We start from the raw sequence: 288358 nt of genomic DNA, 5'->3' as shown, positions 1-288358 counted from the left end.
GAAAAAACAAGAGAGTTAAAGACGAGATAAGAGGAATAAAGAAGGAAAACATGTCTGAAAAGGAAAGAATGAAAGAAGAATGCAACAATAAAAATAAACATACAAAAACTGTTGATGAGGATGGGGGAAGACCAGAGAAGAAGACGTGATGGCAAAACCCCAAAGGAAAGGGAGGCACATGAAGGGCTATGTTACACATGACGGGAGACAGGACCAAGAAGCAAGACAAAATCACTCCTGTAAGGAGAAAAGTGTCATAATTAGTAAAAAGCAGTAAAATAATAACCAAAGAACGCATTCAACCCTGTAACAAAATTCAAACTAGAAGTTAACTATGAGAACACATCTTCTCTGACAAATCTGAATAAATAAAGGGAAATATCAATGCATAGAAAGCATAATTTGTAGTTCTGGAAAGCAGCAACTAGCGCTCCTGATTAGTTTTCAATGAAGATATAAATATATATAATCTGTGATAAAATGTTGATGTTTTAGCAGATATAAAAGTAAATGTATGATCCTGCATTAGTTCATGGAGAAGATTTTCAATATCATGGAAAGCCAATGAATGCACAGTCTATCATAATGTGCCGCATTGTAATTACCTGCATATATCCTTTTGATTTTATGGAAAATTTCACATTAATGATTACGTTTTTGTCATGTCAAGATACGATCTTTGTGATTAGAAGAAATTCTAGGTTCCACAGATGCAAACAAGAGTGGAATTGATTTCACAATAGTCAGAATAGAAGTGAACACCATTCCCATAAGTTGCAAATATATACTGAACTTTCACATAATAGGTTTATGGGACATGGGTGCTTATGTTACAAAATGCATCTAGGCAGAGGGCACTAATGTCTGAAGAGTAAAATAGAAAATGAGCTCTGCTATGTCAAGACGCCGGGCAAATAGGGAGGGATCAATGATGTAACAAACATAACTAATAATTCGAAACTGATCTCACAAATGGCAAAAAGGAAGTAGGCACTGATGTCACAAGAAGCATATAGAAAATGGTCACTAAAGTTCACAAGAGGCAAGCTGGAAGGAGTCAATGATGTCACATGGGGTTATAGGGAAGTACACTTTAATGTCACAAGTGTCAAATTGGACATGAACTCTGATGTCACAAGACCAAAATCTGAAATGTGCACTGAGGTCACAATAGACAAACTGGAAATAGACAATAAAACGATGGAGACAAATAGGTGGTGGGAACAAATGTCAAAGAAGCAAATGGTAAGTGTGCAGTGATGTTGCAAGTGGCAAATGGGAAGTAAGGAAATGTTATGAGGTGTATAGATAGCAGGTCAGATGTCACTAAAGTCCTAAGTAACTATGCACAGATGCAAATGGAAAGTAGGTATTTATGTTCCAAACTGCACATCAGACACTAAGCTTGCAGGTCAGCCAGATTGCCAGTTAGCCACAATGAGAGATACTGCATTGATCTAGTGCAAGGCCTCTGCATATTTGGCTTTACACCTGTTGCTGTTGGTTAGTCCTCCATCTGCCCATCTCATAATCCAGGTTGGTTGCCCCTTATTGGGGACCAACTTATTCGGGGCTTTGAGGGTCCCCAGGTCAAGTGATATTCTCATTTGCTGGGACCAACAACATTTAACCCTAAATCAAAAGTTAGTTCTTTATTTCAGGCTAAAATTAGTCACTTTCATGAAGTCAACAACACAGTCTCTTTTTTTGTAGGTTTGATTCATTGTACTGTTGGTTGCTACTGTGATTTCTTTGTTTCAACTTTGTTTCAGGGGGTGTGAACATTAGGGGCACGAAACCCATAGGCTTTGGAACCTGTTACAAAGTATCCCAGCTTTGGCGGGGCATGGCGATCCGCCGAAGATGGCGGATGCGTGAGCACTGAGCTCCGTATCGGCACAGCAATAATCCTCTACAAACGGCTGATGCAGCCTGGCCCGACTTGCCAGACAGAGTAACCCCGACATGAGAAACTGGGGTGAAGCACCTGAAGCAAAATCAAGCGTCCCGGCCCACCGCTGGCAAGAGGTGGACAGGTGTGGTGGCGCGGCCGGGAGCCCCGACCTTGAGTGCCTGGACGTGACAGAGCCTGCTTGGGCCTCCCAGTTACAGGTGCGGCTGGCCTGTGGAGCTCAGGCCGGTAGTGCCAGGCCCGCAGTGAAGAGGAGCACCTGAGCATCACGGCCCGGCCGACAGAGTGGAGCGGCTGCGCCTGGGAGTTGGCCCTGAGGACTGCGGTGCAGCAGAACCCACTAGAGCTGCCTGGTGGAGGCTGGGAGGCAAAGCGGTTGAGCCCCCAGTGGACATGGACCGTGGGGCCGAGACGGGGGAGCTCCTGAAGACAAGATAGAGGAGAAGGTTGACTGACCCTGGTGAGGTGGAGGTGCGGCGTCATTCCCTGGGGTGGTGATGCAGCAACGCGGCGGAGAGCCGGCGCTGCCCCTGGGCTGCGGCGATCCAAGGGGACATAGAAACATGCCGTGAGGCCCGCAGAGACTGTGGCTCCCATCTGAGCGGTTGAATACAGACTCAGCTGTTATTGAGGGACCCATCGGAGTGCTGCAGCAGCCTGTTGGCCTGCCCCCGATGGACCCCGGACGATTGGGGTGTCTTTTCCTGAGAGGAGTGAGGTGAGCGAGACCTGCGGGGGGGCCTGCACACCGGCGGGTCAGACGCGGAGTCGTGGCATGGGCTGCCGGCCACCCTCAAGAGCACTGACATATTGAGGCGGGCCTGATGGTGGGATTTACCTGCAGTGGCTCGGCTGGAAGGGGTGAGTGCCCAGCAGTGGCAGGATTGTGAGGCCTAAGGCCCGGGAGCAACCCATGTCCTGAGGAGTGGAGTGATCTTTGGGAGGTGGCAGCTTTCCCCTTTTGAACAACGCGGTTAGCGGCCAGCACGGATAGGTGGATTCTACATTTGGCTGGGACTGGGCCCTAAAGAGCTACTGCACACCACACAAGAGATACCTCGGAGCCTGGAGAGCAATCTGCTGTAGACAACTGGTGGGCTGAGGATTGGGCCCCCTCCTTGCCCCAGCCTGGGATGATGGGAAAACCATGGAGAAAACACACCAGGACCACCCCTGACCATGAGGGGGACCAGACTGATCACGCTAAGGGTAGCCCTGAGCATCAGGCGAAGCCAGACCCCATCCAACTGCAGCTCTCCCAGATACTAGAAGCTACCACGGTGTCGGTGGGCCTTGGCCTCCTTCGAGCCAAACACCAAAAGCTTAATGAGAGGGTGAAAGCGGTGGAATCCGGTTATGAGGAGCAAGCACCTGGCCACAAAGCCCTCTCTCAACAGGTGGCGGAATTGACGGCTAGGGTCTGGATCCTGGAATGGAGGGCTGAAGATGGGGAAGGTCATAACCGCCGCAACAATCTGCATATTCTGGGCCTAGCGGAAGAGATTGAAAAAGAAGATATGGTGGCTTACCTGGAGCCGTGGCTCTGGTAGGTGGTAGTCCCAGGAGAGCTGACACAGTTCTTTATGCTGTAAAGAGTGTGCCTGCCCGTCCGGTAGCACCTGGCTGCCCCCGAGACCAGGGGTAGCAGTCTGCTGCATTACAGGGACAGGGATATCATCCTACAGAGATCCCACACAAAAGGGATCTTGGTGGTCCATAACGCCACGGTCTCCATGCTCCCGGACTACACGCTGGAGGTCCGGCAGAAACAGACCTCATACTACGAGGTCAAAAAGGCACTCCAAGAAGAAGGGATCCAGTATTCGCTTATGTTTCCGGCCAAACTGCGCATTGTGGTGGGCGACAAGACCCACTTCTGCGATACCCCCCAGATGGCTTGGGACTGGCTTGAGGTCTATCACACCGGGCAGCCAGGTCCGACGCCAAAACCACAGCAGATGACGAGGGACCGCAGATCAGGCAAAATATCCCGGAGACGGTCGGAACGTATTGGGGCGAGGAAACCCACCTCTTCACAGACACAGCTGGAGCAAGCGGCGGCACTGCAGGCAGTGTCGAAATAGCCCGTAAAGGGGACTCCCCGTCGGACCATGGTTCAAGGTCTACAAAGGGAACGGGGGCTCCGAGTCGGACTCTTCGGGCAAGGGTAGCCTGGAGCTCCCGGTGGTGATCTGCACGCAGCAGATGACATCTAGTACGGGAGGCCAGAATGAGTGGTTTTGAGATTTGGCTGGTGCAGGAGGTATTGCTTCACTGGTCATGGTGACTTATTGGTTGCAGTTTGCAATGGACTTGTCAAGGCGGTGGTGCTGTGACCTCCCTGGAGGTCTTCGCCACGTTTGGTTTGGACCTTCATTGCTTGATTTTCGTATAGTTGGTGTTTGGACAGATGGCTGTTGCCAGAATGGCCTGGGGCCGAGGAGTTGTTTTATGTTTGGGGTTGTTACAGTCCTTCAGTCATGTCTCTCATGCGGGTGGGGGTGCACTGTTTGTGGTCCCGTTACCCTGGGGTGGGGAAGGACCTATGGGGGATGTTGGAATGCAGTGACCAACAATGGCACAACAGGAGGTGAAGATACTTACTTGGAACATGAGAGGTATGGGCTTTATGACTAGGTGCTATAACATTTATAATTACTTGAAGCGCTGGGGAGTGCAGATTGCCCTATTGCAGGAAACTCATTTGACGCAAGAAGAGGTGGGTCGGTTGAGGAGACGGTGGAGGGGGCAGGTGTATACCATTGGATACTCTACGTTCTCCTGGGGGGTGTTGGTGGGTGTGCCCAGGGGTTCCCTTTGAAATGACCAGTACCTTGACGGACGCTGAAGGTCGGTATGTGCTAGTGGCAGGACGACTACTAGGTAAGGAATTATCTATATGCTGCTGCTATGCCCCCAATCATGACCAAGTGGCCTACTTGACATCCCTTTCAGCGCACATTGCGGATATAGCAGTGGGGTAGATGGTGGTGGGGGGTGATTTTAACTGTGTAGGGGATGCACATTTGGACCGCTCTCATCCCCCACGGGCGGGAACGCAGATGCACAGGACGGCAGTGGGGTTGCGGGAATGGATGACACACTGGGACTTTCACAATATGGTGCCTACTACATGGTGGGGACAGGGAATGTTCTTACTATTCGCACTTACACCACCTCCATACCCGGATTGATGCATTTTGGTGTTCACAAACAATTGGTGCCCTCACCCACTCCACTGAATACCTGGGCCGCACATACTCTAATCACAGTCCTTTGTTGTTGACTCTCCTCCCCCGGCATCGCAGGCCTCCAATACTTTTGTGGCGACTTAGCCCTGAGGCTCTGGATGATGTGCCATTTACAGATTCACTGCGTGCGACAATAGACGCATACTTTTCCGAGAATGCGGGTACAGCATCTATGGCCCTGATTGAATGGGAGGCTTTTAAGGTGGTGGTGTGGGGACACTGTATGAGGCAGACCGTTGGGATACAGAGGGAACTCCATAAAGAGTTTACAGAGATTGAGGGGGATTGGCGAACCCTCGACAAAATGCTGGGGCCAGGTCCCAGATACTATGAGCAATTGCTGGCCAAGCGCAAGCAGTATGATGAGGCTTTGGACAGGCTCAGAGCACACGATTACAGAGCATATATGGACAGTGTGTAGAGGAAGGGAAGGTGTGGGGTGGCTATTTGCGTGGCTTATTAGACCAGAGTCTCGGGGATCCCCTAATACCTGGATCAACGTGGCAGAGGATAGGACTGAGTATGACCTGGATAAGATTAACAGTGCCTTCCAGACATATTATGAGACACTGTATCTGGCACTGCTGGGCCCTTTGCGGGATGAGATTGCTCCCTTCCTGGCCTCTTTGACCCTGACTGAGGTTGAGGGCGATGCTGAGGATGAACTGGGAGGCCATATCACCCCTCAGGAGGTCAGGGGAGCCCTGGCTCTGCTGGCGGGTGGTAAAACACCTGGCCCAGATGGCCTGCCTGACTAGTTTTATAAGAAATACGGTACTGAGTTGGCCCCTCGTTTGGTAATAATGTACAATGAAGCCCTACAGCTGGGCTATTTGCCACAATCAACGCGCTCCGCTACTGTGATACCACTCCCAAAGACTGAACGATTGGAGGCCGGAGTGCAGGGTTTTAGACCATTATCCATGCTGAACACTGACTTTAAGCTGCTTAGTAAGATACTAGTGCTCAGACTGCTTCCTCACATGACTCATTTGATTCACCCGGACCAGAACGGGTTTGTCCTCTCCCCCATACGTTGTTTAATTTGCGCCGGCTGTACCACTCTGAAGCAACAGATATGCCTCGAGCTGTGCTTCTCTCAGTAGACCTGGAGAAAGCGTTTGATACGGTCAACTGGGATTTTCTGTTGGAGGTAATGCGGAAGATGGGGCTAGGTTTGGGCTGGCTGAAGTGGGCTCAGCTGTTGTACACGTCCCCGATGGTGTGGGTCAAGACGGGCGGGACCATCGCCCCGGAATACGCAATAACCTGTGGGACCCGTCAGGGATGCCCCTTGTCCCCGCTGCTATTCGTCCTGGATGTGGAACCACTGGCGGCACTTTTTCATGCAGGTGGTGAGGGACTGGGTATACTGCTGAACGAGGAAACATACATAATCTCCCTATATGCTGATGATCTACTGATTTATCTCGATGACGGTGCCGGGGGACGGAATCTGCTTTTGCCCTGCTGGAGGGGTTTGGCAGCCTGTCCGGCTTAGGGGTGAATCACACATTTGTTCCTGGTGGCAAGTCCCTCCCCTAGACCTGAGGATCTCCCCGATGAATATAATTGGACATCGGATTCCTTTCAGTATCTGGGCATGCAGATCTTCCACTCCCTGGAGGATATGAGGGAGGGCAATTTGGGGAAAGCACTGCGCACACTGCACTCCAGTGTGGCCTTTTGGAGCTCGCTGCGGTTACCTTTCATGGCCAAGACAAAGATGGTCATTTGCCCCGCTTATTGTATTTCTTTGCCAACCTACCAGTTTTGATGCCCGCGGGTTGGTTTAAGTCACTGGACGCGCTAGTACGTGACCTTATCTGGGCTGATGAAAGACGCAGGGTCGCACTGCAGACACTGCAGCATCCTATGGTGGAGGAAGGACTGGGGGTGTCAGATTTTGAATTATACCAGCTGGCTGCACAATTGCAGTGGCAGGCGCAGTGGTTAGAAGGGGTAAACCAGGAGGGCACATACCTAGCAGAACCAGGACAACACCCTCGCTTAGTGTTGACCAAATTACTGAACCCGGCCACGAAGGTGCCCTTTGCATCAACTTTGCAAACCACTGCATTACGGTGCTGGAAGAGGTGTATGGTCTGACTTTGACGGGAGTGAGATATATACCATTGTTGGCATTGATAGGGCTCCCCCATAGAGAGCCCCAGATGATCTTGGGAGCAGAGCATTTGTCAGCCTGGACCGAAGCAGGGATAGACACGACCCGGATTGTTTCCAAGACGGAGGCCTACTTCCCTGTGCGGAGCTAGTGGAGGGTTACGGATTGCCTCCTGGACAGTTCCTCTTGTATGAGATGCTGGTGAGGATGTTAAAATGACTGTGGGGTACAGGACGGGAGGAGCCGGCGACACATGGGGTTCTCCACTCCGTGGTCACACTGGGAACGGCAGGGCACCAAATTAAGTGATTTTATGCATTGCTTTTGGAGACATCCCTGTCCCCACTGTCGGATCTACGGGGGAAGTGGGAGAGATGGCTTGACAGGACACTCACTGATGCTGAGTGGGGGCATGTTTTAAGATCTCCCAAGAAGGCCTCCCGTAATTCCTGCCTTAAATATTTACAGTTTAATTATGTCCACATGACATAAATAACCCTGCATCGTATACAGGCTGCATTTGGGGGTGAGCCCAGGAAGTGGCCAAGATGTTGACAATTGGATGCGGACTTGCCTCACATGACATGGAGCTGCACGGTTTTGGGAAGCAGTGGTGAATAAACTTAATGACACACTGGGCCATGCGCTGTCCCAATCGAAGGAGGTCTGCCTCCTGGGTCTATGTACCAGACCGCCTAAGTGTAAGGTTGGAAGTCGATTTATCGATCTGCCCCTGGCCTTGGCAAGGAGGAGAATCGCGATCTCCTAGAAATCAGCGGTTGGGCTGCAGTTTGGGGCCTGAATCTCAGAGGTTCTGCGCTGGGCGGCGGCGGAGGGCAGGGCACAGTACAGTGAAGAACTGAAGGGTTTGGGTAGGCACCCTATCCCGAAGTTCGGAGAGAGGTATTATTTAACTGGGAATATCCAAGCTGCCCCCATAGCGAGGAGGAGAAGAATGGGATGACCCCGGCATAAAGGACCTAGGTGTGGGGGGCTTGCGGGGGAGGGACTGCTGGAGAAGTGACATCATGATTCCTGACCTAGACCTTTGTTGGCCCAGGCCGTCTGACCTGTCTGGGTGGTCCCATCCTCTTGTGGGGCCCTCCCTACCCTCCCCTCCCCCCTCTCCCTGTTGTGGCTGTAGTTTCTCAACAATACCTGAAAAGTGGGCCTGACCCCGGTGACGGCTGGGCGATCCCACTCTGCCGAGCCAGTGGTGGATGGCGACCCCCCCTCATGGAGAGTGGTTGCATTAGAGGCAGTGCATATGAGGACTGGTTTTGTTTTTAGAAGTTTTAGTTCAATGGTTCTTTTTATGTAATGGCATACAAACACTGACACTCACCGTGACGGATCACAGGTGGCCCATCTTTTGTTGATAACTAACAGGCCCCAGGGACTGCAGAAAGCTGTGGCATGGGCATGACCAAAACGAAGGCTTGGGTGGGCTTGTCCTACCCACACACTGCGATACATATACGGGCTAACATATGTACCAACTGATTGCATTGATTGATTCACTGCCTTTCCCTGTATTGCATGGAATATAACCAACTTAAGGCCACTGCCCGAACAGATAGATACAATATATACGGTGCTTGTTAGATACTATATCATGCTAATAAAAATATATTTTTTTTAAAGTATCCCCGCTTTGATAAAATTATTGTGAGCCTCCATTTTAAATTCTGGTGATTGCAGCTGGTTACCAAGGGCAATGTTCTCAAACATTATTGATTCTGTCTATGGTTACAGTAACTGCATTGCTATTGTGTTGTGTTTTCACTTTCAGAATTGTGCCAATGTTCATCATCGTTCCATGAATATGAACGGTTTATAGTGTGTATAGCCAGAGGCCCGTGTTAACCACTTCACAGTGTTGCATGATTTTATCATGTATTGGTTTATGTTCTTTCTACAATTCTATTCACACTTTTCCAATAAATATATGTATACATATTTTGAGATATTGTCAAAGTACTCCACAAATGGAGAGGAGTTCACCACCCAGGCTTAGTTGTGTTCTCTTATCCACATTTTCATCGCAGCTATGATCATTGTGCTCTATTGTGCTTTGGCTCGCCCTCTTTAACCTCCCTTGAGTTAGACTTTAAACGCATTGAAGCCCATTTACAGACTCCATTTTAAGTTGTCTGCAACATCATTTTCTGTATTTCTGCAGAATCATCAACATGTCTGCCTTTGACACGGGTGTCGCCTGTCCTTATCTTTCAAAGAACCAGTGAAAGTGTCAAGTCACTCAGACATAGACATCAACAAGACAGCTGATGCAACAGCAGTCTGGAACAAATGACTTGTTATCTCAATTTCAATGTCAAAACAGTTTAGTCTGCATTGTCATATTTTTACCTTATCTGTTTAAAAGACTAGCATCTAAATGCTCATTGGTTATACTAGACATTCTTAAGGTGATGTTGGAAATTCCATCTTAGATAAGATATAACATAAAATGACTGCCAATAGACCAGGACAGGTCCTTTGCCTCAGATTATTGCACAAGATACTGCCAGAGAAGATCTTAAATATCAGAAAGGCTGCCGTATGGCACTTTCTACTGAAAGAAAATATTTAATCCGAGTCCAGGAGGTACTGATGCTGATGTGAGGTGTGTTTGCCTTTCACAGGAAACAAAGCCTCCCTGACTACTGATAATTTCAGCATATGGCTCTAAACAAGTAGACAGTTTGCTGTCTCTACCTAAGAAAATCTAAATGCAATTTATACCCCTCCATGCTCTTCTACCATACCACATAAAAGTATGTTTTTGGGTACTAGGTTTTTATCAGAAGACCTGTTGGCCATGGTAGAAATGTTCATTTTATTCTCAATTTTTCACAACATTTATTTGTGTTGTTTTAATCATAGTCTGTGTGGTTGTTTTAGATTTGATGAGTGGCAGGGTACACCTGTTAAAAGCAACATGCTTTTTTATTAAAACATATCTTTTCTTGGCACAGTTTTTGTGTGTGGTACAGAGATGAACACAATATATTTTGTTCCCAATCATCCAAGGTGTCCCTGGATTCCTGTTTGGGGACTGTTAGTAACTGAAAAGCATTGACACCACTTCAATTATGTATTGGGTGGGGTTTTGCTGGGCTTCAAAAACAAACGTGTTTTACACATTCAAGTGTTGGTGCATTGAACTAAGTTTAATCGTGTCACCCATGGGTGTGTAAACAAACCTTGTATAGTTGAACCAGAGACTCAGTTTACACAACATTATGTTGTGGAACATGATACTACTAAATTATATGTAACCATTTTTAGACCCAGTGGTATGTTTTGTGGTAACATTTATTACAAGAATACATCTGGTACATATAACAGAGTGAGGGAGAGGCACTTCACTTACTGAATACAGTGATGGTGAGATTACCACACATCCTAATTATGGAGTCAGACAGCCTGAAAAAAGTCAACAAAACTCAGTCAGAAAAAGGGGAGTTAGGAAATTAGGTAAAACACAGGTGAAATTGGATACAAAAACAGAAGAAGGAGAACTCGGAAGAAGAAAGGAGGGAAAGACTAAATAAGGAAAAAAGACTACTTTACCTGCTCTATCAAGACAAGGAAGACAACAAAGATAGTTAGTTATGTTGAACTCTACTCAGCTGCACAGAGAAATTCGCTGGAGGTGAGATTATTATGAGCCCTCCTCACTGAGCAGTCCAGCGTGAAAAAGTAAACAAAACTCAGTTACAAAAGGGTAAGGAAATAAATGAGGTAAAGTTCAGATGGAATCGGGTGCAAAAATAAAGAGAAGAAGGACTATCAGGAAGAAGAAAGGAGAGGGAGAATAAATAAGGAAGAAAGACTCTGTTCCGTTCCCTATCAGGACCAGGAAGATGCAAAGGATACTGAGTCTGGAGAAGTTCTACCCAGACAGAGGACACAATTCACTGCCTGAAAAGGAGGACACTCCAATGGCTCACCTGGAGGGAGCTGCCCCTCGACTCTTCAGAGAAGGAGTACTCTTCCTGCCACAACCAAGGAGGATCACGGCCTAATCAAGTGAGTAATTAGATGAGGGTTTAAGGACATTTTAGGAAAGGACAGGGACCCTAACTGATACTTTAGTTATGCAATAGCATTACCTGAATGTATGCAGTTGGAGATTTGAAGGGGCTTTGGAAGTGCTAAAATGTGTCATGCAAACTATAGTCACTTACGAGAAGAGATAAAACCTGTGAATTTGATATTTTGTGTACGGTAAGACAATAAAGAGACATTGTTATTTCCCTCAGGCTCCTCTACCGCTTACCAGGACTCCAGAGTAATACAGGAACTGAAGGGGGAAATTGAAAGAAGCAGAGGATGTGAACAGGGAAGGGTGAAAACACACTTATCTTTCTTGTGTCCTCTCTTTCTGAGGGACTGTTCACCTAGGCAAACCAAAGGTGGCAAGGCCAGGGGCAGCGATCTAAGAAAAGTGCAGAAATGGCAAATACCGCACAGAAAGACCCCTGATCCACAGGCATTTGCTTATCTAACTCAATTTATGTACACATAGAGAGAAAAAAAATGAACCCTGTTAGAAAGAATTCAATTCTTTAGTCGAGTCGTTTTGTACCCATCTGAACCCATAACACAAAGTACTACATCTTGGAAAGGCAATTATAAAACATGTTATTTGTGTACAGGAAAATGCACTGATCAGACTTGCCAATCATAGTGCTTATTAGCTGTGTCTTAATAAATTCCCTTTATAGAGAAATCTTGCTTTGTCTACATTGAAACTGCTCTCTGTGTATGATTATCATATCCCCTCAAATTGGAAAAAATGAAACTTTGTATTTATTATTGCTCTAATTTCTTTACTTCTGTAATACATGATGATTTCCTTTTATCTTTTCTGTCTGTATTGACCTCTCGTCTCACATGTTACTGAGCCTCCATCTTCCCTGTTCTCAAGCTATGTCTGATATGTACACCAAGGGCATAACCTGTTAAGGATGTAAAAAACCCCAAGGATGTAGAAAAGCATGATATGAAAAAAACACAAGGATATAAAAATCAATGTTATAAAAGACTTAGATGTAGAAAACAAGATTGCAAAAGCATGGATTTAAAAGCATGTGATTACAGCTAGAGAGAAGCATTAGCTGCACACTGAGATTTACAGTGTGCTATACTTAGAGTCAGTGTATTAAAAAGACAGAATAATCATCTTAGGGAATTGAAGACAGCATAATAAAATGTAATCATGAAACACTTTTCTCAAAAATATGCTCCTTCAGTGGTGCATTACAGAGATGAACATAATGACCCAGCGAACCTAGGTGATAGGGAGGGAGGAACGTTAATGACAATACAACCTGCAAGTGGGCACTATTGTTACAATAGTGAAACAGGAACTGAGCTTTGGTATCATGAGAAGCAATCTCGAAGTCTACACTGGTATCAAAAAAGGAAAATGTGATGCAGGTTCACGGGCATATCATAATATCATATGAGGCAAATGGGAAATGAGCACTGCTGTCACCACAAGAAAATGGGAAGGAGTGATGTCATAGGGGGTTAGTTGGACGGGGTCACTCATATCACGAGTAGTAAAAATTAAGATTAAACACTAATGTAACAAAAGAGAAATGGCTCCTGGCCAGTGATGTCACAATTAGAAAATATGGATTGGTCATAATAAGGTATACACTCAGATGTGAACTAATGCTCATAAGGAAGGGCATCAATTGTGTTGTGGTCTTCAACATTTTTTCCTTCCTGTTTTTGATCGCTTTAGGCTCTATGTGCTGATTAAAGAATGTCAAAGCATATGAGCTTTCTCCCTAAAACATGTACTGCACATTGGTTTCATCCTGTTGGCCTATTTAATTTTCCAGTAAGGCCATAGTATATGGTGCAGAAAATGCACAAGTGACATGGCGGTTAAATGTCACATATGCGGCTGCGGTGTGAATTCACACCACCCACATATGCCACACATGTATGCAATTGCGGCTCGCATGACTCGCGGGTGGGGGGTCGCACGGGGGTTCGCACGTGGGTGCGCTCGGGGGGGATTTAAAAAATTAAAAAAAACTTACCTTACCAGGTCCCGCTCTGCCTCCGCTCCTGGCTGGGGCCCGCACCCACATTTTCCTGCTGCTTTCCTGCTTCCCGGCAGGAACAGGAAGCAGGTATCCTCCCTCCCCTCTACTAAGCCAATCACAACGCTGCAATGGCAGCGTTGTGATTGGGGTGAACGGTGCTCGCAGCATTGGGCAAGCCACTCCTCCCCGACCAGCCCACCCGCCCGCCCCCAACCAGGTATACCATTCTGCTTTCTCGTAGTGTGAGAAGCAGAAACATTAAATGGCATCTAAAATAGCATTTTATGTTTCTGCTTCTCGCACTGCGAGAAATCAGTGGTGCGATGCTCCTCCGCCCTAATGGAGGAGCCACGCCTGCATGTATGGCTCGAGAAAAGATCAATGTTTTGTGACAGAAGCACAGTTTAAACATGCTGCATGTGTTGTATTTCAAAAGGGGGTGGTGATTGACGGATTCAAGCAAGCCTGGCTGAAGACGGCTGAAATGCCAGAAACCGGTCCTAGGAAGCTTGTTTCCGGTCCAGGGAAGGCATGGCTTGGCAGTTCGGGCTGGACTGTTCCCATGAGGCACAGGATCAGACTGATTTGCATATGGCCCTGTCTGAACTGGGGTGGCAGAGTGGGCTAAAGAACGGTGATGGATCAAACCCAGATCTGTTGACTGGGTGTGAGTGTTTGATTGGTTCTGATGCTCCATCCATCACCACCCCCTTTTGTACCGCATGTGTTGTATGGTTAGTAAAAGTGACTTTTCCATATAAAAACCCTACCTTTAAATATGAGCTAAGCTACTTCTAAAGTTTGACATGTAGACACACATGACTGGGTACTTCATACAAAAGTAGGGCATTCGTGATATTTGAAAAACGACGCCCTTACAATGAAAACTAACTAACAAAAAGCTGTTTGCCACCATATCAATAAAATGACATTTTCAATGAATTAGCATAGTTATGAGCAAGAACCATTTTCCTTCCTTCCTACAGATGCCAATTAAAGTTATTTTCGCTATAATTTAATTCAGTGATAAAAGTAGGTGTTTGATTCTTTCAGTGGAATGGTAACTTTATAAAAATATATTTTGTGCTGCCTGAGGATAAACTCGTTTAAAATTGGTGTGCCTCATAGCTTTGCTCTAAAGACTTCATACACATTCCTGGCTGATTTCTAAAGATCCACATCCAGGAAGACAATGGCTTGGCCTTGTTGGCAGGAATGCAGGAGTAGTGTTAACAGTGACCACTTAACAGGGATTAGCTATTGGGAAGTGGACAGGTGGAAACTGAAAAGGAGCTTTCACAGATCTTCCTTTATAGTGGAGATGCAAAACCAGTCTGTCAGGAACTGCAGCTAATAATTCCTAGAGTCATTCAAGACTTTCAACCTGTTCTAGCACTGAAAGAAGGGAGGACACCTCATCTCCATAGGGAACAGGCTGAAAAAGGGACTAAGCTACTGCAGCTGGAAGACGCTAAGGGTCACTATGATTTAGGTATTCAGGGGAGGTTTGAAGTAAAATAAGGGAGAACATGCTGAAAAGATCACAGGATTTCGGTATGAAGATAGCCAGAACTGAGTGCAGTGAACCATCCTATCACTGCCTAGTGCACAGAATAAGAATGGCACTAAATCCTCACCTCCTCAGATCATTCCTAGACCTTGGAAGCAAAATCAGGAAGAAAGAAGACTCGCAATTGGAAGAGAGAAGATCCATACACTGCTGACTCCTGCTGCTTCCCAAGGATTGGAAACACTCGCCAAGGGGGAAGTGGTAGGCATCCAGTTTCTTGCTACAGGGGCACAAAGTAGGACACCTGATTCTGCTCATTGTATATTGGACCGTGAATGAGAGGTTTGGTGCCTAGAAACCTACCATGAGGACTGGACGGCTGTTAGGAGGCAGGTCCATCCCATCAGGTTAAGAAATTTGGGACTTAGTAATTTTTGCTCCTGCTGGAGTACTGAGAGAAAGTGCTGTGGTGTCCCCAGGGAAGGATCACACTTGGCAGTTGAGATATCCAGGCTCATTTTGCTCCAATATTTTTGCGTCACGGAAAATGCCTCAGCAAGCCATCACAGGAAAGGTATCTGGCCTTGTGGAGCCCTCCATTCATCCCCATAGCCTACAGTCTTGCCCTGCTAGAGAATTTAGAAAAAGTGACTGAGTCCAAAGGTAAAATCTCAGACTTGGACAAGGTGGCAAATCTACCCCAGTTGCAACTGAATATCTGCCATGGGCTCCCAAGTGTAAAAGGAGGAGTGCTGTAAGGATAATAAAAAGAAAATCTTTAATAGGCACCAAAAGACTAATATGGGTAGGGTGTCTTACATGACATCTGGGTAGAAGGGGAGGAATAAAAGAGGAAGAAGTCATTGAACCCAACTATGAAAGGTTGGGGCGTCATTGTTTACAGACAGGGCACAAGTGTGACGAATTAGCCTGTTCCAAGTATCCCCCATCAGTGTGCGGTCAATGGGAATTGCTAGTTGGAGATGGGAGTAGAAGTAGACCCACTGGGGACAGATGGAAGGTAAGAGGTTACTCTAGTTTCCATGGGTAAGGGATAAGTTGAATACACAGATTATGTGCCTACAAACACTAACAAGTTTAGGTAGTGGTTATCCATCAAGGTTGTCCATCAAGACCTTCGGGGCTGGAGGGGTATACTGCAAAAATATCCAGGTAGGTGATACTAAAGTCTTCTTGTCCAGACAGGTCCTGATTTTGCAACCTTGGAATGTGGAAGGTGCATACTCCACGCAAAGTGTCCCTCTCGAGTAGAGAATGCAGACATTTCCTCTGCACATTCAGTGTTTTGCCAGTACCCTGATATCAAATTAAATATACTTTACAAACTGAGCAGCCCCTACCTTATAAATAAGCTAATCAGCTCTAGTTATGGGGTAGACATCATTATTCATGACTGTGTTGAGGCCCCTATAAGTCTTACAAAACCTTAACTTTGGAGTCCCTCTTGAAGGGTGTTCTGTGGACAAGAACCAGTGGACTTAATTGCAGACTATTGGAGAACTCAGTCACCTTGATGTTCAGCATCTTATAGATGCGGCCCCTCACCTTGTCAGACAGCCAGTATATATTGTTTTTAGCAAGCACACTGTCACCTGTACCCATGTCATGGGTACACCAAGTGATGAACCCATATTTCAGTGAGAGCAGAGTGGAGAGCTGACCCAACAATTGGTGATAGTCACTCTGCTACTCCTCTAACTTGGTGAGAGAGGGTATCACTTCTTCATTTCATTTAAATACTTTTTTTCAGCCAAAGGCCATAAACGTTTTGTAGTAATACAATCGTTCATAAAATAAACTAAAATACATCCAACCGTATATTGTATAGTTTCGATGAAAGGGTTAGAAGTTTCGGATAAAATAATTTAAAACAATGTAAGACAATGTAAACTGGTCATAACATTCCATTGTTGCCACCCCAGTAAGTTCTCTTTTAAAATTCATTAAACTTCTTATAATACAATAAGAGGGGGAAGTGTCTGGTTATTTATACAATTCAAATTTCTTTACAGTCATAAGTATATTGGTCCTTGGCTCATCACACCTTTAACCCCGCTTTTTTCCTTGTTAATCCCACTAGATACAGATATCTACATAGGGCAAATATAATGTGTGGTACGGTGCTAGTTGTCAGTACCCCCAGTGCCTCTTGGTGCTTTCTGAAATCCATTGAATTGCATGGTGGTCGGTTTCCATTTCCTCCTTGCCCAATCATACGCCGGACGATAAACAAAATATGTGCTGTGTTTTCTGTAGACCCTAAATTGTGTGTAGTGCATACAGTGAAGGACCGATCTTCCTTCTCCCCCACCCCCCAGTTTGCAGTATGGCTCTTAATCTGTAAGATATTATACCTTAACTTTAGGTATAAAATTCTTGCTAGGTATGGCTGTACATTGTCAAAAAACTCCTTGCGACTCGGACTTGGCTTGATAGTGAGAAATTGAGATGTTAGCCTTCTTAAATCGGGTCACAATGGAGTGCATTCAGTATGTGTTGCCAATAAGTTCCCTTCAGTGTGTCTTTACAGCTTGATGTTAAACTGTGCGGGTCGGTCCAATATGATTCAAAGCCTAGCTCTATAAGCCATTTCTGTACAAATCTAAGCCATGGGAAGGTAAGGCATTTGTCAATAACCAACAATTCTCATACACCTTCTCTATACACTACTAGTTCTGGCGTTATCCACAATCTTATTCAATAGAGCAATGGTTGCAAAGTTGCGAGATGCCATATGCGATTCATGTCTAAGTCATTAAACATTGGGACAATCGGTGTTGATGGGGGTAGCCCCAGTAGTCTCCTCGCAAATTTATTTTCCCCAATTATCAGTTGTTTTGTGTTGCTAGTGCCCCATAGCTCTGATTCATACAATGCTGCTGCCTGGACCTTGCATTTGTATAGCTCGAGCGCTGGTGTCACAGATTTGCTTGAGGACAAACTGTACTTCTTAAGGATTGCCCCTGTCCCTTGGGCTAACAGTAATACTGCGTTGTTGACTTGCTGTTTCCAAGCTAATGTGTAGTCTAATAATATGCCCATATACGTAAAATTAGTGGCATGTTCTATTCTCTGATTACCCAGTGCAAAGTTGTTTTTAAAGCCCTCATGTGGGTTTATGGCTATGTACTTGGTTTTACTGGCGTTTATTTCTAGGATTTTTTCAATACAATATCCGTTAAAACCATTCATCGTATTTTGGAGTCCCTTTAGAGTCTGTGAGATCAGGATGGCATCGTCTGCAAAGAGCAGAGCCGGTACCAAGTTCCCATTCAATTTGGGGGGGTCATTTACTTGATCATGTAGGTAATTTACCACATCATTGATATAGAGTGAGAACAGGGTGGGAGCAAGTACGCAACCCTGTCTCACTCCTCTCTCTATTGGGATTGTTTTTGTGAGTTCCCCATTGATACCCCAATGGACTCTAGCATACTTTCCATTATGTAGCCTTTTTATCTGTTACTAGGCTGGTGGGAGCCTTTTTGTTTTTCTAATGAATCCTATAATAGACATCTGGGTACGAGGTTGAAAGCTGCCCTCAAGTCAACAAATGCTACATAGATGTGGCCCTTCCTGATCTTGACGTATTTCCAGATGATGAACAAGAGTCTAAAGACTTGCAGGTACATGCATCAATGTAGGCTTTTGCGATTTCTTAATTGCGATTATTAAGGAATCGCAATTAAGGAATTGCAAAAGCCTATGCATGTAGCAATCACTATAAAATTAGCGATTCCCAAACATTCCTTATTTGCGACTCGCAAATTGCGGGTCGCAATTAAGGAATGCCTTCCCAATCATTCCTATGGGCTTATAGGCACATAGGAATGAATGGGAGATTGCATGCACAATTTGCGAGTACCAATAGGTACTCGCAAATTGCGCATGCAATTTCAAGAGTGCAAGGGTGTCAAAAGGACACCCTGTTGCACCCCTGAAATTGATCTGTGCACACATGTTGCGCACACACATGCCCCAAGGGCATGTGTGTGTGTAACCTACAACTTTGAAATCTGCACTTTAGTGCATTTTTAAAAGTTTTTGCAAATTACCGTCAAGTACAAATTGATGGTAATTTGCGCCCCCTATTAGCAAAATCGCAGTTTGCGATTCCATCATGAATTGCATTTAAGGAATCGCAATTAAGGAATACCTTTTTATCATGTTTAAATAGATCACCGGGGCGTCTATCTAATCCTGGTGCTTTCCCTGGCTTGATAGTATCTATGACATATTTGATCACTTCACTATCTACCTCGATATTAGCAGATCCTCTGTCTCCGCTCGGAGTTACAATGGGCTGAAAGCTGGAGTACAAGAAAGGGAAGTGCTCAGTCCAAACTGCCGAATCCAAATAATGCTCCATCCTCACTGCTTGGTCCTTGCCGCCGCATGCTATAATTTTCCAGAACTCAGCTGATTTATTAGTTTTTGCTGCCTGCACGAGATTGAGCCAGCTATTTTCCTCCCAATTCCTCTTGGCAGTAGCCAATATTCTCCTATGAACGTCCCTGGCCCTCCTTACTGAGTCTCCGTTTCCCTGCTGTATTATTTCAAGTAAAGTTTTCTTAGATCTCCTATATTCTGATGTGTACCATGGATTTACCTTTAATCCCAGTTTAGAGTTGGGTTTCGGTTTCTACCTGATTTTTTTAGTGAGAAGGGGCTCTAGCTTTGCGGCCAAGGCAGTGTGCATAGATGTTGCAGGCAAATTGCTTGTCTCCAGGTGTGCGCCCACTAACTTAGCAAAAGTATTGTAGATGCTTGTCATAAGCTCTGTGTTGCCTGTGACCTTAGGCCACTTGATAGATCTTCGATTATTTCCTACTAGGGGATGTTAATTTTGCATGCAAATTAGGGGTGGGCGGAATTTGCGTAATTGCGTTACGCAAATCTCCGCGAAACGGTAAAAAATCTCCGCGAACACGCAGAAATTCCGCGAACACGCGGAATTGCTTGTTCGCGATGCTTTTTTCCTGTTCGCAATTGCTGTTTGCGTGCTCGAGGAGAATTATCTCGCGAACATGCAATTTGAGAACGCGAACAAGCAAAAATTTCGCGAAATCGTGGAAAGCAGACTTTTGAGCAATTTCGCGTTCTCCGCGGAACGCGAAATTACGCAAATTACGCAAATTCCGCGGAACGGAACGGAATTTGCCGCCCAGGCCTAATGCAAATGTCAAATTGGTCCTCCCTTGCTAATTGGCCTATTACTTCCAAACATAGTGGTCGATGGTCACTGTCGTCCCTCGTCTCTATTCTGAAGCTCACTATTCTGCTCCAGCTGTGGATGCTGTGCATTATCTAATCAATTCTCGACTTTGAGCTGTCACGTTTAAAAGTATTAAGAGATGCTTTTTCGTCCCCATTGCTAAATACCCATTCATTGCATGCCCTTAGACGGTGTTCTATAGTAAGCTGCACTATCTGCAATGCAGTGTTAGTGCAAGGTTTACGTCGCCCTGCCACTAGTTGAGGCAACCCTATGGCCGTATCTTCTTCTTCTGTTACATTTTCTGGTCCATTTAGTGTCTCGTAGGCACAATTAAAATCCCCACATACAATCACGGTGTCGCTAGGATCTACAAGATCCAGAGAGCTACCTAGTGTGTTGATGGTCTCAGAATTTGGAGTCTGCCTGATTGGTCTATTATAGATGTTAAACAAATACAGTTTTTCGTTGTTATCATCTAGATACACTGCCACCAGGTCTGGAGAGTCTATGGTAAGATTCATGGATCGCATCCCCAGTGTTATTTTGACCCATATCACATGGTCTTCCTCTCTGCGTGGGAATTGCATTCTTATAGTATGTTTTGTAACCTAGCTTGTAAGGGGGGTGAGTAACCATGTCTCTTTGAAAAAGCAGATGTCAAATTTATCAATGTAACTATGCCAATCCGGGTCATCGAGCGTTTGTTTTAGACCAGCAATATTCCAGGATACTATAGCTGTGTGTGTTTGCCCTTTCGCAGATATTTTATGTGTTGAAGTGTTAAGCTCTAAAGTCGAGTGCGCTCCCTCATGACGTGGTGCACCCTCCAGCTCATTTAAACCACTAACCACGCTACTTGTGCCTGCGACAGTGTCATCCTCATGTGATTTAGACAGCTTTCCTAGAATATCTCTGCTTAGGCTAGTATCACCCTAGTATGAAGGGGAGGGCTGTAATCTGGCGGGCCGATGAGTTTCCTCCAGAAGTCAGTCATTGTGTTCTAGACTAGAGCTGCTAAGTCTTCTGCCCAGCAATTGAAGTGGAGCTGACTATTGGGGGATGAGACGCTTGAATTGAATAGAAGAGGAGTCAGGGGAACAAGTAGGGAATTCTAGGGTGAGTAGGATTTCGACCAAGTCTGGTTCTTTTAATATCAACTCTATACAATCTACGTGCGCTGATAATGTCCTCTCGGATTACCGAGCGACAACACCTGACAGCGGATCCAGTGGATTGCTTTGTTAATCAAGGAATCCTCTCCCTCTGACCCCTGCCTTGTGCCAAGTTTCGGAACATTGACCATTAGGATTTTGTTTTCAAGCGACAAGCAAGGAGGGGCTGTGTAACCTGGATGGTTCCTACTGTAATGGGATGATAACTGGGTTTGAGACGGATTACAAATCCTCTGATAGTTAAGGGTATCATGCGCACTTGCTCGTATGAATGGGCTGTTTGCGGAATTTACATTAAAGTCAGAGAATGTTTGAGTGTGATGAGCAAGGTGCCCGTGGTGCAAATTGTCCCCTGGCTAGTGTTTACTTGATAGGGCTGAGAATGGCTACTCAAACCTTGTCGTATTGGCTGTACTCGCTCTAAATTAGTGCATGACTCCCGTGTAGCTGAAGATGCAGGTGGAAGACTAGATTGTAGAATCGATTTAACTAGTGTAGTGAGTCCCTCAATCATCACTCTCAAGGACCCTACTTCAGCCCTCAGGTCCTTATTGAGCTGATGGGTACTTGGGTTTTGCATTAGGAGCAACAGTTGTCAACTCTATAGATTTGGGACAATGTTGGGATTGATCTTCCGTGGCTTTGTCAGATAAGGCCATTAGGGGGGTAAACCTATTGATGCAAGGAACACTGGGTTCTAGCTGTGGTGATATGCTGTAAGAAGTGTTAAGAGAACTGGGATTGGTATTAGTGTTGCATGCGGCAGGGGGGCAGTGAATCCCAGCTATATGTGTTGAGTCCTCCTCATTTTGTACACAAACTCCCCTAATACGTGTCTTTTTAAACATAGCTGGGATTACAGGGGTGCGATTGTAACTGGTAGTGATTGGTGGGGAGTGTCAGTTATTAGTTGAAGTTGGAGAAGGAGAAGGTGGAATTAGGGTAGGAGGTCCTTCATCAAGTATGTCTACACACTCACTTATCAAGTTGTCAATGCGATCTATTACACAATTACTAGCTAGGTGTTTAATAGCTTTCCTAACCTTCTTCCCTTTCCCAGACTGTGCACCACCCGTGCCCTCCATACATTTTCTCTTCCCCATATCCCCCTGTTCAAGGGCCTCTAGGAACGTTAGCCCAAATGGAAGAGAGGGAATTTATAATGTTAGTCCTACTCCGCCTAGTGTGACAGTGTGGTGGTAGGGGTTGGACCAATACAATACAATACTTGCCTTTCCAAACTAGAACAGAGATAGGGCACTGGAAAAGATAAAATAAATGGAGCCTGAATATATAAGAAGGCGTGGCTACACTGGCTGGGAGCTATCTTCAATTGACCCATCCTTCTCATTATTAGTAGATCAAAGAGATATTAAAACTCATCCTCTTCTACACTATCAGTCATCATGAGCATGGTCATTTGTGTCATATCGTAAGGGGGTTTCACGCAGTTGCCATGAAGACCTTCAAAGGATTCTGAGGTGTGTCACTTCAATTTTCTTTTCTCATGTTGTGTCCAGTCCATCAATCCTGTAGTGTCTAGGTCTCTACTTGTTCCATCACACACACTTTCTGGCCAGGCTATTATTCCATGAGAGTCAACTCTTGATCATTCCACTGCTGAATCAGCTCTTGACTCGTCTTCGATTCTTGTAGACCTTCTTCATGTGCTTTTTATCTCATTGTGTTTATTGACCTTTTCAACCATACCTAATAAATCAATTCAGTACAGCACATTCATTATCACAACATGAATACATGGCCATCTAGTTTGCAACTACAAGTATATATAATCAACTTATATGTAGCGGTGTTACACAGCCTGGTCGAACAGTGTTTCATACAAAGAAAAATGAACAATTAACATCCCCCAATAGACACTTTCAAGGGAGAGTTAGACAGATATTGTCATAGTCTTCTGAGCAACAGAGTACGCAGCAGGCGTAAGCCCATGTTTGACCTCCGGTGAGAGGATAGAGTCATCTTCTAGTGGGGTCAACCCAGGACATTTGAGTCTACAGTGTTAGAATGGTATGTATTATCAGCAGGTAGATCAGAACTCAGCGATGGGTAAGGTAATGATACAGGCGCAATTCAGAGTAGCGACAAGGCGTATCCAGGGGCATCTGGTTGGTAGCAGGGGAGTTGATAGAGTTATATTCCAGTGTGTGAGGTTGGGGTACTGGAACAGGGGGAAATCTACTCACCCTCTAGGGTGGCATGGCATGGTATCATCTTTTTCTGTGTCTGTCAGAGTGTGCAACAGTGTGTCCCATCCCTTATAGATGTGTCTTTTACACCAACCTCTGTATTATTCTCTTCTCAGTGCTAAGTTAGCTCAATATGCCACTTCTTTTTGCCATGTTTCCATGGCCAGAGGTGTGGCTGACTTCCACCACATACTAATTGCCCTCCAGGTTAAACGTAGTGACAGATTTATGAATCTAGAGCTTAGTGTGATCTTTGTGGCTTTTGGAAGGATACCCAACAAACAGCCCTCTATGGAATGAAAATCCTTGTTTCCCGTGACTCGCATCATCTCCCCAAGTAGACCTGCCTGGTATGTCTGCAGTTTGGGCAATGCCCACATCATGTGTAGAAAGTCAGTGTGTGGATCCTGGCATCGAGGGCAGAATGCATTGGCACTAGGGAAGATTCGGTTTCTGGCATGTTGAATGAGATAAGCCCTGTGCAGGAAGCTGAACTGTATGAATTTGAAATGGGCATTGCACAAGACCTTGTGGGGGTATCCCATGGCAGTTTGCCATTCTTTATCGTGGAGGCTGTAGCCAAGTGTGGTGTCCCATTTGTCTCTGAGGGACTGCAGATTTGCAGAGCCTTATATAGACAAGTGATCATGCAACGACCAGACCCGATTGCATACACATCATGTACAGGAGTGTGGGTGGGGTTCAGTGATTCCCGCTCACAAGTGAAGTTGCAGTGCAGTCGTATACTACCATATATTAAGAATTGGCCCTTTGGGAGTCCCAGTTGTCAACTACTGTGGAGGGGAAAAGGCGTTAATGTGGATTCTGCGTATGGGCCACTCATTGTATCAATGCCAACCACCTCCCATTTTTGCAGCTCCTTGTGGGTCAGTGCTGAGGGACATGCCTGGATACCCTGAAGTGGAAACATGAGGTAATAGGTGGTTACATCCCATAGATGATTGACAGAGCACTGAACCTTTTCAGACACTCACCCCCAGTCACAGATCGGGGTGGAATCCATCATCGTTCTTTAGCTCACTTCTCTACTCCAGTTCAGGCCCAGTCATATGCAAATCAGTCTTGACCCTGTTCCTCATGGGAACACTCCAGCCTGAACTTCCAAGCCAGGTCTTTCCTGGACCAGAAACAAGCATCCAGGGAATCACGAGGGAATAGGTGGTTACATCCCATGTACATGACAGAGTCTGCTTCCAACAACTCAGAGCGGTAGTTGCAAACAAGTATAAAAATGAAAGCAGCTGCCATCCCAGATTAGGGGGGTATCTTTCACCTCTCTCCAGGCAGACAGGCTTGTTTATTCTAAGTGCTTTTACGCAAGCCAGCAGACCGGCCACTGCAACTGTGCTGCCAGGTGGCAATTTAAAAAATCTGGTGCTCCCATCTGACCTCTGTCCGGTGGGATTCTCAATTTACTCAACACCACTCTGCATCTACCGTAGGCCAATATCAACTGACCCAGCAAGGCATCTAAATCACAGAATATACGTGCCGGTAACACAAAAGTGAGATTAGCAAAGTAGTACAGGACAGGGGCAGCTCCTCCATTAGGGTGGAGGAGCGTCGCCCCACTGCTTTCTCGCAGTGCGAGAAGCAGAAACTTAAAATGGTAAAACTGCCATTTTATGATTCTGCTTCTCGCACTGCGAGAAAGCAGAAGAGTATGCCTGGTTGGGGGCAGGCGGGCTGATGGGTCGGGGAGGAGTGTTTTGCCCAATGTTGCAGGCCCTGACTGTTTGGTCGGCCCTCTGTGGCTGACCAAACCAGTCATGCACACTCTCCCTTTTCTCCATGCATTCAGCCTACATGGAGAAAATGGTCTCCCTATAGGCGCCCGACTGGGTGCCGTCCCCACCAGTCACAATGCTGCAAAGCCAGCGTTGTGATTGGCTTATGGAAGGGAGACTACCTGCTTCCTGTTCAGCAGTATAGCAGGAAAACGGGACCGGCCAGGAGACCCAACGTCGCGGGACCCGGGAAGGTAAGTTCATTTTTTTGTATTATTTAACCCCACCCACACGCGAACCCCCACCTGCCACCCCACCCACGAGTTATGCTGGCCGTGGATGGTACAGGAGGCAAGGAAGCGTTACCATTTTGGATAAGGCTATACATCCCTCCACCGATATCGGAAGCCTGGTCCAAAAGGATACCTGAGAGTGCATTGATCGTATCACATGCTGCAGTTTGCCCTACAGGGTGTCTAGTTCAACATGATATACGTGGAATCCTAAATATTTAAAGGTGTGGGATACCCATATGACTGTCTTACAACCTAGTGTCATTGGGAGCTGGGGTTGGAATTGGCGGAGAGGGAAAACTCAGGTTTTTATATAATTAACTGTTAAGCTTGAGACGTTTTTGAAGTGTTTAAGTATCTATTTGTGTCAGGGGGTAGCAGGCGTCCCATATATAGAGTAAAATATCTTCAGCATATGAATTCCTCACCCAGCGCCCTCATTTGGACAGTGATGGAAAAAATAAGAGTACAGAGGGGTTGAGGGAGCGAAATCGAGATGAGAGGGAGGGAGATAGAGACAGTGAGAAAGATAAAGAAAGTGAACGGGGCAGAAAGCGAGGAAGAGAGGCAGTGAGAAAAAAAGAGATGCGGAGACGGAGTGAAAGAGAAACCAAGAGAGGAAGAATGAGAGCGTAATAGAATCTGACAGGGTGAGGCTGTGAGAGAGAAAGGAGAGAGTAAGAAAGAGAATGAGGAGTAGAAAGCGAACGAGAGACTGAGGAAGAGGGTAGGGAAGCATGGAATTCAGAGTCATAGAGAGTGGAGGAAGAAAGGGAAAGAGTGTGTGTGTGTAAGAGAGAGTGAGAGAGCAATAAGAGAGCAGCAGACTGTGCACCGGCGCACTGTTATCATTGTTTACTTTTATTGCAAAGCTACGTCCCTGCCCACGCCTAGTTTCACGGAAGATTGATGTGCACATCACATTTTTGCAGCGGTTTGTGCGGTCCATTTCCAGCGTCAATGATTGTCCGAACGATTGCTGTTGCGCACTCTGAAAGGTCTGCGGCTGAAATTGCTGGTGAAGAGGGCCATCTTTCAAAATGACTGCGGTATGTAGGTCACGGCAGCTGGGGATTCTCTGGCACATGTAGAATTCTGTGCATTTATTAGGAGATGAGGTTCTATTAATTTACAACTGAGTCTCGGATGAAATTGAGTGCCAAAACTGTAATGTTGCTCACAGTCCCCAATAAAGTATAGGAGCCAATGCTGTATTTTTTCTGTGCGTAATTGTATAATTGGCTTTCTCTGTGTTTATTTGTTTATTTTGTACTGGTATTTGTTTTCATTGCTGTTTCCCCCGCTGTATTGCCTGTCTCTCCCTGCCTGTCGCCGCCCTCCGTCTTCCCTCCCCGCTCCCCGCTTCCCGCCACCACCGCCGACCCCGCCCCTTTTTTCCTTCTGTTCCCTCCCCGCTCCCGCCTCCCAGCTGCTCCGCCCACCCGCGCACTTGGCCATATATGGCGACCGTGCGACGCAGGTGAGTGTGTCCTAGCTCTGGGACACTCCCGCATCGCACGGCCACCAGCTGCTGCGTGTGCCTCCCCTTCCTCTGTGCCTCGCTGCCTGACTGCCGCCTCATGACCACGCCCCCTCCTTCGAGCGGCGTGGTCCGTGATCGGCGCTCCTCTCCCTGTGCCCCTGGTCTTTTTTCTGTGCGTAATTGTATAATTGGCTTTCTCTGTGTTTAATTGTTTATTTTGTACTGGTATTTGTTTTCATTGCTGTTTCCCCCGCTGTATTGCCTGTCTCTCCCTGCCTGTCGCCGCCCTCCGTCTTCCCTCCCCGCTCCCCGCTTCCCGCCACCACCGCCGCCCCCGCCCCTTTTTTCCTTCTGTTCCCTCCCCGCTCCCGCCTCCCAGCTGCTCCGCCCACCCGCGCACTTGGCCATATATGGCGACCGTGCGACGCAGGTGAGTGTGTCCTAGCTCTGGGACACTCCCGCGCCGCACGGCCACCAGCTGCTGCGTGTGCCTCCCCTTCCTCTGTGCCTCGCTGCCCGACTGCCGCCTCGTGACCACGCCCCCTCCTTCAAGCGGCGTGGTCCGTGATCGGCGCTCCTCTCCCTGTGCCCCTGGTCTTTTTTCTGTGCGTAATTGTATAATTGGCTTTCTCTGTGTTTAATTGTTTATTTTGTACTGGTATTTGTTTTCATTGCTGTTTCCCCCGCTGTATTGCCTGTCTCTCCCTGCCTGTCGCCGCCCTCCGTCTTCCCTCCCCGCTCCCCGCTTCCCGCCACCACCGCCGACCCCGCCCCTTTTTTCCTTCTGTTCCCTCCCCGCTCCCGCCTCCCAGCTGCTCCGCCCACCCGCGCACTTCGCCATATATAGCGACCGTGCGAACGCGCAGCGGTCACGCGCAGCGGTCACGCGCAGCGGGCGCGCCGATTGTGCGCCGAAGGCGCGCCAAAGGCAAGCCCGTCTACGCCCGTCCGCGCCTGGACCGCGCCCAGTGCCAGGACCCCTGGCCCACGAGGACCCCGGCCAACCCGCCTGACGTACACCGCCGCCACCCTCAGCGCACTCAACACCGGTCGACTCCCAGGATGCCACCAAGCCACCCCACGACGCACCCACGGACCCTTCAGCTGCCACGCCTGCAAGTTCTCCTGCATCCAGACCTGCCTCGCCAAGCCGAAGCCGAACACCAGCAGCAACCACCTCAAGTGCATCCTGCTCAACACCCGCTCCGTCCACAGACACGCCATCGAACTCTGGAACGTCCTAGACGCCACAGCCCCTGACGTTGCCTTCATCACGGAGACCTGGATGAACGCCTCCTCAGCGCCCGACATCGCCATCGCCATCCCAGAAGGCTACAAGATCACCCGGAGGGACCGCAACGCCAACCAGGTGGGAGGAGGCATCGCCATCATCCACAAGAACACCATCCGCATCACGACTAGCACCAACAACACCCCACCCTCCGCCGAACACCTGCATTTCCAGATTCACACCGACCCGAAGACCACCCTCAGAGGCACCCTGATCTACCGACCTCCGGGACCACGCACTCAATTCAGCGAGGACATCGCCGACTTCGTCAGCCCGCACGCCCTCCCCTCCGCTGACTACATCCTCCTGGGGGACTTCAACTTCCACCTGGAGAACAACAACGACTGCAACACCAGCACCCTGCTCGACAACCTCGCCAACCTTGGACTCAAGCAGCTGGTGTCCACCCCCACCCACCTCGCCGGACACACACTCGACGCCATCTTCTCATCCAGCAAAGACATCGCCTTCAGCCACGCCACAGAACTCCACTGGACGGACCACAGATGCATCCACTTCACCTTCAGAAGAACGACAATCCACCACCACCAGCAACAGGTTGCCCGAAGAAGCTGGAACAAGATCACAGCCGACCAGCTCGCCGCTTCCCTGAGCCAGCACCCTCCGGCCAGCTCAGCGAACCCCAGCCAGGCCGCCGACAACCTCTCGAAGTGGATCAGCAAATGCGCAGACGAACCCGCCCAGCAGACCCGGCAATAAGAGAGCCCCATGGTTCACCGATGAACTCAAGAGCTCCAAGAAGAACTGCCGAGCCCTCGAGAAAGCCTGGAGAAAGGAACCCACGCCGGACAACAGGACCACCCTCAAGCTCGACACCCGGAAACACCACCAATTGATCCGCACCGCCAAGAAAACTGCATTCAAGAACCGACTGGACAACAACGCACACAACTGCAAGGAACTCTTCACCATCGTGAAAGAGCTCTCCAACCCCAACGCCGGAAACAACGACATCACCCCATCGCAAGACCTCTGCAACTCCCTCACCTCCTACTTCCACAACAAGATCGCGGACATACACAACAGCTTCAGCACTCAACCGACGCACGCCACGACCGCAGCAACGCCACCCACCACCACCCTCCGCGCCTGGACCCCGGTCAACACCGAAGACACCGTCCACATGATGAACTCCGTCCACTCCGGATCTCCGACCGACCCCTGCCCTCACCACGTCTTCAACAAAGCCGACGCTGTCATCGCACCCCACCTGCGGGACATCATCAACACCTCATTCGACACCGCCACCTTCCCCGAGAGCTGGAAGCACGCCGAACTCAGCGCTCTACTCAAGAAACCTACAGCAGACCCCACCGAACTCAAGAATTACCGCCCCATCTCTCTACTCCCGTTTCCAGCCAAAGTCATCGAAAAGACCGTCAACAAACAGCTGGCCGCCTTCCTCGAGACGAACGGATCCCTCGACCCATCGCAGTCCGGATTCCGTGCCAACCACAGCACCGAGACCGCCCTCATCGCCGCCACTGACGACATCCGAGCCCTGATGGACAACGGAGAAACAGTGGCCCTCATCCTCCTAGACCTCTCCGCGGCTTTCGACACGGTCTGCCACCGCACCCTAGTGCAGCGCCTCAGCAACGTCGGAATCCAGGAGAAGGCACTGGAATGGATTGTCTCCTTCCTCGACGGAAGAACACAAAGAGTCCGCCTACCACCGTACAAGTCAGAGGCCACCGAAGTCATCTGCGGCGTCCCTCAAGGATCCTCGCTGAGCCCTACTCTCTTCAACGTCTACATGAGCCCCCTCGCGGCCATCGCATGCCAACACAACCTCAACATAATCTCCTACGCCGACGACACCCAGCTGATCCTCTCCCTGACCAACGACCCCGCCGCCGCCAGAGCCAACCTGCACGAAGTGATGAAAGAGGTAGCCGAGTGGATGACGACGAGCCGCCTGAAACTGAACTCAGATAAGACGGAGGTCCTCATCCTGGGCTCCTCGCCCTCCGCCTGGGACGACTCCTGGTGGCCCCCCGCCCTGGGCACCGCACCCAAACCGACGGACCACGCACGACCTGGGTTTCATCCTGGACTCCTCCCTCTCCATGACCAGGCAAGTCAACGCCGTCTCCTCGTCGTGCTTCAACATCCTGCGCATGCTTCGGAAGATCTTCTGGTGGATCCCCACAGAGACCAGGAAGACCGTCACCCAGGCCCTCGTCACCAGCCGACTGGACTACGGCAACGCACTCTACGCCGGAACCACCGCCAAGATCCAGAAGAGACTCCAGCGCATCCAGAACGCCTCAGCCAGACTCATCCTCGACATCCCACGGCACAGCCACATCTCCGGACACCTAAGAGACCTGCACTGGCTCCCGGTCAACAAGAGAATCACCTTCCGCCTCCTTACCCACGCACACAAAGCTCTCCACGATCAAGGCCCGAGCTACCTCAACAACCGCATCAACTTCTACGCTCCCAAACGCCACCTCCGATCTGCCAGCCACGCCCTCGCCGCCGTCCCACGCATCCGCAGAGCCACTACAGGAGGAAGGTCCTTCTCCTACCTGGCCGCCAAGACCTGGAACTCCCTCCCGGCCGACCTGCGCCTGACCCAAGACCACCCCTCCTTCAGGAAGAAGCTCAAGACCTGGCTGTTCGAGCAGTAGCGGCACCCCCCCCCCCAGCGCCTTGAGACCCTACGGGTAGGTAGTGCGCTCTATAAATGTCTTTATTGATTGATTGATTGATTGATTGTATGTAAGTATCTTTATTAGAGTACTCTTGCTGTAATCACAGAGAGAGCGCCGGGCAACAGGCTCCGATCGCTTCTCTCGCCGGGCGATAATCCGCGCATGCGCAGTAGCGTCCAATATGGCCGCTACGCGCATTGCCGTTGTTACGTAGTGCGCGTCAACTAGACCGCAACACTACATATCTCCCCCTTTTTATACCACACAAAACAATGTACATGACTGGGGTGGTTAGTCCATTTCATAGTCTCTAAACTTGGATGGTCTCACCACCGCTCGCCCAACTCGGGTGTGTCTTACCGGTGTAGGGTGTCCTTCTCGACCCCCTTCTGTGACAGGGCTTCCCCTTCTTCCTTCAGGAGTACCCTGTCCTTCTCTCACTCCATTCTCACTACCTTCCCGGGTCTTTTCCTCCATAGCCGGTCCTTCTTGTACTTGTCTCTTCCTGTCTTGATCTTCCGGAATGTTCTCTCCACACTCTCCCTTCGAAGCACCTGCTTCTCTTGTCCTCTCTTCTGGTGGTGTCACCTCTTCCGTGGCCTCCCGGGGCCATTGTAGAATTTTGTTGTATTTGGCCATACGGTCTTGGGACCACACATTTCCATCGCTGAGCAACGCTGCTCGGTCATACACTTCTTCCACTCTTAGGGGTGGGGAGTATTTGCTTTCTCCCTTTTGCTTTAGAACAGCCAGCTTCACTCTGACCCACTCCCCTTTTTCCAAAGCTGTCCCTTTCACCTTCTTGTTGCGATTGTAGTATTCGGTGTATATATTCTGTGCCTTCTCCAGGTTGTGTTGTACCACCGCTGGAGACCATTTGCTTGTGATAGTTTTCTCTTTCCAAGCCACATTGTCTCTGGTGAAGGGTTGTCTTCCCCTTAGGATTTGGAATGGGCTGTACCCCGTGCTGGTGGGGGTGATGTAGTATGCCCATACCGTGCTTTGTACTTCCTTTTCCCAGTCTTTACCTCTGGAGATGGCAGCCTGTATGGAGCCCATTATCACCCTGTTGAACCTTTCCACCTGTCCGTTACTGGCTGGGTGATATACCGACGTATGGCTGAGTATAATGCCATTCCTTTCCGCAAATCTGGACCATTTTTCCGAGGTGAATTGGGGACCGTTGTCACTAATTATGGTTCTGGGGATGCCCTCCCTGAGGAATACCGTCTTGAGAAATCGCAGTATTGTGTCCGTGCCCATTTCCTCTTGAATGTGTACCTCTGGCCACTTCGAATATTTGCCCACTATCATGCATATGTACTTGGGTATCCCCTGATTGTCAAGTACAGGCCCCAAGATGTCCACTGCCACCTCTTCCCAGGGGTTACTGTGGTTCATGAACTTTCCGAGAGCAGGCCTCAGTGGTTTTAGGAATTTGTCTGCTCCTTGGCACTGCACACAGTCTCTCACATGCCTCTCCACCTGCAGATCCATCCCTGGCCACTAATACGTTTGCTTGGTTCTGGCTTTCGTCTTCACGATTCCCAGGTGTCCTTCGTGTATTATAGACAACAGATCCGGTATTATGTTCGCCGGTGGGACCACCCTGTTTCCTCTGTATACAAACACCCCATCGTTTCCCACCGACAGCTCCTCCTGAACCTCGTAGAACTGTCGAACCTTGGGCGTCTGTTGTCTCCTTTCCGGCCACCCTCGCACAATGCATTTCTTGATTTCTTCCAAGTCTCTATCCGCTTCATACGCGTTCTTCCAATCCTGTCTACTTATTGCCCTTTACGGATCATCTGATAGGGCTACCATCTCATCGTCTTCTTCGTTGCCGCTGGTGGCACTTTCCATTGCTGACGCCCTGCTGAGATAATCGCTATCTTGTTTCTTGAGCCTGGTATGTATTCCACATCATACCGATATTCCAAGAGTTTTAGCGTCATCTTCGCTATCCGAGGTGTTGCGCTGGCATGGCCACTTGACGTCAAAACCTTCACTAGGGGTTTGTGGTCCGTTTTCAACTAGAATCGCGTGCCCCACAGGAACTGGCGATACTTCCCCATGGCCCATACTACAGCCAACATCTCTTTCTCGATCACGCTGAACTTTTGTTCCGAGTCCGTTAGCGTCCTGGACGCGAAGCTGATCGTCTCCTTCACGCCTCCTTGTCTCTCTTGCATGAGTACTGCTCCTAACCCTTTTTCGCTGGCATCTGTCATCAATATCGATCTTCCCTGGGGATCGTACCCATGCAGCGGGATAGCCTGGCTGATTTCCCGTTTGACCGTGTCAAACTCTTCTTGCGCCTCTTCCGTCCACGCAAACGCTGTCTTCTCCCTCGTGAGTTGTCTCATGTTGTGTGTTTTCGTGGCGAAGTGGTGGACAAACTTACTATAATATTCCGCCATCCCTAGAAAGGACCTTACTTCTTCTTTGGTGGCGGGCGGAGGCGCGTCGCAGATGGCCTTCACGTTCCCTTTCTTTGGTGTTATCCCCTTCTCTCCAATTTCATGCCCCAGGTATGTGACTGATGGCATTCCGAAGTGACACTTCTCCCACTCTGCCGTCAGTCCGTTTTCCTCCAAGATCTTCAGTACTACTTCTAGCTTCTCATTGTGGTCTTCTTGCGCCTTCCCCATCACTAGGATATCATCCTGGAAGTATTGTACTCCCTCAATACCTTTAAACAGGCGGGCCATTAGCTTTTGGAAGACTGCCGCTGCTGATGCTAGCCCAAAAGGCATGCGGCAGAACTGATAGCATCCGAACGGAGTTATGAATGACGTCAGTTTCTTGCTCGTGGGGTGCAGAACTACCTGGTGGTGCGCCGATTTTAGGTCGATGGTGGAGAACCATTTCACGCCTTTCGTACGTGCCAGCATTTCCTAAATGCGTGGTAGCGGGAACTTTTCTACCACAATGCATTTGTTGAGTTCTCGGAGGTCCACACATAAGCGCACCTTGCCTGACGGTTTCAGGGCCACCACCAGTGGCGCCAACCATTCTGCGCTGTCGATCGGTTCAATGATACCTTCTTCCTTCAGTCTGTGTAGCTCCTGTTGCACAGCTTCTCTCACCGCGATCGGTATGTTTCTCACTTTGTGTGTAACAGGGCTGACATTCTCCTTGAGAACGATTCTGTGGGTAAATTTCTCTAGTTTACCGATCTTGCCGCCAAATATTTTCGGGTGTTCGCTTCGCCATTTCGCTGCCGTAGACCATTCTCCATCCAACGTCACTAACACTTGGGTGTCTCCTCCCAGGTCCAATTTTATTCCCAACTCTCCTTGGTCCATCCACCCAAGGACTGAGGGTCCTTTCTCCGCGACATACAGTTTGTACTGGGCGCTGCGTTCTTTGAACTGGAAAGGCAGTCTCCTAAATCCTACCATTGGAATGGGTTCCTCCGTGTAGGTGACCGGTCGTATGTCGGGTGGTTCCAGATGTGAGCCTAGTGTGGGTTCAAATCTCGCGTTCCACACAGATCTTTGGATGATCGTGTAGGGAGACCCCGAATCCGCTACTATGGTGATTTCTACCCCTCCAATGTGCATGTCGCACTGGGGTTTGCGTGCTCTTTTCCCATCGATGCCTAGTACTCGGTCTTCCACACATAGGACTTCGTCGTCTTCCTCCGGACCCTCGTCTTCCTCTCCTAGGTCTTGTGCCACGAACTTCACAACGCGTTGTTTCCCTTTCCTTCGACACACCTTCTCGTAGTGGCCGACCAGGCCGCAGAACGCGCACTTTGCTCTGAAGGCGGGGCACCGTTTGTCATGCGCCGCATGGTTCGGACTCCCGCACCTGTAGCACCTCAACGTACCTTCCTTGTCCTGCTTCCACGTTTGTCCCGGTTTTCCTTTCCCTCTGTTTGTCCCTTTGTACTCTCCTGGCGCCGTTTTTCCTCTTCCATACTGGTCCGCGTCCTCCACTTTGTTTATCGTGAGTTTCGGGACTTAGTCTCTCTTCGGTGCTTCTGCGCATCGCTTGGTTAGTTCGGCCCTTTTTACGATAGCTATCACGGCTTTTAGTGACGCATCTCCACTCGCCCACAATTTGTCCTGAACTGTCTTACTTGTCGTATGCATTACTATTTGGTCCTTTATGAATTTGTCGTGCAATGCTCCGAATTTACACGTTATCGCTAGCTTCCTTAGTGCTGCTACGTAGTCGTCTATCGTCTCCCCCGCTTCTTGCTTCCTCTGCTGGAATTTGTAGCGGTCAATAGACGTGCAAACTGCGGGTCAGTAGTGGTTGTCTAAATCTTCAATGGCGTGTTTGAACACATCGTTGTCCGCTGCTGGTCGGGTGACCGGCGGTAAGTTTTGGAACACACGTATGCCTTCTGGTCCCAGATTATGTAAGAGTATCTTCTTCCTCCTGCTACTGGAGAATGCCTCCTCATTCTCGTCTTCCAGCGCTTTGAGGTAATTTTAGAAGTACTCCCTCCAGTCTTCCCATTGCATTTGGGGCTCCCCTGGCCTTGGTAGTAACGGGACTGGCGTCGTTAATGCTGATGCCTGCGCACTCATCTTGGCATCCACCTGTTTCCTCGGGCTGCCTGGCGCTTCCGTCCTCTCCTCCCTTCTTCGGGTCGTCTGGTTCTCTTCAGTGCTGCCTGCGCTGTCTCCACCCGCTTCCGCCAGGGTCTCTTCTGCACCTCGCTAGGGTAAGCCTGCTTACGCTTCCTTGCCTCTGGTTGGCACACTTACTTCTCTCGTGCCTCCCTCTGGCGTCCTTCTGCCACTGCCGCGCTCTCTCAGTGTGCTGGTGAACGTCCTGTGCCTCCCTGGTCTGATTCCTCTGGTTCTCCTGCAGGTCGGGGGCTTTTCTCTCACTGGGGTCCGACAGGGTCCACTCTGTCCCAGTCTCGTCGCCACTGTAATGTTGCTCACAGTCCCCAATAAAGTATAGGAGCCAATGCTGTATGTAAGTACCTTTATTAGAGTACTTTTGCTGTAATCACCGAGAGAGCGCCGGGCAACAGGCTCCGATCGCTTCTCTCGCCACGCGATAATCCGCTCATGCGCAGTAACGTCCAATATGGCCGCTACGCGCATTGCCGTCGTTACGTAGTGCGCGTCAACTAGACCGTGACACTACAAAAACCAAAGTCTATTGAGCAGGCAGCATCAATGAAGCAAACCTCGCGGCCTTGTTTACAAAACATTTTGCACACCTATCACTCAGGAGCTCAAAAACACACTGTGCATTAATACTGTGATATTTATTTATTTGCAAAATCAGTAGTGGTGGCAAATTACTTCTGTAAAGTACACCTAAAAGTATGGAAATCTCATCGCTACGGCGGAATTGCCTCGTTAAATGTCTATAGTATGTGCATTGTTTTGAGAGTTTCTCGGTATTAATGCCTTGGTTTGCTGAGGAAAATCTTCTAGGACAAACCTAGTGGAATTTGTCCCAAGAAAAAGGCCTGGGATTAAGGAATGCCATGGGGAAACTGTTCCACATGTTATTCCACTTTCTATAGGGAGCAATAGGGGATACTTTATAATCCCCCATATTTAAAACCACATCCTGGAGTTACCCAGTAACAGTAACAATGGGTATGATATAACTGCACTACAGCTACTGTGGGAGATAAACTAGGTTAATTAGAAAAGCCTTGATATTGCGGTTATAACTCTGATACAATGTCAATTACTTTGTTTGTAACATAACATGCATATTTGTAAACTGCAAACTCACCCTTGGGTCTCTTGGCTCTGAAATACCAGATGTTTATTGTCACCCAAATCAACAGTAGTCAAAATGAAAGGCTTATTCATGTCTATATGTATGTGGATGATGATTCATTTAAACAGCATCTTCAAGCACACTGAAAATGACATTGCTTCGGGGTCACTCAGACAGGGCAGGGTAATGTTGGTTGTAGAGGGCGGTCGGGGTGGTGGAGCTACTACCCCCTATTGCATTCTACCTTTAGTTCCAGTTTGGGCGACAGGCACTCTGCATAGTTGTAACATAGGCAGTTCTAGGCATAGAGTGCAGGGGAGCAGGGTGGGGGGGAGTTCGGCTGGAGATGGGTTGTTTTTTGATTTATTTGTAAGAGCGACATTGCATATCACTAAAAGAGAGATTCGCTATGTAAGCTGTATTTATCCATGGGGTTGCACTGGGAAAAGACCTTTAAGCTCCTAAGCTGGAATATGAATGGGCTCGGGGACAGAGTAAAAGCGTAGTATTGTATTGCAGTATGTCAAGCGTTGTGCCCCTGAAGTTGTGCTTCTCCAGGAGACGAAACTGGTTGGCAACTCCTGCAAGGCCTTGAACAGATGGGGCTATCGGCTGGTGGCCCACTCTGGCTTTACCATGGGGTCACGAGGGGCAGGCATCCTACTAAAAACTTTGTCCAAATTCTGTGACCATTTCTTCCAACCATTGGTCCACACCAACTTTTCTACAGGACACCAGAGATGTCTTAAGACTAATTGAGGCAACCAACCAAGAGGGCCCACAACCCGATGTACTGCTTACACTCGACGTGGAGGCCCCCTACACTAACATTCCCCAATTGAACACACTTGAGGTTGTGGAAGAGATACTCCGCAACAACCCTTGGTCCTCACCTACCCCAATCAGCTTCGTCATGGAATGTGCGCACATCGCATTGACTGAGAACTTTTTCCAGTTTGAGGATCTCCTCTTCCACCAGACCCACGGGACGTCCATAGGAGGTACCTTTGCCCCAAGTCTGGCGTGTCTTTACATGTCAGACTTTGAGGCTAGGTATGTGCACACATACTCTAAACCCTATTTGGACAATGTCCAATTATGATGACGCTATACGGCTTACATCTTGGGTTTTTGGAAAGGTAACATAAATGAGATTCCCGTCTTCCTCACGTGGATCAATAGCCTCAACCCCTACCTAAAATTCACTGCTAATAGTTCTGAACAAGAACTCCCTTTTCTTGATCTAATGATCATCAAAAAACAAGACAGACTTGATACCATCACCTACAAGAAACCTACTGACAGCAATTGTCCTCTACTTTACCAAAGTTTCCATCCTAAGGCCCTCAGAGAAAACCTACCCTATGGCCAGTTTTTACGTATACGTAGAAACTGCAGCAATGTAGAGGACTATAAAAGACAAGCGTCAGAATTGAGTACACATCTAGCCAGGAGACAATACCCACCACGCACCATAACTAATGCCCAGAAACGAGCCCCCAATACCCATAGGCTGACCGTCTTGGAAACACATGTAAAACCTGAAACTGGCCTCATTACATGTGTTACCACTTACACTTCTGAATCAAATATGTTAAAAAGGGTCATTAACAAACATTAGTAAATACTTCAGATACAAATGTTAGAGGTGCGTTCAAATGCACCTCTAACATTAAAGACCTACTTATTAATACCAGACCAAAAAGGATTATACCTTCAGCTCCTAACACACTATGGAGTCTTTGACCAGTGACAGGCCACTACCCCTGTGGACAGTGTGTAGTCTGCCCTCTTACACGAGCAACGGAGACAATTCCCTTAATCAACAATTGGACATGGACCCAAAACAAGCACACCAACTGCAATACACGTAACTGTATCTATCTCATCACGTGCCCCTATCACTTGCAGTATATAGGGATGACTACCCGCCCTGTGAAAACAAGAATCACTGAACACAGGAGCAACTTTTGTTGCAAAAAGACCAACACGGAGATGTGTGCACACTATGTCGAACACAATCATACACCGAACGACTTACAATGGACCATCCTAGAAGCTTTCCCTAACATCACTAAATAAGCTTTATTCAGGAAGGAACAATATTGGGTATTCAAACTAGGAGGGCACATCAGGGGACTCAATGATGACATCCCATGGGCTGAACTGAACCGTTAGGGACCGTTACACCTACCATCTCATCTCAACTGACATTTCCTTGTTCCTCACCCTTCCTGGCAACCAGATACACAACCATGAAGGGTCCATGTTATCCTCATTGGAGCACTTAACTAGCGCCACCCACACCTTGGCATAACAGACAAATTGCATCCGTGCTCACACCACTGCACATATGTAACGTGCCTACTCCAAACACACTATAATACCCCAATAAGGTATTTTGAATTGACTACTGCTAGCCACCAGTGGCCCCCAACATAGTGCCATAGCAACCATCATTGACACACTCGATTGTCTTATTGATACTTTTGCCAGCTTAATGTTGTATCCTGTCACATTAATTTACCCAACCCAAAGCGCACATTCATTTGCATCACCACTTATAGCGTGACATGGAATTCCTTACTGTCCCAACTTGTTCGCTTTAAATAAAGTTCAGTTGAACACACCCAAGATGGCCGCTAGGGTTATCACACCAGCGTACGCATGTCACAGACGCTGCTATAAATAGCCGGTACCCGGAAACAACTGTTACGGGGCTCGGAGCTCAGGGTAGCATGAACGCAAGTCAGCTGCCTACAGTTGTGAGTATCCTTCACGATTCCCGCATTGCCGGTAAGCAAGATATCTTCCACATGTTTGTGATTCTATTACGCATTGTGTCCCACAGCTCTAAGAGCAACGTCAGCCCTAGGCTTCGGTACTAGGGGTGAGTGTCTTACTTTTATATGCATGTTTCAGGCACAAAAGACTGTGTTTTACTTCCCACAATGCGCATATAGCTTCTGGCATTTAGTGGAGCCTACCTTTGCCCTCCTCAACTACCGGCATTATCCTAGCTGTATTAGGCAACTTGCTAGTGACAAGTTACACACTTAGCCGCCTCACACCGGCATTCCTTAATCCGGTTTCCTCATGCATAGTTGACTCGAGTGCTTTCACCATGTTCTTTTTAATGTCGCTACCGATGCACTAGCATATTCAATCCCTGTAGTCTAGGGCACGTTTTCAACTGTAAACACGACCGCCCAACACTTTCTCTGAAACAGGTGCGCGCCCATCCTCACCTATCTCCCCACGTGAGTCACCACCATGGGACTATACAGTTATCACCACTGGGTTAAGCTTTTATTGCTCCTTGGCTTTTGAACCTACGGCACCTTGCCGGGTATAGCACATTTATACACCCAATCTCCGTTCTGATAATGAAAGAGCTTCTCAACCACAGCAAAGTTCTTCTCACTTCCGCATATGATTATCAGAGAGCCTTTTGTAATCAATCGACATACTAGCATATGCGATTGCATGTGCCACCTCAGTATAAGTCAAACTGTTTTAACTGGTGCTTGAGCGCAATGTTACACTCCTTGTTTTTAATGATTACTTGGTTGTCCCTTTTCCTTTCTCCCCTTTCTCCCCTTCTCAATCAGGTCTACAGTACACCCCAGTACAAGCCTACTAGGGTATTCACTGCTGAGTCTGGCAATAGGCTAAATAATCATAATACCAGATGGTAGTGCACCATGTTGACCCACTTCACCTTGACAGCACTTTAGAAACATTATATCCACGTAAGGGCACCCACACCGTTTTTAATCAAGCTTGAGCTACCTAAACTAATAAACTAGACCTAAGTAGGATTGCTCCAGACCTATTTTATCTCACTTACCTGTACACTACCCAGCCCTCACACCCGCACGCACCCAACTCTTCAAAAAGATCTCCGATAAAGAGCCCCGTTTACGCGAGCCCATCAGGCATTGCAGTGCTGGCCTGACGAGGAGCAAAAGCCCAATGATGAAGCATGACATCCTCCGGGGTGTGTGAGGGCATCACGTAGAAAGACCTCCCTTTCCCCTCACACCCAGTTAGGAACTGCACACCCCTCTGATACATAGTCCCTTTCTGGAGCTAGTGTGCAGGACCTCAAAACTTAGCTCCCTGTCCCTCTATTTTTGAATATCCTACTAAAAACCTCATTCCCACTATCAATACAACACACGTGGACTGATGTGATGGGTAGATACGCAGCAGTTTCTGGGCAGTGGGAGGGTAAGACACTCATGTTGGTATCAGTGTATATCCCACCAGGGTTGCGGGGTCAGTCGTTTGGGGACCTAGGTAAAAAAGTGTTGTCATTTCCCAAAGGGTATTTAGTGATGGGAGGAAATTTTAACTCAGTGGTTTCAGGTGCTTTGGACCGCTGCCCTCCCCGGACCCTTAGCCCCTCAAAGAGTTGGCTTCCAGACTTTCTTGAGGTCATGGGCTTCATGGACGCATGGAGGGTGTTTCACCCAGAGCTCATTCAACACACCTTTCAATCTGGGGCTCATAATAGCTTATCCTGAATCGATTATATCCTCACTCCAGCTCACTAAGTCGAGAACATTAGAGAAATTAGGCACCTTGCCCGGGGTATATCTGACCACTCCCCGCTATGGGCGGAGTTGGTGATTGACAAAAGGAGAGTTGGGCGGGTGGCACCCATCAATCAGTGGTACCTTAAAAACCCTGTAGTGAGGGACAAGATAGTGGCGGCTATGGAAATCTATTTTCCTGAAAATAGGGAATCATTGAGTTCATCCCAAACCCTCTGGGAGGCCTTCAAAGCAGTGGTGCTGGGTCAGGCGCTTTCACTAATAGCTGGGGTGAGGAAGGAAAAGACAAAAGACTTGACACGCCTGGAGGAAGATATTCTCCAATTTGAAGACGTTAGTGGGGAGCCAATGACACAAGACAAGCTTCAAGCCCTGAAGCTTAAACAAGCTGTATTCAAGTCTTTGGCGACTGACATGGACAAATCATTGGGCAGAGACAGAGAGGGTAGGATCTACGACCTGGGGGACAAGGCCGGGAAACTGTTGGCGTGGCTAGACAAAAAAGAGTTGGCGAGCAGGCTGGTTCCAGAGCTGGTGTTGCCATCCAGGGGAGCTATAACAGACCCACTAGAGATCGTCACTGAGTTTTCCGATTATTACCTTTCCATATACTGTGCGGGCTCTCCCTTCACGGAAGAGGAATCGCAGGCAGTGATTAGAGATATAACGCTGCCCTCCCTGATGAGCGAAGATAATGACTTGCTAGAAAGTGACTTGACCAATGACGAAGTCGCCCAGGCGTTTAGAAGTCTCCAGCCCAGTAAGGCATCGGGGCAAAACGGCCTGCCAATTGAGCTTTAAAAGCTACAACCGGATTTACTCACCCCGTACATGCGTGAAATGTTTGAAGAAAGTCGTGAGACAGGGCTGCTCCCACCGGACCAATGGGTCACCACTTTGGTCACTATACACAAAACCGGTAAGCCTAGAACAACATGCTTGTCTTACAGGCCCATCTCGCTTCTAAATGCGGAACCTTTTTAACCTTGCCAAACTCCTGGCCAGGCGCCTGGTCCAGGTCATATACAAATTGGTACATCTGGACCAATCGGGGTTCATGCCCCACCGGAATACCGCCTTGAATTTGAGAACACTACACGGTGTGCTGGGGCGTAGGGACACGATTCAAGAAGATGCGGCTGTGGTCTCGCTGGACGCAGCGATGACCTCGACACAATAGAGTGGCTGAATCTCTTTGCTGTCCTGACCAAAATGGGTTTTGGGACAAATTTCATCGGATGGGTGCGCCTTTTGTATGCAAAGCCCTTGGCGCAAGTGGTCGTTAAAATAAGAAATCAGAGGTCTTTGAGCTGAGTAGAGGGACGTGACAGGGGTGTCCGCTGTCTCCCCTCCTCTTCTTCCTTACACTAGAGCCACTGGCAGCCTGGATCCGTAGAGATCCAGTAATCCGGGGATTACGGTAGGCTGATGCATGGGAGGACCGCATGTCCTTGTATGTGGATGATATCCTTCTATACCTCGCATCCCCAGGTCGTCGCTACACAGAGTTCTGGATATCTTCACAAACTGTGGTAGGTACTCCGGATACATGATTAACTGGAGCAAATCTTTGATGTTTGTTCTAAGTGGTGTGGCGCCTCCATTGACTAGAGGCTGTCCCATGCAGGAAGCAAAAGATGGCTTTCAGTACTTGGGAATTTTTACCACACTGGATCCCAAGGCTAGATACGATCAGAATCTATCCCCCCCTGCTGCAGAGGCTTAAAAACGATGTGGCCAATTGACTTGCCGCCTTCATTATTAGGGAGGGCGGCATTGTTTAAAATGATGTCCCTTCCGCGGTTCTTATAAGCGCTCCAGAATTTCCCGGATCTAGTCTGCCCGGGTGTTCTGCTTGGGTCTTCAGATCAGATAGAACCCGCTCAGCAGAGCCTCTCTAACCCAAACCAGAACGTTACCCCCTCCCTAGGGCCTATTTACACCTAAATAACCACATATATGTACCACCTAAGGACAGGGAATTCCTACTATATAAACCAAGACCTACAAGTCACAGCCTCGCGGTCCCAAACGGACCCAGGACTTCCTGCCCAGACGGCAGCCACAGACTTCCTGCCCAGACGGCAGTCACAGCCTCGCGGTCCCAAATGGACCCAGGACTTCCTGCCCAGACGGCAGCCACAGCCTCGCGGTCCCAAACGGACCCAGGACTTCCTGCCCAGACGGCAGCCACAGCCTCGCGGTCCCAAACGGACCCAGGACTTCCTGCCCAGACGGCAGCCACAGCCTCGCGGTCCCAAACGGACCCAGGACTTCCTGCCCAGACGGCAGCCTTAGCACAGCCTCGCGGTCCCAAACGGACCCAGGACTTCCTGCCCAGACGGCAGCCACAGACTTCCTGCCCAGACGGCAGTCACAGCCTCGCGGTCCCAAACGGACCCAGGACTTCCTGCCCAGACGGCAGCCTTAGCACGAGTTCATCCTATAATTACCACGACATCAACAAGGGAATCAGTGTTACTATATATCAGATCACACAAAGACAGCTAGTTGAGCACAACTTGTTCCCCAGTTCGAAGGGCTCCTTTCCCCCTTATTCAGTTACCACTTACCTGATCAGGATTAACATCTGTTCATGTCAAGTCACAGCTGACTAGAAGAATAGGTTACCCTCTTACACAAGAACACGTAGCGCATATTGCTTTACTACAAACTGAATACTTTATTTAGTTATTACATGCACACTCACAGAACATAATACATATCACATAACCTGCAAAGAAAAGTGAAAGATTAAGTTGTACACTCTAATAGTAAGGGGTTGACATCACCTTGGTCGTATGTAGCCTGCACTCAATGGTCATCTAGGTTCCCTTCTCGTCTGCGCCTCGGCTTCGCCTGGCTCCGCAATCACGGGTTTACTCCCATCTCCCTCTCCGAGTCACTGGGACCTCTTCCTCATCGGCTACTCTCTTCTCTTTGGAATATCTATTTCTCGGTTTTTATCCACCTCCAAGTTTGTCATCTGTCTTCCCTGGAATAAGTAGCAGCTTTACTACTAACGGCCAGGTGCCGCCTATGGACTAGAAGCAAGTGCCAGTATCTGCCTCAAACTTTTACTAATATAGACGTGCATTTCCTCATGGAAAATTCCAGCCCGTAACCTGCCGCCCACCAAATTCTTGTACCTCCCCGTGCCAAGGACACGTTCCCAGCCGGCCGGACTGATGTAGTGTCTTCGGCACGAAGAAAAATACAATCCTTCGATAAGGGCCGGCCTGAACCGGTTCTCTCCAAGCGAATAACACCTCCTAACTAAAACACTGCCTCTGACCTAGAAACATCCAAGCTGCCAGAGCAGGAGGAAAGATGGAGTCTCTCCCGTTTAAGGCCTACCAGGCCTGCATTCAGCACGGCTCCATGAAATACCCTCACTACAGGACAGGTTATCCCTAATACTAACGAATCTATCCCCTAGGCTATATGTGCAAGCCCTGATCTATGGGGAAGAGCACAGAATCATGTCGAAGTGCCTAGTAAATAGGCTCCATTCACTACTCTAACCCTTAGACTTGAATGGAAAGAGACTGAAGTCACCTAAATCACCCTTCAACACAATAAGACCGGAAAAATCGAGCAGTACATTTCACCCTTGACTTCAGTCTATTATACATTCATTAAATGGAGCTAACATCTGTGGAAGAGTAATATGAAACAAAGCTAACTGATCTATGTCTAGTACCAAGTGTGCAGAATCGAAATAATGAAGGCATACACTGAATAAAGCAACAGATAGAAATCAAAACAGCAACAGCAATCAAAATACCACCTAATATTTGGCGTAGCAAGTGTATATCAGGTAACCAATTAAAGAGCCAGTCAAACCAGCCCTGGTCAATGTGTTTTCTAACTTCTTCTGTTAAGTCACGCAACTTGTCGATGTGAGCCCGAATGGATTGTGTATGGTCAGACAAGTTAAAACAACAGAGACCTTCAAAGTCCGAGCAATCATGTCCATGTTTAAGCAAAAGATAATCAATGGCTGCTCTATTTTGCAAAATGGCCCTACGTTCACCCTGGGCGTCTAATAGCATGTCAGACAAAATTGTAGAAGTATGATTAATAGATTTCACCATCCAGCAGGCCATTTTCCCAATAGATTTGGCATTATAAACCGCCAAAGCAGGAACACCAATAATTGAAACAGCTAAGCTAAGGTATTCAGACTTGGAATATAAATGCAAAGATGGGTCACAATCCTCCTGTAACATTACAGTATCTCGAAGCACACGAGAGTTGGCATTCGGATGCTATGCGAACATCAACAAACTGAGTCTCGTAATGGCACAAGGGCCTCCGGAAATGTTTGCAGGGACAAATGACCAGGAAGTATTACCACATGAGAAAAGCCATCCGGCAGGTAGTAACATCGTGCGATAGTGACTGGGGGTAACTACCAAACTATTACAAGTCATATTGTTCTGAACTGAAACACATGTGGCCGGTGTCCTTTGAAAGCACAAAGTCCGTTCGTGGGTTGTAAACGAAGTGGCGCCTTTTAGTTTTAGGCGCAGACATTCAGAGATCGCACTAGGATTACACGTAAGAAAGAAGCACAAATCACCTTGTGTGATATTATAAGTAAGTATTTGGGACTGGATGGGGGTTTGCTCGTTCGGCAATTCAATACATAGGGGGCAATATACATGGGTAGCAAAATCACCCAGGAGAATATTGGGACGGGCCTTCGAGACATTAAAAATATGAGTTAAAGTTTCCAATGAGGCGGGGACAGCAACCAGGCAGGTCGCCAGAATGTCATGAACAGATCTCATCGGTGTCAAACAGAAGTGAGGGGCGTCAGTCACCCTCTTAGCGAGTGCGGTCCAAAAGTTCGATGATGAATCCCATGCAGTGAAGGAACGCAACACTCGGGTTCCCAGTTCATCCCGGGTTGATAGGATCCCTCCTTTCTCGTCGTACCAGTCCGAAAACAGTCCGGCTCCGACACATCCTGCAGCAACAATCCAAAGAATGATCTGAAAGAGAACCAAATACAGGCATTAATTATTCTCGTAAATAACATTTATCAGCTGGGACCGCTTCCCAGCTATCTTTCCCTGGTCTCATAACCAAAATGGTATTATCCTGACCGGTGGCAATGACCTCTGCTTGTTCAGGGGGATTCTTAGGCGACTGCACCCAAACTCTGGCCCCAGGATTATCCGTGGAGCCAAAACCTTTCTGGCCACGTACAGTTAGCAACGTTGGAGCAGTGCCTTTCATTAATACGCCACTGAAAACAGGCATTATGAGTAATTGAGCCACTCGGTCAGTGCGATGTATCAGTAAGTCAACCTCACTGCTATTTAGCAGGAGCACCTTAATCTCTCCCTGATAATCACTGTCGATAATTCCTCCAAGCACCTGAATGCCTTTTACAGCCAGCCCCGATCTAGGGGCGATCAATCCGAAATTTCCAGGTGGTATCTGAACACCAACACCTGTCTCTATGATGACTCGATCTCTACTTTTTATAACAATGTCATCCATAGCATGCAAGTCTAAACCTGCCGACCCTGGGGTCGCTCTACATGGGGCCAAAGCTCCGGGAGTAATTTCCCAATACATCACAGTTTCTCTGATTTCATTAGGCATAGCCTCAGCATTCGGGGGAAACAAACGCATAAGTGGAGATTCAGCATTTAAAAAAGGACGATTATTCAAAATCAATAGTGCTTGGGGCAAAAAATCTCGCCAATTTTTATACTTGTCATCCGTTAGCTTACGCAGCTGGTCCTTTAGCAGGCCATTCAATCTCTCCACCAGGCCCGAGGCCTGTGGGTAGTAGGGGATATGGAATATCCATTCAATATTGTTTTCCGCACAGAATTCCTGTACCAATCTTCCACGAAAATGGGATGCATTGTCAGATTGAATTTGGAATGGCACACCATAGTACATCATAATTAATTCTAATGTTTTAATGGTATTCAATTGGGTAGCTTGCTTACAGGGAAGGGCTACCAGCAGGCCACTGTATGTATCAACAATAGTACAAACATATTGACAATTCCTACTCATGGGAAGTGGACCAATGTAATCGATCTGCCAAATTTGAGCGGGCAGTTTGCCGCGATGTAAATGACCTATAACAATTTGGGGCACCTTACGCCGTCTGATATGCTGACAAACGGGGCAGTGTAAAATAACATTTTTGATCAAATCTAAGGGAATATAAATTCCTCGATCAGCAGCCCACCTGCTAGTGGCCTTCTCTCCAAAATGTCCTGCCTTCTGGTGTGCCCATTTCGCCAATCCCGCAATATCAGAATCTTGCCTGTCCACCACTGCCTCAGCAATTTTAGACTTCTCATCTGCAATGTTATGAAAAAATTTGTCAAGAGAATCTATCGGGGTGTGAGCGTCCACATGGAAGATTGTAACAGTACTCTGTGGGAGCATCTCCCAAATTTCTTGCCATAACTCTTTTCCCCATAATTCTTTGGAATGTAACTTCCAATTATGGGAATGCCAAGTTGGCAACCAAACAGCCAGTCCATTGGCAGTAGACCAAGAATCAGTGAAAATATGACATGTACCAGGTAACTCTTGTTTCAAAACTTGGTAAACAGCGTAAAGCTCGGCAAATTGGCTGCTTTTACCTTCACCAGTTGTGCTCAACAATTTTTGTGTGATCGGATTATAGGACACCGCCTTCCAGTGCCGTGTCATCCCTATAAACCTCGCTGAACCATCAGTGAACCAAACATGGTTTCTTTCCGCTGCGGACAAGTCATCAAAAGGCTTACCCCACTTGACAGGAGACTCCTGTGCTAAAGGTACGGAACATTCACTCTCAGTCTCAGTCGATGGCGCTCGCGCCACCTGCTCATGTAAAGAAGCAACTCCTTTTGGGCCCACACGTGCCCTGTCTTGTATGTACCATTTCCATTTAATCACACTCGCCTCTTGAGCGTGTCCAATTCGGTGAGATTTCGGCGAACTCAGAACCCACTGCATGATAGGAATCTCAGGTCGCAAAACTATATCATGTCCCAAAGTCAATTGCTCGGTATCCACCAGAGCCCAATAACAAGCAAGTAACTGTTTCTCAAAGGGTGTGTAACGCTCACCAGCATCAGGTAACTTTTTGGTCCAAAAACCTAACGGTACTTTACTCCTGCCTTGTTTCTGCCACAAACTCCAATTTGCATAAAGGCCCTGTACAGACACATTCAAATCTACGTCACCATCACGTACAGGCCATAAATCCAGAGCATGTTGAATTGCCTCTTTTGCCAGACTAAACGCATCTTGCTGTGGTTTATCCCATTCAAATGCATTCTGTATACCAGGATAAATCAGGATAAAGACTCTCACGCTTCTTAGGTATCGGTACCTCCTGTTCATATCCATTCCCAGTACGGAACGGATTCGTATCTTCTGCATTGTACTGCGGGTTACGATCGACCAAACTGTGACGATCCTCTCTCCTCCTCAACTCAGGGGATTGATCCCTATCATCTCTACGTCTGCTGTGAACATAGTCAGTTCTCCCCCTTTCTCTTTCCCCCTCTCTCTCCCTGTCTCTCTCTCGACGGGGGGACACATCACGTGCAGAACGTCGATCATCACGATGAACAGAGCACCCACGGCGGTCGTCATCACCGCTACCGTCAGAACCACCACGATCACACTCAGTGGTCCGAACACGCCGGGCACCCTCCTTCCGATCCAAGCCACGTTTGCGAAACAACTCCCACAAACGAGCGGTAGTCTCACCATCAATGTCCTCCCTCCGCACACCATCAGCCAGAAGACCAGAAAAAATATCACGTCTAGTAAGTTTATTTTCACCAGGAGTACGAGTGTCAGGCCGGGACTGACGTTCAGGTTTAAACCACTCACCCAACTCACCGAGTTGGCGCACCGATTCCAAAACCGTAGATAACACGTTACCAGTCTGATTAATCAATAAAGTCATCATGACCTGCTTATAGGCAACAGGGGAAGATCGAATGATACGGTTCCGCACAGAAGATGTCAACGAACCATCAAGCAACCTGTCAGCAGTACCCAGAAAAATTGCCGTTTTCATCACCTCCTCTTTGAGACGTTGAGCAGCATCACGCAAAGTATACCACGGTTTGTCAGTCACAGGCCAATCAGACTCAGTGGGATATTTTATATTACAACCCTCAGTCGCCAATTGAAGTAAAGAAATTTGACCACCACCATTATAGTTACGAAAATGATCCTGTACAGTAGAATCCGAACTCAAGGAACAAAACTTCAAACAATCGCCATTATCTAACATAATGCCAGCAGCGCCCAGTTCATAAAGGCGCACCATCCATGTGAGCAAGGTCTCACCAGCTCGCTGCCGAAATCGCTGCAAAATATCACTAATTTCTTGTTGAGTAAAGTCCTCTAAAGAGTCTAAAGAAACACCCTGCGGAGCAGCGGGAGACTGCTGCAACTTCCGACGAAAAACTGGATGCACCGAGACCGCGGGATGAGCATCACAAGGAGCTCGACCAGTACTCGTAGAGGGACAATCAGTGTAAGAAGCATTGATCCCACTCGAAGAACGAGAGTAATCACGGGGTGCACCATCAAAGGTGCGAGGAGCAGACTTACAATCATGGCGGGAGCGAGAAGACTCGCGCTTGGCAGACTCCTCACCCGAGGAACAAGAATCAGTCGAGTTCCAGATATTACCATCCCATTCATCAGGATTCCAATCCAGCCCGGCTGTCGCCACGACCAGACGCACCTTTCGCGTCGAAACCCGACCGCGCCTGTTCTTGTATTTATAACGAGCAATTCGCACAGCCGCCCGTTCGGCAATAGTTTGGTAAGTCTCAAGTTTATCAGCAAGCAACTTATTTTGACACCGCAACAAAGTATGAGAATTCTGAATCTCAACAAAATGCGCTTCCACATCTTTAAGAGATATCTGTAACTTCAACAATCTCTCATGCAGAATCCTGTATGCAGACAAAAGAATCCAACCTCTGCGCCCCAAAATGGGAATCTCCTCACCCTTCGATACGGGTGCCTTCTGCAAACAAGCAATCACATTAGCCGGCTCTGCCAGCTCCAAAGAAGAATTCCAATTCTCACTCAAACCAGTAGAATCAGCCCACTCACGGGCCAAGGCTTCATAAGGCGTTGAATCCCATCCGGGAATATCAACGGGCAACTTAAAAGTAGATTTAGACTTTTTAGAAAACATCGTGAAAAAGGAAAAAGAAGAAAAGAAGAAAAAGAAAAGAAGGAAGAAAAATAAAAACTATACACAGAAATATACAAAAATAAAATGCAAACAAAACCACGCACGCGCCGAAAGCAAACACAAGACAACCACAACGCACACAGGTTTCGTAAACGGTTCGTGACGCCAAATGTTCTGCTTGGGTCTTCAGATCAGATAGAACCCGCTCAGCAGAGCCTCTCTAACCCAAACCAGAACGTTACCCCCTCCCTAGGGCCTATTTACACCTAAATAACCACATATATGTACCACCTAAGGACAGGGAATTCCTACTATATAAACCAAGACCTACAAGTCACAGCCTCGCGGTCCCAAACGGACCCAGGACTTCCTGCCCAGACGGCAGCCACAGACTTCCTGCCCAGACGGCAGTCACAGCCTCGCGGTCCCAAATGGACCCAGGACTTCCTGCCCAGACGGCAGCCACAGCCTCGCGGTCCCAAACGGACCCAGGACTTCCTGCCCAGACGGCAGCCACAGCCTCGCGGTCCCAAACGGACCCAGGACTTCCTGCCCAGACGGCAGCCACAGCCTCGCGGTCCCAAACGGACCCAGGACTTCCTGCCCAGACGGCAGCCTTAGCACAGCCTCGCGGTCCCCAACGGACCCAGGACTTCCTGCCCAGACGGCAGCCACAGACTTCCTGCCCAGACGGCAGTCACAGCCTCGCGGTCCCAAACGGACCCAGGACTTCCTGCCCAGACGGCAGCCTTAGCACGAGTTCATCCTATAATTACCACGACATCAACAAGGGAATCAGTGTTACTATATATCAGATCACACAAAGACAGCTAGTTGAGCACAACTTGTTCCCCAGTTCGAAGGGCTCCTTTCCCCCTTATTCAGTTACCACTTACCTGATCAGGATTAACATCTGTTCATGTCAAGTCACAGCTGACTAGAAGAATAGGTTACCCTCTTACACAAGAACACGTAGCGCATATTGCTTTACTACAAACTGAATACTTTATTTAGTTATTACATGCACACTCACAGAACATAATACATATCACATAACCTGCAAAGAAAAGTGAAAGATTAAGTTGTACACTCTAATAGTAAGGGGTTGACATCACCTTGGTCGTATGTAGCCTGCACTCAATGGTCATCTAGGTTCCCTTCTCGTCTGCGCCTCGGCTTCGCCTGGCTCCGCAATCACGGGTTTACTCCCGTCTCCCTCTCCGAGTCACTGGGACCTCTTCCTCATCGGCTACTCTCTTCTCTTTGGAATATCTATTTCTCGGTTTTTATCCACCTCCAAGTTTGTCATCTGTCTTCCCTGGAATAAGTAGCAGCTTTACTACTAACGGCCAGGTGCCGCCTATGGACTAAAAGCAAGTGCCAGTATCTGCCTCAAACTTTTACTAATATAGACGTGCATTTCCTCATGGAAAATTCCAGCCCGTAACCTGCCGCCCACCAAATTCTTGTACCTCCCCGTGCCAAGGACACGTTCCCAGCCGGCCGGACTGATGTAGTGTCTTCGGCACGAAGAAAAATACAATCCTTCGATAAGGGCCGGCCTGAACCGGTTCTCTCCAAGCGAATAACACCTCCTAACTAAAACACTGCCTCTGACCTAGAAACATCCAAGCTGCCAGAGCAGGAGGAAAGATGGAGTCTCTCCCGTTTAAGGCCTACCAGGCCTGCATTCAGCACGGCTCCATGAAATACCCTCACTACAGGACAGGTTATCCCTAATACTAACGAATCTATCCCCTAGGCTATATGTGCAAGCCCTGATCTATGGGGAAGAGCACAGAATCATGTCGAAGTGCCTAGTAAATAGGCTCCATTCACTACTCTAACCCTTAGACTTGAATGGAAAGAGACTGAAGTCACCTAAATCACCCTTCAACACAATAAGACCGGAAAAATCGAGCAGTACACCGGGATACTTTAAGGAGGTGGAAAGTCCCCAGAGGGTATTGCTCTGGGATGGCCGCCCCGCCCCTAAGCTAGTATTGAGTTGGTATGATGGAGGGATCGGGATACCCGATATCAGGAAGTACTATTGGGCTGCCCATTTGGCTGCCATAAATCAATACACCTATCGAAGGGGAGACGACCCTGGCTACAGTATGGACAGGTGGTTACTGCCTGGGGGCAACTACAACACGTCCCTTTATTCCAAACCCAAGAGCATTTACCTTACAGGACCAACCAGGCATTCAGTGCAGGTGTGGCAGGCGGGTAAATAGGACAGTCTGGGGTGGGATCAAAAGCTAACAATGGCAACTCCTTTGTGGGACTCGGAACAACTGGGCACCTTGAGCCGCTCAAAGGGATTCGATAAATGGGATGTAATTGGGATCACCAAAATAGGAGACCTATGGAAAAAAGGAGATGTGCTCTCCTTCACCACTTTGCAACAAGAATACGAATTAGCCATTCAGAATACTTTCGGTATTTACAGGTGAGACATGCATTAACGATTAGCCTGAAACGGCGAACATCCCTCCCGGATGCTTCACCTTTGGAGGACAGTTTGCTAGACGGGTACTTACCGACTAAGGCGGTGTCCTTGACATACGAGAAACTGGTCAACAACAAACTAGACCCCTTCCAGGTGCTTCGTGACCACTGGGGAAATGATGGGTTGGAACTTGATGATGAGGAGTGGCAAGAGGCAGTGGCCTTTCCAAGGGAAGTGGCAATTTCATCCAGGCTACATCTGGCCCAACTTAAGATCCTACATAGAATATATGTTACGGGACTCAGCTTGTCTGCATGGGTGGAGCGGGTGGGGGCCTGTGCATGAGACAGTGTGGACGGGAGGGCACGTTCCTCCATATCCTGTAGGAGTGTGAGCAGATCCAGGGGTATTGGAGGGGGCTGCACACCTGTCTGAGGAAGGTCCTTGGGCTCGCGTTGGGATTGAGATCAAGAGGTGTTTTTTGAATGTCTGGAAGCCTACAGACTTAGGTAGGAAAGATCGTACTTGGGTGACATTGGGGCTAATGGTCGCAAAAAAAACCTGGCACGGGTGTGGGGGGACGCAGCTCCTGCCACGGTCGAAGGCTGGAAAGCAGACATCGACTGGTGCATGCTGTGTGCGAAGTTTGTGTAAGTTTCTTGAGGGTGCCCCCAAAAATGGGTTGACATTTGGAGCAAATGGAATAATTACCGTGGATATATATGTGAAACCCCCCCACCCCCCATTGTTCTCTCTTTGGAAGATCCTGCAGCACCATAGAAATTGTTTTACTATGGCGATAGAAACAGACTGTTGAATGGTGACTATTGAGATCTTGATTATGTACTGTGAATTATTTTAGCAAAATTGTGAATGGAAATGTCGTGTTGTTGTTTAATAAAAAGCTTTATAAAAAAAAGAAAATGACATTGCTTCATTTTTTTTGCTCTGAAGGACCTTGGGAGTTTCACCAGACGGGTTCACTCCTGGTTCATATGTCCTATTAGGATTGGGAGGCCCTGTCATGCTGGCATTGTCTGTATCATGTTACCAGAGTGTAATAAAGTAAGTTCACTGGATGGGGTTGATAGAAAGCTTTTTCTTTGATAGAAGCAGGCATCTACAGATGAAATTTCCTACCCACACAGCGCCAGCAGCAACTGACCTCTCGGTGTTCTAGAGCAACTCACACTAAGTGAAGGCTCTACAATGAGGAACACAAGTCTGAATGTGATGCATGGAAAAAGATGACACTCGGGTCATTACACACCTTCCCCCTTTACATACGAGAAGGAGAAAGAAGATACGCAGGGAGCAAAGAGTAATACAAGAATAAATCAAGAGGAAAGAAAACATTAACGAAGAACAAAATCAAGCAATCTTGCCGGAACCTTTCCAGCGCGAGAACTCTTTCGTAGTGCAGGCAAGTCTTTGGGAAGTTTATTTGGAACAACCAATTCAGATTGAACCTTAGCACTCATGGGGCAATCCTATTTAAATTCCAGATGTGACCATCATTCAACTTCACTGCATTCTGAAAGAGCTTTTTCACAACAAAAGGCGAGGAGAACTTTGAGACACCAGCAGACCTCTGAGGAAGACATACCTTCACTCTATCACCCACTCACACTCGAGTGAGAGTGACAGCATGCCTGGCATCGAAATACTCTTTTCTTTTGACTATCTTTAAATTCTCACCTTCTTGCTAGGACATTTGCTTTTAAAACGATCACTTGTACTGTTTTTAAAATAGCGCTCAGCCTTTCGCGCACTCACCCCACAGCCGATTTAGAAGCTGACCGGGGGGCACTTGGCTACACTGAAGACTGTCGGTTGACGGTGCCGTCATTTTGGGGGTAATCAACAGGCAGCGGGCTAGTTGTTCTGCCCGAATCAGGATAAATGACCGCTTTAGCGTGCACGTGCAACGGCTGTGTGCAGCGGGCACGCCGCTGGCGTGCCGCAGGCAAGCCCGTCTGCGCCCATCCGCGCGCGAACGAGCCCAAAGGCAGGAAATGCAGCTCAAACCATGGTAAGCGCCTTAACCACCAACCGCTTGACCTACTCTGCTAAAACTCTGCTCGATATTAGAACGAGGGAACAAATTAATCATTCTGTCAACACTTGTTGTCTTAGAAAGTTTCCTACTATCCTAGAAGGGTCGGTAGCATGCAGAACCTGCCGCTTCCAAAGAAACCTGACTATGACTAGCCTACCATATTAAACAAGCATTTACAATGCAATGGTCTCGGCATTGGTAAAGTTAGAGCTATTGGCATTGCTCATGACATTATTTTTGTTTATGTTTTTTGTTTTTAAAACATTTAAAGAAACGGCATTGTCATGAGCAATGGCAATAGCTCTAACTTTAACAATGCCGAGACCGTTGCATTGTAAATGCTTGTTGCCTTCTGCTACTGAAACCATGTTATGTTGCCCAAAGGACTCTGTGCACTTTACCCCTGCTAACCAGGGTTAAGATTTTTGAATGCCTATTCTCACCAGTTACCAAAGAGGCACTTTCATTTAAAAGCCACACCTACTAGCATGGATGATGCTTATTTTTCATTAACATCCTAAAATGTGAGTCCACGCAACCAACTGCATATGTTTCTAATCAATGCAAAGTGTGGAATAGGGACAGGGTTAGTGAATGGGTATGGAGGGCAGGGCTCTTTAGCCACGCGGCACCCTGCCTCCATGCATTCAAAGTTTCGGTACTGCGATGTATCTGATCTCATCTGTGATGTCATAATGTTACTCGAAATGTCATCGATTATGTTATTTGATATGACATAAATCCTAACATATGGGAGATCCCAGCAGTACATGGTAGAGGCAGGAGTTACCATTGTCAGCTTAATATTATCAGTTTGAAAGCATTCTGGTGCTTGTAGTTGTAAATTGTGTTTATTTAGCGCTTGCTCCTATAATTCCATTTTAAATTCAAACCTACATGTCCCCGAATTTAAATGATAAACAAGACTCAGCCTCTGCACCACGGTTTTGCTTGGACAAACTGTCACTAAGAGTCACACGTGAGTATCAGGCGTCACATGCAGGCAGACTGCACACTGAGACCTGTCACACACATGCCAACAGCAGACTTGGCCGCTCTGCTGGTGACGTTCAGGGGGCCCCCACCCTCGGTACTGCCCTCACTCTCAGCGGCACGGCCTCCCCCAGCCCCCTGCCCCGTACCTGAAGTCCTTGTCGCTGGAGCCCATCTTCTCCAGGAGCCCACAGAGCTGATAGGACGTGCCGCTCATGTTGAGGCCGGAACGGGGAACCGAGGCGCGGGCCTGGGGGCTGGGACGTAGCGGCCGCTTCAATCGGAGCCTCGCACCGCCGGGTTACATGTAGGGCAGGCGCCCGTCACCAGCGACCCTGTCCTGCAGGAAGATGCGCATGCGCGCCACAGACACCGGCGCCACCACGCGGCGGCCCCGACCGCGCGCACCCAGGAGGCCTGCCAAGCGCCGTTAATTAACATTTTTAGATGATTCGTTAGTGAGAGTTTATGTCCTTGTATAGGGCAAGCTAGCTGCAGCTGTCACTAGCGCACATCTGGTTCTCTCATGCATGATGTGCGTTACAATACGATACTTCTTCGTTGGCATGACTAATAAGGTAGTGTTCCGCTATGTTATTTAGTTAATACATAGCGAGGCATTCACCTGAGCAAAACGACGTTATACGTGTGTGCGCGGGAGCAACGCCGGGGCACCACCGCCTTTCTCCGAGGCACAGCAAAAATGCCTCGGAGAAAGGGAGCCTCATTTTCGGATTTGGGGGCGTGTTTTGCTGTTGTCTCCTCCCTGAGACTTCTCGCAAAAAACACGCCCCCCGATCCGAAAAGGACGGGGCTTCAACGGAGTGACTGGACCTCTTCTCCAGTGGCTGGCCAGCATTTAAGAGGCCAGCCAATGGAGAACAGGAGAGAAGAGGGGCGGGTGCAAGCCCCTCTTCTCAAAGTCACTCCAACTCATTAAATCTCGGAGCGAGACTGCGCAAGCGCAGCCTTTCGCAGCCGAGACCTAAAAAACGAACCTGACCGAGATAAAAATAGTCCTAAGTATATTCTATGTAACGTCAGATCCTTAGCCAAACATCCCATTGAAATATGGGATATGATCACTTCTCATTCCCCAGAGCAATGTTTCTTTACTGAAACCTGGCTAAGGCCCACAAATTATCCATCAATTAATTTAGCCATCCCGGATGGATATAAATTCATTCACCTAGACAGGGAAGGTAAGACGGGGGTGGCATTGCCATTGGCTTCAAAAATCACCTTGAGGTACAATGGATTTCTACTCTGTGTAATGATAGCTTGGAACAGGGTATTCTTAAAATAACCATGTCTCCTTTGGATAGCTGGAAAGGAGAGCTAATCTATAGGCCTCCTGGACCAAGAGCTAACTTTCCCAATTACCTGATTGAGCAAATAGCCATGCAGGTCTTAGCCTCCAGCAATTTCATTCTGCTGGGGGATTTTAACTTTCACGGCGAAGATCTTGCCAATCTAGAAGTGAACAAGCTGATAACTAGTCTCAATTTAATTTGACTTTCCCAAAGGGTTATTGGTTCTACACACCAGGCTGGCCATATTGACCATCTCACCTGCTGGGGAAAGCCTCAACCATCTGGACTGAGGATTGGTGGCCGCACCAGCTAGGAGTTGCCCCTACTCCCACTCAATCCGTGAAAAATCTTGGTCTAAAATTGGACCAGACACTGTCTATGAAAGAGCACATCTCTGCCACCACCAGCTCCTGTTTCTACAGCCTACGTCTTCTACGTAAGTTCCTGCCCTATCTGCCTGTTAAACATCGCAGAACCCTGGTCCAGGCGATGGTGATCAGCCGCTTGGACTATGGGAATGCATTGTTAGCTGAAGTTGATGAGACGTTGCTTGCTAAACTGCAGGTGATTCAAAACACTGCAGCAAGAATGATTTTTAAACGTCCTCCAGGCACTCCCTCAGGCCCCTTGTTGAGAGAGCTACACTAGTTACCAGTGAAGAAGCGATCCAACTTTAAAATCTGCTGCCTTACATTTAAAGCACTAAACGGCAAAGGTCCCCTTTACCTTCAAAAGAAACTTACTAAACAGGTATCTGGTCGAAACCTCAGATCTAATTCCTTAGCTCTCTTAAAAGTCCCTCGAATACGTCTCAGTCGTACGGGAGTTAAGGCCTTCTCGTACCTTGCCCCACGGTGCTGGAACCAACTGCCCATTGCACTGCGCAAATGTTCCTCATATACTGCTTTTAGGAAACAATTAAAAACTTTTCTGTTTTGAATTTTTACATCTTTCTGTTTTGACCCCTCTCTTTTACTAGGTAAGCGCCGAGATGCCCCCGGGGGAGTCATTGAGCTATAAAAGTGGAACATAACATAACATAACAACACCACACCAGGATCCGCACAAGGGAGCATCACACTGAGATCTGCACTAGGGGTTACCACACCAGAACCAGCATCCAGACCCACAAATGCACTTTTGTCTCTCATCTATACACTTGTTGTCTTAGAAAGTTTCCTACTATCCTAGAAGGGTCGGTAGCATGCAGAACCTGCCGCTTCCAAAGAAACCTGACTATGACTAGCCTACCATATTAAAAAAACGAACCTGACCAAGATAAAAATAGTCCTAAGTATATTCTATGTAACGTCAGATCCTTAGCCAAACATCCCATTGAAATATGGGATATGATCACTTCTCATTCCCCAGAGCAATGTTTCTTTACTGAAACCTGCCTAAGGCCCACAAATTATCCATCAATTAATTTAGCCATCCCGGATGGATATAAATTCATTCACCTAGACAGGGAAGGTAAGACGGGGGTGGCATTGCCATTGGCTTCAAAAATCACCTTAAGGTACAATGGATTTCTACTCTGTGTAATGATAGCTTGGAACAGGGTATTTTTAAAATAACCATGTCTCCTTTGGATAGCTGGAAAGGAGAGCTAATCTATAGGCCTCCTGGACCAAGAGCTAACTTTCCCAATTACCTGATTGAGCAAATAGCCATGCAGGTCTTAGCCTCCAGCAATTTCATTCTGCTGGGGGATTTTAACTTTCACGGCGAAGATCTTGCCAATCTAGAAGTGAACAAGCTGATAACTAGTCTCAATTTAATTTGACTTTCCCAAAGGGTTATTGGTTCTACACACCAGGCTGGCCATATTGACCATCTCACCTGCTGGGGAAAGCCTCAACCATCTGGACTGAGGATTGGTGGCCGCACCATCTAGGAGTTGCCCCTACTCCCACTCAATCCGTGAAAAATCTTGGTCTAAAATTGGACCAGACACTGTCTATGAAAGAGCACATCTCTGCCACCACCAGCTCCTGTTACTACAGCCTACGTCTTCTACGTAAGTTCCTGCCCTATCTGCCTGTTAAACATCGCAGAACCCTGGTCCAGGCGATGGTGATCAGCCGCTTGGACTATGGGAATGCATTGTTAGCTGAAGTTGATGAGACGTTGCTTGCTAAACTGCAGGTGATTCAAAACACTGCAGCAAGAATGATTTTTAAACGTCCTCCAGGCACTCCCTCAGGCCCCTTGTTGAGAGAGCTACACTAGTTACCAGTGAAGAAGCGATCCAACTTTAAAATCTGCTGCCTTACATTTAATGCACTAAACGGCAAAGGTCCCCTTTACCTTCAAAAGAAACTTACTAAACAGGTATCTGGTCGAAACCTCAGATCTAATTCCTTAGCTCTCTTAAAAGTCCCTCGAATACGTCTCAGTCGTACGGGAGTTAAGGCCTTCTCGTACCTTGCCCCACGGTACTGGAACCAACTGCCCATTGCACTGCGCAAATGTTCCTCATATACTGCTTTTAGGAAACAATTAAAAACTTTTCTGTTTTGAATTTTTACATCTTTCTGTTTTGACCCCTCTCTTTCACTAGGTAAGCGCCGAGATGCCCCCGGGGGAGTCATTGAGCTATAAAAGTGGAACATAACATAACATAACAACACCACACCAGGATCCGCACAAGGGAGCATCACACTGAGATCTGCACTAGGGGTTACCACACCAGAACCAGCATCCAGACCCACAAATGCACTTTTGTCTCTCATCCATGCTTGGAACATGTGGGTATTGGTACTTTGTCCCCGAAACAGCTCAAAGGGAACTTTACTCATGGTTGAGTGAGGGGTGGGACGGTAAATAGTCACACGTTCCACTATCTCCGACTTCCAGTCTTTGTTTTGGGCTTTGGCCAGTTGAATGGATTCTTTTAAGACACAGTTAAACCTCTCCACCATTCTGCTGGTTTCGGGATGGTAGAGAGCACAACGCTTGTGTCTGATCCTCCTTTCTGCCAAATATTCCTCCATCTCTCTCGAGACTAGTTGAACCCCATTGTCGTTAGGAGACAGTCTGGGAGTCCTCTCTTGAGAAGACTTCATCGAGGAACTTAGTAACGTCTTTGGTCTCAGTGTTGTGAGTGATCTTGATCTCCGGCCACCTGGAGAACATGTCTATTAGTACTAGGACATAGGACAGGCCGGAGCTGCTCATAATGGGACCCAGAAGATCTAAAGCCACTTCCTGCCAACAACGATCAAGGGTCTCCCGCACAACCATGGGTTGGGCCCTAGTATTGTAGACCTTGTCACAGGCATTACATTCAGAGAAATCTCTCACCATGCGCTCGACGAGGAGATCGATGTCGGGCCGCCAAAAGTGCAATTGAATCCTTTCTTTGGTCTTGGAGATGCCCTGGTGTCCTTGATGGGCATGTTGGACAATTCTTTACCTGACAGAGAGGGGAGGAACGAGTTTAGTAACCCTCCAAAGCAAGTCAGAAAAGGCAGACAACTCGTGACGTACATTTCAAAACTTTCGTGTCTCCTTATTGAGACTGTTTATACCCCCAACCTTCAGTAACCAACTTGCAGCCCTTCGACAATCGTGGGGTCACTTTCCATGGATGACTTCCACTCTACGTCACTCAAGACGCCTGTCATGACCTCACACACTTTATAATTGTCATCCTCCCACGAGTCTCCTGAGGTGTCAAGGGCGTGATTGGGGTTGTTCAGTACAAGGTGGGAAAGGCAATCCAAAACCTTTTTCTGAGCACCAGGTATGTGGTTTACAATAAAGTCATAGTCTTGGAGTGCGACTATCCACCTGGCGATCCTTGAGGATACAGCATCTAAACTTTCTTTTGTGAACAAGTCTTTCAAAGGTTTGTGGTCGGACTGTACTACAAAAGAACTTCCCCAAAGAAACTTTTTAGCTTCTTATTTGTCCAAAAGATGCATAGGGTTTCCTTCTCTATGACAGAGTACTGTATTTCTGGCCCTACCAGTGCCCGTGAAAGGAACATAATAGTTATCTCCTTTCCATTCTTCACCTGTTTAAGAACAGCGCCGAGATCCTTGGAGCTAGCATCGGTGATGAGGATGGAATGGGCAGTAGTGTCAAAACTCTAGAGAGAGAGCGCCCCACTCAAAGTCCCTTTTCTATCATCGAATTCTATCTGGCACTGCGGTGACCAGGTAAATCTCACACCTTTCTTGAGAAGTGCCCTTAGAGTGAAAGTGCGAGAAGCAAACTGTGGGATGAACTTATTGTAATATTCGGCCATGCCGAGAAAGGTAACCAACTCGTCTCGGGATCGGGGCAAGGGAATGTTCTCGATGGTCTTCACTAAATGGTCCCTTGGTTTTACGCCCTCCTTAGACAGCTTATGCCCCAAATAGTCAATTTTGGTGAGGTTAAATCTACACTTGTTATCACGTCAGGTTAGACCACGTGATTTAAACCATTCCAGAACGTCCCTGAGCCTCTCATCATGCAGTTTCTGAGAAGAGCCATGTACCAGAACGTCGTCTTGGTAAATCTTGATGCCAGGTAACCCATGCAGAACATCTTCCATAGCTCTCTGGAAGACAGAGGCTGCAGAATTCAGGCCGAAAGGGAGCCTTGTGAACTTATATGTACCAAATGGTGTTATAAACGCAGTAAGGTTCATGGAATCGGGATCAATTCTGATTTGGTGGTATGCGGCCCTAAGATCTAGTGTGGAGAAGACCACAGCCCCGTCCAGCTGCATCAGCATCTCAGCAATATTGGGTAGCGGGTACTTGTCGGCTTTGACAGCACGGTTGAGAGCACGCAAGTCCACACATAGTCTCACCTCGCCAGTGGCTTTGAGGGCGAGTACCACAGGTGCCAGCAAATCACTTGCCTCAGTTTCGACTATAATCTCTTCTTTCTGTAACTTTTGTAGTTCTTTCTGCATGGACTCCCTCAGCGCTAATGGTACACAATGCACCTTGCACGTGACAGGGGTGGCACCAGGCCTCAGAGTGATCCTATGTGTATAGTCTGACAAACAACCCAGTTTCTCGCTGAAGACCTGCTTGGCTTTGCACTCATGGGTTTGAATCCCATCCTTTTCGCCAGTGTAATAAAGTAAGTACACTGGATGGGGTTGATAGAAGGCTCTTTATATGAGAGCAGCAGGCATCTACAGATGAAACTTCCTACCCACACAGCGCCAGCAGCAAATGACCACTCGGTGTTCTAGAGCAACTCAAACTAAGTGAAGGCTCTAGAATGAGGAACACAAGTCTGAATGTGATGCATGTCACGCAGGTCATTACACAGAGCAATTGGCTGTGCACCACCAGAAATGATAAGGATCATGTAAGATCCAGAGGATATGACATCAGATTACTCTCAGTTGACCTTCAGCCAGTTGACCTTCAGCAATTGGTGGTAGTTGTCATCAGTTTTCCAGTGTTCTCTTCCTCAGATTTAGGTCAGGCCTTGCTAATCCACGATGATCTCCCGATTTTTAAACTCTGCTTGAACTACTAGATAGATCCGCGGATCAGGTTGTGGGCTGAGGCTCGAATCCTTCAATTGTCAGAAATTTACTATTCAGGTCTAATGAACATGTTTTTAAGGTGGGTGTCAGCATCATCATGTGATGTATATTTGTGGATTTTGCTAAATGGATCTCCATTTCTACCAATGTTGGTCAGACAGATTATTATTAGAAGAAAATAAACTCTTTCTACATGTTTGCTTGTTAAATCTATTGATAGCAGCTTGTGAGGGAGCAAACATGTCTGACAGATGCTGTTCCTCTCATCCACTTGATTCCTCATCCTCAGTGCACATTTTTTGTAAGGATTTGGCAGATATTATATTGCTGGTGCTCTGGTGAGCAAGAATGACTTGGTTTCTGCTTCTGGTGCAATTGTTTCCAAAACTTCATCTGGAATTTCCCATTTTTAAGATCCCCCAAGATCTTTCTCTGGCTAGACAGAATATTATTAGCATTAGACTGAGAGGTGGGTCTTTCAGTGAAGAAGATGGTGATGTGGCATCTTGTTTTCGTTTTTGGGGAGTTTTTCCACCTGGAGTGAGCCCACTGTAGCTCACCTGCAAGTTTTAGATTTCCTCTACATTAGTGTTTTGGTTCGTCTTTCAGTTTTGAGATTGCTTTTGCAGTGGGTACCAATTTGGGAGTTCAACTACTTCTGGCATTCAGTATTGACATGCAATGTTTTGTGATACATTGTTGTGCTGTGTTATTGCACTAATGTATTTGCAGTAGTCTGATTTTGTTGGTGTAGGAGTTGGGTTGTTATATGGTGAGGCTGCTTTGTTTTGCTGTGTTTATTGAGTTTTGGTTTGACTAGTATTTCTTAGATAGCTTTGGGGGTGAGTGGTTGTGTTGCTTTTCTCTTGAATTAGTGTACCATGATTGTGCGTTGTCATGTTAGTTAGTATTTTGTTTTTGTGTTATTGTTTTGCATTTTTGTTGGGATTGTGTTGTCTTGCTTTAACCCCTTCTGTGCTCACGACGGCCGGGATCCGTCATGAGTCACAGTGGGGCTGTGCTCATGACGGTTCCCAGCCTTCGTGATACTCACCCACGGGGAAAGCACTGGCGCTCCCCCTGTGGGACACCAATCTCGCTGCCTGCACTGGGGAAGGCAGGGAAAGCCCTTACCCTGCCTCCCCCACCCCCCTACCATGTCATCAATGACATCAGCGCGCGAGGTGGACTGACGTCATTGAGGGTTTCCCTTTGTTTACCCGACACACTGGAAGCCATTTGCTCCCAGCGCGTCGGGAAAGAAAGGTGAGTTTGTTGCCATGGAGGGTGGGGGGATATTTTTAAAAAGGCATCGGAAGAAAGGAAAGGGTTTTCCTTTCCTCCGATGTCTTTTTAAAAAGTATTCCTGCTGCACGATCGCGCCTGGGGCGCGATCGTGCAGTAGGAATGCTTTTTTATTTTATTTCAAAGCCCAAATTGTATTGGGGAGCGGCCCCTTGGGCAAGGGTCGCTCCCCTTGGGGGTGACATTTATGTTGTTGTGCCTGCCCCCGATTAATAATTTATATATTTAAAAGGTGTGTGTGCCTCCACCAGGCCACCAGGGATTTATTTTTTTTAAAAGCCTAAATTGTGTCGTGGAGCGGCCCCTTGGGCAAGGGTCGCTCCCCTTGGGGGAGAAATATATGTAGTTGGGTCTGCCCCCCTTGGGGGGCAGATCATTATTAATTTCATTTAAAAAAAGGTGTGTGTGCCCCCACTGGGCCACCAGGGATTTTTTTTTTTTAAAAGCCTAAATTGTGTCGGGGAGCGGCCCCTTGGGCAAGGGTCGCTCCCCTTGGGGAGAAATATATGTAGTTGGGTCTGCCCCCCTTGGGGGGGGCAGATCATTATTAATTTCATTTAAAAAAAGGTGTGTGTGCCCCCACTGGGCCACCAGGGACTTTTTTTTATTTAAATGCCCAAATTGTGTCGGGGAGCGGCCCCTTGGGCAAGGGTCGCTCCCCTTGGGGGAGAAATATATGTAGTTGGGTCTGCCCCCCTTGGGGGGCAGATCATTATTAATTTCATTTCAAAAAGGTGTGTGTGCCCCCACTGGGCCACCAGGGATTATTTTTTTTTAAAAGCCTAAATTGTGTCGGGGAGCGGCCCCTTGGGCAAGGGTCGCTCCCCTTGGGGGAGAAATATATGTAGTTGGGTCTGCCCCCCTTGGGGGGGGCAGATCATTATTAATTTCATTTAAAAAAAGGTGTGTGTGCCCCCACTGGGCCACCAGGGACTTTTTTTTATTTAAATGCCCAAATTGTGTCGGGGAGCTGCCCCTTGGGCAAGGGTCGCTCCCCTTGGGGAAGAAATATATGTAGTTGGGCCTGCCCCCCTTTGGAGGGCAGATCGTTATTATTTTATATTAAAAAAATGTGTGTGTGCCCCCACTGGGCCACCAGGGATTTTTTTGTTTTTAAATGCCCTTTGTGTGTTGGGGAGCGGCCCCTTGGGTGAGGGGTGCTCCCCTTGGGGGAGCAATTTGTTTAGTTGGGTCTGGCCCCCTTGGGGGGGGGGGGCAGATCTGATTTAAAAAAAATAAATAAGTAGGTGTGTGCCCACTAGGCCACCAGGGATTTTTGTTGTGTGTAAATAGCCTTTTGTGTCGGGGAACGGCCCCTTGGGCAAGGGTCACTCCCCTTGGGGAAGCAATTTGTTTAGGGGGGTCTGCCCCCTGTGTACACTAGGCCACCAGGGATTTTTTTTTGATTAGATTATGTTTTTGGGGAGCGGCCCCCTAGGCAATGGATTCTCCCCTTTGGGGATCATTTATTTTGGCCGTTTCTGCCCCCTTTGGGGGCAGATCGGCCTTGTGAGTCTAGGTCCATCTGCTCCTATGGGAGGCAGAAGCCATTAGACACCAGGGATTGTTTTAATGTTGTTGGGGAGCGGCCCCTTGGGCAAGGGTCGCTCACCTTGGGGGAGCAATATGTTTTTGGGGTGCGGCCCCTTCGGCAACGGCTGTTTTCCTTTTGGGGAGCATTTGTTTGGGCCGTTTCTGACCCCTTGGAAGGGCAGATCGACCCAAATAATCAATTAATTTTATGGTATGCCCACTAGGCCACCAGGAATTGTTTTTGTGTTGTTGGGAGCGGCCCCTTGGGCAAGGGTCGCTCCCCTTTATCGAGTATTTATTGTGGTCGTTTCTGCCCCTTTGGGGGCAGATCGGCCATATGTTTTCAGGCCCCTCTGTCCCCTAGGGGGGCAGAGGCCAGTAGACACCAGTGCTTTTTAAATGTTGGTGTTGGGGAGTGACTCCTTAGGCAAGGTTCGCTCCCCCTTTATGAGGGTGAACTTTTGGCCTGTTTCTGCTCCCTGTGGGGGCTGATCGGCCTTATTCTTTTAGGCCCACCTACCACCTTTGCTTGGCTGGTGGATAGTATGTGGACTAGTGCATTATTTGCATATGTGATTGTAATGTTTTATTTCTCCTTTTTATTCTAGTGTAAAGCTTTTGATTCCTGTTTGCGGTTTTGGCAGTGGTTGTTCTGCAGTTTTGCATAGTTGCATTTTTTTGGTAAGAAAAACTTTTTTGTTGTATTTACTCCAAATGAGTATTATTGTCATGCATGATTGAATTTTTTTGCAAGTGGTGTCATAATGGCAGCATATGTAGTTAGTGTTTTGAGCATGAAATTCTTTGCGATTTGTTTTGCATTCTCTTATGTTTAATTTTCTTTTCTTTTTCTTTTTTAGTGGGATATTGTTGATCCTTACTGTGTCTGTGCAGAGTAGGTGGTGGTGAGTCTAGCTGCTTCTGGCAAGTGAGTGGTATCGTTTTGGAGTATATAGGTCTTTCTGATAGACACATTTTGTCTATTACTTATTTTACAAAGTGTTTGTTGTTGTTGACTTGTTGGACAACTTACCTTTATTAGTAAGGATTATGGCTGGCCGTAGAATGACTGCTCAGCAGGTTGTTGGTATGCTGTTTGAATCTTCCTCTGAGCAGGATTATGAGACTGATAATGCGTCTGAGGGAGGGGAGGGAGGGGAAGATTCAGGCAGTGAGTTTTCTCTCCACATGGAATCATCGGATGATGAAGATACTCTCAGTGCGGATGAAGGTACTCTCAGTGCGGATGAAGTGCCTGTTTTAGAGGGGGACACTGATGTGCCAATGGTGCAGCAAGAGACATCTGTATTGCAGCCTGAGGCTGCAAGGCTTCCTACTGGAAGTGCTGGACTCTGGGTTGATCCTAACATGGTGCAGCTGGTGTTGCCTGCATTTAGTGTGGATGCAGGGTGTAGAGTGGATTGTAATGTTTTTTACCTATACAGTTCTTTCAGTTGTTTATGTATGATGTATTTTTGGCTGAGATTGTTGAGCAGACTAATCTGTATGCTGAACAGTTTTTGAGGGACCACAGTGCCACACTTAGGATGTGTTTTTTTTAAATTTCCGTGTGTACACTGGTAGGGATTCCACTATTGACCCCCCTGGTTGTCCGTCCACTTTTGAAGTTTCAGAGAAAATTGTGTGGGATCTTGCTAGAGGACTGTTTAACAGGGGCCACCATTTGTACCTTGATAACTTCTACACTGCTGTGCAATTGTTTAAGGAATTGTTCAAAGTGGACACTTTTGCTTGTGGCACAATCCGCTCTAACCGTAAAGGTTATCCAAAAGAGCTTGTTTCCAAAAATCTTCAGAGGGGGCAGTGCAGTTCCTTGCGTAGTGATGAACTACTTGCTGTGAAATTTGTGGACCGGAGGGATGTGTACATGCTGACTACCATCCATGATGAGAGTACTTCACCTGTGGCTGTTTGGGGTCAGTTTGCTGAGGTACACAAACTGGTGTGCATTTTAGACTACAATAAGCACATGGGTGGTTTTGATAGAGTAGATCAGAGGTTGGAACCTTACACTGCTATTCATAAGGCGTACATTTGGTAAAAAAAGTTGGCAATTCATCTCTTCAATTTAGCAACTTTCAATGCTTTTGTTGTGTACAAGGAGTGTTCTCCTGAGTCAAAGTTGACTTTTGTTCAGTTTCAGCAGTCTGTGATAGGAAGCCTTGTTGTTGTGGAACAGGCAAGTGTTCCTTGAGTTGGAGTGGTGGAGGATGTGGCTAGATAGAAAGATCGCCACTTTCCTGATTTAATTCTTCCCACGTCCAAAAAAAACAATCCCTGTAAGAGATGTAGAGTCTGCTTGCGAAGAGGTGTGTGGAAGGAGAGTCGTATGCACTGTGCCGATTGTCCTTCTAATCCTGGGCTGTGTGTGCCCTCATGTTTCAGATTGTATCACACTAAAAAGAGTTTTTGGGAGCAACCGTGAGTCTAATAGTGTACTGCCTGGTCTGTATGGTTTGATATAGTTGTTCAGTTTCACGTTTGGCAATAGAATGATGTCTTTACTTTCTGCTGTTGTTTTTGTAATTTTAGTTTGGTATCTAGTTGCAATTGGTTTGTGTTTTCTTTCTTGTTTAAAACAAATTTATGACGGTGTGCGTGGACTGGCGGTTGGCTGGCGGTGTGCGTGGACTGGCGCTTGGCTGGCGGTGTGTGTGGACTGGCGCTTGGCTGGCGGTGAGTGGACTGGTGCTTGGTTGGCAGTGTGCGTGGACTGATGCTTGGCTGGCGGTGTGCGTGGACTGTCGCTTGGCTGGCGGTGAGTGGACTGGCGCTTGGCTTGCAGTGGGCGTGGATGTGCGCTTGGCTGGCGGTGTACATGGACTGGCGATTGGCTGGCAGTGTGCGTGGACTGGTGCTTGGCTGGCGGTGAGTGGGCTGGCGCTTGGGTGGCGGTGTGCGTGGATTGACGCTTGGCTGGTGATGTGTTTGGACTGCTGCTTGGCTGGAGGTGAGTGGACTGACCCTTGGCTGGCAGTGTGCGTGGACTGGTGCTTGGCTGGCGGTGTGCGTGGATTGGCGCTTGGCTGGTGGTGTGTTTGGACTGGCACTTGGCTGGCGGTGAGTGGACTGGCGCTTGGCTTGCAGTTTGCATGGATGGGAGCTTGGCTGGCGGTGTACATGGACTGGTGCTTGTCTGGCAGTGTGCGTGGACTGGTGCTTGGCTGGCAGTGAGTGGGCTGGCGCTTGGCTGGCGGTGTGCGTGGATTGGCGCTTGGCTGGTGGTGTGTTTGGACTGGTGCTTGGCTGGTGGTGTTTGGACTGGCGCTTGGCTGGTGGTGAGTGGACTGGCGCTTGGCTGGCGGTGTGGGAGTAGTTACTAGCTGCTGGTCACTACAAACACTGCTAGCCAAACGCCACTCCACGTAATCCATGAGCTGGTGTGGTTGCTGTGTCAGGAATGTGAGCATGTGAAAGTGATGGGCCCTTGAATGGCACTGTCTGCTGGTGTGAGTGTTGTAATGTGCTGGGCCCGCAGCTGGCGGTGTGAATGGTTTTGTATGTGTCACACGTATGAAAGGTGTATGAATGGTCTGTAAAGAGGTTGGTGCCTTGTCGTGGCTTTACAGCTCACAAAATGTGAGTCAATGGTTCCGTTTCTCGTACTTTCAGTTCTTAACAGAGTATTTCTTTTTTGTGAAATCTCTGGTTAATACAACTATATATACTGAACCATCGCTCACCCTCGTGCCAAATTCAACCAGTATGTATGTGTGCTTTAGGGATAGATGGTTGTGTAGGAAAAAAATTCTATTCTGTTTTTGTCAAGCAGGGTGTACCTTGTCCCTTTTTGTGAATGTTGTAATGTGTTGGTTTTGTGCCTGGTGGTGTGAACGGTCGTGTGTGTATCATGTATGAAAGGTGTGTGAATGGCCTGTAAAGCGGTTGTTGTCTTGACGTGGCATAACAGCTCACGAGCTGCGAGTCATTGGTTCAGTTTTTTATCCTTTCAATTATTTACAGTGCGTTTCATTTTTGTGAAATCTCTTGTTAATAAAATGTTATATACTGAACCATCACTCGCCCTCATGCCAAATCCAACCAGTGTGTGCTTGAGGAATAGATGGCTGTGCAGTAATCTTTGTCTGTTTTGTCTCTCTGCCAAGCTGTACATTTCATTTAAGAATAACCTAATAATTGTAGTTTTTGTCGTAAACTAAACACCCTTGGGAGTGCATGGTGATGTCTCTCTTGTGGATCCCAACAAATTATCTTACCCACAATGTCCCGCAAACCTCAAAATGTGGCTGTGACATTTTCCTTGCATTATTGTGCCCAATTTTTCACATGGCGGAAAGTAACTACAAAGTTCCAACCCCCCTGCATTTCTCCAAGTAACCCAATAGAAATGGTACCTCACTTGTATGGGTGGGCCAAGTACCCGCGGCAGGGAAGGGCCCAAAACATATTGATGTGACATCAAAATTACCTATCACAAACCAACCTGGTTTTGCAAGAGTTTTTGGTCAGGGGTTCGGCGGCCATCTAGGGAAACCTACCTAACCCACATATTTCTGAAAACTAGACACCCGGGGGCTTCCAGGGATTTATGGCTTGCGTGGATCCCCCAACGTTTCCTTACCCAGAATCCCCTGCAAACCTCAATTTTAGCTTAAAAAATTACTTTTTTCACACATTTTTGTGTGGGAAGTTGTGGCATCACCGGGCTCACACAAACTTCCCACCACCCAGCGTTCCCCCAGGTCTCCCAATAAAAATGGTGCCTCACTTGTGTGGGAGACCCAAGTACCCACGACAGGCAAGGACACAAAACTTTTTGAGGCAACATTAACATTGCCTATCTCAAAACCAGCTGGTTTTGCAAGGGGGGGTCACCTGGATTTTTGGCCCCGTGCTCGGTGGCCATCTAGGGAAACCTCCCAAACCCACCCATTTTTGAAAACTAGACACCTGGGGGCTTCCAGGGAGGTATGGCTTGTGTGGATCCCCCAACGTTTCCTTACCCAGAATCCCCTGCAAACCTCAATTGTAGCTGAAAAAAATCACTTTTTTTCACACATTTTTGTGAGGGAAAGTTGTGGCATCACTGGGCTCCCACAAATTTCCCACCACCCAGTGTTCCCCCAGGTCTCCCGATAGAAATGGTGCCTTGTGTGGGAGGCCAAAGTACCCGCGACAGGCAAGTGCCCGAAAAATAGTGAGGCAACCTCAAAATTGCCTATCTCAAAACCACCTCGTTTTGCAAAGGCGGGTCACTTGGGTTTTTGGTCCCGTGCTCAGCACCATTTTTATTGGGACACCTGGGGAAACGCTGAGTGGTGGTAAACTTGTGTGAGCCCGGTGATGCCACACTTTCCCACACAAAAATGTGTGAAAAAAGTGTTTTTTTCAGCTACAATTGAGGTTTGCAGGGGATTGTGGGTAAGGAAACGATGGGGGATCCACGCAAGCCATACCTCCCTGGAAGCCCCCGGGTGTCTAGTTTTCAAAAGTGTGTGGCTTTGGTAGGTTTCCCTAGGTGCCGGTAGAGCTAGGGTTCACAAACTATAGCTAGGCACTTTGCCAAAAAAGGGTAATTTTTCACTGCGAAATTGAGGTGTGACTACGATGCGTTTTGCGCCGTTTCCTGTCGCGGGCACTAGGCCGACCCACACAAGTGAGGTACCATTTTTCTTGTAAGACTTTTGGGAACGGGAGGTGGGTGGAAATTTGTGGATCCACGCAGATTCCAGAACTTTCCACCACAGAAATGTGGGGAAAATGTGTTTTTTTGGACAATTTTTTAGGTTTGCAAGGGATTCTGGGTAACAGAACCTGGTGGGAGGCAGTCAAGTCACCCCATCCTGGATTCATCTGGGTATCTAGTTTTCAATAATGTATAGGTTTGCTAGGATTCCCTAGGTGACGGCAGAGCTAGTGTTCAAAAACTACAACCAGACACCGCAAAAAAAGGGTACATTTTCATTGTGAAAATGTGGTGTGTTCACGTTGGGTTTTGAGCCATTTCCTATCGTGGGCACTATGCCTACCCACACAAGTGAGGTACCATTTTTATCGGGAGACTTAGGGTAATTCAGATTTGTAAAGCAATTGTTATTACCTATTGATTTCTGATGCATTTCTGCCTTCCAAATGAAAGACATTGTGTAAAAAAGAAGTCATTCTGAAAAATGACCGATAATTCTCATGATAGTATGAGTATTCCCAATTTCGAAAATGTGCAAATATGTACTGTTTCTAAACTCTATAATTTGTTTCCATTTCAAAAATACATAGGTGTCTTTCATACCGATTTTTCCATGTATACATTTTTCCACAACAATTGCTATATACCCGGAACATAATAAAAAACCATTGCAAATTTCTGCTGAGTTTTTGACTCTGGGTTCGTCGGGTTCTTGGTGAACCTACAAGACCTATATATCCCCACAACCGGGAAAGTCCAGCGGATGTAATGGTATATTGCTTTCAAAGAGTTGTCATAATTAGAAGAAGTTACAGGTGAAAACGTTGACACAAAAGGCTGTTTTTTCAACTAACTTTCAATTTTTCCTTTATTTAACTGTTAGTTTCTATAAAGAAACCTTGATGGATCTACACAAATGACCCCTTGCTGAATTCAGAATTTTATATACTTTTCCAAAATGTTTAGCTTTCCAGGATCCATTATTACTTTAATACCCATTTCTATTCCTTGTTGCTCCCTGTGACTTTTGGATGCTACGCTGTTGTTGGGGGCTGGCCGCTGATCTTCACACCCACGGGACTGCGAGGACCACGGAGCATTGCGCCACACTAACAGTGCTCACCTGTTTCTCTTCCCGTTGATTCTCCCTCAAACGCCGCGCCTCACGGCCCCCGCTGCGCGGGAGCCGCTCGCTGGCTCCAGCTGTATAAAATCCTGGCTGAGGCACTCTTGTGTGGGATTCCTTGTTGCTCCCTGTGACTTTTGGACGCTACGCTGTTGTTGGGGGCTGGCCGCTGATCTTCACACCCACGGGACTGCGAGGACCACGGAGCATTGCGCCACACTAACAGTGCTCACCTGTTCTTCCTCCTAACGCCCCGCCCCCTCTTCACCTTCTTAATTCCGCCCACGTATTTTCGCAGCGCGGATCGCAGCGCGGGCGAAGCCTGGGCCAAGGGCGGGCCCGTTTGTGCCCGTTCGTGTCCGAGAGAGTCCGGTCCGGCCACACCATTTGATTGTTTCAACACAGGGAACACTTCTACAGCTGATCGAAATTCAGGGCAACTATGGTAAGCAAACGGGGCCTAAAGCCAAGCTCTATTGATCATGTTGCTGGTTCGCTGGACAAATTCATTGTTAGAGCATCTTCCATACTTGAGCATGAAATTGCTATTACAGAGCGCAGGTTGTCTATGGAACCTCTATCTTCAAAACGCTCCTCATTGGGTCCAATTGCCTCCTGTCGCTCCCCTGTTGCCTCCACTGAAAATACGGCGTCCATGCTCACTGATAAAGGCCAACCTCGCCCATCAATTTGCAACAACGCCCCTCTTGACTCAGTAATGGATACGGCCACCATTGTTTCCGCCCCTGTCTCGGGCCCCTTTAACAAGCCTGAAACTCTAGTTCGGGAAGTTGGCACCATCCCTAAAATGAAACGAACTGGGATATCACCAAAATGTAGGAGGAATAAAATACAGAAACGAAACCTTGACATTTCTGATTCCTCCGTGACTGTATCGACAAATACTAACAGTCTATTTCGCTCTGATTGTTCCCCTCCTGATGTAGCAACACCTCCATTTGATCTGGATTTGTTGCTAGGAAAAATGTCTTCTGTATTAGAGTTAGCTATTCGACCCATTGAGCATAGACTGATTGCCATAGAAAATAGGCTGACTGCATTTGAGTCTGCGCTAGTTAAACTTGACGAAAATATTAAATGCTCTATACTTCGTCCACACTCATGCCAAAGTCAGCCCAATATTTTTGAGACCCCTTTAACTTTGCTAGACCCTCCTAATACTCAGTCGACCCAACAACAGGGAGTGGCATGTAACCATCGTCCGAGATCTAGTCAGGGGCCTATTACAACTATTCCCCCTGCTAACAACATCCCTGTTATTATTTCTCCTACAACCAACCATTGTCCTGAAACCCCTGCTAAGGTATCCCACTCGCTGGAATTACCATGTATTGACACCCCTCCCGAAAGTGCATCTTATGTGGTCATTTTAACAAAAGTCCCTAAACTCTCCACTAAGAGCACAGAATCCTTTCAGGAACTCAAAAACAAAGTAATGCTCTGGCTGAATACTTATAGACCCCTGCCAACAAATATACGGTCCCCTATCCTATTTGTTAGAAGAGTTGGTGGGGTGGGACATACACGAAAAAACGAAGGAGGTGATTGCGTTATAGTCAATTTTCAAAACCCTGAGGTGGTTGACTACATCTGTAGCTCCACCTTTGATAATGTTTTTTCCAACATTAAAACGTTTCCTTTAGGCTATTTTTATCCTCCACTCTCTAAACCGCCTCTTTTATGTCCTAGACCTCTCTTTCCGTCCAAATACACTGCCGTCTGGGAGTATCCCAAAAATGGTGTGCGGGGTAGGCGTCCTATCGACGATGCCCCAGCCATTCCAACTTCTAACAGGTATAGCCTGCTGGATGATGTGGAATGACTAGAGTCACAAGCCATCTGCACGCCTCCCTATACTCCCATCATTGATAATATTGATGTTAAGAGAGACCATGGTGAACTGCCGGTGATGCCTATTGAGGGTCTAGCATCCTCGGCAGCAGAAGCCAACCCTGTCAATTCCAACGGTTCTATGCGGGATGCCTGCACTGAACTCTTGGTTTCGAGGGGTGTTTCTGACACTCAACCACTTTCTATAGCCCCCCCACCTGTCTATCCTAATCATGTAGAAACTCTTCCAAATTTTGAAAGCCAGCTCAAAGTTCTTAGCTGGAACATTGCGGGTCTTGCTACTAACACTGGTAATCCAGAGTGGTGCTCTTTCATTGACCCTTTTGGAATCTGTCTTTTCCAGGAAACCTGGTCAACTGAACCCATCCATCGATCGGGTTATATCACATATATGCTTCCTGCTGTAAAGGGACATCGAGGGAGGCCCTCGGGGGGTTTGTGCGTCTGGGTAGGCACCCATCTTGGCTTTAATATCAAGAGGGTTGATACGACAAGCACCGATATATTATGCATTCTTTTGTCACATAAAAAGACCCCAAAGATTGCACTTATTAATATCTATTCGCGATGTACTCAAGGAGGTGGTCGTTCCTCCACTCTAGACTCCCTGTCACTACTTCTGGAATCACTCCGAGACGAGGTAGTGTTGATGATAGGTGGGGATTTTAATTGTCACTTTGAGCCTTTGTCTGGAGTGATCCCACTCACACTAGAAGAAGACGAGGCTAGACTTATACCTCCTATTAATATGTATCCAGTTAAAAACTGGACCCCGAAGGCCCTCCAGCTAACTTCCCTTACTTATGCCTTCTCTATGAGAGCATGTAATGGTCGACTTAGCGGAGATACTCCCGGACAGCCAACCTATAGAGGAATGGGACATGAATCTGTGATTGACTATGTTTTGGTGAGCCTAGACTTATGGCCCAATGTCCTGGATTTTAAAATTACTAGACGTACTGAAAGTGATCATGACCCCCTGACAGTTGCTTTAAACTTTTATCTATTGAACACAGGGCTAGATACAGCTACTCCTCCAGTGGGTAATTTAAGAATTATACAAGGGGGGAAGAGGATTCGCTGGCAAACTATAAAACAGTCTGAAACAGCAATTGCCAGCTTGTACTCTGATATTCTCCCCCTACTTGACAAGGTGTTTAAGGGAGAGGCTAATAACAGTGCAGTTGATGAAATCTTAGATATGGCCAAAATTCACAAAGATCTAGTAGCTATATTGGGCGGTTCCTTTTACATCTCAGGCCCGCTCAATATAAAGAAGCCAGGCAAGTCAAATTCCTGGTTTACCAAGAATTGTAGGTTAGCCAAACAGGAACTACTTCGGGCCATTAGAGGAGGCAATCCCCTACTTATTAGGGAAGCTAGGCGAGCTTACAAAAAGTTAATCCTTATAGCTAAGTCTGAGTGGGAAGAGGAAAGATGGGTCGCCTTGAGACAAGCTCTCGTGGCAAAAGATCCAAGAACATTCTGGAATCTTGTCCACTCTGGGAACTCTGAGGGCAATACCATGATCGACCCAAATGTTTCCGAAGACGCTTGGGCTTCTCATTTTGAAAAACTGTATTCGATTAACACAAGTAGGTGCATCGATCCCCCAGCTATCATAATGTCCAAGGATCCTTCCTGGCTGGCTTCCCCCTGGACCCTATCAGAAGTGGACTTGGCATTGGACCAGCTCCAAGCCAATAAAGCTCCGGGGTTAGATCGCATTCCAGGGGACCTTTACAAAGATGAACCAAAGGTTTGGGCCCCTTATTTCCAAATTCTCTTCAATACTATCCTACAAGGCTCACCGGTTCCTTCTACCTGGATGGGTGCGGAAATTATTCCCATTTTTAAAAAGGGATCCCCCCTTGATCCAGGTAATTATAGGCCTATAAGCCTAATAGATGTGAGCCAAAAAAAAAAAAAAATCTATTCTAGGCTTCTTCTCCAACGCCTACAGAGTTGAATAGAAGAGAATAATATACTAACCCCACTTCAAGCTGGATTCAGGGCCAAAACGACTACTATGGACCAACTATTCAGGCTCCAGCTGCTCCATTGGAAACATGTCATATTGGATGGGGGTAGCCTATATATGACCTTTGTGGATTTGAAATCCGCTTTTGATATGGTGGATCGCAACCAGCTATGGCACCTACTGCTGGACATGGGTGTCCCGCCTTATTTATGTCATCAATTGAAGATTCTCCATGACGGGACCTATGCTAGAGTCCGTTATGGAAAACATGGAAATCTGACCGGTCCTTTCCCTGTTGCTAAGGGAGTTCGGCAGGGCTGTGTTCTTGCCCCAACCTTGTTTTCCCTCTTCCTTATGGCCTTATTACCGATCTTTTTGATGCCATTGACATAGATGCGCCGAAATTGGCCTCCAGAAAATTCCCTGCCCTTATGTTTGCTGACGACACCCTGCTGCTGTCCAAATCCCCAATGGGCATGCAGCGGGTGTTGGACCAGTTTACAACCTTTTGTAAAAAAAGGAATCTGGTGGTCAACATAGGCAAAACCAAGTACATGGCTTTTAATGTAAAATCCTCTAATTATCCACATCCTAAAATGGAAGGAGTCGCCTTGGATCGGGTTTCTATTTTCGAGTATCTAGGCTTGACCCTAAACGACAAGATGGGTTGGTCCCCACAAATTTCTAAAGCCAATTTAAAACTCAACCAGGCGGTGGGGGGCATTCTTAAAGTCCATAAGAACTGTTGCTCAAAAATTATAAGTGCCCCTTTAGAAATCTACTGTGTTCAATCTAGATCCTCTACACTGTATGGGGCTGAGCTATGGGGTTTTACTAGCGCAAACGACTTGACCATTACCGAAAATAATTTCTTGCGGAAACTCCTATCACTTCCAATAAATACTCCGCTTATGCCACTGAGGATGGATCTTAATATCCGTCCTATTTCTGAGGTTATTGCCACACGTCCGGTGATGTACTGGAAAAGGCTTTGGAGTACACCAGAGTTGGCATGCTACAGAGACGAATTGAAAGTAATCTTGGGCTTACTTGGGGCTGATAAGATTCCCTGGCTCCAGTATATTAGGCAGACACTAACCAACATTGGCCTTGCCCATCTATGGACTAACCCAGAGAATTCTACCTTAGGCATCTCCAAACAAACTCTTGCCCTTACCCTTAAAGATTACTTTCTAACAAAAGCTTATCGTTTAGTCAGGCCTTCTAGCCTGACCGATCTGTTTTTGGATGTTAAGTGTTACTACGCCTTTGTACCCGACCTCGACGTTATCCAGCCCACTTTAGCAAAGAAGCTGTTTCTACAGTTCAGATATGGGACACTCCCCCTCTATTCTTTTACTGACAAATGGGTGGGTGCCCTTGAGCACAATTGCCCGGGGTGCTCATCTGAACAGGAAACTATGATACATGTTGTGCTTTTTTGCCCAGCATATGTCGATATTCGGAAGAAATGGATTATTCAGCTATGCTTGAATCTAGGTATCAGGAGCTACCTCGATTTTTTCAGGATTCTGCGAAGTGATTTAAATCCACTTGTTGTGGTAGCAGTTTCCAAGTTTTTACTTGCGATGTGGTTAATTCGTAGGAAATTAATACGCAATAATACAGATTGATTGATTGTTTTAAACAAAATGGGGGGCCCTGCTTGTTGATAAAACAGTATGTTATTTCATTCTTATCTTATTTATTGTATTAACCGAATATATCACAATGAATTGTTTTACTTATGTACTTTTATGATTTTAAACAATCGAAATAAAGGATTTGATGATGATGATGACTTTAATACCCATTTCTACCATTAACTGGAAGGAGGTTGAAAGCACAAAAAATTGCAAAAATAGGCTATGTCCCAGAAAAATGCCAAAACTGTGTAAAAAATGTTGGTTTTCTGACAAAAGTCTGTCATTCCCTAAAAGCTGGGAAAATGGTGATTTCAGCCCCACATACCCTTTTTTGATAACATTTGCAGGGAAATACCCAGACGTTTTCATTTGCAGCCTGTTTTTCCCATTTTTCCCCACAAAAAACAAAAGTTTGCTGCATTTTGGCTAATTTCTGGGACCCCACCAGGGGAATCCACAAACACTGGGTACCTTTAGAATCCCCATGATGTTGGAAGAAAAGGATGCAAATTTGGCGTGGATACCTTATGTGGTCAAAAATTTACAGGGGCCTAAGGGCGCACTACCCCAAATAGCCAAAAAAAGGCTTATTATGGGGGGGGGGAAGGCCTAGCAGCAAAGGGGTTAAATACTATTGTGCTGCTTTTCATAGCCTTATGTTTTGCTGTTGTTTGTTGTGTTTTATTATGGTTCTGTTATCATTGTGTTGAGGTTATATTGTCTTCTTTAGTGCTTGTTTCCTCTTATGTTTAGTTGTTTTGATGTGTTGTTATATTGTATTTTGTTCTTGTAATGTTATCTTGTTTAGATTTGTGATGAGCAGGTTTATTTACAAACTCCAACAAATGCTTATACATTTTCAGGCAAGAATACAGATTAAAAGTAACCACTGCCAAAGGTGCAAAACAATGACAACTACACCTCTACCACTTTAAATGGGACAAATAATTATAAAAGAATATGTAGCCTTCCTTTGTGCTTTTGATTGTTCTATTTTTTACCTTTATTCAATAATGGAAGGTGAACTTTGAAAGTGATGGAACATAAATACTCATTGGATGTCACTAAGCGGGAGATGCAAGCAAGCTACAGTTCTTCCCTGTAATCATGCATTTCATTTTTTAAATTGGCTGAAAGTTGGCTGAAGTTCAGAAAGGACACTCATGAAGTAAGTTGTTACTTTCACAGTATGCCAAGCAAGCACAAACCTCACAGCATTGCATGAAGAACTTGGCAAAGGTTAGACAATTGGTCAAATAGCCATGGGTTTAACAGCCAGCAATTTGACATGGTAACCTTTCATTAGGCCTAGCTAGAAACAGGGGCTTTGGGTCAACCTCCTCTTAGTCAGAATTTGCTTTTGATTGTCTCCTTCAAACGTTGCCTGTTGGAAATTACAGTCTTGCTGGATAGAGTATATCCTTCTATAGGCATGAGGCTATTTTTGGTGCATTAGTGATACATGTTCAGGGAAAGATGTCCAACGGTTTGATTGCATTTGGTTGGTGTAATCTTGAAATATAAGAATACCAACCTCACCTGATTCTTAGCAGTAAGACACATCTCATGGAGCAGTACTTAGAGAGGCATAGCAGCCACTAAGGTGATCGGCAACAGCTTTGAAGCCATCTCTGAAAGCAGACTTTTCTATCCAAATGCAACACAAGTTGTACGAGAAACAACTGTTTAAAATAAGTAAATCCACTATCATAGTTGCCATGTCTTGTTGTTCAAGAAAACATTTTGAGGAAATTGTCTAAACAAAACAAATGATTCTCTTGAGATATATATGCTGCAATAATTACATAGCCTTCGGTTGTGCACAGTGTGGGGTTGGGTACCCTACCACCCACTGACGCCCAACCTCCACTATGTACAGCTGAGGACACTGCGGCTAAGCCCTGCACCCAACCCCCTTTGGGCACTCACGGCCGATTATGTGATGTAACAATGTAAAGGGTGTCATTTTAAGTTAGGCAGACCAAATGGCTTTGTCAAAGGGTCAGAACATCAAAATATAAAAAGCAGACCTATTTATAAATGAGTCTTTACATCAACATACATAAAGCAGATCTATTGTCTTTGTCAAAAAGTTAGCAATAACTATGATCAAATGTTTATTGTATAAATTCACACATGTTGCATAAAAAGTATTGCCATAACATATTTTCAGTAAAAAAAAACAAAGGTTACAGGGACGTTATAGTTAGGAAATAGAATTTAAAAAAATAGAAATTCTCTGAAAAACCAAAGGTTACAGGTACATTATTGTTAGGCTTAGATTTCACTCGTACAAAACCAGTGAATTTCAGCAGTTATACTTAAACTATAACTTACACACCGCACTGCTTATGACCTCAAATGACATAACTCATGACATCACTAATGACATCTCAAATGACATCACTGATGATCATCCACTGAACCACTCACACATCTACTCACACACCCACACAACCACTCATTCACACATCCATACAGCTAATCACATACCCGCTCATTGATCCATAGAGTGACTCACATGCCTATTCACTCACCCATACAGCCACCGGGGGTGTCTGGTGCGGCGTCGGAGGAGGCAAGGTCCTTCTTCACAAGGGGTGGGTATTGCGGTTATGTGGGGGCAGTGGAGGTCGGCGGGAAGAGCGTCCCGAGGTGACGGAGAACTTCCTTACTTCACGGGATTCCGGGTGAATTGGGGTCCAATGTATCAGTTAATGGAGGAGTGTGGCGCGAGTCCTAGCACGTCCTCTATGATCCGGGTTGTTGGATAAGTTAAGGCACAAGACTTATCTAACTTGCGCCAGACACCCCCGGACGTGCCGCTATTCTTCTTGCTCACATTCTTGTTGTCCTGATGATGATCTCTAACCAATGAGATCGAAACGCCGTCGACTTCTTTCTACAACCAAAACACCTGCATTACAGTGAATTGATTGGAGTTTTGTTTAATGTTGTCAATGTGATGCAATTTTAATTGTCACCATTCCCTCACTTCACGCACTTTCACTTATTTTTGTGTGAACACCAGAACTACACCTTTTAATCAAAACACTCTCCATTTATGCCGTTAATAAATGTGAGATCATTTCAACCTTGTGTCCCGTCATATATTGTGCAGCAAGTACTTATTTACTAAATTTTGCTGCTCCCTTGACCTATGCACATTTAAATATTTGTAGCCTAGGCTACCTGAGGACCCAGTTGGCCTCTCCAGTACCATTGTTAGAAGTCAGGGTGGGCTCGACCATATTCCAGTGAGCTCTTAGTGAGATTTGTCCAGGGGGAGTATGAAGATTAAAAACCCTCAGACAGATCCTGGTGTCCCTTTATTAGTGGATCTGTCAGGGATATTAAAAATAGAATAAAAAGGGTCAGTGGGAGTATTCTGGTCCTATGACCCTAATGCCAACATGTTTCAGTCCAGTGTAGGCCAGAAAGGTCCCGGACTTTCTTCAGGGCACAGAAACGAGTCCTCCCTGGAAACAGAAGTATCCTCCATGCCACCCCAGTCTTGACCCTGTTCCTCATGGGAACAGTCCAGCCCGAACTGCCAGGCCAGGTGCTCCCTGGACTGGAAACAAGCATCCTGGGACCAGTTTTGGGGTTGCACCACCAGCCGCACTGGGGCGGCTGGGTGCAGAGTGCAGGGGCCCAATGTTAGCCAATTGGTCTAAAACGGCCTTCGGTCAGGGACTATTTACGAGCAGGTGACTTGACTGTGGGAGCAAAGCTCCTGGGATAGAGATCAGCACTGCAAGGGCCAACAATCAGCACAGGAACTGCACCACCAGCAGCACAGGTGCGGCCAGGTGCAGAGTGCCAAGATGATGTCAGGGACCCTGTAGATTTCAAAGGAGATCTCAGGTTTGGAAAAGATGCTACAGGCTTGAGCAGGGAGACTTCCTGAAGGTGACCACCGACTGGAGTGGTAATTTTGAGATGCCTGGACCCTGTCAGTTGGGCCACCCAAAGCTGTGCGGCGTCAGGCCAGCGGTGTCTTTTGGCATCGGGTTCTTCTTAACAGCTCCGGTTGTGGTTGTGGGAACCCTTCAGGTTGAGGCTGCAGGTGTCGGCTTGAAGCTTGAGGGAGGTCAGGGATCGCCAGATCCCAGGTCGCTGGGGAGACCTCCTTGTGGTGTTTGGCCACGCAAACTCAGGCCGTGGGCGCCGGATGTAGAGTGGTGTAAAATTGCTGAACCGCATGGACCTGGATTCTGTGGGTGAGTCTTTGTTGAGCAAATCCGGTGCTCACAGGCGACAGAGTCTTAAAGTAAATACTGTATTAATTAGTAAAGAATGTGCTGAAAAGTTCGATTTATTTGAGTGTAGAGAAGTACACATCATGTAACCCGTGCACATGTTAACTTAGCCTAACTTGTGGCCTGAGATGTATTCGAATCCAAGCTCACATTTCAGTTACCATTTGAGTCCATATTTTTTCTTTGCAGTAGAAATGTTGCATGTATTTTGTATTCCCATTGCAGGTGAACAAGACTTCGTTAGTGAGAGAAAAGGGTCTTTGTTCTTCTTAGATAGTGAGGTATGTGAAGTGGCAACTGGTACGAAGGAAGCCTGATAGCAAGATGGGAGAAGAGTTCTCATGGGAGAAAGAGATGAGACCAAGGACGGCTGGAGTAACAATTTATGAGAATAGCAAGGTGGTGTAATGAAACCAGCGTGTGCTGATAGTATGGAAATTTACTGAGTGCTGTTTGTGGGACATCCTGTTGTGTGTAGATTTAGATTCTGTATATAGGTTTCCTGATTTATGCCCTTATATAGGTACAATTCATATTGCCCTTATTTAGGCATAGATAATCCAGCCCTTATTTAGGCATTGTCCATGCTAACCAAATACAGGCATGGTCTCCTACATCCGTCAATCCACGTCACAACGAGTTCTTGGAAAACCAGACTCTTAAGCCTTTAGGAATTTCCCTTGCTTGGATATTGATTTCTCCAAGAGCTCATTTAGTATGCATGAACATCTATTCCTTAGGGGTTCATTCATGACGTTCCGATGCCTGACTTTTACGTCAATACAGGCATTCCTAAACACCTTCAAGGTTATACTTGAACTTGCCTTGGCAAACCACGGTTCCGGTACGGTCCAGTTCGACTGCCTACTTGCGGTTCGCCACAGCAAGTTCGGAAGGAGATCGAGTTCCCGCCTGATGCACTGACCAGACGCTGTCATCCTCATTGCAGAGAATCCAGCTCCAGTGTTTCTGACTCCCCTTGTGGTGTGTTAGATATCGAGTCCCAGAAAGAGATTCCAACTTGACATATTCTAAGTTATGGAGCAGACTAGAACTTAGAGAAACTTTTGGCAACACTTGGCAAAACTAAAACCATAGCTAGCTATACTTTAGAAAACAGCACCTACTTCTTACCACGTACTACACTTAGGTTACGTACACTGGGGTAGAACTATTTACATTTTAGCCTGTGTTATTTATGAATGTATTTTATGAATATATGTCATAGCTACGAACCATGCTATTGCAGTATTATTTTATCTTACTGCTAACTCTGTACGTATTGTACTTTGCATCCTGTCTTACGATTGTAGCAGTTCATATCTCTTGCATGAGAAATAAGACTGTTCAATAAACCCCTTTTTATTGAAACGCCTGTCTCTCTATTTCTGTGCAACCCTGTAGAAACGAAGCATGCACAATTGACTGAGTGAAACTGTTATCTATTGTTTCCACGGTTCTGAGATTGTTCCGACTCTAAGGGAAACAAAGTTGTCATGTTTATGCGGTTGTCAGAAACTAATCCCTTCTTGTATAGTCGAGAAGTTTCTAGTGACCTCTGAGTTAGCTGGCACACACAAGTAATTAAGTTTAATTTACTCGATAGAGACATACTGACCTCAGTCCTATGTCAAAACTATAGTGTATATTATTCTAATGCGCAGAGCCTATCGGGGATATAGGAACTACACTACATGGCGCCCAACGGTTTGGTAAGGCACTAATTTAACCCTATATACTGAAGTAACTCAGTCGTTCTTTTCTTAGGGACCCCTACTCATAATACTCCATAAGACATCTGGAGTGGGTAGGGATAATATCCGCCATAGCTGAGTAGGATAAAAATCCTATGTATTAGCTGTTTGGTTTGTTCAACGTTGAAGGATACAGTGTTCCAAAATATTGTGCACCTTATCTATGTTTCCTTGAAACTTGTTCTACATTTTTCATTAAACAAAAATGTCTGATACAGAGGCTCCAGCTGACCAAGTCGTAGCAGCTTTTAATACTACAGGTTTAAATGAAACCGATGAGGGTGTTATAAACATCAATCCAAATTTAAGGAGAGTCATCACTCTAAAACTTATAAAACATGGCCTAACACCAAGAGGTGGTAGGGCAGGTTTTGTGATAGAGGCACATGAATCTCACCAGACAGAGGTATTCTATTCATGGATAGTATTCCCAGAATCAAATCCAGCAACTAAAATGTTTCACTTCTACAAAGAAGATGAACCACCTGAGGAATATATTCCTTTCGAGGATATTGAAATTCCACTCACATACCTGGAGCATGATCTCTGGTTTAAAGGTGCCCTATAACATTACAATCAAATTACTAGGCTCGGTCCAATAGGTAGACCAAGAGCAACATGGCCGATTTTAGCCAGTTACACACCTCATCCTGACATTGAAGAAATGACAGATGTAGAATTACTTGCTCAACTCAAAGAGTTGATCAAAATTTATAGACAATTAGTTCAATATGTCATGAGGACTTTCACAGTCCAACCAACAATAGCAATTCCAAGACTCACCTCTCACCAGGGGAATGCGCTAAAAATCAGTCCACAGACTTTACACGCAGTCATGGGTAAAATGCCTACAAAAAGTAAACAAATTCCATTCTGGATAGCTCAAACAAAAGATTACTCAAATCAAAGCAGTATTTCCTAATACTAGCCCTTATGAGAAACACAGAATTCTAACAATCTGTTTACCAATGGGGATCACACCACATCTGGAATACTGCACCACTTGGGGCACAGTCTTTGCTGCAATCTACACAAAAACACATGGTGTACCGTCCATGGCGGTAATACCTGATGTCCTGAAACAAATTCAAAACGAATCCGGGACAGAGCCTGCTCTGAATTTAGGTATGAAGTTACTGAAAAAGTTTGACCAGGTCTCAACAATAATATTATCTAATATTAAAGGAGAAGCAGCATCAGTGGCAATCCGCCATAAATTAAGGGAATTTGATATAACAGAACAACCACAAGAATAAGCACACCGGGAAGGGAAGTTGGCGGATTGTTTCCGCTGCTGAGATGTCCCCTCCCACTTCTCCCTGAGAGCCCGTACCGGCCGCTCCCGTTGTCCGCCTGAACTTGGACAGCCGAATGCCGCGGGAATGGAGTTGAAGTCTACGGATTCAAATGAGATGGAGTAGTGGAGAGAAACTACAGCACGTAAACGAGAGGGGGGAAAGAAATCCAAAGAGGAGGTAAAGCGAGGTACGGCCGGACGTGCTCACTTGCGCTTCGTTTCTGCTTTTGGTTACCTGGCTGATGTGCCGTGTTGCCGAGGTCAGCTGCGCGGTGTTTGGAGCCCGCGCAGCGAGCTGGTCCGGAGTCTACTCTGTGGTCCCACCGGTATTGTCCCCTCGACACTCTTTTAGTGTGCTCAGGACCCGTGTAAGCAGCCACGCAGAAGACAGCTGCCAACCCAGGTATCTGCCCGTTTTCCTTGGGGGAGAGTATTTATATTCTAAAGCAGTGGCGCCGCCAAGAACGACCCGCCGAGGAAGGGCGGGGGCTCTAGTAAGGACTGAAGCTGCTGCTGACGCTTTACATTCAGCAGCCGGATTAAGCTCATCCAGGTTAGATGAGCCTTCTACCTGTCTGGGGGCTGGTTGTGGGGTTATTCTCGAGGTGAACTATCCAAGGAAACGAGTTATTGTGCCCTCTAGTCCCCAGGTGGGCAAGCCTATGCTTAAGCTCTTACGATCTGGAAGGTTAACCGCTTTACTTCGCTCTCACAGCACAGACATGGAAGTACCCACTGACCAAATGGTCGATGTTCTAAATATTGCAGTTACAGAGCCGTTAACAAGCTGTACTCTCTCCCCTGGGGAATCTACTGTCGGTACTGGCTGCGGTAACTCTCTGGCTAATCTGGAAAACTCTATATCGGCAGATTTGGGTATGCAAAGCTCAGCCAGCCCTCAAGAGTGTACAGCATTATCTATGGAAGCTAGTGGAAACTTAACAACGCCACCTGCGCAACCTAGTACTGAACCAGCTCATTCACCGCTGCAGCCATTGATGGACTCTGAGTGTGAGAAATTTGTGTTATCACGTAACGGAGGTCGGCAAGAGAACGTCTCAAGCTGCCTAATTTCATTGAGTGATAATCCCATCCATGGAAAGGGGGGGACAACTGGGAGTTACATTAAAGAACTGGAACCCGACCCGCACAGCGCTGCTAAAAACCCAGCGTCCTTGAACTCTCCCCAATACTTAGATAAACAGGAGATACCTAACTATAATAAAGTTACCTTGGAGAAATGGGAATTTCAGAAAGGTGGTTGTTCTGTTATATCAAATTCCCTCCATTTGGACAACCCCCTCCCTTTGGACAACCCTGTCCCTATCCCCCTCCTCAACAGATGTATACCAACCAGCCTTTTTTAGGGTTTGGCCGAGGAAGGTCAAGGGGAAGGAGACGGAACCAGGTCCATTGGTCAGACCAACAACAAGGAACTCCATCATCGAGCTCGAGGGACACTCCAGCCGTCCCGAGCACGAGCACGAGCACAACCTAGTCATCAATTTATCCAGCAGAGTTCTCACACAGGATGAAAAGTCCCTCCTGAATAAAGGATTAGGATTTGTTCCTTCCTTTAAAGGAGATATGTTCTCCATAAATCATGAACTCGCTCATTTTTTCAGAAAGATTCGCTTGAATTTCTTTTTTCGTGCAGAACCCAGTACCTCTTTGAATGACCATGACTTGAACACGGGCCTACGTGTTAAATCCACCTTTAATCCCTTGCCTAGTCAAGTCCCTCCACAGGTACTCACGTTTGAAAAAGCAGTGACCTCACAGATATCTTCCTCCTGTGTCTCAGAAAACCGCCAATACCAGAACCTTACCAAATTAGAGCGCCTAGCTTTGCGCTCCCTTACCTCTGATGATTCCATAATGATCAAGCCAGCTGACAAGGGTGGTGCCACTGTCATCATGGACACCACTGCTTATCGCTCGGAATGCTTGAGACAGTTGGGCAACACCAACTTCTATCAACCCCTTGCTCAAGATCCCACCACACGCTTACTTAAGAACATTCAGATCTTAGTGAATGAAGCCAGCACCAATGGTTGGATCACTTCTAATGAAGCACAATATTTGGTCAACTCCACTTCCACTGTACCTTATTTCTATATCCTACCCAAGGTACATAAGAATGTGAATCCTCCCCCTGGCCGCCCCATAATTTCAGGACTAGGGTCCCTATTGGAACCACTGTCGGCATTTGCTGACCACTTCTTTCGCCCTTTTGTGGCCAAGATGCCAACGTACCTTAAGGACACTAAGGATATTCTGATCCTACTTGAAGACTTGTCTTTTGATTGTGCAACAGAATTCCTAGTCTCATTTGATGTAGAGTCATTGTACACATGCATCCCGCAGGATGAGACTTTAGCTGTCATCGAATCTCTCCTGCTGGCTAATCCACCAGACTCCATCACTCCTGTTTCATTTATCATGTCGTGTGCAAAGCTCGCCATGAAAGAGAACTTCTTTCAATTTGAGGAACAGTTGTTTTTGCAAGTGTCAGGCACTTCAATGGGGAGCATTTTTGCTCCCAGCCTGGCAAATTTGTACGTTCATGTTTTTGAGGAACAACATGTGCTTAATACCAACAATCCATATAGAAATCACATTAAGATATGGAAGAGGTATATAGACGACGTGTTCGCACTTTGGCAGGGACCTCTTTCCTCACTTTTGGCTTTCAAGAACTGGCTCAACAACTGTGACCCCTTTTTGAACTTTACCTGTGAGTACTCTAAGACTCATCTACCATTCCTTGACATTTTGATAACCCCGTCGGATGGCCGCTTGAGTACTGAGCTATACAAAAAACCCATGGCGGTGAATGCCCTTTTGAAATATGATAGCTTTCACCCATGAGCTCTGCGTGATAATCTGCCCTTTGGCCAGTTTCTGCGCCTCAAACGGAACTGTTCCTCAACTGACAAGTACAAGGAACATGCCAGCAATCTATCTAGACAATTACTGGCCAGAGACTATCCTAAACATTTGATCCGCAGAGCGTCCAAACGAGCCGCGAATAACAATCGGGAGGCTCTTTTGGCACCTAAGATCCCCAGGACATCTGAGAACAGACTCACTTGTGTGCACACCTATTGTCAATTTTCCAACCAACTCAAGAAAATCATTCTATCTAATTGGAAAATTCTGAACATAGGGGAGGTAAGGCTGCCCAGACCCCTCTTTGCGTTCAAACGCAGCAGCAACATCAGAGACCAGTTGGTACACACCCGCCCACGCACCAACCAAAGATGCACCCAACAAACTCTGTGGGGTCTCCCTCCAGTTGTGGGCCATTATCCATGTGGTTCTTGTGCGGCATGCAGCCACGCCTCCGTGACCAAAGAAATTGACATTGGCACTGGCAGACCGTGGACTCTTAGAAGCCACAGTAATTGCAACAGCTCTCATTTGATCTATCTGATAACCTGCCCCTGCGGGCTGAGATATATTGGAATGACCACCCGCCGTATTAAAACTCGCATTTTGGAACATAAGAGCACGATACGGTGTGGTCGTTCCTCTACCAAACTCACCAACCACTTTCTAGAGGTCAATCATGCTCCCAATGACCTACACTGGACAGTCCTTGATAAACCCTACATACCACCACATCTTACAGATAGCTCTTCTTTCCTATTCAAACGTGAGCAGAGGTGGGTGTATAAATTAAAGACACACGTTCAGGGTCTGAACGATGATATTCCTTGGCTATCTTTGTAACACACATGGCTCGATCCTACCTTCTCACCTTCTGACCCTCACCGTTTTCATGGGCATCTTCCATCAAGCATTTATATCAATCTACCGTTACGATACACATTCTTTGCATTTGCTCTGCACGTATACCGGCACATACATCTCCTGCTGATGTATAACTACCTGCAGCTTTATATTTCACTCGCCATTTACTTCCCGGTGAACATAGTGCAGCTTTAACTAACCGCGCTGCTAGAGCCGATCTCTCACATCAGTTCGTACCCTCCTCAGCGTTTTGTGCACCACGGAGCGACACGCGCTTTGAGAGTTAGCTTTGTTTTAACCAGTGCGTCTTCGCATTTTTTGTCAAAGAGCGCCACCACCTTATCTCCCTAATTGATTGTGGCGCTCATACCTTTGAATTTCTGACAGCGTCACTCTCAACCTGTCAGCTGCATTCCAGTTTCCAAGGTTACTGCCACACGGGTGGCTCAGCGCTTCGCATTGGTTCTCCCTCATGACAGCATGAACAACCTGTCCCGTGATTGGTCCATTTTTGCTGACACATCTTTTCTTAATCCGCCTCCGTCTAACCCCGCGGGACCTCCGGCTGCAGGCTCATTCCAGCCCGGTTCCCCGACGGAGAGGTAGGATTTTTGCTCGCCGGGCCTAAACTGCCCCTCTTCCATTTTCTTTCACATTTCTATGAAGGTGACCAATCCTCCACCTTCGAGCGATGTTTTTGGGAATACTTCTTGACTTTGATTTACTTTTGAACAGACTTGTTCTATTTCATACTGCTCTGACCCATTAAACAGTACAGGTCACGTTTCCTACTCCGCTCCTCTTTGTTGACAAACGATGATCTTTTCTTATATTAGCTATTTGTGCACATACTGCTTTTGTCAGTCTCCCTCGTTTTTAGATGATCCACTCACATTTTTCACACTCGCTCATGACATGTAAGCTACCCTCCCTTCAGCAGTCTTACATCTTTTTTTCAGAGCGGTGTTCCTTCCTGAGCGGTTGCCAGGTGGAGGTCCATTTTCCACCCAGTTTATACGGGTGAGTGGAGCTTGCTTTAAGTTTACACATTCACACTTGTTATTACTGAGCAACCATGTCCCACATTCTTACACTGAGTCTCTTTTTTTGTCTAGGTGATGTATGTATCATTGAGGAGACGCGCACCCTACAAGCAACTTGAGGGTGTCTTCTATATCCTTTGTCACGTTTTTTCATTCTTGCAGTAGCTTACCAGGTCCTGATGAAAGCCGAGCCTAGTTAGGCACAACGGCTGAAACATGTTGACCACTATCTTATACATTGCTCCACTGATTACATCGGATTAGTGGGGCCTTCACTCCTTTTAATCTAGCATCGGTACGGCGGTGTCCAACAGAGTCCTCCTGGCCGTCCCGTCACTAGTTTTAACACACTCCTATTTGCACTACTATTTCACCAGCACTGCAACCCCCACTCACACCCAGTTCATATGTGGATTTATTCCACTTTTCAGTGCATAATATAAACAGCATTAAGCTCTTACCTCTCGTTGAGGGGCCTGTCGCCCCCTGAGAGTTTGAGATTTTCTTTGGGATGAAAATCCCATGTGATGGGGTTCGTTACCCAGGGTGAGTGAATGACCACGTCTTTGAGGGTTTGCCCTTTCACCACGTACATTAGGCTTCTGTTCCTCATTTTACACACCACCTTTTCTCTTTGCCATTTTAGACCTCAGGATTTTTCTGTGTTATAAGTACTTTGATTATTGACCTAAATAAGGGCAATCAAAGCAGGGAATTTTCGTATCCGAAACATCTTCTTAGTAACGCAGATTATATTTCATATATGCGAGAAGTTCTTATGGAATTTCTGGCTAATAACTTAAATTCCACATCGCTCGCAATAGTCTGGGACTGTCTAAAGGCATATGTAAGAGTGGCTACCCTTCAATTCATTGTTAAACAAAACCGGGTTTATTTCAGTCAGCTGGAAAAGGACCATGCGAAATACATGGAGTTAGAACAGCAACATGCTCAATCTATTGTTTTAAAAGACACTGAGGAACATCTAATATACTTACAGATCGTTGACATTAGAGCAAAGTTAGGTAGAAGGCTCAAAAACAAAGTAGCTAGTAATTTTTCAAAATATAATATCCGGCAATATGAATACGGGGAGCAGATAGGGCGCATACTAGCACATCAGATTGCTGAACAAAGGGCCGGCGTTTATATTAAAAAAATTACGGGGGTAAATGGCGATGTCTTTTCACAACCGCAAGATATTTTGGAGCAGTTTAGGCTTTTCTATATGGACCTGTATAATGAAGCAAGTAATGGTAACACCCAACAAGCTAATGAGTATATACAAGAGAGCGGGCTCCCTTCATTAAATTCGTTTCAGACCTTGAGTTTGGAAAGGGAGGCCGACTTAGTAGAGCTGGACCTTGCAATGGGAGCCCTCCCTGTGGGCAAGGCAGTGGGGGAAGATACCATACCACTCAAATTTTATAAAACATTCAGGGACTTATTAACTCCAAATTTTCTCGAGCTGATCAATGAGATACTTAGGGGGGGTGACTCCCCTCCCTCCTGGAATAAAACAAATATCATCGTTTTCCCAAAAAAAGATAAGCCACCGGATAATCTCGGTTCTTATAGACCGATATCTCTAATCAACTCAGATGCCAACATTTTTTCTAAACTTCTGGCATCGCGCTTAGCTCCTTTAATGCATCTGATGGTATCTGAGGAACAACATGGTTTTATCCCTGGTAGAGACACCACTGCACATATTAACACCGCTATTGTAGCATTTGATATTGCTAAACATATGGAGCAGCACATAGGAATGATCATGTTAGATGCTGAGAAGGCCTTCGACCGGGTGGCCTGGGACTCCTTGTGGTGCACAATGGGTTCTTTTGGCCTCGGTCGAGGGTTTATTTCGGCTGTCCAGAAACTTTACTGTACACCCACTGCCAAAGTTAAGTATAACAGTTTTGCTTCATCCGCTTTTAGCATTTCTCGTGGTACGCGGCAGGGATGTCCACTTTCCCCCTTATTATTTGCATTATATATGGAGCCTTTTATCAAACATTTGCTTCATAACCCGTCTATTACACCGTTTTTTTTAATGATACCTTTCTGAAAGTCACTGCATATGCAGATGACATCGCTGTCTTTTCTATAAACCCAGTGTTAGCCTTTACAGCGATAACACAAGAGGCGCAGCTTTTCGGGTCCTTCTCTGGATACAAACTTAATTTGAATAAGACTCAATCCATACTTAATTTTACACCGAGTGCAGCTCCATCCTTGCTAGGTATTACAGAATCGGCTATGTATCTGGGGGTGTGCTTGAGTGCCAATATTAACGATATATTTGATCTAAACTACACACCGCTGTTGAAAAAGGTCACCAACGACCTTCGTAGGTGGCATAGGCTCCCTTTGACCATCATCGGTAGATGTAATATAGTGAAAATGAGCATACTTCCTAAATTTTTATATCTTTTTCGAGCCATCCCTCTAAGAATTCCAATGACTTTTTTTAAACGCTTGGATGGAGTTGTTGGAAGTTTCATTTGGAGTTACCGGAGAGCGAGAAGGGCGATTAGATATATTAAGCTGTCTTTTAGGCAAGGCGGCTTTAAACTTCCAGATTTTGGATTCTACTTCTGGGCTGCTTTTGTCAGTCGGATTCAATCCTTAAATATGGGACCTGTTGCCAGGAGACCCTGGCTTTCGTTTCAGCTAGCATATGGCTCTAGCACTGGATTCTTATTACAACATATGTCTGATCCGAATTACTACAAAAGAGTCCGATTTAAGACCATTCGGCATATTTATTACATTTGGCAAGATATATGTAAAAAGTTTAATTTTCCAAAGTGGCATGAATTTATTTACCTTTGGGGCAACCCGAGGATCCCTGAGATTTTCTCGGATACAGTTGCGCGATCATGGCAACAACGGGGAATTACACTTTTGGGGCATTTATATGATAAACACGGCTTTAAACCATTTCAATCATTGATAGTAGAGTTTGAGGTTACATATAATTCATTTTTTAAGTACTTACAAATTAGGGCTTTTTTTATGCGGGGAGAAGGTTTACTGGCCCTCTCCCCTACAACTGAGGCTCTTCGGGCGATCTTTAAGAATAGCAATTGCGGTCTCATAGGGAGAGTATATCGATGTTTTATCGAAACGGTTGTTGGGGATATTACACAGGTCACAGCCAAATTAAACACTACATTTGCTATTGAGGTAACTCCCGAAGAGGTCTCAGACTCATTGGTCAGAACTAATTCCTCTGTAACCACTATCAATTTAAAATTGCAACACCATCGTATCTTATTCATGTTATATTATACCCCTGAAGTTATTTCTAAATGGGCTGTGTCACATAACTCAATTAAGACTTTTTGTCCTAAGTGCAATGACTTTGCCGTAGGCCTACGACATATGTTCGTTACCTGTCCCAAGTTAGCCGATTTTTGGCATAAGCTTGCACATGAGTTAAGTAAATTAATTGGTACGGTAACGGTGCTATCAGAGAAAGAAATCGTATTAGGGTCAGTATCTGATACAGGTAGCATCCCAAACTCTCTAGTGTCAGTCTTCATTGCATGTGCGCGTCTGACTATTGCCAGGGCATGGATAGAAAAAACTAGTCCTACTATTATGGAATTCTGGTTACTATTAAGGGGGGTCTATGAGATGGAATTGGCACTGGCAAAAGCTAGGGGATTGAGATCTTTAGTTAAATTCGGAAGGCAATGGTCTAGCCTCGAGTGGGACTAATAATATGTATACTGAAACTCTGTATTATTTGTTATGTTATGATATTGTTTTTTTAATTTTATTTTATATGTGCTTATATCCATCTGTAGTCACTGTTATTGTTCTTCTAGTGTTGTAGTCTAATTAATTGAATGTATGAAATTTTTCCTTATTTCCATCTGTGTTTGTGAACATTAAAGTAAAATATGAAATAAAAAAAAATAAAAAACAGAACAACCACAAGAACTAGCCAGAATAATTGAAAAATCCTATGAAGAATTAGGCAGAGGCAGTTTGGGAGGGAAACCACTTAAACCAGTTGTGGTTTAAGTGGTTTCCTTTACTAAAAACAATCCTACCTCTTCTAAAAAGAAGTGGGAAAATAACAAACAACATTCAGAAAAAGATTCTCATTCCCAAGGAAGGTCTCCTTAAAAGGAGCCTCTGAAAGGAGGTATAACCTCAGGAATATGGATAATTTGAGAAAACCTGACGGGTATCAAGATGCTGATACATGTTCCTCTCATACCTTTCAGATATCATCACAGACATCCGAAAGAAGAGGACGGTCAGAGAACAAAGAAGAACGCGTGAAGTCCAAAGATGATCAACACGTTCAGAAAAACAAACCAAAACCTCAATTCTCCAAGAAGAAAGTAGCAGGTCTGAAGATCAGACATGCCGAGAATTCTGAGAACACAACTAAAGAACGGAGAATGGGCTCAGACAATGTTGGACAGCGCAGCTGAAGTTACAGTAGCTCGCCAGAACCTGAAGGATCTTCTGGAGACAGTGGACTTGAATGAGGACATTCAAGTTGAAACTGCAGATACCAGGGTTAGTTCTCCGCATAGGTTATATGAAATAACACTCCAGATGGAGGGAGACATACCAAGAAAAGTGAAAGCACTCTTTTTGGAGTGACTTTCAAAGGGTTATGATATACTTCTAGCAGAACAAGACTGGCCACCAGAATTTGTCAGGGAGTGCTCACATGGCGAAGACATCATTATGCCAGCATTCTCCAACGATGTTCCGGTACACTTAAAATATACTTATGCCAGGAAATGGGCAGTGGCCCAGGCCTCAGCATTATATAAGAATCATGTAGGATGGGATGAGGACTCACCTCACCCCAAAATCCAGTTAAAAAATCAACCAACTGCACAAAGGCAGTACCCGGTTAAGCAAGAAGCTAAAAAACAAGTCAGGGAGATCTTAGATCAACTTGAAAACCAGGGGGTGATTGAAACATGCATCTCATCAATGAACAATCCTTTGTTTCCTGTTTCCAAACCAGACAATACATATCGTCTAGTTTTGGATTACAGACACCTAAACTCATGTTGTAAAACATTCAGGTGCAATTAAGTTTTCTTAGATTTTGGAATCGTTTGAGTCTTGGGGAGGTCATAAAGGTGTCCCAATGGTGTATGAAAGAAATCCAGTCCAGTGAGTTAAAGTGGGCTAAGGCCACAAGAAGGAAACTCTTGACCATGTGTGATCACTTGAATGTGAAAATTGACCCCCTGACCCTACAAATAAATGTAATAAAGAGTGTACTTAAAATGCAGGGTAAAGAATTTTCTAGAGTAACAGATCGCGAGTATTTGATTAGGAAAGATTCTGTAAAATTCATGCGTTCTAGCTGGGAGAAAGATATCAGCTTTCTCTATCTCGATTTACTACCGAACCGTTGGTTAAGAATGGAAGTACTTAGGATAAGAATTGGCATTAACCCAGCCATAATAAAATCAGTTTTAATGCAACCTGATGGCAAGTGTATGTGCAAGATAGGATTGAAATGCAACATTTTACACATTTTATTAGATTGTCGAAGATTTTTAAATTTACGTAAATTACTCCTCCGTCCGATATTTTTAAAATATGGTGTAAGGACGCGCTTACAAGCATGGGAGCTTCTTGCTGATATGGAAAATTTAGATATAGCAATAGCCATTGGGAAATATATGCAAGGTATATATAAGCTCCCCGCCCCATTAGAGGCGTAAGAGTAGCTAGTGCCTTCCAATTGTAAATGAAATTATCTGTTATAAAACTGTTTTAAAATTGTTAAGAATGAATTTTTAAGGATTTTATGACTCTTAATGTTTAAGAACATAATTTAGCAATGTGGACATTTTTAAATGGTATTGTAAATGCTGTGGTTTAAAGACCAATTGGTCTAAATAAACATTATTTTTGAACTGAACTGAACTGAACAGTGCAAAATGCACACAGTGCAGCATTAATGAATAACATTGTGCATAAAAAGTACAAAACCACATTAGACATTTCAAATGGTTTCTTTTGTCAAAATATTGCACCTGAATGTAGATATTTGACCGCTTTCTCAATAATGGGGACTTAGCAACAATTTTGTCGACTCCCACAGGGGTTCAAGAACAGCCCGGGGTTATTCTCAGCAAGAGTAACCGAGTTACTACAAATTTATGATGACAAGGCATTGTCATATGTTGATGATATATATCTGACAGACGATGACCTAGACAGACACTTGAACAGGGTGAACACCATTATATTGGGCTTCGCCTCTGAGTGTTGCAAATTCAGAATTGCCCATCTCAACGTCCTTTTCCTTGGATATGAACTATCAAGTGAAGGGAAAAGCCTGGCAACCAACTTTTTAGAAAAGTGTGTGCTGCTGCAACCTCCAAAAACGCTGAAGAACTTACAGTAGATTCTAGGTTTCCTGAATTTTGGGAGAAAATACATTCTAAACTACACAGAGAGTGTAAAACCTCTCTACAAATTAATCAAACCTGATTTCAAAGCCACAACTTGGACACAAGAACACACAGAAATTATGTGTGCACTTCAAACAGACATGTTAGCAACAAAACAATTGCAAACACGCGTAAATGTATGCGACTTAGTGATCCGAATCATTCCGGGTCAGTAAGGATTCACCTACTTTACTTTTAACGAAGGTGAAAAAGTACCAATTGCATACAAATCACACTTGTATACACAAGCAGAAATGAAATTCACTTCTATAGGCAAGATTCTGACAGCAGTTCAAATTGCTGTAGCAAAAGAAAGAGCCCTAGCACAGTGGAAACGCATTATGGTTGTGACTCCTGTACCAGCCTTAGAGGCAGTAACTAAAGCTAGCATTCCAAATGCAAAGGCTTTACATCAAAGATGGATACAAGGGGTAATTCTCTTGCTGCAACTGATGTTGAATATGTTTTTGATCCTTATTTGAAAACACAAGCATTCCTGCAATACGAACACTAATGTCATCTGCCTACTGAAATTCTCCCTCTTGATCAGTACTCATTTATAATTTATACTGACGAATCTGCACAACCCGCTACGGGGAGTAAACAACATTACAGTGCAGCATGCGCGAACGTTAAAGGTCGTATGCGCGATGGCAAATTCAGACAAATGGTCACAAAAATGCAATCTCTAGGAGATTGTACAGCTCAGCGAGCTGAACTACAAGCATTCAAGATGGCACTTAAAAACATGGATCGCGAATTCCCCACACTCATAGTGTGCAATTCTTTTTATTGTGTTCAATCTTACAATGAATATTTACAGAATTGGCTTCAAAATGGTTTCAAAGATGCAAAAGGTGGTACAATCAAGCATAAAATTCTTTGGGAACAAGTAGTTCAGTTGCAAAATGGACTACGAAACACTCACGTGATACGCACTCTGAGTCATCAACGTGATGGCGTTCACGTTGAAGGGAATTCATTGGCTGGTGAAACCGTGAAAGGGGCTGTGCAAACGGCTTCCGTAGCTGCAGTCTCTCCTTCAAAAACGAAATAAGACAGTGAAATAATGCTGGCTGTCAATGCTTCAAGCAAAGGCAGCGGTGCAGCGTTACCTAAAAGATTTCCACTCAAATACTCATATATAATTGATGCGAACAATGTTCCGTTTGCTCGAATCCCTGGAGTGGGGATAGGTAATACCAAACATGGAACATAGATTAGGACTAATCCTAGCAGCACATGAAGGGATCGCCTCTGTCCATGCAGGTGTTTCCATCACAGTATTGTTATTAAAACAGAGATACTGGTGGCCAGGCATTAGGAAACAGATCAGGAATTATGTTTTGGACTGCGAAATATGCCAGAAGATGAAAGTCTCTACTGTGAATCATCCTGCGCAGACGCCCCTGTTAATTTCAGATAAACCATTAGCATGTGTTTACCTGGACCACTGCGGTCCCTTACAAAGGGATGGTAAATATAAATATATCATGGTTGCTGTGTATTATTGTTCTAGGTTCCTATGGATGTGGCCTCAGCGCTCGGCTGACGCTCGAACTGTTATAAAAGATTTGCGAGTCTTTATCGGCACATACGCAATTGGCGCACTACATTCTGACCAAGGTCCTGTGTTTAGCTCTCGAGCTTACAAAGAAGCCATGGCCAGTTTGGGCGTAGCATTGCGGTATTCTTCTCCATTCCATCCTGAGGGAAATTCTGTTGTGGAAAGAAAAAAACCGGGACATGAAGCAGTCTATAACAGCTAGGGTATTAGGTTCGGGTGATGGGTGGGTCAAACACCTTTATGGGGTCCAGCGCACACTTAACAACTTGCCAAGAAGTTCTCTAGGTGGTGTCACTCCATATGAAGTTCTATTTGGAACTAGAATGTTGGTTCCAGACTGGTTTTATGATGCAACGTAGTAAGGGATAGTTAGCATACTGACTTGGGATACCTTAAGGTATAGACCTCTCCTTTGGTTAGTGTGACTTTATGCTACTTGACCCATATTGGAGTTTCTTCTGCGGAGGACTCTGAGATCTGACAACTTTCTAATTTCACCTTACTTTAAATTGCTTTAGTTTCGGGTTGTCACTTAAGGATAGTGTAGGGAAAAAAAGGGGAGCTTACTTACATAGCAATAATTGAGTTAATCATTTTCTTTTTATTGTATAGGATGAATTGCAGCAGGAGATTTGGCTTCCTGTTGATTGTATTACATGTGTATACTATAATGCTCAGACTAATATGTATTAACCTGTTTCTGAGTCTGAATTTGGAATAAACCTACAAGCTTAAGACTTGGTGTTGAACTGAGTTATTGTGTAACCAAATTGGCTACACTGTATTTGGAGATTGAAAAGAAAGTGTTTCCCTTACCTCTCATGTCACACAAAAAGATTGTCAACTAAGTGTTACTGTGTAGGTGGGCCCAGGCTCCATCAATGGTCTGTTATATTGCCACAGCTTCTCTTGCTTGTCCTACATGGTTGGTTTGTTGCCCCTGCCCGCTTTTCCTCAGCCCTCCATGGTCCATTATGCTGCCACTGACCCTCCCACCTGACCAGCATGGTCAACTTGTATTCTCTGCACCCTTTTCCCACCCTCTGCCTCCTAACAGTATTCTAATGAACAACTAGATTGCTAACATTCTATATTTATTACAAAAGTGTGGCACGCTTGACATCATCTTGATGTAATCAAAACTGTAATACATAAAGCATTTCCTTTTGAAATTAAAAAATGAGATGGTCTTATTCCCATAGAAATTATGGTTACTGCTATCAAAAACTTAAATGAGGACTTATTTTCTGAGTTTTCAAATAGCGGCAAAGCACTTTTAAATTATTTGCTATCTTTATGTCTTTTTATCCAGTTGATCACTTGATTATATGTTACATTCAGGGGAAAGGATGTAGCATTACAACCAGAGATGCAGACTTTACAACCGGGGAACCAGGTTTGAGCATCAGTGTCAGCTCGACACCCTGTGATGCTGGGCAGATCACTTAATCTCCCCATGCCTAAAATCAAAATAAATGTGTCTTTGTGTAATGTAACTGATGTAAAGCACTCCACTTCCTTGGGTCAAGTCTGTGCTATGTAAAACTGCAACCAAAAAAAATAAACAAATTAACTGTTTTGCACACTTCTGTCATTGGGCTATACTTGGGCTACTTTTGTGTGTTATTCGTGCTACGTTTGGGCTCTTATTTCTCTGCTGGCCATCTTAAGAGACTTATTTGCTATGAAGCCCCCTAATTTCCTCTTCTATTAGAAGAAAATGCTTTCCATTTTCTACTTTGATTTCATCAAGATGGCGTTCAGATGTACCACACTTTTGACATAAATTTAGAATGTTAGCACTCTAGTTGCTCATTAGAACACTGTAGTAAAGCTGCTGATCACCAGGGAGTTAATTGGCAGTCTGCTGCTGGTGTTGAAAGTGCATGTTTCAGTCTGCATGTCAAAATGTTTTAATGAAATAGAAGAGGAAGATATTTGAGAACTCACTTAAAATGTGTCCTAATTTTTCTTTCTACAGCACTAACCATAATTTCTATGACAAAATAAACCCCCTAATTTTGTTTTAAGGTTTAGCAGTTTGATTCAATCAAGATGACTTCAGGTGTGCGATACTTTTGTCATAAGTAAGACTGCTAACGCTCTAGTTGTTCTTTAGAACACTCTGGGAGGCTACAGTAGAACACAAGGCTATCAACTGATAGGCTGCTCCTGTTGGAAGTTCGTGTTATATTGAGAATGTCAGAGTTTATTCTCGTATGGCTGAAAAAGTGTGAATTTACAGAAATTATGCTCTCATTTTAGTTTCTGGAGCAATTTCCATAGCTTCAATGGGAAATTAATTTCTCTCAAACATGATTCAAGAAATCCCAGCAGAAGGATTCTTCACAGAGAAAAATCACCTTAGAACACACCACAGCTCCTAAAATGAATATGGTACCATGAACAACTGATTTACATTGTAGCTAAAATCTATTATCACCCTTTATACGTTCACCTTTTTGTGACCCTCAATATCTGCCTTTCACTATAATGCATTACAATGGGTTTCCATCGCATGTATTGGTCCCAAGATGGCTGCCAGAACTTCCTGGTTGAAGTACTGACAGGCAATCAGATCTCACCATAAGATCTGTGCTTAGGCTCTGCCCAGATATACAAATGTAGTTTTCCTTTAATATCTCAAAACCTACTGAACAGATTTACAACAAAATGACAAAAATATCACTTTCTGGGCCAAGACCTACCTTTCTGTTAACTGTGGTGTAATTCTGTTTAGCAGTTCGGGCTGTAGTCGTGTCTAAAACCTCTATGGGAATTAACATCGGAAACACACTTTTTTTGATCCCTCCTTTTTCTTGTCCCCCATTTGACAGATCACCCCAAAACTTTCCATGCACAACTAGAATCAGTAGGGCACTTTTCTGGATAAATTCGTGAAGATTTGTCAAATAGCTCCAAAGTTATAAGGAAGTCAAAAAACGCTTTTCCTATCAAAACTAGGTCATAACTATAACTACCTACTGGTGACTATATCATGAGTGATGTAATATGTGAGGTCATAAGCAGTGTATTGCAGGGGCGTAAGTTAGAGTTAGCTCAGGTAACTATAACTGCAGAATTTCTATGGTTTTGTGCGAGTGAAATCTGAGCCTAACTATAACGTCCCTGTAACCTTTGGTTTTTGCAATTAATTTCTAAGGTTTTTTAAATTATATTTCCTAACTATAACATCCATGTAACCTTTGTTTTTTTCAGTGAATGTCAAAGGTTTTTTTAAATTCTATTTCCTAACTATAACGTCCCGGGTACTGTTTTTTCTGTGAATTTCAACTTTTTTTTACATTTTATGTCCTAACCCCAAAGGAAGATCCCAGCCTATTGTGGCCTAGATTTTCTGGTGGGGGAGGTGCTGGGGTCAAGATGCACCATGAGGATCCTGGCAGCAATGCTATAGATTCTCAAGAGAAGGTCCCAGACCAGGGTGGCCTAGATGCTCAGGTGAGGGAGGGGCTGGGGCAGGCTACACCATAAGGAACCATGAGGCAGTGCGGTAGATTCTCCAGGGAAGGACCCCGCCCAAGGTGACCTAGATGCTCTGGTGGGAGAGGGTCTGGGGGTCTGGTGGGAGAGGGGTTGGGGGTCCAGCTGCACCACAAGGAACCAGATCCCAGGTGCAGTTCTGTAGATTCTCCAGGGAAGGACACAGCCCAGGGTGTTCTAGAAGGGTCTGGCTGTATCACAGGGATCCTGGCAGTGCTGTAGATTCTCAAGGGAAGGTCCCAGCCTGGGGTGGCCTAGATGCTTTGGTGGGGGAGGGGCTGTAGGGCTGACTGCACCATAAGGATCCCAGCTGCAGTGCTGTAGATTATCTAGGGAAGGTCCCAGCCCAGGGTGAACTAGATACTCTGGTGGAAGAAGGACTGGTGGTCTGGTGGGGAAGGGGCTGGGGGTCCGGCTGCACTACTAGGATCCCAGCAGCCATGCTGTAGATTATCCAAGGAAGATCCCAACCCAGGGTGACCTAGATGCTTTGGTGGCAGAGGGGCTGGGGTTATGGCTGCACCAGTGCTGTAGATTCTCCAGGGACCATCCCACTGCAGGTGTTGACGATGGTCATGGGACAGCCACTTTGGATGAGTTAGCACCTGGCCAGCATGAGCCACCTGATGCCCACCCAAGTCAGGATTTGGTTCCAGAACCACTACTACAAGATGTAGCGTCAGGCCAAGGACAAGGTGATGCAACAGCAGATGAAGCAGCAGGAGGAGGGTGCCTCCTGCTAGCAGCAGCAGTAGCAGCAGTCCCCGCGGAGGTTGGATGTGTCTGTGCTGGTCAAGGATGGCAAGCCCTGCCATGTGGGCTCCAACACTCCACTGTCCCACCAGGGCCACCCGCAGCTGGTGCAGCACCAGAACCACCCGCAGGCCGACAGTGCGGCCCTGCTGCAGACCTGTACCCCATGCTGCCTGCCCCTCCAGCCTGCAGGCCCAGGTATCCAGCCTGAACACCTCCAGCTCAGACTACAGCCTTAGCACGGGCTGCTCCCCCTGCTCTATGGCCAGACCTGGTGAGATGAGCCCCGGAGAGCTGGGCTATTTATGGGCTTCTGGAGTCACAAGCGCCCATCAGAGGCATATTGAGAGAGAGGGGGATTGGAGTGAGAGGTACAGAGGCTTGTAGGCAGGAGCTGGTGAAGCTTTGAGAATGGAGGCATTCCAGGGTGGACCCTTCAGAATCCACAAGGACCGGGCCAGGCCCTCCACCCTGAATGTCAGCAGGAGTGGCCCCGGGGATGAGGGCTCTAGCACAGGACAAGTGCACCTCAGACGCTCTGCTCAGTGGACCATTTGCAACTCACTCCCCCTTACTTATTCCCTACCCTTTTGGACATTGATGTGAAATTGTACCTGTATTTGTTTGTTGGGTTGAACATTTTAGTTTTTAGAAGAATGTAAATTAAGTTGTATACACACCTCAGCGCCTTGGCCCCCTCCAAAGTGACCCTTTACATTTTTACCTCATCACATGTCCATCTGATTTCAGAAGAAAAAAAACAATATTAGTTGCACCTCTTCCTTTCTGCTGTAACTCTGTAGATGTAGGAGCTGGAGGAGACCTGCTTCTTACAAACAAATAAATGCACCAGAAGTGAAAGGCCAGAGCTGTTGTCGCTCCTCCCCGGCACACGAGGTCCACCTCCTTGGCTCTGTTTGTATGCCCCCTCTCTAAAAGTAAAGAGAAACTCAGTTTCATATTCTAGCATCATGTCAAACATAGAATAGCTGATTTTTTTATATCCAATGTTCCAAACTTGCCAAACACGCTTTTATATAAGTAATAAGTGATAATACACAATGCAGGTGCCTTTTTGGTTTGACTTGTGTTATTACAGCTTGCGTCACAGAGTGATGCATACAGCGAAAGTGGGGAAGCTTGAATAGGCGGTAATCGTAGAGTCCATTGAGTCTAAATTCCAGTGGCTCGGCTTGGCCCAGGTAGAATGGTTTTACATGGAATTGTCATTTGACACAGTTTGGCTCTAACTTCATGACCAAAGGCAAATTTGTGAGTTTTGGTGGCACTTTGGTATCTTACGTCCCAAGACCTCTTAAATAGAACAAGCTAAACCCTCCCCATGAAGTAGAAATAAACACAAGTATTGTACTGGGCCACCAGAGCAGGCAGAGAGCTGCCCTTCACATGAGGGGCAGGGCCAGCTTTAGGGCGGTGCAGCTGGTGTCACAGCACCAAGTGGCAAGATCGGGTGGGGTGCTTAAAGCACACATGGTTTGGAGCTAGCAAGGTGTGTGCCTGCTCGCGCATCTTACTGTCCTTGAGTTTAGAGGCTGTGTGGGAGCAGTCTTGCCACTCCTCACACCAGAAGAAAGATTATGACAGCAGCACCAGTTTGTTATTTAAAAAAACGAGCGGCTTGCTTTTCTTTCTCTTGGTGTGCAGCATGGCAGGCAATTTCAATGCTGAAGAGGGTCCGAGATATCATAAGCCTGTCATGGGAGCAGGAGGTCCTTGTGGCTCCGCAATTACCATGGAGGCTTTTTTTGCCTTGAGAGAAACGAGCAGGAGAGCCACAGCTGTTGGGAAAATAACTTTGAAAAGAGTCTATTCTCGGCAACATGGTCAAGTCATTCACTTTGCTCTCTAAAACTCTAATCTTTTTATCAATATTGTAATAGCTCTTAAGTTAATCCAAGGCAGCGGTGCAGTCCCTGTTTAAGATGTAGTTAGTTTTCATCTTCTACAATGTTTGTATTTTATAGATGTGTGTTATTTTCATGTAGTCAATGACTCTTATTTCATGCATTAGCTGAACTGAGTCACTTCTAGATGTCTGGGTGATTTCAGGATATGACTTGAAGTTAGTGCGTGTTCCTCACAGTGCATGTTAGTAGATCATAAAGGTGTGCAGACTACATCCTCTTCCAATCATTGGAATCTCTTCAGAGCAATGTTTAGCTGCGTGTTGATAGTAATGACTAAGGGGCACATACATCAAGCATTATTGCCTTCGCAAACGGGCCGATTAGCAGAATCGGCCCATTTACGAATGCAAAAAAAGCTTTTTAGATGCAGCAAACCCCAATTTGCGATTCGGTAACCTGAAAACTCATTTTGCTATTCGGTAACCTGTTACCGAATAGCAAAATGGGCTTGCGATTTTGTATTTGGAAGGGGTGCGTTTAGGGCATCCCTTCCAAATACCAAATCCTAACTGTATGCATGAATGTTTTGTGACTGTGAATGTGGTTGCAAAACATTTGCATATTGCCACCTACTTCTAGTCGGCGGTAACCCATTCGCAACCTTCCCCTTTGTGAATGATTGTAAAAGCATTTTTAAGGGCAGGCAGTGGTCCCACGGACCACTGCCTGGTCTTAAAAAATGAAAAGAAAACTTTTCATTTTTCTTTTTGTAAAGCATTTCATTTTCCTTAAAGGAAAATGGGCTGCTTTACCAAAAATAGATTGCTTTATTTAAAAGCAATCACAGACATTGTGGTCTGCTGACCTCAGCAGGCCACCAACCCTGTGATGGCGTAGATCCCTAATGGCTCGCAAATTGTGACCTACCTCATTAATATGAATGAGGTAGGTCTATTTGCGACCCATTAAGAATCGCTAATGAAACTGAAAACTGTTTCATACATTAGAATTAGCGATTACCTAATTGCGATTCGGAGAAAATCGCAATTAGGTAATCGCTACTTGTAATGATGATACATGTGGCCCATATTTAAGTGAAAGTGGGTGAGGGAAGTACACAGATGTGGTAATTAGGACTCAGCAAAAAGGAAAAGAAAATTCTGTGCTTCTAGATGAGGGAGACAGTGTGATTTTTGTTTGTGTTTGTGTGTGTACACGCATGTGCGAGGGTATGGTGAAGAGAAGGTGACGCAAGGAAGAAAATGCATAAAAGTCTGAGTGAAAAGCTCATTAAGGAGATTTGAGTGAGGATTTCAGAAAGATGCGGGGAAATCGAGGGTCTAAGCGTATAGCAGAATGCGAGAATGCAGAGGAAAATGATACAGAAGGAAGAACTGGAGTAAATGATTCACTCCAAAGCCACTCCTACCACAGAACTTGGAAATGTTTAATTCACAGTCTCATATTTTCAAAATTGATGCATTTTCAATTCTAATTATTCACATGGGGTTATTTATTTATTTGATACTGTTAACCCCTTCAATGCCCCACCCTTTCCCCCTGCTGTGCCGGGCCTTTCATTAGCGGGCGGGGTCCATGACGAGATAGTCTCGTCATGGGCACAGCGCAACCGTGCTCCATGACGAGACTATCTCGTCATGGGCATAGAAAAGGTTAATAAGCACTGGCAAAGCCAATAGGCCTAGTTTGTTTTAGGCACATGTTCGTTGTTCTGTGATCTATCAGGATGCAATTAAAGAAAACTCAGTGAGGCACACAATAATTTACAGGTGGCATCTGTCGAAAGACCAGAATTCTACTTGAAATATCACACAATTAAACAGGTCTCACCTTTTGGAATGGATTCCTTGTAAGTGTTCTTTGGCTATGGTCTTTTTGTGGAACCCCCAACAACCCTATTCCATCCCACTCATAAACTGAATGTGATAGGGAAAAGGGGCACACTGGAGTATATCGACATGCATCTTTAAAATAAGTATTTACTTTTACATTTCTGACTGTGCTGTGTGTAGGGAAGGGCCTTGCCATTGAAATGTGATTCTATGCTGTCTTATATTAAAGTCTTTAACTTTGCGAATAAAAAAAAACTGATCTGATTGTCTGCAAAGACTGTAAGACCCCTTAAAGTAATTCAAGACAGCCATGCAGCCCTCTTTTACATTTCACTCAATTTAGCTCATGTTGCATGGTATGTTCCCCTAACCTGTAGTAGTATTTCCTTTTCTCTGATGAGTTTCTGTAGTTTTGGTTTTCATGTAATATGAGTCTTGTAAAATGCGACTTTAAAGTGTGAATGAATAGGTGTTGAGAATGGGACATGATTTAGAGCTGTGAAGCTGAGACTGAAATCAGTGTATGTCGTTGTCAGTGCTTGTCACTGGGTCAGAAAAGTATCCAAATTACATGATCATCTATTAATTGGCTTTTTTACAAGTAGAAAGAGAGAGATGGAATTGGTTACATATGGGCCAGTGGGTACCCCCTTTCCTGCTTGTTCCCTCCTTATCCCGCACCCCATCATCCATCCCATGTCCACTGCCCTCCCTGTTAGGGAGATCAGATGGAGTACGTGCCCACTGCACGGTTGACAGCTCTGGAGACAGAATAATGGTCACATATGGGCCAAGTGAAATTGTGATTCTATGGAAATTATGAGGGTACACAGCTGTGAAAACACAGACAGCACCAAAGGAAAAAATGCATAGTTTGATATGTGGGTAGAGGGGCGCCAACAGTGGTTGTCGCATAGGGCGCCACCACCACCTGGGAGGGGGAGCATGGGCGGGGTCTCAGTGCTAGAGGTCAGGAAAGTTTGTATCTGCCCAGTCGCTGCTGAATAGACCAGCTCCGTGACAAAGTGTTTGTTCTCACACTTTAGGGCAGCACTTTACCTAATCCCAAGACCCCTCATTCTGGGAAGGCCCGCCAGCAAGGCCTGGGCTTCACTGCCACACATTGCTTTTTTTCCTGGATATTAATGTCACAAAGTCCATCTTATACGGTAGCAGGGCCTGGTGGTTGCGGCGGAATGGGGTGTATTCACCGCATCCTTGATTGTTTTTTCCCTATAATGTGCCTCACACACACACTGTAGAGCTGCACACAGATGAAGCTCTCTGAAGGGAAACTGTGGCCACACCCTTCGTCGGCGGTCATTCATTACCTTTCGGAGCCCAGTTTGGTAATCCTACTCTCAGCAAGCAGAAGTGGTGCCTTCATTTCAGACCCGCGTTTTACAATTACCCGTGTTCCATTTTTGAAATTTATTTGTCAACAAACCACGTTCCCCACTTCCTTTATTTATCTTTTTTGTTTTATCCAGCCAGAGACTAAGAAAGGCTGTACTTAAAATGGTTCATTTTATTAAGGGATGAATGCATTCATTGTACATAGGGCCAAGTCCAACAGTACTGCAGAGCGAAAATTCACAATTCAAAAATATGCTATATCATATAATACAGAAACACCGCAGGGGCGTATCGCCAGCTCTGCAACGAAGGGAAACCCACCTTTCAGGGGCCCCATTCAGCCCAAGGTCTATGAATATCCATCAGAAACGGAGGACAGTGGGGGCCCCCCACCTTTTTCAGGGGGCTCCATCATTTTGTGTTAAATCACTCCAACAACATACTTAGGTGCACTGTTCTATAAGTTTAAAAACCTTCCTGTGTACACACACACCCACCCACCCACACACACATACACAGTTCATTGGTGTTTTATTGTGCAAGTATTGCTTTTGTGTAGATGTTTTAACAAAATGAACATCATTTATATTTCTACACATTTTCTTGTGTAACATTAGTTTGGATTTAAATTACAGAGTTGATATCACAGATTAAAACAGACACTATTCAGGCCGTGGACATCTCTGTAGACACTACGAACAGCGCCTTCCCTGGCACCGTGTTTAAGGTGCAGCCGTGACCTCCCGTGCTCCCAGGGACCCTTCACAGCTCCTTCCCTGTCGCCGCATGTAGGATCCAGCTGTGTCCTCCCACGGGATCCTTCCTGGGTCCTTCACTAGCACCATATTTAAGGTCCTTCCAGGAGCCATTCGCAGATCCTTCAATGGCACCAATTGTAACGTCCTCCCAGGGGCCCTTCATGGCTTCTTCACTGGGCGCAATGCAAGTGCGGCAGAAGCATTGTCTATTATTTCACAGCACGTTCTCCTTGTGTTTGGGGAAATTTTTCGATATTTCAGTGCTGGTCACTGTACATCTCTGTTTACTGGGCTGGCTGAACTTGAGTTGTTAGGTTTTAGGATACAAATGTGGATTTGTATGAAAGGGTCTCAACAAAAGAGAGTGTTGCTGCTCCTGTGATCCTGAAGTGAATGGAGTGCATTTTGTTAACTCTAAAGAAAGATTATTGTGGAAAATGATCTGAGGCTTTCAAGCTGCAGTGCCTAAACCAGGAGTGTTCCTGGGGTGTTGTCTCCCGTCTAGGCCCAGCCAAGGGACTGCCCTTCGGGTAATTGGTGACTGTGTACACAGTCTTATCTTCTTACAGAGACCACCCCTGCCATTACAGAAGCTAAGTTTCAATTTGTCTGCCCGAGGCTTAAGGGAAAGTCTGTTTGATGCCACTGCGGAGAGGTGAATTACTGGCTGCAGGTGTACTGCGGCCAGCTGAGGCGATCTGCGGGGATTTCCATATATATCTTTTTTAATTATTATTATTTTCCCCCGGTATGGGTAACAATTCATACACAAAATTATTCACAGAGGAATACAGGGCCCATCATACAGCATGTTTCATCACTTATCAAGCTATATTAAAGAATAAATATAATATGGTCCATATGGCAAAACCCAAATAATTAAAGTATAGATTAAGAAGAGTTAAGGTGGAAAACATACTATATACTGATCATAAAGCCGCATAAAAGCATCCTAATGGCACCATACGGTTGAGCTTTCCTGGGATAAAGTGCTTGATAGACATTAAAATCAAACAATGAATTGATATATCGAAGACTATACAAAACCATTTAGTAGTGGCCTGCCAGCACCATAAGATTAGACTTTCCTGAGATGGAATACTTGAGAGGCATTAAAAAGCATTGATTCAATATATCAAGGTCCATGTGATAAACCATTTAAAATCACAGGCATACAGTGAAAGGAGTTGAGATATAAAACATACAGTACAATAATAACAGGACAGTAAAATAGCAACATGATCACCCCATAGGATTGATGAGGTACTTGGAGAGCCTTAACCCCTTCCAAGCTCATGACGGCCGGGAGCCATCATTAGACACGGTAGGCGTGTGCTCATAACGTCTCCTGTCTGTCATAACACACGGCCCCGGAAATCCCTCTGGTGCGGACACCAGAGGGATTCCCTTTACACCCAGAGAGGCTCGGGAGCTGGGGAAGAGCTTCCCCAGATCCCGAGGCCCCCCCTGATTTCCCTGAAATGACGATCAGCGCGCACGTCACACTGACGTAATTTTAGTGAAACCGAAACTGAAATGAGCCAAGAGGCTCATTTCAGCTTCCCTTTCTATGTGCTCAGGGGGCTATCTCAGCCCCCTGAGCACATAGAAAGATGGGAGAGGTATTGTTGGAAAGGAGAGGATCCCCCCAGGAGGGTGATCCCCAAGCAGGGATTCACCCACTAGACTCCAGGGAGGGGGGAGCGGCCCCTTGGGCAAGGGCCTGTGCTCCCCCGAAATCAAATTCGGCACAATTTAGTCTTTTTGCCCCCCCTGGGGGGCAGATGGGGCAGCAGCCCACAATCTACCCCCCCCGGGGGGGGGGGCAGAAAACCCACTAAACGCCAGGGATTTGTTTTGCACAATTTTGTTTTAGGATGGGGGCTGCTGAGCACGAGGCTAAAAACCCAGGTGACCCCCTTGCAAAACCAGGTTGTTTGGTGATAGGCAATTTTGATGTTGCCTCAATACGTTTTGGGCCCTTGCCTGTCGCGGGTACTTGGGCCTCCCACACGAGTGAGGCACCATTTTTATCGGGAGACCTGGAGGAACGCTGGGTGGTAGGAAATTTGTGTCAGCCCGGTGATGCCACAACTCTCCCACACAAAAATGTGTGAAAAAAGTGATTTTTTCGGCCAAAATTGAGGTTTGCAGGGGATTCTGGGTAAGGAAACATTGGGGGATCCACGCAAGCCATACCTCCCTGGAATCCCTCAGGTGTCTAGTTTTCAGAAATGTGTGGGTTTGGTAGGTCTCCCTAGATGGCCGCTGAGCACGGGGCCAAAAACCCAGGTGACCCCCCTTGTGAAACCAGGTCGTTTTGAGATAGGCAATTTTGATGTTGCCTCAATACGTTTTGGGCCCTTGCCTGTCGCAGGTACTTGGGCCTCCCACACGAGTGAGGCACAATTTTTATCGGGAGACCCGGGGGAACGCTGGGTGGTAAGAAATTTGTGTCAGCCCGGTGATGCCACAACTTTCCCACACAAAAATGTGTGAAAAAAGATTTTTTTCAGCTAAATTTGAAGTTTGCAGGAGATTCTGGGTAAGGAAACATTGGGGGATCCACGCAAGCCATACCTCCCTGGAATCCCCCGGGTATCTAGTTTTCAGAAATGTGTGGGTTTGGTAGGTTTCCCTAGATGGCTGCCAAGCACGGGGCCAAAAACCTAGGTGACCCCCTTGTAAAACCAGGTCGTTTTGAGATAGGCAATTTTGATGTCGCCTGAAGACGTTTTGGGCCCTTGCCTGTCGAAGGTACTTGGGCCTCCCACACGAGTGAGGCACCATTTTTATCAGGAGACCTGGGGGAGTGCTGGGTGATAGGAAATTTGTGTCAGCCCGGTGATGCCACAACTTTCCCACACAAAAATGTGTGAAAAAAGTGATTTTTTTCAGCTAAATTTCAGGTTTGCAGGAGATTCTGGGTAAGGAAACATTGGGGGATCCACGCAAGCCATACCTCCCTGGAATCCCCCAGGTGTCTAGTTTGTAGAAATGTGTGGGTTTGGGTGGTTTTCCTAGATGGCTGCCGAGCACGGGGCCAAAAACCCAGGTGACCCCCCTGGCGAAACCAGGTCGTTTTGAAATAGGCAATTTTGATGTCTCCTCAATAAGTTTTGGGCCCTTGTCTGCCACATGTACTTGTGCCTCCCATACAAGTGAGGCACCATATTTATTGGGAGACCTGGGGGAATGCTGGGTGGTAGGAAATGTGTGTCAGCCCGGTGATGCCACAACTTTCCCACACAAAAATGTGTGAAAAAAGTGATTTTTTCAGCTAAATTTGAGGTTTGCAGGGGATTCGGGGTAAGGAAACTTTGAGGGATCCACGCCAGCCATACCTCCCTGGAATCCCCGGGTGTCTAGTTTTCAAAAATGTATAGGTTTGCTAGGTATCCCTTGGTGCCGGCAGAGCTAGGGTTCAAAAACTACAGCTAGGCACTTTTCCAAAAAAGGGTCATTTTTCACTGTTTAATTGTGTGGTGTCCACATTGCATTTTGAGCCGTTTCCTGTTGCGGGCACTAGGCCTACCCACACAAGTGAAGTACCATTCTTCTCAGAAGACTTTGGGGAATGCGGGGTGTGTGGAAATGTGTGGATCCACGCAGATTCCAGAACTTTCCACTACAGAAATGTGAGGAAAATTTGTTTTTTTGACAATTGTTTAGGTTTGCAAGGGATTCTGGGTAACAGAACCTGGTGAGAGGCAGTCAAATCACCCCATCCTGGATTTTCCTGGGTGTCTAGTTTTCAAAAATGTATAAGTTTTCTAGGTTTCACTAAGTGCCGACAGAGCTAGGGTTAAAAAACTACAGCTAGGCACTCTGCCAAAAAAGGGTCATTATTCACTTTGAAATTGTGGTGTGTTCACGTTGTGTTTTGCACCGTTTCATGTCGCGGGCACTAGGCCTACCCACACAAGTGAGGTACCATTTTTCTCGGAAGATTTTGGGGAATGCAGGGTGGGTGGAAATTTGGGGATTCATGTAGATTCCAGAACTTTCCACCACAGAAATGTGAGGAAAATGTGGGTTTTTTGACAATTTTTTAGGTTTTCAAGGGATCCTGGGTAATAGAACCTGGTGGGAGCCAGTTAAGTCACACCATCCTGGATTCCCCTGGGTGTCTAGTTTTAAAAAATGTATAGGTTTGCTAGGTTTCCCTAGGTGCCGGTAGAGCTAGGGTTAAAAAACTACAGCTAGACACTTTGTAAAAAAAGGGTCATTTTTCACTTTGAAATTGTGGTGTGTCCATGTTGCCTTTTGCACCGTTTCATGTCGCGGGCACTAGGCCTACCCACACAAGTGAGGTACCATTTTTCTCGGAAGACTTTTTTAAAAAGGGTCATTTTTCACTGTGAAATTGTGGTGTGTCCACGTTGCGTTTTGCACCGTTTCCTGTCGCGGGCACTATGCGTAGCCACGCAAGTGAGGTACCATTTTTCTCGGAAGACTTTGGGGAACGCGGCGTGGGTGGAAACTTGTGGATCAATGCAGATTCCAGAACTTTCCACCACAGAATTTGAGGAAAATTTATTTTTTTAAAGATTCTGGCTAACAGAACTTGGTGAGAGCCAGTCAAGTCACCCCATCCTTGATTTCCCTGGGTGTCCAGTTCTAAAAAATGTATAGGTTTGCTAGGTTTGCCTAGGTGCCGGCAGAGCTAGGGTTAAAAAACTACAGCTAGGCACTTTTCCAAAAAAGGGTCATTTTTCACTGTTTAATTGTGTGGTGTCCACATTGCATTTTGAGCCGTTTCCTGTTGCGGGCACTAGGCCTACCCACACAAGTGAAGTACCATTCTTCTCAGAAGACTTTGGGGAATGCGGGGTGTGTGGAAATGTGTGGATCCACGCAGATTCCAGAACTTTCCACTACAGAAATGTGAGGAAAATTTGTTTTTTTGACAATTGTTTAGGTTTGCAAGGGATTCTGGGTAACAGAACCTGGTGAGAGGCAGTCAAATCACCCCATCCTGGATTTTCCTGGGTGTCTAGTTTTCAAAAATGTATAATTTTCTAGGTTTCACTAAGTGCCGACAGAGCTAGGGTTAAAAAACTACAGCTAGGCACTCTGCCAAAAAAGGGTCATTATTCACTTTGAAATTGTGGTGTGTTCACGTTGTGTTTTGCACCGTTTCATGTCGCGGGCACTAGGCCTACCCACACAAGTGAGGTACCATTTTTCTCGGAAGATTTTGGGGAATGCAGGGTGGGTGGAAATTTGGGGATTCATGTAGATTCCAGAACTTTCCACCACAGAAATGTGAGGAAAATGTGGGTTTTTTGACAATTTTTTAGGTTTTCAAGGGATCCTGGGTAATAGAACCTGGTGGGAGCCAGTTAAGTCACACCATCCTGGATTCCCCTGGGTGTCTAGTTTTCAAAAATGTATAGGTTTGCTAGGTTTCCCTAGGTGCCGGTAGAGCTAGGGTTAAAAAACTACAGCTAGACACTTTGTAAAAAAAGGGTCATTTTTCACTTTGAAATTGTGGTGTGTCCATGTTGCCTTTTGCACCGTTTCATGTCGCGGGCACTAGGCCTACCCACACAAGTGAGGTACCATTTTTCTCGGAAGACTTTTTTAAAAAGGGTCATTTTTCACTGTGAAATTGTGGTGTGTCCACGTTGCGTTTTGCGCCGTTTCCTGTCGCGGGCACTATGCGTAGCCACGCAAGTGAGGTACCATTTTTCTCGGAAGACTTTGGAGAACGCGGCGTGGGTGGAAACTTGTGGATCAATGCAGATTCCAGAACTTTCCACCACAGAATTTGAGGAAAATTTATTTTTTTAAAGATTCTGGCTAACAGAACTTGGTGAGAGCCAGTCAAGTCACCCCATCCTTGATTTCCCTGGGTGTCCAGTTCTAAAAAATGTATAGGTTTGCTAGGTTTGCCTAGGTGCCGGCAGAGCTAGGGTTAAAAAACTACAGCTAGGCACTTTTCCAAAAAAGGGTCATTTTTCACTGTTTAATTGTGTGGTGTCCACATTGCATTTTGAGCCGTTTCCTGTTGCGGGCACTAGGCCTACCCACACAAGTGAAGTACCATTCTTCTCAGAAGACTTTGGGGAATGCGGGGTGTGTGGAAATGTGTGGATCCACGCAGATTCCAGAACTTTCCACTACAGAAATGTGAGGAAAATTTGTTTTTTTGACTATTGTTTAGGTTTGCAAGGGATTCTGGGTAACAGAACCTGGTGAGAGGCAGTCAAATCACCCCATCCTGGATTTTCCTGGGTGTCTAGTTTTCAAAAATGTATAAGTTTTCTAGGTTTCACTAAGTGCCGACAGAGCTAGGGTTAAAAAACTACAGCTAGGCACTCTGCCAAAAAAGGGTCATTATTCACTTTGAAATTGTGGTGTGTTCACGTTGTGTTTTGCACCGTTTCATGTCGCGGGCACTAGGCCTACCCACACAAGTGAGGTACCATTTTTCTCGGAAGATTTTGGGGAATGCAGGGTGGGTGGAAATTTGGGGATTCATGTAGATTCCAGAACTTTCCACCACAGAAATGTGAGGAAAATGTGGGTTTTTTGACAATGTTTTAGGTTTTCAAGGGATCCTGGGTAATAGAACCTGGTGGGAGCCAGTTAAGTCACACCATCCTGGATTCCCCTGGGTGTCTAGTTTTCAAAAATGTATAGGTTTGCTAGGTTTCCCTAGGTGCCGGTAGAGCTAGGGTTAAAAAACTACAGCTAGACACTTTGTAAAAAAGGGTCATTTTTCACTTTGAAATTGTGGTGTGTCCATGTTGCCTTTTGCACCGTTTCATGTCGCGGGCACTAGGCCTACCCACACAAGTGAGGTACCATTTTTCTCGGAAGACTTTTTTAAAAAGGGTCATTTTTCACTGTGAAATTGTGGTGTGTCCACGTTGCGTTTTGCGCCGTTTCCTGTCGCGGGCACTATGCGTAGCCACGCAAGTGAGGTACCATTTTTCTCGGAAGACTTTGGGGAACGCGGCGTGGGTGGAAACTTGTGGATCAATACAGATTCCAGAACTTTCCACCACAGAATTTGAGGAAAATTTATTTTTTTAAAGATTCTGGCTAACAGAACTTGGTGAGAGCCAGTCAAGTCACCCCATCCTTGATTTCCCTGGGTGTCCAGTTCTAAAAAATGTATAGGTTTGCTAGGTTTGCCTAGGTGCCGGCAGAGCTAGGGTTAAAAAACTACAGCTAGGCACTTTGCCAAAAAAGGGTAATTTTTCACTGCCATATTTAGATGTGACCACGTTGCGTTTTGAGCCGTTTCCTGTTGTGGGCACTATGCCTACCCACACAACTGAGGTACCATTTTTATTGGGAGACTTAGGGTAATTCAGATTTGTAAAGCAACTGTTATTACCTATTGACTTTCGATGCATTTCTCCTTCCAAATGAAAGACAATGTGTAAAAAAGTAATTTTGAAAAATTATCGATAATTCTCATGCTAGTATGAGCATCCCCAATTTCGGAAATGTGCAAATATCTACTGTTTCTAAACTCTATATTTTTTTCCCATTTCAGAAATACATAGGCGTCTTTAATACCTATTTTTCCATGTATACATTTTCCCAAATTAATTGCTATATACCCGGTACATAATAAAAAACCATTGCAAGTTGCTGCTCAGTTTTTGGCTCTGGGTTCATCGGGTTCTTGGTGAACCTACAAGTCCTATATATCCCCACAACCAGTAAGGTCCAGTGGATGTAACGGTATATTGCTTTCAAAGAGGTGTCCTAATTAGAAGAAGTTACAGGTGAAAACGTTGACACAAAAAGGCTGGTTTTTTTCAACTCATTTTCAATTCTTCCTATATTTAACTGTTAGTTTCTATAAAGAACCCTTGAAGGATCTACACAAATGACCCCTTGCTGAATTCAGAATTTTGTCTACTTTTACAAAATGTATAGCTTTCCAGGATCCATTATTTCTTTCATAACCATGTCTACCATTAACTGGAAGGAGGTTGAAAGCACAAAAAATAGCAAAAATAGACTATATCCCAGAAAAATTCCAAAACTGTGTAAAAGATTTTGGTTTTCTGACAAAAGTCTGTAATTCCCGAAAATGTGGGAAAATGGGAATTTCAGCCCCACAAACCCTTTTTTGATACCATTTGTAGGGAAAAACCCAGACGCTTTCATTTGCAGCACTTTTTTTCCATTTTTCCCCTAAAAATCAAAATTTAGCTGTATTTTGGCTAATTTCTGGGTCCCCTCCAGGGGAATCCAAACCCTGGGTACCTTTAGACTCCCCAGGATGTTGGAAGAAAAGGACGCACATTTTGCATGGATACATTATGTGGTCAAAAAGTTACAGGGGCCTAAGCACGAACTACCCACAAATAGCCAAAAAAAGGCTTAGCACAGGGGGGGAAAAGGCCTAGCAGCGAAGGGGTTAAAGTGCAAATAATAATAGCTGCTGTCCAAGCTTCCAGCTTCTCCCCACCTTAAACAACCTTAAAGTGACATGTGCATAATACTCCTTATTTGCCCTAGGTCCACCGATATACCTCTTAATTAAGACCAAACCCATTTGTTATTCCAGGATTGACCACCTTATCCCCATTCATACCTTCCATCCACTCATTAACTGAAGCCCAAATCAGATTACCCTGCTTCTGTGCTCTCCTCCCCTTTTGCTCAGAGAGGCTTTTCTCCACATTATACATAACCAGAAAGCAAGATTTCCATTCTGTAATTGTCTGGGGATCCGGACCACTCCATCCAGATTCCAGGCACATTCATGCCATAGCGATTGCGGCAAAAATCAAATAAGCCCCCTATCTAGAAAATGCCTTATATAAAGATCAGTTTTTAATTCGACTGGAGGGTAACAGTAGGATCCAGCCAGTATTTATGACTCAAGCTCAATATAAAGTATTGGCATAAGCCGATGATGTAGCTGTTGTAACACCAGAGCCCCGTAATGCTATGAATTATATAGAAGAGGAAGCGCGCAGGTTTGGGGCTATCTCAGGATATCATCTTAATGAGGGTAAGACCCAAGTTATAAGCACAGAAGGTATTTCTGGTGATCAGCAGTGGGTAGCGGAGGCAACATATCTAGGAGCGGTTCTCACATCCGATATTGGGATGATAGTGGAATTAAATCTGGACCCATTGTTTAGCAAAATCAAGACAGATATGCATAGAATTGATAATCTGGATTTAGCTCTGGACGGGAAGTTTAATGTACTAAAAATGGTTGTGCTCCCGAAACTCTTGTATCTATTCATAACTATTCCTCTGGAGATAAATAAGAGCTGATTGACCAAATTGGATAGCCTGTGCAATAGTTTTATAAGCAGTTAAGGAAGCCAAGGCGGGCCTCAAAATCTATGATCTTACCGAACGATCGGGGAGGATGTGGGGTTCCTAGTATGGTATTATACTTTTGGGCTTGGATGATACAGCAGTTTGCAACATTGATAACAGGTAACATCCAAGATATTAACCCGGCTCTAGCATCATCTATATACCTACTCACGTTGGGTACTGACTTGAAGGGATGCTTTTTAAGGAATATAGAGAAGAGCTATTATGAGAAGACTTAATTTAAAACAGTGGATGCGGCTTTTAATGTTTGGTGTAAAATTAAAAAGACATTTTATATTACCAAAATAAGTCAATACACCCCTCTGTGGGATTCTCCGTTATTACCAAGCATATTTCAAGATGGCATGTGTAAGACTTGTGGAATTTTAAAGCTGGGGGATCTTTTAGATTATGAAAAACTCAGTTCATATACGCAGTTGCAGGAAAAGCTTGGATTAACTAAGGAGAAATTTTATAAATATCCAATACTACCTAGGTAAGCTGGATGAAAAGTGGTCAGGCATTAAATATGCAGTAATAGACATAGTGAACCATGACATGGAATTACAGAACCAGAAGTGGGAGGTAAGGTTGGGGTTAAAGAGACCATTGCAGGAAACCTCCTTGGAACTCTGTAATGAGACCCTATTGACTGCTAGCCTTAAGAGACAATATTTTCAAACAACTTTCGATTTATATATAAGAAGTTATTTAAATGGGGTAAAAGCTCAGATTTTAAATGTCATAGATGTTTTGAAGAGAAGATGCTGATATAGTACATATGTTTAGTACGTGCCCACAGGTGGCTAATTTTTTACAAGAGATTTCATGCTTTGTGGGAACGGTTTTGAACTAGCATGTGAATATTACATCTCAAGCAATCCTCCTCAGGGTCAGTGAAGATGGTGCATTTCCATATCAGTCAGAGGCAGAGCACAGGGCCTGAAGACCCCCAACCACACCCCTTCTTAGCACTCCATCAGGCCCATTGGGAGATGTATATCTTTCACCTAGAGGCGGGTTCTCTGGATCTTGTTCCATTCTCTTGGTGCCCCTGTGCTTTTTTTTGCAACGTATTAGTGACTCTGTCATGATTTAGTGGCATTTTTTTAAAATGAGTTTTTGCCCTGGCAGGGTCCCAGGGGGACCCCAGGACCAGGGCTAGAGGGTTAGGGTATTCTTACCCTTCCCCACTTGTCTTTGTTTTTAAACATTTTATTTGGGACTTGGCTGAAGCCGAGTCTCAAGACGGCTGCCAACACTTTCTAGTTGAAGTGTTGGCAGCCAATCAGACATCAGCACAGGGATTGCCGGATCCTCGGGGGAGCTGCTTGCTTATATATACAAATTTAATTTTACTTTCCTATCTCAAAACCTACTGAAAAAATTTACAGCAAAGAACAAAAAGCACTCTTTCTGCATCAAGATCTAGCTTTAAAAGATATAGGCAGATTAAAAAATGGTTTTTCTATGGAAACTAGGTTCTAACTATAACTACCTACTGGTATGTATATATATATATATATATATATATATATATATATATATATATATATATATATATGTGTATATATATATATGTATATATATATATGTGTATATATATATATCTATGTGTATATATATTCACTTAAAAAAACCATAGGTTTCACACATGTTATAGTTAGGTGGATATTTCACTCGTAAAAAAACAATGAAATTCCCCCGTTATAGTTAGTTCAGATAACTATAACTCGCGCGCCCGCAATCCACTGCTCATGACGTCACATATTACATCACTCATGACATGGCCAGTGGCATCACTCATGACATCACTGATGACATCATCCTTGTGATAGAGTGGCGGTCGCGCGAGTTATAGTTATCTGAACTAACTATAACGGGGGAATTTCATTGGTTTTTTACGAGTGAAATATCCACCTAACTATAACATGTGTGAAACCTATGGTTTTTTAAGTGAATTTGCAAGGTTTTTTAAATGCTAATTCCTAACTATAACGTGTGTGAAACCTATGGTTTTTTCAGTGAATTTGTACGGTTTTTTAAATGCTAATTTATTTATGTATTATTATTTTTTTTATATCTTTATTTTACAATAAACTACGTATTAAAATGTTTTTTTTTTGTGTTTTTTGGCACGGGATTTAAAAAAAAAAAAAAAATTATAATTTTTTTTGGGGGGGTTTTCACCGCGATTTAAAAAAAAAAATATTCTGCCTTCGGGGTCCTTCAGGGACCCCCTGACAAAGGCTAGGGGGTCAGGAACTCTCTACCCTGCCCCCTTTTCACATTCGTCACCTTCCTTTTTCACTCTCGCACTGAAAACAAACAAAATGGCGGCTGACACTTTCTGATTTCGACCGATTCGAACGTTGACTAACATGTAACCACCAATCAGAATTACGCTTGCGCACGTTAGGGTGCTCGCACGGTGCGCGCACGGTGCGCGCACCCTGCGCGCGTATAGATATTGATATGCTTTTAAATGCTATTTTCTCAGGAAATACTGAACAGATTTACACCAGACCTGCAAAAGGCACTTCCTTGACCTTATGGCTACCTCTCTGCCAAATTTCAAGTAATTCTGTTCAGCCGTTCGGGCTGTAGCTGCGTCTAAAGGTCCTATGCATGGGGAAAACGCGTTTTGGGACCCCCCTTTTTTCTCGGCCCCCGCTTGACAAATCACCCGGAGACTTTCAGGGTAGGAGCTGAATGGAGCGCCCCATTAGTTTTGAAAATTTCGCGAGGATTCGTCAACCGGCGCCAAAGTTATTCAAAATAGAATTTTGAGATTTCCTATGGAAACACGGTCCTAACTATAACTATCTACTGGCGACCGCCAGTAGATAATATATATATCTATAAATATATATATGTATATATATATATATATATTCACTGAAAAAACTATAGGTTTCAGGCACGTTATAGTTAGAAATTAGCATTTAAAAAACCTTAGAAATTCACTGAAAAAACCATAGGTTTCAAGGACGTTATAGTTAGTTGGACATTTCACTCATACAAAACCATAGAAATTCCCCCGTTATAGTTAGTTGAGCTAACTATAACTCGTGCGCCCGCAATGAACTGCTGATGACGTCACATAATACATCATTCATGACATGGTCAGTGACATCACTGATGACATCTCAAATGACATCACTGATGACATCATCCAGTGACTATGTGTTTCTATAAAATATAAATATGTTTTATATATATGCCAAGGTGTATTGAACAATGAATGGGTGCAAAAGAGTCAGGATGGATGATTTAGTACGTGTGTGACTGACTGTATAAGTGAGTGATTAATTGTGTCTTACTGAATGTATGTGTTAGTGACTAATACAGACATTCACACAGTTTAGTTTGTCACTTGGTGTGTAAGCGGTTCCATGGGTTGGTGAGTACCTAAATGAGGATCTATATGGGTTATTGATCAGTTGTTTGAGTATCTATATGGGTGCCTGAGTGTCTGTGTGGGTAGGTGGGGTTGGGTGTAACTGTCCATAAATGTGTGAGTGGATGATTCACTAGGTGTATAGGTTCAAGGGTGTATAGGTTCAAGAGTGCATCTGTGAAGAGCTGTATGGATGGGTGAGTATGTGTATGGGTGTGTTGGTGAGTGAATGGATGTCTCAGTGGTACATGTGTGAGTAACTGCATATGTGAAAGGCACTATATGTGAGTGTTGGAGTGTATCAATGACTATATGTGAGAGTGAGTGATTGTGAGAGTGGCTGTATGGATCAGTGTGCTTGTATTATTAGTTATTGTATTAGAGTGTAAGTATGTGTTAGTATATGTTTAGATAAGTGAGGCGGTGTGTGTACAGGTGAGTAAATGAAAGTGTGATTGATTATTTCCATGACTGACTAGGTGTATGAGTAACTCTATGAATGAGAGGCGGTGTGTGAGTGTCTGTATAGATATGTGAATGCATATGATAATTGATGGCTGACTGTATGTATGAGTGACTGTATGGGTGAAAGAGTGGACGTGTATAGAGCTAGGAATTAGTGAGTGGATATGTACTAACTGGTATTGGTGTGTTGATGGTTTCGAAAATGATACTCTGTATTTTAGAGTGGGTGTATCAAGGGTTATATTAGGGTGTAATGAGGTGCATCAGATTTTCACGTGGATGTTGTCATCAGTGATGTTATGAATGATGTAATATGTGACGTCATCAGCAGTGCATTGCGGGGGTGCGAGTTATAGTTAGCTCAACTAACTATAACGGGGGAATTTCTATGGATTTGTATGAGTGAAATGTCCAACTAACTATAACGTCCTTGAAACCTATGGTTTTTTCAGTGAATTTCTAAGGTTTTTTAAATGCTAATTTCTAACTATAACGTGCCTGAAACCTGTGGGTATTTTTTCAGTGAATTTCAATGGTTTTTTAAATGCTAATTTCTAACTATAACGTGCCTGAAACATATTTTTTTTCAGTGAATTTCAAAGGTTTTTTAAATGCTAATTTCTAATTATAATGTTCATTAAACCAATCTTTTTTTTCTGTGTTTTTAAATTATCATCCCATTCTCAACCTGGTCAAAACTGCAAATCTCACCACTTTTCCATCGATACCTTCCGCCAAAATAATCACCACAAATGAGAGCCACAACTAACGCTAATGATATGCAAAGTAGGCGTTCCCGTGCGAAAAAAACTAAAACGCCACTTCCCCATATTTTCAACGACCAGCCAAATCTGCAATGCGATCCAAAAACAGGCGATAAGCCGAGTTAGCAGTAAGAAATTAACATCAGCCTTTAACTGATTTAAGGAGGTCGACTATCTACAGCGTGAATTGGACCCAACTCACAGCCACCTCTAAAGACCAACATGTGACACAGCTACTGATCATGCAGCTCCGACACCCAACAAGGCCACAACACCCACCGCCACTACCACCAGGACCTCCCCCCCGGACCATCCCCCTACTACCACCAGTGCAGCGCAAAACAGGACAACGGACATTCCCAGAACACCATGGCCCCTCAGCCGCGCTGAATGTTGGGAGATGTGGGAACCAAGTATGTGTGAAGGAGGCAAGTCACCCATCAATAATAATGCACACAATACCAAGTGTAGCGGTGAAGTGCTGGACAGACCTCACTATGAAAAGCACAAACCTCTCCATGTGGACATATACTACTGATACTTGCAGTGTTGTGCACAGTGGATGCAACCATGTTACCTCAGGCAATGGGGAAGATCTTGGTCATGTAGCTGTGTTGTCCCCCCCTGGAAGCGTAAGCGGAGTGGACTGGTCTAACGTACGGCACTCCAGCGTAGGAGTATGAATAAATAGGCTAGGACTCTGGGCGTGGTTCACATGTGGGAAGGCCAAAGCGTCTGCCAGAGCGGCGGCCCTAACCCTGCCACATGGCTGCCGCCATGACCGTGGGCCTCCTCGACACAGGCCCCCTGCGGACCCAGCAGCACAGCACCGCAAACTTATGTCTGTACAGACTACTGCCTTCGATCTACACTGCGGACAGCAGGGCTCACAATTCAGATGCAGTGGCGATTGCAGATGATGCAGTCTAGTAGGCAAGACACATTGCTGCTACTGCGGCCCACCCGGACCACGCATGATCGCAGGCTGCGTACACGCTGAGCACCACAGGTCAATGCAGAGTGTGCACACGCTGAGTGCCAGAGGTACCACTAACTCAGTGCACAACAAATCAACGCCACTTGGCCTTAATAAGGCAGAATTAATTATACAAAAGACATTGCTACCAGTGCGGCCCGCTGGGAGCACGTATCATCGCAGGGTGCGCACACGCTGAGTGCTTCAGGTGCCACTAACTGTGCAGCTTAAGTTGACACCACGTGGCTGTGGGCCTATCCTGACCACTGCCTCCGCACTACACTGGGGTTAGCACGGGTCACAATTCAAGATTAGTAGTAATGCAAATTGTGTAAGAGACTATAATGGTTTAAGAAGACCAAATGCTCCCAATCTGTGCAGCTCAAGTCAACGCCACGTGGCTGTGGGTCCTTGCTGACTGCTGCCTCCTGCCTACACTGCTGACAGAAGGGCTCACAATTCTGGTGGAGTGGCTATTTCAGATGATGCAGTCCAGTAGCCAAGACACATTGCTCCCCGTGTCACCCCACGGACCACGCATCGTCGCAGAGTGTGCACACGCTGAGCGCCAGAGGTACCACTAACTCAGTGCACCACAAGTCAATGCCACATGGACTTAATAAGAAAGAATTCATTAGACAAAAGACATTGCTACCAGTGCGGCCCCCTCGGACCATGCATCATCGCAGAGTGTGCACATGCTGAGCGCCAGAGGTACCACTAACTCAGTGCACCATAAGTCATCGCCACATGGACTTAATAAGGCAGAATTGAGTAGGCAAAAGACATTGCTACCAGTGCGGCCCGATAGCATCATCGCAGGCTCCACACAAGCTGGTTCCTTCACGTGCCACTAACTCAATGCACCACTTATCATCGCTGGCTGTACACCCACTGAATTGCCAATGCGTGTGCACCTGTACTTAACACCACATGCCTGTGGGCCCTTGCTGACCGCTGCCTCCTGCCTACACTGCGGTCATCAGAGCTCACAATTAAATTGACTTTTCATTCATTATTCGAAAGTGCAGTACGCAACTAAGTATAACGTCCCTCAAAACCTACACAATGTCCTTTTAGTATCCTTGCTTCAAGAACTTGTTTTAGATCAGTTATAGCTTTAGTACAATAACTAAATTCATCTTGCAAGTCCAAAAGAACACTGAATGGCACTCTACACTGCGTACAGCACAGCTCACAATTTGAACTATAACGTCCCTGAAACCTACATGTTTCGACAATGTATTCCATAGATGTTTCATCTCTTGTTCGAGATTGCAGATGATGCAGTCCAGTACACAAAAGACATTGCTCCCAGTGATGCCAGCCCAGACCACGTATCATTGCTGGCTCTGCACACGCTCATTGCTTCTGATGCCCCTACCTCAGTGCACTACAACTCATGGACCCTTTATGATAGAATGTTTTGTGTATGATTTCAGATCTCCCGTCCCTACCTCAGTGCACCACAAGTCATGGACTCTTTATGAGACAATCTTTTGTGTGTTATTTCACATGTAGTGCCCCTACCTTACTGCAGCACAAGTCATAGAACCTTTATGATTGAATCTCTGTGTATGATCCAATAATTAGTTTTGTACTTGTTACCACCACCAACCATTCCCGGAGCACTGACTTACACTCACCCCACATGCACCCAGCACACACGTCACTGGAAATGTGACCATGGTAATAAAAAGTCGAGCGCACGTGCCCCTACCTAGTTCAACTATCTATCTGTGTCCGTGTGTTCATTATTTATGCAAGATACTGCCCATAGACCCTACCACATTACATTGTGCTGTAGACAGCGTATGCAACCATGTTACCTCTAGCAGTGGGGAAAACTTTGCTTGTGTAACTTTGTCTAGCTCATTGTACAAGTACGTACATAGAGACTGGATCATTAGAGCACTGCAAGGAGAGTGTATAGTCAATTTATAAGTGCGAAGGGATTTGCAGTTTTTTTCTTTTTTGTGTTGCATATTTATATAGCACAAACTCCACCTGAAGGTATTGGAGCGCTTTACATGAGCACCGTATTTACATTACACATTGAAGCACGCAGAGAATAAGTGATTTGCCCAGAATCACAGGATGTGTACGCGATCCCGAGGCTCGAACGCTGGTTTCCACCACCAAGGTCGGCAGTCTAGCCGAAGGACCACATAAGTACAAATGTTGGCACAGCCTAACTCTGAACACGAGCTTCGCTCTAATTGGCTGCCCTCCATGTCCTAAAAAACTGCAACCTGAACTTTCCATGGCCCTGTATTGCTACAGCTACAACACTGCAGTGGATGTGCAATAAACATTCATATCCACAGAAATGCGTCATGTCCACCATCTTTCATGTGTGGAACTACGGATGAATGTAGGGTCAGTGATTCCCCGTACCTTCCATGTTGGCCATGTTGAGAGACTTCACTCACAGAATGACACATTTTCGCTTAGGACATAGGTGTCGGCAGCACTACAACACGGACACCCGCATCAGTTAATTCCTCATATACCTCACGACGGAGCCATGCCCATAGCTCCGCAGTCATTCTTCACCGTCTCACGCAGCACTGGCATACGCCACGCCAGCCCACTCCGCTTACGCTTACAAAAAAGGACAACAACACTACATGGCCCACGTTTTCTTTATAGTGATCTGCTGGTCACAGGTCTAGTTCTCAGCACGCCACAGCCACTCCCTCATGGCTGCTATACACCCACACCACACCCATCCAGCACAGGCATCACAGGACACGTGACCCTACCAATAAAAAAGACCGGGCGTACGTGCTCGACGCCATTTTAGAGTTGCTCGCAGTGGAAGCACTGGGGCCGGCGCAGGCACACAGCCATAAAACGGTGAATTTCGGTCCACTGAGGTAAGGGCATTGTAAGTGCTGAGCGGGTGTGGAGCCTGCGGTGATGGCCCGTCCCGGTGGTCCGTACACCTCATCTATTGTGTGCCCTTCTCAAGCGCAGTGTAGGCCTGAGTCATGCACCAGGGGGGCGTACTGCCACGTGCGTGCCCTAACTAGTCACTGAGTTAGTGGCACCGCAAGCACTGTGCAGGTAAGCAACCTGCGATGATGATGGATGCATGAGTATGTCCTCTGTCATGCCAATATCAAGACTCAGCACCAATTGTGAGACTTCTGGCTTGCAGAGCAGGGCTGAATGATGTGGAAGGTGCCCTGTTAGTAAAAACGTGAGCAGTGAGGCCTGGGTGCGCAGTGGCGGGCAGATACCTCTGGGCAGCGGGAGTGGATGGGGTGCTGCAGCTTGGATACAAAAATGCGTCACAGCAATTTAGGCATACACAGTTGTATATACCCTGGCTTTACCCTGTCTTATTGCATTTTGATTAAAAAAATTCAATAGCAGGACAGTTTTTAGAGTCGGTCAACTATCCGTCGCTCCCACATCTGTAGCAAACTAGTTGACCATATATTTTTTCATACTTTGTACCCTTAAATTTGCCATCAAATTTTGACAACCGTTCTTTTCTCTCTTTTTTTATAAGGAGGTAAGGTGTGTTATGAGCATTGAAGCATGCAGACACGAGGGTGAAATTCCTCTCACAGCTCATGGCTGCCTCGCATCGCTTTGGGAATGTTATGTTTTAAATGTGAGAAGGTTGGGACGTAGAAGTTAATGGGGATTCACTCATTCTTCCTTTATACTTGCTGCTTAAAAGACGTGTTCTGTCTTTTCATTCCTGCATACTGGACTTTCCTACAATTACTAATTCTCTACTATCTTTCAGATGTGGACCTTAAGGGTGCACTATGTCCCTGCATGTGCTTGGAGACACACCGGTGACAGAAAGTTGAGCTGCGAAGATTTTCTCCAGTGTCACTCTCACTCTTTCTCTCTCTCTCTTCCTCTATCCTTTGATGGACGCATGACGCACAATCTTATCTTCCTTTTTATCTAACAGGCTGTGTTTCATGAATTGGCGCCCCCCCTCAACACAACCAGAGCTGAAGGCCTGTGTAACCTGCGATGATGCAAGGCCATCCTCAATGCCTGAGAAGGTTGCTTTGGCATTTGGTGGACCCTCTTACGCACACGCCGGTGGCGGAAAGTGAGCAGAGAGGCTTCTTTCCGCAGCAGCGAGCAGTCACCTCTAGGTGCTGGGAGTGGATAGTGTGCAACAGCCTGGCTGCACAAGAGCGGGCAAACACCTCTGGGCAGTGGGAGCGGATGGGGTACAACAGTCTGGGTGCGCAGGAGCGGGAAGTCACCTCTGGGCAGTGTGGGTGGATGGGGTACGGCACCCTGAGTGCAAAAGAGCGCACAGACACCTTCTTGCAGTGGAAGTGGATGGGGTGCAGCAGCCAGCGTGCACACATGCGACACAGAGAATTACAGAGGTGCAGTTGTCTGTACTCTACAATTACTATTTCTATACTATCTTTCAGATCACTAAACTTGAGGGTACACTATGATTCGACACCTCGTTGGACACACACCGATGTCACAAATGTAAGCTGCGAAGATTTTCTCCAGTGTCAACACTCACTCTCCATCTCTTCCTTTCTCTCTCTCACACTTTCTCTCTCTCTCTGGGGCATATTTTCAAGCCCCTTATCGCCGCCTTATCGGCACTTTTCTGCCGATAACACGGCAATATGTGCATCGCTCTATTATCACGTTAATTGCCTTAGCGCTGCCTTGGTAATAGGGCCCTTACACGATGAACCTATTCTGAAAGGGGCGTGCAGTGGATGTTGCGGCGTACACCGCAACACCCATTCACTTCGATGCTGCCACCTATTATCAATCTTGGCGATAATAGGTGGAAGCGCCGAACTTAAGACCAGAAAAATCCTGGTCTTAAAGTGGCGAAACTAGGAGAAATGCTTCATTTCTCCTCGTTTTTGCTTTTTCCATGTGTGCTGCCTTATGCAGCACACATGGAAAAGCAAAATCCCAAGGTGTCTTTATGTACGGGAAAGTGTCCTTTCCTATACATAAACAAAGTAGATCAACATCAATTCAAAAGCATACATTGTTATTTGACCTTGACGTCTAGGGATGTGAACAACAGACCGTTCTCATGTGAAGAAAAAGCAAGCAAGCAGTTCTTCATGTAATAACAGCTACCTACAGTGTCGCGTGCAAAAGCAGCAAAAGTGGCAAGATGGCGTTTTACATCTAAGGCGCTTATGCTAACACTACAGCGCAGGTGTCTGTGAGGAGGGAAGGTTTGTTTATGTAGAAGAAGGAGTTTCTTCCTGCACATAAACAAACCTTAAATGCCATTTTGTAACTTACATGTGTGTTGTTTCATGCAGTACATCTATAAGTTACAAATTTGCATTTTTAAAAAGAGGATATTTGTCAGACCTTACAGTGGGATTACAGTGTCTGGATTGAGGTCGGGTCCTGAAGCGGAGGCTCATAACTATTTGAACAGTAATCGTGCAGTCATTGGGAAAGTATATTCCGGACTTCAACTCCCATAATACTTGAGCGCAGAGTCAATGGAACAGCCCAATCAGGGCGCGCTATAATATGTAAATAAGGAGGAGGGTCCGGACAGCACGTCTTCTCCGACAAGCCTCTGAGGAAGAAGTATTAACTTTGAAACGCGTCAGGCACGACGGAGTAGCTGTTCTTAATCGTTCTGCATGACGGACCACGACCGTACCAAATAAAGGCTTGAAGCATGCACTGTGTTCCGAGTGCTTCTTAACGAAGGGCAACTCTTTTTTGGAATCTGTATGCGGCAGCTCTACCGCAGAGAACGCACCACCCCTGTATCTAAAGGGGGCCACGAGGATGATATTTGTCAGACCTTACAGTGGGATTACAGTGCCTGGATTGAGGTCGGGTCCTGAAGCGGAGGCTCATTCAGGGCTAACTATTTGAACAGTAATCGTGCAGTCATTGGGAAAGTATATTCCGGACTTCAACTCCCATAATACTTGAGCGCAGAGTCAATGGAACAGCCCAATCAGGGCGCGCTATAATATGTAAATAAGGAGGAGGGTCCGGACAGCACGTCTTCTCCGACAAGCCTCTGAGGAAGAAGTATTAACTTTGAAACGCCTCAGGTACGATGGAGTAGCTGTTCTTAATCGTTCTGCATGACGGACCACGACCGTACCAAATAAAGGCTTGAAGCATGCACTGTGTTCCGAGTGCTTCTTAACGAAGGGCAACTCTTTTTTGGAATCTGTATGCGGCAGCTCTACCGCAGAGAACGCACCACCCCTGTATCTAAAGGGGGCCACGAGGATGATATTTGTCAGACCTTACAGTGGGATTACAGTGCCTGGATTGAGGTCGGGTCCTGAAGCGGAGGCTCATTCAGGGCTAACTATTTGAACAGTAATCGTGCATTCATTGGGAAAGTATATTACGGACTTCAACTCCCATAATACTTGAGCGCAGAGTCAATGGAACAGCCCAATCAGGGCGTGCTATAATATGTAAATAAGGAGGAGGGTCCGGACAGCACGTCTTCTCCGACAAGCCTCTGAGGAAGAAGTATTAACTTTGAAACGCGTCAGGCACGGCGGAGTAGCTGTTCTTAATCGTTCTGCATGACGGACCACGACCTTACCAAATAAAGGCTTGAAGCATGCACTGTGTTCCGAGTGCTTCTTAACGAAGGGCAACTCTTTTTTGGAATCTGTATGCGGCAGCTCTACCGCAGAGAACGCACCACCCCTGTATCTAAAGGGGGCCACGAGGATGATATTTGTCAGACCTTACAGTGGGATTACAGTGCCTGGATTGAGGTCGGGTCCTGAAGTGGAGGCTCATTCAGGGCTATCTATTTGAACAGTAATCGTGCAGTCATTGGGAAAGTATATTCCGGACTTCAACTCCCATAATACTTGAGCGCAGAGTCAATGGAACAGCCCAATCAGAGCGCGCTATAATATGTAGATAAGGAGGAGGGTCCGGACAGCACGTCTTCTCCGACAAGCCTCTGAGGAAGAAGTATTAACTTTGAAACGCGTCAGGCACGACGGAGTAGCTGTTCTTAATCGTTCTGCATGACGGACCACGACCGCACCAAATAAAGGCTTGAAGCATGCACTGTGTTCCGAGTGCTTCTTAACGAAGGGCAACTCTTTTTTGGAATATATACATATACGTATACATATATATATATGTATGTATATATATATATATATATATATATATATATATATATATATATATATATATATATATATATATATATATATATATATATATATATATATGTATATATATAGATACATTATAGTTAGGACATGGAATAAAAAAACTCATTAAGAATTCACTGAAAAAAACAAAGGTTACAGGGACCTTATAGTTAGGCTGACGACGTTTCACTCGTACAAACCCATATAAATTCAGCTGTTATAGTTAGTGAGCAATGCACTGCTTATGACCTCACATATTACATCACCCATGACATGGTCAGTGACATTACTGATGACATCTCAAATTACATCACTGATGACATCATCCAGTAACTGTGAGTGTTTTAAAAAAGTTTATGAGGGTTAAATATATATACTTAGGTGTATTGGTGAATCAGTGGGTGTATGAGTACCTGTATGGATGATTCAGTGGGTGTGTGACTGACTGTATAAGTTAGTGATTAGGTGTCTCAGAGAATTAGGTTGTGTGAATGTCTGTATCTGTCTGTCAATTGGTGTCTAAGTGGCTATATGGGTGTGTGAGTGGGTATGCGAGATTATCTTAGTACCTCTATGGATGTCTGAGTGTGTGGGTGGGTAAGAGGGTATGCAACTGCCTGTATGGGTGAGTGACTTGGTGTGGTGAGTCAGTGGCTGTATGGGTCAGTGAGTGCATGTGTGAGGGACTGTATGGGTAAATGTGTGTGTATGGCATTGTTGGTGAGTGAGTGCATGTGTCAGTGATATTTGGGTAAGTAACTGGGTATGTGAAAGGTAGTATAGGTGAGTGATTGGGTTTGCGAGTGACTGTATGGGTGTGTGTGTGCCTGTGTCAGTAACTGTATAGGTGAGTGAGTATGTGCTTATATCTGTATGAGTAAGTGAGTGAGTCTGTGTATAATTGTATGGGTGAGTAAGTGGCTGTGTGATTGACTGTATGGGTAAGTGAGTAGGTTTGTGAGTAGCTCTATGGGTGACTGACTAGATTTGTGAGTGGGTGTATGGGTGTATGAATGGATATGTCAGTAGCTGTATTAGTGAGTGAGTGGGTGTATGACTGGCTTTATGGGTAAGTAAGTGGATGTGTGTTGATCTATGAATCAGTGAGTAGCTGTATATGTACTGATATTGGTGTGTGAATGGGTTTGAGAATAGTAGTGTGGAAGTTGGAGTGGGTGTATGAAAGGTTATCTGGGGGTGTGAGTGGATGTGTCACTGATTCTGTGGATGATGTCATCAGTGATGTCATTTGAGATGTCATCAGTGATGTCACTGACCATGTCATGAGTGATGTAATATGTGAGGTCATAAGCAGTGCATTGCGGAGGCACAAGTTATAGTTAGCTCACTAACCATAACTGCTGAATTTCTCTGGCTTTGTGCGAGTGAAAATCAGCCTAACTATAATATCCCTGTAACCTTTGCTTTATTCAGTGAATTTCTATGGTTTTTTTAAGTAGTACTTGCGATTACAGAGTGGTGGAGAAAAAGGGGCGGGGTCTCTTGCTAGCTCACAGGAATTCCAATGTGTAGGACATGCAGGAGGTACCACAAGGAGTAGAGTGGACTTCATCCCCCAACCAGGATTGTGCCAAGAGCCACATTTGCAGAGTGGTGGTGAAAGGGATTGTGGCATTCGAAGACCTCTTAGCAATCCTGCTGTGTGGGACTTACTAGAGGTATCATGAGGGGTAGCTCCGAGCTAGTGGGGTGAGGGATAGCTTTCGGGCAACGCAGCCGTGGCTGAAACGACGTTAATAGTTTTAACATACTGTTCCTCGAAGATGCTAGTTAACCACCCTAATTGGGTTGGTCTACTAACAAGGTACCTCATTGTCAGGTTAATTGTAGTGCTTGGTTCACATTTGACACTAACTTTGCGCAAACCACTGTGTAGATCGTGTACATACACTTGGTCCTGAAGAATTGCCACGTGATCCTCCAGACACACTAGGCAAGAAACATGCCGCTCACCACTCCGTAGCCACCACTGTTCTTTATCACAGCGATGGCTCACCTCTGCTGTTTTTAATTGGGACCAATGGGCTCTCTGATTAAATTGGATTTGGAGCACCACTGAGACTCATTTTAACCCTTCCTGCACAATTCCCTCTCACCTTTCACCCACATCTACACCACAAGGCCCTATACCCACACTGAACCCGACAGCTTGGGACAAAAAGATCTCCGATAAAGAGCCCCTCATAGGGTGCCCATCAGGCATTGCAGTGCCAGTCTGACGAGGAGCATGACCTATGATGAAGCTTGACACCAAGCCGGGTGTATGAGGGCCTCATTTGAAAATTGGGAGGCACCCTGTCTCTACCATAGGGTTAGGGTGTTAGACCAACCCAACCTCTTCCTCTTCTTTTTTCTCTCCAAAGAACTGCATACCACTTCTGCTTGCTTGATCCCCTAGGAGCACATATGCTGGACCTATAAGCGCCCCTTGTCCTTCCTTTTTTGAAAGGATAAAGATGAGAAATAAGCACAAAGAGGCAAAATATAGGTCAGAAACAAGTGGCAAGAGGCAGAATAAAGGTCAGAAATGAGCAGCAAGAGGGAGAATAAAGGTGAGAAATTAGCAGAAAGAGGCAAAATAGAGCGCAGTCAGAAACAAGCAAAAAAAGACAGAATAAGGTTCAATAACAGGCAGAAAGAGGCGAGAGCCAGGTCAAAAACTAGCAAAAAGAGACAAAATAAAGGTCAGAAACTAACAGAAAGAGGCAGAATAAATATGAGAAATGAGCAGAAAGAGGCAAAATAGAGATCAGAAACGAGCACAAACAGGCAAGATAAAGGTCAGCAATGGGCAGAAAGAGGCAGAATAAAGGTCAGAAAGCAGAAAGAGGCACAATAAAGGTCAGAAACAAGCAAAAAGAGGCAGTAAAAGGTTCAACACCACGCAGAAAGAGGAAAGCTAAAGATCAGAAACCAGCAGAAAGCAGCAAAATAAAGACCAGAAACAAGCAGAAAGAGGCACGATAAAGGCAAGAAATTAGCAGAACGAGGCAGAATAAAGGTCAGAAAAGAGCGGAAAGTGGCAAAATAGGATCAGAAACAAGCACAAAGAGGCAGAATAAAGGCAGAAATGAGCAGATGAGGCAGAATAAAGATGAGAAACGAGCAGAAAGAGGTAAAATAAAGGTCAGCAATGAGCAGAAAGAGGCACAATAAAGGTGAGAAAAAAGCAGAAAGCATCAGAATAAAGGTAAGAAGGGAGCAGAAAGAGAAAGATTAAATGACAGAAATGAGCCAAAAGAGGCAAAACAAAGGTCAGGAGCGAGCAGAAAGAAGCAAAATAACAGGTAGAATGATCTGAAAAAAGCAAAATGGAGACGAGAAACGACCAGCTAGAGGGATAATAGAGGTCAGAAATGAGCAGGCAAGAGGCAGAAAAATGGGGAGAAAACAAGCAAAGGAGGCACAAAACCAAAGGCAGCAGTGTAGCGGGCTGCAGGAAAGCTGGACAGAAGATCCATCACGGGAAGCTGGCACAAAGACCAGCTACCATGTGCCCCTCTACTTTTTTTACTGTGCACCCACTGACAAACCCACTTATACACTCAAGCCCCACTCACAGACCCACTCTATTACCCACTCACAGACCCGTCCGATACTCACGTACCCACTCAAAGATCTACTCTGACACTCATGCACTCACTCACAAACCCACTCAGAGACTCTTGCATGCTCTCCCAGACCCAATCAGACACTCATCTACCCACTCACAGACCCACTCAGGCACTCATGTTCCCATTCATAGACCCACTTAGAGACTCATTACCCCCTCACAGATCCACTCAGAGACTCACACACCCACTCCAGACCCACTCAGGCACTTACAGACCCACTCACAGACCCAGTATCATACTCACACAACCATTCACAGACCCATTCAGACACTCTTGCACCCACTCACTCACCCACTCAGAGATTCACTCACCCAATCATCTACCTATGCAGCCACTCTCAAAGGTTACAGTTAGGAAATAGAACTGAAAAAAACAAAGGTTACAGGGATGTTATAGTTAGGCTTCAAATGCACTCATACAAAACTATTGAAATTCAGCAGTTATAGTTACCTGAGCTAACTATAACTTACGCCACCACAATTCACTGCTTATGACCTTACATATTACATCACTCATGACATGGTCAGTGACATCACCAATGACATCATTGATGACATCTCAAATGGAATCACTGATGACATAATCCAGTGAGTGAAAGTGTTATTTAAAGGTTTCTGAGATATATACTAAGCTACTGCATAAGTTAAATTACTATTCTTTTGTACTACTAATGAGTGACAGTGTTTCTAATATATGTCATCTCAGTGGCACTATGACTGCCTGTATCAGTATGGGAGTGGGTATCTGAGTGACTGTGTGGGTATATGAGTTGGTGTGTGAGTTGCTGTAAAGGTGAACACGTGGGTGTGTGACTAGCTGTATAGGTGAGTGAGTGACTGTGTAAGTGGTTGTACAGGTGGGTGGGTGAGTGTGTGTGTGTGAGTGACTGTATTGATTACTGTGGTAACTGTATGTGTGGCTTTATGGGTGGATAAATGTGTGTGTGTGTTAGTGGCTGTATGGGTGACTGAGTGTCTATGTGAATGGCTATATGGGTGAGTGATGTGTTATTTGGCTGTGTGTATGGGTACGTGAGTGGGTATTTGAGTGGCTGTTTTGTACAGTAAGTATTTGAGTGGGTATATAGATAAATGAGTGGGTGCAAGAGAGATTGGACTGATGTGTGAATGTGTATGTACGTGGTTTTGTGGATGAGTGAATGGATGTGCGAGTGGCTGTATGGATGAGTGAATAGCTCTGTTAGTAGCTGTATGGGTGAGTGAGTGGCTGTGTGAGTGGCTGTATGGGTGAGTGAGTGGTTGTGTGAGTAGCTGTGTGGGTGTATGAATAGGTATGTGATTGGTTGTATGGGTGCGTAAGTGAGTGTGTGAGTCACTGTATTGGTCTGTGAGTGGCTGTATGAGTGGTTTTGTATGTGTGGGAGTGACTGTATATGTCTGTGAGTGGCTGTGTGTGTGGCAGTATGAGTGAGTGGTTATGTGAGTGGCTGTGTTAGTTATTGAGTGTGTGTTTAAATAGTTGTATGGGTCTGTGAGTGGGTATCTGAGGGGTTGTATGGATGTGTGAGTATGTGTATGAGAGCTTGTATGGGGGTGTGAATAGGTGTGTGAGTGGTTCTGTAGATGATGTCATCAGTGATGTCAATACTGTAACTAGATGGGAATCTAACTTTCCCATGGTTTCAATATGTAAAATCGGGGTTCATAAAACTTGCCCTTCCTTCATATTGGAACGATCCTCTAACACTACAAACTAGCTCAAAGAAACATCTTAAATCAGGGTACTAGGAATATATTGCAAACTCCCAAAACGACAACCCAAAACTAGGCCAACTTACAACAAAATTTCTCTATATAATACCAGCTGCCACATTTGAAGACTTCCTGGATGATATTCACCCTTTTGTGGTGAAGACACTGTATTTGAAATTTCGTTATGGAATTCTCCAAATCAGATCTTACACTTCAAAATGGAAGATGTATGCGACCTACCAGACCAAGACTAGCACCCTATACACCTTAGATCAGGCAGAAAACATTACACATACCCTATTGTTCGGTACAGCCTATAGTAGGCAAAGGGGTAAATGGATATGTCCGTTATGTAGGAAATTGGGCTGTAGGAAATTTAAGAGAAACCCTGAGGGTACTTAAAAGTGACACATCACCCTACATTATTTTTGCCCTCAGCAGATACTTACTTGCAGTCAGTTTTATACACAAGAAAGCAGGGTTGAAATTTTAGTCTTTTTCCTTAAAGAGTGGTTTTAGACATGTTGTGGGCCAGGATAAGTATTTGTATTCTTTTTTAACTTTTAGCTTACTTACAAACGGGGAGGCATACTCAAGTTCTGCAGGCATACGTTTATTGCCTATACTGCTGCAATTTTCCATTGATGAGCCCAAAATAATTTTTATCTGAATAATTAGAGTCATGGGCTAAATTAATCTGTAAATATGATTGCCTAGGAGTAATCGACTTTACCTACTGCATTTTAGCACTTGCACCTTATTCATTTTAGCATTTGCATTTTATTAACTGGCTTTCGTGGGACTTTGTAGGGTATGGATATGCAATTGTATTATGAGAGATGAGTTATTGTTACTCCCCACTAGCTAAGTTAAGTTAATACAGTCACAACTGTACAAATGATGTACGTATGAATCTCACCATCAGGAATGGCGGACCGTTCTAGGTTTTTGTCTTTGGAAGTGTATTTATACTAATTTTGTGCAATCTGACTCAGAGGCTTATCCATGCAAATTGATGTGTGCTTACTGTATTGCCCAAAAACAATGCATTGTATATTTTTTAATTGTTTTATGTTACCTTAATAGCCTACGGTTGAAATAAAGTATTTAAATACAGCTATAACTGCTGAATTGTAATGGTTTTTTATGAGTGAAATCTGAGCCTAAGTATAACAGCCCTGCACCTTTCAGTGAATGTCAAAGGTTTTGCAAAATCTATTTCCTAACTATAGCATCACTGTAACCTTTGTTTTTTAATGAATTTATACGTTTTTTTTAATTCCATTTCCTAACTATAACGTCCTGTAACCTTTGGTTTTTCTTCAGTGAATTTCATCGTTTTTCTAAACATTTTATTTCCTAACTGCAACCTATAACCTTTGAAAGTAGGTATGTGAGTAGCTGCAAAGGTGGTAAGTTGGTTTGTGAGTAGCTATAAGGGTCTATGAGTAGATGTGTGACTGTATGGGTGTGTGCAGGCCTGTGTAAGTGGGTGTATTTGCACCTGTGTGGATCTGTGAGTGGGTGTGTGTGTATCTGAGTAGGTCTGTGAGTGGGTGCATGAGTGTCTGAGTGGGTCTGTGAGTGGGTGTGTGAGTGTCTAAGTGGGTTTGTGACTGGATGTATGAGTGTATGAGTGGGTATGTGAGTGGGGGCATTGATGTTTGAGTGGGTCTATGAGTCAGTGTGTGAGTTTCTGATTGGGTCTATAAGTGGGTGCATGAGTGTCTTTGAAGGTCTGTGATTGGATGGATGAGTCTTTGAGTGGGTGAGTGAGTGGGTGCATGAGTGGGTGTGTGAATCTCCGAGTGGGTCTGTGAGTGGGTGAGTCACTGATTGAGTCAGTCAGTGGGTTTGTTATTCTTTAAATGGATCTCTGAGTTGATGCATGAGTCTCTGAGTGGGTCTGTGAATGGGAACATGAGTGTCTGAGTGGGTCTGTGAGTGGGTAGATGAGTGTCTGAGTGGGTCTGTCAGTAGGTGCATGAGTGTTAGTGATGAGTCACTGAGTGGGTCTTTGAGTGTGTGTGAGATTCTCTGAGTGAGTCTGTGAGTGGGTCTGTGAAGGTGTGGGTGAGTTGGTCTGTGAGGGGGTACATGAGTTTATGAATGGGTCTGTCAGTGGGTGTGCGGTAAAAAAGGGGGGGCACACAGGAACAGGTCCTCAGGCGAGTCCCTCTGTGACGGCCCTCCTGTACAGCTTGCCTGCAGTCCGCTACCCTCTACTGCCGTCAGTTTTCTGCCTCCACTGCTAATTATCTGTCTCTTCTTTGCTTGCTCCCGCCCCTATTTTGCCTCTTTCTGCTTGTTCAGCCCATTATCTTGCCTCTTTCTGCTCCCTCCTGACCTTTATTCTGCCTCTTGCTGCTCAATTCTGACCTCTATTTGCCTCTTTCTCCTAGTTTCTGACCTCTATTGTACCTCTTTTTGCCCATTATTCTGATTCTTGCTGCTGGTTTCTGACCTCTATTTTGCATCTTTCGGCTTGGTTCTGACCTTTATTCTGCCTTTTTCTGCTATCTTCTGACCTTCATTCTGCTCCTCTCTGCTCCTTTCTGACTTTTATTTTGCCTCTTTCTGCTGGTTTCTGACCTTTATTCTGCCTCTTGCTGCTTGTTTCTAACCTCTATTTTCTCTCTTTCTGACCTTTATTCTTCCTTTTCTGCTTGTTTCTCACCTATATTTTCCCTCTCTCTGGTTGTTGCTGACCATTATTTTGCCTCTTTCAGCTCGTTTCTCACCTTTATTCTGCCTCTTCCTGCTCGTTTCTGACTTTATTCTGCCTCTTTCTGTTCATTTCTGACCTTTATTCTGACTCTTGCTGCTCCCTTCTGCTGTTTATTCTGCCTGTTTCTACTAGTGTCTCACCTTTTTTGCCTCTTGCTGCTGTGTGACCTTGTGCTTCTCCTTTCAGTGTAACCGTGCCGGTGTTTTTGTTTTATTTTTCTGGTAACTGTGCCCGTGTCTCGCTGTCTCCTCCCTGTCTGCCCGCCTACCTCGCCGATCCTCGCTCACCCTCCCCGCTTCCCGCCACCGCCGCTTAGCCCCGCCCCTTTTTCCTTCTGTATCCCTCCCCGCTTCCCGCCACCGCCGCTTAGCCCCGCCCCTTTTTCCTTCTGTATCCCTCCCCGCTCCCGCCTCCCAGCTGCCCCGCCCACCCGCGCACTTGGCCTTATATGGCGACCGTGCGACGCAGGTGAGTGTGACCCACTTGTGGGACACCCCCGCGCCGCACGGCCACCAGCTGCTGCGTGTGCTCCTCTGCCCTGCCTAGCTGCCTCGCTGCCTGTCGCGCTGCCGCTGACCACGCCCCCTCCTCCGAGAGGCGCGGTCCGTGCCTGCCTGCCGGCTGATCGTTTTGGTGCTAATTGTATTCCCTTGACTGTGTGACCTTGTGCTTCTCCTTTCAGTGTAACCGTGCCCGTGTTTTTGTTTTATTTTTCTGGTAACTGTGCCCGTGTCTCGCTGTCTCCTCCCTGTCTGCCCGCCTACCTCGCCGATCCTCGCTCACCCTCCCCGCTTCCCGCCACCGCCGCTTAGCCCCGCCCCTTTTTCCTTCTGTATCCCTCCCCGCTTCCCGCCACCGCCGCTTAGCCCCGCCCCTTTTTCCTTCTGTATCCCTCCCCGCTTCCCGCCACCGCCGCTTAGCCCCGCCCCTTTTTCCTTCTGTATCCCTCCCCGCTCCCGCCTCCCAGCTGCCCCGCCCACCCGCGCACTTCGCCTTATATGGCGACCGTGCGAACGCGCAGCGGTCACGCGCAGCGGGCGCGCCGATTGTGCGCCGAAGGCGCGCCAAAGGTAAGCCCGTCTGCGCCCGGATCGCGACCAGCGCCAGGACCCCTGGCCCACGAAGACCCCGACCTACCCGCCTGACGTACTCCGCCGCCACCCTCATCGCACTCAACACCGGCCGACTCCCAGACTGCCACCAAGCCACACCACGACTCACCCACGGACCTTTCAGCTGCCACGCCTGCAAGTTCTCCTGCATCCGGACCTGCCCCGCACCAGCAGCCGCCAAGCCAAACACCAGCAGCACCCACCTCAAGTGCATCCTGCTCAACACCCGCTCCGTCCACAGACACGCCGTGGAACTCTGGAACCTCCTAGACGCCACAGCCCCTGACGTTGCCTTCCTCACGGAGACCTGGATGAACGCCTCTTCAGCTCCCGACATCGCCATCGCCATCCCGGAGGGCTACAAGATCGTCCGGAGGGACCGCAACGCCAACCAGATGGGAGGAGGCATCGCCATCATCCACAGGAACACCATCCGTCTCACGACCAGCACCGACAACTCCCTGACCACCGCCGAACACCTGCACTTCCAGATCCACACCGACCCAAACACCACCCTCAGAGGCACCCTGATCTACCGACCCCCGGGACCACGCACACAATTCAGCGAGGACATCGCCGACTTCGTCAGCCCGCATGCCCTCCCCTCCGCCGACTACATCCTCCTGGGGGACCTTAACTTCCACCTGGAGAACAACAACGACTGCAACACCAGCACCCTGCTCGACAACCTCGCCAATCTTGGACTCAAGCAGCTGGTATCCACCCCCACCCACCTCGCCGGACACACACTCGACGCCGTCTTCTCATCCTGCAAAGACATCGTCTTCAGCCACGCCACAGAGCTCCAATGGACGGACCACAGCTGCGTCCACTTCACCTTCAAGAGAACGACGACCCACCACCACCAGCAACAGGCCGCCCGCAGAAGCTGGAACAAGATCACAGCAGACCAGCTCGCCACCTCCCTGAGCCAGCACCCCCCTGCCAGCTCAGCGAACCCCAGCCAGGCCGCCAACAACCTCACACAGTGGATCAGCAACTGCGCGGACGAACTCGCCCCGCTGAGGACCCCGCCCAGCAGACCCGGCAGCAAGAAAGCCCCGTGGTTCACCGACGAACTCAAGAGCTCCAAGAAGAACTGCCGAGCCCTCGAGAAAGTCTGGAGAAGGGATCCCACACCGGACAACAGGACCACCTTCAAGCTGGCCACCCGGAAACACCACCAGCTGATCCGCGCCGCCAAGAAAACTGCTTTCAAGGACCGGCTGGACAACAACGCACACAACTGCAAGGAACTCTTCAACATCGTGAAAGAGCTCTCCAACCCCAGCGCAGAAAACAACGACATCACCCCATCGCAAGACCTCTGCAACTCCCTCGCCTCATACTTCCACAACAAGATCGCGGACATACACAACCGCTTCAGCAACCAACCAACGCACACCAAGACCGAACAACCACCCCTCACCACCACCCTCCAAGCCTGGACTCCGATCAGCACCGAAGACACCATCCGCACGATGAACTCCATCCACTCCGGATCACCGACCGACCCCTGCCCTCATCACGTCTTCAACAAGGCTGACGCTGTCATCGCACCCCACCTGCGAGACATCATCAACACATCCTTCGACACCGCCACCTTCCCTGAGAGCTGGAAGCACGCCGAACTCAGCGCGCTACTCAAGAAACCCACAGCGGACCCCACCGAACTCAAGAACTACCGCCCCATCTCGCTCCTCCCGTTTCCAGCCAAAGTCATCGAGAAGACCGTCAACAAGCAGATGGCCGCCTTCCTCGAAACGAATGGATCCCTCGACCCCTCACAGTCCGGCTTCCGAGCCAATCACAGCACCGAGACCGCCCTCATCGCCGCCACCGATGACATTCGAGCCCTGATGGACAACGGAGAAACAGCGGCCCTCATCCTCCTAGACCTCTCCGCAGCATTCGACACTGTCTGCCACCGCACCCTAGTACAGCGCCTCAGCAACGTCGGAATCCAGGACAAGGCGCTGGAATGGATCATCTCCTTCCTCGACGGAAGAACACAGAAAGTCCGTCTACCACCGTACAAGTCAGAGGCCACCGATGTCATCTGCGGCGTCCCTCAAGGATCCTCGCTGAGCCCCACCCTCTTCAACGTCTACATGAGCCCCCTCGCGGCCATCGCACGGCAACACCACCTCAACATAATCTCCTACGCCGACGACACCCAGCTGATCCTCTCCCTGACCAACGACCCCGCCGCCGCCAGAGCCAACCTACACGAAGGGATGAAGGACGTAGCCGAGTGGATGATGACCAGCCGCCTGAAGCTGAACTCGGACAAGACGGAGGTCCTCATCCTGGGCTCCTCACCCTCCGCCTGGGACGACTCCTGGTGGCCTCCCGCCCTGGGCACCGCACTCAAACCGACAGACCATGCACGCAACCTGGGCTTCATCCTGGACTCCTCCCTCTCCATGACCAGGCAAGTCAACGCTGTCTCCTCGGCGTGCTTCAACATCCTACGCATGCTACGGAAGATCTTCTGGTGGATCCCCACCGAGACCAGGAGGACCGTCACCCAGGCCCTCGTCACCAGCCGACTGGACTACGGCAACGCCCTCTATGCCGGTACCACCGCCAAGCTCCAGAAGAGACTCCAGCGGATCCAGAACGCCTCAGCCAGACTCATCCTCGACATCCCACGAACCAGCCACATCTCCGGACATCTGAGAGACCTTCACTGGCTCCCCGTCAACAAAAGAATCACCTTCCGCCTCCTCACCCACGCACACAAAGCCCTACACGACCAAGGCCCGAGCTACCTCAACAGCCGAGTCAACTTCTACGCTCCCAAACGCCACCTCCGATCAGCCAACCTCGCCCTCGCAGCCGTCCCCCGCATCCGAAGAGCGACCACAGGAGGAAGGTCCTTCTCCTACCTGGCCGCCAAGACCTGGAACTCCCTCCCGACCGACCTGCGCCTGACCCAAGACCACCTCTCCTTCAGGAAGAAGCTGAAGACATGGCTGTTCGAGCAGTAGCGGCACCCCCCCACCCCCAGCGCCTTGAGACCCTACGGGTATGTAGTGCGCTCTATAAATGTCACTGATTGATTGATTGAATGGTTTCTGACCTCTATTTTGCTTCTTTCTGCTCATTTCTCAAATGTAATTGGCCTCTTTCTAGTAGTTTCTAACCTTTATGTTGCCTCTTGCTCCTCGTTTCTCACTTTTATTCTGCCTCGTTATGCTTGTTTCTCACTGTTATTTGGCTCTTTCTGCTCATTGCTGACCTTTATTTTACCTCTTTCTGCTCACTTCTCTCCTTTTTCCCGCCTCTTTGTGCTCATTTCTCACCTTTATTTTGCCTCTTTCTGCTCATTGCTGACCTTTACTTTGCTTCTTTCTGCTCGTTTCTCACCTTTATTTGTCTCTTTGTGCTAGTTTCTCTTCTTTATTTTGCCCCTTGCTGCTGCAGTCTGACCTCTATTTTGCTACTTTCTGTTCATTTCTGATCTTTATTCTTCCTTGTTCTGCTCCCCTCTAACCTTCATTTTCCCTCTTCATGCTCGTTTCTCACCTTTATTTTGCCTCTCTGCTCGTTGCTGACCTTTATTTTGCCTCATTCTGCTCGTATTTCACCTTTATTTTGACTCTTACTTCTCCCTTCTGACCTTTATTTTGCTACTTTTCACTGATTTCTCAGCTTTATTTTGTCTCTTGCGACTGATTTTTGGCCTCTATTTTGCCTCTTTCTGCTAATTTCTGACCTTTATCCTTCCTCTTTCTGCTCCCTTCTGACCTTTATTCGGCTTCTGTCTGCTAATTTCTGACCTTTATTCTGCCTCTAACTGCTTGTTTCTGACCTCTATTCTGCCTCTTTTTGCTCGTTTCTCATCTTTATTTTGCCTTTCTGCTTGTTTATCATCTTTATTTGGACTCTTTCTGCTCGTTGCTAACCTGTATTTTGTCTCTTTCTGCTTGTTTCTTACCTTTATTTTGCCTCTTGCTGCTGGTTTCTGACCTCTTACCTTTTATGCTACTTTCTTACCTTTATTGTGCCTCTTTATGCCCGTTTATGACCTTTGTTCTGCCTCTTCTTGCTTTTTATTTTGCCTCTTTCTGCTTGTTTCTGACATTTGTACTGCCTCTTTCTGCTCCCTTCTGAAGTTTATTCTGCCTCTTTTTGCTTGTTCCTCACGGAACTTTATTTTATCTCTTTCTTCATTTGCCCCCTTCAGTTTGCCTCTTTGTGCTCGTTTATCATCTTTATTTTGCCTCTTTCTGCTTTTTGCTGACTAGTATTATGACTCTTTCTGCTTGTTTCTCACCTTTTTTTTGCCGCTTGCTGCTAGTTTCTGACCTCTATTTTGCCTCTTTGTGCTCATTTCTTACCTTTATTTTGCCTCTTTCTGCCAGTTTCTGACCTTTATTTTGCCTCTTTCTGCTAATTTCTCACCTCTGTTTTGCCTCTTTCTGCTCTCTTCTGACCATTATTTTGCCTCTTTCTACTTGTTTCTGACCTTCATTCTGCCTCTTTCTGCTAGTTTCTGACCTTTATTCTGCATCTTGTAACTCGTTTCTGACCTTGAATTTGCCACTTTTTTTCTACTTTCTGACCTTTATTCTGCCTCTTTCTTCTCCCTTCTGATGTTTATATTGCCTCTTTCCGCTCATTTCTCACCTTTATTTTGCCTCTTTCTGTTGGTTGTTGAACTTTATTTTATCTCTTTCAGCTCATTTTTAACCTTTAGTTTGCCTCTGTGTGCTCTTTTTTATCATCTTTATTTTGCCTCTTTCTGCCAATTTCTGACCAGTATTTTGCCTCTTTCTGCTTGTTTCTCACCTTTATTTTGCCTCTTGCTGCTTGTTTCTGACCTTTATTTTGCCTCTTTGTGCTAGTTTTTTTACCTTTGTTTTGCCTATCTCTGGCTGTTTCTGACCTTTATTTTGCCTCTTTCTGCTCATTTCTGACCTCTATTTTGCCTTTTTTGCTCACTCCTGGCGTTTATTTTGCCTCTTTCTGACCTTTATTCTGCCTCGTGCTGCTGATTTCTGACCTCTATTTTGCGTCTTTTTGCTCGCTTTTGACCTTCATTCTGCTATTTTTTGCTCTCTTCTGACCATTCTTTTGCTTCTTCCTACTTGTTTCTGACCTTTATTCTGCCTCTTTATGCAAGTTTCTTATCTTTTACTGCATCTTGCTGCTCGTTTCTGACCTTGATTATGCCTCTTTCTGCTCGTTTCTGACCATTATTCTGCCTCTTTCTGCTCGTTTCTCACCTTGATTTAGCCTCTTGCTGCTGGTTTCTGACCTCTATATCGCCTCTTTATCCTCGTTTCTCACCTTTATTTTTCCTCTTTCCGCTTATTTCTGAACTTTATTTTGCATCCTGCTGCACATTTCTGACCTTTATTCTGCCTCTTTCTGCTTGTTTCTCACCTTCTTTTCGCCTCTTTCTGCTTGTTATTGACCTTTATTTTGCCTCTTCTGCTCATTTCTCACCTTTATTTTGTCTCTTTCTGATCTTTTCTGACCTTTATTCTGCCTATTTATGCTCCCTCATGGCCTTTATTCAGCCTATTTCTGCTAGTTTCTCACCTTTATGTTGCTTCTTTCTGCCAGTTTGTCAGTTTAATTTTCGCTCTTTCTGCCTATTTCTAACATTTATTCTGCCTTTCTGCTCATTTCTGACCTTTTACCTTGTCTCTTTCTGCTTATTTTTCAGCTATACATTGCCTCTTTCTGCCTTGTCTTCTGTTGCTGACCTTTATTGCGCCTCTTTCTGCTAGTTTTTAGTCTTTATTCTACCACTTTCTGCTTGTTTCGGAACTTTATTTTGCCTCTTTCTGTTCTTCTTCCCTCTGGACTGAATGAGGAGCCTCAAGGTCCCCGAGTTCCCAGCTGGCTTCTCTCCTCCTGCGGTAGCCGGCATTGCTCTTGCACAAAGGGAGTTGCTGTAAATGGAGCTCTCTGCATGCAAGAGCAATCTGTTTCATATCTTTACCGGCTCGCACATCTGCGGGCAGGGAATGAGATGAAACCTCCACTTCCAGCGGGTGGGATCACTTTGACAGCTCCCACCTACTGGAACCGGGGTGTTTTCCTTTTGTTTGGTAGGAGCTGTCAAAGTTTCAGCCACGTGAAAATAAACAGCTATGTTCTGGAGGTGGGCACCCCAAGACATATCAGGAGATGGCTCTGGGGGATGGTGGTCCCCAGGGCCATATATGGGTCCAGGAGGGGGGCACACAGCCTCCCTCCTTTGATTTTCAAGGGCCTGCTCTGGGGAGGTGGTGGTTCCGAGAAGGCCCGGGAGGGGGCCGTGCAGCTCCCCTCCCCTCTTCTAAAACAAAAAAGAAAGTCCTGGGGAGGTGGTGGTCCCCAGGGCCCTGGAGGGTCTGCATGGCCCCCTCATACAATTTTTTTAAAACACTCCTAAGGAGTTGGTGGTCCCTGGGGCCCAGGGGTCTGTTTATTATTAATATGATCCCCGGGGAAGTGGTGGTCCCCAGGGCCACGATAAGTCCTTAGAGGGGGAGCCGTATGCCCACCTCCATTTATTTATATCAAAATGCATGCCCTCTGGAACTGGCCCACCCGGGGGCCCTTTTTAAAGCAAGCATGGTAGACCATGCTTGTTTTTTCAATTTTTTACACAAATTTGCACATTTGCAGCAGACCCTGGTGGGGTCCCTCTGTGACCCCATCACCAGAGCTAGAGGGTCAGGGTATCATATCCTGCCCCCTTTCTCATTATATGAAAGTTTTTTTGGGGGACTCAGCTGAAGCCGAGTCCCAAGATGACTCCTAACACTTCCTGGTTGAAGCGTTCGCAAGCAATCAGAGCTCTGCATTTCGCCCCACGAGCTCGTTATTATTCGCGAATTAGCTGCAATCAAAAATATCAAAATGTGAATTTCTGTAAATTCGTCAACAACTACTGAACAGATTTACACCAAATAAGTAAAAATTTAACAAATTCTTCCTTTCTGTCACCGAGGGTGTAATTTCGTCTAGCGGTTGAGGCTCTAGTCATATTCAAAGCTGCAATGGGAATTAGCATGGAAACGCACTTTTTTTTACTCTAGTTTTTCTCTACTCCTGCTTAACGGCTAGCCCTGAAACTTTTAATGTGCATCATGAATCACCAGTGCACTTTATTTTGAAAAAGTTTGTGACAAATTGTCAACGAATTAGGAGACATTAACATCTGTCTATCTATCTATCTATCTATCTATCTATCTATCTATCTATCTATCTATCTATCTATCTATCTATCTATCTATCTATCTATCTATCTATCTATCTATCTATCTATCTATCTATCTATCTATCTATCTATCTATCTATCTATCTATCTATCTATCTATCTATCTATCTATCTATCTATCTATCTATCTATCTATCTATCTATCTATCCATCTATCTATCTATCTCGCTATAAATAAATATATATATATATATATATGCATATATATATATTATCTACTGGCGGTCGCCAGTAGATAGTTATAGTTAGGACCGTGTTTCCATAGGAAATCCGCAACATTCTATTTTGAATAACTTTGGCGCCGATTGACGAATCCTCGCGAAATTTTCAAAATAGGTGGGGCGCTCCGCTCCGCTCCTTCCCTGAAAGTCTCGGGGGGATTCGTCAAGCGGGGGCAGAGTAAAAGGGGGGGTCCCAAAACGCGTTTTCCCCATGCATTTTTCCATAGGACCTTTAGTCCAAGCTGCAGCCCGAACGGCTGAACAGAATTACTTGAAATTTGGCAGAGAGGTAGTCCTCAGGTCAGGGATGTGCCTTTTGCAGGTCTGGTGTAAATCTGTTCAGTATTTCCTGAGAAAATAGCATTTAAATCAATATATATATCTATGGGCGCGCTCGTAAGCTTACCGTACGCGCACGCTGCCGTGCGCGAGCGCGATTCTGATTGGTTGTTAGATCTTAGTAAACATTCGAATCGGTCGAAACCAGGAAGTGTCGGCCGCCATTGTGTCTCTCGCAGTCTGAGGGGGTGAAAAACAAAGGTGGATAACGTGAAAAGGGGGCAGGCTGGACAGTTCCTGACCCCCTAGCCTTGGTCAGGGGGTCCCAGAAGGACCCCCAAGGTCAAAAATGTATTTTAATTTTTTTACGAAAAATCGCCGAATGCGCGTAGCGTACGTGCACGGTAGAAACGGAAAAATTCAGCGAACTACGTAATGTGGGCGCGCGGTGCGCGAAGCGCACCGCGCGCCCACAGCGCACAGCGCACAGCCCACAGCGCACAGCGCGCGCCCACAGCGCATGCTGAAAAAACTTTAAAAAAAAAAAAATACATAAATTAGCATTTAAAAAACCGTACAAATTCACTGAAAAAACCATAGGTTTCACACACGTTATAGTTAGGAATTAGCATTTAAAAAACCTTGCAAATTCACTTAAAAAACCATAGGTTTTACACATGTTATAGTTAGCTGGGCATTTCACTCGTGAAAAACCAATGAAATTCCCCCGTTATAGTTAGGTCAGATAACTATAACTCGCGCGCCCGCAATCCAGTGCTCATGACGTCACATATTACATCACTCATGACATGGTCAGTGGCATTACTCATGACATCACCGATGACATCATCCTTGTGATAGAGTGGCGGTCGCGCGAGTTATAGTTATCTGACCTAACTATAACGGGGGAATTTCATTGGTTTTTCACGAGTGAAATGCAGAGGCAGTGGTGCCGGTGGGGAGAGACAAAAGCCTTCGTGAAGCTGCGCAGGAGGTGAAGAAGATATCGGCTCTGCAGCAGACCGGAGGAAGCAGGAGAACGCTCTGGTGTAAGGCACGAGCTGCTGTGATATCGGTTCAGTTCCGTGGTCCGCTATGCCGCATTTCATTTCCCTTTTGCCAAACAGGAACAAACATTGGTAGTGAGCTTCCAAAAGGGGAGGGCGGTTCTTATGACTACATGGATCTGATTTCTGCGGAGACTAACTTAGATACTCCCTGTAGCGCGGTGAGCGCGGTGGATGAAGCAGAGAGGCGTGGTAGTGTTGAAGTGCATTTGAGGAGGAAAGATTCTAGTGACCCCCATTTTGTACATAGAGCGTCATCAAGATCGCCATCAAGAGGTAGAAATAGATACCAATTGAGGTCTCAGCGGGAGCTTATGTCAATCGGGGTACTAGATTCCGGTATTAAGGAGGGTCCAACTCCGCTTACTCCACTTAAGAAGAAGAGAAAGCAGGGAGATATTAAGAAAACAAAAGCCCCTAGGGGTCTACAACCTCAGAAGTATACACCATCACTTAAGACCTTCTTCAAAATTATGCAACAGGCTAGGGCTGGAGATGGGGGGGCTGTACCAATACAGGGAAGTAGTAGCAGTAGTTCTCCTTTAGAGCTGATAAACCGATATGCACCCTTAGAGAATATGTTAGTTCCGGAGGGTGATGGCGAAGGTAGAGGTGGGGGCCAGCCTTTGGCAGGTGGATTACCTCTATCCCAGCTTTAAAATCCACATGCCTCATCAGGGGCCTCACCTATTCCGATTGTAGATGGTTTGATGGGTAATTCTGATGGAGAGGAGAGTGTGCTAGGTTCCCTGTTAAAGTCCCTGAAGGATGACCTTATGGCTAAATTCGAGATTTCTGAGAGTAATCAAAAGAGCATCCATGACAGATTTGATACTCTCGAGTCCAGGTTGGATGATATCTGTGCCCGTACTGGCTCGTTGGAGCTTAAATTTTCTGCATTGTCAGAGTCGGGTCAAGAAAATACAAAGGTAATTAACACTTTAAAAACGCAGAACCGGTCTCTCGCAATGGACATGGAACGGCTAGTGATGCAAGCGCGCAGGAATAATTTCAGAATCCTGAAGATTCCGGAAGGTGAAGAGCGTGGGGACATCAGGGATTTTGTTTGTAAACTCTTGAGGGATGGGGTCCTGAAAGACCACCCCGATATTGTTTTGGAGAGTGAAATTCAAATGGTGCACAGGGACCCGTTCAGACTACATCCAGACAGGAAAGTTCCGAGAAAGATTCTGGTGAATTTTCAAACCTATAGTGTGAAAGAATTAATTCTAGGCAGATGTCTATCTAACACTAGTCTCCTCCATAATGCACATCCATATCAAATTAGATCAGACATTGGGGGGAAAACTGCGCAGAGACAGTGGGAGTTGGGCTCTAGAATGCCAGAATTAAGATCTTTAGGTGTACAAGTTCAGATGAAATTTCCTGCCCTTCTGAAAGTGATGTGGAGGAACAAAATGTATAATTTTAGCCAGCCAGAGGATGTAGACATCTTCTTATCCAAGATAAAAGAAGAAGGAGGTAAGGGGAATTGAATGTGAATATGAAATAAGAGAGTAGAGTGGAAAATAGTTTCTGAAGGAGAGAGGTATGTGGGTAAAGAGGAGAAAAAAGGAAAAAAAACATAGATATGAGATAAAATAAAATAAACAAAAATATGGAACATAGGGGTAGGAGTTAGGAGTATATAACTAAATGTTTCTGCTGTAAGAACAACTGGCATATGAAGTAATATGTTTTGTGGATGGTAACTCCTATTCTATTTTATGTTTTATTTGGCGTGATTTTTGCATGTTGTTGCCACTGGGGTCTGGACTCCTTAATAGGCGATTTCAACGCCAGGTGTGAAGGGTGGGTTCCTCACGGGAGGGTGTGGGAAGGGGGATAGGGGGGTTAGAAAATGTGTAAAATTGTTCTCGTATTGCGCAAGATTGTTTCTTCATGTTAATTGCTCTAGATGTCTGGTAAGATCAGGATGGTATGAGTGGATCAGTTAAGATAAAATTTCTCTCCTGGAACGTCAATGGTCTAGGATGCAGCAGAAAACAACGGAGGGTTTGTGAGTATTTAAGGGGTACGGAAGCCCATCTTATTTTGTTACAGGAAACCCACCTAGAGGCACATGTTACGTCAGATATTACATCACTCATGACATATGTGTCTTTATGAAAAATAAATATTTGTAATATATGTATAGCTAAAGATTAATGGAAGAAGACATGGGTAAATAAGTGTCTAAATACAGTGATGTAATATCTGACGCCATCAGCAGAGGATTGCGGTCGCGTGAGTTATAATTGCCTGCACTAACTATAACGGGGGAATTTCATTGGTTTTTTACGAGTGAAATGTCCAGCTAATTATAACATGTGTGAAACCTATGGTTTTTTAAGTGAATTTGCAAGGTTTTTTAAATGCTAATTCGTAACTATAACGTGTGTGAAACCTATGGTTTTTTCAGTGAATATATAAACATATAAATATAATCTGCATATCTATATAAATATAAATTCATGCAAACATATACATATATGCATACATATGCATGGTATGTACATGAAAGTTTGAAAAACTCTAATACAAGCAAAGCTAAAAAGCCACCTAATTTCAAACAGAATTGCTTTAACTTAAACGAGGGCGAGACCTATTGCATTTTCAATGCTTTTTTACTTTGGTTCCATCAAGAAGGCATTCAGATCACTGTAGTAAAGCTACTGCTCACCAGGGAAGTCTGCTGCTGGTATTGAAAGTGCATGTTTCAGTCTGCATGTCAGAATTTTTTAATGAAATAGAAGAGGATTTGATAAGTCACTCAAAATGTGCCCTAATTTTTCTTTTTTCCTCACTAATCATAATTTCTATGGCAAAATGAACCTCCTCATTGTGTTCCTTTTAAATTAAACTACTCACTCTCTACTACTCACTCGCTACTACTTTCTACTACTCACTCTCTACTACTCACTTTCTACTAGTCTCTACTACTCTACTACTCTCTACTACTCACTCTCTACTACTCTCTACTACTCTCTACCACACACTCTCTACTACTCTACTACTCACTCTCTACTACTCTCTCTCTACTACTCTCTCTCTCTACTACTCCCTCTCTACTACTCTCTCTACTACTCACTCTCTACTACTCTCTACCACTCTCTACTACTTTCTACTACTCTCTACTACTCTCTACTACTCTCTACTACTCACTCTCAACTACTCACTCTACTACTCTCTCTACTACTCACTCTACTACTCACTCTACTACTCTCTACCACTCACTCTCTACTACTCTCTCTCTCTACTACTCACTCTCTACTACTCATTGTAATACTCTCTACTACTCTCTACTACTCTCTCTGCTACTCACTTTCTACTACTCTCTACTACTCACTCTCTACTACTCACTCTCTACTACTCTACTACTCTCTACTACTCTCTCTACTACTCACTCTCTACTACTCACCCTCTACTACTATCTACTACTCTCTCTCTCTACTACACACTCTCTACTACTTGCTCTCTACTACTCACTCTACTACTCACTCTCTACTACTCCCTACTACTCCCTACTACTCACTCTACTACTCACTCTCTACTACTCTCTACTACTCACTCTCTACTTCTCCACTACTCTCTACTAATCACTCTCTACCACTCACTCTGTACTACTCTCTACTATTCTCTCAACTACTCTCTACTACTCACTCTTTCTACTACTCTCTCTCTACTACTCACTCTCTACTACTCACTCTCTACTACTCACTCTCTACTACTCTCTCTCTACTACTCTCTACTACTCTCTACTACTCACTCTCTACTACTCTCTACTACTCACTCTCCTACTCATTCTCTACTACTCATTCTCTACTGCTCTCTCTCTGCTACTCAGTCTCCACTACTCACTCTCTACTACTCTCTACTACTCACTCTCTAATACTCACTCTCTACTACTCTCTACTTCTCACTCGCTACTACTCTCTACTACTCACTCTCTACTACTCACTACTACTCTCTCCTACTCACTCTCTGCTACTCTCTCTACTACTCTCTACTACTCTCTCTACTACTCTCTCTCTACTCTCTACTCTCTATTACTCATCCTCTACTCTCTACCTCTCTACCTTTCTCTACCTCTCTCTCTACTACTCTCTACCTCTCTACCTCTACCTCTCTACCTCTACCTCTCTACCTCTACCTCTCTACCTCTACCTCTCTACCTCTACGTCTCTACCTCTACATCTCTACCTCTCTACCTCTCTCTACCTCTCTCTACACGCACACATATGCACATATATGCATTTATATATATGTATGTGTATATCTATGTATATACATACATATATAAACATATATATAATCTGCATATCTATATAAATACAAATATAAATGCATGCATACATATACAGATATGCATGTTATTTACATGAAATTTTAAAAAACACTAATAAAAGCAAAGCTAAAAAGCCACCTAATTACAAACAGAATTGCTTTAACTTAAACGAGGGCGAGACCTATTGCATTTTCAATGCTTGTTTACTTTGGTTCCATCAAGAAGGCATTCAGATGTGACACATTTGCCATAAATTCTGAATGGTAGCACTCTAGTTCCTCATTAGATCACTGTAGTAAAGCTACTGCTCACCAGGGAAGTCTGCTGCTGGTATTCAAAGTGCATGTTTCAGTCTGCATGTCAGAACTTTTTAATGAAATAGAAGAGGATTTGAGAAGTCAAAATGTGCCCAAATTGTTCTTTCTGCAGCACTAATCATAATTTCTATGGAAAAATGAAACCCCTCATTTTGTTCCTTTGCAAATTAAATGTTTTAAATGTTACCACTTTATTCCAATCAAGATGGCTGCAGGTGTGCCATACCTTTGTCATAAGTAAGACTGTTAGCGCTCTAGTTGTTCTTTAAAACACTCTGGGATTTCTGTCATTGGGCTATACTTGGGCTACATCTCGGTGATATTTGTGCTACATTTGGGCTCTTTTGTCTCTGGTGGCCATCTTGGGAGACTTGTTATGAAGTTTCCTAATTTCCTCATTTACTGCAGTCTCCTCAGTAGGCATACTGTCAGTTTTTTACTTTGATTCAATGAAGAAGGCATTCAGATGTGTCACACATTTGCCATAAATTCAGAATGTTAGCACTCTAGTTGCTCATTAGATCACTGTAGTAAAGCTATTGCTCACCAGGGTAGTCTGCTGCTGATATTGAAAGTGCATGTTTCAGTCTGCATGTCAGAATTCTTTAATGAAATAGAAGAGGATTTGAGAAGTCACTCAAAATGTGCCCTAATTTTTCTTTCTGTAGCACTAATCATACATTCTATGGCAAAATGAACCCTCTCATTTTGTTCCTTTTTAAATTAAATGTTTTAAATGTTACCACTTTATTCCAATCAAGATGGCTTCAGGTGTGCGATACCTTTGTCATAAGTAAGACTGTTAGCGCTCTAGTTGTTCTTTGGAACACTCTGGGAAGCTGCAGTAGAACACAAAGGAATCAACTGACAGTTTCTGCCCTTGTTGGATGTACATGTTTTACTGAGAATGTCGGACTTCATTCTCACATGACTGAGAAAGATAATGTGAATTTACAGAAAATATGCTCTCAGTTTAGCTTATAGATCACCTTCCAAACCTCTGTGGGAAAAGCATGTGAAAAAAGTTTTCTGTCAAACATGATTCATGATATCCCAGCAGAAGGCTTTTTCACATGGTAAAATCACCTTAGAACATACTACAATTCCTAAAATGAGTATGGTACCATCAACAAATGATTTATAATGTAACTAAAGTCTTAAAACCTTCTATTAACTGCAATGCTTTTTAATGAGGTGCTATCATGTATATTGGTCCCAGGATGGCTGCCAACACTTCTTGGATGAAGTGCTGACAGCCAATCAGATCTCACAATGAGATGTGTTTTTAGGCTCCGCCCAGATATGTATATGATTTTACTTTTGATTTTCTCAGGAACTACTGAACGGATTTACACCATATATGCAAAAGGCACATGCCTGACCTGAGGACTACCTCTTTGCCAAATTTCAAGTAATTCTGTTCAGCCGTTCGGGCTGTAGCTGTGTCTAAAGGTCCTATGGAAAAATGCATGGGGAAAACGTGTTTTGGGACCCCCCTTTTTTCTCGGCCCCCACTTGACGAATCACCCCGAGACTTTCAGGGTAGGAGCTGAACGGAGCGCCCCATTAGTTTTGAAAATTTCGCGAGGATTCGTCAACCAGCGCCAAAGTTATTCAAAATAGAATTTTGAGATTTCCTATGGAAACTAGGTTGTAACTATAACTATCTACTGGCGACCGCCAGTAGATAATATACATACATATATATATACTCACGAAGATTTTTTCAAAGAAGGAACCGGAGGGACACAGCGGAGACGTCAGGAAGATTAGTTTATTGTAGGGTCGGCATGACGCGTTTCGGCGAAGTGCCTTAATCATATGCCGTTAAAAATCAGTAAAGTGCACCAACCACTTTTCAAGTGTCCCATCTTGCTCCCGATTGGCAGAAGTCCAGCTGAGTCGATTGATCCGGAGCGTGTCACTGTAGCCTTCCTCCACAGACTACAGTACCCAGAAGGCACCATCTTGGCCAAACAGGTAAGCTGCTCTTGTCAACTTTTAAAACCTATAGTGAGTGCTGGAGAAATCTAACAAAGTGCAAATGGGTGCAGTTTAAAATTTCCTGATATCCCTGCCACATACACTCTTCTCCTTACTCCCCAGACGCCTAAACCGCATAGTTTCAAGTTATATATACTGATAAAAAACAAATGTTACAGGGCCATTATAGTTAGGCTCAGATTTCACTCATACAAAATCAGTGAAATTCTGCAGTTATAGTTAATTAAACTATAACTATAACTCAAACCCCACAATGCACTGCTTATGACCTCACATATTACATCACTCATGGCATTGTCAATGACATCATTGATGACATCTCAAATGACATCACTGATGCCATCATCCACAGAACCATTCACACACCCTCTCACATCCCCATACAACCTCTCATACGCCTACTTTTTACTCGCACTCACACACAAATACATACCTATACCAGTAAGTACTCACACACCCACTCACTCTTCCATAGAGGCACTTACACACCCACTCATTCATTGGTACAGCATCTCATACAACCATTCACTCACTCATACAGCCACTCATACAACCAGTCACTTACCCATATAGCCACTCACATAGCCACACACTCACCCATACAGCTAGTCACACACCCACTTATTTACCTACACAGTCATTCACTTACCACTCACTCACCCATACAGTCTCTCAACACAACCACTCACTGACCCATACAAGTACTCACACACTCACTCACTCACACAACCACTTAAATGCTCATTCACACATCCATACTAGCACTCACACATCTGCTCAATCACCCATACATCCATTCACACAGACACTCTCAATACAGCCACTCACACACGAACTCACTTAACCAAACACTCAAACAGCTATTCAATCACCCATACAGCCATTACATACAGGGTCACTCACACAGCCATTCAGACACCTACTCACTCACCCATATAGTCACTACACACCTACTTACTGACCCATAGAACCACTCACACTGCCACTCACTCACCCATACATCCACTGACATACCCACTCACTCACCAATACCACCACTCACACAGCATCTCACTCACCCACACCCACTTATACACCCATACCGCCACTTACACACCCATACACAAAAGGATACATACAGTCACACAGCTACTCACTTAATATATGTTAGAAGTAGTATCACTCAGTAATAGTATATTATATTATACTAATTTAACTTTTGCAGTTGGTTAGTATATATGTTTAATACCCATAAACACTTAAAAGCACACTAACCTGATGCTGTAATCAGTGATGTCATTTGAAATGTCATGCGTGATGTCATCAATGATGTCACTGACCATGTCATGAGTGATGTAATATGTTAGGTCATAAGCAGTGCATTGCAAGGTGTAAGTTATAGCTATACCTCAGATTTCAATAACTGCTGAATTTCACTGGTTTTGTACAAGTGAAATCTAAGCTTAATTATTACAACCCTGTAACCTTTGTTTTTTCAGTGAGTATTGATATATAGATATAGATAGGTAGATAGAAAGATAGATAGATCGATCGATCGATAGATAGATAGATAGATAGATAGATAGATAGATAGATAGATAGATAGATAGATAGATAGATAGATAGATAGATAGATAGATAGATAGATAGATAGATAGATAGATAGATAGATACATATATTAACTGAAAAATCCAAAGGTTACAGGGATGTTCTTGTTAGGAAATAGAATTTAAAAAAACCTTGAAATTCACTGAAAAAAACAAAGGTTGCGGGGACATTGATTATAATTAGGTTGAGATTTCACTCATACAAACCGAGTGAAATTCAGCAGTTATAGTTGCCTGAGCTAACTAAAACTTACGTCTTGCAATGCACTGCTTATGACCTCACATATTACATCACTCATGACATGGTCAGTGATATCACTGATGACATCTCAAATGATTTAAAGGGATGGGGCTGAGAGACCCCCCTCCAGGGGCTGTTTTTGGCCCTTGGTACCCCATCCCCTGGGGCCTGCCCCCTTTTTCTAATTCTTTTTTTTTTTAAGGGAGGTGGGCAATGTGGCCCTCCTCCCGGGTGTCACCATCCCCAGGGCCCGGCCTTTACTCTGGGTGCCCTGGTCCCACTCAGGGCACCCAGACACTTTGTTGGGGATGGCAGGGGGAGCCTGAAGGCCACCGGGGTCCCTGCCAGTACCTGCGTCCTGCAGGAGCCAGCATTGCTTTTGGAAAGAGGGAACTGCTGAACATGCAGCTCCCACTGCCCAAAAGCAATTCTGCTACACATTTATTAAGAAAAAGCATTTCTTATGCTCTTGCTTGCTAGAAGTGGAGCAGACTTTGCTGTGGCTTGGTGGGAGCGGTAGAGTTCATGCCAAGCCATACCAAACAGCTATGTCCCGAGGGTGGGCATCACTGGATGTAGCAGTAGCCAGCCCTGAAGGGTGGTGGACCCAGGGCCATCTTTGGACCCAGGAGGGGGCCACACAGCCCTCCTTATTTGATTAATTTAGCCCCAGGTAGATGGTGGTCCCTGGGGTCTGAAACAGACCCTCTGCATTATATTATTGACTACCAGGGAGGTGGTGGTCCCCGGGCTGTGTGGGGCCATGCGAGCTCCCCAAATTTCTATTTATTATTCATTGCACTGGGGAGGTGGTGATCCCCAGGGCTGCAGGGGGGGCTAAGCAACCCCTTGGTTGAAGTGTTGACAGCCAATCAAATTTCAGTAGGATCCACAAGTGAACTGCAAGAACTCACTTCCCCAGATATTTATATTTTTTTAACTTAAGTATCTCTGAAGCGACTTTTTGATCTCGTGTTTAAAAAATGAAAAATCACCATAGACATAACATGGGGAAGGCACATTTTGGGACACCCTCTTTTCTCGGACCCCTGCTATACAGATCAACCCGAAACTGTCAACACAGCAGCTGAACCAGGGGAAGTTTTGGGAAAATGTTGTGAAGATTTGTCAAACTATGCCAAAGTTATTTGCAAAACAAAAAACGCTTTGCTGTTGAAATTCAGCAGTTATACTTGCCTGAGCTAACTATAACTAACACGGTTGGAAGGCACTGCTTATGACCCTACATTTTACATCACCCATGACATGGCCAGTGACATCTCAAATGACAACAAGAGTCCCAGAAAAATGTTTAATAAAAAAGAAAAGGGGGCAGGGCAGGAACACCCTGACCCCCTAGATATGGTCCTAGGGTTCCCTTGGGACCCGACAGGGCCATTTTCACTGAAAATCACGGCAGATCCTCGGATCCAGTGAACATTTTAAAAAAACAAGCGGGGGCTCCAGCACTTGTTTTGAAATGAGCCCCTGGGTGGTCCAGGTCCCGGGTGCATTTGTTAATAAAATGAGGGGGGCTACAGGGCCCCCTCCTAAGGCTCTTCAAACCACGGGGACCACCACCTTCGTGGGGCTTAGTTTACATCTTGGAGGGGGACCACATGGACTCCCCCTATGGGCTCTTTTGAGTCTGGGATCACCACCTTCCTGGGCTTTACAGCAAAAAAGAGCAGGGGGGCCACATCGACCACCTGCACCCAGTGACCAACACCTCCCCGGGGCCAGTCATGTGGGAGGGGGGCCCTCCTCTTACCACCTGTAAGTCACACCTCCTCCTTTGTCCAGCACTCTGCAAACATGTGTCCTGGTGCACTACTGGTTGAGGGATAAAGCCCACTTGTATGCTGAGGGTCCTTTGGGGCCAAGAACCCCTCCTATTACCTCTAGTAAGTTCTACACAGTGGGATTGCTGAGAGCTTGTTGGAGACCCCGCCCCCTTTCTCCACCACTCTTCAAATGCGCCTTCTGGCGAACTACTGGTTGGAGGATGAAGTGTTGGGGATGAAGTCGCCATAGATGCTGCAGTGGGATTGCTGGGATTTCATCAGAGGCCCTGCCCCCTTTGTCCAGCGCTCTGCAAACACACCTCCTAGTGCACTACTGGTTGGGGGATAAAGTCCACTTGGATGCTGAGGATCAATAGGGGCCAAGAACCCATCCTGTTAACACCAGTAAGTCCCACACAGTGGGACTGCTGAGAGCTGATCAAAGGCCCCACCCCCTTTCTCACCACTCTGCATATGCACCTACTGGTGCAGTACTGGTTGGTGGATGAAATTCCCTTGGATGTTGAGGGTCCTTGGGGGCCAAGTTCCCCCCTGTTACCACCAGTAAGTCCCACACCGTGGGATTGCTGAGAAGTCTTTGGAGGCCCCCACCCTCTTTGTCCAGCACTCAGCAAACACGCCTCCTGGTACACTACTGGTTTGGGGATGAAGTCCCCTTTGATGCTGAAGATTGTTGCGGGCCAAGAGCCCCTCCTGGTACCACCAGTAGTCCCACACAATGGGATTGCTGAGAGCTGGTCAGAGGCCCTACACCCTTTTCCACCACTCTGCAGACCTGCCTCATGGTACAGTACTGGTTGGGGGATGAAGTCCCCTTGGATGCTGAGGGTCCCTGGGGGGCCAAGTACCCCTCTTGGTACCACCAGTAAGTCCCACAACGTGGGATTGCTGAGAGGTCATCGGAGGTTCCTCCCCCTTTGTCTATCACTCTGCAAACACACCTCCTGGCACACTACTAGTTGGGGGATGATGTCCCCTTGGATGCTGAGATTCGTTGGGGCCAAGACCCCTTCCTGTTAACACCAGTAAGTCCCTCACAGTAGGATTGCTGAGAGCTCATCAGAGGCTCTGTCCCTTTATTCACCCACTGTGCAGACCTGTATAGCTACTCAGACACCCATAACACAACTCACTAACCCACTTACAGACCCACACAGCTACTCTCACACCTACTCAGAGACCCATATAGCCACTCACACACCCACTCACAAACACATACAGCCACTCACAAACCCACACACACAGCTTCTCAAATACCCACTCAGATATCCACATAAACACTCACATACCCAGTCACAGACCTATACAGTCACTCATACACCCTGTTGTAGACCTATATAGGCACTCACTCACCTATTCACAGACCCACACAGGCACTCACACAGCCACTCACAGACCCATATAGCCATTCACACACCCACTCACAGACTCATACAACCACTCACACACTCACTCACACACCCATACAGCCATTTACACTCCCAGGCGTCGACCTATGCAGCCACTCACATACCCTCCCTCAAAGATTACAGGTGACAGTTAGAAAATACAGTTAAAAAAACATAGAAATTCACTGAGAAACAAATGTTACAGGAGCCCTAGAGTTAGGAAATATGCTTTTTTTTTAAACCTTGGAAAATCACTGAAAAAAACAAAGGTTACAGGGATGTTATAGTTAGGCTCAGATGTCACTTGTACAAAACCATAGGAATTCAGCAGTTATAGTTACCTGAGCTAAAATAATTTACACCCCCATAATGAACTGTTTAAGACCTCACATATAAAATAAATCACTCACAACATGGTCAGTGACATCACTGATGATATTACTGAAGAGATCTCAAATGATATCATTGATGTCATCACTTATGACATCATCCACAGAACCACTCACACACTTACACTCCTAGACAACCTCTTAAATACCCACTTACACACCCACACAACCACTCACATACCCATTCACAGACCCATAGAATTACTCGCACAACCACTAACTAATCCATAGAGTCACTCACACACCACTGATTCACTCATATAGCCACTCACAAAACCACTCACTTACCCATATAGTACTCATACAACCAGGCACACACCAATACAGCCATTCACACAGCCACATACTCACCCATACAGATACTCACCTGCCAACTTATTCACCTATACAGCCACTCACACACCCACTCACTCACCCATATAGTCTCCAAATACAGCCACCCACTCACCCATACAAGCACTCACACACTCACACAACCACTGACATACCCATTCTCACATCCATTCAAGCACTCACACATCAACTCACTCACCCATACCGCCATTTACACAGACACTCACTCTCTAATATAGCCACTTACACACCAGCTCACTTAACCAAACACCCACTCAAAACCTACTCATTCACCCATGCAGCCACTTACACTCCCAGTCACTCGCTCATACAGCCATTCAGACACCCACTCACTCACCCACATAGTCACTCACCTACCTACTCACCCACCCATACAGCCACTCACACAGCCATTCACTATCCCATACAGCTACTGACACACACACTCACTCACCAATACAGCTATTCACTTACCCATACAGCTACTCACATACCCACGTATACACACATACAGCTACTCACACACCCCTCACACACCCATACAGCCACTCACACACACATACAGTCACTCACACACTCACTCACACACAGATACACACAGTCACACAACCACTCACATAATGTTAAGTTTTGCAATAGCTTAGTATCAATAAATCAATCAATCAATCAATCAATCAATCAATCAATCAATCAGGGATTTTTGAAGCATGATACTCACCTGTGAGGGTCTCAATGCACTGGGGGGGGTGTGCAGCTCTGATTCAGCCAAAGAGCCAGGTCTTGAGGTGCTTCCTGAAGGTGTGCAGAGTAGGGGAATGTCGGATATTGAGTGGGAATTTGTTCCAGGTCTTTGCCATGATGTAGGGATCGGCTCTTCCTCCTGCTCTGCAATTGCCCAGGGTTTTGGTGAGGGTGAGGTCAGCGAAGCAGAGGTTTCTCTTGGGTACGTGGATGGAGACTCTTTTGTTGAGGTATTAGGGTCCGGTGTTGTGGAGGGATTTGTAGGCGTGTGCGAGTAGCTTGAAGGTTACTCTTTTCTCGACAGGGAGCCAGTGGAGGTCTCATAGGTGGTGGGTGATGTATTCATGTTGTGGGATGCCATGGATGGGTCTGGCAGCGGTGTTCTGGATCATCTGGAGTTTTCGGAGCAGGGATTTGTTGATTCCAGCAAAGAGGGCGTATCCGTAGTCCAGTCTGCTTGTTATGAGTGCGTGGGTGACGGTCTTTCTGGAATTGGGGGATCCACTTGAAGGTCTTGGGAAGGATGCGGAGGTTGTTGAAGCATAAGGAGGAGGTGGCGTTGATCTGTCGAGTCATGGTGTGGGAGGAGTTGAGTATGATGCTGAGGTTCCGGGCATCGTCCGTGGGAGTGGGGGGTTAAGTGAGCCACCAGGTGTTGTCCCATGCTGAGGGGGTAGGTCTGAGGACAAGGACTTCTGTCTTCTCTCAGTTGAGCTTCAGAAAGCTGCTGCTCATCCAGGATGAGACGTGTTTCATTCGTTCCTGGAAGCTGAGTCTGGTGGTGTTGGGTTCCTTTGTGAGGGAGAGGATGAGCTGGGTGTAGTTGGTGTAGGATACTATGCTGAGTCCATGCTGTCTGACGATGGTGGCGAGGGGCGCCATGTAGATGTTGAACATCGTGGGGCTCTGCGATGAACCTTGGGGAAAGGCGGGAGTCTGATTCTTTGGGTTCGGTCAGTAAGGAAACAGCCAATCTAGTTGAGGGCAGTTCCCTGTATGCCAGCGTCTTGGAGTCTGGGGGTGAGTGTGCAGTGGGAGATGGTGTTGAAGGCTGCAGAGAGGTCTAGTAGGATGAGGGAGCCGTTGTGTGTCCCAGGTTGAGGAGAGTGTGGATGTCATGTGTGGCGGCGAGGAGGGTGGTCTCGGTGCTGTGGTTGCTGCGGAATCCGGATTGGGAAGAGTTCATGAGATGGATGTTGACAATCTTCTTGGTGACTTTGGCCATGAAGGGGAGGAAAGAGATGGGTCTGTAGTTTTTGAGGTCCGAAGGATCTGCTGAGGGCTTCTTGAGGAGGGGCTTGACTTCTGCGCGTTTCCAGTCATCGAGGAATGTTCCTGGATTCGAAGGTGGCATTGATGGTGTGTTGTAGCTCAGGTGCTATGACTGCGGCGGCTCTGTGGAAGATGTGCGGTGAGCATGGGTCCATGGGGGCTCCTGAGTAAATGCTCTTCATGGTCTTTGTGGTGTCTTTGTTGGTGACCAGGGTCCAGGCGGAGATGGTAGGCTGACTGGCATTGCTGGAGGTAGCTGTGGGTTTCGGTGTCTGGTGTCTGTTCATTGAAGTTATCATGGAGGGACTTAATCTTGAGATGGAAGTAGGAGCCGAGCTTGTTGCAGAGGTCCTGGGAAGGTGTGATGTCTGATGCTTCGCCGGGGGTTTGGTGAATTCCTGAATGATGCTTAAGAGTTCCTTCGAGTTGCTGGAGTTGGCGAGGATTTTGTTTTGGATGAAGGTCTTTTTGGTGGATCTGATGCTTTGCTGGTATTCTGTCATGTCGTTCTTGTAGGTGATCTGCACTTCTGGGGTTTTGGTGTTTCTCCATACTTTCTTGAGATGTCTACAGGTGCGTCTGGATTCTTGGAGGTTTTGGTGGACCTGGTGTCTTTCATGGGGTGCTCTCTGTCAGAGTTACAGAGGGGGGTGAGCTTGTCTGCGTAGTTGTTGACCCACCCGTGGAGTTCGTGGGCTGCAGAGTTGATGTTGGTCATGGTGGGAGGGGGATCGTGGTTGAGGGTGGAGTTGAGGTGCTCCTCAGTGACCTTGCTCCAATTCCTTTGCGGGGGCATTGTGTAGGCTTGTGGTGTTTGTTTTTTAAGGAGAAGTGTACACAGTGGTGGTTTGTCCAGGGGGTTGGGTGGTGTGGCTGTAGTGGATGTTGTTTCCTCCTGTGAATATGGGGTCAAGTAAATATGTTTAACAATCATAAACTCTTACAAAAAATGTACACACACTGGGTGACATCATCCGTGATATCATTTGTGATGTCACCATTGATGTCACCATGTCATGAGTGATGTAATATGTGAGGTCATAAGCAGTGCATTGCAGGGGTATAAGTTGTAGTTAGCTCAGTTAACTATAACTGCTGAAATTCTATGGTTTGGACGAGTGTAACCTGAGCCTTGCAGTCACTGGATGATGTCATCAGTGATGTAATTTGAGATGTCATCAGTAATGTCACTGACCATTTCATGGGTGATGTAATATGTGAGGTCATAAACAGTGCATTGCTCACTAACTATAACAGCTGAATTTTTTCTGGGTTTGTACACGTGAAACGTCGTCAGCCTAACTATAAGGTCCCTGTAACCTTTGGTTTTTTCAGTGAACTTCTAAGGAGTTTTTTTATTTCATTTCCTAACTCTAACGTCTATATATATATTCACTGAAAAAACCATAGGTTTCACACATGTTATAGTTAGCTGTACATTTTACTGATAAAAAACCAATGAAATTCCCCCGTTATAGTTACTGTAGGCAACTATAACTCACGCGACCGTAATGCTCTGCTGATGCTAATACTGTATTTAGACACTTATTTGCCCATGTCTTCTTCCATTAAATTTTAGCTATACATATATTACAAATATTTTTTTTTCATGAAGACACATATGTCATCAGCAGAGCATTACGGTCGTGTGAGTTATAGTTGCCTACAGTAACTATAACGGGGGAATTTCATTGGTTTTTTATCAGTAAAATGTACAGCTAACTATAACATGTGTGAAACCTATGGTTTTTTCAGTGAATTTGCAAGGTTTTTAAAATGCTAATTCCTAACTATAACGTGTGTGAAACCTATGGTTTTTTCAGTGAATTTGTACGGTTTTTTAAATGCTAACTTACTTTACGCCATTCGTGGTGTGCGCGCCCAGTTAACGCAGTTCGTTCCGTGCGCGCACGGTGCGCTTTGCGCACCGTGCGCCCACTTTACGCAGTTAGTGCCATGCACGCACTGTGGTCACGCGGTGCGCGCAGCGCACTGCGTGCCCACATTATGCGGGATGGGCCATGTACGCACGATGCGCTTCGCGCACCGTGCGCACATGGGGGACATATTATGCGCATCGTTGTGAAATGTTTTGTTTATTATTTTCGTTTAGTTGTTAAGCCATGCACAAATGGTGCCATTCGGGCACCATTTGAACATGGGGTGGGGAGAGTGTGGATAATTTTTTTTTTTTAAACAAATTTTTACCGTACGCGTATGGTAAGCGTAATCGGCGATTTTTCGAAAAAAAAATAAATTTTTTTTTGGCCTTGGGGGTTGTTTGGGGGCCCGTATATCACTGCTTGGTGATTATTATCTCAATTTACTGCCCCTTTACACATTTTTTGGCTTCATTTATGCTGCCCCACTCAGAGTGCGAGAGAGAAAATGGCGGCCGCCGCTTCCTGGTTTCGGCCGATTCGAATGTTTACTAAGATCTAAGAGCCAATCAGAATCGCGCTCGCGCACGTCACCGTACGCGTACGGTAAGCGCACCGTAAGCGCACCGTAAGCTGGCTCAGATATATATATTGATTTAAAGGCTATTTTCTCAGAATCTACTGAACAGATTTACACCAAACCTACAAAAGGCACTTCCTTGACCTGAGGACTACCTCTCTGCCAAATTTCAAGTAATTCTGTTCAGCCGTTCGGGCTGTAGCTGTGTCTAAAGGTCCTATGGAAAAATGCATGGGAAAAATGCGTTTTGGGACCCCCCTTTTATCTCAGCCCCCGCTTGACGAATCCCCCCGAGACTTTCAGGGTAGGAGCGGAGCGTAGCGCCCCACCTATTTTGAACAATTCGCGAGGATTCGTCGACCGGCGCAAAAGTTATTCAAAATAGAATGTTGCGGATTTCCTATGGAAACGTGGTCCTAACTATAACTACCTACTGGCGACCGCCAGTAGGTAATATATATATATATATATATATATATATATATATATATATATATATATATATATATATATATATATATATATATATATATATATATTATATATTATCTACTGGCGGTCGCCAGTAGATAGTTATAGTTAGGACCGTGTTTCCATAGGAAATCTGAAAATTCAATTTTGAATAACTTTGGCGCCGGTTGACGAATCCTTGCGAATTTTTCAAAATAGGTGGGGCGCTCCGCTCCTACCCTGAAAGTCTTGGGGTGATTAGTCAAGCGGGGGCCGAGAAAAAAGGGGGGTCCCAAAACACATTTTCCCCATGCATTTTTCCCTAGGGACCTTTAGTCCAAGGTACAGCCCGAACGGCTGAACAGAATTACTTGAAATTTGGCAGAGAGGTAGTCCTCAGGTCAGGGATGTGCCTTTTGAATATCTGGAGTCAATCTGTTCAGTAGTTCCAGAGACAATTTCAGTTAAAAGTACATATATATCTGTAAGCGCGCACCGTGCGCGCACGGTGCGCGCACAGTGACGTGCGCGAGCGCAATTCTGATTGGTTGTTAGATGTCAGTAAACATTCGAATCGGTCGAAATCAGGAAGTGTCGGCTGCCATTTTGTCTCTCGCAGTCTGAGGCAGTGAAAAACAAAGGTGGAGAACGTGAAAAGGGGGCAGGGTGGACAGTTCCTGACCCCCTAGCCTTTGTCAGGGGGTCACTGAAGAACCCCAAGGGTAAAAAAACATTTATTTTTTTGACGAAAAAGCGCGGGGTGTGCGCACCGTGCGCGCACGGCACGCACAACGCATCGTGGGCGCCCACAGCGCGTGCACGGTGAAAAACCTGAAAAAAAATATATTAATAAATACATAACTTAGCATTTAAAAAAACGTACAAATTCACTTAAAAAACCATAGGTTTCACGCACGTTATAGTTAGGAATTAGCATTTAAAAAACCTTGCAAATTCACTTAAAAAACCATAGGTTTCACACATGTTATAGTTAGCTGGACATTTACCTCGTAAAAAACCAATGAAATTCCCCTGTTATAGTTAGTGCAGGCAACTATAACTCACGCGACCGCAATCCTCTGCTGATGACGTCAGATATTACATCACTGTATTTAGACACCTATTTACCCATGTCTTCTTCCATTAATCTTTAGCTATACATATATTACAAATATTTATTTTTCAGAAAGACACATATGTAATCAGTGATGTAATATCTGACGTCATCAGCAGAGGATTGCGGTCACGTGAGTTATAGTTGCCTGCACTAACTATAACGGGGGAATTTCATTGGTTTTTTACGAGGGAAATGTCCAGCTAACTTTAACATGTGTGAAACCTATGGTTTTTTAGTGAATATATATATATATATATATATATATATATATATATATATATATATATATATATACTACACCGTAGTGGTCACCATGGGAACTGTGTTTTTTGTGCTGTTAATAATGTTGGCACCATTTGAAGAATCTACACGAAACTTTCCCAAAAAGTGTGCTCTTTTGCCTAGTTTGTGCATGGAAAGTTTTGAGGTGGTGATCTGTCAAGCAGGGACCAAGGAAAAAGGGAGCCCTCTAACACCCCTTGCATTTTCCATGGACTTCTCTAGGAGGGGCTACAGCAAAAACTGCTGAACTGGACTGATTTTGTGTAAATCCGTTCGGTAACTTTTTTTAGAAATTAAGGGTGGAAAATATTTGTATATCAGGACAGCTGGGCATGCGAGAGGCTCGAGCGACCGTTGTGGGAGCACCAGTTCAAAAATAGAGTGTACTAATTGTCCCAGGGAGCCTGATTTCCCTTGGGAAATTCGCTCCTGCTGGAGTGAGCGCCCTGATTGGCTGCCAGCAACATGAGAAAAATGTTCGTGGCAGCCATTGCAGGACTCAGGGGACTTAGTCCTGTGTCCTGAAGTTTGAAAAAAAAATAGAAAGAAGGGCACAGGTAGGGATACCCTGACTCTCTAGGCCCGATGGGGAGGACCCAGAGGTGCCCCCCTGGGCCGAAATCCCCTAAAAAATCAAACATTTTCCCTGAAAAGCAAAAAAAAAAAGATGGCGGCTCTGTGCTGCTCGCATTGTGTAATTAACAGAAGGGGGCTGAGCTGTATTCGCCCCTGGGGACCACATCCCCCTGGCCTCATTCCTTAATATAGGATCTAGTGCCCCCCCCCCCCGAGCCTACTTCAGCCCAGGGGACCCCATCCTTCAGGGCCCAATATATTAATGTGAGGAGAGGAAGCGCAGCTCCCCTTCCTGTGCCGCATTCGGCCACTGGGACCTTATTCCCAGGGCCTGGTTCATTAATGTGGGGAGGGGGCGTGCAGCCCCATCCCAAAGCCATTAAATGCCCCACGGAGCCCACCCCGGAGCCAAAATGTTCCCAAAACAGGAAGGGGGCCACGCGACCCACCTTCCTGAGCCTTTAGAAGGCACTGGGGACCCCATCCCCCAGGGCGGCTATTTACATAAAAATGTCCAAGAGACTCCATCCCCCAGGGCCTGATCACTTGCTGTGTCCCGGTGGAACCCACCCTCAGGACACAGCAGTTTACCTGCCCCCGTTGGCGTTGACAGGAAAACATGTGATTGCTATCGTCTGTCGGGAGCATTTTCAAAACTCCCGCCAGACTAGAGCAAACACAAAGTCTGCTCCCAATGGGCAGGAGCTTAAAAATGCTCCTGCCAGCTGGGAGCAGACTTTTGATATAAACTATATATTTTTTTTTGTACGAAGATGAAATAATGTAACATGCATTGCAAAATAAAATTGCTTACACTTAAAAGTTCTTTACCATACCAGACCGAAAAAGAGTATTTCTTAGTAGCTGAATGCAATATTTTGATAACTAACAAAACATAAATATGTTTGACTCAATGCATCCACTTCTGTGTTCGGATGCTTCTTTTTTTGCATTGTGCTGAAATCTACATATAAGCAACGCGTGGGTACATCACACTTTAAATATAAGATTCATAATGCCTCATCTCTTTTCAATGACAGATAGAACAGCTCACATTGTTCGAATTTCATATAACTGTCTTGCAAGTAGATTTGTGAAGGTGTCAAGAGTCAATGCAAAGAAGCGTTGGAAGATTAGGATAAGTGCTTGCTCAAAGACTTAATGCAGAAGCAAAATTGAAAAATCTTGTAATTCAACTTCCATCGTCTCTCGAATGGTGCCTTTATGCTGATATCCCTTAGAAAAACAGCAGAGCAATTAACTGCGGATGTGCTGCAATTTGTTGTGATGTATTTTGCAGGATGGCAACAGGCTCATTCTGACACTTATAAAAATGTACTATTGTTGCAAATACCAAGGTTTTTTTTCTGCGGAGCCACATTGGCAGCAATGGTACAGCATACAAATGTATAAAAGACATAATAGACAGTTAACTAAAACCGAGTTCATAACTGCGGAAAGGAAGGATCTGACTTTAAAATAAGTCAGTAAAGACATTAAACCTTACATTTATCATAGGTGTAGAATGTTAATTTTCATCCCTTCCAAAGTAACAATGTGATTGGAACTGATAGCATGTGCTGCCTCTACAGTTTTTTTTGTGTAACTTTCTTTTTATTAAGTTAAAATCGACATGACATACATAGTGTGTAGAGGAGACATAGTACATTTTGGGTATCATGGATACATTATACCATAGTTTCATACCATAATACACTGTGCGGACAAATTAGGAGGTTGGGGGATCTTCATCACTCGTGTGTAGCGGTGAGGTACATATATTGCCTCGGTATGTGTTCCAAGGGCCCCAAACCAGGTCCCACTTCCCGGACACCCTCTAGCTATGTAGACTGACTTCTCTCTAAACATGCACCAGGTCTCTATCCTGGGCGGCTGCAGGGCTCCCCAGTTTTTAAGGATATTTCTCTTTGTTATCATCATTGCCAGGGTTGCCTAGAGTTTGTTGTAAGAAGTGAGGTCCGTAGGCTCCCATATATTTAGGAGACACCTACGAGCCTCAGGACGGAGTTGAAGTGTAAGTACCGCACTGATGATGAAATGTGTTGCGCGCCAGTAGGCTTGCATTTGGTCACACTCCCATAAGATATGAGGAAGGTGCCCTCTTTTCCACATTTACATCTACACTCACCACTCTCTGCTCTACCCATGCGGACCAGACACGGTCCTGTTATATAGATTCTGTGGAGAATTTTGAGCTAGACTAAGCGCAATCTAGCTTGGATTGCCACCTCCCTCGGAGAAGACACCACCTCTTGCCACTCTTCCTCATCGAGCTCAATTCCATCTCGTATCCATCTTTCTTTAAGTGACTGAAGCAGGTCCGTCATGTTATTGATTAGTTTTTTATAGATCAGGGAGATGGCCTTTTCAGGCAGGTGGACGTCCAGTATTCTATCCTCTAATGAAGAGGCCTCCGGGGGAGGGGACTCCTTGGGAAGGTGTGTCTGTAGAGCATGGCGGATCTGTAAATATCTGAAGCGCTCAGTTTCTGCCAAGCTATATTGCTGTTGGAGGGAGGCAAACAATATAATTTCACCTTTGACCCACACATGCTTGATCTGTGAGATCCCAACGAGATCCCACTTATCAAATCCCTGCGTACTCCACAAATTCCCCAGATGTTCAGAATCCCACAGGGGGGTTGCCAGCGTGAGCCTATGGTCCCAGCCCAGGTGTTTGTTTACTACATGCCATATCTGGACCGAGTGGTTAGCCGGTCCCGTTAAGGAGTATTTCCGTGGTCGGGAGTAGAGTGCTCTGTTGTTGTTACCTCCCAGCAAAAGCTATCTATCCATGGCGTATCCTGGGTCGTCAGGTCTGCCATAGGTGCCCTGATTTATGGCAGCGAGCTGGGTCACATCCGGGAGGCTAATCCCCCTGTCGTACCAATTTAAGGTCAGTTTAGTCAATGCGATTCTGGGTTTCCCGTCCCACAATAGGTCCCTCTGGAGGCTCTCAATTTCTTGGAAGTATGACTTAGTGACTGGGTCCAATGAGTTCTGTAGGGCGTACAGGAAGCGGGGTAGCGCCATCATTTTAAAGAGGGCGGCTTTGCCCAGCAATGAGAGTGGCAGTGTTTTCCAGCTCGCTATATCGCATTTTAATCTCTGTAGTGGTGGCAGGAGATTCCGGTCAAAACGCATTGACTGACTCAATGAGATGAAAATACCAAGGTATTTAAAGCCCTCTTTTGCGATTTGTATTGGACAATTTAGGGGTGGGGTAGTTGGCGCTCCCTTAAGGGCATAAATAAGGGACTTACTCCAGTTTATCGTGAATCCTGAATATCTGCCAAATACTGCCAGAATATCCAGCACGCACACTAAGGATGCTTTCGGGGAGGCCAAATACAGCAGGATGTCGTCCGCATATAGGGAGATCCTGTCCTCCCAGTAAGGGGACCAACGCAGACCTCGGATGACCGGGTTCTTACGGATCCATGCCACCAGAGGCTCCTGTGTGAGAGCAAACAGGAGAGGGGACAATGGACACCCCTGGCATGTCCCGCGGCTCAGTTGGAACACTGCTGATTTCTTATTGTTTACCACCACCTGTGCCATTGGTTTAGAATAAAGTAGCCAAACCCAGTCCGTGAAGTTAGGCCCAAACCCCATTTTTGCAAGAACTGCAAAGAGATACGGCCATTCAATCATGTCGAACGCCATGGTGGCGTCCAATGACACCAGTATTGCCGCCTCTTGGATGGTAGCTGCCCTCCCCAGCACCCCTGGTACCCTACGTAGACTTAAGGCGGTGTTTCAGTGCGGCATACATCCTGATTGATTAAGATGCACTAGGCTGCCTATTACTTTCACTAACCGATTAGCGAGAAGTTTCGCTAGGATTTTGGGTTCCGTGTTGAGGAGGGAGATCGGCCTATACGAGGCACAGCTGGTCTTTGGTTTACCTTCCTTGTGGATAACCACAATAGTGACTACTCTCTGGTCATCTGGGAGCATTCCCCTTGTTGGCATCTTGTAGGGTCTGAGCTTGTATAGCTCGATGGGTATTCCATTGGGCCCTAGGGCTTTTCCTGAGTGAAGAGCTCTGATTGCTTGTGCAGTTTCGTCGTTGGTAAACTCGGCTTCTAAGTAGTATCAATGCTCAGGAGTCTTCTTCGGAGTACTGTCCTCTAGTGTGATATACCGTCTGATAATATTCGGCAAATTGGTTTGCTATTTCGTGTGGGTCAGTGATTGGGGTGTTGTCCTCCCCCCTCAACTCAGGTACCAGATGGCTGGCCCACTCCTTCTTGTCAAGCCAAGCGATTAGTTTTCCAGCTTTATCCCCCTACTCATATATTCTGCTTTGTGTTTCTCTCCCCAGGGTCATGACTCTATCAGTGGCTAATACTTTAAACTCATCTCGTTTGAGTTGTAGTGCGTGAAGTTTCTCAGGCGTTACTTCTAGTTCTAGCTCTTCCTCCAATCTACGGACCTCATCCTCTGCCTGCCCCATGTCTTTCTGCCTCTCTTTCTTTTTACCAGCGATCAGGGACAGGGCCTGCCCACGGATTACTGATATATAAGCCTCCCACAACGTTTGGGCCGAATCCACTGTACCCTCATTCTCCTGAAATTAATGCTCCGTGGCCTGATTTAGTTATTTCCGGATCCCTGGGTCCCGAAGGTACCAGGAACTGATGGGGGCGACTCTCCCAACCCTTGCTTGGCCTGAGACCATATGTACTCATATCGGTGAGTGGTCTGAAATTCCCCTGGCCACATGTCGAATATTGAGTACCTGTGATGCTGGGACCAGAATGTAGTCAATGCGAGAGAGGCTATGGTGAGCCACCAACACAAAGGTGTGCTGGATCCTATCTGGGTTGTGTGTTCTCCACCCATCTACCAAACCCATAGCCTCGAGAAAATTGGGCAACCATCTACTAGAAGGCCTGATTTCACGGGGGGAGGGGGTGCCGACCTAGTATCCCTGAGACCACTGCATTAAAGTCTCCCCCCACTACCAGTAGACACTCCGGGAGTGATAAGAGGCTCGTGCCTAGGTCCTTAAATGTATAACTTTGGAAACCAGGGGGCATGTAGATCGATAGAAACGTTGCAGTTTTCCCCTCCAATAGCACTGAGACTCCTATGTACCTACCCCAGTCATCTTACCAAGTGGACTGTACGGAGAAAGGAAATGTGTTTTTGACCATTATGCCCACTCCTCGCGAGCTGATCGTGAAGCCAGCATGAGCTACCAATTTGTATTCCCCTCTATTCATTGCCTTGCAGGTGTTCCCCACGAGGTGTGTTTCTTGCAGCAGGATAATGTCTGGGGCCTGTCACTTTATGTACTTTTGGACCACGCTATGCTTTACTTTACCACCAAGCCCATTGACATTCCAGCTTAGGATCTTAAACCCTGCGTCCCTCTGTGCATTCATCTAAAACTGTGTCTGTGTCTTTCTCCTCTGTATCCATGGCAACATGTTGTGTCGACGTAGAAACCTTTAACTGAAATAAACATACAGGCACATGCATCAAGAAAAGCTTTTGCGAGTCCTTAATTGCGAATATTAAGGAATCGCAATTAAGGACTCGCAAAAGCCTATGCATGTAGGAATCGCTATTAAAATAGCGATTCCTTAACATTCATTAATTGCGAATCACAAATTGCGAGTCGCAATTAATGAATGGCTTCCCATTCATTCCTATGGGCCTCCAGGCCCATAGGAATGCATTGGAGATTGCGGGAGCAATTTGCGAGTACCAGTAGATACTCGCAAATTGCTCCCGCAATTTCTAGGGTGCAAGGGTGTCAAAATGACACCCTATTGCACCCATGTATTTGAACTCTGCACACATGTTGCATACACACATGCTCTAAGGGCATGTGTGTGCGCAGCATGAAACTTAGAAAAATGCAATTAAGTGCATTTTTCTAAGTTTTAGCAAATTACCATGAAGTCCAGCTTCATGGTAATTTGCTCCCGCTAGTAGCGAAATCGCTATTTTTTAAACTTTAATGCATTGCATTTAAGGAATCTCAATTAGGGATTCCTTAAATGCAATCGCTATTTAAGGAATTGCTATTTTGAGATTCCTTAAATTGCGATTTTTGCATTTGGGATGATGCATCCCAAATGCAAAAATACCGGTCGCAAAGGGGCAGATTCTGAGAATCTGCCCGTTTGCGACCGGTTTTGTGGTTGATGCATGTGCCTGATAATCCCTTCTCCCAACAACCCCCCTCCCTGCTCCCCTGCACTCTGGGCGCTGAACTGCCCATTAAGAAAACTTGCAGAGTACCTGTCGCCCTGAAAATTAACTAAGTGTAGAAATAGAGGGGGTACAATACTCCGTCCCTCTGCCTCCCCTACCCCAGTCTTTGCCATGTAGTCCCCATGAAAAGCCTCCTTCAAACAGTGCCAGCTACAAGGAGATAGGAGGGGGTCCCCTCCTGGCCTCAACCGAGTTGGGCCCCCGGTACCTGGTGCACCACGTCTGCGGACCCAAGTTGGTGGGAGGTCTAATTTTCAACGTTGGAGAATTTATCCCTTCGATGGGGTGTCTGATTCACTGCTGTTGTTACATTCGTTGGAATGTCTGTCCACCCGACTCTCAAGCCAGTCAGAAGACATCTCTGGGTGTTCGAAAAACCAGGTTCGTCCATCTGCCTCTACGCGGAGCCAGGCCAGGAAAAGCATCGCATACTTAAGTCCTCTCTCCTGGAGCTTCTTCTTTACCATTAGAAAAGTTTGTCTCTGCTTTTGCAACAGTTGTGTGAAGTCCAGGAAGAAGGTGATTTCCGTGTTTTCATATCGCAGGGGGGGCGTTGTTCGGGCATTTTGGAGAATCACATTTCTGTCCCGAAAGTTCAATACTCTAGCTAACAATGTGCGCGGGGATGCCCCTGGCTTTGGGCGCCCGCCCGGGACCCTATGCGCCCTTTCAATAACGAAGAATTTACTGAGGCCCTTTGGTTTGAGATGCTTAAGGATAAGGTCCTCCACAAATAGGTCTGTCACCTGCCCTTCCGCTGTTTCCGGCACACCCAAAATGCATATGTTGTTTCGCCTCAGGTGGCCTTCATAATCATCCAACTTATGTTCAGCCATTGCGGAAGGTTTTGAGGTCATGGACATCCCCTTGAATTTGCGCCACATCCTCCGTCAGGCTAGTCATTTTAATTTCTAGTTGTTTGACTTTTTCATTGATTTTGGTAAGATTGGCACAAATGAGATACACTTCTATTGAGATGGAGTCCATTGTCTGCTCCAAGGAGGTCTTTACCCCAGTAATAGCCTCCACAACGTCTTTTTAAGTCAAGTCCTGGCTTTCTCCACTCGGTCTGCCCGTGGAACTGGGTCTGATATGGAGGTCGTGTAACGCGTCTTTAGGGAGAGTATACCGAACCAGTTTATTTGTTTGTATTGTTTTAGAGCCCTTTGTCCCAGTTGTTTTGGACTTCTCCATTTTGGCTTCACCTTCAGCCCAGTCTACTGCAGTTCATTTTGGCCTGTTTCGGAGCACGGTGCATTGGTATTCAATATGGAATGGTGCTCATTTCCCAGTTGTCATGGTCAAACCAGACAACAGGCCGCAGACCAATAGGTAAGGAGGATGTAATGTCCAGGTCCTCACTCGTGCACTCACTAATAAGGTAGCTAGTTTTGGGCGGCAAGCGCTGATCTGACCGCTACTTGTAATGGATTCTCACTACGGTGCAATGGAAGTGCAGGGTTTACATCCCCGTTTGTGCCCTCCTAGGAAATACCAGGATGCCTCATGCTCCCGTCCTTCTGCTGTCTTGCTCTCTATGTGGCAATGAATAAGTCTCCCTTTACTCGACTCCGTCCTTGAGGCCAAGCGCTTCTCTGATGCAGCTGCGGTATGTCATGCACGGGGAAGGCCTGATTAAAGAGGGAGGTGCGGGTGGGGGAGGCCTCCATTGTCTAACCCAACGCCGATACCTCACCATTTTTAATCTCCTCTTCCGTTGTATGCCACAGCATTAGATTCCTTCTTCGCTACTCATGCACCACTCAATGTTTACTTCCATCTCAGCGTCAGCTTCACTCCACTTACGGCAGTGTTGCAGTTCAGTTGCTGGCCGCTACCGTGGTCTGTGGGCTCCGCTGGTGTTGCTGGCTCCGGTCTTGGTGACCTACGACGCCTCCATCAGGACTCGGGGCTCGCGGCTTCGATCGGCACTCGTGCCCCCGGCTTAGGTGATGCCACATGCCCTCTGGGAACGGGACCTGTAACTCCGGCTCCGTACAGTCTACAGATACCGGTGTTGCTGGAAACTGCACCGCTTGTTATCTGCTTCGTTTTCCTCATCTTGGGGATCAGGATAGTTGGCCAGATTTATGCCTGGGAGACAGTATCGACGGAGCCGATGGATCAGGCGGCCATCTTGCTCCGCTGCTTAACCACACCCCTCGCCTCTACATTTTTAATGGAGAACACCATGGCGAACAGCTGAATGTTTTTTTTAGAGTTTTATATAGCGCAAACAAGACCCGAAGATATCAGGTATCAGAGCCCTTTACATGAGCACCAGATTTGTTGCAGATGGACGCATTCATTTTTGTTCGTCAAGGGGAGATTAAGTGATTTGGGATGTTGAGTGTCGTTGCCAAGACTCAAACCCAGTTCCCCAGCTTCGAGGTCGACCGCTCTAGCCGTAAGGCTGCACGTTTCTTGCACAAAGGGGTGGGCGGAATTTGCGAAATCCACTTTCGCAAATTATCGCGAAAATGTTAAAAATTATCGCAAACACGCGGAAATATCGCGAAGATGCGGAAGTTTTTTTCTCGCATGTTCGCGAGATTTTCTGCATGGTTGCGGCTCGCCAACTTACCCATGTGGTTGCTCGCGGGCGCGGCCATCTTGTTTTCAGTTGTCTCGCGGTGCATGATCGCGAGAAGAAAGACGTGATCGCGAGACGCATGACGCCACTGCGGGCGCGAACTGTCGCGAGACAGCGCAAATGGCTAAAAACAATACGACATCTCATGGAGAACGCGACCGGATCAAGAAAACTTGTCGGCGAACGCAGGGATTCAGGTAAGGCGATCACTCGCGCGCGAGAATGTATTATTTTACAGCGCGAGCAAGAACCAAATTATCGCTAAGCTGCGGAATGCGATAATTTGACATTTTTGCGTTCCACGGAAAGCGAGAAAATGTCAAATTATCGCAATTTCCGCGAACGGAACGAAATTTTCGCCCAGGCCTAGTTAAAATGATTGTGCATGGCTGACCCAGCAACAGGGCTTTGGAAAGCGGAAACCCAGTAGACTGGTAGACATCAACAAGAAAGGAGGCAGATACCGAGAGGCCCAGGCAGCAAATAGCCAGGGTCTGAGGAGTTGGTGTTTTAACCAACTCACAGATCTGCCAAGTACCATGAATTAAAAAAAAACATACCAGAACATTAACCAAGAATAAATGGATTTGCTCTTTTTCATGCGCTATGGTGTTTGCTAGTGCAGGGTATTTATTCTATAAACTGTCTGTTTAGCTATGAGCCTCATCTACTGAAAAGGAGGGACTTTTTACCCTGTGAGGCTTCAATTACCAGTCTTAATGGGGTGGAGTGGTGAGTCTCTGTGCAAGTGATCCTCTACACCAATGTGATGGATTCTTGAAGACGACAAACAATACTTAATGGGAAGAGAGAAAACATCTTTGTAATTGCGAATAAAGCTTTAAAGTAGCCTACCCGATATACATGCGCCTTGCTTGTGTTGCAGCCGATTTTGGGTCCTTTTTGATAAATAACATTTTTCCTCTCATTACTATTGTTTCTTCCATATGAATTATCTAACTGACATTCCCTTGATCCTCTGATGGATCTTGTAATGTGACACTGGGGGATTGGATATAAGAGATCGAACATCCGCATATCCAATGTAGATCACAAATTGGTTAAGCAATTCACCAATTTTGTAATTAAATTCATGTATATGACTCTCAACACTAAATTATATAAGTAAAGGATTATTACAGCTTTCTGAACCTTCTGAAGAAATATTTCTGGACTAAAATCATGCAAACCAATAATTCAGGGAAAGCAATACAAAACAATTAACATTAGTAGCTAATGCTCAGAAATATCTCTGTGCTGATCTCTCCCTGTCATTTATAAATCAATTGGAATGCACAATCAACTTAAGGAGAAAAGTCATGATAAACCAGAGTCTATGGTTTAGTTAAAGGTGAATTTATCAAGGATATGAAAGGGGCAATACATCATAATAAACATTTACGATTTACGAGTGTAGGACAGTGTAATTAGTTTGGGCTTGCCATAAAGTAAAAGGAGCTTTGGAAAAGTTCAGCAAGGACATGAGCCAGGACAGCTCAAGTCTAGTGTCCCATCTAGAAAGAGTCCAATATTGGTGCACACAACGTATGCATCAGCCAGGAAAGAGCAAGTGGAGTCTGATAAAGTTCCCAAACAGACATATGCAGGAAAATCAAAGAGCAGTTTCCGGGGGCTATCGGAGTGCCAGCCAGCCGTCATTGTCACGCTGTTCATCCATCAAACCAAGTATATATTACAATCCTCCAGTTCTGGGGTGAAACCTCCTTGGTCACCTCATTGTGCCAGATCACTCAGTCCATTGGTCAGTTCATATAAGATTGTCATATGGCGTAAATGAAGATGCAAATTATAGAAGGAGGTGGTACTGATCACTTTAAGTTGTCAGAGCATCCGGTATACGTTCAATTCAAGACACTGGTCCTGCAGCAAATGGCACATGAGTGAATTCAAGAGGACAGTTTCCCATAGCAAATGTTCCATAAGTATCAACTTATATTGCAATAGTCCTTGTAAGCGAGTGAGAACATTTCAAGTAAGACACAGTTTCACTTCACATTGAAAGTTTAGGAAAACTTCTCATGAGTGTAAGATGAAGCAAAATAGGGAAAAAAATGCAAGTCTGTAATAAAATTAATTTGAAATATGCAGAATATAAAGTAATGGAAATATACATTACATAGGGAAAGTCTATATTCTAAAAATACTTTCAGCTTATAAGCACTCAGATGATGTTATCTGTTGGATTGTAAAGATCACATGTAACTATGACACATTACAGCATTTTCAAAATACTAATGTATAAAATTATTTCAAACCATAAAATGTTAATAATGTTTCATATGGTTTCCATTAGTACATATATGAAGATTATTATCTGACAGTTTCAGAACATTCGCACTAAATATGGCTAGACCGCAGCAGTTTTCTTTTCTCATTCGGTGCACAATTTCACAAATTCAAATTATTATTATTGTATTTTAATTGCATTTATATAGTGCTTACTACCCCTGACGAGGCGTCGAAGCGCAAATGCTAAAATTCAGAATGAAGCTCTTCAATATCACATGTAAAAGTATCTAGATTATGCTACATTTCATGAATTCTTTACATGCATTACTATTAAAACAAGGATGATTAGAAATTACATAGCACGGCAGTACATCACATACGATTTGTAATACACATCGAAATAACATGTTGAAGCTGGTTCATAAAGTATGAACCTATTTAATTCAAATTATTATGATTTAATTAATTCTATAATTATCTGCATGTTTTTACAATGCAGTAAGTATGCTCTCTTACATTTATTTCTCATGTTTCTTTTACATGTGGTTAGTGCACGTTTATTCGTAGGTTACTCAAACGTTTCTTAATCGGTTTATGTGTCAAGCAAGGGTTCTGACAACTTTTCAGCTGCATCGCTTGTCATAATCTTCACTATTTGTGGTAAGACCCCCATCCTGGATCAAGGTAATTTACAATGAAGAGTATTGGGGGGAGGGGTAGAGAAGGGAAAGCTAGTGCTCTTTAAAAAGTTGTGCCTTTACTTTCTTTCTGAATTTCAGGAGTTCTGATGTTAATAAGGACGTTGTTACAGACCCATGGCTTATAGATAAAAAAGGCCAAGCTTCTGTATTTTTTTTTCATATTCTTCGTTGTTTCCAGTCTGGCAATGTCCTTCCTACCAGTGTTGCGCAGTCTGCCAAGGGAGGTTACGGATTTTCAGTTAAGTATGCAGGAGAACCGATTCTAATGGTTTTTGTGTATGAACTTTTTTAGGCCTTTAAAAAGATGCGCATACTTTTACAAAAACGAGGTAACCCAGAAGGTAGATAAGGACCTTGGGTAACAGTTTAGTATTAGAACAGTGGTCCTTAAACGCAACAGTTGAGTAAATAGGATAATTATAGACTTGAATCAGTACTATAATGTGAGTGTTCAGCCGGACAATCAATTTAATAAATCAAAAATGTCAATTGAGCATCGGATCTCACATCATTCTGTGCATCGCCACATGCTAATTTCTTGAATATACTATCACGTATAGCTGAAAAACTCCCGAATATCTTCACCACCTTATCCACAGAACCATCATTACTGCGGCTCTGGCCCCTCCTGAGTCCGCGTACGGCTATCCTTTTCCCGCAAGCACTATCCAGGCAATTTTTTTTGATTCAGGCTTGCACCTTAACTGTCCTGATGATGATCCTATTATTGATCAAAACGTCGTCGACTAATGTAAACAGTTTGCACGTTAATCGCACATGATAAAAAAAGTGCAGTTACTGTTTCTCTAAGCATGTTAGAAATTGTGCTCAATATTCCATAAGCTACCCCGTCTTGCCTGATATGTTTTTGTTCTAAATGTATCTGTCATGTGTTCATGTAGGATGCAGGATTGTATACCACGTAATTGCTACGTTTGTATTTTTGTTCTTTGATATTTTTGATTTATTAAATTGATTCTCCGGCTGAACACTTGCATTATAGATTCAAGTCTATAATTATCCTATTTACTCAACTGTTGCTTTAAAAGTCCGCTTTAAAAAGATGTACAGCAGCTTGTAAGATGCAGAGTGACCAGTGCGGTTCCAGAGAAGCCCTTGAGCAAACCGTAGTCTAAATACTGGTCAGTGAGAGGCAGTTAGGGTGTAGTGTTCAGGGAGAAGATGACAGAAAAGATCCAGAGCTGAGTTGTAAATAAGAAGAACCAATGTTTTATTTGAATTAAATTTTCAGCAGAACGGGCCCATGATGTGCTTAAGCTGCTGCTCACTGCCAAACTCAGCAGCCACATTTCAAAAACACAACATTCTTCATTCAAATCCGACAGAGAACATAGCAATCAGCAAGTGCTGATAATTCCACCCCATCCACTACACCAAAGGACATTACATGGCTTCTCTTCTTGGAAAAAAATAAATAAAACACAACACATTCAATGGAAAACATAGATAAAACGTGTCAATTAACACACAGAGGTCTAAAGGAATAATATAGGAGCAGAAACATTATTCAGTTCTTGTGGTTTGCATCAAATAATCCTGTAACAGTCAATGTAACTGTTAGAAATGGACTCTCTAGTTGGCAGAGGTATTCACCCTGTCCCTGACCACCACTCTAGTCAGCGCAAGTCAGATACACACCCTAAATTAACCTGTGCTCACCCTCTGGTATTTTGGCAGAGAGCAGTCAGGCTTAACTTTAGAGGCAATATATAAAGTATTTGTGTAACACTTATTACAGTAAAGCAGTAAAGAACGCTACACAAAAATACTCCACTCCAAGTTGGAAACATAGAGCTTACTTTATTAAACAAAACATGACCAAAATTAAAAAGAAATCCAATAAGTAGAACTGGAGTTATGAATTTATAAAGATTAAATTGAAATCTAGTGTTTAAATGTCTATAGTGCTTAGAAGGTACTTGAGGTTCGCTGTACCGGGTCAAATCTAAAAAGTCAAGCTGGCAACAGTACTGTTGGAAAGTGGGTTATTAGTAGTGGCAAATATGCATCTGCCACTGGCAATAAGGCCACTATGAAGGTCTAGGGCTCAGAATAGGTCTCAGAAATGTATTCCCATGCTCAACCCTTGGTAGCTTGGATGTGAATAGGCAGGCTTAACTTCAGAGACAGGTATGTAAGGCACTTAAAAACACAAATTCTGTAAATAATTAAGACACAACACACAATAAAAATCCAACACCAATTTCTAATAATAGGTAAAGAATGTATCTTTAAAATGACATCATCAAAATAAAACAAATACACTGTAGGGAACTAGGGAAATTAATTTTTAAAGATTAAGCAATTTCTAGTGCTCTGAAACCAATAGTGCCACTTCTGGAAGTTTGGTTGCCTCTGACCTGGACAAAGTCAAAAATTTGAGGCTGATCGCAATTGAGCCCTGGTCGGATACACTAAGCAGGAGGCCCCAATCAATATTTTACCTTCACAGTTAGAAACTTTTGGGGAGAATGTCGTGCAGCCTCCTCCAGCAGGCCGGATTACATGAGGGTTCACCAGATTGCCTTTCTGTGAGAGTCCGGTCACCCTCTGAAACCTTTTCACAGAAGTTCACCAAACTTTCCCAAACTTCTGGAACTTCTTCCTGAAGTTCCTCTTGTGAGTCCAAAGTGTCGAAAACATAATCCAAGGGTCTGGTATGTCCAAGATGGTCTTTGAAAAGCTAGGACCACAATTCCCATAATGCACCCTGACAACACCCTTAAAAGTCCACTGGATACACTCCAGGCAGGGGGCTCTTGGTGGAGTTGATGCAGGTGATCTTTGTTAATCTGTAGCTTGCAGGGAGCCCACTCTTAATTCCTCTTGAAAAAAGGTACATCCAAAGGGCTGTAGTTCCAGATAATGGAGCACGCTCAGTGCCAGAATGCAGGGCCTGATGGTGCAAATCAAGTTTCCAGCTTGACGTCCACTCTATATTCCTCTTGAAGCAAGGTACATCCAAAATTATGTAGTTCCAGATAATGCAGCAGGCAGGCAGTCACAATGCAAGGTCTGATGGTGCAAATCAAATTTCCAGCTCGGCAATCCTTATTCTTCTCTCAGTTTCAAGAAGCAGAGCTGAGAGACTCTGCCCTTCTCACATATTTATTTATTTGATGCGTTTTATATAACACTGGCTAGACCCGGAGGTATCAGAGCGCTTTACAAGAGGTTCAAAAAGAGTGTTACAGCGTTACATCGGTTACCATTACATACATTTACAAGAGCAATTTGATAACAGTGAAAATAAGACCAATGGAACAAAAAGGGTAAGGAGGGAAAGGAAAGAAAAAAAGGGGGGAGGCTATAGATAAGGTTGCAAAGAAACAAACTGATGTTTGGACCAGAATCTCAAGAATCCATGACTCAGAGCCTGAAATAGGGGAGAGGAGTGAAGGGGACATAAGGGTAGGTAGGAGTTAAAGGTCAGAACAGGCGAGGAACGAGGAGCAGACAAGCGGATAGGGGTAACGTTAGAACATAGTCAAGATGGAGTCCAGCGGGAAAGAGGAAAACAGACCCAGGTCGACAAGATGGAGGAACCATGAAAGAGGAACAGACCAGAGTCGACAAGATGGAGGATCTAGGTCATGGGTGACCATTAAAACCATCACCAAAAATTGCGGGACACAAAAAGACAAAAGTCCAAAATAAGCCTCCAAGGTAGCTGGTTATACGGAGTGGAGCCGGAGTGGGGGATGCATCCATATTGCCGAGGGATGGCGGAGTGCTGCAGGATGTCGGGCACAAACAGACCGTTCGAGTGCACAGGCTCTGTGCTCCGGGGGAAGCAATGCTATGAGTCCGCACACCAAAGGTCCTGGGAAATCTGCCTAAATGAAGAGGCAGTGGTCCCAGAGAAAAGGGAGGCAGCAATGCCGACCGGAATAGCGTGTCTCCCAGGTTCAGATAGCACAGAAATGCCCGGGAGTGAAGTGCCGCGGTACCGGGGAACTCGCCTCCACAATACCCCTATACCTAGAAACAAGGCTCAAGCGTCTCGGTCCACCCACAGGGGGCGAAGCAGGAGGGCAGGCTGTAGGTGAAACCAGCAGCAGTCAAGCCCGGAAAGCATCAAGAGGGGTGACCTCGTCCCAGGTCTAAGACAGCCCTCCAACTGGGAGAAACGCCACCAGGCATCAGCCCTGCCGCGATTAGATCCGTTTTGATCACTGATTCGTCAGAAAGCAGAAAGGAGGGAAGGCGACAGTAGCGGAGAGATACAGAGAAATATGCCAGATGTCCGGCTGGGTAGGCGAAAGGCCCTGGCGGAGCGCGAGAGCCGATCTCCCCTATATCTGTCGATGCAGCTCCACTGGACATCGGCCATGTTGCGCGGGCTCCGCCGATCGGAAAAATGCTCCCGCATTCATACGAAGATCTCGAGTCCAAGATGTGGAGAATGGAGAGACCATGCCAGCAATCTGAGCAAGAGCCCGGAGAGTAAAAAAAGGGTCCAGGAAGGGGTGGAAGATTTGGGATTTAAGCCAAAAAGGCGATCCCTGGCCGGGAGCTCCCAGCTCCTTACCTGTTGGCCATTATAATGGAAAACCCCAATATACTTATTCAGTGTTCTCTGGGGTCACACAGGAGGGCGCTCTTGTCCAATGAGGTGCAAGGCAACACCCCAGAGCATGACCATTTCCTCCAAAGTGTGGCACAATGGTCTCTCAGAAAGCACTATTTCTCCAAAATTCAATGTGGCTGACGTCTCAGCAGAGAGGCAAGAGCTGGCTAAACCAACCTTCAGTATGGCTCATCTCCATATTCTCCCTCCCACTGGCATCTTCACGTTCCTTCTGTAAGCCTGCCATCAGGCTGGGTTCAAAGAGTAGGGGTGTAAATGAAACTGGCTTCTTCTGCCTGCCTCATCCTTCTTTTGAAGACCCCTTTGCTCTGGCATTCCTATGCAGCAGAACCCTCTCCTCCCAGAATGGCTCTTCACCCCAGGGGCTACGTATCACCTCATCAAAGCAGTCTGGCTAATCGACCTAACTCTGACCATTCAGGACAAATCACTGGAAGGCTGAATTTTGGCTACAGACAAGAAAGTCTTATTACTTCTTGTCTGTACATTTTAGGATAAATTCCACAATAGCAAATTGTTGGATTTATCAATACCATTATAGTAAGTCCTTGAATGATATTTTCTGTGTTTTCTTGCGGTAGTTAACCTATGTGGCTGGGGATCTACAATGGATAAAATGAACTGGGCAATTTCTCCAACACCAGGGCTTATAAAACATATTTTATAAGCCCCCTGCCGATATCTATAGGAGCCCCCACCCCTGGAACACCTAGAGGAGACTTTAGGGGTTTTAAATATGTACAAATATTACAGATCCTCACTCCACAGTGCGCCTAGCACAAAAGTTGATTTTGGGAAGCGGTTTACTACAATATGGGGAGTGAAATGTGCAATTTCACTAAACCCAAGGCATATACAACCTATTTTATAAGGGTCCTCCTTATAAGTACCAGACCTCCAACAACTGGGACAGCTAGGGGAGACCCAGTGGGTACATTAAATGCTGAAATATTGTAGTTTATTAATTTTTAAGTGCCCCAAATAGCAAAGTCTAGTTTGGGCACAATTTGCATGTTACAAGCAGTCCTGCAACACAGGGCTGCTTTTAATCTGACCTGAGGCCCGGCAGTGCACACATGCAAGTGCAGAAAGGGCTGCTGGCCTTTACACTGCCATGCCCTATTATATACTAGGGGCTTACTTAAAGGTCATTTTGATCCCCCTGCCCTATTATGTACTAGGGCATTATAGTGGAGGTCATGCCAATCTTAGGGGTACCCTAACCCATAGTGTACCCTACTGTATGTAGGTTTTTTCACTGCATCCCAAGTGTGTTTTCAGCATGGCACTGGCCATGGCCCTGGTTAGGTAGATCCCAGGGACGGTCAGAATCATGTTACCAGCAGTCCCAGTCAGCAATAAATGGGGGTGCCTGGGGCACAGGATGACTTTGCAACCGGGACCTTTGTAGAAGATATGTCGATTTTGAGGAACAGCTGCTTCGGATCCGAGTCAAGAAGTTGGGTCCCACATCGTCGTCGAACCCCTTTACAATTAAGGCACTGCATCGTTGATTAGCCTTGCAGTTGGATCCCACGTTGTCAAGCCTTGCAGTCATGTTTGTGTCATTGTTTAACCCCTTACGATGAAGGTGCTGCATCATCGTCAAGCCGTGCTGTTGATGCAAATTCATTGGTTCCGACTGACTCAAAGCAGACGATGTGTAGATTTTGGTAGAAAACAGCTGAAGAACCCCTCTTGAAAGCCCTTTACTAGATGGGCACATCTTGGAAGGGCCGGCCTCACTGTTGGCAGAGCTCAGCAGCTGAAGCTGAGTTGAATGAAGTCTTTGATGCCCCTGAGACTTCAGAACAGGAGACAAGCCCTTGAAATCACTTGGTTCTGGGTATGTGGAGAGTCAGGTCCAGTCCTTCGCACCACTAGGCAAGTGGGTAGCAGGGCAGGCATGTAAGAGGAGGAGTTCAGCAGAGTCCAGTAGAGTGTGAGTTCTTTCAGCAGCACAGCAGTCCTTCTTCCTGGCAGAGTGTCCTCAGGTCCAGAGTGTCTTGAGTTGGTGGTGCCATGGGCCCAGTACCAATACCCAGTTGTTCTTTTGAAGTACACAAGGTCCCTGTCCTTCCAGCCCTGGTTCCAGATTCACTACAGGGGGTATGTAGCACTTTGTGTGGGGCCAGACACTACCCTTTTCAGGTGCAAGTGTCAACTACTCCCTCCCACCCTACCCTGGAAGACCCATCAGGATCCTAATGGTCCATCAGGATGTAAACGGCCAATCGCGAACACCTCATCTCCCTTTGTGTGTGACTGTCTAAAGGGAATTCACAAAGCCCAGCTGTCACCCACCCCAGATGTGTGTTCAGAGACATGCAGAGGCAGAGAATGGTAAAGTAAGAAAATGCCAACTTTCTAAAAGTGGCATTTTCAGACTTACAATTTTAAATCCAACTTCACCAAAAGCTGTGATCTTAAATTGTGAGCCCACAGACACCAAACTCAAAATTTCCATCTTGTCCTAATTGGAAATTACACTTATAAAACGGAGCAAGGTAATCCCAGTGTTAACCTATGGTCAAGTTGGGCCTAGATGTTTGTGAAAAATGAATGTAGGAGTTTTTCACTACCTGGACACGTTAAACTTAAAAGCAGATGTGTAGCATTTTGAATATACTGCACCCTGCTCTTTGGGCTGCCTAGAGCCTACCTTAGGGGTTACCTATGTGTATTAAAAAGGAAGGTTTGCGCCTGCCAAGAGGGTTAACTTTCCAGGTTGACATGGCAGTTAAAAACTACACACACAGGCTCTGCAATGGTAGGCCTGCGACTTGTTTAAAGGGCTACAGAAGTTGGTGGCACAATCAGTGCTACAGGTCCACTAGTAGCATTTAATTTACCGGTGCTCTAGGGACACAAGGGCTTCTTTGCAACATGGTTGTATTACTTGATCACGTACACAATTACACTCTTTCACATTCAGCCTATTCATTTTCTGTTTATCCACCTTTACTACTTTTTCTCTATTCCACTAGTTACGTCACTAGTTACATAGCATTCCCCCACATTTTATTGATTACAATTGGTTCACCATACTTTGGTTTGGTCCTTTTTATACATGACCTATATTATTTATGCACACCACATCACCAACCTGAAAACATTTGTGCATCATAAATTTACTTATGTTGTATCCACATTTTGCTTGGTTTGAGCAGCTAACCTAACACAATGATCTGCATAAAACACTTTTTCATCTTTATCTAACCACCACTTTATCCATGTCGGACATAACCTGAACACTGGGTTTTCCTCAGTAATTGAAAAGACAAAACACCTGCAGTAGAACATGGTGTGGTTATCCAAACCACAGCAAGTTTCTAACAGCTTTCAATACATCACACTTATTTTAGAGAGCCCAATGGACACATTCACTCAGCAGATGATTAATTTGTCCAATAGTCCGTTAGTTTGGGGGCGATGTAGTGAACTTTTTAGATTTTTGACATTAAAACGCTCCAAAAAATATTCCATCTCCTCACTCACCAACTGAATGCCGTTGTCTGACACCTGACATTCAGGGGATCTTTTTCTTGAAAATGTATCTTTGAAAAATTCTAATACACTTCTGATGTGTGAATCGGGCAGAATTTCACATCTGGCCACTTGGTGTAACAGTTGAATAGAACGACAACATTTCTGACAGTCTCTTCCACCTTATTATCCATGCACAGCCACTGTTACACAGAACACAATCTGTACTTAGTAAACATGCATCCCATATGTCCCTGGTAAGCAGTAAATGAATGGAGGCTTTTCTCCCGGTGGAATGAATTTGTCAGCCAGAATACAAATTTGAGCTTCTATGGAGATCTCATCAGCAACCTTCACAAAACTTGGCAAACTACTCTGAAGGTTCTTCTCTCCAAATCTCTGTCATATCATAAATCGCCTCCTGCACCACATAATCTGTGACACTCACAGAGCACCACTCGCTCTCTGAAAAAGCGCTGGTCTTTTTATTGTCAACTACTGCAGACTGTTCTCCAACTCTTCTTCATCATCACGCTCCATGGCCTCTAGTGTTGGAAATCTACATAAATAATCAGCCTTACCATTTTTGCCTCCTGTGATGTGATATTGAAGTAATGTGGAGGTTAAACGAACAGTGCAAGGTATATCACTTTTGAGTTTCTTATCAGTAAGAATAAATGAAAACGGTTTATGACCTGTCAGTATGGTCAAACTTCTTCCCCACACATAAGATCAAAACGTCTTTGCAGCCCAAAGACAACCTAGTAGTTATTTTTCAATAAATGATTAAAGTTTCTCATGTTTACTAAGGGTACATGAAGGATAGCCAAATGTACTTTCCTCCTTGCCATTCGTTTGAGACAAAACAGCTCAAAATGCAGCATTACTGCCCTCAACTGTGAACCAACAAGTCAAAAAGGGATCATCCTGTTTGAGTGCCTTAGCACTCAAAAATGTGTTCTTCATCAACATGAAATCTTACTCACACTTCAGAATCCATGCTATGCAACTATTCTACACAACATACGTGGAAGTATGCCCTCCCATGACACCACATGTCCAAGATATTTATCTTGCTTCTTCAAAAACTCACAGCTTTCTTCTTCAGAACAAGACCACTGCTTTGAAAAATTGCTAATACTTGTTTTAAAATGTTGTCTTGTTCCCTGCGATTAGAGGCATATAGTAACATCTCATCCTAGAAAATGATCACACCCTTTATACCGTTGAGTAGGTTGTCCATTACCTGTTGGAAAATGGATGCTGCAGAGGTCAATCTGATGCAGCGGAGTTTACCAGCTCTATACATACATACACACAACACTCATTTGGGCCCATATACATTCATACATTCAATGAGCTAGCAAATGTCCGCTGGTCATCAATGTTGATTTACCTTCGAGACCTTTTATACCAGTATTCTTACCAACCCTGTCTCCTAAGTAAATGTACGTGTCGAAAGATCTAGTAGGAGATTAGAATAGGGAGGAAACGATAATAGTAAAAACAATACATTTACTTTATTCAAATAACCACAGACTCAGTAGGAGTTTTAAAGGTTTATCTGAATTAATATTTTTGTGAGTCAAATCAAAATACACGTAGACACATTAAGATTCTCCATCAGGAAAAGTAGTTCAATTAGTTTATAATTCAATTCACATTAATTAATCTCATGTGATGACAGTACCCGAGGAGAGAAAGAACAGAGAGCAAATACGAAGCACAACCCCACAGAACTATATTTACCTAGAATGGTGTGAGGACCTAGACATCAGAGTATTTATTTATTTTATTTTAGCAGTTTTGTATAGCGCGAACAAGACCCTTGCAGGTATCAGAGCGCTTTACAGTACAGAGCTATCAACATAAAAACATATCAATATCATGAAGTAGGTGAATACAGGAAAGATGCGCAACCACGAATAGCATGTATTTACAAGGGAATATCAAAGAGTCAAGTAAATTTGGCTAGAAGAATAGATTTCACTTCTTTTTTTAAAAAAGCTGCGGATGGATTAAGTCTCGTTTCTTGGGGCAAGGCATTCCAAATCCTGGGAGCCATTCCTGAGAAGGAGCGGTAGTATGTTTTCATCTTGGAGAACCGTTGTGGCTTAAGTAGAAGATTGCTGGAGCTCCTAGAGGATCTGTTACCACCCGATAGTACCAGTTTCTCCGCTAGGTATCTCGGTGTCTTGTGGTGTAAGGCCTTATGTGTCATACAAGCGATTTTCAGATGAATTCTGGCCTCAAAAGGAAGCCAGTTGAGGGCACGAAGGTCAGGGGAGATGTGGGTGTTTCTTTTGGAGCCTGTGATAAGCCTAGCGGCTGTATTGATTGTAGCTCTTAAAGGAGCGGCCGTTGATCTGGGTAGGCCGCAGAGGGCAGTACTTCCATAATCCACTTTGGGAATTACTAGAGATTGAACTGCCTGTTTAAAGTCGCTAGCCGGTATGAAGGGTTTCAGTTTTCTCAAGGTGTTAATCTGGAAATTAGCTCCTTTGGTTGCATCGCTGATGTGCTTCTGCATATTTAACTTGTTGTCCAAGGTTATTCCCAGTGATTTAGCTGAGTCAATGATGATCGGTTGACCACCTAGTGCTGTAATGTGCTTCATCCATTCAAGGATGGTGGTTGTTTGGTTGGGAGGGGCGATTAGGAGAAATTCAGTTTTTAGACTGTTTAGTTTTAGATGATTTTCTGCCAGCCAGATTTGTGTTTTATGGAGTGTTGAATTAAGGGACTTGATGTCATCAAGTGAGTGGATCTTAATGTAGAGTTGTGTGTCGTCGGCATACATGTGATATTGGATGTTAGATGAATTGAGTAACTCAGTGAGAGGTTCCATAAACATATTGAAAAGTGTCGGGGAGAGGGATGAACCCTGGGGTACTCCCAGAGTGACCGGGGAGGGGTTTGATAGCGATTGGTTAATCTTGAATCTTTGAGTTCTGTTTTGGAGGAAGGACGTGAACCAATTTAACACAGTACCAGATAGTCCCATCCTGAGTTTTACGAGGTCTAGAAGATTGTCATGTTTGACTGTGTCGAAGGCTGAGGATAAGTCAAGCAGGATTAGCAAGCCTCCCTTGTTTTGATCCAGGATTTGTAGCGCGTCGTCAATTATGTGGGTCATGGCTGATTCTGTGCTGTGCCCTGATCGAAAGCCTGATTGGAATTGATCGAGCAGGTTGAAGTGATCTATGTGATTACTAAGCTGCACGAGGACACATTTTTCTAGCAGTTTGGACCAGGAAGGTGACCTCTTCTAGTGTAACGCCAGTGTTACACCGCTCTCTGGTGCTACTCTCTCCAGCTAGGGCTCGTCCGGACCCCTTCCTAGATATGCCTCCTCGGTTGTTCCGCGATCTTTCCCTAGTGTTGGATTCTTCAATCAGATTTCAGCAAAATCGGGCAGCATCTCAGCATAGCATCGGCATCAAGTGGGTCAAGTATTTCTAACTAACTAGAACTTACCTCTGTTATACCAATTAAAATGTCTGATCCAACCCCAAATGTTTCAATTCTTTGTACACACCTCAATTTGATTGGGCCACGCCGTGGGGTGAGGTCATCACACCATACCAAGTGCAATAATCTTCTTTGGTTCTATTGTCTAATTCCCCGCCCCTTAATTTTAATACCCACAAGCTTTATTCCCACAAGCATTTCATATGTGGATTGATAAATCTGTAATACAATGTTTCGGGTTCTTCCTCTCGTAGGGTCAGGAGTTGATCTTCCCATGTCCTTGCTGAGCACATAGATTGGCAGCCATTCAATGATTTCATTAGTTTCAGAACAAGGAGGTTGTGCGCATTCGTTGTTGACGCAAAGGATAAGGACATCGGTCACCCTCCAAGGCCCAAATGCGAGCTATTAATAAAGTCAGGGAGGAACATGTTAGAATACAAAATTAAATGAATTCACTGTATACCAATTACTTCTACTCTAACCCCATTTACTTAATATTTCTTTTGCATTAATGGCTTAGTAAAACTTGCCTAGGTTAGTTTCAGCACAGCATGTGCGTTAATGCGAGGTTTTCGAGCAGCCATGTTAAAAGCTATTGAGCAGCTGCAAAGATTTCCCACCAAGCTAGAGAAGACGTCTTACTACGTAGATGTAGTAGACGCATGCGCAGAGGAGTTCCTGCATTTTTGGCGGCCATTTTAAGGACACTTGAGTTAGTCATCAGTAAAGCACATAGAAAAGCTTCCCCAGATACAATATGTAAAATGTAATGCAAAATTAGTACTCACAAACAGGTTGGTTATAATGTTACAGGTTATTCAAGAGGATTGCATACGAGCAATTTTCTTTTTATACAAAACCTTGCTCAATCAAATCTAAAGGGCATGCAGCGGTATTGTAAGGTGCCAAATGGTGAAATAAATGCAATGAAATGGGAAGAATCAGGTTTCATCTCTTTCTGTTGATAAGCAGAAGCAAGATCCAGCTTAGAGAACCATTTTATTTTAGATGTCTCAGTACTTTTTACAGGCAATTTGTCTCTTGAAGAGAGGGATTGCCCATGCTCACCAACTTTTTCTGGATTCCCTTGTGGAAACAATGGCCAACCAGCTGGTCTCTAACTGGCTGGTTGGTGTACTCCCCAAATTAACATACAGAAATAAGACTGTGGACATGTGGACATTCCTTGAGTTTGAAAAAATGTTTGTCTCAATACTTCTAAGGTAGGTACCACGTGAAACCTCCATTCACGTTTTTTAAAAGCCTCCGGTATTTCAGGCATTTTTTTCAGGACTACAATTAGTAAAAGCTTTAGATGGCTCTTCCATCAAAATCCTTATGAATGAAGAAACAAACACGTTCATCATTCAGCTCTAAATCTTTGTGCTCCATTAGTCCCTAGATAATTTTAAAAAGCATCAAAAGAATGCTGCCAACTTAGGAGAGGATCACCTGGGTGCTCTAAAAATGGTAGAGGTGGATTTACTGACTGTATGTTACTAACCAGTTAGTGATGTGTTGCAGTAGCGACTGGTGGGCGGGCAAATTGTTGGGGTAGGGATGAGGATGGGGAGGTGGAGTGAAACGGACAACGAAGAAAACATTTTTAAAAACTGGGGAAATAGAACTTATCTGCCATCCGTCGCTTTTCTGCTGTGTGTCCTTGCTGCAGCACACAGGCTCCCAGTGTCCCTTGTGACCAATCCTGACGCTGCGCTCATGCTTGAAAGTGGCCTCAGGATTGGCCTGAGAGCCATGAATTTGCACTCCGAGAGAGACTGGGAGCCTGTGCTTGCCGTCTCCAACCCGGCAATGCAGCTGGGTTGGAGACAGCTCAGTGTGCATGTCAGTTTGGCTGCCCTGAGACGGCTGGTCAAACTTACATGCACACTGATAGCAGTGCCCACCACTCCCTCTGCCCTCGCAATGGCCCCTCCCACAAGACTCAGAACCTGAAAAATAAAACTATAATAAACATATTTTATTATCATTCTATTTTAAAAATGTTGAGGCTGCCATAGCGGAGGAGCTGCCTCGGTGGAGAGCACTAGTGCACACTAGAATAATATCCTCTTGCAATTCAAGGCAAAAGTAAATCACAGAACAGTCTTGTACATCACAGTCTAGGATAATATAATAGTATTTCCAAAAATGTAGCTTGTTGAGAATATATCCTTGCCAAAAAAATGACAGAGAACAAAAAAATAACTTCCTTGGACACCAGGGAGTTTGGCCAGGAGGAGTGTCTTCAGAAGTGTAGCGAGTGACGGTTCCCACCTGTGTGGGTTGCCTGCGGCCTGCTCAGACAACTTGTCGCCTAAAAGCTCCTGTAGTGTTCACGGTGAAGGTGACAGCAATTATCCAGAGCCGAGTTGTAGGTAAGTAGAAAAACTTTTTATTTGAAGTGTAATATCAGAAGAGCAGACCTCTTGCAACAGATCAATGTCTAACTCGACAGCCGCATTTAAAAACACAACATTCTATCGGTTCACCCCCTCCACTAATTAAAAAGATGTTATTAGGGCTTGGGCTGTTGTTGGGCAGCTGGATTCAGGTAGGCAATGTTTTTTTTTTCCATGAGGGATTGCTATTATTATGCATCCTTTGGTTCTTGGTAAAATGTGCTTCGCAGGAGACATCTGTGTGAAGGGGAGGCTATGTAGCGTTTGTAGGTTGTTAGCTATGGGGTGAAGCTGTCAAGCTTTATTCTGATTAGCAACCTGACTCGTACTGTTTGGGAGCAGGAGCATTTCTGTTTCGGATGAGTTTGAGGCAGTGCTTGAAATGGAAAAATAGAAGTGCAGGAACTCTGTAACAGAGTGCCTGCTTGTTTCTGAGAAGTGCTAGTACTCTCCAAATAAAAATATCATGCCACTCTTGAGAAGTGCAGGTACTCTCCCTCTCAAAATAGGACAGTACTGGCCCATTTAACCCCTTCAGTGCCCGCCCCTTTCCCCGCCCTGTGCCGGCCGTTGCATTAGCGGGCGGGGTTTTATGACGAGCTGGTCTCGTCATGGGCACAGCGCAACCGCGGCCCATGACGAGACCAGCTCGTCATGGGCATTGAAGAGGTTAAAGCACTGGTTTGAGGCAGGTTTCAAACTGCTGGATGTCATAATCTGAGATTAAATTTAGGCAGATGTATCTGTGGTATTTTGATCTTCATGCCATGCTGTTGTTCACTCAAGAGATGTGTCGTTTATGGGCTCTTATCTGCATCTGTGGGTGGCAGTTGTTGAGGTCGGAGATGAACTACGACTGCAAGATAATGGGCATGATTTCAACATGCTGTTCGGTACCTTCTGGGTCGCAAGATTCGAAGGCTGAGATCATGAGGTTTCAGGGACTTCATAAGGATTTTAGGGGCAATGGGCCAAACACATTTTGGGGGGCCCCTGTTTGAAACAGCTTAGCATCTATGATCCAGTTTCAGTTCTTGCAAGCCCTCTGTGGCCAGGTCACTGAGAGTGCACAGGCACCCTCGTCCAAATTCTAAATGTGTTTGCATCTAATATTCGGGGTGAGTGAGTGTGTTTTCAATATTGTAACACAGCAGCAGCTCACTAGAACTTGTACAAATAATCTCTGTGACCCCTCCCATTTTTCCTATCTGAGGTCCCCTTTTGATCTAAAAGAAATATTTTTTATAGATGTTGCATGAAACATAAACACAACATTTCTTTGCAAAATATCTGTAATAGACTCTCAAACATAGCCCACATTAAAAAGAAATGAAAGGAAAATAGCATTTAAAACAATCTGTTTAAGAATTATTCAAGGTCATCAGGGAAATATTCCCTGCAGAACTGAGCTGGCTTTATCGGGGGCCCCTTGAAAGGTTGGGGCACTGGGTCAGAGCCCACTTTGCCCATGCCTTAAAACATCCCTGTCGTATGGCTAATATTTACATTTGTTCAAGACGGTATTGCCGTCTTCTTCCTGAAGGGGGCAGAGTCTCTCATCCTTATTGAAACCTTGCGTAGCCTTCTTTTTTTTTAAACATGAACAAGTTTTGCCCATATGTATGAACCATACGCGCCGCTGCCTTCCTTACCTATAAAAACTATCGCCTCAAATCCCATTTTTTAGCGTTGCATAGGAAAGACCTTTAGCCATCGGCACAGCTTTGCAGGCAAAACGTGCATGCATTGCATTGCATCCAATGGCAACGCGTGCACGTCTGGCGATTTCCTTGTGGGAGCGAGCAGCGCTGCCATATGGTAGCAATTATCGTGCCTTGTTGCTCACTCCCGCAAGGGAATCACGCAGGCCCCTCTTCACTCCTCTACCCCTGCTGCCACGTGAGGCACGCGCGCTTGTGCATATTCCTTTTCAAGCCTCGCTGCAATGCTTCCAGATATCACGATGAAGTAATACTACAAGTAACATGGCCTCAGCTGAAAAGGCAAGTTTAATGGGCATTGGAACAGGTATGTGGTTTCTTGTTTCAGCGCGACACAGATCCAGTGGTATATGATATTTATTGACATGCTAATCTGTGTATGCCAATGATTCGTTTCCGCCCCTGTTTCTCTAGAAGCTTCATCTAAAAGAGATCATGTTGTGCTGATGTGTAGAGCACACTGTCACACAGGGGGGTATTCTGGCGCTGTCATGCACAGATTGACCCCCCCAAGCCCCCAAGATTTGTATATTTACACGACACATACAAAGCTTTACAGACTTCTTCCACGTTGAAAAGCAGATCCTTACAAACTGCAGAGCATGCCACTACTGCAGACCTGACAAGTGCTTCGCATCTTGGGTTAATGTAATGCACATCAGTGATATATCTGCATCCCCGCAAGGATCGGACATTATCACGCATATGCATGGAGCCTGGCAGGGCTAAGCTGAGTGAATCATGCTCACTCCCTGCAGAGGTCTTTTGTTTATACACGATGTGAATCCTTTTAGGCTCTCTGCCCTATTGGACTGCACTGTTACCCTTGGAACTGGGCTAGCGAGCCTCTCTTTCTGTGCAATTAAGTATTTTGTCAATTACTGGCACCCGCGTGTGCTGCACAGACTTCTTGTTACCTACCCCGTGGTGGCTTTGATTCTCCTGAAAAATGAAAGCGCAGAGGGGAGCGTGGACACACCTTCCATAGCCCCACCCAACCGTCTATCCTGCCTCATCAATAGAATGATCATGTCCGACACCTGGCTTCTGTAACTGATACTCGTTCCTGTCCTGGGCCAATGCAATAAAGACAACCGCTTTCCCACCGGCACCAACTTCTTTCTGTCGGTTTAGAGCTCCTCCAACGCTCCTTACTTCCACCCCTCCAACTGAGAGCCCCGGTACATCATACATTGCTAGAGGCCAACGAAATGATGACCCCCATGCTAGACAGGCAAGTGTGCTCTTGCTCCAGAAGTCAATAGGTTTATGAAACCAAATGCTCAAACAGATTTTATTATAAGAAAATTGTGACAGGTGAGGTGCGTGAACGTCATTTGGAGATAGACATACTTACGTATCACAATGGTGTTTCTTTATAAGCATATTTAAATGTTAAACATTCTGAAGACATACTTTTTTAAACAATTTTTTCTCTTGCCCATAGATTGCACAGATAACACTTGTTGCCTGTAAACTTTGTATGAGGAATGTACAATTTAAAGAGTAAGGGGGTGAAGATTAAAAGGGAGCAGTGGCCAGAATACCCCAGAAAATCTCGAGTTTGCAAGCACCCACCATGTTGTACTGGCTTGTTTTTCAATTCCCACCAGACTTAAAAAACAAAACAAAAAAAAGGTAATATTTTGGGGGGCGAGGGGGGGGGGAATGTGGCCTCTCGGGGCTGTCCATAATTATTAAGTGTGAGTAGCAGGGGGCATGGGCATGTTGTAAGTCCTAGACTTCACCATCAGGTGGTGCAAAAACACTTAAGGGGGGTATCGGATATTTTGAGGCCAATAACATAGACAACAAGCATTGGCATAGCCAATAGGTCTCGCCTTTGGGACCTTAAAAGTGTTTAGCCATGCAGCAGTTGATGTTGTTGCACCAAGGACATTGTGCTGCATAACTAAATACTTATAAGGTCCCAAAAGCGAGACATTTTGGCTATGCCAATGCTTGTTATCTCTTGTAGGAGGGAAGAATACGACTTTGATTCAGGTCGCACTAAGGTAGGAGCTGTTTCATATTATCGGTGTGCTATTTTGTGTAGAGTATATTTTGCAGGAGAGAGGCCTGATCTATGACACCCATCAGCCTTCTGGCTTGCATGGACCACTCTTGCTTCAAGGTGTTATGATACACATTGGTACTCAGGACCTTTCTTAGCTGTTGTTGCTGGTAACCCTCTCAGTTCAGATCCAGCCAGTTTATGCACTGCTCTTGTGTACATGCATTCCTGCATTTCATCAAGGTAGAGGCATCGTGTGTGCAGTTTGGGCTGTCCCTGCTCATCCAGAGCATGTGCTTCGAGCGCTGTTTTCTCTGCCTGCTTGTGGATGCCGCCAGCCAGTGCTCTTGCTAAAGTTGGGGCCAGGTGTATGTGTTTTTAAATAACTGCCATGATTTTACCAAAGACTATAAATGACATGCAGGTGAGAATATTTATCCTGATCCTTTCCAGTTCTGCTCACAGAAACAAACCTATTTGCGGAAAGTTTACAGCAGTTTTCTTCAGCCTGTGAATCTTCTACAGATGTTTGGAGATCACAGTCTGAAGTCTATGCCTGAGAGTCCGCCAGACAGGCTCACCAGGATTATTGAGCAAAGCATATCAGTCAAGATGATGTGGCTGATGGCGCTGTGGGTACTGATGAAGGTCAGAAAAAGAGCCGAGGAACAAATGGTCAGATGAGATGGATTTAGAAGAAGCCTGCATTACCTTAGTCCTGACTTTCTAGCCAAAGAACGTGAGAAAGTGAATGCCTAATACTTTCCAACTCCCTGACTTTGTACTATCTGCTGGAAGGATATGATGCTTAATTACTATCAGTGCCACAGCAGATAAGTAGATAGCAAGAATCAATTCAGAGGGAGCTGTAACTCCTGAGGGAACTTGGATGCAAAAGTTGTAATAGTGCACATTTTTGCCATAGGCTTTACAATCTTTTGCTGTTCTATCATGCAGGCCAATATACCCATCCGGTGGTGTACCCAATCTGCCCAAAGGAAATGTTGGACTGTACCAATGGAAGCAGGCTTTGAGTATTTATATTGCAGGTTCAGCACAGCAAGAAAAGCCTCCACCCTCTCAACAAAGCAGCTCAAATTCCAAATGTAACCTGTAACCCATCTGTAGCCCACCTGTATCCCAGGTGAGCCTAGATACACTATGCCACCCCTAAGATGCCATGGTATTATTCTAATCATACCAAGCCAGCTCCCAGCATACCCATACAGGGAGACCCTTTCCAGCTCTTGGGCCATGTTTGCTAGATTGAATTTTAAATAGAGGGGTATAGACCTGTCTTCCAGCTTGGAGTCTGTGAGGTGGAGTGACTGTCTCTGAGGGATGTCTAAATTGAAGCCTTACTGTAAGGAGTGCACATGGAAGGAAGCTCGACAGGTGCTGTGATCTCTGTGGGAAGAACAGTGCAATGCATCTGGATAGGAAATGTTACACGCTTTGCATAATACAATCCCACCAACCATGACTCACATCGATTCATAGGAGGCTGGAAGCCTTTCATAGGGAGGTACCATAGAATAGGCAACATAAGCGGTGTAGTTGTGGAAGAAGTACTCGGTCTAGAGGATAGCATGTTTTCCATTGCTAAAACTCTGACCACATTGTTGAATCTGGATGAAGCTATTCAAACATTAATTAACCACTTTAACATTTTTTGAAGCTGATTGCTCAAGAGTCGTTTTAATTGGAGGACACAAGCTGCGTATTATGCGCTTGAAAGACTCATAAAATTAATAGAACGTTTAGATGAATTCGGACCAAATTTAGCACTGAAACAGAGGGCACTGTCTTTTGTGCATTTCATGATTTTGGGTAAATCAGTTTATTTGATTTGAGATATTCATAAACAAGTGTTATATCAATTTCTCGCCAATGAAACATTGAGCGAAAATACGTTTGAAGGAAAATGAGCGACTCGGATGGTTTTTCTTGTGTCAGATGCAGCGCCACCTGCTCTTGAGAGGGTTCTAACATGACGAAACCAGAGAGAGAACCAATATATACAATGTAGAGGTAGAACATTTGCCACCCTGTAATTGAAACAAATTATAGAAGGCTCATATACCAGCCCTTCTGGTTTGTGACAATGAATTCTAGGACAGGCTTATCACCAAATTAATTGCAAAGGTACTCTATTATAGCATTTTCGAAAATATGGAAAATGTGCAAATTTCACATGAAAAATATTTTTTATAATTGGTGGGTTTTTTATAATGCAAAGAGTCGCAACAGATGAAATGATGATGCTGCACCTGAAAGCAATTACTTAGGTTATTTGGAAGGCTAGATAATGAGATGAAGAGGTATGACACATTTTCATGAGAGACATCATTATTTCTAATATGGATGTAGTTTCTGATGCTCTTTTCAACCTGCTCCTGCTCATTCCGCCTCCCAGTCAGTGTCCTGCTACAAAACCATCTCTCCCGTAGTCTCCTCATGAACACCAAGTGAATCACACAAATGTAATAGTGATGTACAACATTATTAGAAAGACAGTATTGTGAATGAAGTGCCCACAATTTACCCAAAGAGTCTTTTGAAGAACCTCTGCTGAAAGTGTTGGTGTGGATGTGCAGATTCTGTGAGCCATTGTTAGAGGGTTGTTTTATTTTGTGTTGATCATCTCCGGAGTGTGGTTGCTGAAGGAGAAGATGAAAGATTTACCTTAAGAAGTGGGTTAGTGTTAATGTCTATTTAATATATATGGATGTTTCTGATTTGCCAATGCGACCCTAACCATGATCATACTACGCTGAATTTTATGATTCTATCTTATTGGCGTCCTAAGCATGCCGGGAGTGTGAATGTTGGAGTACTCTGTTTCCACAATGAAGAAATTGAACACATGTTTGACAGAATTTAGATACGTTGATTGGCGGCTACATATAATAACTTGGATGCATAGGACAACAATAAGATATACTTGATGATATACTTGGACTATCTTGTAGTCCTGATTAAGCTATTGGTAGATTCACCTTGAGACGAAACATGTGTAGACTACAAGCTCTTGTTGGATATCTGTTGGATATACATGAAGAACCGAAAATAAAAGTGATAAAATCAACCACAACACTAAGTGGGCATTAACATTTTGGACACTGATCTGGTGCTCAAGATACTGTTGATTAGTCTTTGGTTAGACTTGGGGTTCTGTTGGATTTTATAGCTGTCAATAGGACTGCTATTACTGGAGACTTTATTTTTTCTATGCCCATTTTTGACTTCTTCGTTTTTAGTGAACTAGACATTAATTCATTCTATGACTTTGATTTATTTTGTAGTTCTATATTTTGGGCCGTTATGGCATCATGCATATTTTGTCTGTTGTCAGGCATTAACTTCACTGTATAAAAAAGCACTTTTTGCCTTATTTTTGGCCTAGAACTCACTCAATTCTTTAGCCTTCTAATATTTATTTCTGAATAATTCTGCTAAATTGTGCTATTCTGATGAGAAGTTCAGTCTCTAATCATTAGATCAACTGGATATGCTTGAGCCAAATCTCTTAGTTAAAATTAGGGGGTGAAAAATATTGGCGTTCAGATGGTTATTGGAGTTCGGCACTCACAACTGCAAATCATCAAATCAAGTTAAAAGGTACACTGACCCCTGGTCATGTTTATTCTAATACTGGCTTTAAAAATCACCAACACGAATTCCTAAATTAATGTTTTCAATTTAAGACTGTAAAAAACCTAACTTTCTTCCAAACTTGAACCATGAACATTCCTGAGATGTTTTGTTTATTCAATTCTATTGGTAGTGGAATTGGTCAATTATGTTTATAATAAGTCTACTTTATCTCCACACAACATATGGCGTGTGTCGGATGCAATAATTAATGCGCATGGAAAAATCAGACACCAATATGTTTATATACTTATTAAGTGGAATCATTATTGACTATTCCCACTTGCAGATTCTGGCTATTACTTTTTTCACGTTTAAATTTCCAGCAGATTTGACCTGGCAAAATGTAACAAAGGGAGCACATGTTATCACAGCTGATAGTTACTGTGTATGATAACATGTTCACTACTTATAATGTCAATCTCTGTGCAAACAAATGTAGCACAGGAATCGGAACATGTAATCAGGCCCTCAGTCTGCACTAATCATTGAGTAAGGCAATGGCCTTTGAGTGGTATGTAACTTCCTTACATTAATTGAGCCTATAGGAGAGAACAAAAGACAATTGTTCACATTGCCCCACTTCAATTGAAAGAGTTTTGTCCATTGTTGTTGAACTACATTTTCTGTTGTTTGTAGTATGCACATTCATATTTTGAACTATTATCTCCTATTGACTCACATATATTGACACTTACCAAATTATTCTTTGACCATCATCAGCATGTCCACTTCTGGTTCTCGTAAATGCATAGAAACATTTAAACACACTGTAACAAAGCAATCCAGCCATGTTGCTTATTTACTCTCATGAGAAATCATTTCTACTTCCAGTAGTTATGTTATATGCTATGTTATAAAATGCTTGTAAAGCGCACGTTCACCGATTGGTTTCATGGCGCTGTGCTAGGACGTGCCGGACCGTGTAGGAAGGTATTCATATGCTTGTCTAAACAGCCATGTCTTAAGGGATTTTCTGAAGTTCAGCAAGTCAGTACAAGATCTCATTCCAAGGGGGAGGGAATTCCAAAATCTAGGTGCCAGGGTTGCAAACCTACCACCACCCTGCCGCGTCAGCTTCAAGGAGGGCGTTGCCAGGAGGTGAAGGTACGCCGAGCGCAAGTTGCGCAAAGTAATATACCTTTGAATTAGGCTATCAATTAATTTGGGGCTCTGACTATGCAGGGATTTGAAGATCAGGCAGCCTACTTTAAAGGAGCAGCGCTGGGGGATGGGGAGCCAATGCAGCTTCCTCATAAGCGGAGTGACATGTTGCCACCTCGGTTGCTGATAAATCAGTCTAGCCGCTTGATTCTGCACCAGTTGTAGTCATTTGGCTAGGTATAGTGGAATTCCAAGGTATATGGAATTAGCATAGTCATTGTGAGATATGACCATGACTATCACAACCTGTATCAACGCATTCTGTGTGAGGAGTCTGCTGATCTTTCTAATCTTCCTTAACTGGAAGAAGCAGGTTGAGATCACTGAGCCAATTTGGGTCTTCGTTGTTAGTTTATTTGCTGAGTAGAGTTCTATATAGCGCTGGCTAGACCCAGAGGTATCAGAGCGCTTTACATGAGGATCAGCGAGTTACAGGTTACAAAATTACATCAGTTACAGGAGCCAAGTATAAACATAGGAGAAAAACATGAGATCACACAATAATATGAGGTATTAGCGCATAGCATAGCCAAGGCACACGTCTAATGGGGAATGGAAGGTAGAGGAGGAATGGTAAAAAGGGATAAGGAATGCAGATGGTGTCAGGCAGACCGGCAAGGGGGAAAAGTACTTCAGGGGGACAAAGCAGTCAAAGTGAAAGACAGACAAACCGGATGGGGACCAATGATCCAAAAACATCACGTGTATCGGTGAAAGTATATAATGGGAGGGGTGTGGGAGACCTAAGGGGGGGTAGACTAGAGGAAAAGGTCAGTGAGGCGAACAAGGAGCAGTCCAGCAGCAACGAGGATCGGTCGAAACCGCTATGATGGAGGACCCTTGGGAGCCGATAGCATTATCCCAAAATGGCGGGAAATACAAAAATCTATTCAAAAACCATAAAGGTAGCTAACTCCACGGCTCCACGCAGGGCTGGAAAGGGGAGGCAGCCACAGGATCACAGAGGGAGGAGGCAGGGGAGGGAAGGAAACACAACAGGGAGATGAGGAAAAAATATGTCCCTTGTCTGGCCCGGGTAGGTGACGTCCGAGGGGGTGAACCAGAGCCAAACTCCTCTATAAGCAGCTCCACTGAGCATCGGCCATGTTGCTGCGGCTCCTCGGTAAGTACAAACATTCACGGTTTCCGCCCAAGGGGCATCGTCATAGTTCCATTGTCAGCACCAGTCCTGGTGTTACAACCTCCAGCTCGCCCCCAGGAGGGCCGCGCGTGCCATCGTAGTTTATTGATCCAGGCAGGGGGACTCTCCACCGCCAGTTAGACTTTGGCCAGGCTCCTACCCGAGTCACGTCCCCGCTCACCTCGGTCCTCTCAATTCTCTCACCTCCCTGCACTCATCTCTCCCCAGCTGTTCGACCGCTTTCGGTGCGAAGAGAATACAGTCTCCTGCCCACGTTTCAGGGCCGCAGCCTCGCGGCCCCTCGCCTCGGACTCCAGGTGTTCTTTCACCCCTCAGGCACCGTTGAATCACGGCACCCTCAGGCATCGTCAATTCATGGCACCATCGGTCAATTGGTATGCCTGGGGCCACCAATTTACATGCTTGGGTGTCGGGGGTTCCACGGGTTGTGGCCAGATGGCAGGAGAATGATCCCTGGGCGTAGTGGGTCCCAGGAGGGCAGAATCCAGGGGCAATAGCCAAGGAGGCCAAAAAGGCACACCCCAGCCAGGGAGCTCCTCATCTGTAGGCCATCTTGAGAAAGGTTTTAGGTCATTATTTATTGGGACCCCAAGACTTTTTGCGGAGGGGGATGGGGTAGGGGAGGATCCCAGTTCTGTTGGCCAAAAGTGCGGGCCCCAGAGGTTATGGCTGCCACCCATGAGGACCAGTTCAGTCTTATCAGGGTTGAGCTGTAGATGATTGCTGTCCATCAAATGGCGGATGTGCAGCATTGTAGTCTGGAATTCGAGGACTGATTCAGGCGAGTTGTCAATAGTAAACATAAGCTGCAGGTCATCTGCGTAATTGAAAGTTTTGACTTTCCTCTCTTTCAGGGACTTGATCAGAGGCAGAAGGTAGAGATTAATCAGGTGAGGGGATAGTGAAGAGCCCTGTGGGACCCCACATGTAGTCCTTAAATTTGGTGCAGTGAACTGGGCTATGCAGACCGAGTGGGAGCGGCCCTCAAGAAAAGAACTAATCCAGCTGAGGGCCTGGCCCTGGATGCCGGCATCTCTGACATGGTCCACCAGGATGCCATGGTCGATCGTGTCAAAAGGCGCAGAGAGATCCAGCAGCACAAATGCCTGAGGTGAGCCACTGTCGGCCTTCTCCCGCAGGGAACCTAGCACCGCTAATATCACAGCCTCAGTTGAGTGTGCAGGGCGGAACCCTGCTTGATATGGGTCGAGGTAGTCGGACTGTTCAATGAAGTTGGAGAGGCACTTAGCCACATGAGCTTCCAGTACCTTAGCCAGGTAGGGAAGCAGTGATATTGGACAATAATTTGACAAGACCTGGGGATCAGCCCCTGATTTCTTCAGGAGGGTGACAACAATTGCTTCTTTAAAGGCCCTGGGGACACTACCCTGAGATAGAGACACATTGAACAGTGAGAGGGCTGGTCCAGGGATACTAGTGAAGGCTTCCTTTAGAACATGAGGTGGACAGCATCTGTGGGTGATCCAGATTTTACTCTGGACATTAAGTACACAAATGGCTGAGTACTTATAGCCAGAAATTGTTCAAGAGAGTACAGGTTACCTGTCGCGGAGGGGAATATCTCGGGGAGGGAGCATTTAGGGATGGTGGCTTTAATAGTGGAGATCTTTTCAATGAAGAAGGTGTTCGTGGAATTTCATAATGGTTGAGAGGGAGTAGGTTTTATTGTAACTCTGTCCGGATTAGACAGTTCGTTAAAAATCAAAAAGATTTCCTTGAATTTATTATTAGAGGTCAGGATTCTGGAAGAGAAGTGAGCGGCTTTAGCGGTCAGAAAAGCTGTTTTGTAAACTCTCATAGTGGCCAAATATGTTTGTTTCCTTTCTGGTCTCCACTTCCTTTCCAAATGGCGAAGGGCTAGTTTCTGAGCTTTTAGGTCAGAGGAAAACCATCTCTGTGCATCATGACGATGGGCTAGATTCTTTTACTTGAGTGGGGCGTGCTTATTACTGGTTGCTAATAGTCAGGCTGAAATAGTTTCCAAGCTAAGGTTGAAAGCAGATTCATTAGGTGGGGCTGTGTCAGCCAGTGTGATGTAAAATGGGTTTTTATCAATAGTACTCCATTTCCTAACCCTCCTTTACTAGTTGGGGTTTTGGCTTTGGTAGCATTATTGATGGTTAACTTTATTAAAAAGTGGTCCGACCATATGCATGGAGAGATTGAGAGAGCAGATACAGCTAGATAGTCCAAATTTGGTCAAGTATGTGACCTTTGATATGTGTAGCAGAGGATACCTGCTGGACGAAGTTTAGTCCACTGAGTAGGTCGGTAAGCTCAGTGGAGTGGGGCCCACCCAGGATGTCCTTTGCCCAGTAGTTGAAGTCACCACGCAAGATTTTGGCATGGCTAGTTACTAATTGGGCTACTTGTTCCCCCAGATATTGGGGAAACAGAGGCATGCTCTGTGGAGGCCTGTAAAGTAATACACAGATAAGGGGGCCAGGTCTGACTAGTTTGATTATGACATTGTCTACCGAAATAAGGCCTAGTGGGGTGATTGCTGTGAATTTGAGGTCCTGGTGTATAATGGTGGCCACTCATCCACCTACTTTGCCTGTTTGGGGATGTAGTAGTCATTGGGTAGCGTGGCCAGAATATCAGGGGTGGATGGATTCTTGTGAGAGCCAAGTTTCCGTTAATAAGAGGATGTCTGGTTCCTCACCTTGCCCTCGGTTACGGGTCGCCCCTGATGGGTTCAACCAGGAAGTAACTGGGGGAGCATATGACGCTGCAAGCACAAGCCAAATCTCAGGTAAACTGTGGTATTTTAAAAAATACTTAAAATGCAAATGCTTACAATTTGAAGTAATGCTAAAATCAGGTGCAGTTAAAGCAAACTGGTCCACAGGGTAGCGGCACAGTCCTAGAGTGCTGGCACCCGCGCTGTGACCGGCATAAATGGCAGGTTGCAGCATAGGCTCCTCCCCCGCCTTGGTGATTGGTTGCCCCTGATGGGCTAAACCAGGAAGTAACTGGGGAGCCTAGGACGCTGCCAGCATGAGCCGACTCTCAGGTAAATGGTGGTATTTTAAAAAATGCTTCAAATTCAAATGCATACAATTTACAGAAATGCTAAAATCAGGTGCAGTTAAAACAAACTGTCCACAGGGTAGTAGCACGGTCCTAGAGTAGTATGCACAATGTCTCATTATTCCTATATTTGTATGGCCTCACCGGTTTCCAGAGATTTATTAACACACATTGTGGTGGTGCCTTTCATACTGCACCCACACTGAAACGGTATAGCCTCAACTCATTAAGAACCAACTGAAGTACACTACATTAGCATCCATTTTAATGTTAAGCAGTACAACAAAATAAGCAAAGTAGCCAACAACTGCTTGATGAAAACATAAGAAAGTAAATCAATGATGTAATCACAATCCCCCTAACACTCAACTCTTCCCATGTTCCATAGGCTCTGATAGCTCGTATCAGTAGAATCTTTTAACACTCTGGGTCGTGTATCACACTAGTACTATGCTGATAACTTCAACTGCAACACACTGGTACTTGGATTTTGAATGAAGTTCCTCTTCCCTTTCGATCACTTCAAGGGCAATGGCATGCGTCTGTCGGCCTACACAGTGTAGGGAGATTTAGGCACCTTGACACTGTGTAACTTCGAATGTTAGTGTGCCATAAGTATAGAGCTTTCCTGGTTTCCATGTTTGACAACCCTCAACAAAGCTAAAACCTATGCAAGGAGATAAGGTGTGATTAAAAGAAGCCATGCCAGAGATGTCTGGACATTCAGTTCTCACCGGGTCAAGGCTAGATTCTATGGAGGATCCTTTATAGTTCAAGACGTGATATCTTTGGTGAAACCCTGAAAGGCCATCAACCAAGAAAGACTGGAAGATAGTTTCTCCAATTGGACCAGGAACTCAGGATGCGAAAGATAGAAGCTGCCAGCTCCAGGAAATAGGTCGAGGTGGTGGTACTCTGGTGCATCAATAGAATATCATTCAGATAGATGAGTAGACCAATGCACCTAGAGTGAAGATAGGCCATCAGCACTTTAAGAATAAGGCGTGAAGGATAGGTCAAAAGGTAGTCAGCTAAACTGCCAAATAAGAAAATTCCATTAAAATTTCAGGAATTACTGGAGGGTTTGAAGATGAGAGTATTAAAATCTGATTTATTCAGATAAAGCTTAACAAGCCAGTCAATGTGACTAAGTATGTCCCTCAAAATATGGATTCCTTTCTTTTTAAAGGGTTGGCAGACCATACACTAGTTAAGAAAACAAATATTTATTTATTTATTTATTTGCGAGTTTATACCGCGCTGGAATCGACTCCCACAGGAGTATCTCCGCGCCTTTGGCCAACCATAATACAAGAAAAGAGTCCAAGCAGTATATCATGTTAGTTTTGAAATAGGAAAGTTTTTAATTGTTTCCTGAAAGGGAGGTGATCATCGCAGAGTCTCAAGGATATTGGTAGGCTATTCCATAGAATTGGGCCAGCAACTGAAAGGGCTCTAGCTCCCTGTCTTGCTTTTTTTGCTCTGGGTACACACAGCAAGGCCTGTTCACTGGATCTCAGACAGCGCGTGAGAACATAGGGGGAGAATTTGTTGGACAGGTAAGCAGGGCCTCTCCCATGTAAACATTTGTGTATAATTAGGGCTCCCAGTTTTATGGTATTTATATTTTTGCCATTTCCATCTGTATTTATCCATATTTATTTTTCGGGCATTTTATCTGTATTTATCCACATTTATTTTTGCCACAAGCAAAAGACGACGCTACAGCTAGTATTTTTCCACATTTATTTAAATTGACAATGCACACATGCGCTCAGTTGTTGTTGGTCAACACTATACATTCACCTGAAAACTTTGCCATTTGCAAAATGTCCCAAATATGCTTAAAAGTGCTATCACAAGCCATTTGTCTCAGAGCCTTGCAGTTTCTGTCATCGGCAGAGTGCCACATCCTTTCCCCCACTGAACATCATACTGCCCTACAGAGAGAAACTCACACTGACTTCAACTGCAACCCAATTGTGCCCCACTAGCGCTAAAAGCTGTCCCTGGCCATCACTATCGAAATGCTGCGTCTTACCAGAAGCAAGGCTGACTCTGCGGTGCGGTAACTGCTTCACATCCAGACCTAGGTCTACAGCGACATTTCCAACAAAATAACCCTTTCTCATTTCTTCCGGAATGGAATAGCGGATTTGGCCAAAGCCGCGATCACAGAGAGCAGCATCCATGCTCTAAAATGCCTAAGACTTTGCAGCCACGCCATGCCAGGCTTCGTCCACGATTTACTGTGTGCTTGCCTTGTTAATTTGTTTTTTGGAGAACAAGGTGGTATTCTTCGTGTGATGTCCTGTAAAGGTCTCGTTTCGTTTTACCTGATAGTAATGTTTTCTTTCTGTCTCCCGAGTCTTGTGTTTTTCGTTTAAAGCACCCGCTGCTCCTTGCGTTACGCTTTCTCCGACTTCTTGACCAACAGCTCCTCTCGCTGGCCAAAATAAATCCATGCAGCCTATGAAGTAAAAGCACGGCTCGCGGTAGGAAGGAAGACACTTTTAAGAACTATATGAAGATATTTTATTTTTGACATGCTTAGGGAATTAATTGCTTTGTCATCAGGAACATATATCAATTTTAAGTCAGTTCTGTTACAATCTTTCAAACATAACGGATCCCCACCTCAATCTGTCACTTTTACTGTATATAATTTCCTTCTGGAAGGCACGTTATACGTAAACAAGCACATCGCATGTGTATTCTAATTTTGAAATCAATAGTCCCACCCTGTCACCAAATGCTCCATGCTGTAATCGTGCTCACAACATGGTGCAAGTGCCACAACTCACACAACAATGGTGTGAATAGAGGCTCCTAATCTGACTCTGGCAGGGGCTCTAAAAGGGGTGAAATAACAAAAAAGCCTCATTAACAAATAAATGGTCTTTCAAAGACTTGTGAAGTACTTGGGTGCGGCTGGCAGCTCTGTGTGTGCCCGGGAAGCTTTCTCAGCCCGGGCTGACACCTCTTAACCCTTTAAGGAGGGGGAGACACCAGACGGCAGCACAGCAACATTTACTAGTATTTTCCCGTTTTTTATATATAAATACAGATAAAGGAAAAATTGTTTTCCGTCTGTATTTATATGTAAAAATCCGTAAAAACGGAAAACCGGGAGCCCTATGTATAATACAACAGATTTTAAACTTCACCCTCTGTTTGATGGATAGCCAATGAAGCTTGGTCAGCAGAGGTTTAGAGGGAGTGCGAGGGGGCCGGTTTAAGACAAGATGAGCAGCGGTATTCTGGACCACCTGGAGTCTGGAAATTACTCCTTCATTTGCCGACAGTAATAGCCCATTACAGTAATCCAATCGACTCAATACTAGAGCCTGCACCAAAGTTTTTCTAGTAGAGTCTGGCAGCAAAGGAAACACTTTCCGCAACAAACCAATGATGTGGAAACAAGAGCCCACCACTTGGTTGCCATGATGTTTTTGGGAAAGCTCCTTGTCCAGTCGAACCCCTAGATTTTTCACTACCTGCTTGGGCTCAGGGACTGGGCCGAGATCTTGAGACCACCAGTCAGGAGTCCACAGGAGTTTGGCCTCCCCGAACAGCATCACTTCCGTCTTGGCAACATTACATTGCAGGAAGTTAGATGCCATCCAGTGAGCCACTACTTTCATTCCCTGGGCAAAGGAGTTCCTAACCTCAGCAGTGAGGATTTTAAAAGGAAAGAGGAGTTGGGTGTCATCCGCATATGACACTGGGATGAAACCGTGGGACCTCATGATGTTAGCTAGGGGGGCCACATAGATGTTGAAAAGAGTGGGGCTCAAACAGGAGCCCTGTGGCACCCCCTTAGAGATCCCCAACTCCTCTGACCGATATGCACCCAAGGTGACCCTTTGGGTGCGGTCTGTTAGGAAACTCCTCAACCAAGCCAAAGCCTTGTCTTCCAGGCCAATGTTAACTAGCCTGGTGGTCATGATGTTGTGTGACACGGTGTCAAACGCCGCAGACAGATCCAACAGAACCAGGATAACAGAGTGACCTTTATCCTGGAACATGTGTAGATCGTTTGCGACTGACAACAAGGTGGTCTCGGTACTGTGTCTTGGCCTAAAACCTGACTGGGAAGAATCCAGCCCACCTGCCTTTTCGATGTGATTCGACAGGTGCCGATTTACAAATTTCTCAGTTATTTTACCCAAAAAGGGGAGAAGCGAGATGGGTCTTAGGTTAGACAATTCCGTCCAGGGGATAGCAGTATTTTTCCTCAGTGGTCTTACCAGCGCCCTTTTCCAGTCTAAAGGAACCTCCCCTGTGCTAAGGGAGAGGTTGACTAAATTCTGAATTCCTGGCCCCAGAACATCTGCCAACATAGGCATGATACGTGCAGGGATGGTGTCCAAAGGGCTACCACTCTTGATTTGAGTGATTAATGTGGTTACCTCCTCTAAGGAAATGGGGGGAAAGCTTGTAAGGCACTGAGTAGATTGCACTTGCTGTGCAATATTCTGAGAAGTGTTATTTTCTCCTGCAGCAGTTGCGTTTGAGACCATAATCTTGTCATAGATCCCATCTATCTTCTTCATGAAGAATAGGGAGATCTCATCACAAAGATCCTGGGATGCAACCTCTGCAGTCTCACAAGCTACTGGCTTGGTAAAAGTTTGTAAGATTTTATACAGTACTTTTGAATCTTTCCCAGCCGCTGTTAATTGTGCTGCAATATGATTTTTTCGTGCCGCCCTAATGGCCTTATGATACATCTTAAGGGAGGTTCTATGATGTTCTTTATCTTCAGGCCTCTGAGACTGTCTCCATAACTTTTCCAGTTTTCTGGTTATTTGTTTCAGAGATCTTAGATCCTCAGAGAACCAGACTTCTTGCCTATTTGCCGGGTGAGGTTTGTATACTTTCTGCGGGATAATGGTGTTTATTGCTTCTCTAACCGTCTCTTCAAACCTATTAAGAGCGGTTATTACATCATCTGTAGAGTTCTTAGACAGGGGAGCTTTATACTTCTCTCTGAAGGCTTCCGTGGTAAGTTTATGACAAGGTCTCCTTTTACTAGCCAAGGCGATCTGTATTCGTGGCTTATCAATGGCAGCAGTATGGAATTTTAGGATAAAATGATCTGTCCATTCTGCCTGAGTAGGTGCCATGCATTTGATTGAGGATGAGTTGGACAGAACTAAATCCAAGGTATGGCCTGCCTCATGGGTGGGTCCATAATTGATCTTTTTAAGTCCCAGAGAGTCCAGATCCATTAGGAGAGTTCTTGTCTCCATGCACTTCTCTGACTCACTATGGACATTAAAATCCCCCACCAAGAGGAAGTCCTGATTTTCTTGCACATACAGTGCTAAGGCCTCTCTGAGTACAACAGAGAAATTCCCCCTCGGGCCCGGTGGACGATACACCAATGCTCCCTTCCTTTGTTCCCTAGGTGCTGAGTTGATTTTATAAATTAATAATTCCATCTGGGGTGTACATATTTCCTCAAGAATGATGATATTCAATTCCTCCTTATAGACGATTGCCACCCCCCCTCTTATTTTATTGGGACGGTCCAGCCTGACTATTTTGTATCCCAGCGGAATACCCAATGTAATGGCTGGGACTGAGTGAGGCTTAAGCCATGTTTCTGTTAAGAAACAAAGTTTGGGTTCCTCAGTTGATATAAGATCCCAAACCTGGGTGGCATGCTTCGCTAGTGAGCGAGTATTACAAAGCAGGTTTTTCCTCCCCAGGGGGAGACTATCCATTGTATTATTTATCGGGACAGTATCTTGCGCTTTAAGTTGCAGGGCAACTGGATCCCTCAATTGATTTCTTTCCTCCGCAGAGAGGTGGAACTGTATATGGCATGCCTGACAAGTAAACGGGCCTTCTCAGGTAGTTCCTATATTTTTATCACATACATTCGGGAGGTGATTGCGTAACTCTAACAGTACCTGTGAGGTGTATGTTCTCCGGTTGCTAGAAGGGGTCTCTGGGGTATTTGTGAGAATCGCCATAGCCCCCTGCCCCTAGCCCCGTCCTGTCGCGGACGGGCGCAGACGGGCTGGTCTTCGGCTCGTCTTAGGTGCAGGAGTAGGCGCCACACTGCGCGCCAACGCTGCGCGCTGGAGCCGACGAGGGGCTAAATAGCCCTGAAATGAAGAAGGGCTAGAGCGCTAACCGCTCGTCTTCCTGTGTGGCCTGTCTCTGCCCCGCCCTCCGCACACCGGGATTGGCTGCCGAGCGTGCAGGCACGGTTCAGGGTTCAGGAGACAGTGAGTCTAATACAACACCTAGCAACCTCAGTGTTTGCGAGTATATGGTAAAATTCACAGCGTGCCACTAAATTTAGAACAATATATAATGAGCTGCAATTAAAATAAAAAGAAAAATGGTGACAGTTTCAATTTTAAAATTCTATCTCGAAGCTGCCTTCAACATTAAAATGAACACAGCGTAGCCGCTTTAGTTGCAATAATGGGCGCCAAGCGGGGTCAGGAGAAGCTGCCACCGTCTCCCTAATATGTATAACCAACCTGAGTCCTTTTCTTTCTCACCAGGAAAAGAGAGCAATGGTGCATTTGCTGAACATTTAGGAGCTCACTGGTCCACAAGAGTGCTTTCTTCTATCAAACTAATCATGAGCTGTGGACATTTCACATCTGAGTGGAGATGTTGTTTCCTATAGCACCCCATTCAAGGAAACCTGAGAGACATGGTACTGCACCCAGCTGTGTGCCCAGCCAGAGATGGGATTTTGGTGTGAATCGCCTGTGCAGCCCCTTTCTCAGCTTGTGCCAGACCGCAAGTACCATTCTCGTCGCAGTCGGGGCGGGGGCTCATGGCACTCTCGCACCATACAGTATGGGCAGATACCCTACTTTCCCCCTAGTGCCTCCTGGTCCAGGCAAAAAGCTGGGTAATTGAAACACGCATATGAAGAGTGGAGAGCGCTATCCTCGGTGGGACACCCTGCCATAGCAACATTCTCATTAAGACATCAACGACCTTAAAGAATGACTTGGATATGACATATGGGCTGTTTTGGAGTATATACGTAAAGCATTGCATAGTCGCCATTTTAAACAGCGCCGCGCTAGTCTTCATGGAGAACGGCAACACCCCAGTGCTTAACGTCCAACGATGATCTATTGAGCAGTGGTACTAGATTACCCTCATAGTGGGAAGGCTCCCCCACAAATCCAGAATTCCAAATATTTAAAATGCTAATGCTTGATCCTAAGCAGAAGGAGATGCAGCTGTGCCCTCCACATACCCACCGGAAAAATCAAGGACTTTTCCCATTTAATTTACAGCCCAAAGTAGTTCCCATAAATCACAAATATTTCACACACTCCGCCCAGGTTGTGGTCAGAGTTCGCTTAATACAATAGAACGTCATCTGCATAAAGCAAGATGCTATCTTCCAAAGGGGGCTTCTACTGACAACCCTCAATCTGGGCATTCACACCCACTCGGCAAGCGGTTCCATCACCAACGCAAACAGCATCGGCGACAGAGGACAGTTCTGCCTCGCACTCGCCGAACTGGGAAGTCCGAGAAGAGGACTCCATTTACCTTAAGTCACACCCTGGATTTGTATAGAGTAAGTGGACCCAGGCCAAACATTTTGGCCCAAACCCTATCTTCACCGGGACTGCGAACAAGAAGGGCCACTCCACCAAGTCAAAGGGCCTATGAGCGTCCAGGGAGCCCACTGCCAATGGCACTTCCCCGCTCTTCGTGGCTTCAACATTATTCTTGAACCTCCAAAGATTGAGAGCCTTATTTATGAGAAGTGACGCATCACTGCTTGAAAACAGGAATGCGTCACTTCTCAGTGTGCCCTCCTTGTGACTTGATGGATGCGTCATATTTACTGTATGACGCATCATGTCGCAAGGAATGACAGATACGTCAGTATTACTGACGTATCTGTCGGTGCAAAACTGACACATTGCTGGAGTTGTGTAAGAAGCATGACGCAACTCCAGCAGCGTGACACAACTCCAGCAATGTTCCTTTCATATGGGGCAAGCACTATGGTAAAGGGCCTCCGTTAGTCTTATGCCTGCCATGAGGCTGGCTTAAGATATTGACGCAGTAGAGTCCTACAAGTGGCACACTGAAATCTTATAGGGGCCGATTCACAGAAGTAATCTGAGACACAATCCTAAACTTACTACTTTTGGTATTCACAGAAGGCATTTAGTAGTAGTAAAGTTAGGATTTTGTCTTAAGTCTGTCTTAAGTCTGTCCTAAATTTCTCTTAAGTTTGTCTTAAGTCTGTCTTAAGTCTGTCTTAAGTAAAATTTAAGACAAAATCCTAACTTTACTACTACTAAATGACTTCTGTGACTATAAAAACGTAGTAAGTTTAGGAATTTGTCTCAGATTACTTCTGTGATTCGGGCCCAACGATTTTAATGCACCACTACTATGAGACTTGGATGCAGGGCAACGCCCACCCTGAATACATTATACCTGATGCTGGTATAATGTGGCCCAGGGGTTTACAAAGTGATGCATTTGCCTAGATGCGTCACTTTGTAAATAGGGTGCAACATGGTGCATTTTTAACATCACCGGTGCGTCACAAAGAGTGACACACCTGCGGTTTACAAGTGACGCCAGGGCTCATAAATAAGCCCCTGAGTTGCCATCATCAAATCCTTTGGGTGCTCCACAATGCTGTGGGCCTCTACATACATCTTATGCAGTGAGGATGCAATTTTACCAGACAGCCTCCTCACGAACTCCACTGGGAGTCCATTGATGCCTGGGTCCTTCCCAGCCTGCAGCTGTGAGAACGTGGTTTGTATTTCACCCTCTGCCAAGTCCTTTTCTAACTCTCTCACCCTCTGGCACTCCAATGTCTTACACGGGCAGTCCCTAACAAAGTCCTGAATATCTGAAACCCAAAAGGGTAGCCTTTTCGAACAGAACCCACCTTGTACTCTGCCAAAACCACTGCAATTTCTTCGCTACTTGTAACCCTTGTTCCTGTGGGGTCCATGACCTTGTTAATGTGTGATCTATGAGCATCCCCAGCTGTCAGCCATTTTAGAAGCTTTGCCCCATTGTTTTCGGCTTCATTTATCCTTTCTTGTCTGGCTCAATACTCCTCCCTTTTCTGAATGAACTTTTGGGTAAGCTCTTCTGTCATGGTGTGAGCCTGCATATCCTTCAGGAGTCAGAGGTCCCTTTCTGCTTTCAAGCAGTCCCGCTCTCTCTGTCTTTTATTTCCGACCTCCCCAAAGGATATTTCACCCCTTATTATAACCTTATTGGCCTACCACAAAATAGCTGCGCTGCCCGCTGAATCAGTATTTTATGTAAAGTATAACTTTGTGACCCTGGTCTAAGTGACACCTCCAAGGGATTGGTGAGTCACTATGCTGCCATTCGCCTGACCTCCTTGAGCACGGCAGGGCAAATGTGATCTCCAACAGGGAATGATAGGAAATTGATTGCACCTTGTTGCCTGCCCCCGTAAATCTGTGAGGATTCTGTGGTTCGCCCTCCCAATCCCCGAAGAGTGCTGCGTACCAGCCTAGGGCATCTGTCCACATGTTCGTCACCTGGAGCGGCAGGGATTTCTTCAGCAGTATAGCAACCCCTCTGGAGCCTGTTGGGAATTCTGTGTGGCCGGTCACCTTATATTTCCCCCACTCTAAAGATAGCCCATGATTCCCCTCATATGTGTCTCCTGCAAAAATACCACATTTGTTGAGAATTGCGCGAGTGCCTTCTCAAACAACTCTTGCTTAATTTTGTGGGCCAAGCCATTAACATTCCAAGACAGCAACGTAAGAGTGTGCACACCCATTCCCACCGATGCATACCTCGCAGCTCTCTTATGCCACCCACCTTCAAGCCCGGTGATCCCCACATTCAGTCTTCACAAAACGAAAAACAAATCAAAATGTTGAACTGTGTCACAGCTCCTATCCCACCCTTACTTAATGTCGCTGCGTTCTTAAAGCTGGCCACTTCCCCAATCATGGTACGTTAATCGCCCCATCAGTACAAAACATGTATTCACCCTCACCTAAGCTCAATGTCCTGGACACAGCGCCAACAAGGTCCACGAGGAATGACAAGAATCCATCTTGCCACTGACACATCAGCTCGCAGCCTTCCAGCCGCAAGGGTGGGGGGAAAGAGTCTTTCTCTGCACCGGTCCCAGCAGCCACCAAGAACCCAGTAGCAATTAAAATAATTTCCTCCAAAGTCATTGGTGTCACCACTGGCGGGGACAGCCCACCCCCCTAACCTGCAATTCTACAAGCTCCTCGCACGACTCCTCTGTGCTGCCCCAAAGAACGTCCCACCTGGTGCCAGTGCTTCGGCTGCGCTGTCTATGAATCGCCTCTACAACTTTTGCTTGTTCGGATTCTGCCTGGTCCATGAGTGGCCCACGTGAGTTCATCGCCACGGACTGCGGCACCCCTTGTGCTCCTGCTACTCTGATGCCAATGGTGCTCCTTGCACATTCTGGGGGTCCGGGTACCCCATTGCTCCAGTCACTCCCAAGTCTCTGTTGAAGTTGAAAACAAGTATATTTCATTGTCCAGAATAATGAAGAGCCTGGCAGGGAAAAACAGAGCATATTTTATTTCCAGGCTTCTTAAATGCCTCTTTACTGCCATGAAAATTTCCAGTTGTCGCTGCATAAGCATGTGGTAGCCTTAGTAGATACTGATAGCCGCCCCCTCCTCCTGCTAGGGCCCATGCTCCCTCAACCTGTGCGCTATTGCATCCCTGTCACTATAATTAAGGAGTCTTGCCATCATGGCCCTTGGCAGGGCCCCTGGGATAGGCGGCTTGACAGGAACCATATGATCCTGTTTCACCGTGGACCATTTAGAGGTCCTCTCCTCCAGGACCTACACAGCAAGCCAATCCTCAAGAAGCAGTTCCATCCAGGGCCCTTCCACCATATCAGGGAGGCCCACCACCCTAATATCATTACAGTGTAAGTGTCCTTCCACCTCATTGACCTTCCCTCATTGTGCAACCAGTTATTTTCCAACTGTTTTTAATGCAGATTTTATGCTCTAGCACCAATGGGTGGGTTTGGGCTAGGGATGATTCTGCATCCACCACCCTGTCCACAAGTTCCTGTGGTTCTCCCTAAGTAAATTCTCATCATGGGCCACCCTTTCAATTTCCTGTACCCTTTCAATTTCCTGTTCCAGTGACTTCTTAGGGCCTGATTCTGAGTCTGGCCAGACTCATGGGGGCGCCGTGGTGGCAGTCTCCCGACCGTCCAATCACGATTAGGGCAGTCAGACCGCCAAAGCCATGCCACAACCGCTGGCGGACTTCAATTCCTTAGCACTGTTGCGGCTGTCAGGAGGCATCAATATGTTTGGCAAGACCACTGCCGTCCTACCAAGCATATTAGGAGTGTCCTCTCTGCCATGGTTTTCATGGCGGTTCATCCTTCATGAAAACCCTGGCAGAGAGAAAACAAAGGGGGCCTGTTGTAATGTTGCTTATTCTCATATTCTTATGAGCATTTCTCTCTTAGCTCCCCATGCTGCCTAGTGACATCCCTGTGTTCTAGAATGGTGTAATGGCTCTGGTAGATGCTTAGAATGTGAGCCTCAAATGCGAGGAGAGCCAGTGGCAGTTGGGTGGCTGAGCTGTTTATCCTGATATCTTACAATAAATATCCAAAAGGCCAACTCCTTTCCTGTCATCATTTGGAGAATCCACTTTTTAACACTGGCGATGACTGGGAACAACAACAGGATCTTCAACAGCTCAACACCAACAATTTCAAGTTTCCTCACCTGTCTGATCTCATCCTCAACACTTCGCGGACTACTTACAAGGTGCTACCTTACACATGAGTTCTAAAGGAAGAAACAAGTAAGATATTTCCTGTTTATTTAAAACAATATATATATAATAACAGAAGGCGGCAATGTTCCAGCACTCTCCGCTAATTATAGCACCTGTTTCCTCAGTAGTGTGTGGATATTAACGCTACGTCTGGCACAAGCGATTCTATAAATATTTCTAATTTTGTGCACATATATATCGTGTGTAATACTTAACGATACCTGCTCGTGCCTCCTCTGCTGTCCGTGCTCCTAACGGTCTTCACTTCGTCATTGAAACGCTCTGAAACGCACGACCACCGCCATTTTGCACACACTCTCAACCCTCCTGTGATGTTTACTCTTCCGTCATTGATTTTCTGCGCATGCTTTGCTGGAATGCACGTCGCCCTCACGTTCCCATCTTCACTGGAACGCACAGTACAGCTGGGTGAAACGCACACGTCACAATAGCAAGGCCTCCTGGTGATGTTCCCTTATCTCAACCCATGGTTACCTAGGCAACCAGGCCTCGCTGCTGTTTCTGATGCTGCAGAGTGCTCTCTGACGCGCACAGCTTCGTGTGCGTATGGCACAGCTCTCTACCTGTTTGTTGACACTCAGTTTAAAGAGCGTGCAGCAAAAGCTTCCAACAAAATAACGCCTTAGTGCTCACGCTGACACACTCAGCTTTACGTGTGTACAGCGAATTTACTTCACCTTTGGCTAATACACTGTTGATCCATTTGATATGCATTTTGGCTAACTTTGCTTCAATGACACGCTCAGCTCCATGTGCGTGCAACTAAGATTTCCACGGCAATACAACGGACAACGACCTTTGTGCTCACGCTGACACACTCAGCTTTATATGTGTGTGCAGCTAGTTATTTTTGGTGCTCACGCTGAAACACTCAGCCTTACAAACGACACTGGTGCTTACGCTCACAATCAGCTTTACGTGTGTGCAGCGAGAAATTTCATTTTTCAACAACAACTGTTACACATAATAACGGTGTGCATTATTTATTACAGAAATCGTTTCAAGTACAGTTCTTAGACACAGAGTTACACAACTTTGCGGTGTTTACTTCTACTACGCTGACACGCACAGCAGTTATTTTACGGTGTGTCTAAAAAATCAAGTAAATTCAGCAAACTCTTATTTTCACCGTTTTGTTCAAAGTATGCAAAATGTTACCGCAGCACCCTTCTTCTTATAAACACCAGGGGATCCCCCCCATTAAATGGTCCAAGCGGAAGAAGGTGTTCGAACGGTACGCTAGAGTTTGTGGAACTTCTCTTAGTATAGAGAGGAAAACAGCATTGCTGATGCACTGTTTGGGATCCGAGGGTCAGGATGTGTTTGATCATCTTCCCGATGTTCCTGACAGTGCTGCGAGTTTGCTGAACGAATTTGAAATATGTATTTATAAGTTAGATGCGCATTACTTACCAAAGGTCAGTACGATATTAGATAGATATCATTTCGGTAAGTGGATGTAAAAGGAAGGGGAGAGCATTGAAAATTATGTTACTGACCTGAGGCATTTGGCATCGACCTGTAAGTTTAATGCTCTTATAGAAGAGAGGATCCAAGATGAATTTATGCTCGGTTGTGTGTCTGAGAAGATACATGATGAATTATGGCTCAAGGATGAGCCCACTTTGGATGAGGTTTTGGTAGTGGCTAAGAGAATTGAACATTCCTTAGAGTGTGTTAAAGAAAGAAAGAAGGATCTCAATAAGGAAGTGTCTTTAGTTAATACTGTGGTGACTGAAAAGCCTGGTCTAAGTGATTCCCAAATGAAGTCTCAAATAAAGGATAAGCTGTTGAGTAAAGATCATATTCAAGGTAGCACGAGTAAATCTCTCTCTCAGAGTGGAAAGGGTAATAGATGTTACAGGTGCAATAATTTTGGACACTGGGCTAATGACAAATCTTGTCCTGCCTTTAATGCTGTGTTTACCTATTGCAAAAAGAGGGGACATTTTGCAGTCGCTTGTAGGATTAAAGCCTCTAAACTAAAGGTCAATGAGATTAATTATGCCCATTCATCTGATCCACATGATTTTGATTGTGGTCAAATACTTCTCCAGGTTGGAGGGGATGGTCCTTTGGATTACATTTTGGTAGAGGGTCAACATACTAAGGTTTTGTTTGACACCGGAGCGAAGATTATAATTGTATCCAATTCATTCTTTGAAGAACAATTGCAAACTGAAGTCAAGTTGCTTAAAGCTGACATCCATCCAAACTCTTATGGGGGTGACCCGATTGAGTTAAGAGGTTATTTTATTGGCCTTATAGAGCACCGGGGACGATTCACCTCCGGTAAGATCTATGTATCCAAGAAGGGTGATAGTATTATTAGCTGGTGGCACCAAAAAGATTTGCAAGTTATGTTAGACCCAAACAGCACTCCTTCTATTGTTGTTAAAGACAAAAGTGTGGTTGAGTCTGTTGGTAAATGCTCCTCTCTCCAAGATCAACTCATGGAGGAATATCCTAAGGTATTTGGAGATAACCTTGGATGCCTGAAAGCGTATACCCACAAGATCAAGCTGGTTTCAGGGTCTGTTCCTGTATCAAGTAGAGTGCGCAGTGTTCCCTTCACTGTTAAAGATGACATGTTAAAAGAACTCGAGAAACTTAAGTCCCAGGGTATTATAGAGGAGGTGGAGGGCACATCTTGGTTGGCTCCGGTTGTTGCAGCTAGAAAAGCTGATGGTTCATTGAGATTATGTGTAGACCTTAGGCAGCTGAACAAATGCGTACTTGTGGATAAGTATCCACTTCCGAATATTGCAGAGTTACTAAGCATAGTGCGGGGTGCAAACATTTTCAGTACAATTGATTTGACGTCCGCGTACCATCAGATCTTGTTTGATGAATCTTCTAGAGACCTAACCCATTTTGTGACACCTTTTAGGACCTTTAGATTTCTGAGACTCCCGTTTGGCCTTGTCTCATCCGCATCCGTGTTCCAGCGTGTCTTGTAGAGAGTTTTGAAGAACATCCCTGGAGTCTCAGTATACCAGAATGACATTTTGGTTTAGGGGTGTGATGAGACAGAACATGCTCAGAGGGTCCGTCAGGTTTTAGACAGGCTGTCATCTCACAATCTAACCATTAAAAGAGCTAAGTGTAAGTTTGGGTTAGACAAAATTGATTATTTGGGTCATGCCATAACTGCTGGCGATGTTGAGTTGGTCGATACCATTAAAGAGTTAGCTGCTCCCTCATCTAAGGAAGAACTTATGCACTTTCTTGGGATGGCAGAATATTATAATAAGTTTATTAATCATTTTGCAGAATCTACCTTTAATATGAGGAAGCTACTCAAGAAAAGTGAAAGGTTTGTCTGGGGTGAATTGTGTACAAAGGAGTTTGATGATATAAAATCTAAATTGCAAAATGCTCCTAAACTCAAATTTTGATCCATCAAAAAGCTCAATTGTGTGCACTGATGCTAGTTTAACCCCTTCGCTGCGGCGCAAATTCCGCCGCAGCGCTGGGGGAGTTTGGGGGATTTGCGGCGCCGCTATGCTCATGACGGAACCACGCCGTCATGAGTCACGGGCGAGCTGTGCTCATGACGGCGTGGTTCCGTCATGACTCCACCCACTTGTGCTAATCGCCCGCACAGGCGGGGAATTAGCGCCGCGTGGGCGGAGCGGCTGCCAACGGCCGCAGCATGACGGAACCACTCCGTCATGAGCACACGGCGCCTGTGGCTCATGACGTCAAGGGCATGCAAGGGGTTAAAGGGACTAGGTGCTGTTTTGTATCAAGGGGGAACAGATCCAGATAACACCATTATGTTTATTTTGAGAAGTTTAAAGAATGCAGAGTCTAGATACTCTGTAATCGAAAGGGAAGCCCTTGCAGTCTACTGAGCTGTAAAAAAATTGAAAACATTTCTTTGGGGTACCTCCTTTGTGGTTAGGACTGATCACAAGCCTTTGTGCGAAGTACTAACTAGCAAAGGTTTTGATTCAATTTCTCCCAGAATTTCTAAGTGGGTTGTTGGTTTGCAAGGTTTTGATTTCTCTGTCAAACATGTGCCTGGCTCAGAAAATCTTTTGGCAGATGCCTTATCAAGGTTAGTTCCTACGACCCTCTCTGATACTCAATGTGATCCTGACTTTAGTAATTCGCATGATTTTGTGTGCGGTATTGACTACAAGGTCATCTCTCAACAGCGCTGGTCTTCTGCCTGCCAAGAAGATCAGGTAATTCAAAAGATTGTTAAACTCATTCATGACGGTTGGCACCACAAGGAACACGAGGAGTAAGATGTAAAAGACTTTTGGTCAGTAAGGGACCAACTCTCTTGTGGCGTGGGTATGCTGTGGAGAGGTAACCGGCTAGTCCCACCTCTAGTTCTAAGAAAGGAATTGTTGGATCTGGCACATGAGGCACATTTGGGGAGCTCGAAAACCAAAGAGAGGCTGAGATCAACGTACTGGTGGCCAGGGATGGATATCCAGATTATGCGTCTGGTAAGGGAGTGCGTTCAGTGTTCTCTTAGTGAAAAAGTTGAAAGTTAGGCCACAACCAATGGAAAAAAGAACTCGCCCCACTGGTCCTTGGAAGGATATAGTCCTTGACATCTTGGGGCTGGTGCACGTTGATGGGGTTGATATGTTTGTTATTGTTGCAATTGATCTGTATTCGAGGTGGCCAGAAATAGCTTTTGTACGTAATATTAATACTAAATCTGTGATTGAATTTTTAAAAGGGTTAATATCTAATGAAGGTATCCCTGGGACATTACTCACAGATAATGGCGTCCAACTGGTCTCCAAAGAAATGGAAGATTTCCTTGCTGACTGTGGATCATACATAAAAGATGTGCTTTGTACCATCCAGAGTCAAATGGAACTGTCGAGAGATACAACAACAAATTGAAAGAGACAATTTCTTTAGCTAAGCAGAGTGGGCTAAACTGGAAAGATAAAGTTCTGAAGAGTGTGTGTGTATATCGCTTTGCACCTCACACAATGACCGGGAAAACACCCTTCCTGTTGTTTCGTGGGAGAGAAGCTGATACCTTCCTTGAACCCCCTTGGGTCAATAAACTTCGACAGGGGAGTTTTTCCCGATCTTTCCTCATGGCGCTGCCATGGGAACGCCAAAAAAAAGCCTGCTTTGGCTGTGCGGCAGCAGGGTAGACCCGGCCATGCACCGCCAAAGTTGTAATCAGGCCCTCAGTGAACAATATAAAAGACACACAGATTTGGCACATGAATACTTCAAAATTGACTCAAGCTGCAAAGATGAAAAAACTCTGCCGGATTTTCTGAGCAGACCTATAAAAATGAAATATATACATCTCGACAACAAGCTTGCAAAGTAAGTAAAACTTATATTTAAACTACAACCAATTAACATTGTAAAGAAGCAAATAATTCACAAAACACTCTCCAACTTGTATCTATTTACAAGTACTTACTAAAAGAACATTCTACAACTGTGAAAACATTAAAAAGTAAGTATATAAATTGTTATAAAATAGAACCTCACCCCAAAAGCGATGAAAATAAAACCTAACAACCTCAACCGCTACAAGCTACCAACAAATAAATAATTAAAATGAATCTAACACTCTTTGTTTATTCCAATGGAGAAGAATGCTCCTGCTCCATATAACAACACCCCTAATAGAAAGCTGCAAAAAAGTGTGAAACTTCTAAGAAGAATATACATGTAAGTCTAAACAAGAAAAGTAGTTGCATCGCATCATTTTATATGTAAATAACAAACTTATAAACATTTTAAAATTTTAACTATTTACACTATTACATTACTTTCAAACACATAGACAGAAAGAGCATGATTCATAACCTCCCAGACAGGAAAGCAATTACTAGGTCATATGGGCTACAACCACTGTTCCCAATAACGTGCGCACCTGGGCGCGTGCGCATCTCCATTACAAGAAGCGCGCAGTGCTGTGTGTGGAGCGCGCGCACACACAGCACATCAAAGAAGAACATTCACACCGCTGCTTTTAAAAAGCGAGCGGCGCGAAAACCGGGTGTTTCTTCCATGTGGCTGCGGTGCATACTGTGTGCTTTTGTTTAACTATTTATGTTAATTGCAGCTCCGTCACGAGCTGCAATTAACATGAATACTTTAACAAAAGCACAAAATCTACCCATCACCCTGCAGCTGCGCTCTATTATGAAAAGAAATTCCGCAAGTCTACAAACACGGTGTGAAAAGCACACGTCGTGTTTGTAGACTTGCTGAATTTCTCTTCTTAACCAGAGCTGGGCTGCGGGGTGATTGTGTGACTTTATTAAAGTTTTCAGGTTAATTGCAGCTCCAGACGGGCGCTGTGATTAACCTGAAATCTTTAACAAAGGCCCACAATCACCCCGCAGCCCAGCTCTGTTACGAAAAGAAATGCAGCAACTCTACAAACACAGCGTGTTGGTAGACTTGCTGAATTTCTCTTAATAGAGCGCAGCTGTGGGGTGATTTACACTTACTTTTCTGTGTTTGGCATAGTGTGCCACCCTACTTGTATTTTCCTGTGTCTGTCATTGCATCCAGCTATATGATAAAACAAGCAGTGGTCGAAGTGGGCGGGATCGGAAGCGCACGGCGGGCCCCTACTTCTACAATTTCAAAAAGTCCGTTCCCCTACTTTCTTATTTCAAATATGCATCCCGGATGGCAGAAATCGCCAAGGCCGATTGTTAAGGCTCGGCTTTTGGGGACGGACGGAACGGGCAGAGAAAGAAAAGGACTCTGTCTTTTCCTTCGTGCCCAGAGACAAGGGCCATGTTCAGTTCTCCTCCCGCTGGCAGTGGCAGCTGCCCCCCACCCCCCCTTTGTTCCCCCTCTTACCTCTCTTTCTGTCTCGCTCCTCCTCATTTAGTGAAAACCGAGACTTCAAGCAACAGGTATTACCTTCTCTTTCCTCCTTTCGTTTATTTTCTCCCCTGTGAAATGGATCCAAAAAAGAAACACTTTTGCTGGAAACTCTTCTCCCATTTTTCAATTTCGAAGTGCAGTCTCGGGGTGGAGTGAAATAAAACATTAAACATATGAAAAATAACTAAAGAAAAGCAGAGGGCGAGATGGATTTCTTCACACCTAAACACATTAGCACCACTTTACTGTGTTTGCCAGTGAAGCGCTGCTTTTGTTTTCTCGTCGCTCTTTGAACAACATTGTTTTCCCTGGGTGGGAAAGTGCACTATTCCTGGAGGCACTGAAATACCTGCTTGATGGGTGAATTGGAAAACAAAATGTGTACAGCGGCTGTATTCACGAATGTGGTCTTTTTAAACCATACTGCTTACGTTTTGTAAGGATATAAGCAATGGGCATTGAAATTGGTCCCTTCTGGGCCCTGTAGTCATGGCATTAACTTTTCAGGCAAACGCACTCACTAATTTCTGAATAATGGGTGTAAAAAGGAAAAGGTAACCATGTTGTTTCTGCTTACATTTCACATGCTTTCATTAATCTTGCATTCCTTATGAGTGTTTGCTTTTTTTAGGATGTTAATTGTTTTATAGGCAGCATATTGCTCTTGTCTAGTGTGTAACTTGAATTAAGTCACATCCAGGTGTTTATAGCTGGCCATTGCAGTGCAAGTTTCTCTCAGTGGAGCAGTATGGTGTTTAGTGGGGGAGAGGATGTGGCACTATGGTCAGAGCTGCTGAATTTGAAACTGGGGAACCAGGTTCAGCCTTCCTGACCAGTCCACCAGATCACTCCCCCTGAGGGAGCACATTCCTATGCTAGACCTTAGAAGGCCCCGCAAGATCTTAAAATCCCTGGTGTCATAGCACCAGCAGGTGGACCCTAGCAGTGGCAAGTGTGGGTTAACCTTGAAGGTCTGTCCGCCACAATTTATTCTGAAGTTCACCTCCAGTCTTGCAGGCAGGCCTATGAAGCAGCACACCAGAGAGTGACTGTGACTCTGTCACTGAGGTCACAGGACCCTTGAGCAGGGTGGCTCTAGGGCAGTGCGACCGCACCAGGCGCTGACCAGCCGAGGTCCGTGCAGGTAACGGCGGTGGGGCAGAGGGGCCAGGTAAAGGGGGATTGCGAGGGACGATGCTGAGTTGAAAATTAAATAAATAATTAATTTCCCCTTGGCATCGTCCCTCGAAATCCCCTCTAACCTGGCGTCCTGCACAATGAGTAGGGGACCGTGTACTTGTGTTTATGCCTGGAGTGGAAGGAATTAGATTGACATATAATTGTGATTGGGTCCATGTCTTGGATGGGTTGCACGGCATAGGAGAAACCCACAGGCATGCACAGATTACAGACTACCAAAGAGAATGCTGTAGGGAGTCCATCAAACAGCAGTGGATGGGGCCACCTCTAGGAATGCACCGTTTACAGGCAGCCATGGGAAATGCTCTTCAGGGTCAACCTAGGAGTGACCTTGGAGCAGCCCACATATATGTTGTGGCTGGAGGCAGTGAGAACCGTAAGGTCACAAACAGGCATGAGAGAATGAATGCAGCGAATAGCCTAATACCCCTGTCCTGCAAATCATATTCAGATAGTTATCCCTAAAACTAGCAGTACCAGAGAGATGTAAGTATTTTTCTCTACGGCCAATGCTTCATAGGGTCGACCAGGAAGCAGCAGGACAGCCACCCATGCCAGCACTGGTAAACGCTCTGTAGAGTTCACCCAGCAGCTCCAGAGGATTACCTAGCTGGAATGCACTGGACACAGGGCATCCTTTGTAAATGCTTCATGTCAAATAATCCAGAGAGCCCACCCAGGCGCCAAGGAGCACGCACTGCATAGAGACCGCGATGTCAGGTGTTCGATTGTGGAAACCCATGAAACAAAGTAGATAGACATGTGACATTTTAACAAGAAGCAGTTTGACTGTTCATGAGATTCTCTTTTTTGTACTTGCATATATTAGGGCGAAAGGGGGTGATCTTCTGTACAAAACTCAGCTCTGAAATTCATCAGGTTAAGCAGACTGTCTTGTGATAGGAGCTTGCCATACATCTAGTAGTGCAGCCTCCGTACTGTGGTTGGGACAGAAAAGTGACTAATGGGAATGCAACAGTTGGCTTGCTTCTAAATATTTTTCAAATTGTAGGGTGATTATTCTTTCCAGGTTTAATGGGGGTCAGAGGAAGGAAGAGAGTCTTAAGAATAGACTAGATAAACCTTGACCCAGTGAGACACTGATGATGGTAACAGTAATCTTGAGCAGTGGAGGAGCAGAGTCTTTTTTAGGGTCTTAATTATTGTTCAATTATTGTCTTGAGAAACTGACATCTAGAAAGAGTGTATTTTTATGCATGATGATCTGTGACCTGAGCATTCCACGGGACTAGGTGATGTACCAGTGCAGTGACGGTGCAGGTTTTCACAGCTCTCTTGTCAGAGTTGTAGTGTTGGTCTAAGTTTGTATTTTTTCAAGGATTTGAAAGTTGCATAGCAGTTCAGTGATCACTTTTTCTCACCTATAAAAGCCTCTAAGCGCACTGCTCACTCCTAGTCATCCCGTTTCACTTCATCTGAAAGTTTTCCTGTCAGTTGCAGCTGCAGACGGGCGTTGCGGTTAACCTGAAAACTTTAACAAAGGCACACAATCACCCTGCAGCTGCGCTCTATTAAGAAAAGGAATGCAGCAACTCTACAAACATGGCGTGTAAAGCACACACCGTGTTTGTAGACTTGCTGTATTTCTCTTCTTAATAGATCTGGGCTGCGGGGTGATTGTGTGACTTTTTAAACTTTTCTGTGCTTGGCATAGTGTGCCCCCCAACTTGTATTTTCCTGTTTCTGTCATTGCATCCAGATATATGATACAACAAGTAACATCATACCTACAAGAAGTCGGACTATTGGCATGAGATAAATAAGCAGCAACTATGGCTTTCATATAATAGTGAAAAAGCTTCCACTTAAAGCCCTGGTGACACCACGACAATGTTGCTGCCGCTGAGTTTCAAAAAGAGAAGGGAAGCAAGTGTTAGTGAAGCGAATACTTCCGACAAATGGATCTGTCATTAACACACTTGCAGCTGCCATCTGCTCAGACCTGCATCTTGGTTGATTAAAAATCTTGGTAAGGCCTAACCAGCCTTCCACCCTTCTTAGTTCGTTCAGGTGAGCACGGTTACATAGAGCAAGTGTTTAGAAAAGACAAGATGGCAAAAAAGGCTCCTTATAGAACCCCCCAATATGCAGAGACGCTACTTTTGAAGCATTGCCATCGCTGTCTTCTCTGATATATCATTTGTCCTTTTTTCTTCCACTCCCCAGCTGCTCTCGCCGTCTCCTTCTCTTCTTTTTCTTCTTCCTCATATCAGTCCCACTCCACTTTTACCCACTTTCCCCTTCTCCCCATCCCATTCTTGTCTCCTTTTCCCTCTCACTGCCTGTTCTTTGCTTTCTCTCTTACTGGTTTTCCATTCTCCTTTCTCCCTCCCAGTTCTCCAAAGCCTCTGGCATCCTTTCTCTTTCTGTCCCTCTCTTACCAATTTCTCCATTACCACTTCCCCATTTCTCGCCTTTGCGCCCTGACTTTTTTTCTACTTTGTTCCTCTCCCCCCCTTTCTCCGCCACTAAATCCTATTTCTCACTATTCTCCTCTCGTTTTCCTTCAGGCTATGTTACAATTTTGAAAACACACACCACTATCCCTGAATATTACATGGAAGCACATTTAGAATTTGGATCAGTGTGCCTCTGCAGTGTGGGTGACCTGGCCAAAAAGGCCATGAAAAAGCTGAAATTGAATCATAAATCCAAAGCTGTTCTAATCAGGGGCCCCGGGAATAAGTTTGACCCTGACACTCAAAATCCTTAAGATGTCCCTGTGCATTTGGTAAAGTTTTCATGTTAATCGCAGCACCCATCATGAGCTGCAATTAACACGAAAACCTTAACAAATGCACACAATCCCCCCGCAGCCCAACCATATTAAGATAAGAAATGCAGCAACATAGCTACCAAGGTTTTAAATTGCAATGTGGGATGTTTTCATAATTTCACTGTAATTATTAGTGCCATTTGAACAGGGCTGGCTTTTGTGCTGGTCGCGCCTGGTGTGACAATGTTTGTTGGCGCCCCAATGACCACCTCCGCCACGGATACTCTCATTACCAACCTTTAACAGTGACCCTCAAGTCTCCATAACCCCTCTCTCTTTCATATTTATTATGTTTAATAGCGCCACTCATACCAGTGTAAGGTGTTAAGCACTTTACATGGAATACACATTACACAGAGATACTGAATCATAGTGTGTAAATCAATGTATAGGAAATGTTACATCAGACAGAGGAATAAAATGTCTCTTAACAGAGCTGGGCTGCTAGGGTTTTAAGCAAACGTTTGTAGTGATATTTGGCTCTGCACACACGCGCGGTGTGGTTCGTGGCGCACATAGGCATGACTGCAGCGCACACAGACCCTACACTGCCGCACACAGAGGAAAATAATTAGAGGGAACATTGGCTCCAACTATAACCAATAAAGTACACTGATGTAAAATGTGAATTGCAAATGTACCAAATAGTATTCTAATGCATGCTATGGGTGGGCCACTACAAAAGATGATATTGTAATTAATGTAAGAAAACATAACCCCCTCCCTAAATATGACGGAAATAGAATTGAGGGTGGTATTGCAGCATATGAGAGGCAAGCAGTAGCTCACACCTAAAATCCTAAAAGATATACTCCCTAAAGTCCCTGAGCATATCACAGGCTAACCACCGCATATATCCACTTTAAAACGTTTAATTGCACGAACTGAAAAAAAGCAACAAGTGATACTCATCATGCCCTTAGGAGAAACCAAGATATTGAAATACCTGAACATTAAAAAATGACAGCTAATGAGACAACACTTCCTATTATTAGATTACCTAAACAATGATAGATGAATCCTAATATTGTCTACAACAGATCATTTACGAAATACTAAGCCATTGTAGAACCTGGATGATGTGTCCCAAACTATTTAGTCATATATGCATCATACATTGTGAATATCAAAACACAAATATACCTTTAAAGATATACCCTAGAACCAAATAAACAAAGTAGCACTTACTACAAACTCCTAAACCATATTAAACATAAAACACATAATTACTACCCACAAAAAATAACCATAGACTTTGAACAAGCTATGATTCAAACCATTTTAAAAATGTACCCCCACACAGCCCTATAAGCCTGTTAATACAATTTGAATCAAATCATATGGAGATGCCTCCAACAATCTGCAGGTTAGAATTGGCTACAAACAATCAATTTGCCTCTGAACTTAACAAAAAATATAAATCACTAGCCTACGTCCCTGTAACTGGGGTAGCTAACCACTACAAGGTACTAATAGAAAGCCCTTTCTACAAGCAAAATTAACACAAACTAAGCCCCCCTAAAGAAATATACTTGGGTTGTCAGACTAGATTGCTCCGGACACAGACGGCAATGCATATTCCGAATACCATGGTGGAATGTCTATAACAGCACCTTGGCACAGCAAGCCAGAACAAACAACGTAGTGATGTATGATGCAATGCCTTCCAATCTACACTAGGTAAAACCCATCCTACACTCGATAAATTTGTAGAAGCCCTATAAATAGAGCAAAGCTACCAACAATTATGAATGGAGCAATCTGTAACCCAAATTGCACCTAACTTTAGTAAATAAACCAAATGAATGTATGAAATACCACAATTTAAAGTCAAAGTCTTCATAAACAGCAAAGAAGATTAATTCAAAATAATTGCCAAAAGCATATTATAAAATAAACACTAACCTACAAAACTCCCATTAAACGTTGACATATTCATAACCAACATCACAAATCATTTTTAATATAAATACTAAACATTATATTTTGTTACATCAGTCAAAGCAATAAATACATCTCCAATTTTAAATGAGACTAATATAATAAAATAATATATAAATTATTTGTATAAATAATGTACACCTCACCAACCAAAAAGCTCAAGAAGAAACTCAATCCATTACGTAACATTATTATGACATAAAAAACACATTTCCAAATAACAATCACATAATAGTCATGGAAATGATAAAACATAAAATTTCCTAATCAAAACATATAAATGTATTATGACTTACTTTTCTATTCACACTAAAATGGTCAAATTAAATAATCATACTCCAACGTAAACCATTTTGAAGAAAGTGTGGGACACTAAACGGGTGACGTTTACTAGTCCCACTCCAATCTAAACCAATTTGGAGAATGAGTTAGACACTAAAGGGGTGACATTTACTATTCCCACTCCACTTTAACCTTGTTTGGGGAAGGTGTTGGGCACTGAAAGGGTCACATTTACTATTTCCACTCCAATTTAAACCAATTTGGGGAAGGTGCTGGGACCTAAAGGAGTGGGATTTACTATTCCCACTCCAATCCAAGTCAATTTGGGGAAGATGTTGGATACTAACGTGATAAATTTACAATTCCCACTCCAATATAAACCAATTTGAGAAAGGTATTGGACTCTGAGGTGACATTTACTATTTCCACTCCAATGTATACAGAATTGGGGAAGGTGTTAGACATTAAAGGGGTGACATTTACTATTTCCACCACAATCTAAAACATTTTATGCAAGGTGCTGGACACTAAAAGTACTAAATACACAATCAATACTCGACTCTCACGCATCATTTTGATCTATAAAGATCATACTTATTTAACACAATAAATAAATAAATAACGCAAAACGAAAAAATTATACAGCAAAAATGAAATTGCTAAAAGTAAAAAAAACAAATTAACTTATTTTCAAATTAAATATTACAAATATTTCTGGCACACTAAAATTAAAATATTTGAAAATATAGTCCAAACAACAGAACCTATTCCAATAAAAAACATATTACAAATCACATTGTAACATTTTTGTATAAAATATTTTTCATAAATAAACCTATAACATGTAAATATATAATAAAATCTAAATCATAAATGATAAATTTTTATTATATTTTGATGCTTTAATTAGACATTCCAAAAACTTTTTGAAATAAGTATGATTGTAAAACATTTCCAACATTTGATTTATAAGGAAGTTACAGTCTTCAATATGAAAAAAATCCTTCTAAATATTTCTTTTTTTAAAAGAATTATTAAAATAATAAATACATTTTCCTTTAACATTAATTTAAGAATATTTTTCATTATTAAATTTATTTGGGATATAGTTTACGTGTTCCCAATTTTTTTATGATTTAACTAATTAATTTATTGTTTACAATAAAATATTTTCTATATTTAATATAATTTGTATAAAGATTTAAAAAATACAAACTAATATTTAGATGAAATATTAATGTAATACAATGAATTTATAAATTTTACAATATTGGTTTGCATATCATTAAAATAATATACATTAAATTTAAATTGAAATATTCACTTTTTAAAACTCTCCCCACATTGTAGCTAGAAGTGCAAGAAGGTGCGTGACCTTTCCCATCAACATATGGAAGAATATAACTGTGTGAAATTCCAACAGAGAATCCGTTACTACATGATTTGCATTTGTATAAATATGATCTATAATGTACTTTGCCATATGTGTGCGATATAGAACATGTGGTGAAAGCTTGAAAGCAGAGTAGTTATGTATAAGCTCAACAGTATTAGACTCTTTTGTGTTATCAAAGTGTATGTACAGGTTACTCAAAATGATAAGAATGCTTGACTCAAGACAGGCAGCTGAGAGTGACTCCTGAAGTGAGTCCAAACAATTCTTATCTGACCCAGCGGTCTGTAGATCAATACGATCTTCTCAGAAAAGGTATTGTTGACTCAGAGTGATGCGGTTAACGTTTCAACATCTATCATGGAGTCTGTATTCCAGCGAGATCCAATCAGCGTAATCCTTCATATCAACTTCACTCCACCCCCTACTCTGTTACTGCAATTGATTTAAGAAGAACATACCCCTGTGGCATGGCTAAGGCTAAATCAGAACCAGAATCCATGTTTCAGTTACAAACAGTCAAGCTTGTGATCTTCCAGAAGCAAGTGTACCTCAGCCACATAAGCAATTAAAAAGCAAGCATTTATCAGAGCACAGATGATCTCTTATTCTGTACTAACTTGAGACCTGTTCTTACATAGGCAACAAGAGGCTTCCCCCATGTACTGGTCCGTGTCATAGTTATGGAGTTGCAAGGCTTCTCCCCTATCTTGGAAGTGACCATCATAGAGCTGATAGTCAGCAAGGGAAGAAAGTTTCCAGCGCTCAGAAGGACATAGTCTACTTAATTGGGAGCAGTTTGCTGAAATAAGGCACTCCCGACAAAACACAATCCGATATGGGTCTGAGGGAAAAAAAGGCAGCATTCTGGGCCCTGGACCTGGAGCTGGTGAGGATGGCGGGGTAGCCCTTGGTGCACCAGTAGCGCACTCACGCTGAGTTTCTGCTGCATGCATATGAAGCAGCCATCCTTAACAAAGAAGAGGATGTTCTGCGCATCATGTCCAAGCAAAAACTAGAGTGCATGCTCCTCAAATAGCCGCTCTAAAACAGAACCTTCCAAAAGAAAGAAATGGCACCAATATTTTGTGGCCTGCAACATTGCCAAACAAGGGTGATTTATCCATAATTTTCCTCACACAGAATCTCAAAAGTACCTTCTATTTCCCACTGATAATCATAAAACAGCTTTAAAAGTTTTAATAATACAGTAAACACACACCATAAAACCAGGCCTTACATTGTGGTTACACACGAACCAGCCATCCTTAAGAAAGCAGAGGGCAGAATGCACAACGTGTCTTAGCAAAGACTAGAGTCCGTACTCCTCAAGAACGATGCTTTAAAATGAAACCTTCCAAAAGGTAAAAAAAAATGGTGGTTCCGTGTAGTCAGATTTACTCATAGTTGTCCCTGCAAAGAATCTCAAAATTGCCTCCAAAACCTCCTTCTGATAATCTTAAAACAGCTTTAAAAAAAAACTTAAAAAACATAATAAACTCCATCCATAAAACAAGCCTTACATTCTTGTAAAAAACCTTTTTTAAATATGTTTTGTATTTTTCTAAGTGGTAGTTCATTTGTTCTAATTTTATGGGTTCTCCTTACCTGCAGTTTGTGGAGAAAATAAGTGATAAATCCACGGGTGAACCTCAAAAGCTTATATGTATACGAAAAGTAGCCAAAATTCTAAATTCAGCAAGGAGTTGTTTATATAGATAGCACATAGATTTCTCAAATAAACTAATCATTGAATTGTAAAATATTCAAAATAATAGGAAAACATAGCAATTGGTCATAATGTTTTCATCGGTAAGTTCTTGCCCCATGGCCGATTTACAAAAGTAATATACAATTATGTCCATCAGACCCTCCTTAATGCAGGAATATATAGTGTTTGCTGGTAGTCCAAAACAGGGGATACCCAGATCCAACAACTGATCTGTAGCTTATAGTGATATTCCATTGTCTTGTGACTATCGATCAATGCCTATGGCAATATCTAATGAATTACAAATTGATAACTTGAAAACCCAGGCATTTTTAAATGTGCCCTACATAATAAATTAAGGAATAATTATTTGTACAACTCTGAACTTAGGGTTACCCATACTATCTTGTGATTCAGAGGGTATTTTGCAAAATGTCCTCTTTTTTGCACACTGGATTACATGCTGAGGCCAAAAATGAAGAGAAATTCAATTGATATTAACAAATGTTCTACTAATCTGAATTCTCACACTGATCTCAATAACAACGGTACACTACTTGTGTGGCTAGGCATAGCACGCACAACAAACTAGGCCCCAAAATCCAAGGTGGGGAAGTCTTGTTTTCGCCATCAAAATTGACTTATTTTGGCGATGTGGTTAGAAGCAATATTTGAAATTGGGCTTGGCCACCACTCAGGGAAAACCAACTAAACCCAGACATTTCTGAAAAGCATACATCCAAGGGAGTCCAGGGTGGAGGGTGGTGTCTCTTGTGTGGAGTCCTCTCTGTTTTCTTACTCAGAATGACCTAAAAACACAAACCTTTACCAATCGGATTCCAGAACCAGAGCTTTCTAGAATTCACAATTTCCCCTCACATTTCTGTGAAAGTTCCAGAATTAGCAGGGATCCACTAAATTGCTACCTCTCAGCATCCTCACACTTCTCCTTATAAAAGCAGTACCTTACTTGTTTGGCTTGTCACATTACCAGTGACAAGAGCAGACCAAACTAAGGGCCATGAAAAAAGCATGACTTCATATGGTAAAGTGTGACCATAATTTTTTATCGGGAGAAGTGAGGAACCACTAGACAGGATAGGACAATTCTACTGTCTCTTATCTTGCAGAGCGCAATCTCTGCATCATAATATGCATCACTCTTTTTCTCATTTGCTGGAATGTAGTCAGCAAAGAGCTGTAGCTGCAGCCTTGAAACAAAACAGGCTCCAGAACACATGAAGTAGAGGGTCCTGCTTCTGCAGGAGTAGGACTTACAACAATGACTGACTAAAAGTCAAGGATGAACATCAGTCTTCTAGTGGTAGTCTGATGATAGGCAACATGTGCATTGTATGTTTCCAAGTGGATCAGGTGGGTAGCCAACTTTTTATGCCATGTACAAGATTTACAACTTTTTATCCACTTCGCCCATGTACTTGGTGTAATCAAGAATCCAGCGAGGCTTGGGTACTTCTGCCAAGAGTGCCCAAACTGTGACAGGAGAAGGGCTCTCATCGTAAATTATGGTAAGTGCATGTGAGATGCTGAATTATGAGCGACCTGTTATGGTCTGGATTGTTGAAATACATCCTATGCTGCAGAATCATAAACTGATCATTACTTATGACCAGAACGTAACTGTTTGTTGTCCAAATCACCAAAAGACCAGTAAGAATGTACTGTTGATTTGTGCAACAGATCTGGGTTTGATCCATCACCGTTCATTAGCCCACTCTGCCACCCCAGTTCAGACATGGCCATATGCAAATCAATCTGACCCTGTGCCTCATGGGAACAGTCCAGCCCGAACTGGCAAGCCATGCCTTCCCTGGACCAGAAACAAGCTTCCTAGGACCGGTTTCTGGCATTTCAGCCGTCTTCAGCCAGGCTTGCTTGAATCCAGTGGCAAAGTGAGCAAGGGACTTTCGTCTGAGCATACCCTGCCAACTTATGGCGAACAAAGCGGTACAAAAGGGGGTGGTGATGGACAGAGCATCAGAACCAATCACACACTCACACCCAGTCAACAGATCTGGGTTTGATCCATCACCGTTCTTTAGCCCACTCTGCCACCCCAATTCAGACATGGCCATATGCAAATCAGTCTGACCCTGTGCCTCATGGGAACAGTCCAGCCTGAACTGCCAAGCCATGCCTTCCCTGGACCGGAAACAAGCTTCCTAGGACCTGTTTCTGGCATTTCAGCCGTCTTCAGCCAGGCTTGCTTGAATCCAGTGGCAAAGTGAGCAAAGGACTCACGTCTGAGCATACCCTGCCAACTTATGGCGAACAAAGTGGTACAAAAGGGGGTGGTGATGGACAGAGCATCAGAACCAATCAAACACTCACACCCAGTCAACAGATCTAGGTTTGATCCATCACCGTTCTTTAGCCCACTCTGCCACCCCAGTTCAGACATGGCCATATGCAAATCAGTCTGACCCCGTGCCTCATGGGAACAGTCCAGCCCGAACTGCCAAGCCATGCCTTCCCTGGACCGGAAACAAGCTTCCTAGGACCAGATTCTGGCATTTCAGCTGTCTTCAGCCAGGCTTGCTTGAATCCAGTGGCAAAGTGAGCAAGGGACTCACGTCTGAGCATACCCTGCTAACTTATGGCGAACATAGCGTTACAAAAGGGGGTGGTGATGGACAGAGCATCAGAACCAATCAAACACTCACACCCAGTCAACAGATCTGGGTTTGATCCATCACCGTTGTTTAGCCCACTCTGCCACCCCAGTTCAGACATGGCCATATGCAAATCAGTCTGACCTTGTGCCTCATGGGAACAGTGCAGCCCGAATTGCCAAGCCATGCCTTCCCTGGACCGGAAACAAGCTTCCTAGGACCGGTTTCTGGCATTTCAGCCGTCTTCAACCAGGCTTGCTTGAATCCAGTGGCAAAGTGAGCAAGGGACTCATGTCTGAGCATACCCTGACAACTTATGGTGAACAAAGCAGTACAAAAGGAGGTGGTGATGGACGGAGCATCAGAACCAATCAAACACTCACACCCAGTCAACAGATCTAGGTTTGATCCATCACCGTTCTTTAGCCCACTCTGCCACCCCAGTTCAGACATGGCCATATGCAAATCAGTCTGACCCTGTGCCTCATGGGAACAGTCCAGCCCGAACTGCCAAGCCATGCCTTCCCTGGACCGGAAACAAGCTTTCTCGGACCGGTTTCTGGCATTTCAGCCGTCTTCAGCCAGGCTTGCTTGAATCCAGTGGCAAAGTGAGCAAGGGACTCACGTCTGAGCATACCCTGCCAACTTATGGCGAACAAAGCGGTACGGGCTGGACTGTTCCCATGAGGCACAGGGTCAGACTGATTTGCATATGGCCATGTCTGAACTGGGGTGGCAGAGTGGGCTTAAGAACGGTGATGGATCAAACCCAGATCTGTTGACTGGGTGTGAGTGTTTGATTGGTTCTGATGCTCCGTCCATCACCACCCCCTTTTGTACCGCTTTGTTCGCCATAAGTTGGCAGGGTATGCTCAAACGTGAGTCCCTTGCTTACTTTGCCACTGGATTCAAGCAAGCCTGGCTGAAGACGGCTGAAATGCCAGAAACCGGTCCTAGGAAGCTTGTTTCCAGTCCAGGGAAGGCATGGCTTGGCAGTTCGGGCTGGACTGTTCCCATGAGGCACAGGGTCAGACTGATTTGCATATGGCCATGTCTGAACTGGGGTGGCAGAGTGGGCTAAAGAACGGTGATGGATCAAACCCAGATCTGTTGACTGGGTGTGAGTGTTTGATTGGTTCTGATGCTCCGTCCATCACTACCCCCTTTTGTACAGCTCAGCCCCTGGTAGGCCTGTGAAGTATCTATGCCCTAGGTACCTAAGGTACCATGTACTAGGGGCTTATAAGGGAACACAGTATCCAATCACTAGTGCATCTAGTATGCACTCCAAGTCATTTAGAGAGAACAGAGAGGCTGGGGCCCTGATAGGATCCCAGCCTGACTATAGCCAGAAACCAGTGTATACATCAGAAAGAAAATGGGGCCAACATAAGTGCAGATCCTACTCTCCTACACAACCCCCCCCACAAATGCAGGGACACTAAACTAACCTTGACCAGTTGAGTCTTCGTGTTCTAAGTGGAAATACCTTGAGAGTCCATCTGCATTGGCATGTTGGGTCCCAGGTCTATGTTCCACTGTATAGTCCATCCCCTGTAAGCAAATGGACCACCTGAGCAGTTTAGGATTTTCACGTTTCATCTGTTTGAGCCATAGGAGGGGCTTGTGGTCAGTCTGAACTATGAAGTGAGTGCCAAACAAGTATGGCCTCAGCTTCTTCAGGGCCCACACCACAGCAAAGGCCTCCCTCTCTATAGCTGACCAACTTTTCTCTCTAGGGGTCAGCCTTCTGCTTATGAAAGCTACTGGCTGGTCTTGACCTTCATCATTAAGTTGAGACAGTACAGCTCCCACACCCAGCTCTGAAGCATCTGTTTGGACAATGAACTTCTTTTTGTAGTCTGGAGTCTGCAAGATGGGGGCAGTGCAAATTGCCTGATTTAGGTCATCAAATGCCTTTTGACAGCTTGCTGTCCACTGAACCTTTTTTGGCATTTTCTTAGAGGTCAGATCATTTAAGGGGGTCACTATAGATCCATATCCCTTAACAAACCTCCTATAGTACCCAGTCAGTCCTAAAAAGGCTCTAACCTGTGTCTGGGTTGTTGGAGCTACCCATTCCATTATGGTCTGGATTTTGCTCTGCAATGGTTGAACCTGGCCTCCACCTACAAGGTGGCCCAGGTACACAACATGACTCTGCCCTATCTAGCTCTTAGTGGCCTTGATAGTGGGACTTGCTTTTCTAATTTCTGAGGTAGACCAGGTGATCCTGCCAGGTGGAACTAAAGACAGCAATATCATCAAGATAAGCTGAGCAATAGGGTTCCATACCAGTCAGAAATATATTCACCAACCTCTGAAAAGTGGCAGGTGCATTTTTCAAACCAAAGGGCATTACCACAAAGTGATAGTGCCCACCAGGGGTTGAAAATGCTGTTTTGGCCTTGGCATCCTCAGCTAACTTGATTTGCCAGTAGCCAGCTGTTAGGTCAAATGTACTAAGATTCTTGGCTGAGGCCAAAGTATCTATCAGTTCATCTGCCCTGGGAATTGGATAGGCATCAGTCCTGGTGACTGCATTGAGGCCTCTGTAGTCAACACAAAACCTCATTTCTTTCTTACTGCTCTGGGTATGAGGTTTTGGCACAAGGACTACTGGAATAGCCCAAGCGCTATCTGAAGGCTCAATAACACCTAGTTCCAACATTTTCTGGACTTTAGTCCTGATACAGTCCCTGACATGGTCAGGTTGCCTGTAGATTTTATTCTTGACAGGAAGACTGTCTCCAGTGTCCACCTCATGGGTGCACCAGGAAGTCTGACTTGGGGTCAGGCTAAACATATGTCTGAACTGTTGCAGAACTTGTCTGCACTCAGTTTGCTGATGATCAGTGAGGCTGCTTGACAAAGCAACACCATCAACTGACCCATCATCAGGGTTCTGTGAGAGCAGGTCAGGGAGAGGGCCACTCTCCTCCTCCTGTTCCTCATCAATTGCCATGAGAAAGCCCATGTCAGCCCTGTCCACATATGGCTTTAATCTGTTGACATGGAGCACCCTAAGAGGGCTCCTGGGAGTTCCCAAATCCACCAAGTAGGTGACTTCTCCCTTTTTCTCAGCAATTGTATGGGGGCCACTCCATTTGTCCTGGAGAGCTGCTGGGGCCACAGGCTCCAACACCCACACTTTCTGGCCTGGCTGATAAACAATCAGGACAGCCTTTCTGTCATGCCAAGCTTTTTGTAATTCTTGGCTAGCCTCAAGGTTTTTGGTTGCCTTCTTCATGTACTCTCCCATCCGGGAGCAGAGACCAAGTACATAGTCCATCACATCCTGTTTGGGGGGTTTGAGAGATAACTCCCATCCCTCCTTCACCAGACATAAGGGTCCTCTGACAGGGTGCCCAAACAGAAGTTCAAAAGGGCTGTAGCCAACCCCCTTCTGTGGAACCTCACTGAATGCAAACAGAAGGCAGGGAAGTAAAAGGTCCCATTTTCGCCTAAGCTTTTCTAGGAGGCCTTTAAACATTCCCTTTAGGGTTTTGTTGAATCTCTCAACTAACCCATTGCATTGTGGGTGATAGGGAGTAGTGAATTTGTAATTGACACCACACTCCTTCCACATTGCTTTTAGATATCCTGACATGAAGTTGGTATCTCTGTCAGATATGACTTCTTTAGGGAAACCCACCCGGCAGAAAACTCCAATGAGGACACTTTCTACCACAGGTGCTGTGGTAGTCCTTAGGGGTATGGCTTCTGGGTACCTGGTGGCATGATCCACTACCACCAGCATAAATCTGTGCCCAGATGCAGTTGGAGGGTCAAGGGGACCAACAATGTAAATCCCTACCCTTTCAAAGGGAACCCCCACCACAGGTAGTGGTATCAGGGGGGCCTTTGTTGTGCCACCTGACTTGCCACTGGCTTGTCAAGTGACACAGGAGCGACAAAACTCCTTGGTGTCCTCAGACATGTGTGGCCAATGAAAATGAGGGACAAGCCTGTCCCAGGTCTTGTTTTGGCCCAAGTGTCCTGCCAATGGGATGTCATATGCTGAGGTCAAAAGGAACCCCCTAAACTTCTGAGGTATTACCAACCTCCTGGTGGCTCCAGGGTTAGGATCTCTAGCCTCAGAATATAGGAGTCCCTCATCCCAATAAACTTTATGGGACCCACTAGCACTCCCAGCAGCCTCAGCAGCAGCTTGCTGTCTGAGGGGTTCAAGAGAGGGGCAGCACTGTTGCTCTTTGCTCAGATCTTCCCTGGAAGGTCCCCCTGCCCCCAAGAACTCAACCTGATCAGGCTCAAGTCCCTCTGGGGCAGTCCCTTCTTCGGGATCTGCTTCTCGTCCTCGTCATCGGTCAAGGCGATCTGCCAATACCCAGATGTTAGATCAAACGTGCTGAGGTAGTGGGCAGCCCCTAGCCGATCTATGAGCTCATCAGCTCTGGGGATGGGGTGTGCGTCAGTCCTGGTGACCGAATTGAGTCCTCTGTAGTCCACACAGAACCGGAGTTTGGGTGTGGCTCCCGGCGCTGCAGCCTTTAGGACCAAGACCACTGGGCTGGCCCAAGGTATGCTGGAAGACTCAATTACCCCGAGTGCAAACATCCTGGAGACCTCCTCCTTGATGCAGGCCCTCACCCTGTCAGTCACCCTGTAGGACTTGTGCCTCACAGGTGTACTATCTCCCGTGACCACATCATGGACACACCAATCAGTGACACTGGGGACCGGGGAAAACAGGTCAGAAAATTGTCCCAGCAGCTGGCGACAATCATTCTATTGCTCAGGGGTCAGGGCGGAAGAGAGGATGACACCATCCACTGACCCATCTTGCTCCTTGACTGACAGGAGGTCAGGAAGAGGCTCGGTCTCCTCCTCCATCCCAGCATCTGTCGTTAAGAGCATGCCCACTTGGGACCTCTCCAAGTGGGGCTTGAGGCGGTTGACATGTAGGACCCTTAAGGGGTTCCTTGGAGACCGCAAGTCCACCAAATAGGTAACCGGACTCTTGCGCTCCACCACCTCTAAGGGACCGGTCCACTTATCCTGGAGCGCACAGGGCTCCACGGGGGCAAAGACCCATACCTTCTGTCCAGGCTGAAGCTCTACCAGAGTGACATTCCGGTCGTACCACCGCTTCATCTCCTCCTGGCTGGCTTCCACGTTTGCCTCAGCAAGTTCCCTGAAACGCCTAGTCTGGTTTCTGAAGGCCAGCATGTAGCTATATACATTCTGGGGAGGTTTCCTGGGAGATTGCTCCCAGCCTTCCTTGACCAGACTTAGAGGTGCTCTCACTGGGTGTCCGTACAGAAGCTCAAAGGGACTGAACCCTAGAGACTTCTGTGGCACCTCTCTGTAAGCAAAGAGAAGGCATGGTAAGAGGACGTCCCACTAACGCCTCATGGGTCCTTCCAGGCCCATTATCATGCCTTTGACGGTTCGGTTGAATCTCTCAACCAACCCGTTTCCTTGGGGGTGGTAAGGTGTGGTGAACTTGTAGGTTACACCACACTCTTGCCAAAGGGATTTCATATATTTAGATCTGAAATTGGTACCTCGGTCAGACACCACCTCTAGAGGGAATCCCACTCGGGAGAAAATTCCCATCAGCGCACGTCCCACCACGGGGGCCGTCACTGTCCTCAGAGGGATGGCTTCCGGGTACCGGGTGGCATGGTCCACCAGGACCAGGATGAACCTATTGCCCATCACTGTCCTGGGGTCCAGTGGCCCTACAATGTCAATCCTCACTCGCTGGAATGGGGTACCGACCACAGGGAATGGTTGGAGTGGAGCCTTCTGCTTCCTTCCACTCTTCCCACTTGCCTGGCAAGTTTGGCATGTTCTGCAGTGAGTATCTGAACTACTGCGCATTTGGGGCCAAAAGAAGTGGGTGACAAGCCTTTCAAAGGTCTTGTCCTGCCCCAAATGTCCTGCTAAGGTACATCGTGAGCCAGCCCCAGTAGGAAGGCTCTGAAGCGCTGGGGTACCACCAGCACACAGGCTGGCCCAGGCTCAGCAACCTTAGGCTCAGAATACAGGAGGTCGTTCTCCCAGTAAATGAAATGTGTTCCCGACTGATCACCGTTGGCCTGGTCTGCAGCCTGCTGCCGCATACCCACAAGAGAAGGGTATTCTTTCTGCTCCCTGAAGAACTCTTCCCTGGAGGGTCCTCCTTCTTGCTGCCAATGGGTCAGCTCAGGCAGGTCCCCCAGTTCAGCTATCTGTTCCCCTGTAGGTTCCAGGGCATCCCCCTCAAGGTCTGCTCCCTCCTGGACCGTGGGAACTTCAGGGGCTGGTTTCCCGCGCCCCCTGCTCCTTCTCTTTAAGGCCGGTCCCTGGGCCTCCCTCTCAGGCTTCAGGACCTCTTGAGCACCTTTACTGGCTGCCATGGACGTGTGGTGACACACGCCCAATCCGGCATACCCAACATCTCCAGGTGAGCACTCCTCTCCACCTTAGCCCAAGGTGAGCTCTCCAAGTCGTTCCCTAACAGACAGTCTACAGGCATGGCGGGCCTCACAGCTACCTGAAGAGTACCAGAGACCTCCCCCCCCACTGAAAGGGAACCTGAGCCACTGGGCAGTGACTCTCGGTGTTGTCGGCGGCAACAACCGGATAGAATGCTCCTGGGACAACCTGTTCCTGAGACACCAGGTGGCGCTTGACAGCTGTCACACTGGCTCCTGTGTCTCTGAGAGCTTCAACCCTATGGCCATTTATGGTCACCCACTGCCTGTATTTTTTAGTGTTCTCAGGCAGCTGGGTTTGGGGGACCACTTCACAGTCTCCTAATGAGACAAGGGACATCTCTGTGTGACCCCACCCACCTTGGACACCCATCTCCTCCCCCAGGGCTACACTAATCACCTGCCGGGATGGAGCACCAGTGGGTGCTGGTTTACCAAATAATGAACACTTCACATCAGAGGCAAAATGCCCCATGTTACCACACTTGTAACATTCGATGGGCCCCTTCTGAACAGGTGTGCCTGTCGGGGCCCCGGTCGGTTTCTGTGGTGGGGGAGGCTGAGAACCTTTCCCTTGGTTCCCTTGGGGATTACTTTGGGGCCTCTTCTGGAACTCCCTCTGTTTACCCTTGTCCCCCCCACTCTTCTGCTGGGGACCCTGCCCACCTTTGGCGGAATCTCTCACTTGACCCTTGTGGACCCTGGTACTGACCCAGCGGTCCGCCTCCTCGGCAAGCTTCCTAGGGTTAGTCAGCCTACTATCAATCAGTTGCTGGCGTAGCTCAGGAAAACAATTACTAGACAAGTGCTCCCATGCCATTAAATCAAGAAGCCCTTGAAAATCATTAACTTTGCTACCCTTCACCCAACCATCCAGTGCTCTGCAAAAAAAAGTCACATACTCAACATATGTACTGTTTGGAATCTTGGTGCAACCCCTGAACCTTTGCCTATACAACTCAGGGGTCAACCCATACCTAGACATCAAAGCAGCCTTCATATGGGGATAGGAATTATAATCATCTGAAGGCAAATCCAGCAGTGTATCCCGCCCCTCACTAAGGAACCGTCCCCACAACCACGCTCCCCAATCTTTCTCAGGGACCCGGTGGGAACACATGGCTACCTCATAGGCCTTAAACCACTGCCCTATGTCATCATTCTTGAAGAATTCCTTAACCACATCCTTGGATATGTACACCCTTGATTCTGTCTGCACTGACGGTGTGCTGCCACCAGAGGGAGTAGACTCTAAACTCTTAGCTTTCAGATCTAATTCCCTCAACTTTGTTTCATGCTCCATTTGTATTCTTCTCTCTTCCAGAGCCAGCTTTTTGCTTTCTAGCTCCAGCTGCCCATTCAATTTGAGCTTTGCCATTTCCATTTCGTGCATCCTACCCTCTCTTCTATCTGCCAACTCCTCTGGAGATATACTTTTCCTAGAAACACTGCTACCAGCAGGGGAAGGGCTTCTCCTTCCTCTTGAGCCCACTGGCCCATCCAGCTGCTCATCTGCATTATCATCATCAGTGGCCTTCCTTGCTTCTACCCAGGCCCTCAGCGCCTTGTAGAGCTGTGTCTTGTTTTTACATCCAGTTGTAGAAACATTAAACTTCTTGCAAAAGAACTTTAGCTGCCTTGCAGTGTAACTATCCATTTCCTCTTCTTCCCATTAGAATTCAGTGTCGACTGAGACTATGGATGCTGCTTTCTCCACCATGGTTAAGCTTGCCAGTGCTAAAAAATAGACAGTCCCAAAAAGAAATCTACCAACAAGTATTGGTTGCGTTAAAGTCTGCACTCACTAAGTAGTGTTCACCAATCACTGTACATGAGTCACAAATGCAAGTCCAGAATCCTCACCGCTGCCCACCAATGTTAGAATCCAGGTTCTCTGGTTGGCACAGGTAGGTACTTGTGACAAGCAAGGAACCTTTCCTCTAGTCAGGGTAAGGGTTACACTACTAAAACTACCACTGCTCACCCTCTAGGTAGCTTGGCGCGAGCAGACAAGGCCTATCTCAGAGCGTTATAGGTTAAGCATTAGTGAACACATACAGTAACCAAGTGACAACACTACAAATGGACACCACACAGGTATTTATATTAAAAATAAGGATTCTTTATATAGGATTATCACAAGACCATTAAATGATTACAAATACACAATACGATTGCTTAGTTGGTAGAAGATTGCTTAGTTTCTCTTAAGTTCTTAAATGCGACACATTAAGTCAATGTACCTTAGATGCGACACGCAGGGCAACGAAAGTGTTGCAGCGATGCAGATGCGTTGAAGTTCTTGGTGCAAAAGAAATAAAGACGGGATCTTCCAGATGCGTTACGCTTCTCCGATGTTGAGAGAAGACTCGACTCGATGCGTCAGCTACAACGGCGTCACCCTTGACGAGATGCGACGACAGCGGCCTTGGCAGCGGCACTCTTCTCCGACGTTGCGAGACGCTTCCGCTCGATGCGATGCTGCAGCGGCGACACCCCTTCTGCGAGATGCGACGACAGCGGCTTCGACGGCAGCACGCTTCTCCATGGATGCGAGGCGCTTTTCTGGATGCGGTGCAATGCGACAACTACGATGGCTGCGATGGCGACACACTTCCTCCTCGATGCGAGACTCTTCTCTTGATGCGGTGCGATGCGACAGCTACGATGGCGACACACTTCTTCGGCGTTGCGAGACACTTCCGGAATGATGCGAGACGCTTCCGCTCGATGCGATGCTGCAGCGGCGACGCCCTTTGCGAAATGCGACGACAGCGGCTCCGACGGCGGCACGCTTTTCTTCCTTGCGTCGCACTTCCAGCTCCTTGCGACACGCAGTTCCTCAGAAGGCCCAACAACAGCAGCAGGCACTTTCAAAAGACTCTGGGGAGCTGGGGGTGAAGTCCACTGGTCCTGGGACTTCGTTCAGGGGGCAAGCTCAGTTCAGGCCCTTGGAGATCTTTTTAAAGCACAAGTTGAAGAAAAGTCTTTAGTAGTCTTTCTCCTCTCCTTCAGCAGCAAGGCAACCACTGCAGGCCAATCCCCCAGGTCAGGTACAGTACTCCTCCTACAGCTTTCCCAGTTCCTTCTCCTTTGGCAGAGGTTCTTCTTGTTTCAGCAGGATCTAATTTCTTGGGAGCAGGGTCCCAATACTTATACCCCTAATTCCTCTGGGGTTGAGGGGCCTTTGCCCAGTCCAAACCAGTTCTTGAGCACTCTGTTGACATGACTCTGCCTTTCTATTCAGGGTGCAGGGCAGAGACATCAGCCGCTCCGCAGGAGGTTGTTGTAAATTGAAACCACGATGTGATTAAGCATTTACTAAAGACATGAATTCTCCTCCCTTAGACATGTCTCTTTCGTTATGTTGACTGAAGTTTGGACTCCATTTTGTATTGTCATGTCTCCACGTGCTCAACACGAGAAGAGTCCTATCTCCGTGTTAGTTGCTCTTGTAATCTGCCTAGTAACAGTCTATAAATAGTTCCTTTGTCCGCCTGGTGCATGCCCAGGCTTGACCACATCTGTTATCAGTTAGTCCTTGCTTGACCATGTTTTCGCGGGCTCAAAGAGTATGTCAGCTCCACCCACATATTGATCTTGTATCGAAAATGTCCATAAAAGGTAACATTCCTTGCCTCATGTTGTATCCTCCCACTATGAGCCCCTCTGTTGTGTATAAAAGGGGACCGTGTACGCAAGTTCTTTGTGCTACTCTATGCAATACTGAAGGGTATTGTATGGATTGTAGGACCACCCTTAAGGGTTAATAAACTTTGTCTTTGTACTTTGCAGTTTCCGTGCCAACTTCCTTATAGATTCCATTGCAGGAGAGCGAACCCTTGTGTCCTGCGGGCCTAGCTGAGGCCTGTATTCATCAATTGGCGCCCGTCACGTGGGGCTCATCGGCGACTCGGATGCTCGAAGGATTGGTCGCGACGAAGGTGAGGAATTTGTGATCACTGCCAGAGGCACTTCAGTCCTGGCATCCCGAGGTTTTTCTTCCTTCCCTTCCGAGCTGACCATCTGGGTGGCGCCGGTCCTCGACTGAGACCTCTTCTGTCGGTCCTGCCGTGACAGCCGTTTGGGCGAATTTTGGAGCTTGGCAGTTGGAATCTGGACTCTTGATTGGTAAGAACCGTTGTACGGTACTTGCTCCGAGTTTTTGAAGCCTGGTTTGGCTATTTGACTTTGATTTGTGATGACCGGTCATATCTTGTATTGATTATTGTGAGAATATATGCGTTGCAACACATATAGGCAGGTAATGTGGAGATATTTCTCCGGAACTGTGTAACTTTAAGTGCCATTTATTTGATAATACTGCATATTCTGCATTATTTTTGAGCATGCCTGCTTTTAGCGCACTCCGTAAGTGGTGCTGCTGCTTTGGAAACCGGTTAAACCTCGAGGAATCTGCTCCAGCTCCCCCAGAGGGGACTCCTAATAGGGATATGTATGTGAAGCATGGTCTTTCTTCCATAATGTACAGCACAGTATGGAGGAAATATACCAGAAAGGATCCTGAGTTACGGTGGCCGTTGTATGGGTCGTTTGATATGCGTAAGATTGAGTATGTGGAACAGTGTATGTGTAAGCGGCGTGCTCGTCAAGACATGTTTGAATGTGTGCGATTATGGGTGAAGGAAGTGCGTGAGCGAGAGAAGCGTGAGAAAGCGCTGTTTGATAAAGAGCAACGGAAGAATGATCATGTGCGAGCACAGGAAGCAAAGCGTCGGGAGGAAAGAGAACAGACGGAGAGGCAAGAGAAAGAGCGTAGGTTACAAGTCTCGGGTCAATATGCTGTTCGTCAGTCACTTTATCCTGTCCTTGATAATCATGACGATGATTTTTATTTATTAGATCGTTCTCCGCCTCCTTATGTCGGCGCGTCTGCCCCGAGGCCACAAGATTCTGGATCGGGTTCGGGTAAGGTGGACACGCGGTCCATGTTATCGGCTGACCGAATGGGTGAGCTTCGGCAAGTTTCCTATCGTGCACTCAAGGGCAAGTTATCCCTTGCTGAGTTGTTGAATTCTTGGGAGTTGTGGCAGGATAGAGAAAGGTTGTATTTTTTGGGCCACTTTTCTGAGGAAGTGATTGCTGCTTTCCGGAAATATTCCAGTGTCTTTGAACCTGACGATGTGGTATCAGATGCTAAAGCATTGCGTAATGGTGTTTTCTCTCCCTCTAAGGCGCCTGATGCGGTTCGGCGACTGTTTGCGTTGCGGGACGCGGCGAGGAACCTTAAAGAGAAAGCACGCCAACAAGCTGAGGAGGAGAAGCGGTCGGATTCGCGTACCGGAGATGGCCATTCATCCACCCCTCAGTCAGATAAGAGCGACCTAGTGCATGCTAAACCAATGCGAGAGGCGTCGCCTTTGTATGTTCCTCCTAAAGGAGCGGGGACTAGCTCGGATATTACCTCCGCCGATGCTAAGGGATATTTTGTGTATAATTGGGTTTATACTCCCTGGCACAGGGCTGACGTCATGGCGTTAAAGAATGCGTTGCCTGATCCCCGCAAGAATCCAGCGGCCTTTTACGAAGAAGTCGAGGGGGCCTTGAATTCTTGTACTATGACCTTAGCAGATATAGATTTGTTCTTTGGGCTTATTTTACCACCAGATATGTGGCGATCTGTGCGGAAGGTGGATGATGTTGCCGCTTTTAAGGCTCGGTGGTCTGAGCTTGAGGATGAGGATAGGGAGAGGAAGCCCGCGCAGAAACCACCTCAGGTTATCTTAGATCTCCCTGCTGCTATTCTGGCTAAGTTGAAGACAATCATTCCCCCTAAAAAGATTGACTGGAATATGCTAGCCTCGTGCAAGCAGAAAGTCGATGAATCAGTTGCAGATTTCTTTACGCGCTTTGAGGAGACGTTTCATGATTTTAGTGGTCAGTCACTTACGGATGATACGGGTCGACACCTCTTTGCTGATAAATATGTGGCGAATTTATTACCGGCGATCGCAGCCCGCCTAAAAGCGAGTGAAAGTTCTTGGTCCACTGCGACCCCGACAGCCCTCCTGACTATAGCTCAGTACTATGAGCGCCAGGAGCAAGAAGCGAAGGGGCAGGAGGAGAAGAAATCGAAGGATTTAAAAACGAAGGTGATGTTAGCACAAGTATATGGTCCGCCCCGACGGGGTGTAAATAGAGGTAGGGGAGGATTTTATGGTCCTCCCTCGGGCCGATCTGATTTGAACAGGAATCAATGTGCGTATTGTAAGCAATTGGGACACTGGGCCAGAGATTGCCCGGCGTTGCATGCTTCGCGTCAGGGACACAATCAGGGTGGCCCGAGAGGTAGAGGGGGTTTCTCGAATTTTAGAGGGAATTCTAACGATCACGCTCGTTTCGACCCTGCCGGGCAGCAACGAGATAGGCCTAATGTTTTTGATCGACAAAACCAGTATCAAGTGTCGGGGATTGACCGTTCTGGGTATCATGATTCTCAGCATGCATAGGAATGCGTTGGATGGGGGTTAGAATCAGTTGAGGTGCCGGTTGATCAGAAGGGTCCTTACGTATCAGCTGAGGTTTTGGGTTCTACTGATCAGTTCCTAGTGGATACAGGAGCGACTCGTAGTGCGCTGTCTAAACAATTGGTTCAGAGGGCTCCCCCATCTGGCTTAATGGTTACATCGGTAGGGTTTGATGGTACACTCTCCCGAAGCCCTCTTTCACGGCCCCTCACATTTCAGGTTGATTCTTTTTCTGCACCCTGTCCGTTTCTGCTTGCCCCGAACACGCCGGACAATATTATGGGCCTTGATATGTTGAAGCACTTCAGAGCTACGATCCGCTGCTCCCCTGCTGGAGTGCGGGTGATATTAAATGACAATTACCCCCTGTCTGAACGGATGTGTGTGGTTGCAGAAGATGCTGTGTTAGCTACCCTCCCTTGTGCTTTGTGGGCCACCTCGGATACTGATGTGGGACAGATGGTGATTCCGCCTGTTCACATTAGTGTCCAGGAGGGGGCGGTGTTACCACGCCTTCCACAGTATCGTATTTCGCAGGAGGGGGAAGAGGCTCTTATACAGATAGTGCAGGATTTGATTAAGGTGGGAGTAGTGGAAGAAGTCCCCTATAACGTCTGTAATAGCCCGATTTTACCCATTTTGAAAAAGGATACGGATGCCAAAGTCTATCGGTTTATAATTGACTTGAGAGAAGTGAACAAGATCGTGATACCTCAGTACCCAGTGGTTTCTGATATCACGACGTTGCTTACTTTGGTCCCGCCTACGGCGACCACGTTTTCAGTTATTGATTTGAAAAATGCCTTCTTTTCAATTCCTATTCATCCCGATAGTCGATACCTCTTTGGTTTCACTCTAAATAATAGGTCTTACCGATTTTGTAGAATCCCTCAGGGTTACACGGAAAGCCCTAGCATTTACAGTCAAGCTTTGAAAAGACAATTGGACTCCTTTGTTCTGCCCGAGGGTGTCGCCCTCATTCAATATGTCGATGACATCTTGCTGGCGGCCGACACTCCGGAGTTGTGTGAAACGAGTACGTTGTCTTTGCTTTCCTTTTTGGCATCCCATAATCACAAAGTATCTCGGAAAAAGTTACAGTTCTGTAGACCAAAGGTGACTTATCTGGGTCACCTTTTGTCTAAGGAGGGGCGTGCACTCACACCAGATCGTGTCCAAGTAATTCTGGACACGCCGACGCCGTCCACGCAGAAGGACGTGCGTGCATTTTTGGGTCTTGTTTCGTTTTGTAGGCAATGGATACTAGGGTTTTCACACATAGCTAAGCCATTGTTAGCCCTTTTGACAAAAGACACACCTATTCCGCTTCCTTGGACGAATGAGTGTGACACTGCCTTTCAGAAATTGCGACAGGCTCTCTGTTCAGCGCCAGTGTTAGGGACTCCTGATTATACCAAACCCTTTTCGCTGTATGTGCATGAGAAAGATGGATGTGCATGATCAGTTTTAGTGCAGATGCACGGCGACAAGCAGCGCCCTTGTGCATATTTTTCGGCTGTACTTGATCCTGTTGCCCGAGCATTGCCTGGTTGTTTTCGCTCGGTTGCTGCGACAGCTGTGTCAATACGCCAAAGCGAGGGAATTGTGTTATCTCATAAGCTGTTGGTATTAGTCCCCCATGCTGTTGATGCCCTGCTTAATCAGACAAAGACGCAGCATTTGACCAGTGCCCGTTTAACGGGATATGAGCTGACACTTTTGGCTCCTCATATTACGTTAAAGAGGTGCGTGACGTTAAATCCGGCCACATTGTTGCCATACCCCGAGACTCAGTCTGAAGCACGGAAAGCACATGATTGTATTCTTGTGACTGAGGAACAAACAAAGGGTCGTATTGATCTCCAGGATACGCCCTTTCCAGATGTAGATGGAGAACTGTGGGTGGACGGGTCATGCCTGAAGCTACCAGATGGTACGACTTCAGCAGCGTATGCAATTACCACATTGCAAACAATAGTGGAGACAGCACGCATACCACAGAAATCAGCTCAAGCAGCGGAACTGATAGCATTAACACGAGCATGTGAGCTCAGTACAGGATTGTGTGTGAATGTTTATACAGATAGCCGGTATGCCTTCGGAGTAGCGCACGATTTCGGCCTGCTCTGGAAGGAGAGAGGGTTTTTAACGTCACATGGAGTACAAATAATGCATGGGGAGTTAGTTCATAATCTTTTAACTGCATTGACATATCCGAAGAAAATTGCCATCGTTAAATGTAGCGCCCATAGGAAAGTAGTCGATAAAGTTGGAGAAGGGACTGCGTTAGCAGACCGGGTGGCACGGGAGACTGCGATGCAGCCTGGTGCTACTGCCATGTATGTAGTGAAGTCGCAAGTAGAAAGATGGCATGATGCGAAGGAAGAAGTGCGAGAAATACAGAGGACCGTTTCTGATAAAGAGCGGGAGCAATGGTCCAGTGAGGGAGAATTGGATGATGAGGGTTGCTGGAGAAATAAGCAGATGGATAGATGGAAACTACCCACGGCTTTTGTACAACCTATGGTTCAGATGGCACATGGGCTAGCACATGTTGGAGCTTCCGCAATTGTAAAATTGCTTACCCAAGTCTGGGAGCATCCAGAGATTGCTAGCACGGCAAAGAGGGTGGTGCAGACCTGTATGATCTGCCTGAGGTACAACCCAGGAAAGGGTACTCGAACTCCAGCAGGAGGATTTGTAACACCCACTGCACCCTTTGAGGTTCTGCAGATGGATTACATCCAGCTTGAGCGCTGTAACAATTTGAAGTATGTTCTAGTAGTGGTTTGTGCCTTTAGCAAATGGGTTGAGGCATACCCTACGAAAGACAATACTGCAATGACTACCGCCAAGATGCTGTTGAAGGAGTTCTTCCCTCGATATGGCGTTTGTAGACTTCTGTGGAGTGATAACGGACCCCACTTTATAGCGGATGTTATAAAGTATGTTTGGAAGGGTCTGGGCATCACCCAGAAGTTCCACGCAGTATTTCACCCTCAATCTGCAGGACTAGTCGAGAAGTATAATGGTACACTGAAGCTCAAGATCGCTAAAATCCAAGCTTCGACGTCTTTGACTTGGCCAGATGCTTTACCGCTGGCGTTATTGTCAATTAGGTCGGTACCGCACTCTCGAACCGGTCTTACACCGTACGAGATTGTCTTTGGACGTCCAATGAATATTTGGGGTCCACCAAAACCTAAGACTGTGTATGATGTACCTTGTGTAATGATGAATGATTATCTGGCACAGTTAACGGATAACTTGGTTTCTATTCATCAACAGGTCCGGGAGGCGCTCCCTGATCGGTCCACCGGTGAAGGACATAGTCTCCGGCCTGGCGACTATGTCATGATAAAAATCTTTGACAGGACGAACAGCCTGGAGCCGAGATGGGTTGGTCCTGAGCAAGTCCTACTTGCAACGAGGACGGCTGTGCGAGTTTCCAACAGAAAGAATTGGATCCATTCCCTGCACTGCCGCAAAGTACCGCCCGGATTGGTGGAGCCTGCTGTATTGACCGATCAACGAGAGATTCTGACCACAGAGAAGGGCCGTGCTGTGGAATCGAGCGACGCTGAGGAGCTCTTTCCGGACCACGCGACTCCTGGAGGAAAGCGATATCATCTGAGGCCAAGAAAGTGAATTCTTCAGTATCGGGACATGTTGTCAGAACGGCCCTTGGGTTAGTGAAACGGAGAGCCAATGAGGCAAGGGGGGGGGATCAGCCCTGCATTAGTGTAGTGACACCCGTCTTGGCCCATTGGTGAAGAAATCGACCGCTGCCTAAGGGGAAGAGTTCTGACAAACCTTTTAGTTTCAGGAAGATATTGATTCCTTATCTTGACATGGAGAAAAAGAAGATCCTTTGTGCAACAGGTTTTATGCTCACAGTAGCTATTGTTGGGATAACCACATGGTTTGTGGAGGATGTGACTCCTGCTCGAGAGTTACTTGTGTTGACCACTCCAGTGCCTGAGGAGCACTACTTCTATACCCTTCCGTATCAAGAATTGAAGCATCGTCAGTCTTATTTGAATAACACTTTCATCCAGATGTTGCATCATACCCACGTTGCCACGAATGCTACGAACTGTTGGATATGTGGTATGATGCCAGCTCATCAGAAGAAAGGAGGAACGCCATTCATACCTCTTCCTTTCTCTCATAATGGCTCTTGTAGAGCATGGTACACTTTGCTTTTTGCCACCCGGAAACCCACAGTGGGACGATTACTCTTCAGACTCAATAAAGAATGTCATCAGGATAAAGATGGATATCCGCAAGCGAATGGGACATTTTGGGAATGGGAAGAGTATCGACCAGATAATGAATCGATTCCTTATATTTTCACGAACACTAGAGACACTGTGGGAAAAGACAAATTTGTGATTCAAGTGGCACAAGCTCAAGCGGACCTGTGTGTCCAGAGTGTGGGTTATATTCCTGTTGGTGTTAGTGATTGTATTACCATATTAAACATCGACGGGTTGAATAACAGTACCTTCTTAGCATCCCATAATACATACTTCGTATGCGGAAATAAAGGTTATTACCGTTTGCCAGCCGGTTGGTCCGGAGTATGTTATGTAGCATTTCTATTGCCTCCTGTATTTTTGGCACCTGCATCCTATCATAAGGATTTGAAGTTGTTAAATAATGTGACTGTAAATAGGTATAAACGTACTCTATCAATTGATGATGTGGATCAGACTGACACCAGTCTGCAGCAGTACATTGATTTTAATTTAGGATTATTTTTCTTCGTTGGAGCTGCCCTAAATAGTAGGAAAGTTCGAAGATTGACAAGAGTGGTAGAGGCTGTGACAAACCAAACCGCTGCTGCTCTTGGGAATCTTACGGAAGAATTGCAGATTACCAGAATTGTTGCATTGCAGAATCGTATGGTGTTAGATGTTATGTTAGCTGATCGAGGTGGAGCTTGTAAAATTATCGGGAGTAGTTGCTGTGTGTTTATCCCTGACCACACACCGTCAGTCTATAATGCAATCAACAGGTTGCATAAAATTGCAGCTTAAATCCATACAGAAAACGGCACTTGGTCCTTTTCTGGATGGTTTTGGGCATTGATCACTGCTTGGGGTTGGAAGGTTTTAACTGGTCTCTGTATAATTATAGCAGTTCTGTTTTCTTGCTGCATCTGTGTCCAATGTGGTCCTTTGCTCTGTTCCTTATGTGTATCCTTCTGTATTCCCGATAAGAAAGCTATTGCCAATGTCACTTATCAGAAACGTTTAGCTAAGGAAGTAGAAGGAATGATGACAATTGACATATACGATGATTATCCTAACAAACCGGATGTCTTCAGTAAATGCTGAAAGGGTCGTCTGTTGTAAATTGAAACCACGATGTGATTAAGCATTTACTAAAGACATGAATTCTCCTCCCTTAGACATGTCTCTTTCGTTATGTTGACTGAAGTTTGGACTCCATTTTGTATTGTCATGTCTCCACGTGCTCAACACGAGAAGAGTCCTATCTCCGTGTTAGTTGCTCTTGTAATCTGCCTAGTAACAGTCTATAAATAGTTCCTTTGTCCGCCTGGCGCATGCCCAGGCTTGACCACATCTGTTATCAGTTAGTCCTTGCTTGACCATGTTTTCGCGGGCTCAAAGAGTATGTCAGCTCCACCCACATATTGATCTTGTATCGAAAATGTCCATAAAAGGTAACATTCCTTGTCTCATGTTGTATCCTCCCACTTATGAGCCCCTCTGTTGTGTATAAAAGGGGACCGTGTACGCAAGTTCTTTGTGCTACTCTATGCAATACTGAAGGGTATTGTATGGATTGTAGGACCACCCTTAAGGGTTAATAAACTTTGTCTTTGTACTTTGCAGTTTCCGTGCCAACTTCCTTATAGATTCCATTGCAGGAGAGCGAACCCTTGTGTCCTGCGGGCCTAGCTGAGGCCTGTATTCATCAAGGTGGAGCCAGCATTGTGGTAGCAGAGTACAACCCTATTCAGAGCCCAGGTGTACTCCTCCCACCCATCTGACTGCCAATCTTCCCATTCACCACCAGGCTACCTAGCCCTGCCCCTCTGGGTTTCCCCAGCCCTGTCACTCACACAACCAGACAGGCAGATACACATCATAGCAGAGGCGGGCTGAAATGGTCAGGCAAGCTAATACCAACTTTCTAAAAGTGGTATTTGCAAACACAGAATATTAAAATAAACTTTACTAAAAGATGTATTTTATTATTCTTTGTTCAGGCATACTAAACTCGAATTTCTACCATGTTCCCTGGGTCTGTTAGGATCATAGAATGTAACAATTCTGACAGCCCATTCTGGCCTATGGAGAACAGGTAGCCTTACAATAGTGAAAAACGAAAATGGCTGTAATTCACTATTAGGACATGCCACACACATCAGGGCTTGTCCTACCTTATGCTTACAATGCACCCTGCCCTTGGGCCTACCATAGGGGTGACTGATATGAAGTTAAGGGAAGGTTTAGGGACTGGGAAGTGGGTGCACTTGCCCAGTCAGCATGACAGTACCAGACTGCACGCAGGTTCTACAATGGCAGACCTTAGATACATTTTACCAGGCCGCTTCTGTGGGTGGCACAACCAGTGCTGCAAGCCCACCAGCAGCATTTGTATTTACAAGCCCTAGGCACTCCTGGTGCACTTTACTGGGGTCTGACAGTAAACCAAATAAGCCAATCATGGAATCCAACCAACATATACATTTTAAATAGGGAGCACTTGCACTGTGGCACTGGTTGGCAGTGGCACAGTGCTCTGAGCAGCTAACACCAGCCAAACACATGAGGCACAGCGACAAAAAGTGGAAGGGAGACTCACGCCAAGGTGCCAGGTCTAACATGCCCAGATTACTGGAGCTCACTAGGAAGGACATATCAAGGTCTCCCTCACAAACCAGCAATGCCTGTGTGGGTACTCTGACTAGGCCAGAGTCCCCATCAGAACCCAGGGTCAACCCTACTACACCCTTATTCTCATTACCACCTCCACCAGTAGCTGTACTAGGGGGAACAGTGGCCTTAGGGGCCTGAGTGGTGGTAGTTTGGTCTTTGGACTTGGTACAATCAGAAGTTCAGTGCCCGTTCTGTTTACAGAATTTGCACCAGGGCTTCTTTTGGCCTTTCCCCTTTGTAGACTGTGAATCCCCACCAGATGTAGATTTTTGGGGCCCTTGTGAAGACTTCTGGTCTTTTGCCTTATCCCCACCTTTCTCTGAGCCTTTAGGATCTTGCTTCTTGGTGTCACCCCCTTGGTTCTGGGTTCTCTGCCTCACCCTAGTTCTGACCCATTTGTCTGCCTTCTTTACCAATTCTTGGGGAGAGGTCAGATCAGAGTCCACAACGGGACTGATGCAACAACTGGTTTTGGCTATTATTAAGGATCTGTTCTCTCATGATAAGATAATACAATCCCTTAAAATCAGTAACTCTACTACCAACCAGCCAACCCTCCAGAGCCTTGGTTGCACAATTAACAAGGTCAGTCCAGTCCTGAGTCTGTGATTTCTGGGTGTCTCTGAACTTCAACCTGTACTGTTCAGTGGTTAAGCCAAACCCATCTATTAAAGCACTCTTCAGGGCTTCATAATCATTAGCATCCTCTTCTCTAACAGTGAGGAGCTTGTCTCTACCTTTATCAGAAAAGGAGAGCCACGAGATTGCTGCTCACTGTTTCTGGGGGACCTGTTGAAATTTACAAGCCCTCTCCATAGCAGTTATCCATTTATGGATATCATCCCCACTCTGGTAGGAAGGAACAACCTATGCAGGTTCCTAAGGTCTAGAATATATTCTCTACCTCTAGGGACACTAACCCCTCTATTCTTGAAGCTCTCTGGAGCTCAAAGGCTTCTCTATCTAAGGCAAATTGCTTGGTTCTGAGGGCAAGCCTAGCTTCCTCATACTGGAGCATCTTGTACCTTTTTTCAGAGGAGGTCTCTCTATTAAAGTATGAGTTCCTCTGATGGACAGTTTCTCTGCCAGAGTGATAGGAGTGGTCAGATTCCCTTGAAGGGGACCTAGGCCTCTCTCCCACTTTGTCAGTTCTCTTAGGGAAAATTCCTCTGTCCTGTTCAGATCCTTGTGGATCTGGCCCTTCACCCACAGAGTCCTGGTCATCATGATTTTCATCATCAGACCCAGACACTGTGATTGATTCACCCCCTGATCCAGACCCCCCAGCTCCTATAGCTAGTCTAAGATCATCTGCTACTAGAAGATTTATCAGGTGTAGTGTGGAGGGACTCTGTCCTAACCCCAGGTGTCTTGCAACACACATGGCCTTCAGGTCAAAGAAGGTCATGTCCTTATACTGAGGTTGGGTGGACCCACTGGCTCCATCCCTTGAGGACATTCTAGTGTTATGCAGTGTTGCACTACCTACACTAGTTTGTGGCCTACTGATCCTAGCTTGAGCTGTAGCAAGGGTGTGCTATCCCTTCACAAACAACTCTAAGTTCAGTAGAACTTATTGATACTAAGCTTGACTTTATATGTACCTTGAGTACCTTTAGTGGTTTTCAGTTAGTAATTCAAATAGAGATTTGCTGGAATCCCACACGCTGCCCACCAATGTGAGAAGTTGGCCTGGCATATGCTGGTCACTAGTTATAGTGGCCACCTTGCACCAGTCCAATTCGACTTTTATGGTAGATAGGTTTAAGACAACCTTTTAAAGAAAGCTATCCTAGTGGTAGCTGTGGAGAGCAGCCTTCAGGCTAAGTCTCTGAGGAATGTAAAGCAGCTTGTTTTACCTTATAATCTCTTGAATTACCAAATGAAAGGACACCACACAGGTATATATATCAAATATATATTTATTTATTTCTAGACACACTCTACTAATCTCTTTATGAGATTAGAAGCCAGGAACACATTCAAATATCAACGGTTCTCAATAAGTTAAGCACAAATATGGCTGGGGTCCTAGGGGCGTACCAGACCATATACTAAACAAAATGGGTTAGGAATGTCGACTTGCAAGATGACAAGGCCTAGGGCCTGTAGAATCGCTGTGGCTTCACTAATGCAGCAGAAGCAGGTAAGTAACAGACCCACAGGAGACGTGTGCATTGTGTGAACAGAGCCGCGGGTTTCCTATTGATTACAATGGAGCAAGTAGCGGTTTGATTTTTAAAGTTTTAGGGTACTTCGAGGAAGTTTACAAGCAAGCCACTTACAATGTAAGTAATTCGAGGGCCAACACACACTAGAGCACTGGAGTGCATGAGTTACCTCACCCAGGGAAGCCGGGTGCATACTGCATATGTGTCTTTTGGCGTCGGGTCGCGTCGTCGTTTTCAATGGAGACCAATGAAGATTTGCTGCTTGCGAAGACTTGAGAAGTGTACGCTGGAATCCAAGGGTGGATTCAAGATGCAGATGACCTGAAAATTGAAGGGACAGTGTTCAAAGTCACTTGCCAGTGACCGGTGGCCAGGAAGATGGCTGACCACGGATGTCGGGTGATTTCAGGTCATCGATGGTGTTTTGACTCTTCACTCACGAGGTCCAGGAGAGATTGACGATGACCAGCAGCTGGATTCGCAGTGTCCCACAACATTTGCAGCTTACTGAGGTGTCAGCAACCGGATTGGAGCCAACAAGCCTTGGCAACAGCAAGTCTTGTGGAAATCAAAGAAGGTCAGCGTTGCAGACCAGCAAGGTCTGAGGGACTCACCCAGCAAGGGTGAGTGAGGGCAGGCCGGGAGCAATCAGAAGAACCCTTTGAGTTGACAAGAAAGTCTTCGGGGGACCCACAAGCCAACAGGCAAGGGATCGCAAAGACGCCTCGTGAGGAAATGCTTTACAGGAGCCCACGGTCACTCAGAATGGGGTAGGCCTCTGATTCTCACTGCCAAACCTGCTGGAGACTTCGGCCACAAATGGTCCAATGCACAAGTTCGTAGAGTGGCGTGAAGGTGTTGCACTTGACAATAGTGCATGGTACCCAGGTATTGCTGTTCCTCGTCACTCGTGGGGTCCACTCGCATCAGCTTTGCTGGGGACTCACAATGGTTGTTGGGAAGTCAGGAAATCTACTTCTGGGGCTGCAGGAACTTCTGACTCCAGCGGGAGCGGGAAAGTTTGCGACCGTTGATTAGAGTTTTTGGTGCCTGCCAAGCAGGGGAGTCACTCCTTGACTCCAAGGGAGATTCTTCAGTCTTCCAAAGGTAGTGGAACGTCGAAGGGCCAGGATTCTTCTTTGTAGAGCGTCATCCAGGGTTATCTACTTCTTATACTAAAGATAGTGGAGGGACTAGCTCTATGACCACTCCTCTGGGAGGGTCAGGGTAGGGGGTGGTTATACCCACTTCCCTTTGTCCAGTTTCCTGCCAGAGCAGGGACAGGTAGCCCCTGAACCGGTTTGACCTGACATATGCACAGAGGAGCCTACTGCTCCCCCAGTGCAGGACTTCAAAGCACTCTAGAAGTGCGCCCACCCAGCCCCAATACAGTAAATCCTGTCTGGGAGGTGGTGACACCTCCCTGTGACAGGATGCCTATTGTTGGGCTTCCTCCACTGCGAGTTTCGGTCAGCAGCAGGAGGGCAGCCCAGTGTCTGTGCTGGTGGCATCCATTTTGTGATGTCAGGGCTCTATAGGATTCTACCGTGTTTCCACAGTGGGTACATGTCATCCCCTCTAGAACGGTGGGATCATGCTCCCACATCATGGACTGATGTGGGGGTATGATTCCAAGTTGTTTGACACCAAACACGACATGTTTTGATGCCGTCATTCCAAAGTTAGCATTTATAATGCACTTAAGAGTATATGGTTTAACCGCATCCACAAACAGCCACAGAGAATAGACTCTGAGAGCTGCAGAGGGGCCCTGCTCAGGCAGAGGCACCCCCTCTCATGTAAACCAAGCACCCTGCCCTCAGGATTGATAGGGCCTGCCTTAGGGGTGACTGATAGGGTTATATGTGTGTGTATGGTGAGATATAGGAAACCTATACCTCAGTGAGGAATGCTAGCACTACCTCACCCAGGCTGCAGTAGCAGGCCTGTGGCTTCAGATTTAGTCTGCTTCCGCTTCCCAGGGGTGGCATAATACATGCTTCAACCCCTGGTAGGCCTGTGAAGTACCTATGCCCTAGGTACCTTAGGTACCATATACTGGGGTCTCATAAGGGACCACAGTATCCAATCACTAGTGCATCTAGTATGCACTCCAAGTCGTTTAGAGAGAATACCAAGGCTGGGGCCCTGATTGGCAGGATCCCAGCCTGAGTATAGCCAGAAACCAGTGTATACATCAGAAAAAAAGTGGGGGCAACATAAGTGCAGATCCTACTCTCCTACAGGAGATGTAATCTTGCAAGTAAAAAAACATGTGCTGAAGGTCCCCAAAGCCCTTCCCAAATCGCCAGCATGTTTCTGAGTCCCTCAGTCCAAGTTTACGTAGTCTGGTTGGGGTCCAATACATTTTGTGAATAGTCCAGAAACTGGATTGTGCAAGGGTGGGGTGATTTTGGCCTCTAAAGGAGAGAGTCAGATCTTCTGCTATGTCGTTTCATCAAAAGGGTGAGTACCGATTGCCTGAGAGTGGGGTTCCCATTCGTGCTAAATAATTGCAGAGCTTGTCCGTTATATGTATCCAGAAGTTTATGTAGGTGGGAATCAGTATGACCTCTTCTTCCGAGGGTTGCTCATGGAGCAGGAAGGTCTGGTGTGAGGGGCGGTTTCAGTTTGTTTAATATGGTTTTGAGTTGTAGAAATTTTTAGAAGTGAATATTAGGTAGGCCGAAGTTCTTTTGTAGGGCGGATAAGGGCACCGGGTAATTGCATAGTCCTTGGCTAAGAATGGTATTTATACCTTTGTGAGCCCATGTATCCCAATAAAGTGTTTTCCCATCTAGTTTATAGGAGCAGTTGTACCACAGGAAGCTAGGGTCAAGCCCTGTGTTCGATGTTCTAAGCGTTTGTCTAGTTGGAGAAGTGAGATTGCAGTATTCCTTATAATTTGACTTGAGTGTTCAAGAGGGAGTTTCAAGATGTTGTACACTCTGAGGATGGAGCTATGGGGGAGTGGTGCGGTGAGGTTGGCCTCCGTACCAGTCCATGGGGAGGGTTAGGCTGCTTTGAGTTCAGCCACTAACCACTCTGCGTGATCAGATAAGCTCTTTTGTATTGCGGGAAGTCCAGGATATTTATACCCCTAGAGATTTTGGTCCTGCTGAGGACTTTCATGGAGATCCTTGTTTTTTCCCCCTTTCCGTATAACTTCAGATATGGCGATATCCACTGATTTGAAGAAGATAAGGATAAGAGCACCAGAAGCATGCTGGATATGAAGTTAATCCATTGGGATATCATCATCTTCACTGTTCCAACAGAGCCTCACCAGGTGATGTTTTTGGGTGACCATGTAGTAAGAAGTTTTTTAATTTTGGTCAATGTTTTTTGTTTGTTAAGTGCTATGGAGTGTTTAAGATCTAGAGAGAACCACATGCCTAGGTATTTGATGGCTGTCGGTTGCCACACCAGATCAAATTCTTAGGTTGTTCCTTAAGTCAGCAATGAGTGGTTCAATACCCAGAAGGAAGAGCAGGGGAGAGAAAGGGCATCCCTGACGAGTACCCTGTAAAAGGTTTAAGGATTGGGAGAGGTGACTGTTAACTCTCACCCTTGCTGTCGGGTCTGAGTAGATGGCCATGGTCATGCATATAAATTCCTCACCAGGTTTGTATTTATGTAAAATGGCATGTAGAAAAGGCCCCAAGACCTTATCAAAGCCTTTTCTGGGTCAAGGGATAGTGCTGCAGTTAGGGAGAGAGAAAGGTTTACTCTTTCTAGGACATTGCAGAAAGACCTGATATTATCTGCCACAAGTCTGCCTTTAAGAAAAACTGTTTGTGAATTAGGGATAGGTTTTTGAAATACCTATTCCAGTCAGTGAGCCGCAATTCTTGCATATATCTTGCAAAAGATATTAATCAAGGAGATCGGCCTATAATATTTGACATTTAGGATGTCTTTCCCTTCCTTCGGTATCACTACAATGATGGCTTTGATGGTAGAGCCTGTAATACGACCCTTGGAGGCATATTCAGTGAACAATGCATTAAGGGGGTCCGACACCATGTCAACAAATGTTTTATAGAATTTTGCCAAGTAGCCGTCTGGGCCAGGAGCATTCCCCGTTCTGAGGGAGCGGATAGCCTAGGTGATTTCCCCATCTGTGATTGGTTTGTTAATTCCTAGCTGATCTTGCTGGGATATTTTTTGGGGGGGGTCTTATGAGTGAAGAAAATCAGTAATGTTGGTGAAGGGAGTGGGGCCAATTGAATTGTATAGGCCAGTGTAGAATCATTTAAAGGAGTCAAGTATGCCTGCGGTGGAGGTGATGGTAACACGGCCTGGGTTTCCGAAGGCCGATATGAGGGGACTATTGTTTGTGTTTTTAAGTAGTTTGCAAGAGACTTAACCGCTCTGTTGTTGTTACATAGTGGATCTGCTTTGATTACGTCAATCCGTCTTTGGGCTCTACTACTCAGTATTTTACAATATTGGAACTGTTCTGTGCGCAGTTTGGAAAGGAGGGATGAGCTCTTGGAGTGTCTAAGCTGTGTGCTTAGATTTTGGATAGAGCCTTCCATTCCCTTGAGGCAAGTCAAGAAGGCCTTATTTTGAGTAGATGCGATATTCTTCAGTATCTCCCTGAATGTGACCTTAAGAACATCCCAACGTATTGTATGTGAGGTATAATTCTTGGTGTTTTCTTTGAGGAAGTTCATAATGACCATCTCTATCTTTACTTCATTGTCAGGGTCATCCAAAAGGTCATCATTCAAACGCCAATGATGTGGTGGGGGTGAAGGATCAATAAGTGTTATTTGAATTGAGACACATGCGTGATCAGAGATTACTATGGGCTTAATCTTTGGGAAGCGAGGGTTGTGAAGTAGGGAGTTGCTTGCCATGATATAGTCTATGCATGCGAAGGAATAGGTGGCGATGAATAAAATGTGTAGTCATTACCTGTGGGTTTATGGAGGAGCCAGATATTTACCAGGATTGTTATTTTTGCAGCAGATTTCCTTTTGTTTGTGCCCTTTGTTGCCTATAAATTTGTAGGTGGATATCCTGTATAGATATCCATCCATGGGGAGATTAAAGTCCCCTCCCAAAGTAATGCCTAGATTCTCTGTGAGGTCAGAGATCTGTTTGTCTAGGTCCCTCCAGAAGTCTGAGGCATTATCATTAGGTGCATAGATGTTTACAATGAAGAACTCTAGAGCTCTTTTTTTCATTTTGGAGATGAGCCACCTGTAATGTATACACACGATTATTTCGAGATTAGTGTTAGTACCCCATTCTTTTCGTTTGGGGCCAGGGAGATGCCCACATTGGCAATTCAGGGGCTATAGAATTTAGTGTCATGTATAGATTTTACGTGAGCCTCTTGTAGGAAAATGATATCGCCCTCCAGTTTATGACAGTCAACTGCCACTACGCTTCATTGGACTGGTTGGTTAAGTCCCTAAGTGTTTAGTGAAATACTGTTCAAGGGTGTACTATTGAGATGTATAGAGGTTTCTTTTGGTAGCAGGTGATTATATGGTGCAGCCAGAGACCACAGAGATAGACGAATCCCTAATGCTATGTTTTGGTCCGTCACAGGTGCCCATCGGTAATGGGCAAAAATCATACATGGTAATCTGAGTATGGATCATTCTAGTCAGACTGTGGACACAGAACGGGTGCAAGTGCTGCCCAGGTAGCCAGAGGGATGAGGAAGAGTGTAGCAAGAGAAAGGGAGGGTTTGGATAAGTGAAGATAGCAAAGAAGAGCCAGAAGAACATGAACTACAGTTGAGACTGCGGCAAAAACAGCATAACCATAACCAAGCCCCACCTACCCACCACCCCACCCCTGAAATGCATGCTGGACGCATTACCCCACTTTTATGTGGGGTATTTTGGGCCATGAACTGGTTAGCCCCTAAAACAGGCCGGGTAGCTAGCCAGCCCTTAAGGTGTGGGGGTGATGGGATTCTAGAGGGCACGGCCAATCGGTATTTTATTGTAAGGATGGGAGATGAAGGGAAGTGAGGGGAAAATAGGGTGTTGACTGAGTCCTGGTTCTGCGCAAGGGGAGATATTGCAATACAGTATTCAGGTTCTGCGTTTGGGGTGGGCATGTTTCAAGAGGGTGCTATGAAAACGGGTGTTGCACCTGACAGAAGAGTTGGGAGGGTAGGTCAGCTGACGGGTGTGTGAATCTGTAAAGGTAAGGTAAGAAATTGCAGACAATATCTCAGGTTAAGTTTGTGAGTTGATTTTGCTGAAATTCTGTGTGTGGCACTGATTTAGACATCCGTCAGGTGGATGAGATAGGGTGTCAACTAGGCCCTCCAGTTAGTCAGAACTTTTAGCAGTGTATTGGGCAGAGTTACAATTGTGTATATAATCTTAATGTATAATCTCAGGTAAATATATAACACTCATCAACAATAGAAAGTCTTGTATCATAAACAGAAGAGTGACTGTATAGGACAGCAAGCATAATATTGTTTTAACCAGTGGTGGGACTTAGCTAACCTCAGGGAGAGCATGGAGCACAGTGCTTTCACATTGCAGTCTCTAAGTAGCATGGTAAGGAGGCAGTGTCGGGATTTTATATGACTTCATGTGGTTAAACTCCTGTACCGTGTGACTGTGTAGGTAGTGCAGTACATTATAACTGGGTAGAAGTGGTTACCTTTTGAAAAAACAGAACTCCGTCAATAGTAGGAGTTCCTCTGAGCAGTAGAGAAGGAGAGCTCTTATTGCAAGGTAAGACAGATAGGCAACAGTCCAATTACAGCAGTAGCTTTCTGTACCTCAGAGTGACAACGGAGCAACATGTTCTCATAATGTAGGCTCTAAGTGGTCCAGAAAAGAGGCAGTATCTCGATTTGACATGCCTTTATGTGGTCAAGCTCTTGTACCATGTGGCTGTGTAAGTTGTACAGAACATTATAATGATATAGAGACAGTTACATTATGAAAAGACATAACTCAATCAATAGCAGTAGTTCCTTTGAGCAGTAGAGATGGAGAGCACGTATTGCAAGGTAAGTCAGAAAGGGGATATTCAAATTACAGTGGTGGCTTTAACACAAGCACATAATAGGAAGTATAATAGACATATGGCTAAACCAATGCATTATCTATTTTAAAAATACATTATTTAGCTTATTTTACTAATTCGGTCAGTCAATACTGGATGACCGGACTGCACTGAAAGACCAACTGTCAGTACCATCATTGACAACTGTGTGGTTCCTTATTATCCTTGTCCTTGTTGTTGTTGAACTTTTTGTCAGGGAACAAAAGAAATGTGTCTAGAAGCTGGTTGAGTGTTTATTGAAAATGGTAGTCAAATGTAGACTCTGGTGTTAACTGTCAAATACACATAGCTGATGGTACGGAGAAGTTCAGAAACGTTTGTAGTTCATTTGGGTTTATGAAAAGCAGGGTTTTCCCATGGAAAACAATCCGAAATTGTGATGGGCCCGTAAATCCATATGGAATGTAATGGTCCTTCAGGGATTGACAGAGGGCTAAGAATAATTTCCTAGTGTCCTTTTAGTAGTCTTGCACAATATTGATTTTGGAGCCAATCCAGATCACCTGTTGAGATTTTCTCATGTGGGTATGAATGATTTCAGTGTGGCGATATCTCAATGGTTTGAATATCATGGCTCTGGTGTGTGTTGGGATGAGTTGAGCATGGGCTGCCCATTGGGACTCGTGTGCCCGTTCCATTTCAGATTCACAATCGAATGTGATTCCTAGGGTGCATGGCAGCCAAGCTTCCAGAAACTTGACACATGAGTTTGAGTCATCCTCCACTTTTTCTGGCAGTCCAAAGATGCAGAGATTCCCTATACGATTGGTATCCTCCAATTCTAAGATACCTTTCGTGAGGAATTTTATCTTAATAGGACCATACCTACTCTCTTCTTTTCATGCGAGGTGGTATCCTCTAGTGTGCTGATCCTTGTTTCTACTTCTGTGGGTCTGCTTGACATGTTTTGGAAGTCGTTCATTAAAGCTTGGATTTCGGAGTGCATAGCATCAGTGCTTGCTTTTGTCTCTTGGGCCAGGTCATGTGCACCGAGGCAGTGGAGGATCATCTTCAGACAGGCCCCATAGTCTTTCTTGCCTTTGAGGGGGGATTCTTTAGAACTTTTTAGGGAGGATTTGCTTTCCTTAATGTCCTTGGACTCATTGCCTCTAAGAGACGCCAACTTAAGGTCAGTGGAATGACCCATGTGTTGGAGACTGAGGAATCTTAATTAATATTTTTGCGTTTTGTTGGTGGGTAAAGAATCTGTATTAATGACTACTTTTATGTGATTGCGCATTCTATGAGTACTTGAGGTTCTAAAGTCACTTGGGGGCAGATTTACAAGCCCCTTGCGCCACTTTTAACATTGGAAAAGTGACGCAAAAGTAGCGCAAGGGGCTTGTAAATCTGCCCCTTGGGGCCCGATTCACAGAACTAACTTAAGACAAAATCCTAAACTTACTACCATTTTGGTATTCACAGAAGGCACTTACTCATTTTGGTATTCACAGAAGGCACTTACTCATTTCGGTATTCACAGAAGTTAGGAGTCCTAACTTTAGGACTCCTAAATGCCTTCTGTGAATACCGAAAGTCTTAAAATTAGGATTTTTCGCAGTTTAGTAGTAGTATAGTTAGGACTCCTAACTTTAGTACTCCTAAATGCCTTCTGTGAATACCGAAATTCTTAAAATTAGGATTTTACTCAATTTAGTAGTCCTAAGTCTAAATTTAGGACTACTAAATTGAAAAAAATCCTAATTTTAAGACTTTCGGTATTCACAGAAGGCATTTAGGAGTCCTAAAGTTAGGAGTCCTAACTATACTACTACTAAACTGAGAAAAATCCTAATTTTAAGGCTTTCGGTAGTCACAGAAGGCATTTAGGAGTCCTAAAGTTAGGAGTCCTAAACTTAGGACTACTAAATTGAGAAAAATCCTAATTTTAAGAATTTCGGTATTCACGGAAGGCATTTAGGAGTCCTAAAGTTAGGAGTCCTAACTATACTACTACTAAACTGCGAACAATCCTAATTTTAAGACTTTCGGTATTCACAGAAGGCATTTAGGAGTCCTAAAGTTAGGACTCCTAACTTCTGTGAATACCGAAATGAGTAAGTGCCTTCTGTGAATACCAAAATGAGTAAGTGCCTTCTGTGAATACCAAAATGGTAGTAAGTTTAGGATTTTGTCTTAAGTTAGTTCTGTGAATCGGGCCCTTGGTGTTTTGCTCACAAATCTCTTTGTTAGTTTAAGTCACTAGATTGTTAGCCCTCAAATTGGTGCTTTTAAGGGCAAGGAGCAGAGATTAGGGGTACTTGAGTGAGCACCACCATATTGTCTGATCCTGTTGACAGTCACATCAGGAGCTAGTTAAGGTTTTGGAGTAGTACGGCTGACATTTTATTTCTCTTCAGAAGGAGGCTGTAAGTGAGGGTCTCTATCTGTGACAGGGGGCACCTGGTAGGTGCCTGGCTGGATGCAGTACACTGGGTTTCTGGGTGCTGAAGGAGATGTTATGTGTGTTTCCTTTGTGTCTCTTCTGCTTTCTCCTATAGGGCTCACAGTGTTTCCAGGACATGTGTGGCCGTCATTTTTTTAAGCCAAGCCTGTGCAGCTATTGTCAACCGTTTGGCTACTAGAACACCCATGGGCCCATTCGGAGTTAGATTGTTCCTCTTGAGCTATCCCTATTAGGTTTAGCGCTGACATGCAGATCTCCTATTGATGAAAGTCTGAAAAGGGGCGAGATCATATATCCTTGGTGAATTAGGCCGCATCAAGCTCTGCTGGAATTCTGTGCTAAAGGGGTGATGTCCGTGTCCCAGCCCACAGCTGCCATGCTAGCTTATCGGTCAGATGCCTCATCTAAAGCCTCATCTTAAGCCGGTTAGTAGGGGTGACATAGGTTGGGAGAGACAGGGTAGTCTTCATGGGCCTCACTTAGGCACCGATGCGAGCTAGGCCACACTGCCCCTCACAATAATCTCTTGCAGCCTACAGTGTCTTCAGGGGTAAGGTGAGGTGCTTTCAGGTCGGAGACAGCATTGTGCAGAGCAGCCAAAGCCTATTCATGTGTCAGTGACAACTTCTCCCACAACTTTATCCCAGGATGGCCCATCAGCATATGCAGGGAACACCACATCTCCCTTTGTGTGAGTGTCTGGAGTGAATGCACAAACAATCCCTGTAAGTCTAAATCAGTCCCAGAAAAGAAGGTGCCATCATAAACTCAAGTTCAGCCATATCTTGGTTGATGGGAGAGGAGGCAGTGGCAAACGACAGTTAATGGTCCAGGATAGAGAGAGACTGATGTACACAAGGTCAGAGGATCCCAGCCAGTGTGATACAAAACAATCCCACCAAATTAAGGCATGATCTTGGGATCCCTGCCATTGTTATGTAGATTGCAGAAGGTCCAGTTTAGAAAAAATGAATGTCCTACATTTAGAACCCCATTTGCTGTGAACATTTTCAAGCTTCTGAATGACTTTCAACTGTAAAAAGAATACACCTTGATAAGGTACACTATATTTAAAGAAAGTGCAAGTACTGAAGTAAGTAGAATGTGTAATTTAAGTATATAAAAAGTACCAACCCCTAAGTGTTCTCTGAATTTTCACATAGGTTTGCCTTGCAATGAGTCAAAGAAGTGTTCAGTATAATTCAGTGCATGCTAAACTTACATGTAACCATTTAGTGATATATGAATATTAGTGCATGTCTCACACATAACCCTAAAACTAAGTTACAACTTGAACTTCAAGATAGTACTGTTGCAGGAAGTGTGGGAAGGGTCATCAATCTCCCCGCTTTTCAAATGTGATGGAAATTATTAAACATAATAATAGTTTTAAGTGAGAAGAGAAAGGTTTTCTAATTTTGAATGAATGAGAAACGCATTAGAAATGTGGTCCACAGCCAGGTGTACCTTTTTGATTTTAAATAAAGTATTATATTCGTTTTCCAGACTTTTCTGCACACTTAAGTTACAACTGGGAGCTGCAGACGTAACTGCTATAAAGCACACACAGATTGTAAATATAAAAACAGGCATTGGTGTCCTTTTTTAAAGTTATTTTGAGACTCTTTAAGGCAGTCGCAAGTTATTTGTGTCTGGAAAGGTAAGTTAATTGAACACCGCCAACATACATAAGTTTAGGACCGACATAATAAGTCATTTTGAACCTGGTGGGTGGCTCACACATCCACTGTATTCAGAGATTCCCATTTGCCTGGTGTGTATCTCTCCACCTTCAGAACATCTGCATGTGAGGCATTGTCTCTGAAGATTGAAGAGACGGTTGACTGGAACCCATATTTCTTGCATCCAATCAACACTTTTTTTTGTTTTTCATGAATATACTCACACATAGGCAGTTTGTTCTATGTCATGTTATGTTATTAACATTTTTAGCATGCACGGCTACTCCAAGGAGTGTCCCGGTGCGTGCCTTGCAGGTAGAATGAATAGCTTGTGAGAACTTATTTAAAAAGAAATGTCTTCAGCTTCTTCCTAAATACACTCGGAGCATGGACTGCTTGAAGCTCCACTGGAAGTTGGGTCCAGGCCACAGCCCCAAGTCGTGACAGGGAGCTGTCGCTGGCCCACTGTTTGCGGACCCTGGGAACGCATGCCATTAGCTTGTTAGAGGGACAAAGCTGCCTGGCCAGTAAGTAGAAAGTAAATCTTGATTTTAGGTAGGCCGGGCCATGGCCATAAAAGGCGGAGTGCACCAGTACCAGGGATTTAAACTTCACCCTCTCTACCACCGGCAGTCAGTGCAGATCACGGAGATGAGGCCTGACATTCTCCCCCTTGGGGAGGTTAAGTAGTAATCTGGGCACAGCATTCCGGATCACCTGAAATTTGTTGAGCAGGTACCCGGGCAGACCAACATAAAGTGCATTGGCATAATCGATGTGGATGTAATCAGAGCTTGGGGGATGGTTTTCCTGGCAGTAATGGGGAACAGTGGTAAAAGGTTTTTGAGAGATTTCAGGATACAGAAACATATGCTTGACAGCCTTTTGATCTGAGGACCAAAACGACGTTTTTCATCAAACCATATGCCCAGGTTTTTTACAGGACCACTGTGGGGTGATGGCATGGGGAACTCATCTTGCCAGAGGAGCACCAGAACTGTGAAGGAAAGTTCCCAAAGAGAAGAATGTCTGTCTTGTCCTCATTGCATTTTAATTGGGCCTCCTCCAACCAGTGGAAAATTGCAGAGAGGCAGACCTTAACATGTGCACTGTTAGCCTCACTGCCTTTGTTCCAGAAAAATAAAAAGTAAATGTTCCTGAAAGAGAGAGAGTTTTCTCCCTGCATGTGTGGACTATTGATCTAATTTAATATAATCTATGAACATTTACAGAGCGCATGACTACCTTTAGGCATCTAAGTGCTAGAAATGCAAAAAAGATTACACCACTACATTTAACAGGATTGCACGGATTTTTGTTGTCAAACAGCCATGTTTTTAGAGCTGTCCAATACACTTGTTCATTGTCCATTAGCTGCATGGTCTGAGGAAGGAACATAGCTTTGCCACATTGTAGCCGAAAGAGCACCCTCCACTTCTCAATCTTCGTATAGTTAGGACTGTGATCAGTCTAGCATTGGTGGATCTAAGAGTTCTGCTTGGGGTGTAAGGTGTGACCCGAGGTCAGACGATGGAAGGGTCTTTGGTAAGAAGTACCCTATGCAAAAGATCTATAATTTAACTCTCTGCTTGACTGGAAGTCAGTGGAGGGTGGCTGGAGCCTTCTGGGTAGAGTTGTGTCTGGGGATGTTGAGCAAGGTTCAGGCTTGAACACTGACTACATGGAGTTTTTTAGTTGCAGTTATTGGTGCTCCTAACCATAGCGCGTTCCCAAAGTCCAGGTGGGAGAGAATAAATGTCTAAACCACAAGCTTCTGGGAAGGAATGGAAACACGTGTAAGATCTAATGAAGCATTCTAAGAATGCTGTAGCAGCTGGCCGACAGTTTAGTTGCATGAGGTTTCATTGACAAAGATTTGTCCAGCCAGACTCCCAGACGTGTAACAGCCATCTTGGGGGCTGGTGGTGTGCTCAGTCAGTCCGGCCCTCCTATCCTCTGAAGGTCGTTGATGTTGTTGCCTATTATCATGAGCTCCATCTTGTCCCCATTTAATTTGAAGCAGGAGTGGGCCATCCAACTTGCTACTTTCTCCAGCCAAGCTCTCAATTTAGGGGATTGGGGATCATGTCCAGGTATAAGAGAGAACACTAGTTGGGTATCATCAGCATATGATACAATGGATATGCTGTGTAATAGTACAATATCTGCAAGAGGGTGCATGTATAGATTGAAAAGTGTAGGACCCTGTGGTACTCCACACTTCAGGGTAAAAATATCAGTAGAACATGATTTATCACAGACCTAAAAAGTTCCAACTTTCAGAAAAGAAATGAGCCAATGAAATGCTGGTCCCGAGACCCCAGCACTGTTGGTCCTTTCTATGTGTATGTCATCGCTTGTCATGCCGAAAGTTACTCTTAGGCCAAGGAGTATGATGGCTGCCGTACACATAAGCTACAAGAGAGCACTCCCACTCGACCTATATCTAATTCACTGTTGGCTTACTAAAGCTCACTGGGCTCCCCTCTATCACTTTGTCACAATATTCACAGCAATTTATTTGAATCCCTTCTTTTTTATTCAATTCAATTTATCAAAAGTAAAAACAATTTTGTATATATAACTATGAAAAGCACATGACTTTTTATACTTTTTTTGTTCTTTCATTTACAGTGTCATTGTTTGCAAATCCTCATCTCAACATTGTAACATTCAAACATTTTCAATTGATATGCATTCTGTATTTAGTTCACAAAAGGTAACCCCATGTAGTGATCCACCTATGCACCACAACTACCTCACATCACACCCTAATCTAGAATACTCATACAGACACTCAACCTTCACCCAGCTATGGTGGCATTCACCTTAAGTCATGAGTGAACATCCTTCATTGTTTATTCATGATTGTGTTGCCAACTGGAAGTCCATAGTGTTGACGCAGGTTTCGGTGGATAAATTGATTCAAAGGCCACCTTCTTCAGGACCTCCCTTTCACTGATTCATTTCTAGTGGAGTGTGCTGGGGTATCCGTAGCGGATTGTTCTGAAATCACAATGCCGAGTTACCATCAGGTGCGCGGTCGGGAATCTTTTTCTCAGAGTTGAGAATTCTTCATGTTCCTTATATGTCCAATTCATTAGTATTGTATTGTATTGTATTGTATGCAGCATTTATAAAGCGCAACAAACACCCAACGGGTATCTCGGCGCTACGGTACAAGATTCGGTTAGTGTATCGTCATTGTCTGGTCTTTGTATAGTTAGGTACTTTTGGTCAAACCAAGTTGTACCTAGAGTTCACTACGCTTGGATTGCTTTCACCGCCTCAGGCCTCATAGGAATGAGAGCGTAAACTTTACTGTAGGTGATGTTTGTATTTCGTTATCTCTCTGGTCTTTCGCATTCTGCATCAGTTACGTCCCACGCCGCAGACAGAAATGAAGGCTGCCGTGCCCCCTATATCAAGCAGCATTTTTTATACTTCCACTACTGCCAAAAGGGTGGTTTCCATGCCGTGTTTCAGACATAACTCAGTCTAAGAGAGATGGAGGACATTGTGTACTTATTAAATGTCTGATAAGTACTGGTTTACGTGTTTTCTAAGACTCTACTCAGTCCAGGAACAAGCAAGATGGGTCTATAATTTCCTGGATAAAGAGGATCTAGGTTTGGTTTCTGCAGGAGGGCTTTTACCACGGCATGTTCCCATGAAGGGGGCACTATTCCTTTTGCAAGGGAAAGATTGACCAGTTCTAGAATGCTGGGGAGAATAGAATCAATCGCTTTGGAGAGAATGTGCGGTGGAGCGGCTTCAAGAGGAGATCCTGATTTGGCTTTACTGACAAGGATTGCAAAACTGTCTGAATTCAGGCGGGGGAAGTCTGTAAGACTGATTACCTCCATTCCCTCCTTACCATTAGTTAAACTGAGGCCTGAGTCTCTATCTGACTTGTGAAATGCTGAGTAAATGTCATTCATTTTTTAAAGAAAACATTGAACTAATTCATTACAGTGAGTTTGTAAGAGTTATGGGGAGAAGCTGTCAGAGGCAGGCTTCAACAGTGATTTCACTATTTGGAACATTTCACGCGGGCAATGGGATTGTCAGAGACTAACTTGTAAACATTTAATTGCACGGGAGCAGAACGACGTTAGGTCCCAATGCCCTCCTCAGAACACTTCCTGTAGGATTCTTAAGTCCGTTCCAGGTAAGTTCCAGGGGGGGAAAGGGGTTGGGACAGAGAAGAGACAGCTCCAATATCTGTCTGTAGCTTCTTCTTTCAGGTCTGACGATAAGTACATCAAGATTAGAACTCACTTAACTGTGGTTACAAGTCTTACTCTTTACTCTACATTGATTCCTTGTCTTACCAGAGTTTCTTTTGAAGCTCGCTACTCTTCTTACTTCTCTAATACCTTTTACTGAGAAGAGAAGTCTTCACTCCACGCTCTTTCTGCTACTGGGGCGTGCTGCTCAGGACTGTTCAGTATCCCTTACACGAGAAAGAATATTTCGTTAGAGTTATGAAGCAAATAATCTTACTGAGGATATGTCTACCCAGTCTACTTATAACTTACTGTTCCAGGGCGTGAGTGAGATGTTGTATTTGGGATCTGTTTATTGAGAAATATTGCTTGAATGATCTTCTTTCCAAATTAAATTGAGAGAGAATATTATAATGGAAAGCCAAAAATTGTCGAGGAAATCTCCCTCCTGATTTTCCCTTTGATCTAGTTGAAAAGGTGTTACACTACCATGGATTCTTTTATTAAATATTCTAGAACGAATGGTAACCGCTTTATGTTCTAGGAATTGCTTTCTATTTAGTTTAATGCACCTTTGTTTTCGCTCTGCTAGAGAGGGGCTAATTTACTAGGCGAAGCACTGAATACACCTCCTTTTATCAGGCTTCGCAACAACTAAGAGAAAACCCTTCTCCTAAGCAGACGCGAGGAGTCTTCAAGAAGAATTGCGAAACTCTTCTAAGCTTTCTCCTCTCGTACCTCCTGATACCAGGGAAGAAGATTCTTAGGCTATTAGCCTCGTAACCCGAGCCTGAAACAGGGATTGAAAATCTCGGAGACAGACGCGACGCCTGCTTCATGCGTCCGCGTCGAACTCCGAGATCCGACTTATGCCCCCAAATGTTTCCTCACTTCGCAACGCGTGAGATAACACGCTTGCGAAAGAATCTTCCAAATGTCAAAAATCTCTACTGAACTAAGGAAGTTAAACAGCTTTGTTCTTTAGTCGCACCGCTGGAATGAATGCGCTCGCGACTAAGTACTCAAAACACTGTCTCCTCAGAAAGGAGCTTCAAATGACTTCTTTCTCTGACACAGCGCACGAATGAAAGCGCTCACGTCAGACTCTACCCAAGACACTAGGAATGCTTTTTAAAACAGCGCAGCCTTTGCTGACAGGAAATTAATGAATCTTTTTTGAAACCTTCATTGCTTTATCTTATGTTACTGAGAGAGGACATTTTTCAGCTGGGCAATTTAACAATTTTACTTTTTACCTTAGGAAATATTATGACAGAATAGCTTTTAGTCTCACTAACCTGAATTTGAAGGGAAGTATCATACACCGACGAAACTAACCCCGCACATACGCAGACTACCCTAGCTAACTAACACGATGCAGGAACTCTGATGTTCTTCCCTCAGCTTCTTCAGTGAAGTGCACAGTAGAATGTTGGAACACACTTCACCAGCTACTCTGAATCCTAAAAGACTAGACTGCTAACAGCAGAGTGCTGACGCAGTATGTGCAAGTTGGCGGCCATCTTGCAATTCCACCGATGCCAGCATGCACCCCAACGCAATGGATTAGAATACTCTGGGTAATCTTGCGAACAGGCGATGGAAGCCAGAACAGCGTTAGTGGGAGGAAACCTCTTGTGGGTCCTGACACGGATGCACCCTTAATTTTAGTTTCATAATATGCTGCTTGGGCTTTTTTATTTTCACAGTGGTAACTCCTCAGTGATTCTCGATAGTGTAGTTTACTTAATTCCCCAAAGTCTTTCCTTTACTTCCTTTTGGCTTTTTTGCACTTTTAGCATCTGGAGGTGTGGAATGGACCACTGGGCAGATTTATCTTTTGTATGTAAAGTTACGGTTTTTATGGGAACACCTAGATTCAATGATGGTTTGATCCACTGATGAATCTTCTCATTCGCCACTTGTGGATCCAAGCTCAAGTTACGTCATGTTGAGCTCAGGAGGAGTTTCCATTCTGCGGTATTTAATTCAATTCTGGCCAGCTGCAGTCTCTCCGGGTGGTTCACCTGGAAAGAGTACCATGGCATGACTCTGGTGTTTAGGGTCATGGGAATCATGAAATGATCTGACCGTACTACAGGAAGTGGGACCAGCACGTTTAGTTAGGGGTCAATAGAAAAGATAGGTTTTAGCAGCTGACCTTTTTCATGTGCCCATATACTTTGTGAAACATTTGTTTTGCAGAGAGATCTTGCAGAAGCGCAGAGGCTTGCGAGACTACTGGATCTTCCAAGTGTAAATGGAAGTCACCCAGTATGGTGGCGTTTGTGTTTGTTAATTGACCAGCTGGCAATGTTGCTGAATTTACCTAGGACTGCCATGGTTTGAAAACAGGAAAGTCTAGTGATGGTCATCCCTAACAGGAGTTGAGGTACTGCCACTATGATCTGACTGCCCTGTGCCAGACTGACTGTCAGGTCAAAGGCTTGCACTAGTGGAGCCAACTGAAGCTCCAACAATAACCTCAACTTTGGTGATTTACAGCAGGGTCTCACTCTACCAAACTCTAAATGAGACTCTTAGTTGTAACTTATGGGAGTTGTAAGTTACACTTGTCTTGTAAATCTTGCCCTTGATAAAGCTTCAGACAGTGCCAACAAGATAACTTAATAGTAATACTTGGTTAGAGATTAACCCTGCTTATATCTGGAGCACTGATATTTTCTTCGGACTAGTGATTGTGCGTATTCAACTAAAAAGAAAGTACATTGTGATATATTTAATTAAGAAGAACATTCTCATCACCAGACTCTGAACTTGGAGTCCTGTGTGTAAAGACAGGAGTCCTGTGTGTAAAGACAGGATGCCAAAGACAGATGTTTCTCTGCTTGCAGAATAATGCAGGGCCTTCGAAAATTAATTTAACATTTAGAAGGAGAAGGAAATTGGCAAATGCACAAACTCCATAACATGATTAAAAGAGCAAGGCACATTTTATTTCTTTTGCTAAAGGTTAATGATGAAATGGATAAAATGCTGCAAATGTTTCTGCCTTTATTATGATTTTATCGGCTAATTTATTGTTGCTTGTTACTGCTAAGCACAGTATTTTCTAAAACATGCAATTATAAGAACAGGAATATAGCAGTACAAAGACCATTGACCTTTTTCTTTCCACATTAAGAAAAACTTTAATGAGATTTATAATGCCTGCTTTCCAGAGCCGCGTGTCTCCTTTTATGGATTGAACAATGCGGCTTTGATGCAAAGTCTGAAGAGTTGCACACATTGGGATTTTCACAGTGCCATGCAGAGACTAAATAGTACGAGACAAAGTGATCATAGCACCAGAACATTTGGAAATCAAGCACATTCCCATCAGGGATACTTTCCAAAAAGAAACTAGGTTGATGCTTCCTTTCCCTTCCTTTCCCTTCCCTTCCAAGCTTCATTTACTTTCAATGCCTGTCTGTAGGAGTCAGGGGTCACCCCCAGCTAAATTGGAATCCCTAAAACAGTCCCACACTTATTAGGCCTACACTTTCATCTGCTTAGCATCTGCATGTGTATCCATCAAGTTATACAAATAACGCAGAGCTAGGATTCAGACATGATGGTGGCTCCTTTGTTCAGCCGTTACAGGCATGAGCTGCTATCCTGTGCCTTCATTAACATCCTCTATCAAGAATGGAGGAAGCTGTTCCCATATTTGACTGATATCTTAGCACTCTACTGTGTTGGCCAGTGCCATAAATATTAGGCCTGGGCGAAAATTTCGTTCCGTTCGCGGAAATGGCGATAATTTGACATTTTCGCGTTCCGCGGAGAGCGCGAAAATGTCAAAATTACCGCATTCCGCAGCTTGGCGATAATTTGTTTCTTGCTCGCGCTGTGAAATAATACATTCTCGCGCGCGCGCGATCGCCTTACCTGAATCCCTGCATTCGCCGACAAGTTTTCTTGATCCGGTCGCGTTCTCCATGAGATGTTGTATTGTTTTTAGCCATTTGCGCTGTCTCGCGACAGTTCGCGCCCGCAGTGACGTCATGCGTCGCGCGATCACGTCTTTCTTCTCGCGATCATGCACCGCGAGACAACTGAAAACAAGATGGCCGCGCCCGCGAGCAACCACATGGGTAAGTTGGCGAGCCGCAACCATGCAGAAAATCTCGCGACCATGCGGGAAAAAAACTTCCGCATCTTCGCGATATTTCCGCGTGTTTGCGATAATTTTTAACAGTTTCGCGATAATTTGCGAAAGTGGATTTCGCAAATTCCGCCCACGCCTAATAAATATCCAGAGGTGTATATCTGCTTCTCTTGTCTTCTCTCGCCTATCCTGTTTCACCACAGAGCAAAAAGAAGACGTGAGTGAAGGATACTCCTTCGAGGCCCTCACCGGGCGACCTAGAAACCCAAGAGAGGGTATGGGACAGGCCACCAGCCCCTGTTTCCCCTGCTATTGTAAAAGGTCTGGAAAGACCTAATGGAGACAGTGGCTCTTGCTTTTTGTAAGAGAGAGCACTGCCAAGCATGGTTTTCCAAGAGAGATCAAGGAATGCCAGGCTTGATTTCTGAGAATGCTCTTTTAAATATATTTAGAGAGTGGAGGGCACATGAACACTGAGACTGGAATAATGCATGGAGGCAGAAACATTTGTGAGTCCCCCATGACAGCAATCCATAGGTTCACATAGGAGTCATATGGTGGGCATACCCAATACCAAATAGCACAAGCGGAAATATAGGAACAAAGGGGTATTTTTCAATTGAGGGGTTTTAAGTGATGTGACAGACAGCCTGAGCTTCTCCCTTGTTGCATATGATGCCATCAGGAAAGCATACATGCAAAGGGCTGCTGCTGATGGTGCCTACACATTTACAAGCCTATGTAAACCTCACATCAGAAACCGTTATCAGCCCCACGCCGACTAGGGTGGCCATCTCCCTCCAGGTCATTACAGACACCATTTCCAGTTCTGACTATACATGATTCTAGTTTTACTTCTAATTAACTAAATAGGCTAAAACACGAAATCAATGATTTGTAGGTGAAAATTCAGGACCAAAGACGTTTTCATAATATCCTAGAATGAAGAGGGCACCCAGGACCCATGCAGCAGAGTGAAAATAAATCTGATGAGCTGCTTGAGAATTGGAGATGACTGTTACATTCTCGATAGCAAAACCCTTAAACCACACATATGTTTATACGGATATTATCGTACTGCAGTTGGGAGGCTGTGTGTTACACACTTTTGCTGATGTAAGGAAATACTTGTCTTCTCCTGCTTTCTTTCTTAATAATCATCAGTACCGGATACCAATACTTTGAGGTCAATCTAAAAACTACTGAATGTACAACGTGCAATTAGATCAAGAGCAAACAGGAGTTTTCAGCAATATATTACAGCTGTATTAAGGGAAACTTGTTAATTTAAAGAACATTGTTTACATTCTCTTGTTGTCAGGCACACTGTTCCTAAACAGACTACACTGACAATATGAACAGGAGGGTGCAAGCAGTCTTTTATGCTTTGCATCTAATTCAATGGATCTGTTTAATTTTTCTGACAAACCTAATTTCACAGATATTGTCGGAACCAAAGATACATGTCACAGTTTCACATGCATAGATTGAGCCAGACGTGCCCTTGTAGTTCTTTGTCAATTAAACACTGGAATACATATTCCCAAGAATAATAAAATAGCCAAAATCTGAAGATAATGTTAGTGAGTGCATTACAACGCAGCCCCATGCCAGCCAAACATATCAATAATTTAAAACACCTGGGTTTGTGTTACAGAAAGTGACCCTGGAGGGCAACAGGCATTTGCACTCCTATTTTGCCCCTGGGGAATTTTGGTATTGAAGGAGGGGCAGCAGATTATTATGGAGCCCTTCCTACAATACGGATCACACCAACTCATAATTTTAGTTGGCATGGTCATATTTTACATGAGTGTGTGGCACTGGAAAATGAAGGAGCACTTTTCCTTTGCAATTGTGCCATAGTCCAGAAGCAGGCCCAGTGGCAAAGAATCTGTTGGTAGGTGAAATTACTCTGTGCCACAAACAAGCACACATTTAAATATAAAATGCAAAAGCCTATACTAAATAACATACTTTAAATAACTGCTATTTTTTAAATTAGGTAACCATACTTAGGCATTACAAGCATGTAAAACAAATAATAATGACCTGATTTAAATTACCCTAACTACTGATACCATATGATTTGTGCGGATTTATAGTTTAGAATACTGTCCAACTTAGAAAAATTATTTATTGCTTCAGTGCAAAGGCGTTATGCTTATGCATTATCTCGACAGAACTCTTTATTGGGTTTTCCGAGCTGACACCTTTCCATGGTTATTGAAGAAAGTGCCATTTCATGATTAAGTGAGATTACGGAATTCCTTTAGGGATCACGCTTGTTGTTTTATCTCTATTTTATTTGTATTACTTACTAAGGGGCTGATTTCAATCCTGGAAAAAGGCCGTACTAATCGTCGTACGGAGCGTTTTCTACGTACGACTCGTACCCGGTAAACTTTCCGTACAACCTAGGAAGTACGATTCATACAGAAAGCCTATTTCCGTACGTTTCGAACAAAAGACCGTACGGGTCCAAAAAAAAACTACGATTCTGATCCGGAACAGCCTGTACGCGACGTCCGTACGTATTTAAGCAGCGTTTTATGGCCCAGCAAGTACGAATCGTCCCTACGTCACTCCGTACGGCTCTTTTTTTACGGGAGCCAATAACAGTCGTAAAAGCTGAGTCCCCAGGGGTACGAGTCATACAGGCATACACCCCTGTGCGTTGTGTATGTACGGTGCGTACCCCCAGCGCGTATGTACGCACCGTACCCCCAGTGCGAATGTATGCACCGTACCCCCAGTGCGAATGTATGCACCGTACCCCCATTGCGAATGTACGGTGTGTACATTCGCACTGGGGGTACGGTGCATACATTCGCACTGGGGGTACGGTGTGTACATTCGCACTGGGGGTACGGTGCGTACATTCGCACTGGGGCTACGGTGCGTACATATGCGCTGGGGGTACGGTGCGTACATTCGCACTGGGGGTACGCACCTTACAACAACATCGCGTATGTACGGTGCTTACCCCCAGCGCGTATGTACGCACCGTACCCTCAGCGGGTACATATGAATGGGGGGGTCTGTACAACTCATACCCCTGTACGACTCGCACCCCGGGAACAACTTTTCCCGGGATACGAGTCGTACAAACTTCGCTTCGTAGCGGGTAAAGTCATTCCACGTGTATGGGACGTTTTCTGTACGAATCGTAAATCGGAAAGCCGGTCCCGATCGTACTTGTACGCTCGGACTGCATTTTTACGATTCGTACGGAAAAGTGTCTGGGTCCGTCTTGTACAACTTTTCCCGATACGATTCGTACGGATCGGGCCGATCCGTATGTATTTTTCCCGTATGAATCAGACTTCACGGGTCGGACGTGACTTGTACGATTCGTACAGAAAAAAATACGGATACGAGTCGTACGGAAAAAAAAAATACAGGATCGGAATCGACCCCTAATTTGGTATTTTACCTTGTTATGAAATACCAATTAATAGCTTATTTGAATTTGCAATAATGATGGCTAAATGAATAATATTTGTTGATTAAAACAATTTAACCTTTTTGGATTGATAATAAAACCCTTTAACGTACTTAAACTCTCTTTATTGACTACTTTTAAGCCCTAAATGAACTTTGTTGTTTTAAGAAGTTTGATGTAAATGATTGCTCCTTTCTATTACTCCTTGTCAATGAACAAAGGACCATACGACCATTGGTGGGGGTTAATTAATGATTGTACCCAAAAACTAAGATGCAAAAATCCTTGTGTCCTCAGCACAGAGGTCAAAGGGACCCCAGATATCCTCCTGCAAGCGGGTACAGTAACACACTGGACTTGCCTGCAGGGGAATGCCTTTCCCTGCTCTTCAAACAGAGGCTGGTTAACGTCCAGTCAAAGACAGACCATCAATTTCATACTACTACCATGCGTTCTCTAATGTGCTCTCATCCCAGGGTAAACTGCCTTGTAAGAAATTGGGTTACTGGTTGAGGGTGATGAAACCCTCTCAAGCAGCAACTACAATTCTTCTCAGGATAGTCATAATCAATCCCTAAATTCACCTGTGCTCAACCATTGGGTTGCTTTCCACTGAGCATTGAGGCTTAACTGCGGGGCAATGTGTTTTAAACAGCAAACAGCAATATAGTAACACACCACAAAAGGGGCCTACAACTGATTTAGAAAAATAGAGTAGTTTTGAATTCATTGAACAAAAATCAAAGCATCGGTTCTGCTCGGGGGTTGAGCTGCACAGCAGAGGAGATGCATCGGTTCCCTTGAATCCTCAGAGGCTGGCAGAACATTGTACGCCCAATTCCAAGGGTCCAGGACTTGGGTGGCACCCCTTGGCAGGGTAGATTCACAGATTTCAGAGTCTAGGTGCCGTAGGAAGGTTGTTGAAGCCTTCTGTCCCTGAGGCTCCAGTCAAGAGGCCAGTCACTTTGGGGTTCAAAAATTGCAGGTCCAATCCTTCTCACCCAGGCAGGAGGGCAGCAGGTCAGCATAGTGAGGCAGGAGTCCAGCAGGGCAGCAGTCTGGCAGAGTGAGTCCTTCAGCAGCTCAGGAGTCCTTCTTCCTGGCAGAGTATCCACGGGTCCAGAAGTGTACTGAAGTGGTGGAGTCTGTGGTCCAGTATGTATCCACAGTTATGCCTCTTAAGTGGCAGATGCGCTTCTAGAGATTTCCCTTTGAAGTCCCCAGGCATTCTGCCTTCCCTGCTCTATCTCCAGACTAACTACAGAGGGTATATAGACATTTGTGTAGGGGCAGGACACAGCCTATTAAGGTGTAATTAGGGCTGTGCCAGGCTCTTCCCTCCCATCCTGCCAGTGATGGCTCATCCAGGCACACCTAAGGTGCCTATCATGTGTGACTGTCTAGGAGGAATACACAAAGCCCAACTGACAGCTACACCCAGTTATCTGAGCAGAGACAGGCTACAGGCTCTAAACTGCTAAGACAGGACAGGTTTCTAATAGTGGCATTTTCAGGATTGCAATAAAAAATCTAACTTCACCATAAGTTAAGATTTTAAATTAAGATTCCAGAGACACCAAACATGAATTGGTAGCCTATTCTCATTTGAAAATTACACTTACGAAAAGTAAAAAGCTAATTCCAATGTTATCCTATTGGAGAGGAAGGCCCAGGAGTAGTGTAAAACAAATTTGAGAGTTATCACTATCAGGGTATGTAAAACTTAACTTGGTTTAGCTTTATATTCAGGCTCCCTTGAGCCGGTGGAGTCGACGGACTCATGGTTACGCACCTGCGCGCTACGAGAGGTACTAGACCTGATACGATTTGAGCAGCTTACACAGCAACCCCACACATTTTCCTACTCCCTGCTGACGAGAGGCAACTACCTCGAAACACGTGTCCAGGGATGGCACACGCCACGCATACTTGCATTCACACTCGAGCATAGGTGTATCCGCCGACGCTGACCTTCAGGGACCATTTTCATTGGGGGAACACGCCTGGTAGGTGTAGCAGTGTGCGACCAATCTGGTTTAGCTTTATATTCAGGCTCCCTTGAGCCGGTGGAGTCGACGGACTCATGGTTACGCACCTGCGCGCTACGAGAGGTACTAGACCTGATACGATTTTAGCAGCTTACACAGCAACCCCACACATTTTCCTACTCCCTGCTGACGAGAGGAAACTACCTCGAAACACGTGTCCAGGGATGGCACACGCCACGCATACTTGCATTCACACTCGAGCATAGGTGTATCCGCCGACGCTGACCTTCAGGGACCATTTTCATTGGGGGAACACGCCTGGTAGGTGTAGCAGTGTGCGACCAATCTGGTTTATGTAAAACTTAACTGCACATACCCTACTTTTTAAGTACATTGCACCCTGCCCTCTTGGCGGTGCAGGGTCTACCCCAGGGGTGAGTTATATGTATTATAAATGAAGGTTCAGGCCTGGCAAAAAGTCGTACTGTGTCAGGTCAAAATGGCAGTTTAAAACTGCACACCCACAGACTGCAATAGCAGGCCTGAGACATGTTTAAAAGGCTACTTAAGTGAATGGCTCTATCAGTGCTGTATGACCACTAGTGGCATTTAATTTACAAGCCCTGGTTACATGCAGTACGACTTCACTAGGGAGTTATAAGTAAATTAAATGTGCCAATTGGGGATGAGCCAACGTTACTGTGTTTTAAGGAGGGAGCACATGTACTTAAGCACTGGTTAGCAGTTGTAAAGTGTGGAGAGTCCTAAGGCCAGCAAAGCAAGATCAGCAAAAATGGAAGGGGAAGGCAAAATGTGTTAGGGAAGAACACCCTAACGCTGACAGTTCTAACATGCCTTCACTGAGAACACCACAATTTTGTGTAATTGGGAGAACTGTTCGAAGCTCCCCCAAATGCACCTAGTTAAGGGTGTGATGAAGTGCAAACAGGAACCCTGCACCCAATATGTAAATCTGACTCTAATATACTTAAAACAATCAGAAAAAAACACTTAGAATTATCTCAAAAATCCAGACTTTTGTCATCTTTCCACCTAGAATTCAAGCAGTGATAGTCCTAGATGCAAACTGCTCCTAAATGGGCCCCCAGGATATTTGCTAGATTGCTTGCCACTGTGGCAGTAGGGACGTTTGTCCCTGTGGTCCTCTAGTTTCAGAGCTTACTTGCCCTGGGTCATGATCTTACTGCACTTTATAACTGACCTTGGATGGAATTTGGTGGAGCAGTGGCCCTCTAATTCTGGAAATGAGTTTACGTCTTCATCCTTCTAGAGCTCTGTGCTGCTATTATCTGAAGATTATAGGAACTGAAAAACGATACTGGACGGAAGACACGATTTGTTTGGTTTGAGTTTCAAAGTTGTGGAATCTCTATCTGAAAAACAGCAATGACCACCTGGCCTTCAGGAAGGCTGTGAAAACACATCAGTTATTGTACAAATGTACAAATGTAGTGACATCATACACCAAGTAAGCTACCATTCCCGTTGTCTCTTGCACCAAGAGCACAAGGTAAAATCTTATAACATTACAAAACATAAAAAAGCTTGAATTCTTCTGTTAGACTGTCACAAACTGATATTAGCTAACATAAGCTATTAAAGTGAAGACAGATATTAATCCATAATAGATAGTGTAATATCCAATTAGAATTAAGCATTGCATTGCAAAATTGCACTCATGTCCCTGCGTTCTATGCTGGCAACCAAACCATTTTGAACTCATAAAGTGACAAGCGTTTCTCGATGTTCTTCATTCAAAACATTCTAATCCACTTCGATACAGGGGCGGCTCCTCCGTTATGGCAGAGGAGCGTTGCCCCACTGCTGTAACCAGAAGACATATAAAATAAAATGATAATAAAGCAATTAACAAAACTGCTCCATTATCATTTCATTTTACTCGAAGCTGCAGCTGGAGGGCGGGGCTCCCGGCAGCAGGAGGAGTGGTGGGCTTAGGGCACTGAAAGTGCGCATGTTGGTTTGGCCTGCCATCTTAGAACGGCCAAACCAACACGCGCCCTTGGATATCTCCAGGCTATTGCTTGGAGATATCAGCAAGCTCAGAGGCACAGGCTCCCAGTCCCTGCTAGAGCGTGGAATTAGCCTGCTCCCCCCAATCCCTACGCTTCTCTCATGCTGGGTAATACCAGCATGAGAGTAGCGTCTTGATTGGTGCAAGGCACTCTGGGAGCCTGTCTGACTGTGAGCATCGTCGGAGCTGAAGAGGCAGCGAAGCGGCGGACAACAGAATGCATGTAAGTTATGTTTTTTCCCCCCACTACTCACGCTACCCCTTCCCACACAAACAGACAAACACCCACTGCTAGTGGCCGGGCCACTCTAGTGTCTCTCCCTGCAAATGGGACACAGTATGGAGAATGGTGGGAAGACTGGGACTCCGGAGGGACCATGATATAGGAAATGTATTTAAGTTTCATTTCTTAAATGGGGGCCTTCTTTACATTTGCAAAGGTCTTTAACACACGTACCTTGAAAAGCAGGCATGTGGGGAGAGGGCTCCATGATGGTGACGATGAAAGCTCCAGTACATGAAATTATAGTGACTGAATTTTACCGAATGCAGAGGCGTAGCTAGAGCTTGTGGCACCCGGGGCTATCCCTCAGATTGCCGCCTCTGGGGGGGGGGGATGCTGGGGAAAAAGGATAGTAAGCACTTGAAAGAGGACCGAGAGACACGTAGTATCACCACTAATAGTTACCTCAATCATGCAAGTTACATGCACATACATGACACGGTCCAAGGCTACACAGATGAATACACCGGTGACTGGCAGTGCAACAGAGAACACACAGACTGCATGATCTATCTGCGGACTCAGAAAAGCGCATGTGACATCCATCAGAGAGCTGCGTGAACAATTACCTGGTAATCCCCTCAGCACAATGCAAACATGCACATACAAGACACTGTTCAGGGATCCATCATCTACAGCTGACATTAAATGACCATTCATCATGGTCCCCCCATTAATGCAGTGCACTTTGTGATCTGCATGATACATGTTCTTTGCAGCAGGCACATTAACCCTCTGTGCTACCTTTCCAGGAGTCAACCCTTCTACTAGACAAAACTCGGATCTCTCTCTAGGAAAAACATTAATCACCAAAGTTATCATGACATTTTTATTGTTTCTGAAAATTGCTGGAGGCCAGGAAGGAGGCAGCAAGTTTTTTTTAAACCATAATATACTTGCAAACACTACGCACCCACCCGAAATAGGTACCCAGTGCGGTCACACCGTTCGCACCGCCCTAACCTGCTCAAGGTTCATGTGACCTCAGTGACAGAGTCACAGTAACTGGATCACTGTTGCTCTAGGGTGTGCTGCTTCGTAGGCCTGCCCGCAAGACTGGAGATGAACTTCAGTATGGATTGTGGTGGACAGGCCTTCAAGGTTAACTCACAATTGACACCACTAGGGTACACCTGCTTGTGCTAAGACATCAAGCCTTCTAAGGTCTAGTGGGGCCTTCTAAGGTCTAGCATGGGAATATGCTCCCTCAGTAGAGTGGTCTGGTGGACTGGTCATGAAGGCTGAACCCAGTTCCCCAGTTCCAAATTCGACAGCTCTGGACATAGTGCCATATCCTCTCCCCCACTGAACACCATACTGCCCTACTGAGAGAAACTCGCACTGCCTTCAGCTACAACCTAATTGTGCCCGCTATAAACACTTGGATGTGGCTCAATTCAAATTATGCACTTGATAAGAGTAATATGCTGAAAAAAAAAGTAAAAGCAAACACTCATAGGGAATGCAAGATTAAGTAAAGCATATGAAATGTAAGCAGAAACAACATGTTTACCTTAACGATCTCTCACTCACTATTCAGAAATCAGCGAGTGGATTTACCTGAAAAGTTAAGGACATGACTACAGGGCCCTGAAGGGAACCGTTTCAATATCCATTGCTTATATCCTTACAAAACGTAAGCAGTATGGTTTAAAAAGACCACATCCATAAACACAGAGCCATGGTACACATTTTGTTTTCCAATCCACCCATCAACCAGGTATTGCAGTCCCTCCAGGAATGGTACACTTTCCCACCTGGGGACAACAATGCTGTTCAAAGAAAGACTAGAAAACAAAAGTAGCGCTTCACTGGCAAACTCTGTAAAGTGAGGCTGATGTATTTGAATGTGAATAAAACCAATCTGACCACTTTGCAACCACTCTGTCTTGCTTTATTTAGTTATGTATTTATTTTTCATATTTAAAACCTTCTATTTCTCTCCATCCCGCTGCACTTTGGAATAGAAAAATGTCAGAAAAAGGGCATTTCCCGCCAGAGTGTTTTTCTTTTTTGGATCCATTTCACAGGGAAGCAACTAAATGAAAGAAGGAAAGAGCGGTTGTGAACGTTTCTTCAAGTTACGGTTTTCAGTAAGTGAGGAGCAAGACAGAAAGAGAGGGAATAATAGGAAGATGGGGGGGGCAGCTGCCAGCACAAAAAAGAAGAGGACATTGCCCGAGTCCTATTCCTTCTCTGCCCGTCCCCCAGCGTCCACGAAAGCAAGCCGAGCCTTATCTGAATGCCTTTGTCCGCCCCCAAAATAGTGCCGCCTGGGGCGGACAGCCCCCACCGCCCCCCCCCCCCCTAGCTACGCGACTGGCCGAATGGCCTGTTGTCTTTCTTTGTATTTTCAGCCATAGGCAAAACAGAAAGAAGCCTGTTCATGGCTGCAGAGTTTGCTCTTTCCTTCTCCATTCCTCCCTCTACTCAGCTTCTTAAGGCACAGAAAGAACCGACGCTGCCCCCTTTCACAGGTGGTGGA

The sequence above is a fragment of the Triturus cristatus genome, chromosome 6, assembly GCF_964204655.1.
Source record: "Triturus cristatus chromosome 6, aTriCri1.1, whole genome shotgun sequence".
Classification (NCBI taxonomy): domain Eukaryota; kingdom Metazoa; phylum Chordata; class Amphibia; order Caudata; family Salamandridae; genus Triturus; species Triturus cristatus.
Note: the sequence above shows the minus strand (reverse complement) of the source record.